The sequence below is a fragment of the Panthera leo genome, chromosome C2, assembly GCF_018350215.1.
Source record: "Panthera leo isolate Ple1 chromosome C2, P.leo_Ple1_pat1.1, whole genome shotgun sequence".
Taxonomy (NCBI): Eukaryota; Metazoa; Chordata; class Mammalia; order Carnivora; family Felidae; genus Panthera; species Panthera leo.
In genome coordinates this window covers 77,696,986-77,979,056 of record NC_056687.1, presented here as the reverse complement: position 1 = coordinate 77,979,056, position 282,071 = coordinate 77,696,986, and the positions used below count along the sequence as shown (strand labels likewise).

Below are 282,071 nucleotides of genomic sequence, written 5' to 3'. Positions count from 1 at the left end.
ATAACACTTTAAAAATATCAGTTTGTTTTCCTGTTTATATATAGAATCACATCATGTATGTGTACATTCAAATAGGCAAAGAAGATTCAGCTTAAATTAGGGGTACCAAAAAGTTCAAAATTCTTATTCCTTAAAATCTAGGTGATAGAGCCTCCAAAATGAAATGACTGATACAATGTTTCCAAGAAAAGAAAAATAAAGAGCAAAGAAAATAGTTAATTCTTGATATGCTATTAAGGCACTTTATAATCAAATAAACTTATTTTTTGAGCAGTTCTAGCTATTCATATAGATTTCTACTTCATGGCTTTTATTGTCTCTTAGAAATCTTCTGAAGTGTAAAACAAAAACTTGATAGAAACATTTTAAGACTTTTTTAGTGTAGTTTGTTTCATAGTAAAATTGAGAGGATAGCATAACTTTCCCATGTAGCCTCTGACCTCACACATGCACAGCCTTCCTCATTATCAGCACCCCCCCACCAGAGCGGGCCATGTGTTACAATTGAGGAACCTTCATTGACACCTCATAATCACCCAAAGCCCATGGGTTCCATTAGGGTTCACACTTGGTGCTGATTTGCTATGGGTTTGGACAAATATACAGTGACATGTATCCATCATTGCAGGACCATAAAGAGTAGTTTCACTCCCCTGAAATTCCTCCCACCCCAAAACTCCTGGCAACCACTCTTACTATCTGGCAATCCTCTTACAATCTCCATGGTTTTGCTTCTTCCAGAATGTCATATAGCTAGAATCATACAGCATGTAGTCTTTTCAGATGGACTTCCTCCACTTAGTCATATGCGTTTAAGTTTCCTCCATGCCTTTTCATGGCTTAATAGCTCATTTCTTTTTAGCGTTGAATAATATTCCATTGTCTGGATGTACCAGTTTTTTTGTCCTTTCACTTTCTGTAGGACATCTTGGTGACTTCCAAATTTGGGCAATTGTGAATAAAGTCTCTATAAAACATCTGTGTGCAATTTTCTGCATGGGCATAAGTTTTCAACTCTTTTGAGTAATTCCAAGGAGCATGATCGGTGCATTGCATGGTAAGAATATGTTTAGTTTTGTAACCAACTGTCAAACTGTCTTCCAAAGTGGCTGTACCATTTTGCCTTCCCACCAACAATGAATGAGAGTTCCAGTTGCTTTACATCCTTGCCAACCTTTAGTGTTGTTAGTATTCTGGATTTTGACCATTCTAATAGGTATACAGTGGTACCTCATTGTTTTCATATGCATTTCCCTGATGACATATGTGGAGCATCTTTTCGTAGGCTTATTTTTCATCTGTATATCTTTTTTAGATATGTCTGTTTAAATATGTTTAGATATGTCTGTTAAAGTCTTCGGCCCATTTTTTTTTTCAGTTTTATGTTCTCTTATTGTTGTTTTAACAATTCCAAAACTACTTAAAGAAACAATTAAATGTATTCCTTACAATTATCACAGCATTTATATTATCATATAAATCTAAAATGCAGTATGGAAATTTAGTGGTTTTGCTTTTTCATATATTGAGACATTTTGTCTCTTTACCATGGCAGGAATTACTTTATTCTTACTTGTCAATTCTAATGAGCCAAAAAACAAAAGACTAAAATTTTTAAAAAAGGAAGAATGGTGGAATTGTCCAAAACCGTGCTGATATGGCAGCCACTCGCTACCTGTGATTGCTGAGCACTTGAAATTGTGGGTATTTAAAACTGAGATGTGCTGTAAGTGAAAAATATATATTTGATATCAGAGGCTTAATAAAAGTAAAGAATATGAAATATCTCATTGATAATTTTTATGTTGATTACGTGTTAAAAGATATTGTGGATTAAATAATATGTTATTAGAATTAATTTTATCTGTTTCTTTTTATATTTTATGTGCCCATTAGAAGATGTAAAACTATACAAGTGACTTTCATTACAGTCTTATTGGACAGCTGGCCCAGAAAGATGATGCAATAAGAAACCCAGAAGGGTAGTGAGATGAATTTACTGTTGCCTAATTTCTAGTTTTCTTGCCACGTTGCTCTAAAGTACTGCATCATCTTTCAAGAAGGGATAGTGGTCTTTGTAGTCTCGTCTTGGTAGTCTGTTTTTAGTTTTTCCTAAGAATTCATAATCTTTCATTTGATCCCCATAAAGAAAGAAATTAAAGAAATTAAAGAAATTAAAAAATTGACATAAAAAGGTGTTTCAAAATTGTTAAATCAGGAGATGAATATAAAGAGACAGCGCCACTTTGGACTCTAATGTTGATGGTGAGGTTGATTAAGTTAAATGTCAGACTGAGTTTTCATGTGATAATCTCCTAGATGAATTTTCTCAAACAAAAGCCTCAATGGTTGAGCAATATAGTTCTAGGGATACAAAGGATATATGGTACTCATATAGTTAATTATTCAGCAAGTAGAATTTCTCCATGTAAATTTTGGTGACAAGAGCTTGCCCATCCTGTGTTTCTAAAAAAACATGAGTCATTATTCTTTAATAATTCGTGTGCACCAAAATTTACCCGATTTGCATAGGACTTCTGAGGACCATATTTCTGCTTTTGGGTGTACTGTTCGGATTCTTTAGGAAGGTAACCCAGGGATACCAGTTGGTATACAAGGCACTTCTGATAGCAAAATAAAAGTATAGAATAAAGGGCTACACGTGAGTGGTGGGTCATAATCGAGCCTTCCTGAATCAGGGAAGATACTCTTAATCTTGAATCAGGGCACCCACAGATTGGCATCCTCCCTTCAATGACTCTTTCTCTTACATAGTCTATGGTTCTCTTATAAGATAAACTAGCACATAAAGGACTTCTAGCCTTAAGTTTAGATTTCCCAGCATCCTCTTTGTACTCCCAAAAGCCGTAGTGTCCATTATTATTTTTCCGAGCTTGATTGACATTGTCTTTTCTCCTGGTGCTTCAGGCTCATATCGGAAATGGTTCTATAGAGGGGCACCTGGGTAGCTCAGTTGGTTGAGCATCCAACTTGGGCTCAGGTCATGATCTCGTGGTTCAGGCCCTGCATTGGACTCTCTGATGTCAACACAGAGCTCACTTCAGATTCTCTGTCCCCCTCTCCCTGCCCCTCCCCTGCTTGCGCTCTCCCTCAAAATGAACATTTTAAAAACCGGTTACACAGATATATAGGTTTTCATGGAAATACAAAGAGATGGGGTTGAAAGAACACTACACTGAAGTAAGTCTGGTGACTGGGGCCAGGTGCTTGATTTTCTGCACCTCACCTTCACATCTGTAATCTGAGGGTTGTGAACCCCTGGCACATATTTCAGCAATATCCGTTAAAGAGAGCTTAAGAGTGTCCTGAAACGAGTCTGCCAAAATAGATATAAGGTTATAATTTTAAGACAAATTACAGTCACAAAGCCATATATATACATATGTATATATATGTATATATGTATATATATGTATATGTATATATGTATATATATATGAATAGTTCATGAGTTTAAAGTATAGATTTTAGAGTCAGTGTTGGGTGTGCACTTGAAATTTATGAGATTTGTAATTCTGCACACTGATCCTGAATCCATGTGCCAAGTGGGTGACAAGTACTGGCAGGTAGGTTTCTCCTTTGCAATTGTGATCAGAATTCTCGGTCTAGGACCTTGGAGGGTATAGTATTTTGTAATTCGAGTAAAAGCTACATGCTGAAGGCCGAGAGACAGGAAGAGATTTCTAGCAAAGAGAGTTTTGCATAGGGAGCCGCAGATAGTATAGTAAGAATTTTATGGTACTTTAACTCATCTGACATTTGCTCTAGAATTTGAGGAATACCACAATTTTGTCTGTAAAAGAAATCATAATGATTCGGAATAATGGTTTTATATTTCTAAACTCTAGGTACTACCTTTTATAAGTTGGTCATCCTGCCCTACCGTTTTTCAGCTAGGTCTGCATCAAACTGTATCTAATTTTTTGTCAATTAACCAATACCTTCCTAAAAGTTAGAGAAAGAACTTGAAAGCACTCACAATACCTAGGGTTTAGAAAAGCCTGGATTTTAAATGAGATTGAAAAGAAAAGGAACACAAAGAGCAACCCATTGTCAGATTCCGGGCTGTGAAATAAATAGAAATTCTGCTGTGTCATTCTACAGGGCCTCCTGCCAGATGCATTTTGGATATGTTCAGAACATCTGTGCCCAAGGATTCTAAAACTGGAGTGTCATCAAGGTACCAGTGTGTTTGGTATAGTGAAACAAATCCTGGTATTCATAAGTATCCAATATTCTTTTAAAATAATGTTCTAGGAAATTCACCTTTGTGAAACTCACCCAGGCAGGAGAAAGCCCTAGGAAGTCTAACACCTGGTGTTCAGAGTGATTCTCAGGCCACTGGGAATGTGTGTGTGTGTGTGTGTGTATTTTTCTTTTACTACTTTTGGGACAGGGGCCCATCTTTTCCCTTTGTCTTTTGCTTTTTCAGGGACCCTAAAGTGTTTCACCCTACCTGGTTTACTCATAAGCAACACAAACTCAGCAAAATGATGTGACAATTATCTTTGGAACAGTCCCATTTCATTGCCTAATTCCTCTCTTTACTACCAGAGACATCCACACGGTATTTCATTCTCTGTGCACACCTGATATTCCCAGAAGAGTCGTGATTCCCTCTAACGGTGGATAGGGCTCCAGGGTTATCCGTACTTTGTCAAGAACTTCAGGCCATTCCTTGGAGGCAGTTGCCTCCATTCATATTGACCCCTACCTTCAGACCTGTGCAGGACAGGAAGTCATATCTAAGTGTAGCCTTACCAGGACTCGGCAGAAGGCATCATGGTGTCCCCTAGCTGGCTAGTGTTCAATCAGGATTCAGTAATCAATGGGAGTTCTGTGTTTTCATATACTGCCCTTTTTCTTCTTCCCTCATATAATATCCTATTCATGAGAACGTAGCTTGGCTGCCTCTCCCCTCCGTCTTTCATCTCCTCAGCCTCATTACTTCTTGTCCTGGGGTACAATACCACAGTCTGCTCATCATCACAGCCTCTTTAACACTTTGACCTCCCTTGGTGAGGGTGGCAGGAGTGGTGAATGTCTGCCTCTCTCCCATGATTATAATGCATTTTTTTTTTCCTTTCCTGAGGAAAAGAGCTCCTGTCTCTTGGCTGAAAGACTATTTTCTTATGAACTCCATCCCAATTATTTCCATGGTACTCTTGTGTAATACCAGGCACTCTTTCTCATGTGGAATGGGTCGTGTGCATTCACAGTGAGAGAATCAGAAGTAAAAACTTTGTTAAGGTATGAGAATCAGACGGACAGGCTGAGATCGGCAAAAGTCTGCACAGAAGTGGTACATGGGCTTTGGTACTGAGGGTTCCCTCGATGATTCCTGTCCAAAGGATTGCTCAGCTTCCCTTGATACTTTTTGGTCTGTTGCAAAGCACTGTGGACAAGTCAGTGTGGAGAAAAACACAACACTATGATATTAGAGGTATAGACCAAAAGGAACTTAGGAATCATCGGGTCTAATTTCCTCATTTTCTGGAGGAGGAAACCGAGGTCCAGGCAGGAAATAGGACTATCCCGCATCTCACAGCAAAGCTGCATCCAACTAGCCACTAACAAAGAACTGCTAGTCCCAACCTTCCTTTCCCACTTTTAGTGCAACACAATACAACCTCTGCTTAGAAGAGGTCTCTTTTCCATGCCACAGCTAAGCCCTTGTTCTTGTTCTTTTTGATCCTCTTTCTCAGTGTAATTTGGCAATGAATACTTTGGGTGCTGCCTACAAATGGATCTTTCTCTCCCTCTGTACTTGCTTTACTGTTTTCCCACCCCCGTGCTTTTGTTTAGCCACAAACACTCCTGGCCTAAAGCACTTTCTGGAATTCGCACTCTGGGAGCGTTGGAACCAATTGTGGCTTTTATGCTCATGGTGCAAAACACCTCTTACACTTGCTTTGATCTTCTTGATTTTTTTTGGTTTTGGTTTTGAATGCAAAAAAAAAAAAAAAAAGAAGATTCACCGCAGTACTTGGATTAAGGATTAACAACTTCTCTGCTTACCCAAAATTTTTTTAAGGAAAAAAAAATTATAGCCAGTTCCATGGCCTGTCTCCCAAAAATTCCTTTCGAAAAACCTAGGTAGTCCTTAATGGCAGAACGTTGTCATTCTTAAGCTTACCCTCTCCTAGAGAAACTGAGGCAAGTGTCCTTCCCAGCTGGACAATCCCCTGAAGCCCGAGAATGCTTGACGTTCATGAGGATGTATCGTCTCTCCCACACTACGGCAAACCGGTGTCTGCATTGAAGTGTGTGTGTAGGAAATACGAACAAGGACTTAGCTGTGCAGTATGACCCTCTGTGTTCCCACTGCCAGCTGGTGACTTTGGGAAAAGTCCTTAACTTCTCTTTGCCTAATGAGCGTCATGTGTAGAATGGGGGCAGTGTGGTACCTTGTAACTTTGTTGTGAGAACTAGATGAGTTAATACCTGCAAAGCATTATTTTAAAAAGCCTGAAGCAGGGGTGCCTGGATGGTGAGTTGGTTAAGTGTCCAGCTCTTGATCTCAGCTCAGGTCATGATTTCACGTTCTTCACAGGCTCTGCACTGATGATGCAGAGCTTGCTTGGGATTCTGTCCCTCCTTCTCTCTGCCCCTCCCCTGCTTGTGTGAGCGCTCTCTCTTTCTCTCAAAATAAGTAAATAAGCTTTACAAAAAATCTAAAAAGCCTAAAGCATAGTTAATGGTCTCTAGGCTTTTATTTTACTTTATTTTATTCTATTCTATTATTTATTTATGAAAAGACTTTTATGTATCTGTCATAGGTGAATCCTGGGAACCTACCAGATTAAAAAACTCCTAGTCTGAGTTCCAAAATTTTGCAGGCTTTCTCTGAGAAAGACCCTCCCACACTTTGGAAGGAAGACATTAAGTTTTCTTTTCCACTTCTTGTTCATACGCATCAGGAATCCAAATCTGAGATGATGAGAATGTGCTAGGGATAGAAATGAGAGGAGATGAACTACAAGGACTCTAGAGTACAGAGCTCAGGTTCTAGTCATCCCTCTGCTGTGAGCTATATGAATCCTTGGACAAGACAGGTAGGTCTTGTTCTTTTCTAGCTCTATTAGAGGAGTAGAGCTCTAAGTTTTCTACTACCATGAGTATTCTAGAAGTGTGTAGTTCTACATGAGGTAGCCCACCACTTGAGGAAGACCACAGGGCTGCATACTGACATAAAATTAAGACGCCATAAGAATTAATACCATTTCGAGGAAAGCTGTGGGAGTTTCTGGGATAAAAGCAAAGAATTGTGCAACAGCTGAGGTATTTTCCAGGACAATATCTCTCCATAACATGTCTCTCCTAGCTGAGGCATCCTGGTTTAATCTCTCAGGGGGGAAATATATATATATATATATATATATATATATATACGTGTATATATATACATATACATATATATGTATGTGTGTGTGTATATATAATGTAGAAATGACATGTAATCATATATATGTATATGAAATATACATGTATATAAAATACTATATATGTAGTACATATATATGTAGTATATATATATATATACTGTATATATATACATATATGTGTGTGTGTATATATATATATATATATATACAGCTATATACAGCTCCTCTCATATATATATGTATATATATATATATATATGCAGAAAATTAAGAAAAACAAAGATAAAGGAAATCTGGTAAAGGATCTTATGATTGATTACACAAATAAATTTGAAATCTTTCTATTCTTCATATACACTGATTCAAAGTTTTCATATAAGAAATTTCATATAAATTGCCTCTTTTGACTTCTACAGTCTTATGTAATAGGCAGAGCAAACATTATTAGTTATAGTTTACAGGTAAGAGCTGAGGCTCTGAGAGGTCACATCCATGTCCAAGTTCACAAAACTAGGTAGGGGTAAAGCCAAGGGTTGCACCAAGTCCTTCATTCCATTTCAGAGTAGTAGATGGTACTACTATCTCTAAATTAGCAAATAATTTTTCAGTGGATCACTCCTCTTGGGAGGAACACAAACACACATCCAGAAAGCAGATGCCTGTGGTCTTGTGCTAGGCAGTTCCAGAATCTGTCACCCCTCAGGCTATCTCCAATGCACCCAGACCCCTTAGTGGAGGGAGAACCCTTCAACTGTTGGCCATTGCTGAAAAGATAAAGCCCATCTACAGTCCGCCACTGGTTCACTCTTCAAGTCTAATGTCATCCAACCAATTCTGCCTATACCACTTTCCCTGCTAGAATGTAATTTGACTAGACAGGCTTCTGTGTGTTGTTCACTGATGAACCTCAAAACACTAGTCACTTGAGAACTATAAAATGAAAAGACAATCCTTGAATTTTCATGCTTCTGTGCCTTGATACACTATTCTTTCCAACAGAATGCATTGACCTCACTCTCACCCATCTCCTTATCTATCTTTAAGATGACCCAACTTTCAAGATTAACTCTTGAAACATCATCTCCACAACCAAGCTTCATTGATTATCTGCCATAGGTATGACTCTATAGCCCTGGCTTATATTCCTGTTTCTGTGACACAGTTCAGACGACCTCTGCTATTCATTTTGATTTTTGGCAGGGGATTGTTTCTGACCACTAGAAAGCATTATAGTTGTTGTGATGTAGAACATAACACTTCTCTTACTCTCTGGGGAAAAAAAAAGAGAAAGTAAAAAGTGAAATAGAAAACAAAACAAATAGAATAGATGGCTGCCAACTACACTGTCAAAAATGCCTTTAAAACCCAGGTTCTCCTTGATGCAAGAATGATCTTTCCTGCCTCAGAACAGTTAACATTAATTTTTTTAGGGCAGGCACCCATTCTCGGTCAGTGTGTACATTCTGAGGGGTCTGTGCACATTCTGTATGGCTGGATAAGTGGTTTGAATATCACCCCTGCTTCTATGGGTGTTACCACAATGTGGTTGTGGTTGTTGTTGTTTGGGTTTTGGTGGCCATGTATCTCTTGAAAGTGTTTCCTGCACGGTGACCGTTTTACAGTTTTCTATCCCAACTTCTAAGTAAAGTGTTGAAAACATACTAAGTATTTGGGAAAGATTTGATGGATTTCTTTCAGTTATAATACACAGGAAAAACAGTTCTTATGTTGTTATTTCCCTAAATGGCTTTCAGAATAAGGAAGGAAAAAGGTGAAGAGATTCAAAGCTACATGGCATATTCAAAGTTTATCTTCATACACATATTGAAGGTTGTCTTTTCAAACACACTACACAATGCAATAGCTACTGTTTGGCTCCTGTCTATTATAGAAAGGAAAGAGCTGTGATGGTTGGGGGTTCCAATCCCCAGCTGGGGTATAACCCTCAGATTTCAGATCTCACCTGCTCTTTCCATCTTCCTCTGGATTTCTTCCCAGAGCCTGAAACTCCACTGACACCTACTCTAGCTTCTCCTTGATTGGCCATTGGCTTACCAGAGTTATGCTTCCTATTAAGGAAAAAAAAATACTTAGTATCAACAGAGAATACCTTAAGCCTTATGGTGTGTATAGAAGTGAGTTTATTTTTCTTTTTTAGCATACATAGTATTTGTACTTTTAAAAGTATGAAAAAATTTAAAAGTAGTGTGATACCTGTCCATGTAACTACACCATAGAAATTATGATTGTTAACATTTTTTTCATAATTGCTACAAACCACTGTGTGTGTATACTTATAAATCAAACATTTTAACAAAGTTAAGGCTCCCATGTTTACCTCTCATCTACAAACATCTTTCTCTGTGACATATTCTCATTACCTTGGGCCAGGAAAAAAAATCTGTATCACAAATTTAGATCTAATCCATTTTTGTATCACTTTCCACAGTACAGATAGGTGCATTCCATAGAGACAAATAATAGTCATAAACATAATCATAACATCGGCTACTATTTCTTGAGGCTTATTTTTACAACAGATTTTTCTGCCCTCATGCAGTCCTGTAAAGTTAAGGGATGATATTGCCATGTTACGGGTTCAATTCGAATTTGTTACGGAGGTCTGAATATTTGAAATAATTTGAACAAGCCCATGCAGACAGTAAGCAGAAGGACCAGGAGTGAAATACCACTTTCCTGACTCTAAAATCTTTGCTCTTTCCTCTGATTCTTGCTGCCTCTTCTGAAATGGTTGAATAAAACCGGTGTCAATGCTTGAAAGGCCATCATTTCTAATGTGTTCTGGGCTCAAGGATCAATAGAGGTATAAGACTTAGCCCTTGTCCTTCAGGTGCATATAGTCTAGAATTTAGGGAGAAGGTAGTAGAAGATGAAGAAACAAACAAATGTCAGTAAGGCCTTGCAGGGAGAGATTACGCATGGATTACTTAGGAGAGTAGATAGTAGAGAGATGCTTTTGATTAGAGAGACCTAAGGCATTGTTGGAGAAGCAGCATTTGGACTCTCTTGTGGGATACGTGTCACAAGCAAAATCGTAATAGCCTAATAATATAGGGAGACTGTCAATAAGGGGCTTTCATCAAGGGGTCCTGCATGAACGGGTCCTGCGATGTCACATTTATATATGACCAGGAAAGAGAGGCCACTACATCTACTTCAGGAAACTGTTGCCCCTGAAGGATAATAGAATTTTAGAAAAAGTCTGTTTTCCTGCTGCTCCATAGCTTAAACATTTAAAAATTGCTAATGGGAGAGCACCTGGCTGGCTCAGTCAGTAGAGCATGTGGCTCTTGATCCTGGGGTCATGAGTTTGAGCCCCACATTCAACGAAGAGCTTACTGTTTTAAATATTTTTTTGTGTGTATTTATTTTTGAGAGAGAGAGAGACAGAGTTTGAACAAGGGAGGGCCTGATACAGAGAGAGACACAGAATCTGAAGCGGGCGCCAGGCTCAGAGCTGTCAGCACAGGGCCCAACATGGGGCTCAAACCCACAAACGGTGAGTCACCCAGGCACCCCAATGTAGAGCTTACTTTAAATTTTTTTAACATTTATTTATTTTTGAGACAGAGAGAGACAGAGCATGAACGGGGAAGGGTCAGAGAGAGAGGGAGACACAGAATCTGAAACGGGCTCCAGGCTCTGAGCAGTCAGCACAGAGCCCGACGCGGGGCTCGAACTCACGGACCGCGAGATCGTGACCTGAGCCGAAGTCGGACGCTTAACCGACTGAGCCACCCAGGCGCCCCGAGCTTACTTTAAAAAAACATTGCCAGTGGGGTAGCCACCCTTCAGAACATTTGGACAGTTGCTCAGTGACTCTTGGGTCAGCTTGCAGTCTTTGCACTTTCCAAAATACGGGGCAAGGAGCAGGAAAGCTCTATGTCCTGGGGAGAATGCCACGTGAGGAATCACCAGTCTTCTGCACCAAGGCTAGCCGATACAGGAAACACCCAATGTCCGTACTAACACTGAATACCGCTGAAAGAAAGACAAAATCATAGAAAACTGACAATGGTGAGCTAGTAGAGACTACCTCATTCTACAGTAGGGACACACCATTGCTCAGGTAACTTGAGTCACTCTCCCAAAGTCACACAACCAGTCAGTGATCAACCTAGAGCAACTTCCCAAGGGTCTTCTTCATGTCCACTGCAGTACTCTTCCTATCACTCCATGGTAAGAGCATTCCTAACTGCTTCTCTGACTTTCTTATGCAAAGCATGCCCCAGTTTGGCTTAAGCCAAACAATGGCACTCTATCAAGACCCTGAGAATTACAATGCAAGGTATTAGATGAGGGCAATCTTTCCTCAGTTTTCCTGTCTTCCATGGTAAAGAGGCAAGTTTGTTCTTTCCTAAACTTTCTTGATGTTTGGGAACCCTATCTGGGTCTCAAGAGAGAAGGCCTGGCCCAGGTATCTGATGAAGTTAGCTTCTGTCACTGCATCCATATACTGCTGCTCCTATATTTCGGTTGCAGGCACAGAGATGACACAGAAGGTCAGTTCTATGGACCCAACTGGAAAGACAGTTCACTCAGAACGAGAAAATATCTGCATTGTTCAAAGGCTTTAAGTATTCATGCTGTTCTAATACAGCCAAAGGCCTGCCTTGAAAGGAGACCCAGAATGCTTTTTTGTAGCAAAGTTAATCCCACTGAATGTTTCTTCAATTAAAGCAAGCTCTAAGGGCAAAGAAATAGACAAGTGAATTAAGCCTCAGTGACTCAGCCCTTCTTTCCTCCCTGTACTTGTCTACTAGCCAGGAATGTGGGGAGGAAATGAGTTAGGTCAAATCTATGCTTGAGCTCCAGGAAGCAAAGAACTAGGATCTATACACGCCCAAGGTGATTCTTCTATAAAATGCTATTTCTTTACAGTGGATCTTCCCTAGCATTTGGCTCCAATGAGTAAGAATCTCACCTTTACAAGTTTGGGAAGAACATGAGTGGTGAGAAAAGTATGGATGTCTAGGGAAAGGCAATTTAGGTGTGGCCAAATTAGTCTCATTTGCACTAGGGGGGAATTGGGTGAATCACTATCTTAGGTTAGATTCTCTACTATCAGAGCCAGAACCGAAAAAATTTTAACATATGAGTGATTTGTTGACAAAGTGCTCCGACGGAAAATGGCAAGAGAGTGGGAGAAGCAGGACAGGAAAGGGGAGAAAGCCAACCAGGCGAGGGTGCAGTATTAGGCAAAGTCTTGGGCAGAGCAGCTTTAGCTTGAACTTGGAGGTGAACTCTGGAATGTTAGGTTGTCTCAAAGAGGTCCCAACCTGAGGCCATGGGTTTTGAGTTTCATAATCTTGTACCTATCAGTTACTGGTAAAGGGAAATCCAAGGAGTATATAAACTTCCAGGACCTTCCAGCTACCCATGTTTTCGAATTAAGGGCCCCATAATCAGAGTAGTGCTCCCAAAATGGCCACAGTTTCAGACTGTTGGAAGTGAAATATTCCAAAGGCCAGGGCATACATTTAAGAAAATAGGCATCTTTTTTTGAGTTTATTTATTTTGAGAGACAGAGTGCAAGCGGGGAAGGGGCAAAGAGATGGGAGGAGAGAGAATCCCAAGAGGCTCCGCGCTGTCAGTGCAGGGCCCAGTGTGGGGCTCAAACCTACAAACCGTGAGATCGTAACCTGAGCTGAAATCAAGAGTTGGAGCTTAACCCCCTGAGCCACCCTGGTGCTCCAAGAAAAAACGCATTTTTTTTAAGTCTGCAAACAACGAACAATAATGCTATATGTTAACTAACTAGAATTTAAATAAAAACTTGAAGTATAAATGAAATAAAATACCATTGGTAATTCCGGGTGTCCAAAACAAAACAAAACAAAACAACAACAACAGCAAAACATTGTGCTTAGGGTATCGAGACCTTAAACCAATGGCATGCTGCCAGCTACATTCCCCAAAGTTTTCTTTTGACTTAGAGATTTTTGTCCAAGAGAGTTAGTTGCTTTCAGTTACTAATTTACAGACACTGAACTAATGCTCGCACACATACACTTGTACGGCATGGTGGTTCCCACATATAGCATATGATAAAACAAGACTACTGGAGCTTGGCAGTCCCAGGTTTAATTCTTGATTCATCCTTTTGCTAGCTGAGTAACTTTACAAAAGTTACCTCACTGCTAAGTGATTCAGGGACTAGGGAAGTGGTTATGAGGAATAACCAAGTACAACATTTAATCACCCAGTCATAGCATGTGGGTAAGATCTCAGTCAATATTGGTTTTTAAGAATGATAGCAATAGTATAGAATTGTTGAGTTGTCATATTATACAACTGAAACTAATATCACAATATATGGTAACTATACTGGAATTGGAATTTAAAAAAAAAAACAGAATGATGATAGCAATAATGATATATTTTTCATTTATTTATTCATTTATACAAGTACCAACAGACGTCAGAGCGTCTTCCAGGCCAGGACTTAACAGAGGTGTTAGACAAAGGCTTTGACCTCACAGAGCTTACATTCTAGTAAGAGAAATTAATAATAAGCACACAAATAAGTTACTACTACAGTGTCAGTTACTAATCAATGCAATAAAAAATACTGAAGCTAGACAAAAATAAAGAGGAGTGGTGGGGTGGGAGATGGAGGTGATTATTTGATGCCGCGGTCAAGGAACATGTCTTGGGGAAGAACAATTGAGCAGGGACCTGAATGAGTCAAAGCGCTGAGCCGAAGAAAGATCTGAGGACAAGTGTTTTGGGAAGAGACCACAATAAGAGCAAAATCCATGGGTGGGAATATAGTTGTCTTGTTAAAGAAATAGGAAGAATACAGTGTAGCTGCAGTGGGGTGAAGCAGGCCAGCAGTACTAGGAAATCAAATCAAACAGTGGCAAGGACCAGGCCAGATCATATAGAGCCAAGTAACCCATGGTAAGAAGTGTGATTTTTATTTATTCTGACTGTAATAGGAAATCAGTGTAGGGTCACAGTGACACAGACAGTGACAAATCTGAGTTACATTTCTATTATTTTTTAATATTTTTACATTTTTATTTATTTTAGAAAGAGGTAGAGCACAAGCAGGGAAGCGGCAGAGAGAGAGGGAGACACAGAATCCAGAGCAGGCTCCAGGCTGTGTGCTGTCAACATGTAGCCCCGACGCAGAGCTTGAACCCACGAACCGCGAGATCATGACCTGAGCTGAAGTGGGCAGCTTAACCGACTGAGCCACCCAGGCCGTCTCCTGATTTACATTTCTATAAGGGTACTCTTTTCTCCATATTCCCACATAGGGCACAGGAGCATCTATGCAAATCACTTTCTAGGGACAGCACTGGACCTCACACAATCCCCAAGATCAGTGAGTAAACTAAACTCTAATAGATGTAAACATGGGTCACTCATTCATTCGCGCGTTGCTATATTGCCTTTCAGACACTAATAGTAATGATGTGTAATATTTGCAAAGCAAGTCTACATAGACAATCTCTAACGTCAAGATAAGGCTGCACCGTCAGAGCATCTTTAATGTTTAGCTCCTCTTATGTTTCTGGTTTCCAGCTTGTATCTCTAGTTTCTCTGCCTTTTTGGAGTATTGTCTCTCCTATCCAACGGCTTTAGTTTGATCTTATGTAATAAGGCTGTCTGGTTTGCTACAAGGAAAATTGCACACTGTTGGAAATTAATTTTTTGATGCATTCCATTTGACAGAAATTCCCTCTATCCAGACACTTGTGATGGCTCCTCACTGATTACAGATTGAAGTTCAGTCTTTCGCTGAGCGTTCTACACCTGGACCAGATGGATGTCTCCAATGTGCCTTAGCTAGCTATGTTCTAACACACCTGCCATAATATAGCTATTCTCCAGTTTCTCAAACACAACACACATAGTTTTACTACCACATCATTGTTTGTATCTATTATTTGTCTCAGTCTTATGCTTCTCTCATGGCCAATTTCAAGTCCCACCCCTCTGTTATATGGCCTTTCCTGACAAAACAACCTTCACTAGTTATTCCTCATCTGAACTTCTGCAGTGGCTACACTTAACATATAATCCCTCGGATTACTTCTGATATTCTAAAGAACACACTTATCTCTACGGGCCATCTGTGATCTTCTTGAAGATGAGATCACATTTTACATGTCTTTGTACACCAAGCCCTCTGCGTATATCACTTGACTTTCCCACCAAACTCATCATTTTTCAGTCATGCTAATTTCACACCTCTTTCCACTGTCAGCACACCTGCACTTTTTTATTTCCCTTTTGTAGAATGTACGAATCTAAGCCCACAAACCTAAATGTGTAAGAAATTTATTTTCCTTTCTTGTTATTAAACTTTGACTTAATTTCTACTTCAAGCTCTACTTTTGCCAGTATAGAACAGTCTCAGACAATTCAGGCTTTGTTCTTCCTTTACCTGGTGCTTAGTCTAAGTTGTATTGGTGGGGACGGGAAGGTGTGGTACTCAGGGGCATTCAGTCAACTATCCAGTCAGATATTCACTAAGGATTCCATGATCCCATTTGGCCCTTACTCAACCATCCATGAGTTACTTATGAGAGGTTTCTTTCTGTCATGCCAGTGTCCACCCCTGACCCACAGCTGTCTCCATACCAGGCTTAGAAACATGGTAACCTTTCTCATGCTGTTTAGGGCTCCACCTACCAGACTCATGCACAGCATTCATACTGAAGTCTTGCTACTTTCCCAGGGCTCTGTTCTTAGAGCAGAAAGTACAGCTCCTTTCTTCAGGGCCCACCAACGCCTATATTCTCATCTCTTGCACCTCATTATGATTGAGGAAAGCCTCTCAGGGAAGAACAATAGAATAGATAGAGACTTGAATGAGTCGAAGGGCTGAGCCCCAGAGAGATCTGAGCAGTAGTGTTCTGGGAAGAAGCCATAGTCAGAGAAAAGGCTCTGGATGGGAATATATTCTTGATCTCTTGGTGAAGAAAACTGCTATGGTCTGAAGGAAGCCAAATCTTATTGTTTTTCAAAATTTTGTCCCTGTCCAAAATCTCTAAGTTACTCTTAGAGATTTATAACCCAAATCCAAGAAAACACTAACACATCATTTCTAATTCTACCTTGAAACTTCTCTATCTTAAGTCAGCAAGACTAGAAAACCTATTATTTTGATTAGGTAGGTATGTGAACATATGGATGAACTGCTGGGAAAAAAAATGATTGTGGGTATAAAATGTTATGTTATCACAATTATTTTAATAAGTACAACACATTTATCTTTCACTTAACCCATCAATTTGGGAGTTAAGTTAGACTTTTTCCTCTTACCCATCAACATTGGTCTTGTGCATAAACCCAATACCAAAGATAGCTCTGTGACCTAAAATTAGGTCCAATATTAACACTAAGCCCCAGAAGATTCTGCTTGAGAGAAATGTGTGAATAATACATGTATTATACATGTACATAATTCAAAGTAGACGGAGATAAACTTTAAACAGAGAAGACATAGTATGATCTAGACATTCATATGAGGAAGAAATTAATCCCGTAGCATAGCTTCTTGTCTTCCGTAAGGCAGACACAACTGCCTACATAATCAGTAGGCATTTGTTCGTGATGATAATGACCTTGGTGTCCATTTGAAGATGAACTTGTAATTTTCTGTTTTTCCTTAAAGCAGGAATCTGGTGGTGTTTATAGTGCGGAGCACAGTGTCTTTTCAAAAGCCCACTGCCTAGAGTTCTACAGATCGAGCACTGAACATGGGCACAGCATTCATATCCTTGTCTATAGATATCATACACCTGTATATTTTTCACAGCAATTGTAGACAGCGGGAAAAATAAAGTGCTTTTTAAAAAATGTTTTATTCTTATTTTTTATTTTAGAGAGAGAAAGAAAGACCACAAGCTGGGGAGGGGCAGAGAGGCAGAGAGAAAAAGAGAAAGAGAGAAGGAGAGAGAATCTTAAGCAGGCTCCACTCCACACTCAGCACAGGGCTTGATCCCATTATCCTGGGATCATGACCTGAGCCCAAACAAGAGTTGGGCGCTCAACCAACTGAGTCATCCAGGCACCCCAAAAGGGCTTTGTTCTAACAAAACTCGCATATAATGATAATTCTTCAACAGGTAGAAGTAAAGCGTCTTGAGAAAAGGACGGCATGTTATAATTTACACAGTTGCCGTATGGTCTGAGGGCTACTCTTCCTCCTAAGCACCAAAGCTCTCTAATTTGACCCTCAAAATTTACTTTTAACAACCACCTGAGCTCTTGATTTTATTCCTACCAGCAGACATTAAGAATACACCATGATGTCCCTCCCCCGTTCATGCTCTGTCTCTCTCTGTCCCAAAAATAAATAAACGTTGAAAAAAATTAAAAAAAAAAAAGAATACACCATGAGCCATAATTTAGTTATAAATTAAAAACTAACAGAAACAGACACCAGGGACCCCTCACTTTTTCTCTCCTTCCACAATCATATATTAATCTATATAAGGGGCACCTGGGTGACTCAGAGGGTCAAGCGTCTGACTCTTGATTTCGGCTCAGGTCATCTCACAGTTTGTGAGTTTGAGCCCCGTGTGGGGCTCTGCTCTGACAGTGTGGAACCTACTTGGGATTGAATTCTCTCTCTCTCTCTCTCCCTCTTTCTCTGCCTATCCCCTGCTTGCACTCTTTCTCTAAATAAATAAAAAAATAAAATAAAATAAAATAAATAAAATAGAATTATACAAAACATGGTATTAGGTAACTACCCAAAGGAGCCAAAGTGAGATTCTAGAACTGCATCAGACCTTGTATTCACCCCCAGAACATTCATAATCTGATTTACAAAATAACCAAAGACAAATAGAGCACTATGTGATGAAAGGAATAACTAGTGCAGACTGCTTGGGAAGCACCGGGAAAGAAGTGACTAGCTCCGCCTGAGGAGGTGGGAGAAAGCTTTGGTAAGGAAGTCACATTTGCCCTAGATACTATGGAATGAGTGGGGACTTTCCAGGCAAAAAAGGGAGGGAATGCTTCCCAGAAGAAGAAAACAGAACCTGCCTCTCTCAGGGAAGTGAATGTTGCCGTGACAAACACTAACTGAGGCTGAATCTTGGGGTGCGTGGGTGTGGACAAGAGTGACAGAAGGCAAATCTTGTGAAGCTGAAGGCCACTAAGATCACAGAGGGGCCTGTCCGCCAGGCCCTCGAATTCGCTATGAATAGAGAACAGCGGAACGTAAGCCTGTAAAGGAGAAGCTTCGGAAGCTACTGGAAGGAGTGAGGCCCTCTTGGAGCCGAGTTTGAGAAATGTCTCTCTGACAGCCTTGTGGAGACAGAGTGGAGGAGAAGAGGGGACTGGTGAAGGTACTAGTCGAGGGGGGAGAAGAGGGACAAACCTAACTTCAGGAACCTCCTAAGAACCTCTGCCCTTGCAGGACGTGGTGGGAAAGCCCTAAGTGTCTTAAGAACAAGAATCTCACTCTGACCCCCGTTCTGTCCATAGCACCAAGCAGCTCAGGGTAACTGTTTCCTGTATGCCATCCACTTATGTCCACAAACAGTAGAGATGTTTATGGCCCATCTCTTCGTTACTGGCTTTTGTAGGATTGTGCTTTTTTTTTCTTTCCAGCATTTTCCTCATATTTGGAATTATTCTTTCACATGTGTGCTTATTTGACCACTGTCTAATGATCCTCCCTAGACTCTAATCTCAGCAAGATCAGCAGTTTGTGCCTGTATTTGGTCATCACTGTCTGTGCAGGTGAACAGGAAGCCTGGCATGTAGTAGACACTCAATAAATGTTTGTTGATAGAATATTGACCGAAATATTGAGAAACGGTTGAACTGACAGCATGCTGCTTGGGAACATGTTTGGCTTTTCTTGTTTTTCAAAATGTTAAGCAAAACATTCAGTCTGTGATTTAATTACTTTTTAATCAATTTTTCCCCTTCAGATCCCAAATTTCCCTTCAACACTGCATGTGAGCACTAGTTCAGTACATTAAATTCTTACTCTGAGACTCACTTGAAATGAGAAGCAAATTTGACCAAATTATTTTATTCTCTGGACTTAAAATTCCCAAATAAAATTATACCAATGGCATAGCCTGCCTTTGATTATCAGTATTTCCTTTTCTTTCTTTCTTTTTTAATTTTATTTTCGTTTATAACTAAAGAGGACTTTTTTTTAACCTAGGGCAAGCAATTTTTCAATCATGACTTTAAATTTGATGAGGTTCCATTAAGAAACTCCATGCATGTCCTACATCTAACAGGCATACACATAAAGAGACAGTCAAAGCACTTCATTAAAGGCAGAAAGATTAAGGCAAAGGATTACACAACAAAACCACCCACATTCAGTTTTGCAAATCTAACAGCTTGAATCATCACCCGACAGCAGCCTGCATTCCGTTCCAACTCGTGGCTTCAGCTTACCGCTCAAGACCCAAGAAAGTAAAATATTAGTATTGGTGACCAAAAAGGCAGGTGTGTTTCTCTTTCCTTGGTTATTCTTAGCGCTGGAGGCACCGATTATTTCTTGTTTTTGATTTAGTAACACATCTCTTGGGAGGTAATTAAAGAACCAGCACTAATCTTAAGATCACCAAAGAAGAACACTCGATCCTATCGCTGGCTTAAGAGTCTCAGAAACGAGGGTTTCAACCAGCCTTATCCGACCCCGCTGACTCGAATCAACAGTACCCTCCACGATGTTCATCTCATTCTTTACCAGACTCTTCTCTCAAATACATTTTTCTCCTCTTCTACCTTTATTCATGCCTTAGCAGTGGCACTCTCCTGGAAATCTAACTCGTTCTTTACCTGCTCCTTCAAATACTACCTTCGTGTTCTCCAATATCATTCTAGGCAAACTGTGTTATTCCTTTGTCTTCTTTCCTATAGCACATGGTTTATGCACTGTTAGCCAGTCTTCCTACTCTCAAGCATTCCACTCATCTGTTCGTTATTTACCTGCTATTAGACTGCAAGCCTCTTTAAGTCAGAAAAAGTCCATATGCATGGCCCTACCTACAATCCAGTTAGTGCTCTAAATAATGTTGACAGGTGATACTAAGTGATGAATGAATGGATTCTAAAAGATATTTGAGGGGCACCTGGGTGGCTCAGTCAGTTGAGTGTCCGACTTCGGCTCAGGTCATGATCTCGCAGTTTGTGAGCTCGAGCCCTGCATCGGGCTCTTTGCTGACAGCTCAGAGTCTGGAGCCTGCTTCAGATTCTGTGTTTCCCTCTCTCTCTGTCCCTCCCCGCTCATGCTCTGTCTCTCTCTCTCAAAAATAAATAAACATTAAAAATTTTTTCTTAAAAAGTATTTAAGAATCTTTACAATACTAGATAAAGGTACAAGAAGATAATTAAATTAAAAACAAGAAATATTTGCTATAAGAAGAAATAAAATACAGACCAAGGTCAATATAGTTATTGTACTTGAACATGAACTTCTTGGTGACCAGTGGAAAAAGAGAACTAAGGATTACATTACTCACATGACTTGCTTAGGAGTCAGAGGAAATTGGAATTAGACCAGTCCTCACAAAGATTGAAATTGAGCCTCAAGTTATCACAATCCCTCAGAGACTTGAAATAATCTACCTAACATCTATCTATGAGCTAAAAGAAAATAAATACCCTTCAGAATAAAAAATATATATACAGAGACACAATGATTTTAACACTCAATGTCAAACAATCAATTCAAAATTACTGGTCAGGCCAGGAATATGGTAAAATAATGGGGAGAGGGGGAAAAAAAACACTGTAAAAAATTGCCAACAGGTGAATCACATTTAAAAAAAGTATTTTCTTAAAAAAATTAAAAAGATTAAAAAAGGATTTTGCAAAACTGACAAAAGGAATTAGCCACAAATCAAAAAGCTCTGTTTTTTAGTCAGGATAAGAACAAAAAACAATCACCCTCAATCACATTAGAGGAAAACAACTAAAAAAAAAAACAAATAAAAATCAGAAAGAAAATTTTAAGAGCTTCCAGACAAACAGACACATTTCTTTCAAAGAAGTAAAAAACTGATAAAGTAGCTCTTCAAAGGAAATGAAGAAAGCCAGAAGACCAGAGAATGATTAGTACTGGAAACAAACTAACAGTCTAAAATTTTACACCAATGAAAGTACCTTTAAAAAGTACATTAAAAACAGAAAAAAATTTCAAATAAATACTGCAAAAATTCACTGGCAGCAGACATGCACTAAAAGATACACTAACAGGCATCCTGTGGGCAGAAGGAAAACGATCATAAACTCAAGTGCAAGGAAGGAAATTATCCTGGACAGAAACGTAAAGAGGAGAAAATAAAAACACTGGGAAAAGTAACTATGTAGGTATGTAGAAATGAATACCATCATATAAAACAATACTGGTAATATAAGGCGGGGCTTAAAATATATTAAAATACTTGACATGTATATTTAAAAAGGCTTAATGGGGAAAATAGAATGTTAGTGGCCTCAGTTTCTCACATTTTCTGGAAATGGACAAAACACAAATTTTGAGTAGGCACTAATAATTCAGAAGTTCATGTTGTAATCCCTAGGGTAGGCACTAAAATAATAGAAAGATAATTTGTAGCTCAGAAGTTAATGGAGGAGAAAATAAAATGATAACTTTAAAAACGATTAATCAGAAAGAAGACAGGCAGAAAGAAAAAAAAAGAACAGATGGGGCAAACAAAAAAACAAATAGCAAATGGTAGATTTAAACTTAAAAATATCAGTGATAAATTGTCTGTAAACAAACCACATATTTCAGATCTGATAAAAATAAAGATCCACATTCAATTTATGAGTCACACCTTACACATAAATATGTAGAGAGGTTAAAAATATAAAAAGTGGAAAAAGATATAGTATGCAAATATTAACCAAAATTTACCTAATCTTATTCTATTACTATCAGACAAATCAGGCTTTAAGGCAAAAAGCATTATTGGAAGTAATAAGACATAAAAATTGTAACAATTATACACCTGTCTGTACCCAAGAGCAGTAAGACTACAAACTACAAACTCTAAAACTACCGTCAATGTGAAAGATTTAAAACCTTTTCTCAGTAACTGATAGATAAGCAGACAAAAGTCAGTCCAAATAGAGGTTTGAACCATATAATTAACAAACTTGACCTTAATATCTCAAAGTATTAAAATTATAATATAGGATATGTTCACTAGAAAAAGATACTGCATAGTATATGGTTCTATATTAATTGATGTCCTTCTCACACAACTCATGGACTAAATGAATAAATCATGATGTAAATTACAAAGTTCTTTAATGGTGTACAAAAATGCAGCATATTACAACTTGTAGTATGCAGCTAACGCTGACAAAAGAGAAAAATTGGCTTTAAAGGCATGAACTAAAAAGGAAGAAAGGCTGTACATCATAATTTAAATTTTCATCTTAGAACACTAGGAATATAACAATATGTACAAATGCCAAGATGCCATATGAAAAGGGGTTTTCCCAGAAATACAAGTTTGGTTGAAGATATTTAATCAGTATAATTCATATTATACACAGAATAAATGAGAAAAGATTGTCATTTAAACAGATTCAGAGGTAGCATTCAACAAATCCCACACCCATTCATGACAGACTCTTCTCAAATTAGCAATAGAAGACAATTTCTTTAATTTGATGAAGGGCGTCCAATGGAAATAGAAGATAATTTTATACTTTATGGTAAAGGAGAAACTGACAAAACTGCACTGGTTATAAAATATTTGAAGAAAACTTTTTTTTAAAATTTCTGCATATAAATTGACAACAATGAGCTTCTGTTGTAGTTAAAGCCAAATGAACACTTTATCTACTTCACTGGGAATATAAACTGATGTAAATCAATCAGGAAATCAGCTAACCAACATGTTCGAGGAGACTGAAAATGATCATTCCCCTTGACCTAGAATTTTCACATCCTAGAATCTACTAGAGGATCTTATCATAGTTATAGGCAAATATTTATGTGTAGGAAAGTTCACTGAATCATCTGTTTTTATTCATAGAACCATATATTGAACCTGAACTTTAAAACTGTGGTAATTAAGGTTCCTTAAACTTCCCTTCAGAGAACACAATTTACCTCCAAAATTATTTAGAAACTCAGTTATTCCCTCCTCCTTCCACAGACAGAAAGGAAGGGTGTATAACAATTTTCTTACTTGTCATTTTGTTGTTGCTGTTGTTTATTTTTTTAAATTTATTTAATATCATTTAGTGTCAAATTGGCTTCCATACAACACCCAGTGCTCATCTTAAGTGCCCTCTGCCATGCCCATCACCCCCTTTCCACTCTTCCCCACCCCCCATCAACCCTCAGTTAGTTCTTTGTATTTAAGAGTCTCTTAAGGTTTGCCTCCCTCCCTCTCTGTAACTTTTTTTTACCCCTTCCCTTCCTCCATGGTCTTCTGTTAAGTTTCTTAAGATCCACATATGAGTGAAAATATATGGTACCTGTCTTTCTCTGATTGACTTATTTCACTTAGCATAATACCCTCCAGTTCCATCCTTAAACTGACAAAGAAAGTTCCCTCTAGGTGGCAAGACTGGTCCAGGGAGGCTCACAGCTCCTAAGCAGAAGGACAAGTATGCTTCTCCAGGAGTTTCAAAGAGAACCATCTTCTATGAAAGTAGAAGTAGCTTGGAGTAGCTTGATCAAAGTTTTTGTCCATTCAGTTCAGTTAAAGCATTGATGTGACAAGTGCTAACCAGAAGCTAAGATCTAGATTTTACCAGTTGCACTTTCTTGGTTAACATGAGGGTCCTTTTCTCTCCATATGCTCTTGGGACCATTTTGTCTCTCTTCTTTAAATTCTAGGCACTATCTCAACATAGTGGCTTACATTTTTAACTAATGATTTTCTTTCCATCATCTTAGGGTGTTTACAGATATGTATAGTCTATTGAATAAAATAACTTTATAATTTTATAATATCAAATAATATATCACACACATACGTTAATTTTATAGCATTGCTTATCACTTAATGTGAGCTGTAGGCTCAAAGGACTCAGTATCTATCCTCGGAGGTATTAAAATTTTTCTGGAAATCTTACTCTAAAATTATAGCAACAACAAATGCTAGTAATCAAAATAGTTACTAAGGAGATGTTGGTCAAATTGCAGTATTATGGTAGAATAGAATATTTTTCATACAACAGTTACGTTTATGAACAAAGACTGGGAGAAATTTTCACTATTCTGTATGGTAGATGCTCAAAAATATTTGATTTCTTATTTCATGTATCTTCTAATATCGGCATAATACTACATATACAATTTGTATGCTGCTTTTTTTCCATTAATCGCCTTGAGTATATCTGTAAACATTCTTTGAAAACATGACTGTCAAGGGACTATATGATATTTCATTATATGTTAGTAAAGAAATTAAGACTAACTACAATAAAATATATCATGCTGGTCTCAGGTTAAATATATAGCCAACATTTTTCCAGATTCTACCATATTGTTAAAAAGTATCAAAAGGATTTTCTCTCAAAATTCACATCTGTCTTGAAAGAAAGAAAAAAAGAAAGAGGGAGAGAGAGAGAGAGAGAGAGAGAGAGAGAGAAAGGGAAAAAAAAAACCCACTGGGAAGCAAATCTCTAACTCTCCAAGGCCACCAAAGAAGACTCCACTGTCTCTATTATAAAATAATCGTATTTGCACAGAATTAATTGTACAGAATGAATTTACAATGCCCTTTTCTACTGAGCATATTGTTAGAAACTTACAATAACCTTGTTTCATTGGTGTGATAGTAATTAATCCCACTTTAGAAATGAAAAACTGAGATCAGAGAAGTGACTTACCCAAAGTCACATGGATCATGGCTCCCTTCCTCTGACGATAAAATTCAATCGATGTTTTTTTTCACTATTATCTTGTGATTTGCTATGGTATTGTTCTATATTAAATAGAAAACACCAATAATGGTTTTGCATAAGAAGCATAGAGCATTTCTTGACTATACAGAACCAGTACTTGTATATCAATGTAAAGACTTATGGTTTTGAGGCAGTTCTGGTTTTTACCAAGTTTGTCTAGCTGATCCTCAGACATATTGAAATTCTAGGGGGAATATTTCTAATGCCTCCACTGCCATACATTCAAGAGTGTTGTAGGTTCTTGCTTTACAACAGAACTGGTAGAAAAGCTTTAACAGATTGCTGAATCGTATTCTAAGTCTCAGTGCAAGAAGTCACTACATTGTCAATCTGACGATGGACAGCACTTTGAAAATTACACTATGCGATGCTTCTCTAGCTTCAATGGGCATAAGAATCACCTTAAAGAGCTCTGAAATGCAGATTCAAATGTACTATCTCTGATTGACTATATCAGATTCTCTTGGGTTTGGGTTTAGAATCTGCATTTTAACAAGATCTCCAGATGGATTTAATGCAGGTACTCATTAGAAACAGTTCTCTGCTAGATTTATTTTTAATACGGAATGTTTGACAAAGTAGTAAAAAGGCTTCAGAGTTCGCGCATTCACCCACAAAGATTAACTTCTGCATAATCATGTCCTTTTAAGCATGGACACCACTGTCTAACTGCTGTCCATCATTCACCGCAGGGAGAGCATTAGCTTAAATAGAATAAGGTGTCCACTTAAAAAGAGGATGTTGGCTGCAGACTAGCTGTGTGACCTTGATACCTTCAGTAAAATGAAGGGAATCATCTACCTGGACCAGTGCACACAGCAGTTATGGCAATGAGATTGGATAATAGAAGTGAAAAAGCTTTGAAAACCAATTCCTACAATGAAAGATTATTCATTGAATTAGTTCTCAAACTCTGCTTCAACCTGGGAAATCTTTCAGTTTCTGGCGTGTAGGCATTAGTAATTTTTAAAAAGTCCCTAGGTGGTTTCAAAGTGCAGCCAAGATCAAGGAGAGTAGATTAGATCAATCTTGCATTTTTACCTTCTTGCACAGTTCAAATTCATTAGAAATTATCAAGCATTGATAAATTACTGCTATAAAATCAATTCATTGGATTCTTGGGACCAACTCCATTCTTACCACAAATCAGCGATGTTTTATGATGGGCACAGGCACAGCTGCCAAACAGCCCATTTTCTCATTGTCTTTTCTCATAGTTTTAGGTACTGACTGAAGTTGGATTAAGGAAATTGGCAACCAAGTCAGTGGAGTCTTAGGAAAACAGCTGCCATACTGTATATTGCCACAGGGGAGAAGCTCAACCCTTCATTTCTGGGAACGCTTAGTCACAAACCACATGTCATCAGCCTTACCAACCGCTCAGTTCCATTTCCCTTCAGGTGAGACTGAGTCACTTTTCTAGAATGATGACAGCAATAGAAGATGGCGGTAAGAAGAAATGTGTTACCAACACGAGGATAAGGATAGCTTATCTCACTTAATTTATTCAATGTACATGCCTCTGGGTACAATTAGTTCAGAAAACCATTAAATTATTCAGGCACCAGCCTAGATAAGGTCCTTTACCTCATAAAAGATTCATTTAAGTTTAAAGGAGGGAATGGTTTGTTTCTGATAGAGATCAACACATAATCCCCAACCCTATCTTGAAATTAAAAAGAAGCACCATGTGACTGAAGGAGCGTGTCCAACCAGAATGACCTGGCAGGAGAATTTGGTCAGCCTTCTGAGAGTTTCAAAGACCAGTAGGACTTGCAGCAGTGCTCCAACCTCCTTTGTGTTCACCCCCACCAGAGCATCAATTTTACAATCCACCACCCTTGCTGTTCTGGAAGCTTGCAAACATCCCCAACCCCCTCTATCACCACCTCCACCACCATTAATTTTCATTGCAACATCACAAAATGGCCACTTTCTTTTCCATATTCTCTTAAAATGTAATTCCTTACTAGGAATGTGAAGAGCTGACATTGAGTATAGTCTTAATCCAGCTACATAACTGTTAGTAGTTTACATATTGTCTCTGAGTCTCATTTTCCTCATCTGTAAAATGGACCCAGCAATTCTGATTCAGTAAGGTATTGGGAGCCTAGACTGTCATGCTAAAGTGAGGAAGCCACTTTCTAAACAATAAAACTGTTCCAAATGAGCTGATTATTATCACTATCAAGACATCCAGATGCCCAAGGAGTTTCTCTCTCCATTTGGAATATTATCCTTTCATCTTGTCTCCTAAAGAGGCCCCGGTGTGTCAGGATCTGAAATAGAATGACACTTGTCTTCAGAACCCTATGGCCCCTTTTGTGCAAGGTGAAGTTAGTGCCATGTAGAACAAGAACTTTGGATAATGTCAGAAGATCTGTGGCTTACTCTTTGTTGTTATTACTAATTTAAGTTTTCTGACTTCCTATCTTCTCACCTGAGAAAATGGGGATTAAAAGATCTATCTGAACCACCTGTTTTAGGATTTACATGGGAAAATGTATATGAAAGGGCTCATAAATAATACTTTAAAACTATGCAAACATCAGATTGCCATGCAGGATAATGGTTCTTAAGCATGATGATTCTGCTTAAGGATGACCAGACCAATCTCTGAGATAATCATTTCAACTATTTGGATTTGGGTGATTATAATATTGAAGTTTTAGGATCCAGATCTGGGGTGGTGTAGAATCAAAGTCAGTCACCCTTGAATAGTTCCAAACCCACCTTCATGGACTGACATGCGTACCTTCTGTCTTCACCAAGTCTGGGTTTCTCCTTCTTCCCTTGCTTCTAAGACACACTCCTCATTCTCCATCATCTCTGTTAATCTCTTCTTCTCTGACATTATTTTTGTTTTTTCTCCATGAAAGTAATTTTTAACACAAGCTTTTGTCTTTAATCTTTTTATTCTTCTCTTTCTACACTTTTTAAAAAGAGATGCTTACTTAGTTTCATAGCTTTGACCAAATACGCATCTATTAGGAAGATAACAGCCCTTGTGCTATACACAAGTAACTTCTAAATCCCCGTCTTTAGTATTTTAATTTCTCCTTATTTCTACTCCCACAATTTAAACTCCCTGGTAGACATCTAGAATTTCTGTTAGCACTAAAATAAATAAGTAAATGAATGCGTAAAACAACGCTCAGGATGCCTAACCCGAATCTTCTCCCACCCTGACTTTTTTCGCCTCTTGCTCTTCTGTTAATGCTCCTACAGTTTTCCAGGCTGTAAATGCATTTTTAATTTAAGTGGTTGCCAAATTTTGACAATGTCTCCTCCATGATATTTCCCAGACACATTCTTTCCTCTGTACTCCCCCTGGAAAAAACTTAATTATATCATCGCTACCTCTCCCTCAGATTACTGCATAGACACAGTTAGATCTCCCTGGCTCCAGAATCTTTCCATCCTATTCATCCTAGTCAGATGCTGTCAGAGCACTGTTCACAGCAAACTGGGGATAAAAGTATGATGATTTGATTTGCTGATATTATCTCGAAATTTTTTGCATCTTCGTTCATGAATTTTAACTACCTTTTGATACATAAATTTGAAACTGCAGTTGTAACTATATCACGAAATTATTTCAAGTAGTTTGCAACTCATTGTGGATGTGTTTATCCACTAGCCTGTGAATAACTCAGGAAATTAACTCTCATGCTTGTTTCGGATTACTCCAGAATGCAGCAAAATGTGTGACATAGAGTAATGCATTAATAGATATTCATTCAGTCATTTGACCAACTGAATGATTTATCATATTATAATTAAGTACATTTAGACCTCATTCTATGCCTATAACTGGGTTAGCTAATGGGGACTCAAAGGTGAATAAATCTGGACTCTGTCTTAATGGACGTCACCTGATATTGTATGAGTCACAATAACTTAGAATTATTATAAATGTGAAAAATATCCTAATTTCAGAGTATTATAAAAATGGGCCAATCAGCAAAATCCTTGTTTCAAAGCTAATCCTCTACAATAAAATAGCAAGTTTTCCAGTAGGTATTCAGGTTATTCAAATAGCACAAATTATAAGTGATTATATGTATCTACTACAGAAATAAAAGGATTAGAGAGTGAAGTTAGTGGGGGAAATGAGTGTGGGATTTTTCTTTACATTTGTCATCACTCATTTCAATTTAGTTCTTTCCCAATCTCCCCACTTCACCACTGACTTTCCTCTGAACTCTATAGGAAACAATGACAGGGATACTCACAATATGGGTAAAGTTCTGATAAGTATTTGCAGCAACAAAGGTATGACAAATGTCCATTGTTGGTTTTTGCAATTCAAGGGCAATAAAGAGCCTTGTCACGGAAATCTGAAGAATAGAGGCAGAAAGAAAGTAGTTACTTAAGAATTAAAAAGATAATGAGTGGAGCTAGCTGGTTATAAAGATATGCCCTCATTCAGGATGTCATTTGCCGAACAAATGTTTACCAACTTCTTAGTGTGTGCTAGGCCTTATGCTAAGTACATCAGAGATGAATAAACCATGGCCTTCATGCCTTCATGGAACACACAGTCAGTGGAAAAGTGTAGGTATACACATAGACAGCTAGCAGTGTCTAGGATCACAGAGGTGCTCTTTCAATACTTATTGATTGAGCATCCGTCACTTGCCAGATACTGTTCTAGGTGCTTGGGATACAGCATTAAAGCAAACAGACAAAAGTACCAGCCTCCAAATTACTTCTCTTCTGACAGGGGAAAAATTTAATGGTACTGAGAGAGAGAAATTCTAATGCAGATAAAATGGGAAATACAGGTAAAATATTACTCGTGTCCTAGGAATGAGAGCGCAGTTACGTTGAATTAGGGAGAGTCAAGGAGGATGAGCCAGCAGTTACAGTCCCAATTTGTGTTGTTTTCTTTTCTTTCTTGGAGATTCAAAGGAAATGCAATTCAAGCAGAAAAGAACAGTGAGTCACAGCCTCCATGAGGCAGGCAGGTGCGTGTGTCGAGGATTGTCAAGCCTTTATTGTGGCTGGGTGGGTTGGGTATGTGGCTGGGAATATGGAGACACAAAGTTGCAGAGTTACCTGAGAACCTAGGGACATGAAGTGCATGACTATATAGCTTGGATTTTGTCTTAAAGGCAGAAGAAGGCTATCACTTCTCGGCCTTTTGACTAAGGCCAAGTGTAAAGGCAGAAGAAAGCTAATGGAGATTTTGAAACAGAAAAATGATGTTATCAGAATAGTGTTTTCAGAAAGATGGATATGCTATTGTCACAGAACAAGAGAAAGGAATTGGAAGCCAAGGTATCTTTCTGTTCATTTAAAACACCAAAGGAGTGCCTGGGGGGCTCAGTCAGTTAAGCGTCCGACTTTGGCTCAGGTCATGATCTCACAGTTCATGGGTTCGAGCCCCGCATCGGGCTCTGTGCTGACAGCTTAGAGCCTGGAGCCTGCTTCAGATTCTGTGTCTCCCTCTCTTTCTGCCCCTCCCCCACTCTGTCTCTCTCTCCAAAAATAAATAAACATTAAAAAAAAATAAAATAAAACAGTGAATAAACGTGTATGTGGACCTGTTCTAATCTAAGAACCAAAGTTGATGTTGGCCTCCATGGGCTATGCCTCAAAGCTTGTGATCTTGGAAAAGGCACCAAGATACTGGAGAATATTCTGGAAAAGCATCAATGCCTACTTTGACCTTTATAAAGTTCTACTTTCTCTAGGCAATAAAGTAATCATTTAGGAGGATGACTTCAGAGTCCCCACCATCTACTGAGTCATGGGCAGCAATGGGTCCATGCCCAGAAGAATGTGTTAATATGATGACTCTACCTCTCTGCTCATATCTGCCTCAGAGAAAAGGGAGGGCATTGTGGTCTCCCAAGTATCTAGTTCCTTTTCATCTCAGCAGTTGTTTCTGCACCTTATTATTATTATTTTTTATCTCTTTAGGCTGAAAAAATAAGAGGGAAGCATGGAGAATGAGTAGAAGAGATCACAACTCTGCTCATGATGGTTATTCTCAGGAGAGAGAGAAATGGAATGGAGGGAATATAGACAAAGTAGTGACAAGCATTTAACTATCTCCCAAGATGGCAAACAGGAAAGTTTACACCTCCTTACATACGCAAGGCCAGAGTAAGTGGGGAAATAAGAAAAACAAAAACAAAAGATAAAACACAAAGAATAACAACATTAAAAAACACACAAACACACAGATGGCTGTTGAGTGGTTCCCAGCCAGCGTAGTGTAAAACTCTACCAAATAATTAAGTTGGCAGATGGAGTGGAAGAATCACCCAAAGCCAGCTTAGGCTAGGCTTCTGACAGCCTTGAAGAAAGAGCACTCTAGAGCCTTGACTGAAAGGATATGGATGGAGTTTTTTTTGGGGGGGGTACCTCATATTGTTCAACTCCTACTTTATCCCCCCTTTCTTTCTCTCAGTTCACTGGACTACTTTACGAATACCACTCTTCCGGTGAGGTTTAGGTGCAGAGAAACTTCCATGACAATTTTAGAGAATGAGATGGCTATGGAGTGCTCTAGACTATTTAGGAAACAGTAGTAACTTTCAAAAGCTGGATCATGTACTCTGTCTTTGTTGTTCCTATCTATTTATGCACATTTGTCTTTCTGGTATGCTTTTCAGTGTATGGTGAACTTATAGTCATTCTGTTAAGACCCAATTCAGCTTTAACTCCCATGTGAAGTTTTCCTTTTTGCTCTCAGCCTAAACCTCCTCTGATGTTGTAATTCCATGACTTTTGTATATATTTTAATTTCTAAAATTGTAAGGCATTTTACTATTTTATGGTCTATCTTTCCCTCTAACTAGACCTGAGGGCTAGGGCTATCTGATTCATCTCTGTTTTCCCCATAACAAATAACACAGCCCTTGATACATTAGGGGCAGACAATATACACTAATAAAATAAACAAATGAGTAAATGAGCTGATTGATCTCTTCCCTTCTCTTTCTGTCACTGTACATGTAACTAGTACTTTCTTGAGTGCTTTGAGGACCTGCCACTCCCGTGCACTATTTTTGTGGCTGGTCCCGTGGGAATTGGTCTGGCCTTTGCCAGATACATCTTCCCTTTATTTTTTTGGCTGGAGAGTGATCAGACCTGGGTGTTGGAAGTCAGCTCTACCACTGAGTCACAGTGCCTCTGGGCACTGTGGTTCTACTCCGTGTGAAAGGTCTTTCTGCAGCATTCTTACAAGGTGAGTTTTCTAATTAGCTTTCCCTTATAAGGTGCCAGAGGGGACGATTGGTCAGCATTGGGGCCCACAGATGGAGAAACAGTGGCCAACAGACTTTGCCTGAGGCTAATGGGTGGGCTGAGGCCTCGCAGTTAACATGTGGTGAGAATGGAATGACTCAGTGCTCTGTTTCCCACCCTGGGTGTCCTCACCCAGGAGCTCTTCATTTGGCCGGGCCTGAACCTCAGGAACATGGAACAGAGTGATGTGAGTCTATGACTGAGTTGTTGGCTACATTCTGCATTGGTACAGGGATACGCAGGCTAAATGACTTTGTCTTTAAATGGCTAGAAGGGTACAGGATGCTTCACTGAGTAGCCTCTGAGTCCCCTAGATTCTTTGCTTGGGACTACTCCCCAGGAAAAGGGTACTGCAAGGCCTAAGAATTTATAAAATGGTAGAGAAGCTGAGTAATAACTGAATAACGTAACTATTGTTATAGCACAACTCTTATGCATTATACAGCCTTATGAAATATGATGTTTAACTAATATCTCTTTAGCATAAAATTAATAAGTTGTTTGGAGTGTCTGGGTGGCTCAGTCAGTTAAGTGTCTGACTCTGGACTTCAGCTCAGGTCATGATCTCATGGTTGGTGAGTTCAAGCCTTGAGCCAGGCTTTGTGCTGGCAGTGAGGAGCCTGCTTATGATTCTCTCTCCCTCTCTCTCTCTCTGTCCCTCCCTTGCTCATGCTCTCTCTCTCTTTCTCTCTCTCTTTGTCAAAATAAATAAAGTTAAAAAAATACATTGTTTTGTGCTAAAAACTGCAAAACATGAAAAAAAACCAAAAAATAAGTTTACTTGTAATCCCACCATTTAAAAATAACTACTGATGGAAGCCGAGTTGGCCCAGTTGCTTCAGTATCTGACTCTTGATTTTGGCTCAGGTCATGATCCCAGGGTTGTGGGATTGAGCCTCGAGTCAGGCTCTGCCCTGAGCATGGAACCTGCTTAAGATTCTCTCTCCCTTTGCCCCTTTCTCCTACTCTCTCTTTCTCTCTAAAATAAAATAAAATAAAATAAAATAAAATAAAATAAAATAAAAAACTACTGTTGAATTTAGAGATTTCTACTTTAGATATTTTTGGCGTATTTCTTCATAGCATAGAAAATGGATAATTATAATCTTCATTTTATGGGTGAGGAACTAAGCCTGTAAGGTCCTTGGAAGAGTAGTTTAAGAATGGAAAGATTAAGTCATGTGATTATTTACTGTGATACTGGCTATATCTGAAAATTTCTTTTGATCCTCAGTTTTTCTCTCCAAAGAAGATAAGAGATTTCAAAGCCAATGTCAGTACTAGCTCAAAGCCCTAAGATTAAAGCTGATTTTTATTTTTTTAATGTTTATTTATTTTGAGAGAGAGAGAGGGAGGGAGGGAGGGGCAGAGAGAGAGAGGGAGAGAGAATCCTAAGCAGGCTCTGAGCTATCAGCACAGAGCCTGATGCAGGGCTTAATCTCATAAACCGTGAGGCCATGACCTGAGCTGATACCAAAAGTTGGACACTTCACCAATTAAGCCACCCAGGCATCCTGGAAAGTTGATCTTTAAATTCTGAATATTAGTGTGATGGAAAGTTCATATATATTCAATGGACAAAGACACAAGCTAAATTCACCTTTAACTTTAGACATGTTACCAGGGAACCTATGAATTAGGGGGTTGTTTTATGGATTAATTATTTACCTAATCCACGTCTTTTTTTCATTTGGTCCCAAATTTTTAGATCTAAAAAGAGGAGGCAGGAGGTACCTCAAAAGACAGTGAAAGGAGGGTATCGGCTATCATTTTGGTCCAGGAAATAGTCAATGAATGGAACATGACATCATTAGCCCCGCACTAATACCTCTAGTGTTAAAGGGAGTTTTCTGCATTCAAATGACCTGACATCTCATGACTTGAACCCCCGTATTCTGTGGGGCTCACACCCTCTCCTCTGATGCCCAGACATCATTGCAAAGGAACACCCCCTGAAATAGGCAAAGTCTGAAGGAGATGGGAGGATGTCCACTCTCAGTCAGAGGAATGACACCCAACTTCAGGGCATAGGTCTCCAGACTGGGAAAGTGGCAGACGTAGGAAAAGAAGAGTATTCCCATTCTCTTCTTTTCATTGCTGGTCTGTGATCTCTTGAGATTTTTTTTTTTTTCTTTTACCAAGTATTTATTTTGGCTAGAAGTTGCATCCTATTTAGGAGGAGCTTTGATTCTGAGGTTGGGGTAGTGGTGGGGTGGGGGGCGCAGAAGAACCAGGGTAGGATGTGGAAGCAGAGGGCCAAGCCTGGCAGTGTTGGCTTAGTCCTGGGCTCTGGGCTCTGGGCTCTGGGCTCAGGGAGAGAGAAAACTTTTCCATCTACTACTTGGTGTATATCCAAATTTAAGGTGAAACGCAACAGGCTCTCAGGGCAGAAGTTCCATTCAGTAATAAAGGCCAGGCGTTAGCTGGGACGTTCTTCATGTTGTATCATATTGTGGATTGGTAGCAAAAGACCGAGAACACATCGAGTATATAATTTACAAAAATACCCAAACACCGTTGTTTTAAACCAAACTCTGTGTAGGAACAGTGATGATGATAATGGGGGTGATTATAATTACTACTATCCAGCGTGTTCTGTATGCACTTGACATGCACTATTCTGTCTACAGCCCTACAAGGATCAGTATCACTTATACTGTTGCACAGGGGAGGAAGATGATGTTCATAGAGAAGGTGAGCAACTCTTCCAAGATCACCCAGCCAGCAGGTAACTTGGCCAGAAGGTGGGGTTTTCATAGCCTGTGAACTTCCTTCCATTACTTGCTGTCCCTGGTTTTGTGTGTGAGCCTAGGGTTTTGGTCTGTTGCTGCTGGAGCCTGTCAGCAGAGAACACAGGGTGCAAAGGCTGGGGTCTCTGGAGGCTTCCACACCTAAAGCACCAGGGCTACTTATCTCCAAAGCCCTCAGGAGCAGATCCAGCTTCACTGGGTGGCAGAGATGGATGGCGTTTTGCAGCACAGGCTTGCAACTTGAGGGAGAGCAGGAGCCCTAGTAAATTACAAATTATTTCCTAAGGTATCCAGGGAGGGAAGAAAGGCAGGGGCGGGGTCCCAGACTGAAGGGAAGCAGTTGCGGGGGGGGGGGGGGGGGGGCTGGGTTAAATGCTGGAGGCCCACAGCTATTTCCTGTATCTGTCAGGGCAGATCAGAACTCACTTATCTTCCTTCAGCCCAAAACAAGTACTTGTTCTATTATTATTTAGAAAAGAGATTATCTTTAGACAAAAGTGGCACCAATATCCTGCCACCCTGATTAAAAGCAGGATGAACATGAAATGATTTCTCGATCCCTTAGGTCCCATGAAGCCAGCGTCCCCCAGGGAAATGGCCCTCTCCCAGCTGTAGTCCAGCTCTCTGCTTTTGAAGCCGCCTCTAAACCTGTTTGCATCCAGAGCTCCGGCAAGATGCGTGCCCACACCGCAGGCTGGCCCAGGGAGGCCGCTCAAGCTGAGACCGTGGCTGGCTTCCCAGGGGCACAACTGCGACGGTTAATTACATCAGCCCAATTAGCAGCGGCACCCACCTTATGCAAGCAAGGCTCACCTGCAGTCCGATCCATGTCTGGAAAAGGGCCCTGGGGCCTTGGTGGGGAGGTAAATGTTTAGCAGTGACCTTCCCTCAGAACCCTCTTGTCTTGGAGATAAGTGAGGGAACTGGAAAAAGACCAATCTCTTACACCACAGTCGGCTAAGCAGCCTGCTGATCATAATGGTTTTCAGTTCATTCCATTGGGTAGGAACACAGTCTTCCCTCAGAACCTACTGAATGATCAGAGGTGGAGCTTTATCAGATTTCTGCCTTCTGTAATGAGGCCATGTTTGCCCTGCCTCCGTGGAACACGGACCAAGGACAGGGCCCTGTCGGTGGAGGTGGGAGGTGGGCCAGGGAATAGCACAGCTGTTTTCCTTGGAGCAGAGCTTTCGCTTTCCACCCTCACAGGGAATCAGAATCCTGGGCTCAAAGACAAAACCTAATCGCCCACTAGCTGCTCACTTTGAGTGAGTTGCTTCAATTCTCGGATTTTAAGCAAACTACAGTGATGGAGAACACAGCCGGGCTTGGCAGGGAGCTGGAGGGGGGTGCAGTGGGGAGGGCATGGCTACAAAGGGCAGCATGTGGAGGGCCATGGAACAGTTCTGTATTGCAATCGAGGTGGCAGCGGTATAACCCGATGCATTTGTCAGGACCCATAGAACTGTACGCTGAAACGAGTGTGTAAATTGACAACATACATTAATTTCTTTTTTTTAATTTTTACTTACTTTTGAGAGAGAGTGAGACAGAGCACGAGTGGGGGAGGGGCAGAGAGAGAAGGAGACACAGGATCTGAAGCAGGCTCCAGGCTCTGAGCTGTCAGCACAGATCCCAACGTGGGGCTCAAATTCAGGAACTGGGAGATCATGACCTGAGCCAAAGTTGGATGCTTAACTGACTGCGCCCCCCAGGCGCCCCAAAATAAATTTTAAAAATGTGCTGAACTCTTCACAGGTCAGGTACAAGGATAAAAATGATAAAAGTTTTGAGAGTCCTAGCACAATGAATGGCCCATATATATTCTAAATATATATAACGTTTTTTTTTCCTCTTCTTTCAGAGGATTTTTTTTCCTCATCCATAAAATGGGAATTAAAATATTACTTCTTATAAACCTAACAAGTCTTTTCTTCTTCATAAGTCTGGTGCAATGATAATATTTATGAATGCAAATACTTTGCCAGGGATCAAGATGTAGCAATTCATTCATTAATTCATTCCTTCCTTCACATTTTTTAAATTTATTTATTATTTGAGAGATAGAGAGAGAGGGGGAGGGTGCAGAGAAAAAGAATCCCAAGCAGGTTCTGTGTGGTCAGTACAGAACCCAATGCGGGGCTCAATCTCATGATCATGACACGAGTTGAAATCGAGTTGGATGCTTAACCGCCTGAGCCACCCAGGCGCCCCCATTCATATTTTGTAATGCCTTTGTTGTGCTAGGTCCTGTTGGAGGTACTGCTAGATCAGCATAATAGAGCCAATCCCTGTCCTCATGTAGTTCACAGTCTAGGGAGGGAGACAGAGATGAAAACATCCGTGTAGTGAGTGCTACATGTGTGAAATTCCAGTGGCTGTGGAAACATTTCTAAAGGACATCTAATACAGACCTTACTTAAATATTTTCTGAAATGAGATTTAGAAGACAAGAAGGAGATGGGCCCAAGAAGCATCAGGGGAAGAAGGGGGGAAATGTAGGCTGAGGAGACTATATGTAGAAAGATCTGGAAGTGAGGGAAACCAAGGCTCATTTAGGAACAGCACATCTTTCAGTCTGGCTGGGGCTGGTCCAGTTTGAAGATTCAAGTCTGGGCCCAGGGATGGGGCGGGGGTGGGGAGCACTAGATGACTATTAAGGAGACTTCTAATCCCATGAGTATATGTTTCTATGACCATCTTTGGCTCCCTCTTTGCACCCACTTGTAGGCAACCGGGGCCTTCATCCCCTTTTCCCTTTAGGCGTCTGGATCAGAACCTAAGAGAAGTCTCTCCCTTGAGGAGTATGACATTGTAGTTTCCCTGCATCTGCCTTTGCATATCATGAGCTCCCAGCCGGAGGTTTTCACCACCAGGTGGGAGGTGGAAGGAGTCATGGGAGGGATTCAAATCCTCTAAGGCTGCAAGATGATGTCAACCCAATTACCAGAGATGGCACTATCTGCTTGGAGATGGCCCTCAGGTATCTGCACCTGTGTGGATCTGGGTGGAATGCTTTGATGTGACACTTGGCTGGCAGAAGTTCTGTTCCTCTCTGCCTCTTCTTTCCTCTCCTGGAAAGGAAGCAGCATCAGCACTGGGACAAAGTCACAGTTACCTTAATAGCAGCTGTAAGGAAATCGTGCAGCTTTGGGTATTCTGCTGAATTAATGCATGAAGGCAAGGACTGTTGTTCCACTATGTTGTACCATGATGGGTAGACTAGTCGCTAAATAATTCTAGGTCATTTTTTTTTAATTTTTTTTTTAACGTTTATTTATTTTTGAGACAGAGAGAGACAGAGCTTGAACAGGGGAGGGGCAGAGAGAGAGGGAGACACAGAATCTGAAACAGGCCCCAGGCTCTGAGCTGTCAGCACAGAGCCCGACTCGGGGCTCGAACTCATGGACCGTGAGATCATGACCTGAGCCAAAGTCAGACACTTAACTGACCGAGCCACCCAGGCGCCCCAATTCTGGGTCATTTGTAAGAAGCCACTTCCCCCAGCCCAGCCCCTAGACCATCTCAAACTTCGCTGCCCTGGTGCCCTCAATCCTTCCTCTAGAACCCCTGTGGCAACCTCACAGTCTAACAACTGATGGGTTAAAAGTTGCCATGGTGGGCCTCCCTCAGACCCTGTCCCAGCATGTTATTTGTTCTGATTGCTTAAGGGACACTAGTTGCCATATATTGTAAATATCACCTCTCTAAAAGACAAGACAACTGGACAAGTGACTGACTGACTTCCCTGGGCAAATCATTTCTTCTTTCTGGGCTTCTTTCTGGGCTTTAAATAAAACAAAAAATTATTATCCTATTATTAGGTATGTGGGGTTTTTAGACTTGCTGATTTCTATGCTTTTCCCTCTATGACATTCTATGCTTTTGTAAACTTATGTAAACTCCTGAAGAAATTCAGCATCCTGTATCTGTGGTCTGGCTAGTTGCAGTAGTCGTCCAGAGGAAGGAGTTGATAGTCTGCATGTGATCTGAGTAGGAATTTCTCAGAATCATAGATTCATAGCACTTTCAAGCTGGGGGCAACTTGGAGTTCACCCAGCAGGCTATTTGGAATGTGCCCCACACAGCTCTAGGGAGACCACAGAGGAGGATGAGGGGGGCAGGTGGACAGGGCTCCAAAGTCCAGAGTCCTGCTTCAACCCAAGAAGCCTGATTTTTCCTGTTTTATACAGTCATGTTCCTCTTAAGATTTCATTTTTATTTTACTTCATACAATTTTAAATTGTATCAAGGCAGTCCTGGGTGGATCAGTCAGTTAAGCATCCAACTCTTGTTTTTGGCTCAGGTTGTGATCCCAGTTGTCGGGGGACTGAGCCCCATGTCATGTTCCATGCTCAGTATGAAGCCTGCTTAGGATTCTCTCTCTCTATCCCTCTGCCCTTCTCCCCTGCTGGTGTTCTCTATTTTTCTCTATCTCTCTCTCTCTCAAAAAAAAAAAAAAAAAAAAATGTTTCCATGTCTAGGGAACAAATCCTAAAATCCTTAACTCCGGGCTTAGCAAACTGCTCTCACTATGGTTTTAACCTCTTTGAGCCTCAATTTCCTTGTCTGTAAAATGGAACCAAAGGTACTAGCTTAAAAGGTTTGAGAGCACAAGGAAACATTCAACACAATCTCTGGCATTATCTATCAGTTGGATATAAATCCAATCCACGGTTACTTCCTTGAGGTGGAATCCAAGTTCCCAGACCGCTCTGAGAAGACTGAGGAGAATGGTAGATACACACACACACACACACACACACACACGCACACACACCACATAGAGGTACACCACCAGCAACTGCCAAGAGGGCATTTCAGAAGTAATAATTACACTTGCAACACTTGCTATCTCGGTGTTACCAAACAAGATGACAACAGCAAAATCTTATTCAACCACAACTGCAGAGGGCGATCCTGCTGATAAGCATCGCAACATGGTGGATTCGGTTACTGCAGAATAACTGGCTGACCTTCCTGGGCTCAGGTTTGTATCCACAAGGTAGCTGTACAGGAGAAGCTGAATAACCGGTCTGGTCCCCCACTCGCAGGGTGTGGCGGCTGTAGCACTCTGAGTGTCTCCTTTACATGAACTGCTCCAGCCCTTTCCACCGTCTTTCCAAGTGCCCTAAGATGGCGGCCGACTTGTTTCTCCCACCTGAGGCAGCGTAGCAATAGAGAGAAAATATGTGCATCTTGAATTACTTCCCATTTCTGAAGGGCTGCTGCATTTGAAAATGGAACAGCCTAGAACCTCCTAGAATCCCTCTTCTGTTAAACCCTCTGTTCTCATATGACTAATTTGAGAATCCACCCACTCTGGGGGCCATTTGGTGGGTGTGAGGAAAGATTTGCAAGCAGTGCTCTAATCACAAATTGTATCAGTGCCGGGCTTTGTAATCTGATGGGGATTGGCCCGCCCTTGGTGTCATTTTCCAGGCTGCTAGGGCAATTTGTCCCTGGGGTGAGGTACAGTGCTAGCCCCATAATAAATTGTCTGTGTCAGCTCAGCTCCATCATTCGTCTTCTTGACAATTTCCTCATGTACGGAATCCTCCTGTCTCTTGTATATATATTTTTATCACTTGTAACGTGCACAACGCTTCAGTTTGCCGGTTAATGTTTCCTTGCTTTCAAGGCCAGGTTGATAACAACATTGGAGCCTGCTGCTTCCCTAGCACTGACTGGTAGGTTAGGAGAATACCACTATTTGTGGTGTCCTTAAAGAGCACCGAGTCCAAATCCTTCATTCTGCAGTTGGAGAAAATAAGAGCTAGAGGGAAAAAGTACCCAAACCAGTTGGAGAAAATAAGAGCTAGAGGGGAAAAGCACCCAAACCCAGAGTGGCTACACTAAAACTCTGAGGCTCCGTCAGCTGCCCTCTCCACTGTGTTCATTGACTCCTTCACTGAATCACGTATGCACGCTTTCAATAAATATTTCTCAAGTTCTGCTCTGTGCCACGTACTATTTTAAAGTCTGGAAATACCGTAACGAATACAGTTCCCGCCCTAGAAACTACATTTGGAGAGGAGGGAGATAGGCAGATAAATTAAATGAGGTGAAATAGGTTGTAAGTGCTGTGAAAACATAAACCAGAGAGGGGATTTCAGCTGTAGGAATTCAAGCATAAAGCAAGGTCATGGAACACCTCCCTAAGAACGTGAGCTTTGATCCTGATTGCTGGACATGAGGGATGAGCCCTGCGAACACCTGAAGGGAGAAAGGTACAAGCATCAACAGTGTATGCAAAGGCCCTGAGGCAGGAGCATCCCGGGCACGGTCTAGGACAGTAAGGGGGCCAGTATCACTGAAGCTAAGTAAGCAGGGAGTGTAAAGGAGATGAGGGCAGAGAGGTAACTGGCTCAGTCTTGTGGGCCATTGTAAAGGCTCAGCCAGTGAGATGGAAAACAAGTGAAAGATTTGGAGCAGAGGAGAGACACAATCTGGCTTACGTTTTGAAAGGATGACTGGTTTTTTTCATGGCGAATACACTGACAGGGGGACAATGGTGGAAGTAGGGAAGTAGTGGGAGTTAGGAAGCTGCTGTATTCCTTCAACAGAGAGACAAAGTTTGCTTGGACCAGCGCAGGGAGAGACGAGGTGGCACTAAGACAGCCGCTGTGGAAAGCAGGGAAGATGGCCACTTAGTAATTAGGAAAGTGAGAAGGCAACAAAGGTCAGAGCCGGACTCCTCAGCAGGGAGACTGAACTTAGCCCAGGGCTATGGCAGGTCAGAGGAGGCTTCCTAGAGGAAGAAGCATCCAACACTAGAGCAGACTGTCCAGGTTTGTCTGGGGCCATCCTGGTTTTAGCCTCAGCTTCTCCCCCAGGAGCGGGTGACACTGGCCCACAGTGAGAGTTTCCTGGTGAAGCTGGGGGAGTTGGGAGCTTGAGAGTGCTCCATGTAGAGAGAAAAGACGGCAAACATCTGAGAGGCAAAGGGGGGACTGTGTTTGGGACGAGATAACCAGGAAAAGAGGGTGTAGACAGGGGCCCTGATGTGCACAGTTCTGTGAGCCCTAAGAATAAAAAGGCCATAGGCTTTGTTTTGATGTCAGCAGAAGGGTTTTGCACAAGGAGTGGTAACACTAATAACTTGGCAGTTCTATCCCTCATTTCCCTACTTGTAAAAGACTTTTTAAAAAAAAATCATTTCTAAGTTTTTACTCAAAAGTGAAAAGCAATGGGGCGCCTGTGTGGCTCAGTTCGTTAAGCATCCGACTTCAGCTCAAATCACGATCTCACGGTTCATGAGTTCAAGCCCCGTTTTGGGCTCTGTGCTGACAGCTCAGAGCCTGGAGACTGCTTCAGATTCTGTGTCTCCCCCTCTCTCTGCCCCTCCCCTGACTGTGCTCTGTCTCTGTCTCAAAAATAAATAAACATTAGAAAAATTTTTTAAAAAAGTGAAAAGCAAGAAATCAATAAGCAGAGTAGGAAGTAAATTTGTACTCAGCTGAGTGTCCAGCAGCTACTAGGAGTCCTCATGTCCAATAAGGTCATGCTCTCTATGGAACCAGTTTACTTTTACTTTTCCCCCTCATCTCTCTATTTGCATCAATGGCATTCTTTTCCTAGGCTCCAGAGCTCAGACTCATGATTTTAATCTTCTTTCCTTGGTGACTCTGTCAGCCACCAAGTCCTTATTTCTTTTTTCTTCAATATGCTCTCCTTAGTCATTTTCCCTCTTGTCCCATGGTCCCCAGCCTGATTGGGGCTGTCCTCATGGTATGCCTTGGCAGTAGTGGGCTCAGGTGTGTGTGTGTGTGTGTGTGTGTGTGTGTGTGTGTGTGGTAGAGGGGAGTGGGATTAGACCTCTCTGGGTGCAGGGAGTAAGGGGACATGTTGTCTATAGGGAATTCAAAACCACCATTTTAAAGTCAGTCTGCTTTGTTTTACTTCTACAAGAGAGGAATTAATGACAATAACAAAATCTCCCCGCTAGAACAGAGCACTCCCATTTACTCCCCAGTCCCAGCCTTGATTTCTGTAACAGTTTCTTCGCTCGTCTCCCTGATTCCTGTCCTTTTTCTTCCATTGCCTCATATGCAGCTGCAGCGTGTAACATCCGTGTCTAGCTTCCCCAAACCTCAGAATCCTTCCTGAGGTTTACAGGATCAGCCCCACACCACACAGTCTAGTCTAGCTCTTGGTCAAGCCCTCAGTAACCCGAACCCAGACTGACAGCTGAAACTGATCTGCTCTGCGTCCCAAGCTCTCTCTGCTGTGATGGCCTGTGTCACAAGAGCCTTGGTTTTCTGCTTCATGAGCTGGGATGCAATCCAGTTTTGGATCCCAGCACTGCCAGAGACTGCTGTGTGACTTTAAGCAAGTCACTTTCCCTCTGAGGGACTCAATTTTCTTATTAATCAAATTAGGATAACAATGTGGGTAAAGCTAAAGTCATAGGATTGCAGTAAGAGTCAAATGGCATCATGGTTGTGAAAGCGGCCACCCATGTGAGCCATGAGGATTTCGTTTTTTCTTTTTTTCTTATATCTTTTTAATATTTTTATTTGAGAGGGGGAGGGAGGAGTGGGGCAGAGGGAGAGAGAGAGAGGATCTCAGGCAGGCTCCATGTTCAGCACAGAGTCTGACACAGGGTTTGATCCCACAACCCTGGGATCATGACCTGGACTGAAATCAAGAGTTGGTTCCTCAACTAACTGAGCCACCCAGGCGCCCCGAGCCATGAGGATTTCTGTAAGCCATAGGGGTCAGACTTGGGACAGTAGCTGCCAGGGATATAGTGCTGTTGAAGGTCAGGACAGCGGGTAACTCTGCTTTGACAATTTGTTTCATGTACCCCCTTTCATTTTTGCCATTCTACATTCTACTCATCCTTGAAGGAACGGCTCTAGACCAATTCCCTCAAAAAATTCTACCTTTGCTGTTTAAGCCTGCCGCCATCTTGTTCTCTTCAAAAACCACCAGAACATACATCCTCTATGTTCACACAGGTCCCCTGAGTATCCTCTCATATCACACGGTCTTCCCCCCGAACCTTAAGGGCCACCTCTTATGTTTGTTTAGCATCCTTCTCAATATTGAACACATATTCGATGTTAAATTGACACTTGTCAAAATGAATGAATGAATGAATGAATGAAGGCATCCTACTTTTTTTCTTTTCTTTTCTTTTTTTTTTTTTTTTTTTTTTTTTTACCCCTTAATGCAAAGTATGCTGATAGTGCCATCTGCTGCTAAGCTTTGATTCTGTGTTTTCTACACCATGGAAATGAAAGTGAGAGAATGCTTAGTAAAAGGACTAGAAAAAAAATTGTGCCTTCCAACGAGCTGGAACAGGGACAACTAAGAAACGTTGCTGAAATATCCCAGTGCATGAGGCTAGGGCATCAGAGGACCAGATGAGGTGGGCAGGGAAGCCAGGATCTCCTTCTAGACTGGGGGCTGACAACTAGTTTGGAATTAAAACAGCCTCTCAATATTGTATAACCAGTTTCTCCTCCCCTGTGCCCCTGCCCCCAGCAAGAAGAGTGCTGTTCATGGCCAGAGATAATTTTTAAATCTAACTGTATGAAAATTAACTTAGAAGATTTCGAGATGCTTCATGGGAGCATGCATTAAAAAAAAAAAATCATGAGAGCTGAAAAAGCACTGTTAGAGAAATCATAATCATATTCATTTTTCTTCTTTTTACAAAACTGTTCTCCTGTAGTAAAAACAACGGTTACCTTTTAACGTTTGCCTGCTGTGTGTTTGACATTTTCCTTCTATTGTCCCAATTAAATCTGATCACTCAACAGATCGTTATTACTACTTCTTTTATGGATGAAGGCATCGAATATGAGGGGAGAAGAAATGTGTCCATAATCAGAGAGCTGGTAAAAGGCTGCAAATATTCCAAGTCTGGGTGGCACAAAGCCTGCGTTCTTCCCAGCTATTCTCCCCTGACTCTGTTGAGAGTGCTCTGGATGGACCAGGAGTCAGGCGACCTGGGTTTAAGTCCAGTTTCTACCAGCAGCTTTTGGAGTAAAGTCGGATAAATCAATTTCTTCTCTAGGCCTCAGTTTCCCCAACTCTGAAAGAAGGGTTGTAGGACCAGATGCTCTCCAAACCCCTTCCAACCTGGAGCTGGCTATTTGCAGCGGCCTTTATTTGCTGAATTATAAATACAGAACTTTATTGTGTCTGTGATTCTCCCTTGAGTTTCCACCACAGGCTTGCTTGATCTTCCCAGTCTAAATAGCTCTGGACAGTTCAATGTGGACTTGAAACAATGACCCAAAGAACTCTGTGCTGAGCTTTGCAGCCCACTCTAATCTCAGTCTCGTTTTCTGTAGTTTGTAAATCATGCTGCATGTAAATGACACTTTTCTCCCCGCACAGAGTTCGAAGCATGATATACATTCTATGCTTATTCTGAAGGCAGTGCGGTTTGAAGCTTTCAGTATGCCAATTTGTCACCTGTGACATATTTGACAACCGGTCTTTAGCTGTAAGTGCCTCGGTAGGCAATGTGTCCCAGGTTGATGGGCACACCTCGACAGAGCAGAGTCCCCAGGAACAGAATCTCTGCATGGTGCCGAGCCTTTGAAGTGTCTCGCTGGCGCTTCAAAGCAAAGTTCATGGTACAGGGAGCAGCATCTGATGTACTTGTATTACCCGTAGAGACAAAAATCATTACACAGATGCCAAATGTCTGGAAGAGAAATCTGTACCCTATGCTCAGCCCTGCGGCCTGGAAGTTCAGAGGAGGCTCAAAGAGCTCCCTGCAAGGAACCCAAAGCATGTCTGAGCAGAGCTTTCATCACACCTGGCACACTCAGAGTAGCCGTGGCAACCATCTGGCTGAGGACAGTAGCCTCATTCCAGATTCCCACTGGGGTGTGAGGAGCGGTGAGTCCTGGGGTCAGATAGGCTCCTTACAATTCCGCCTCCCTCCCACCTCTTCAAAAGAATGGCCAGAACTGCAGCGTGTCCTTAGAGAATCCAACCACTTAGTTTTCACTCGGGAAGCTGACGTCTTTGTGACTTTGACTTAAGGCAAAGTATTCATCTATTCCGGGCTTCCTGTTCCCTGTATGTGAATAACGACCTTGTCTACTGGGATGTTGCAAAACAGTGACCACAATGCTATAAACGATGAAGGAAAATGGAACATTCCTCCAGGAATCCAGTCAAGGGAGTCCCAACAATGACTTCACGCCTGTTTTTCACTTGTACAAAGTACCTAAAAGCAGAATACATTTCAAACGAAGACCACTCAGAACCCAATTTGCTAAAACATATTGTCACATCTTTATCTTAGATGGGGGGGCAAAATAAGTTTTTATTTACTTACCAATATGAACTTTAAAGAAGTATAATTCTAATTCATATGATCTTGTGAGAATATCATGTCCTGAAACTCTCAACTTCAAATCCAATAGAAATACTGGTGTCTGTTCAGTAAATGTGGCTAAACACTGGAGTATCAGGAGACCCCAGCATATTCCTCTGACCAGAAGCCTTGAAGTTAGCTTCTAAGCCTCGGGGCTCTATAATTTATTTTAAATCTAAGCAATATAATTACCTAAGACCTTCAAAGGCATTTGCAAAGTTGAATAAACCAAAAACAGGTACAGAGAACAAACACAGTAAGTATGATTGAACACTTATTGAAGGAGGTCCTATCGCAGCCCTTGGGTTTGAAATGAGGCAAATGGATCCCATTAACTCCTGTTGGAAATGATTTGCTTCCAAAGATTCCCAAAGCCTCTGAAACCCCGTGCCCTGCTTGTCATTGGAAGAGATGTCCTTACTAAAGCATTGCGCAGCTTTCTGGTTTTGCTAACACCTTGACTAATTTTACCAAATGTTTGAGGCTTTTCAGACAACACACCTGACTGTCCTCAGGTGGGCTGGGATATGCTCATTATTCCCATTTCTAAGATGAAAGGTTAAGAATTTGAGTGAGTGGATTGGCTCCAGGGCATGTGAGATCAGATGCATGTGAGTCCAGATTCGTGGACTCATGGGCAGAAGAAAAGGCCACTGGAAGAGCTCACTGAAGGAGGGGGTTTACTTCAGCTCCCCCTGACACTCACTGCTCCTCTGCTTTTCAGGAAGAGGCATGGTCCCAGGCGGCTTCACCCCACCCACTTAAATATACCTCCTCACAGGGTAATAAGAAACAACTTCCTTATAAAGTGGTATTTATTCGGATTTTCACAGCATTCATTAAAGTGCTTTCCCAGGGCAAACTGCAATAAAGATCCCATTCCGTGCCCCCTCCAGAACACCAGCTTTTGCGTGAACTCTTTTTCTGACAGTTTGACATTTCAGAACCCAAGAAATCATCCAGGCGACACCCTGTGCTTTTTCAGTGGAGGATACTGTGCTGTGATGAGAGGTCACGTGGTTCATTTCTGCTTATGGGTGGCAGAGCCAGTGTCCAATGAACTGGTGCCTTTTTGGTGAAAAAAGGTCTCTGCAACCACTCCCTTCTCTCAACTCACATGGCCTTTTTGTCCCTGTTTCTATTGAAACTTTTTATCTTATTTTCTGTTTTTAATGTTTATTTATTTTTGAGAGACAGAGAGAGACAGAGCACAAGCTGGGGAGGGGCAGAGAAAGAGAGGGAGACACAGAATCGGAAACAGGCTCCAGGATCCGAGCTATCAGCACAGAGCCCGACGCAGGGCTCGAACCCACGAACTGTGAGATCATGACCTGAGCCAAAGTTGGAGGCTCAACCAACTGAGCCACCCAGGTGCCCTCTATTGTAACTCTTTATCACAGCACTTCCTTCATTTTGCATTGTTTCATTTGTTTACATCTTTTTTTTTTTTTTCCACTTTGCTTTGAATTCCTTAAAGGAAGGGATGGGATCTTAGTAATTTTTGAATAACTCCTTAAACCCACCGTGGAGCAGCCACTCAAAACTGTCTGATTAATGAATTCAGGGGCGACCAGAGCTCTACTCCAACCCTCCCCCGCAACTGTTCATTTTCCCTGTTTACAAAATGAAGATTGCACTGATGTGTCTCTCAAGATAATTGTGTAGTTATGTATGATTGCCAAGTGCTTCGAGTCCATAAAAAAGCTTTATAAATGCCAGCCATGATTACAACCCTTTGAAACAATGGCATATATGATTTACAAGTGGAAAAAGATGAGACATAGCAGGTAATGTGTCTTCCTTAGTCCTCTTTTCTACCCCCGCCCACCATGAGGTAGTAATTCCGAGGTCGAAGCACCAACTTGGGAGAAGAAGGGAAGGTTTAACTAGAAGTTGGATAGGGTTTCCAAAGCCTAGGCCATCACACTACCATCGAGAAAGGAGGCACCTAAATCTAACCAAAGGGTTCAAGGGCAAGAGTTCCCAGATAGATGAATGACACCCAGTTCATTGTTGGAGACTGGAATGAAGAAAGCCTGAGGAGAAGGACAGATAGAGTGGAAAGGCTGTTAAAGTCTGCTCTTGTTACCTTCGGTTCCCCTTCCTCTCAGGTGTATCCTATCAAGTGGCTAGAAAAGGTATGTTGTAGAGTGAATGGAAGGAGCATTCAGACGTTCCTCCTGGCAAATGTGTGACAGGAAAAGAGAGGGCAGGGACATCTTGTTTGGTTATTTTTCTTGTGGGCCCTTAACAAGATTTTTGAGGGCAGGGGTGACTCCCATGCCAACTGTTCACATGGCTGATGCCATCCATTGCGAAGCAAGCCAAGATCCATGATCAGATTGTTCCAGACTTGACGTTGTTTGGCTTCAAAGGTCGGTAGGGGGCACAGAGAACGTGGTGATTTTCCGTGGATAGGCTGTAAGGGGAAGCTCTGACAGCATCAGTCTGCAGCTCCAACCCAGCAGTGAGCTCAAAGAGTGCTTGACGTTACCTGTCTCAGTGGGTCTGGGGAAATCAACCGGGTCCCAAACAAACAGCCCTATGTCTCATGCTGGAAACATCAAATTATCTGGGAGTAGGGGATTTGCGGGTGGGCTGTGGGACTAGGTGGGGAGGTCACTTCACATCGCAGGCTTCTTGGCAAGAGGAAGAGAGGGATCGTTACCATGGGCCCAATCTAACCTGTGGTCTGGAGTGTTTGCCAAATGGCTCCTGTTTCCCTGAAGAGTTCTGGATGTGGGAACAGTTCAACTTTCTCCCACTTCTCAGCCACACCACCGTCAGTCACCCCAGAATGTTTAATTATTTGGCAGAAGGGACTGGTGAGGTGGCCCCCATCATCTCCTTCCTTGACGTCAGTTCTTCCCTGTGGCGGTCTTATGTGAAATCATTCAGCATTTGTACTTCAATTAAAATTCACAGGTATATATTATTAAATGGTAGTGACTCATTCCGTGGCTTTTCCTCAGCTGAATAAGCGCCAAAAAGTGCTATGTACGCAGTAATGATTAAGACTGCATTAACACTAAAATTTCTTGTCAAATAATTTTTATTCAGGGCTCTGAAGAAAGCACCTTGCACATCCAAGAATATCACTCTGTCTCGTGTCAGTGTTTTCTCAAGAAGAAATTGACCTTCCAGGTTCTTTGTGCCTTGGAGGAAGAGGAAAATGACCCCTGACTGAAAGAACCCTCTCTGTGAGCTTCATGAAGGCAGTGCCTGGTACATAGTGTTTTTTTCAAAAGTGGGGCTGATCTAATCGAATTATGCAACCTGCATTCGATGTATCTCTGAGCAGAGAAGGGGAACATACATCGCTCAGCAGGAAAATAGGAGAGGAGCAAAAGTTCAGATTTTCTAAACATCTTACTTTTCTCTTCACGCTAATGTATTATTTCATATTTAATACACCTGGAAGAATGGCCAAGGGAGCAAACAACCCCGTTAAATTTTCTCCCCTACTGTTCAATTTTTTTAATGTTTATTTATGTATTTTAAAAATTTTTTTGACTTATTTTTGAAGGAGAGAGAGAGAGGCAGGGGAGGAGCAGAGAGAGAGGGAGACACAGAATCTGAAACAGGCTCCAGGCTGTAAGCTGTCAGCACAGAGCCCGATGCAGGGCTCGAACCCACGAACTGCGAGATCATGACCTGAGCTAAAGCCCCATGCTCAACCGACTGAGCCACCCAGGCACCCCAATGTTTATATTTGTGAGAGAGAGAGACAGGGTGTGAGCGGTGGCGGGCAGAGAGAGAGGGAGACACAGAATCTGAAGCAGGCTCCAGGCTCCAAGCTGTCAGCACAGAGCCTGACACAGGGCTCGAGCTCACGAACAGCGAGATCGCGACCTGAGCCGAAGTAGGACACTTGCCCGACTGAGCCACCCAGGCGCCCCTCTCCCCTCCGGTTCAAAAGGCTGTGCTTCTACCTCAGACACAGACATTCCAAGCTAAGTGATCACAGCCTCCAGTTTCCCTCCACTGCCGTCCATTTCCTCATCTGGGAAGTGGCATAATGATCTGTACCCAGAACACGTCCTGGGGTGCTAGTGTGTGAGCAAGCTCTGCTTAGAAGCATCCAATGCAATAATACGGTGAAAATAAAAGCTTTGTGAAACTGCAGGCTTTTCACCCAAAGGAGGGATGGTCATCAGACCAGTGGTAGTTCCCCAAGAGGTATAGCCGCAGAGGCCCGGACATGAGGTCATAATAAGTGGGCGGGCCTTCCAGCCGGGGCTGTCTCCAGCACATACAGCATTTCTGAGTGAATCAGAAAAAGGCACCGCTTCTGGATCGACACAGCCGTCCAGGTCCATAGACTGGGGAGTAAGTACCATCTCGGGCTAAATCGAAAAAGGCACCCCTCCCTGTAGTGGACGCCCTGGCCGGGCATCCTCACATCACTCGACTCAGCAGCCCCGGCTCAGGTTTGTCTCAAGTCATCTGATGACACTCCCTAACTATCTGAAGAAAATCGTGTATGGTTTGATTCGGAGCAGATTAAACAGTAAACGCTTTAGTGGATACATGATGTCCCAGGTGTAAAACGACATGGGCAACCTGAAAAACAGGAATCACTCCTCCGTGCAGTCAGCACATGGCTCACGACGCGGATCCACACGACATCTATGGAGGCCATCACCCACTTTCTGCGGGGCGGCATCTCAGCATCAGTGCCCAAGTCCTTGCCCCTCCTGGGGCTCCCCCAGCACCCAGGAAGTGGGAGCTACGAGGAGCCAAAGACTGTTTTCTTCGTTGATGCCTTGCTGCCAGAAAACAGAAATTAGATCTTGCCCAGATTCTCCTATCAGCAAATCAGAGTGCCAGCACACGCTTCTCAGCGAGACAGCAAGCAAACAGAAATCTACCTTTTCAAAGCTCAGGACGTTTTAGCCCTAAAGTTGGGTTTAAAGTTTTTGAAATCACATGTGTACATAACGAACCCATTCCCGATTCTCCGAGTGTTTGTCAAAGTGAATCTGATTGTATTTGCACACATTTCTAAGATCGTCTTGTTTTTGTCTTTTATCTGCTTTGTAGTTTGAGTGAGAGGGTGGAGGGCATTTGGAAATGATTATAACCAATTATGTGGCTTTCAGAAAAGGAAACTGAGGCCCAGAAAGGGAAAGACGGTAGCTCTAGGTCACACAGGCATACTTGATCCAGCTGGGATTATAATCTAATGCTCCTTGGGCTCTCCCAACTGGAGCTTGGGTGGGAAACAGACGGCACATAACTCACTATGACTCAGTTTTTCAGTCTCAAAGGATGAATATGCTTATTGTCAACCACGATCATAAACAGCAAAAGAGTAAATGTGATTTTCAGAAAACGTTTTGATCTGCTGGCTCACTTAAGAACTACTCCTCTACCAGTGCCCATCAGAAGAGGCAGAGAATCTCCCACTGGTTAGCGGCACAGGCTCCCCCAGGCCGGAACCACCCAGGGCTCCACCCCAAACAATGTCTCTGAAGAGCTTCCTGAGAATTCTGGCCGCAGACCAGTGGTTCTCCGGACTAACACCGCTGCTAACCATTTCTGTTCCTTCAAAAATAGTGCTTCCATTTTCCTTGTGGCCCCAAAGCACCTGCCAGCAGAACTAGTCATGGCCCAATGGTGTCCCTGGGCTGTCCGCAAAGCCACAAAGCCATTCCGTGAAGACAAACCAAACATTTGGGAGAAGACAAATAAATGCCAAATGTTAGACTAAGGCTCCCTGTATTAAACAATCAGACACAAGCACAAATCTGTGAACTGGATAGCAGCAAAGATGAGGGGACACCGAAATACATGCAGGTGAATATTGGAATCAGTCAGAAATCCATCTTTCTTACGAAATGCCCCTTCTGGCCAAAGGACCCCACACTCAGGCAATGTGTGGGCGGTGCCCTGATTCAGGCAGGATTGAAGATTTTCTTCCTAAGTCACCGGGGTGAAGAGTCCTTCTACTTCAACCCACTGAACCACCTTTTAAAAGACGCAAGTCTGAGGGCAGTCCTTTCTGGAGCACTGTGGAGGATGAATAGAAGCTTCCAGTGTCACTTTGTTCTCAGGTGAGAATACCAGAGCCAATTAACTCCACCAAGGCCCTGCGAAGGCTGGGGCCCTCCGTCTTTTGCCATGCTTTTCAGAGCCAATCAGTGACGCATGAGGCAGTGCAGACCCCATTGGGGGCTCCTCAGACTCCAGCTCATGGCTGCCAGGACTGGGAGAGGGTGTTGCTCAAGGGCACAGGGCCAGAAAGGCTTCGCGTCCAAATCACACGCCAACTTTAGAACTGGAGCACGCATGAGAGGTGTAGTTTCGCCAAGAATGCGCTTATTCTTTCTGCTTCAGCTTTCGCATGTGCAACAAACGAGGTGTGTGTGTGTATGCACATGTGTGGGGGTTGGGGTGGGGGAGGGTTGATGACCCGATGAAAAACCAAGATAGACAGGCTGAGTGAGGCAAAGCAAGCATCCTCGAGAACAAAAGGGGGCTCTGGTGACTCGGATTAACCTGTTAATTTATACCATGGCTCTGTACAAAAATAAAAAGGTTCTCATAAGATTAACAATTTAAATAAATATCTGATAGAACTTTTTCTTTCCTCATTTTTATAGCTCATCTTTGGGGTTGATATTCAGTTCATGCTTCCTTTGTTGTTCTTGATCCAGAATTGCGATCACTTCATCGGCCTGTATTCGCTCCTACAAAAAAAGATAATTTACACATTTCTCTTACAAGAATCAGAATCAGCCCCAGTGGCAGGTGCTTCCCAAACACTTCCAGGCATCCATCTGTGCATAGATTGGTGCTAGATCCAGTTAAAGACTAAACCTCATCTCTGTCCCTCGACTGGTGCCTTCTGCTGACTGCCTCATGCCCTAAGCAATTACTTTCCAAGATTTCTCTTTGGCCAAGAAGTCTTGTGTATTCAACTGATCCATACCCTTTCTACTTTGTGGTTCCATAGATGTCTCCCACTCAGTTCTCAATCCGGTGTTCAGGTTGGAGTCAGCGTTTTCTGCCCCGCACACCTATGCTGGTCCTCCACATAAGTTCTCTCTGTCAGTGAAGACTGCCCCTGCTCACCATTTGCCCTAATAGCCCAGCCATGGTTCCTTGGGTCTGATAAATCACCTACTCCCCTCTGTTCTACCTCCTGTTTCCACTCCTTTTCAGTGCACATTACTGCTGCCTTAGTTTAGAGCAGGATTTCTCAACTGTGGCACTCCTGACATTTTGGAACAGATGATTCTTTGGTGGTGGTGGTAGGCTTGTGCCCTGTAGAATGTTTAGCAGCATCCCTGGCCTCTGCCCACTCCAGGTACCCAGCAGCACCTCCCTTCTGTCTCTAGACATTGCTGAATGTGCCCTGGGAGGCAAAATTGCTCCCACCTCAGAACCACAGGTTTAGGCTCTCTTCATCGAACTCAGCTTCCAAATCATATTCCCATTTCACACCCACTCACACATGCTTCTAATGGGCCTTCTGCACTTTAATTCGGACCCTGTCACTATCTGGTTCACAGCTCACAACCTTTACTTGGGTTCTTTTTACTTGAATTTTCAGGCCCTATCTTCTTGATGTGCTTATAAGGAGTTGCCCGAGTCAGAACTTTCTCTCTTCATTGGTTCTCCTTGCCTTCTCTTTTCACCTCACCTTGTTCTGTAACTTCCTGAGTTACCTCAAATTCCCCGAATGCAGCACTTTCCAAGAAATCCCTTGCCCTAGTCTAGGTTAAAGGTATTTCTGGATGCTTCCATCATATCCTAGGCATTCCCTTCTCCATCCATCAAACCATCAGCAGGCCCAGTTGGTATACTTCCAAATGGCACCTGCAGCCTTCCATGTTCATTCACCTTCTCTATCACTATTCTAGCCCACAACATGTAGGCCAGATGCTTCCTTTCCTGTACGTACTAGAGTATGACAATGTCTTTCCTATTCTGTAACTTCCTAGGTTGGGGGGTAAGTGGGGAGCAGAGGAGGGCACATGGCTTCCCCACCCCAGTTAGAATAGAATTCATGATTCTTAACTAGTTTGTCATGTCTGACTCCTCCTCCTCTGTGTCCCCTTTTCAGACCACTGTCCATCTTGCATTTGCCTACCATGTTCTGGCCACTCTGGATTTCTTGGTGTGTTAACCACTCCAAGCCACCTCTGATCTCTGGGCCTTTGCAACCTGGTCTCTACCTGGAATACTCTTCCCAGGACCTTTATCACAGTTGGCTTCTTCTTGTCACTCAGATGCCAACTCACATGTCACTTGTCTGGAGCACACTCACGATTTGTCACCTCCCCTTTACTCTCAAACCAGTTACCTTGCTCCCTCTTCCACACATCATTTCTCACCACCTGGACATCTCTCAATTATTTCCTATTTTCCTTATTTTCTTTTTCCACTAGAAGTTAAGTGCCATGAAAGCAGGAGAGCTCATCTTTTTGGTCATTCTTGTATTTCAGGTGCCCAGAAAACCCACTGACATTTGGCAAGGGCTCCGTTATATTTGATGAGTAAACACATGAGTGGATGAAGGGTCCCTTCTCTGCTTCAAGTATGTCTCTCTCAGCTCCATGCTAAATGCCATCTTTTCAATGAAGCTTTTCTCGTTTCCTCTTTATGTCCCCTAACATGTGCAACTGCCCCTAATAATTCTTACTGAATTTTACCTGGTGTTTTAATTACTTTAGCTCTTGCACTCAATCTTCATTCTGACCTCCAGCTCCTTGAAAACAGGAGTATGTCTTATGTAGTCCATGTTGCCTATTGCTGGCCCCTAGCACAACGCCTTGCGCAGCAGGTTACGGGAAAACTATTTGGTGGCTTGAAAACAAAGCCCTTTTTCCATTCAAGACCTCCGAATTGAAAATGACGCTTACATGAAGTCAACCCAAAGGACCCAATGTACGAAATAACAGAAACTAAACTGCTGTGATGCTAAGATGCCTGAGCGCTACTTCATGAACGTGGAAACAATAACTTGCTGCTTAACAAACTGATGTACAAAAATGGCACAGACTCTCAAATCTGACTGCCACGAGAGACATCCCAAATCGTATCTCTCCTGAACGGAAAGAAGTTCGTGAGCTGGAACTGCGTGTACAGGGAACTGAAGCTTCTGATATTGTACATCCTTAAGAATTTATGATGCTATCCACTCCTTGGGAATTGATACTTTCAAAACAATCTAGAGCACGTGCAGAAATCGGCAAGCTCTGACGACTCCTCCATAGGCTCTCCCTGCTCGGGGATTTAGTCTGAGAAGACGCACCGAACTCAGGACTCTCAAACTTTGTTGCATGTTAGAATTGCCCGGGGAGTTTTAAAGCTCCCCACACTCAGATCACATTCTGTATCAGTAAATGATCCCCAGATCCCCAGAATGTCTGAGGATGGAAGACAGATGCCAGTAGTTTGTAAAGCTCTCCGGGTGGTTCCAGTGCGGAGCAGAGCCTGAGAATCCCCTAAGGCTAAATTTTCTAGTAGTTGCTCAAGAGGTTCTGGTCATTCCCTCCTGTGACCACTAGATGCCGCTACTGCCCGGGTTCTGGAGAAGTTTCCCAAAGCTCTCTGGATTAGGAAGGAGCCACAAGAATTTTCTTTGTATTAGTTTATTTTGATAGAAAATATCTTGGAAGAGAGGGCTGGGATACTCAGGAATGAAACAGACTGAATGTCTGTTCAATTGAACACTAAAGAAAGGAAGGAGTGTGATGATGTTCCAATAACATATGACCCTCCCTGTCTATTCATCTGTCTAGATTCCCTAATGCAGGAGTCTAGTGGTGGTGGAGTGAGGGGGGGGGGGGCGGTGTTGGCATTTCGGAGTGGAGAAGCACAAGCAAAGAATCACACCTGAGGGAGACTGTTCGGTGCCCCCTTGTAGTCTTCAGAACTATGTGCTCTGCCCCCCAACCCTGTCAGGACCACTCTTTTTCCTTTCAGTGCCTGACTGATGGCTATCATCTCGGTCAGGAGTAAGCGTCTTGATGCCCCCTACAAAACCCACACTGCTGTCTTCGATCTACTTCCTTGTTGACTTCTCCAAGCTCCTCACGGTCACAGACTATGTTCTGTCACCCTTGCACCCCCAGGGCCCCTAACAGAGTTTCCCGGGCACGAAGTAGATCTTCTGTAAATGAAGTATGTGAAAGAATGCTTACAGAACGTGGCCTAAAAGCCGTGTGAGTCAGACTTGATGGCAAAAAAGTATGAGGCAGAGGAATTAATTTTAAACAGTTTCTGACTAAAGTGAATCCAAGCAAGGTCTCTAAAGAGAAAGTTGGACAGAATGCCATTTTAAAGACTAGAATTTCAGAGCTTGTCAGTACTCGGGGCTGGAGGGGATGGAAGACTACGAAGTTTCTGTTTCCATTTCAGCATCCCATGGCAAGCTATTGCCGAGGCTTGGGCTGGAGCCAGTTAGTGACAAGGAGCTTGGTGCTTCCGAAGCATGCGACTCCACCAAAAGGTCATGACAATTTGAAAGTCATTCCTATGTTGAGCCAACATTTTCCTCTCATGGGCTTTTACCCATTGGTCTCATTCCTCTGAAGCCTCACAGATAGAGACTATTACCTCTGGTCAGGGCATCCAGAAGGACGGGATCACGGTCCCTTATTCAGATTGTCTCCTTCCAATGTAATAATAATATTTTAATAGCTAATGTTTAAGTTAATAATAAATAATAATAAACTTCCAGGTTCACTCATCATCTTCCACACGTGTCTCATAAGTTATTCAGTGCTCTTTTTAACGATTTGTTGAGAAAACAAATCAGTTTTCTGGTGCCCAGCAGAAAGCAGTTACTTTCTCCTGAAGCCACAGTTTGTAACTAAGCTCAAGACTAACTAGAGACTGCCAGCTATCACTCTGATGTCTATTTCCACAAACATTCACTTATTAGAACCCATCTGATCAAGAAATGCCTTCCGAGCCCCTCATCTTTCTCTCAACCTCACACTACAGGCATCAGAGGTATAATTGCTTCATCATGGATCTGAACAAGAAAATTTGAGCTTGCTTGGAAAACAGAGGCAGTGTTGGAAACCAGAAATAAAGGACTCTGTAATAACCTGGTTGGTTGATTGATTGATTTTTATGATCTCTAAGATCCCTGATGGGTATGGAACAATGAAAGGACTTTCCGGAGAAATCAATCCAGGAAGCAGGTCTTCGGGCATCTAATTGTCCTTCTGAGTGGATCACATACTCACCAATTCTCTATAAAGTGGATCCAAGGTAAACCACAGAGCCACAGCGCACCTCTGGCCCTTGGTGACTGCCTTCACTCCATGCGGATTCTCTCCTCCGGAAGAGAAACTGATCATGCGCCCACACTTTGGTTTGATAGAGGCCTGAGTAGGAAAGTGAAAATTAGACTCTCAATTTCGTATCATGGGAATTCTATGACCCCTTTCTCTACCCTTCTATGGGATTATTTAGGTCAAGTTTTGCATCAAAGTAATGGAATCTTGGGGTTGAAATAGACATGGATTGGTTCAATTTCCTCATCTGTAAAGCAAAGATGAGTTCAAAATAATATCTAATTGAGTCACAAAATTATTCAGGGAGAATGGCGGGCACAGTCCATGGCACAGAACAAGTGTTCAATACATGCTATCCTATGGCCGGCAAACTCCACGAAAACAAAGTCTCTTTTATTCCTCCCCACCCCTACCCCCACCCCCGCCTTGAGTGTTAGCACAGTATCTGGCATAACGTAGATGTCTATTTCATATTTGTGGAATTGTGGGATGACAAAAACAAATCAAGGGGACATCTAGAGTGTGGTAGATTTTTATTATTGATCTAGGTAGGCTTTCCATGGGTGCACTCCTCCTCTGTCCTTAATTGTACATTTATGGTTTGTGAACTTTTCACAATAAAAGGGAAGTCTAGTTTCATATGATGCTTCAATTGCCATTACAATATGCCTGTCCAATGGTCCTCAGCACGTGCTTTAATCCTTCCAGTGATGAGAACACTCTACCCCTTGAGGAGACCTAGTCCATGGCGTCCAGGGCTCTGAAATGATCGACATAGTCCTTCCAAGCTTGTGCGTCACTCAGGTGAAACTGTTCACTAATGTTTAAGTAGAAGAGGGTAGAGAGAAAAGGGACACTGCTAGGGGAGCCTAAATGTTAGATCAAATAAGCGGGTTGTCCAAATCGAGTGAACTTAACCAACAGAATATAAGGGGCCTTGCTTCTGTATTTTAAGAAGTGCTTGATGTCAGTAGAATTAATTTTTCTTTTTTGAGAAACACAGAAACATTACTCATTCCATACTACAGCTTAGAAAAGTAAAGTAGGGGTGCCTGGGTGGCTCAGCAGTCAGTTAAGCGTCTGACATTGGCTCAGGTCATGATCTCATGATTCACAAGTTCGAGCCCCGCATCGGCCTCTGTGCTGACAGCTCAGAGCCTGGAGCCTGCTTCAGATTCTGTCTGTCTGTCTGTCTCTCTCTCTCTGCCCCTCCTCCACTCTCTCTCTCTCTCAAAAATAAATTTAAAAAAAACATTAAAGGGGCGCCTGGGTGGCGCAGTCGGTTAAGCGTCCGACTTCAGCCAGGTCACGATCTCGCGGTCCGTGAGTTCGAGCCCCGCGCCAGGCTCTGGGCTGATGGCTCGGAGCCTGGAGCCTGTTTCCGATTCTGTGTCTCCCTCTCTCTCTGCCCCTCCCCTGTTCATGCTCTGTCTCTCTCTGTCCCCCCCCCCAAAAAAAAAACAAAAAAAAAACATTAAAAACATTAAAGTAAAAGAAAAAAAATGTTACTATTCTACTATTGGATAAGAGGGGCTCATTTTAACTAGTTATTTTCTGAATACATGCCCATTAGAAGAACTTTTGGTTTCCTTCACCTTAAAATGGGAGGCTATATTTTTTCACTGCCAGCTTCAGGAGGAATATTTGCAAAATTTCCTGAATCCCTTGGATACTACCTAACACAGGTACCCCTAGACTATAACCTACATATGAAAAGGTGGAGGGAGGTGTATTAAGGAGTCAGAAAGTCTGAGATATGTGTGTGTGTGTGTGTGTGTGTGTGTGTGTGTGTGTGTGTGTGTGTTAAAGGGGAGAGCAGAGAAAAGCAGTTGCTGGTTACTCTTCTATTCACAGTAATTGAGGAGTGATTTGTTTTTCCTGGAGAGAGTTGATTTCTTAAAATGCATTAAAATTTTTTTTTAATATTTATTTTGAGAGAGGAGAGAGAGAGAGAGGGAGAGGGAGAAGGCAAGCAGAGGAGGGGCAGAGAGAGAGAGAGAGAGAGAGAGAGAGATACAGAATCCGAAGCAGGCTCCAGGCTCCAAGCTGTCAGCACAGAGCCCAGCCCGACATCAGGCTCAAACAAACTGTGAGATCATGACCTGAGCCGAAGTTGGACACTCAACTCACTGAGCCACTCTGTCGCCCCGAGAGAGTTGATTCCTTATGCAGCTTCATCAAGGTGACTTTTCTAAGGTAAATCTAGAGAGTTTGCTAGGTATTGGTGCCCTTGGCATCAACCTGATTTCATTTTTCTGGAGAAAGAATGTGTTTTACATTTCCACATAGAAACAGCAACATAAATGATACTTGGGACATATGAAGTCCAGTGGAAAGCCTTTTTAGACACACCGCTTTGAGATCTAGTTTCCAGTTTTCTGAGTGGCTTATGCCCTGGCGCTGGTAAGGATTCACTCAACCACACGTGGTTGCCAATGCTTCTGTGTGATTATCAAATGTCAGCAGTAACATTTTACAATATTGAAGAAAGTGTGTGGGGACAATTTAATGCTTTCTCCCTGATGGAATTGGGTGAATCGAAAGTACTTTTATACATGAAGAACTTGGGAAAGTGTAGGAAAAGAAGCTATCAGCTGTTTGAAGCATTTGGAATTGATTATAGGTGTGTCGGCTCACAGAAGTCTCTACAACTAATTTTATCAAATGGAGTGCGTCACCTGTTATATATCAGCCACATAAAGGAATAAACAATTTTCATTTATAACATTACTTCTACAGGAAAATATGTTCAGAAATTTAGATGACTGTAAACATAATTTTGGCACACAGTTTCATATTGAATTTAACTTTTCACGAAGCAAATAGAACTTATTAAATTTCATCTCTTTCAAACTTGCAGAGAAACCCAAATCCCAAAATACTCATGTTTTACAAACATGCTGCTGTTGAAAATAATCCATGTATCTTCCAAGTATGATAAAAGAAAATTCCTTTTGCTTTCCATCTAACTGATGATTAAAAGTCAGAGAAGCCTTTGTGTTGTGCTTGTAGATGTAAATCTTTAGCCACCATTTAGTTATTCATGCACTTCCCAGACTTTTCCAAAATAAAAACCTTAGAAGACTTTTCTTCCTTATAAAGCCCTAAATTGGGCCATTTCTCTGCTTCATTTTTCCCTTCAGAGTCAAAGAAACGAAAAGTAACACTATCCATTTCTCTTTATTTGGGCTGATTACCTAAGAATTTTAATTACTCACAAAATGCCTTAAAAACTCCACCATATGTGTTCATCTGAAGTAGAGTTAATCTGTGAAAATGAATCTTTCAACCTGGAGCTTTTGAATCAAAACATTGTTTAAATCGATTTCTCTTCTTTTTTGGGGGGGTAGTAGTGGTTAGATTCAGTACTTTTTAAAATAGTTACAACTTTCTGTTAAAAGTATAGCTACATTAAACAGCAGTATTATCTGCTTTTACATCTTTAAAAGGCAGAATTACAGGGGCGCCTGGGTGGCTCAGTCAGTTGAGTGTCCAACTTCGGCTCAGGTCATGATCTTGCGGTCTGTGAGCTTGAGCCCCACGTCGGGCTCTGTGCTGACAGCTCAGAGCCTGGAGCCTGCTTCGGATTCTGTGTCTCCCTCTCTCTCTGCCCCTCCCCTGCTCATGCTCTGTCTCTCTCTCTGTCCAAAGTAAATAAACATTAATTAAAAAAAAAAAAGGGGGGGGGCAGAATTACAGTTAACCTTGCATTCGATAATTAATGAATGATTGATTCTCACATTGTAGTCCAGGCATCGCTTACTTTCAAACATTGAGCATTTCCAAATATGGCCACTAGATGGAGGAGAAGTAAAGAAATCTTTTCAACCACCTGTCTGATTTCTTTCCAACTGTGTGAGATGCAAGCATTTAAAAATTTGTTTTAGTGTTAGCAGAGCTCAGAAAACAAATGCTTTCTGCACAGAAGCTTTTCAAAAAAAAAAAAAAAAGATAATTTTGTGTCAGGATTATAAACAACCCGGATCATCAATTTTGATTTAATTTCCCAGATCATGAAGCACTAAAATACTCTGTTGATACTTAAGCTGTTACAAAAAAGTGTGAGTCATGATAGCCTTTTAGATATACATCATTGCATGAAACTGTATGAAATAATTTTTCTTAATTATTCCAATGTTTCTGGACAACCTTAACCACAATTTCCATAGGGTTCCCCCTCATCTGCTTATACCCCAGTAGGTATGCCATGAATGATATATGGATGTTTCACTATGAGTAAAGGGTACAAAATAGGAAATTAAAAACATAAAATTCAGAAAAAGTTGTGGACATAGCTTGGATAATGCAAAATCCTTGAAGTTTGTCAGATACATGCCTCAACTATTTAGATTTTGTATGGAAGAAAGATACCATTTACATAATCCATTTACAATTCAATTATCTCTTCCCTTGGAAAACATGTTTCCCTACCATGGTGTATGTGCTCTGGCTTAAAGTCCAAAGGATGCTGGCTATATGGCCTATTAACTCAGTAGACTGGTTTTCCAGAGGCATTGATTTGCTTAGGAAGAGAGTGATGGAAATTAACTGTTGATTTTTACCTATGAAGGCGTATTTAGAATCTCATCCAAAGTGTGTGTGTATGAATGTATATATATATATCAATTTTCAGGTATAGGTTTACTTACAGTCAATCATATATATACATACGTGTGTGTGTACACACACACATTTTGATAACTAAAGGTCTAGAGCCCAATGCTCAATCCAAGCATATAGAACACCACGTTGCTTGAAAGCTATTCTGTAGAATCATTTGTCTAGCCCTAGGCATGGATGACTTAGAATTGGTGTTTTTTGGGGAGCCTGGGTGGCTCAGTTGGTTAAGCGTCCGACTTTGGCTCAGGTCATGATCCCACCACTTGTGAGTTCAAGCCCCATGTCAGGCTTTGTGCTGACAGGTCAGCCTGGAGCCTGCTTCAGATTCTGTGTCTCCCTCTCTCTTGGCCACTCCCTCACTCATGCTCTCTCTCTCTCTCTCTCTCTCTCTCTCTCAAGAATAAATAAAACATTAAAAAATTTTAAAAAAGAAATCGGTGTTTTTATCCTTCCATCAGACTAATATATATAATATATGTACTATCTATAATATATACATATATGTATATATAATATATATAGTATATATATGTGTATATATAATATATATGATATATATATGTGTGTATATATATCTTCTAGTCCATTTTACAGATGGGCAATTTAAAGAATATATATGATTGGTGATTCCATTTCTTTTTTTTTTATTAAATTTTTTTTTAAATGTTTTTATTTATTTTTGAGACAGATGGAGACAGAGCATGAGCATGGGAGGGGTAGAGAGAGAGGGAGACAAAGAATCTGAAGCAGGCTCCAGGCTCTGAGCTGTCAGCATGGAGCCTGACACGAGGCTCGAACTCATGAACTGTGAGATCATGACCTGAGCTGAAGTCAGATGCCCAACTGACTGAGCCACCCAGGCACCCCAGATGGTGATTCCATTTCTAACATTTTATGATGTATACATTTATTGGGCCCCTTTATACCTCTTGAATTCTCAAGCTCAGATATTTGAAATCCAATAGTCTGTGAGTCCTTGGAAAATGGCAAGATTGAGATAAATGCTACATAAATTTGCCTGCATAGGTTTACTTACAGTCACAGTCTTGGCATCCATCTCAGTGAATATGAATTCTCCTCCTTCAAAGTCATCATTCATATATAGGAGAGCGCTATAAGAAAATAAAAGAAAAAATGTATACTATTATATGTTTACAAAAACATCATCACAGAATACTGACAAATGGTTGTAAACTGACAAGCCTGATTGGTAAGTTTCTTTTGAACTAGACATTGAAATAACCAACTTTCCTAACCCTAAAGAGTAAGTAAGGACAGATATAGTTTGGGCCCTACCCCCGAAGTATTTATTTGTTTCACTTATGCTAAAATTTTAATTCTATTTTAAACTTCAACTCACATTTCACTTTTTCCCAAGAACACCTAACTAGATTTAATCTACCCCTTTGCACCTGCCCACACTACTTACAACTCTCTTCTTCCCTTTTATGCTTGTAACTCTAAAGGATGCATTTTTCCCCTAAGTAGCTACAGAACTCCAGGAGGTGTGGTCTTGCCTTGAAGATAGGGGGTGCTCAAGAAATGTTTTTGTCTGGAGCACGCTGCGGTAATAATTAACACACTACTATATACATGAGGGCTATACCTCCTGACAATTCTCTTTACACACTTACATAACATCCCATTTCTTCCTCTGACTTTCCAGTTTCTTATGTATAAAAGGCTGACCTAGGTAAGTGGCATCGTAAGATCCCTTTGTGCATTGAGACAGCATATCCCGGTCTTCTCAGACTGAACTATACATACGACAAGGGATATGTTTCGGTGAAAGCCAAACAATCAAATAAACAGAACAAAACAAAAGAAAAACCCTTTAGTTTTTACATTAAAACAAAATGGGCACGTTGTGGATTAAGATGCAACAAAACGTTCTTGGAATTTTATGGCAAAAATATGAGATGATCACGTCGCTTCCTGGTTGTGGCAGCTGCTTCGGGAGCTTATTTGAGAATCTCTGCCTCACAGAGATGGATATAATGACAAGCAAAACAGATCAGTTTTCTAGTTTCCATGGGTTTTTGATAACTGTTGTGCAGAAGCTTGCTTTAGAAGCTTGTGCTGGTTGTACCTGTAGTCCCGGAATGTGTAGGCAGGAGGCTCCTTCCAGCATTCATTGGCCTCAGGATCCAACAGGCAATTGTCAGCATGGATGGGATGACTGAGGTCAGTTCTTCTCTCCTGCTGACCTGCCAGAAAATGGAAGGAGAGAATGGCAGGAGAGCAGTAACCTCTAACAGCAGAGCTGACAACCAGACTGTCTTCTCCTATCGCTGGTGCCTTTTGGAAATTTTTAGAGACATAAGTAGACCCAGATAGATTTAAGAACCAGATAGGCAGTCAAGAGACTGGTCTTGGTTTGGTGCAAACTTGATGTAAAACCTTGGGCAAGTCACATCTGCCTGTTCTGCTATAAAAGTTTCCTGACATAAACATACATAATTGAATTGCCCTGCATTCCATGGGTTGTACTTCATGTAGGGCAGAAAAAGGGGAGGGGTGAAATGAAAATGTAAAAAAAAAAAAAAGATTCAGCTGAAAGTTCACATGTTAAAGTCTTAAAGTCTTCTCCCATGACACTGTCCCTTCCCTCCTACTCAGGAGGGTGTGGAAGAGAAGATCTAGGGACGAAATAATGACAGCAGGGAGTGAGGCAGTCTCTGCCTTTTTAAGAACATATCTTTCAACAATCCCTTCATCTTCCATGCTTCTACTTAATGCTTTTGGATGCGAAGGGGGACCGTGATTTCCAGGTTCCTGATTCCCTGGAAGGTAAAGCCTAAAGCAGAAAAGTATTTCTCTGTGTGACTTTAAGCTACTTGCTTAAATGGACTTGAAAGGAAAGATAGGCAGAACAATGGTCGTTTGGAACTTTAGGTGACCAAAAAGGAGTAAAAGAAGGAAGGGAAAAATAAGGATTAGCAAGCTTCTTCTGTTTTAGGAATTTGGAACTTTGCTAAACCATTAGTCTAAAATGTAATAGAGCTTTGTGTTACATTGTTTTCTTTCTCATGTCACTGTGGGTGGAAGAGAACAAGTTCACACTCTGGAATCTTACCAGACAGGGCTGTTCGGCAGACCATGTGTGTATAGGAAAAATACAGGGTTGAATTCAGCATGAAATAGGATTCTACAATCTTTCGAGCCTTCTCGCTGATGTCATAAAACAGACGGGCACTCTTCAGTGGGACTCGGCCTTCATAACCAAACTGAAGAAAAATAAGAACACTAAATAGCACTGGGTTGATTGGAAGACTTGAGAAAAACAGACACTAGGTTTCAGTAAGGCAACAGAGGGATGGCATGTCTGCATTGACTAGTGGGAATACGATTACATGCTTGTGGATTTGGGTTAGTAAAATGAGCCATTGAAAGTCACCCTTCCTAATCACAGAGGGAACACTGAAAGCTAATCTCTTCATCCTCTCTCCTTTAGAGAACTATCCTCTTTCTCCCCAATGATGCCTCTTGAGGTACAGGATAATCACGTGGTTCAGTATGATTTCACCAATGGACCAGGAGCTCCCTGAAGACAGGGGTGTTGTATATTATCTGTCAGTTGCAAGTTGATGAGATATAAAGTTTGATAAATTGGTGACTACATGAAAGGATCTAAAACAGAAGGTCCTGGGTTGACACTTAGGAACCCAAACCCAAAAGAAGCTATGACTGTACCTTGAGTGCTTTCAGGACAGTGGCACCTTCAAACTTTTCATTGGGTGTATGGGGTGAAGTTTTCCCTCTGTATCCATCACCAACGAGCATGATTCCCTGGAAGCAATACACAAGAAGATGCTTTATTAATAACAACTATGAATTAATAAGGTCTCCATTTTTTTCCTTGACTGCCAGGAAGCTAAGGAACAAAGTCAATACTCAGAACCATCCCTATTTTGTACCACGATGCTGGTATCATTAATTCTTCCAATCAAAAGAGATATCTTTATTTAAACTTTACATTTTCCTTACAAAATATCACTTTTTGTAGAAATGGGAGGAATATAAATGATTAATATATTTGTTTATTATCGATTAAAATAAAGAGATTCTCCCAGTGACTTTATATGGTAGCCAGGGCATGTGCTGAATGGCTCTTGTTCTAGGTATGAAGCCACTAACTACCCCAGATCCATTCTGTGTCCAGATCTAGACAAAAGTAAGATAATTCCAAACAAGGCTATGAAAATGCTCCCACAGTCAATGTCCCTGTCCTAAAGAAAGTAATATTTTAGATCTGGTTCCTGACTCCAAGTGAGCCCAGGACCAGACAACTCCAGGGCTCATGCCAGGCCAGCCCAATATCAGGCTCCCCTCCCTCTCTGGTCCTCACACTGGCCACGCTGTGGAGCTCCCGGCACTGTTCTTCCGACAGGACGTTATCCAGGAGAACCCTCTGGGTCCCGTTCAGCTGCTCTGAGTTATAGACAAACGTGATGTTCTCGTAGAGCAGAGGACCACCTGAAGGGACAGAACACATTGTCTTCTCTGTTACCTCTGTTCCCAAGGGTGTGAGCACACAGCACCCAACAGTTTTCAATGTGAAATTCATGAGACTACATTTGCCCATGAATGCTTAAGAAGGCAAAGACAAATTGGAAGCCTGATAAATTCAATATGGATTCAGGAAAAAAAGACAGATGTCTGACTGTCAGGCTTCTCCATGGCATCACAATAATATCAACACATTTGTTAGTATTTGGGGTTTGATAAACCATCTTTTCACCTGATTCCAGTGATGAGCCTATAAAGTAGACTCTGAATCTCACAGGATTCTCTGTGATGACTCTGATAAGACCTTCCAGAATTCTCTGGGCAACAGCACCCACCCTTCTCCACAACCCTTGGTCCATAATTCTGTTACAATATCACATGCAATTACTTGATTACATGTTTGTGCACCCACACATGAGATACACACCTCAGTCTCACTTGTTTGTAGAGAAATGTCTTCACTCCACAACTCAGCTGGTAAATCCATCACCAGAACGGTCACACCCAAGCCAGCCAACTCCTTCCCCGTCTTCTTCCACCACTTAACTGACTCTAGATGGTCTTATTTTTGGAATGTTTGCTTTTCTCTGTTCTCTGGGAAAATCTTTATATCATTTTCTTTGCACAGGAAGGTTTCCTATAGCCACCTGCTCTCTCCATGAGTAGAGCCCACATCTTTATGAAATTAGCCCATATAGGCTTTTCAGAAGGTGATGCTCTGGGGTCATGTTTTAGGTGGTAGCTTACAAAATCTAGACCTGACAAAGCCCTTTCCTCACAGACATTATGACTGAAGGACAAAGCCTCTGCTGGTGAGGAAATCTTCAGATGTAACAGAGTACAACCCTCTTGACCAGAAAACCGAACAGAAAAGAAAAACAGGTTTTTGCTCTTTATAGTACTCCAAAGGGACCTGACGCAGGTGCTGTCAGTAACAACAGTTTGGCCTGGATGGAGGCACTGGGGGGTGGGGGAGAAGGGGCACAGCTTCTCCCTTCTTCCCCCAGTCAAGCAATGGTCACCAACCCACTGGCCTAAAACACATCAGTTAAAGAAGGAAGAAACAAGTCGAAGTTTCTGTCTATTCTATTTCTTGAAAACAAAACCAAAGTTGGGAAAACAACAAATTCATTAGTCTAGTTAGGATGAAAGAGTCCCCACAGCCCACAATTAGTGAAGAGACAGTGTTTCTCAATCTTTGGTAATACACAGTTATCTGTTAAGGAAACATCCCCCAAGGAGGGGCAGGGCTGACACATTAGTTTGCCACAATTTTGCTTCCATGCTTACAATATGATAGAACTATGAATGGTATATTTATCCTCAGAGTTTCCAATAACTATAATTCCAAAACTGATTCACAACATTAAATAAAAGCAAGACCATAAAACCAACTACATTCAAGTTAATGATCTTAATGAAATGGTTAATGTTATTTTGCAGAAACAAGAAAGCTACCTTCCATGTGAATATTCTACTAACTGATCTGGCCCAGGTTCTTTTCAGCCAGCATGCTTCATAGTATTTTTGGTGTGTAATGACTCATTCCACTGCAACTTTTCTCTGTTGAAATTACTATGAAATTGTAGTGTTCCATGATGAATTTGGGCCTTTATCTGGTCCTAATACATTACTTACCAGTTTGTTCTACTTCATTTCTTGTCAGCCTTCAACCACTGAAGTATTACTAACTGGTGTTGATGTGACAGTAACTGCACCCAATGCGGTATGAAATCTCACGGTAGTACTTGGCTATAAGGTCATTATTTACATGACCCACTAGGGGCCACACCAAACCTTATAAATACAGAATTTCTTGGATTCCAGGAATATAACCACAAGTTATAATTTCAATACCAATCTTTTGGATGAGTTAAAAAAAATACACATACATACACAATTCAGTGCCTTTGTTTCGCAGAAAATTTTTGATGAAAAAAGAGTTTCTTGATCAAATGTGTTTGGGAGCACTAGGTTACGTAAGATTTAAGAGAATTTCTTAGAACTTTTAGTATCTACACAGGCATTATGAATATCCTGAGTATCAAAACAATATGAAGCAGTTCTCACCATTAATCTTACCCTGCCTTCCTTCCCTCCCTCCCTCCCTCCTTTTCTTTCTCCCTTCCTCCCTCCCTCCCTCCTTCCTTCCTTCCTTCCTTCCTTCCTTTGTTCCTTCCTTCCTTCAGGCAGAAAGACTCTCAGATGGCCCCCTAATGATGACTGCCTCCTGGAATTCATGGGTTTGCATAATTTGCTTTCCTCAAGTGTGGGTGGGGCCTTGAACTTGCCTCTAAGCAACAGAATATAGAAAAAAATGATGGGATGTCACTTCTGTGATTGCATTGCATGAGAATGCAACTTCTATCCTGCTAGCAGACTCAGTTTATTGCCTTCTCCACTTGCAGTTTGATGAGGCATGTGGCTGCATTAGACAGACTCACGTGACAAGGAATGAGGCAACCCCCAGTCAACAATCAACTAGGAACTGCACACCTCCATCCACTAAGACTTTCAGAACCAAATTCTATCATCTGAGCTTGGAAGATCATTCCCTAGTCAAGCCTTAAAGAGACCCCAGCCCTGATCAACTACTTGACAGACCCTATGACAGACCCTGAAGCAAGGGACCCAACTAGGCTATCCCCATATTCCTGACCTCAGAAACTGTGGGAACTATGGCATAGTTAATGCATGTTATTGTAAGCTGCTACATTTGTGTTATTTTTTGGTAGCAATAAAAAAACAGTAGACCCCCCACACTCCCCGGCAGAACCTCTTAACATAAAACACAGGTTGTTTGAGAAAGGCTGCTCCAATCTCTACAGCTGATTAACATTTGTTGTCAAATTGAGGCAGTTTCTCAAATATCTGGGAAAGTAAACTGGATATTCCACTCCCATTTAGAAATGTAAAAGAGATGGTCTGTCAACAAGCAAGACAAGATACTTGTAGGTTTGCTGAAAAGCATTTTCTGATATAAACCCCAAATAAAAATGGATGACTGAGTAAGGGTTTAGTGAGCTCAGTTGCTTTGTACTTTGTCCTATTTTTTTTTCCTTTTCTATGCTGAGAGTGTATTACTTTAAATATAATTACCTTATTTTCAAATATGGCTTTAACAGTTACTAAAACTAAAACATTTAGAAAAATGTCCACCATTATCAAGTGCTCTATAAGTATTTGGTATTATTATGTTGATTATTATAGTATTATCATCAAATATGCCTGGTATATTGTGTTATGTTTTGACTGAGGCATCTTAATAAGCATAAAAGAGTATATTTTAAAAAGTGCTACTGGGATATCGACAATTCCCCCAGGCATGCCACATGGAACACACAAAAATCAGGTGAAGAGACAAAATGCAGCATGGAGTCTTAACTCCCTACACACCAATAGGTTCAGGCAGAATCTGTTCTAGATATCTGCTTTTCACGTAGTTAACAGAATCACCACTAAGCAGAGAGTTTTATACAGAGCTTTCCTATGCATGCATGTAACAGAAAAACAACCAACTACCCAACTATTAACCAAAAGGAAAAAAAAAATAGGCAAAACAAACCCTGCTATCCAAAAATGCACATCTAGCAGCCTACAAATGACTAGTAGCACACCAGACAGAGGAAAACATTGAAATAAAAATAAAAATGTGGTCCAATAAGTTGTGGTTCCTGGGGCCTGATTTGATGGCTTCAGCCAACTCTTAACCACAGCTCAAGGAGATTTAGTTAAACAACTTAATTCTTCTCTCATTCATAAAGTATGTGCCTGGCTCTGACTCTCCAGTTGCAATAAAGAGGGATCGTCTAGGAAAATATTCCTTTGTGCTCACTGCCTGTGGCTCACATGGCAGGAAGAAGCATTTGACTGTAAATATTACAACATCATACAAGTCACAACAGGGATGTGCTGAGTAACAAGCCCTTATGTGAGCATAGCCCTTTACGGTTTACAAAAGACTTTTCACACTGGTCTTCTGCAAAAAGTTGCAAGGCTTCTTTCACAGCCAAGGGTCATACAGCCCAGAGACACCAAGTCTTTAGTCATCCATCACAGCACAGCACATCAGACTAGTTGATCCTGGAAAGTGGGACTCCTGATTCCAAGTTCAGTGTTATTTCTACTATACTGACTGGGATTATTATGGAGCAAGACCTTTGGAGACTAGTATTGAAAGGAGAATGGGTAAGTGACAGATGGTTTTAGTGAGAGGAGAGGCACGTTCCATGGAGTGGTGTCACTCTGCGATGCTGTCCTGGGTCACTCCTGCAGTGTTTAAGAGCCATCCAGTTGGAATACTACTAAAAACTGTTAGGTAACCAGAGTAGATGACGATGGCTTTGTGGACGATGAGAAAAGCTGAAACGTATTCTACACGGTGAAGCATGCATCCTTTCTCGCCTCCCTGACATCTTTCAGCCAGACTAAGATATGTAAGTGTTTTCTGGTTGGGAACTTTGCCTCTGTCTACCACTACCACTGATTTAGAAACTATTTAGATCTCCAGTGATTACACAGAAGGCTTTCCAGTGGTTTCCCAGAGAACATCGTAAGAAGCGGTAGCCCGTTCAACTAAGCAAATTCTAGAGAAAGGACAGAATTTGGTAGCCAGCCAATCATGGTCTCTCTCCATCCTGTACAGTCTCCCGCTCTACTCTTTATACCAGCCTTCCTAGTCAGGTTCTGGACATCAGAGTGCCTGGTAGCCAGAAAAAAAAAATGCTTTGAAGTTTGGCAACTATCCTGGAGGTTCCCAAACATCCACAGAAAAGTGCTGGCTTATTGGCATGTACTTCCTGGGTGATTTCTCAGCTTAAAAAGCAATGTGAACTCTGGCTGACCATGAAATTCTCTGGCATTTGTAAAACAGCTCGGGCTTTGTGGCTGCAGACTGAGGTCCAGGTCAGATTAGATGAGCATATTATCCTGTTTACTGCCTCAAACTGACTTGGAAGCTAAGGAAGGAAAGGGCTGGGAAATGTGAGAGCTAGAGAGAGCCAGAAATTTTCAAATCAGCTAGAGGAATGTGCTGACATACTCTCTGGTTGGGGAAAGGAGAACTGTACTTCTCAATGCAGGTTTTTAAAGCCTTCTTATCGTGCACGTATTTAATCAATAAAGGATACACTTTGGATATCTAGACACTTCTATGTTCCATCTCCAGGTAAGGAAGAGAAAATGGGCTTTGGATTCAAATGCCTGGGTTCAAATGGCTCCTCAACCTGTTAAGAGCTGTTGAGACACCAGGCGAGTCACTGTGTCTCTGTGAGCCTCACTTTTCTTGCCTGTGAAGTGAGGACACTTTTCTCACATGAGATGCTTTCAGTATTCAAACAAACGGTGGGTAAATTTGCTTGAAAAATTCTAAAATAGATAGCTATCATAATAATTGTTAAGGGTCACAACTGAGTACCATCACTGGGGCCAATAACTTATTATTATAACAGTGTTTAGCTCCATTTATAAACTACTTTTGACAACACTCTATATATGTTTGTATATGTTTGCACTAATTTTGAACTGACGTAAATAGGCATATGATGTTCTGCTCTATCTCTGTGCCTTTGTTCCACTTGTTTTATCCAGCAGAACGGCCCCTCCACACCTCTGTCAATTCACTAGAATCTACTTATCACTCAGAGCCCTGCTCAAGCATATGTGCCTCAGGCACCTTACATTAACTCTTGTATATCCATATGACCTGCCTCTTCAAGTTCCCCTGATGCAGTCTATTCTGCACTATCTAGCACTCACTCCCTGCACAACAGAAGGAAGCCCTGGGAACAGTCCAAGCCTCAGGTACTTAACCGAGGGTCCCAATGATCATTCAATCCCTGCCCAGCTCACGGGATTCCTGTGGGAAACAGATGAGGGAGTGACCTTGGAAGCATTTATATTGAAAACCAAAGGCAATGATACACAAATCTGAGACAGTCTTGTTTTTAAGGCTTGCTTTCAGAATTTTATAAATGTCCTAGCTTAGTCCTAACTCGTTACTTTGCAGAGAAAGTGGGCTCTTCCTTAATTTTAGTAAGAACTAGCCAAGTCTCATCTCCTTTCCCTCCTGCTATAAGTAAAAGTGCACAGATACTTACCCTCTCTTAAGTCTCGATCTATCTTGGGTGATGATTTTTTCCCCATTGACAATCCATGAACTTCTGCCCCCTCCACGTTCACTCCTGAAGGGACCCTGCCGTTAAAAACAGTTGGAATTGAATTTCTCACTGCATAAAGATGCTCAAAGACAAAAGCCACCTTACTCAGGTAGTCTGTGACTCCATATTGTGTATTTTTGTTTTGCACAAGTCCACCTGTTTTTCAGGATCAAATTAACTGCCACTGCCTCCATGAAGACCTCTATTTCCTCAAAGACTGTGCTCTATTTCACTTCTCTAAATCTCCTTAGCACCTTTTTTTTTTTTTTTTTTTTTTTTTTTACAGTTAATTGTATCCATAACTTTATCCCCTTGGGATTAGACATTAAGTCTCAACAGAGAGAAAAGAATTATCGTGTGAATCTTTGTAATGTTCAGAGTGTTTTATTTTTGTCTGGAGCAGAGTGCATCACTGAACAATGACTGAATAGAAATAAACCGAGACCTAGTGTAGTGATTCTCGACTATTCCAAGAAAGAAGACACAAGTTTTAAACTTGGCAAACATCCAGATCATAGCAATGATGTCCTTTCAATATCCATGGATTGAATAAACCCAAATATGCAGGTGCACTCTTGGGTATCTTCTGATAATTTTAGGCCACCCAGAGGTTGAGGCCTTGAAGCCTAGTGAAAGACCACAGAATTTTGAATAGGAAGATCTCAATCTGCCAGTCCCTTGCAGTGACACTCTGAGAGAGTCCTTTGCCTTGTCAGAACCTCAGTTTCTGAATTTGAAAATGAATAGGATAGACCATGTCATCTCAAACACGTAACTCCAACGTTCTAGGATTCCTTGAACTGTTCATAACATACACATTGACTTTTCACTTCTATCATTTAGAAAAACAAGGTCCCTTCACTTCTGGTTAGATTAGCTCCACCTAATATTTTAGCTTGCAGTGAAACTTTTTGAGCTTCTTGCTTTCAAATGCAGTAAGACAATTCAGCATTAACAAGAAAAAAATTAAGCTCAATTCTGTTAATAAATCACAAATAGCATCCAATTTTCTCTGATTTAGAATCACAGAATATTTCGCCTTCAGGGATCACCTGCTCCAACCCCTTAAACTGGAGGAAAAACACAAGACTGGGAAGGAAGATAAATCACTCAAGGTCACACAGAAGTACAGGAAGAGCTGGGACCAGAAGGCTGAGGAACTAATTCCCAGTGTGGAATCTTTTAATTATGTATTTTTGCCTATTTCATAGAGACAAGGTCCTTATAATGAGTATGAATCTAAGTATTTCTCCTCATTAAAAATAAACAGATTGTGTTCTGAATGAAGAACTCACCGATTCTCATCCTGTCGTCCTCCATATCGGATCCAATAATTCTGTTTTAAGTTAAAAACAAAGAAACAGACATAAAAACCACTTCAGTAGCTTTATCACTAAAACATAACTCACAAAAATAAAATATACGCTTAAAACACTCAAAAGACCTAAATCATTGGGAAACTTGCACACTGTATAAAGATCCAGTAAATAACTTAAACAGATTAATAAAAAAAAAAAAAAAAACAGCTAAAGTTGATGCTATTTTGGCAAAGACAATATGCTGCACCAATGGATTTTTTAAAGTAGCATGGAATTAGCCTAAGCATTTATATTTTTTGTCCAAGAAATTATTTGGAATTTGGTGTCAGGAAGACAATTACATGATCATTTAGTCCAACTCCCTTATGTTTTTTGAACAAAACAAACACACAGAAATGTACAGCTTGATTAATCATCTGTGTAGGATCATAAAATGACTTTTTCTGAAGTTTCTTCAGAGAATGAAATTTTAAGAAAATAGTAAGTAGGGCTGGTTATAAGTATGTTAAAAATGTTTATTAGAAGGGTGCCTGAGTGGCTCAGTCGGTTAAGTGCTGGGCTCTTGAAGTCGGCTCAGGTCATGATCTCACCGCTCCTGAGATCGAGTCCCATGTCGGGCTCTGCACTGACAGCATGCAGAACCTGCTTGAGATTGTCTCTTCCTCTCTCTCCCTCTCGCTCTGCCCTTCTCCGACTTGTTCTTACTCTCTTACTCTCTCAAAATAAGAAAAAAAGAGAAATGTTTATTATATACTTTAAATTATCCTAATTTTTTTAATGTGCCAGTAAAAACTGACATAACAAAGACAGAAATGAAAAACAAATATGTTACAAATAGAATATATTACTAATAGTGCTTTAAAAAAATTTTTTTAATGTTTATTTATTTTTGAGACAATGCAAGAGACAGAGTGTGAGTGGGGGAGGGGCAGACAGGGGGCACACAGAATCTGAAGTGAGCTCCAGGCTCTGAGCTGTCAGCACATAGCCCATAATAGTGCTTTTTATAAACATATGATAATGTACATTATATAAGGAACTTATACGTAGTTAACCAACAGGTAAGCAAATAAAAAACAGGTATGCCCAGATAATTCAAATCAGAGGAAAAGTAATTAATAATAATATGTGAAAAATTTATTTTTGCTGGTCATCAAAGGAATACAAGTTAAAACAACAATGATATACCATTTTGTACCTAAGAAATATGAATGATTTTAAAATGTTATTTCCCATTGCTGAGATGTTTGTAGTAAACTAGTACTTAAAAAAAAAATTGAAAGAGAGAGATAGGACACGAGAGGGAGAGAGAGGCAGAGGGAGAGAAAGAGAGAGAATGAGGGAGAGAGAGAGAAAGAGAGAGAGGGAGAATCTTAAGCAGGCTACATGTTCAGTGTGGAGCCCAACAAGGGGATTGATCCCACACCCCTGGGATCATGACCTGAGCCAAAATCAGGAGTTGATGCTCAACTGACTGAGCCACCTATGCACCACAGTAAACTGGTACTTTTATGAATTGCTAGGACCAATGAAGGTATGAGAAAACTCTCTTAGAAAAGCAATTTCAACAACTTTAAAACTTCTCATATCCTTTGATGGCAGAATAATCCCACTCCTGGGAATTTATTCATACTTCAATACAGAGAAAAATGCTTCCTGCGTTAAATATGGTAGAAAAAAAGTCAGAAACAAAACAAACGCTCAGTCTCAAGAAAATCGTCATTCATTGCGTGTCAATTCCACATATGCAGCTAAAAATGATTTAAAAAGGTATAAACATGTAGAAATTGCTTATGAAACCTTAAATAGAAATCAGAACAGAGATCTCTCTGTACCACAGTGCCGGTTCTGCAAAAAGCGTGTCTTCACATGCAGAATGACCGGAAGCGAACACGGACAAGTGGAGGAAAGTCAGCACAATGAATAGTAAAATGGAGATCGATTTTGTTCTTCAGCAGGGATTGAAGTCTTTTAATGGTTAAAATGTATAAGAGAAATACAAAATGTTGCATCCAGAGTTCAATAAATAAAACCATCCTGAGGTAAATGCATCAGGTACAAAACACTTCTCCCCAGAAAAGTTTGCTTTTGACTTTGAGTCTCAGTGCTATGGAGATCTGTTAAAGTCTTTTAACATTTAGCATACACATTGAATAAACACCCCCCCCCAACTTCCTGGGTTTTGTCAATGTAAGGCAAGAGATTGGAATTTTCAGTAATTGAAGCTGGGAAATAAAATCATAAATAAGAAGTCCATCAAATAGTTCTCTAAAGAAAACGTTTTCTTGTTCCTCTTTGCTCTTACTGGCTCTGTGTATGAAAATCCCAGACCCTCTGCAGCTGATTTTATTAGTTCCGATTCCAGTTTATGACGCTTCACGAACATTGCCAAATCCTAGAGGGAAAAAAAAGTGAAAGAAAAGTTTATATTTAAATAACAGTTAAGAAATAGGATAAATGTTCAAGTGGAAATATTTTTCATTAGACAGTGACATATGAGCTAAAAAAATATGCACAGCTACAAAAAAAAGTCTCCATCTCAACAGATTTTCACAAGCTATCACATATGAGAAAAATATGCTCCTGGCATTAATAAGCAAAGTACAAAAGAACTGAATTCTACAACATTTACTGAATTGCTAGATAGCTTTAAGAGCGGTGCTACATTTTTACCAGTTCTGCCCAGTGCATCTCACAGAATGCAGTTTCCTCTCAGGACATTGGTCTCACCTCTCTGGCCTCAATGGATGCTGGGTCACTGCTGTCATCTAGCAGGCTCTCATAGTAATCCACATTGTCTAGTACATCCTCATCATCCGGATGGAGGAGAAGATAAGCTTTAGCACACTCCAAGGCTTTCACATATTCGCCAACTGAAACGCCAGAGAGCTGCAGCATTAGAGTTAGCCTACGTCCATCTAGAGGATTTTTAAGAAATCCAGAAACTGTTAGAGGTCAGCATTCAACATGAATAAGAGGGAAGACAAGGTAAGGCTGGAGAGCACACACAAAAATAGTCACCAGTTAAAACAGATTCTCAAATACAGAGAAAAAACTGATGGTTGTCAGAGGGGAGGTGAGGAGGAGGATGGGAGGAATAAATAAAGAGGATTAAAAGGTACAAACTTCCAGGTATACGATAAATAAGTCACAGACTTGAAACGTACAGCACAGCAAATATAGTCAATAAGATTGTAATAATGTTGTTTGGTGACAGATGGTGACTACACTTATCATGATGAGCCCTGAGTAATGCATAGAATGGTTGTATGCCTGAAACTAATGTAACACCATATGTTAATTATATTTAAAAAAAAATAGCCACAGACAAAAGGAAAGACATGATTTCAGGTGTTTAAAAGGTACTATCTTTGGTCTGCTTTGGTGCTAGATGTTTTGCATCAATTATTAAAAGTTTCCACCTGAAGATGTTTGCTACAACTTATATCATTTAATAGAGATAAACAGAGCAGAATTTTTGGGAGTGAATTCTGTGTTTGTACTGAGTTTGACAACATGATATCTAAAACCAATTTCAGCAACCACAAGTCTGTTGATTGCTTTTAAACATAAGGAAAGATGCTCAGTCTCTCTTTCTCAATTAGATACATAGAAATTAAAACTAATTAGAGATAAAAAAAATTTCACCTAATGGATTGGTGAAATATCTAAAATTTCCCCAGTATATTCTATTGATGGGCAATGAAAAATGTACTCCATATGGAAGAAAATGTGGCAACATCTATCAAAATTTTAAATGAATAAACCATTCAACACAGCAATTATACTTCTAGAAATTTGTCCTATATATATATTTATGTGTGAATGTGAAATAACTTACATAAAATGTTATTCATTTGATCCTTGATTGAAATAGAAAACTGTAACAAACAACACAATGCCCATGAATAAGGAGACACATAAAATAAATTATAGGACAATGATATGCTGCTATAAAGAAAAATGAGTGAGGAAGATCTCCATGTACTGACACAATTAGGTCAAACCATATAATATTGCCAAAATTTGACCATTTTTAACTTAAGCAAATGGCAATTTCATAGGCCCAACTTACTAAAAAGCTTTAAAATCTGGTGTGTGTGTATATATATATATATGTGTGTGTGTGTGTGTGTGTGTGTATACATTTTTTTAATTTTATGTATAAATAATCTCTACAGCCAATGTAGAGGGCTCAGACCTACAACCCCAAGATCAAGAGTCACATGTTCCACTGACTGAGCCGGCCAGACACCGCCGATATATATTACTCAGCGAAGAAAACATCGTAAATAACAGTATAAATAATGTGCTACCTTCTATGTATAAGAGGGGGAATAAGTTGGTGTGTATGTGTGTATTTCAAAGAGATAAATCAGAAACTGGGTCGTAGGGCATGAAATTGGGTTGCGGGAAAAAGGAAGAGAAGGAGGCTTTTATGATATTTAGTCTTTGGACCTATGAATATATGACTTTTTTTAAGTTTACTTATTTATTTTGAGAGAAGTGGAAGTGGGGGAGGGTCAGAGAGAATCCCAAGCAGGCTCCACACTGTCAGAGCAGGGCCCAACACAGGGCCTGATCTCAAGAACTGTGAGATCATGACTTGCGAGGAAATCAAGAGTTGGATGCTTAACTGACTGAGCCACCCAGGCGCTCCAATATATGACCTTTTAAAATTAAGTAGAAAAATTCAATTTAAAAATCATGTAAACTGTCAGCCTAGTATAACTTGCAGGGCATTATCACAGCATTTGCCCACTTGTGGTTTCACCTGCTCTCATTGGCCTGAGATGCAGTGATATGAGTTGAGAGCAAAAACACATTAATCCCCACTGCCTCAATGGTAAACTGAGAAATACAGAAGAAAATGCAATGTCTGTAATGATGAGCAACACCCTTCCCTCAAAGGTCTTCAGGATAATCCATGCTTTTACCTCGATAGTAGGCAAACTGTAGGTAGTCATAATGCAGGGGAAGAAAGTTCTCAATTGGTGAGAGGCGGCCAGGGCGGGTGGCAAGCTCCCTGACGCATTCGTGCTGACAAACCAGCACCTGCATATAGTGATCTGGAAGACAAGAGTAAGAGGTGGGTCCCTCCTGTCTGCCAGAGTGTCCAGACTTCAAGGTCAGAGCCATAGTTAATGTAGGGCATTCCTCACTTCACCACACTGCTAGAGTGATCTCATTATTATCTTCATTTTATGAGCAGAAATCGTTTTCACCAAGGAAGTAAGTGACTTGCCAAGGCCTCCTGATCAGTGATCACTAAAGTAACCAATAGTAGATTCCAAATCTTCTGGACCCTGATCTTTTCTCTGTACTGCACTCTCCCCTTCCGTGTATCTTTTTCCTACATCTCCTGAGAGTGACACAGGCCATCTCACCCCACCCATGCCCTACTGCTGACGTATCTTTCCTGTTTAATAACTCTGGGGCCTCTCTTTGGATACTGGGTGGCCTAAAGTGTTCTGGGTGGAGATCGGATGTTCAGATCCTGGTCATGCTAAGGAACAGTTGACAGGAAGTAATTGCCACTCAGTTTGTGTACAGAAGAGAAGCAAAGATGCTTTTTCTCCTTAACTTTTCCAAGTTATATACATATATATATATATATATATATATATATATATATATATATATATATAATTTACATCTATTAGTCAGGAACCTATTCCACTCACTTACAAAAGGCTCTATCACTTGAACATTGGAAATTCTAATACCATAGGGACTGGTAAAATAGGATAAGGAGGAAAACTAAAGAATTTGGATATACACTCTGACTCTTTTTTCCCCTTTATTTGTTCCCATCCTTCTCACTTACAAATAGGATTCTCCAGTGTAGAGGTTGTCACACTCCCTCTAGCTCTGGGCTCTATCTCATCCAAGCATGAGCTGAGGAAACACAAGTGGCTAATGTCCCAGAGAAGCAAACATTTCCTACATTTTGCCCCAATTATTTTTGCAATGAAGATGGACACAATCTTTTCCAGATAGAGGAGAGTTTATTCATGCTTGTGCAGAGCAGATTCTCATGAGAATGACGATAAAACCTTCTGACATCATGACTTTATATTTTATTACCACAAATATCTCCTTCAAAAAGGTTCTCTGTTGGGCGGAGTTTGGCTTGTATCTTGATGACTTGAAGAGGGACCTCAGAACACAACAAAAAGGGTGTTTTCTGGTCTGTAGGAAAATGCGCCAGTTTTTGCACAGTCTGGCTAACTCAACCCAACGTGGCACAGCAAACAGAATCCCTAGAGCCCACTGGTTCTTAACTACAGTTGGAGGCTGGGAGGGGAAGAATGAGTTCTATTTGTTTAGCATTTTATAAATAAATAGCTATATAAAAATCCAATAAATAGTTGTTTTATTTCTTAGGAAAACAACAAACAACCTTCAACTGTTTTGTTCTTAGTTACTTGACCATTGGCATGTCTCTTACCTTTTAATACCCGCTCCTCCTAATTCCAAATGACAAGCAAAAGGGAGAGGTGGAAAACACACCCAACAAGAACGCCAAATCTGAATGGAGGTATTTTTCAATGTAAGATATAAATAGCAACAAAATGAGAGTGACGCAAGGATATTCTTTAGAGTTTCAACAAGCACAGTCATAAACAACTGCATTGAGAAGCCATTTGTATTTTTCTCCAATTTTTAAAGTTCTTTTAACTCTAAAAACTCAAATATTCTGACTTCCTAAATACATTCTGTATTTTAAAAGCCAGTTTCAGTCTTAATTTAGAACAGTTTTGAAGCAGACAAGAATTTACATACAGCTATGCTGTATGTTATTAGTTGTATTTCTTTTCTCCTTTTTATAACACATGTTATTATACAATTATTATGTTTTAATAAGTTTGAGATCTAAGTCACTTGTGTGGGAATACTTTTTAAAATTTCCTTCTCATAATAAATTGGATATGCATCGAATTCCCTAAAAGACTTACCATATTTCTGTAATATACAATATTTGATTGAGTTTTAGGAACCATGCCTTTTTAAATCACTTGTCTTTACTGGAAGTGGGGGTAATGTTGGTGATAGGTGTAGTAAGCATTAAGAGCCTACATTAGGAGATCTCTATTTTTTTCCAGCAACCAACATATTATGATGACCTCGAGCAAATCATTAAATGTTTTTCTGTAAGTATCAGTTAGTTAATTTTCCTAAATCAGATGTAGGACATTTGTGAGAGCTCTTCAGTAGCTATTAATGGAGGCAGGTGTAGAGGAGATTGAGGGGGTGGAGACAGGATACATATCCTCCTTACACTACTATAAGATAATAAACTATAATAAAGGAAAAGGATTTCCAAATAAAAGATTAAGTGTAAACAAATACTCAACAATTGAAATGTGAAACACATATAAAACTGACATTCAAATGAACAGTGCTCACAAAAATGTAGGCAGATGACACTACCAGAGGCCTAGCAAAACAAAACCTTTTGGGAAAAAAATCCTCAATAATTCAGATATTTTCACTGATTTTAGGTGAATTGAGTTGGGTTTTGAGTAACTGATAACGAGGCAAAGAGTTCATCCAACAAATTGATTTCCAGTGTACTTTTTTTTTTCATTTTTTTTAATGTTTACTTATTTTTGAGGGAGAGAGAGACAGAGAGCGCACAAGTGCGGAGGGCAGAGAGAGAGGGAGACTCAGAATCTGAAGCAGACTCCAGGGCCTGGGGTGTCAGCACAGAGCTAGATACAGGGCTTGAACTCAGGAATCAGGAGATCACGACCTGAGCTGAAGTCAGACGCTTAACCAACTGAGCCACCCAGGCACCCAGATTTTCAGTCTACTTCTTAATCTGAATTTTAAAAGATGTTTCCTAAATGTCCCTCTCAAAGACCTTAACAATTTATGACCTACATGTTCAAAATATAGAGTATGAATAATCCTTTTAATCTGCAGTGTGATGATGGAAAGTTCATTTCCTTCTTTTCTCCCTCCCTTCCTTTTTCCCTCCCTCCCACCCTCCCTTCTTTCCTTCCTTCCTTCCTTCCTTCCTTCCCTCCTTCCCTCCTTCCCCTCTTTTTTCCTTCCACTCATTGGTTTAAAAATATTTACTAAGCACCTACTATCTGCCAGTCAGTATACTTAGGTGCTGAGGACCAAGCAATTAACAATATAGAACATTAGGCAAGTAATAGAGGAAAACAACAAGTTTCAAAGTCTGTGAGTGAAAATGAACCTAGGAGTGGATCAAAGACAGAAAAAGAGAAAGGATGAAAATATACACAAGTGCACAACAATAAGGATGAATGTCCTTATTAAAGGTTTCGGATTTTATTTCAAGTGCAATGGGAGTCTTTGGCAGGGGGTTCTGTGAACATACTTTCATTTTTTAAGAAGACTGTTCCGTCTGCCTACAGAGTAAAACCTCATCAGGACATGAGGGCCAGAAAGGAGGCTATCACAGTGGCTTTGTTAAAACATACTGTTGATTTGAACCAGAGTGGTAACAAAAGGGGTGGAGAGAATTAGGGAATCTTACATTCTATTAGGAGGTAGTATAGTTTAGTAACTATGCTAGCAATCATAGTTTGGTAACAAATCAGAAGAGAATAGCAATTAAGGGAAATGTTGGATTGGAAGGTAACATTTGGGATTTGGTTTGAACTCCTTAGGTGAGTGGTACTTTTCGTGGAGACCGAAAACCATTGGCACTTAGGGAGAACAGACTCACTTCCATAATTTGCCTTTCTACAAGTATTGGTGAAGTGGAGCATTGTTTTTTATATATTTATAACTTGGAACACAATATGCACTCAACAGATATTTGTTAAACACTTATTATTGAATAAGTTATCCTTTGCCCATTTTTCAATTAAGACCTAAAACATATGAGCTCTAGAGTGAGATAAGCTTAGGTTTGATTCCCAACTTCACCTTTTTTTGTTGTTAATGTTTATTTATTTATTTTGAGAGAGAGAGAGAAATGGAGAGAGAGAGACCATGCACAAGCAAGGGAGAGGCAGAGAGAGAGAGAGAGAGAGAGAGAGAGAGAGAGAGAGAGAGAGAATCCCAAGCAGGCTCCATATTGTCAGTGCAGAGCCTGACTTGGGGCTTGATCCCATGAACCATGAGATCATGACCTGAGCAGAAATCAAGGTCAGACGCTTAACCCGCTGAACCCAGCCACCCCAGATTTCTAGCTTCACCCTAATCACATTGCTATGAGGTATAAATTCCTCAGACACCTACAAGAAGTTGTTTAGAGGATTAAAAGATATATAAATATGTAAAAGGCTTTCTACATTGTAACTGCTATATAAATGTTGCTTATTATTATGACTATCGATAAATCAGAAATAAATTACCACTAATAATAATAATTTACAGGTTCTACTCAAATATTATGAATATTAACTATTTGCCTCTAAATATTTTGCAACTTTTTCCCCTTGTCATTTGTAATTCAGCTTAATTTATTGTATCTCTTGTATTATAAATCTTATGTAAAGTCTGTCTTTTCATATTTCTTGTCTTTTGTTATGCTGAGAAGTGGTTTTCTTCTCCTTCCATTATAAAAATATTCTTTCGCATTTTGATCAAATAGCTTTATTTTCATACTTACATTAACATAAATAGAATTTATTTCTGTGTTTTTGCATATGCTTCCCACCATAAATGGTTAACTAGCCAATCTCCCCAATTATAATTCATATTACCTATTTTAAAAGCCACTTGGTAATATATTAAATTTTCATATATAATGAAATGCTCTTTTAATTAATTGAAGAAAACTACACAAAAGTATTCACTAATACACTGTTTACAATAATGAAAACCTTCAGCGTCCTTAATATTCATCAGTAAATGAACCAGTCAATTATGCTTTCCACATATATTGGAACATTAAACAACCATTAAATACAATAAGGTAGATCTACATGTACTTACATGAGAAGAAGTCCACCTACATTGTTAAGCATAAAATAAAACAAAAAAACAAATATGCTGAAAATCAGTACCCATAGTATTGTCTTATTTTTATAAAAAATGAACTACTAATTATTGATAAATACATAAACATTTACATATGCATCTGAAAAAGTTTGGCACCACAGTCAACAACATTTAAACTAGGTAGATTTATTTATTGGAGATAGGATGGGCTAAATATATCTTCCATTTTTTGCAACATACACTTCTGTATTATTAGAATAGTTTACAGATTGCATGTAGTATTTCTATAATCAGGAAATAAATAAAGGGAAAAGTAAGCTTTACCTGCAATGGCTTCATAGAGGCCAGCTTTGTACCCTAAGTACTCATACTCTTCGAATCTCTGAGGCCCCTCACACAGGGCTCTGCACTCCATATCTTCACTGAAATATTCTCTTAAAGCTTGTTCAAAGTACTTGATAGCTAGCTCAAAGTCATCAGCCTCATAATGTTTAACTCCTGCACTGTAACTCTCCTGCAAAGAAGCAGAAAAATATTGGGGTGCTTGAATAGCAGGATTTAGACAGATTCAGGATCATTTGGGCAGGGGGCACTGCGCTCTTGTGCTGTGGAAGAATAATGAAGGGTTGTACTGGAAGACAAAAGGTAACTTCCATGGCTTCAAGTAATTGTAAATGAGATGGGAGTTACCAGCAAGCTGAATGCTGTGTCACCAATTTCATATTCTTCCTGAGCACGTGCAAGACAATATTTTCTAACCCCATCTGCATGTAGCTATGGCCATGCACCAAAGGCCAGGGAGATTGATGTGGGTGGCTGTGACGCATCCACTTTCCAGGGCTGGACCAATTTAATAATAATAATAATGATGATGATGATGATGATGGTGATGATAATAGGCTTCTGAAAATCTTCTTCTCTTACCCTATTCTTCAATTATCTTGGAGGTCACATACTGAGAATGGTGACATCTCCGGTTGAAAAAAAAAAGCCTTCAACTTACTGTGATTTTAAGTAAGCTTTCATTTAAATGAATAATTACATAGCTTTAAAATAATCAGAATTTTAAAAGTATAGGTATGATGGAAAACCACCTGGACTGGGAGCTGGGAAACCACAGTATGACCTGAACAATTCACACTGGCTTCAACTCCCATATGTAAAATCAAAGGGTGGTGGGGGCACTGACGTTCAGAGAAGGTGACAGATGTTTATATCACATTCTACTTTTCATCATATCTTACTTATTTTCTAAAGGTATTTTCATTTTCTCTCAATTTTTTTCAGCCCTGATAATGACAATATTTCATCTGAGAACTCTGAAAATATAGAACTATCACTGTATTGGAAACCGAGACTCAACCTGAAACCCCCATGCACAGGAATCTGCTTTGAGTCAAATGAAACTCAGGAGCACCTTCTGATTAGGGCAATGGTCCCCAGCGCTCACCAGATGTGGTTTGGCTTCTCGGTCTACCAACTGGAGTACTTCAACACCGGCCATTGTTCTGTAATTCTCGATGTTTTGCTGCATTTCCATGTGCTCAGGGTTGGCCATGAAAAACGTGTGGGCTGCTTGCACTGCCTTTTCCAGCTGGTTAAGCTACAGAGGGGAAAAAAAAAAAAGAACCAAATGAAGACAAACATTTCTAACCCAGCTCGGTACTAGCCCAAGGACTAACAGCTAAAGTGGCAGGGCCAAGTTCTAGTTCATATTCACTATACACAACCCCCCATACTGAAAAGTGGGAGGGTAATAAACAGGGCTCCTAAAATGATATGTGGCAATCTGGGCTTTGGTGAAAATTGATACACATGCTCTATTCTAAGTTCATTCTTTTCCTGCTCTTTGCTGAGCCATCTGCATTTTCAGGGAAATTGAATCTTTATGCTTCTGTTTGTTTCATGATTGATCAAAACAGAAAGCTGCCGGGGTGCCTGGATGGTTCAGTCAGTTGAACATCTGACTTCAGCTCAGGTCATGATCTCACGGTTTTTGAGTTCGAGCCCTGCGTAGGGCTCTGTGGTGACAGCTCAAACCTAGAATCTGCCTTGATTCTGTGTCTCCGTCTCTCTCTGCCCCTCCCCATTCATACTCTGTCTCTCTCTGTTTCAAAAATAAGTAAAAACGTTAAAAAAAAAAAAAAAACACGCAGAAAGCTGCCAGTGTGGTGCCACCTCTAATTCATATTTTTGACATTTTTATCTTGTATTTTTCTCTTCTTTTCTTTTTGTTCCTTTTGCCTTTCATCCTGACAATGGGAGTATAAACAAACCTATGGCTTTCCAGAGGATGGGAATGAATATACCTCTCACTCCACCAAATTTGTTAGCCTGCTCTAGAATGTGAAGAATACAAAACTAAGAGTAGTAGAAACCAATGCATAAGAAATGTTGAATACAGCACATAAAACTTTCTACCACACTCCTTTTTGATTGAAATATTTCATTCCAGACATATAACTTTGATTCTCATTAATATAAAAGAAGAATTTTTAATAACCACAAGAATTAATAGACACCACAAAATCCTCTCCTAAACCACACAATACATTGCTCTCCATGAAACGCAATGATGCATTTTTTTTCCAAGAAAATAGGATTAAATTTACTCAACCTGAGATATTTTGCCCTATGCTCTAGACACAGAAATGTCTAGAGACAGACCTGTTTGTTCCATAACAGAAAAGTGAATATTCACATTAGCAGTCTTTTTCATGGCAAAATTCAAATTATGTTTCATCTGTTTTGGAGTATGGTGACATGAAAATGCATTGTTATTAAAAAGTACACAAAAAAATCACAGAACAACATATAAGATTCAATTGAGTCTGCTTTTGACAGTCTTGCTACACAGATATTACTAAAAAAGAAGTACTGAGTTCCCAAGTCCCCAGCTACTGCCGTTCCGCGATAGATAATCTTAGTCCTAACCACAGAAAACATAAACTGCCTTATTTTAAGACCTAAGATCCTTAATTTTGTCTAATAATAGTTAAATCTCTTTTCCTCTTGAATGTGCCTACTCTTAGCTATTGGCCTTCCTTCCATCAAATCTTGTCTTGTCTGCTTTCCCTGTCCCCTTTACCTTTGTCCTCAATTCTGTACTCACAGAATGATTTCGCTTGTCACTAATTTGGGATGTGGTTACTTTCTTAATTTACATTTTCTCAACTTCTCACATACCAACACAGATAAATATGAATTGTATGGACATCTACACAGTGATGAGGATATAGATATAGAGGAAAAACAGTAGGTTCTAAATTGGGTGTGGCTACACTTATTGGTCAAGTAAACCTGGAAAAAGTCATTTTAAACATTTGTGCCTTAGTTCTCCTTTAAGACAAACAAAGTTCTCCTTTAAGACAAAAACCCCATACCACCATCTACTGCATAGGATTTTGGAAGGATTTAATTGTGTAATGTATATAAATGTGCTTCATAAATCACAAAAATCCTTAAAAAAAAAAAACAAAAAAAAAAAACAGGGGCGCCTGGGTGGCTCAGTCGGTTAAGCATCCGACTTCGGCTCAGGTCATGATCTCGCGGTCCGTGAGTTCGAGCCCCGCGTCGGGCTCTGTGCTGACAGACAGCTCAGAGCCTGGAGCCTGTTTCAGATTCTGTGTCTCCCTCTCTCTCTGACCCTCCCCCGTTCATGCTGTCTCTCTCTGTCTCAAAAATAAATAAACGTTTAAAAAAAATTAAAAAAGAAAAAGAAAAACAAACCAATAACAGAGAGGGAGGCAAACCATAACAGACTCTTAAATACAGAGAACAAACTGAGAGTTGCTGGAGGGGAGGCGAGTGGCGGGATGGGCTAGATGGGTGATGTGATTAAGGAGGGTACTGGTTGGAATGAGCACTGGGTGTTATATATAAGTGATAAATCCCTGGGTTCGACTCCTGAAACCAATACAACACTGTATGTTAACTAACTTGAATTTAAATAAATAAATTTAAAGCAAAAATACACATTTTAAAACAAAAATTAAAAAAATAAATAAACAAAAATACAATTTATAGATGATCTGTTTCAAAGATATAAATATGTATTCAATAATGATGGTATAATCTATAGCTCCCATGGACACATAATTTACGAGAATATAGTAAGGTCTTCGTGCTTCGTGGAAACTGTCTTTAGTCAAGAGCCAAACTATAAATTATGAACAAAACAGATTAGCACTGACACACTCTGATTCTATATAGCACAAGCCATTAAAGTTGACAGAACATAAATAAATATTTATGATTTTTACTTTCCTACCTTCATCTTCAGCTCAGGCTATTCCACTCACTGACTTAGAGAGTCTTCGTCCTTGGTCTTTTCTTACTGAAATCTAACAAATCCCATAAGGCCAAGCCTAAATCCTGTCTTCTCTAACAGAGCCTTTCTCAACATTCCAGCAACAGGCAAGTACAACAATATCATCTTATCCCTATTCCTCTACAAGCACTTATCAGACTCTTCTGTGCTTTGCGCCTACCTGAGTATATTCGTTTTTTTCTGGTAGAGCTCTTTGAGAATAGGGGTCATATGACTTCTTTTTGTTTGTTTGTTTTCCACCTACTTTACATATAGAGGATGTCTATGATATGTCTAAAAAAAAAGAGGAAAAAAAGAACTTCTAACAAGCCAATCTTTTACACACACATCAAAAAGTGTATTACATGTGAGTGTGCTTCCTAAGCTCTACTGTATTAAAAGGATGTTAGTTTAATAACATTTCTGAAGTCATCATTCACACTGAGAGCTTCAATACTGATTAAAAACACTGAATATGATTCAGTAGCTCTCAAAAACTGATGTTGACAAATTGGTTCTTTTTCTTAAATTTTGCCACATTGTTGTTGTTTTTTCCTATTTGATGCTTTCCCCATTTATAAGCCAGTATTGAGCATAATACCATCTTCACCAATATAAATATTAAGAAGATCTGGGGCACCTGGGTGGCTCAGTCGGTTGAGCATCCGACTTCGGCTCAGGTCATGATCTTGCGGTCCGTGAGTTCGAGCCCCTCATCGGGCTCTGTGCTGACAGCTCAGAGCCTGGAGCCTGCTTCAGATTCTGTGTCTCACTCTCTCTGCCCCTCCCCTGCTCACGCTCTGTCTCTCTCTGTCTCAAAAATAAGTAAAACACTAAAAAAATTTATTTTTGAGACAGAGCATGAATGGGGATGGGGCAGAGAGAGAGGGAGACACAGAATCTGAAGCAGGCTCCAGGCTCTGAGCTGTCAGCACAGAGACCGACACAGGGCTTGAACTCACGAACTCACGAACTGTGAGATCATGACCTGGGCCAAAGTCGGACGCTCAACTGATTGAGCCACCCAGGCGCCCCTAAAAGAAAACTTTTAAAAAGACTTGATAACTTAAGGTTAAACCATAAAACTTATTCATGAACTGGCCATGACTTTTAAATCGTTGTGAACCAGTTCAGGAAACTGGAATTGGCGTCCAAAGTCTATAAAACAAGTCATTATTTTAACTGGAAGCTTGAGATCTTTGTACTCAATTTTAGAAATTAGATATACACATCTGAAATGGTAGGAAAAGTCCAAGTGAACATGTGTGTGCTGCATATAATGCTGTATTTTGGGATGGAGATTATTATAAGGCCTTGTAAGTACTAGGTTTCAACTAAGGCATGATCGTTGAAACAAAGAAAAAGCAAACTGCCCTTAAAGGCTCCACATTGGACCTCCTTTAAGACCAAAATAAAATAAGCCACAGGAGAGGGTAACTCTATACATTAGGGAGAAAAAAAATCCTGCAGAATAAAGAGCAACTGAGGAAAGGGGAATGATCTGACAACAAGATGGTACTTTTCAGGGAGCCGACCGCCCCACTGAGATATGAGAAATTCTGGCCAGAAATGCATTCAGGACACACTGGGCCATTTCAACTCAGGCTGTGAAGTGAACATTTTCTCCTGCCAGCCCAGAAGCATGACTGTACGTGGCAGTCATTCTGTACAGAAAAAGAAATGAATGCTGATTAAATCAATGCCCTGCTGACATTCAGAAGTTACTCTGTCCACTGGTGAGTGAATGAAACCCTTTTGACTCACTAATGGTTTTCCATAGCTAGTAATAAAGAAGCATTTCAAAAGTACGCATTGACTATTTAGAAACCTTCAGTAGCTATCCATTGACCACAAAAGAGATTCCAGAAACTATGTACTATGACATTCAAAACCTCCAGGATTTGGCCCTAACTAAATTCCTAATATAACTTCCTCATCTCTGCCATATGTAAACTTTTCCCACCAAAGTTCTAGAGGAACTTCTAGATGTTTTATAATTTACCATCTTTCTATTCAAGAAAATACACAAAGGCAAAGCACTCCAGTCAGTGCCAAATTCCTCATTTAATTCATTCACTTATTCAGCAAATATATGTTTTGTATTGAATCAGTGCTAGGTGCTGTGATAGTTGATGAGAGTATCTAACAGGGTCAAAACAAAGACTCTGCTTTCTACGTACTTACAGCCTCATCCCAGAGGACGAGGCTAAAGTAAGTAAGTCATTAATGAACTTAATTTCACATTGTGCTGAATGCTATAAAGAAATAAATGAACAAACCATACTATAAGAGCTGCCTGGGGTTGGGATGGAAGCAGGACTCTATTAGATAAATTAGTCAAAGAAGGTCACTCTGCAATGGTATTTTTCAGCTGAGATCTAAATGTTGAGAAGCCAATCATGTGTAGAACAGGAGGAAGAACATTCCAGGCAAAAGGAAGTGAACTGAAAGGGCCCTTTCCTGGCAAAAGAAAGTCAAGTGGAAAAGGTATTGACATGTTTTTAAAGCAGAGCAAAGACTAAAGAGAGACACTGGAAGAACTGGAGAAAGAGAGATTATGGGAGAGTTTATTCAAAGTGCAATAGGGAACCATTAAATAATTTTAAACAATATCTGAAACACATTTTAATATAACAATTCAGACCGATGTGTGAAGAATAGATCTTTGGTAATGAGCAAGAGAACATGCCAGTAATTCAGGTGAGAGATAATGCTTTTACTTTTAAAATAAAAAGAGGACAAGCATGGGTCAGTGCCCTGTCTTTTCCCCTTCCATTCCTTTCTCTCCCTCTCCATTTTGCCTATTCTTTCTATAGTGGTGTTTTTCAATTCAGACACATAGAACAAAGCAAACCATTCTAAACTTCCCAAACATAGTTTAGGGGTCATATGTAAGCTCCCTGTCTTCTGAATTAGGAGATATATGAAGCTCAAATAGTTTGAATATGAAATTTAGGACAGCTTGTAAGACATATGCAAGAAAGGCAATTCTAAAGCACATTTTAAAAATGTAAGAATACTGTACTTCTGAGATAGACTATTTAGAATCGCTTTCTATCTTCTGAAGCCTTTTTATGCAACCGGGATAAATCAGCAAGCCCAAAATAAGTAATTTCCATTCTTCTACTCAAACATTCATATTTCAAAAAAGAAGGGAACGCTCTCTCTGCTTTCACCACCCTAACTTTGGGAATGCATCCAACATCATGCATTTCATTCTGATGAAGTGCTATATTTTTTGCATTGGCTCTTTACTTAAATTTCACAATATAGCAACTTTAGAGAATTTTTAACCCACTAGGAGGTTTCTTACCGAACGACAAGCAAGTAAGTTGACACTGAAGGCATTTCTGTTTCTAGGTCACAGCAGAATTTTTAAATTTTAGTTAGCAGCAGAAACACACTGGCTGGAGGGAAAGGAAGTCACTGGATAATAGCATGCACATCATGCTAAACACTGAAAATTCATTGGCTAAAAGGCATAAACATCCTTTTACAAAACAATAAGATGTTTTGTTTTGTTTTGTTTGTTTCATAATGGTGACACCAGACATTTTTGTAGCATTTGCTAATATCTCCAAATTTACCTCAAATTTTTGCCAACTCAAAGTTAATTTTTCTTTACAAAACCAACTAAGCAAACAATTTTAAAAATTGAACAAACAACATATTAAGAGAATAGTCTTAAAGATCCATTAAGTTTTGAAACAAAATTCGAAAGCATTTTTTTAAGTACTGGATTAAACTAAATCCTATGGATTATAGTATTTCAAATGTAAAGGCCAGGCTGTTTAATAAGAATTCAATTTTATTTTAGAAAATTCCTAAACATTTCCATATAATGTCAGAATTTGAGAGATTCAAAAAATAGCTAGATGAAAAACCACTTTGGGGGCCCCTGGGTGGCTCAGTCAGTTGTCAGTTAAGCGTCTGACTTCTGCTCAGGTCATGATCTCAAGGTTTATAGATTGGAGCCCCACACTGGGTTCTGTGCTGACAGCTCAAAGCCTGGAGCCTGCTTCAGATTCTGTGTCTCCCTCTCTCTGCCCTTCTGCTGCTCATGCTCTCTCTCTCTCAAAATAAGTAAACATTAAAAAAAAAAAGAAAACCACTTTGCATTCTTATTTCACAGTTTCTGATGGTGTTACTATCCTTTATGTTGTTAATATAACTTGTAAAAATACCAATGTGTTGAATTATTTTTATACTTTAGTTTTTTATACTTCAAGAAGTAATTTCTTGCTTCTCTTGACAAATTTATAAAATTGATTTTACCGAGGCGCCTGGATGGCTCAGTCAGTTAAGCATCCGACTCTTGATTTCAGCTCAAGTCATCATCTCACTGTTCATGAGATCAAGCCCCATGTCAGGCTCTGCACTGAACACAGAGCCCACTTGGGATTCTCTTTCTCCCTCTCTCTCTGCCCCTCCCCTGCTCATGCACACATTACCCCCCACCTTTCTCAAAATAAGTAAACATTTAAAATGAAAATAAAATAAATTTTACCAGATATTGAAGACTGTATAATATAGTGCATTGCCCTTTTTGTTCTGACTACTAAGAAGCTCTGAGCTTAATTTTATTCTCATATACAGTAACTGTATTATAGTGGGTTTCTAGTATATTAGACTGAAACTCGTATACTTCCCTTTTATCTTTTATTTTTTTTTGTTTTTATTCCATTTCAAAAACCTAATAATATAAATAATTACCTTAGGTAATTCAAAGTCCTTTTGGACACAGGAGAGGTATAAAAGATAAACCCCCATGGTAAGGGAAATTTCTAGTAATTAATTCTTTCCTACATCTTAATGTAGAAAATTTAGAAATTTGTAGCTTTAAAAAATATATATTAATTCACAGATTAGGTGTTCATGCTAATGTAGAAAATGAACTTATCTTTGCATTTACAGAATGTGAGTTTAAAATGTAGTCATGGTTATAAGTAAATATTTATAGCTTTCAAAATGCTATTTGGTAAGGATTAGATGGGGAATGGCGTTTTTTGTTTATGGAATGGCGTTTTTTGTTTTTTTTTTTTTTTTTTTGGGAATGGCGTTTCTAAAGAGTAACGTTTTCTCTGTGGAGTAAGTTGGAAAGGAAGAATATGCATTTTTAAAGCATTTTCTTTTGCCAAACTGCTTATACTCTTTCCTTCAATTACTTATGGTCCTCGGCCTGATTAATAGACTCCAGCTCTTTCTGAACTCTGGTAAGTTTCAAGCTGATGTTTACAACTTAATGTTAAACACTGACTCTTGAGTAGCTACAGTCAAATGAGGTTGACCTCATGAGCCCAGGGCAACAACAGATCCTATCAGCTAAGTTTGCTAGAAGGTTTCTTATCTAAATAAAAACCATCTTTCAGGGTAAGGAAAACACTAAAGTGAAGAAGCAGAACTTTTAAACGTACCATTTCCTATTAGAAACTATTTAAAACAAAAAGCCCTCGAAGCTTTTGAAAAAGAAGAAAACCTCAAAATATTAGCCAAAAAATATGTGTGTGCTTAATTGGACAAAATCCCTCAAGCCATCTGTGTACTGTATTGTCTAACTCCCTAACAAGAGGATAGCCAAAGCTTGGATGCTCTCTGGGTAAGGAGAGAGTACTGTCTTAGGGATGGAATGTGTCACAGATCCAATGAAACTAGTGTGTGTGGCTTACTGGTATGTGCCTGTTGTTTTTTGTTCTAAACATTAGGACAGGGTAAGATTGAATAACTGGGCAGGATCTTAACCTCTGAAGTATTGTCCAGAAGTCTCCCTTGAGGTGTCAGAGGATGACTAATGGTTACCGAAAAGAAGGTTTTGGGCCAAGACCTCTCTGACATTTGCTTCCTGCTACTGTTTTTGGAATCACAGCTTTATTCCTCTTTAGAAATTTCTTTGGAAGGCAGATGTCACTCATTTCCTGTTCCAGTTTTGCCAACATCTCATGGCTATTTCAGAAGTCATCATTTTAACTGGTAAAGAATCTTATTTGTGTCTTGATTATAAAAAAAAAATAAAATAAACAGAAATCCAGTGTCCCCCTTTGTGAGCTCAGAACTGGATTCCGTTCCTCTGGGATCCCCATGTTGATGAGCACAATCTTGTTCACGAGGTTGTTAATAAGAATTTACCCTGTGTATTGTTGTATAGTTTGCAAGGCACTTCACAATACTACTAATAAAAATAAAAGTAATAAAAATGATCATTTACTGTCTACCCAATTCCTATTGTGACATTCTTCAAAAAGCTAAAAGAGAGTTCTCCTACCTCACGTCGGGCCCAGGGCAGAAGTACCTGATCATTATTTACAAGCGCACATTATAATACAAACAATGAGCTGTAGCACCACATAGAAGCCAGTGCTGGGATAGACTGAGTTGCCCTTAATGAACTTCCTGGTACCAAAACAAATTTTGTTGTTCTAACAGTTCACTCATGCTTTGCTTCTGCCTGGTTTTCATTATGATAAATGGAGATGAATGTTGTCTTTCCCTAGTGACCCATTAAAAAGCTCTCGCTGGCCATCACTTCCCTGGAGCCAACAGCCAGCTCCCTAATTGCTTACTACCAGAGTTATGTCTCTGCAATCAGCAGCAGCCGGAGCACATTCCCCCTCCCCAAACTGTACAAAGTTGCAAAACTTTGACTTCATTTGTCAAATACATTGCAAACTGGCAATTAACTATGGATGTGGGCTTTGCGCTTCTAAGATAGGCTTTAAAGATCAGCAATAAAATAGCTTCATGTAGACTTGCCGCTGACCTTTCTGTTTTTGAGACTATGAAAAAAAACAAAAAGAATTTCAAAGCTTTTTGTGTGCCTGCAACATTGTTTTGTGGAGTAACAAAGTGGGTATAAAATGCTTGTCATGGGCAAGGAGGGATGGGAGCCCCTAGGACTGAGAATCAAAACCCAGGTTTACTTCCTATTTCTCTCACAAGCAACCGCCTTTCCTGAGTGGATTGCGGGTGGAGGCGCACAGTCAGGGAAAAGAAGTAATAAATTGGGCCTTGCCTTGTTAAAAAGTGTAACAGTGCTAGGATAACATCGGAGATAGCCTGGCAAAACTGATGACTTGGGGAGAGCTTTAGAGTTTAGCGACCGTATAGGAAAATGCTGGCATTGTAATTCCCAACATCTCCCTTCTACTTTGTGTTTATGAAACAAATTTAACATTCCACCCAAACCACTCCACTGTAAGAAATATAAGAAAAGCAAACAAGTAAATCAAAAGCTTTTCCACTTGTACGTTTTTGGTATAACTATGCCACATTCCTCTTTGAAATACAAACTCTCTCTAGCCCCTATAAGGGTGGGGAGATTTACTTCAAAATGTATTTCAAAACCTTTACTTCACCTCATGTTAAGGAATGCACCATGGCTGAAAGCCAAAGGGAGTTTCACTCCAAAGACCCCTCTTGGAGGGCTCTTCAAGGGGAGACTAAGGTCCCTTCAGGTATTCAACCCATCAAGCTGACTAATGGGTGTTCCTAACCTGACAGGCCACATGTTCTTATTAAAGAGGTGGTTTTGATGATAGAGTTCTTTCAGTGTTCCATAAGGTCCTCTGGCATCACACCTGCACTTTTTAAAGCATTCAGCCACAGCAGTAACCTTCAGGCTGTATTGTAAATTAAATATCCCGGCCACATACACAAGCTAAATTATAAACACAAGCATTTTCTCTGTACCTCAGCCAACAGACTATACTGGAAAGAAGTTCCAGTCCATCTGAATGTCTGAGGAGGTTAAAGCTTGGAGAAGTACTGACTGAACTTATCAGGTAGCACCGTTTCTTCAGTTACTTTTGTGGTACTTGCATTGGTCTGTGGATATGAACTTCCATTAGCAATAGGTAAGCAGGGCTAGAAAGGCCCTTTAAGTTATTTAGTACCACTGTCTCAAGTAGAAAAAGGTTGTGAATGGAAAACAAATGGCAAGACTGTGGTTAGAATCTCTTTTATTAAGATGTTCATAAACATGTGTTTGGGATTTTAATCCCTGTTATTTCAAAGTAGAGGTAAATTCATATATATCTGGTCCATGTAACAAGTGTTTGCTGATCACCCCTGCCATAGAAATAACATGATAGGTGTTCTGTGAGGATATAAAATATTTTCAGTATGGTCCTTGATCTTTTATTAAATACAGTCCAGTAGGTTAAGAAGACATACACAGACTATTAATATCAAGAACTAAGTTTCTACAGGATTAGAGGGCAGAGTAAGTGGTAACTGGCAGCACAGCACTAGAGAAATTGAGAGACATTTGAAATCATAGTTGCCTGGGAGGTTCAGGGAAGGCCTCACTGAGAAAGTGGGAATAAGGCTGGGTGATGAAGAATGAAAACCATGTGGATGTCTCAGATGCATGGCTAAACTGGCTCATGTGTAAGGTCTAGATTACAGAGTAATGGGGAAGAAAGGTGAACAGGGCTGTATTATGGGGCTTTCTGAACACTAAAGTGAGGTGTTTCGATTTTTACTGTTGGAAAAAGAGAAACAGATACACCTATGTGTGTATGTATGTGAGTGTAGTCGTGAACATCTCCCCTGCCTCATTCCAAAAAGGATTTGAAAAATAAAAACCATATTTGAGGTAGCAATGGAAAACTTTTTCTTCAGATTTTATTTTATTTTATTTTATTTTATTTTATTTTATTTTATTTTATTTTATTTTATTTTATTTTATTTTTTTAGAGTAAGTTTAGGTTCACAGCAAAATTGAAAGGAAAGAATGGAGATTTCCAGTATCTCCCTTACCCCCACATGAAGATAGTCTCTCCCATTATCAACACCCCCGACCAGAGTGGTATATTCGTTACAACCAAGAAAACTACACTGACACATCATAATCACCCAAAGTCCACAGGATTCACTCTTGGTATTGTATACTCTGTGGAATTTGGAGAAATGTATAATGACAGGTATATATCATTACAGTACCATACAGAGCAATTTTGTGCCCTAAAATCCTGTTCTCCATCTATTCATTTTCCCTGCCCCAACCCCTGATTTATCTACTTTCTCCACATAGCCTTGCCTTTTCCAGAATGTCATATAGTTGCAATCATATAGTAGCATGCTTTTTCAGATTGACTTCTTTCACTTAGTAATACACGTTTAAGGTTTCTCCATGTCTTTTCATGGTTTGACAGTTTATTTATTTTTACATTAAATAATATTCCATCATCTGGATGCACCACAGCTGATTTATCCATTCACCTACTGGAAAATATCTTGGTTGCTTCAAGATTTCATAATTGTGAATAAAGCTCCTAGAAACATCCACATGTAGCTTTTTTTGTGTGTACCCAAGTTTTCAACTCCTTTGGGCAAATACTAAGGAGCAACACTGCTAGATGAGTATACCAAGAACAGTGTAATTTTGCAAGAAACTGCCAAACTTCTTCTGGAGTGCTCTCCCCATTTTGTATTCTCACCAGAAATGAATGAAAACTCTTGTTGCTCCATATCCTCACCAGCACTGATGTCAGTATTCTGGAACTGGGTCATTAACAAGGTGAATGGTAGTATAGCACGGTTGCTTTTTTTATTTCCATTCCCCTGATGACATATGATGTGGAGGATTTTTCCATGTACTCATTTATCATCTGTACATTTTCTTTGGTGATATGTCTGCTAAGGTCTTTGGCTCATTTTTAAATTGGGCTGTTTTCTTATTTTTGAATTTTAATAGTTCTTTATATTTTGGATAACAACTGTTTATCTCAAATATGCCTTTTGTGAATATTTTTTCCTAGTCTGTTGCTTGTCTTCTAATTTTCTTGACATTGTCTTTTGCAGAAAAGAAGTTTTTTTTTTTTTTGTTTTTGTTTTGAATGAAGCTCAGCCCTCAATTATTTCTTTCATGGATGGTGCCTTTAATGTTGTATCCAAAACTTACTGTCATACCCAAGTTCATGCAAGCTATCTTCCATAAGTTTTACCGTTTTGCATTTTACATTTAGGTCTATGATCAATTTTGAGTTAATATTTGTGAAGGACATACATTCTGTATGTAGGGTCACTTTCCTTTTTTTTTTTTTTTTAGCATGTGAATGTCCAGTTGTTCCTGCACCACTTGTAGGAGACATTGTTCTATTGTACTGCCTTTGGTTCTCTGTCAAAAACCAGTGGACTATTTATATATGGGTCTATTTCTAGGCTCTTTATTCTGTTCTATTGAGCTATTTGTCTATTCTTTTGCCATACCACACTATTTTGAATATTGCAACTTTATAATAGATCTTGTCAGTCTTTCACTTTTGGTCTTCTCCATAAATATCATGTTGGCTCTTCTGAGTCTTTTCCCCCTCCATATAAACTTTAGAATAAGTTTGTGGGTAATTGTAAAATAAACTAGGATTTTGATTGGGGTTATATTGAATTTATAGAACTGACATCTTCTCCACTGACTCAATAGTGAATCTTCCTTTTCTATGGACCATGGAATCTCTGTTTAGTTCTTTGATTTCATTCATCAGAGTTTTGTAGTTCTCACACATTTCTTGTACATATTTTGTTATAATTACACCAAAGTATTTCATTTCGTGGAGTGCTAATGTAAATGTTTTTGTGGGGTTTTTTAAAGTTCAAATACCACTTTATTCATTGGGGTATACAGGAAAGTGATTGACTTCTGTACATTAACTTTGTATCCTGTAACCTTACTATAATCATTTATTAGTTCCAGGAGATTTTTTGTCAATGTTTTCATATTTTCCACTAAGATGATCATATCATCTGTGAATAGTTTTATCTCTTTCTTCCCAATCATATATCTTTTATTTCCTTTCCTTGCCTTATTGCATTAGCAAGTACTTTCAATTAGAAGCTGAAAATAAGTGGTGAGAGGGGGCATCCTTGTGATCCACCTGTTTACTTGTTCTTAGAGGGAAAGCTTCAAGTTTCTAACGGTAAAAATGATATTAGTTGTAGGGTTTTGTTAGATTGACTTGATTAAGTTGCAGAAGTTCCTCTCTCTTCCTAATTTACTGAGAATTTTTATCATCAATGGGTGTTGGATTTTGTCAAATGTTTTTCCATATCTATTATATATGATCATGTGATTTTTTTCTGTTTTATCTTAATGTAACAGATTATATTAATTGATTTTTGATTGTTGAGCCAGTGTTGCATACCTGAAATAAATTCCACCTGGTTAAATGATTAAGGTATCTTTATGTCCTGGAATGTGGTCTATTCTGGTGAATCATCCAAAGAGCTTGAGAAGAATTCTCCTGTTTTTGGATGAAGTAACATATGGATGCCCATTATATTTAGTGCACTGATAGTGGTATTGGGTTCTACTATGCCCTCACTGATTTTTCTACCTGACTCATCCATCTGTTTCTCTTAGAGGGGTGTTGAAGTCTCAAATATAATAGTAGATTCATTTATTTCTCTTTGCAGTTCTATCAACTTTTGGCTCATGAGTTAGATGCTCTGTTGCTAGGTACATACATGTTAAGGATTTTTGTGTCTTCTTAGAGAATTAACCCCTTTAGCATTAGGTAATCCCCCTTTATTATCCATAACGTCTTACTTTGAGGTCTGCTCCTCTTTTTAAAAAATTTTTAATGTTAATTTATTGTTGAGAGAGAGAGAGAGCGAGAGTGAGCATGAGTTGGGCAGGGACAGACAGAGATGGAGACACAGAATCCAAAGTAGGCTCCAGGCTCTGAGCTGTCAGCCCAGAGCCCGATGCAGGGCTAGAACCCACAAACTTTGAGATCATGACCTGAGCCCAAGTCAGATGCTTAACCGACTGAACCACCTAGGTGTCCCAAGGTCTGCTCTTCTTGAAATTAATATGGCTACTCTTACTTTCTTTTAATTAATGCTAGCATTAATCCAGACATTTACTTTTAATTTATATGTGTCTCTAAATTTAAAGTGGATTTCTTGTAGACAACATGTATTTGGGTCCTGCTTTTTTATTCACTCTGTCAGTCTCTGTCTTTTAACTGGTGCATTTGGACCATTAAAGTTGAAAGTGACTATTGATACAGGTTGATGAATATCCACAATATTTCTTGCCCTTTTGCTTTGCTCCTATTGTTCTCACAATACTGAGGGGGCTTCTATGACTGGGTCCCCCTGGACATTTTAACTCTCAGAATTGTCCACACTGAGCTTACAGCAATTGGGCAATTAGAGTTCAAGTTTCCCTACCCCAGCACTTGTTCCCACAGTGATTTCTACTTGTGAGCCATTGCTCTGTAAGCCATAACAACTATTCACCTATCTCTTCAATCCTGAGGGCAGTGATTTGCCTTGTGTCCCCACCTCTTTTTTGGATCCTAGAATAGTTGTTGATTTCTCAGTCCGTTCAGCTTTTTACTTGTTGCTAGGATGTGATAGCAACATCCAAGCTCCTTGCTTACAGAACAAGAAGCTGTAAGTCTGAAATACTTTAAATTTCTCAGAAGGAAGAAGGGTATGAGAATAGGAGTATATTATCAACTTGATATCTTCTCTCTTTGAAAAGATTGGTCTGGTTGTTGCAGGATAAACTGGGAGTAAGGGAAGACTGGAAAAGAGGAAAAATTTTGGGGCAACATTATAATACTCTCTCACATAAAGAAGAAGCAAGTTTATTATCCTAGTCAGCATGGGCTACCATAGTGAAATACCATAGAATGGGTACCAGAGACTACCATATTTGTTTTCTCACAGTTCTGGAGGCTATAAAACTGAGATCAGTGTGCCAGCATGGTCAGGTTTTATCAAGAGTGCTCTTATGGTCTGCAGATGGCTGCCTTTTCATTATGTCTTAACATGGCAGAGAGAGCGTGAAAACTTTCTTGTGTCTCTTCTATAAAGGCACTAATCCTACCATGACAGCCCCACTCTCATGGCCTCATCTAAACCTAATTATTTCCCAAAGGCCCTATCTCCAAATACCATCACACTGAGAGTTAAGGGTTCAACATACTAACTTGGGGGGACACAATTCAGTCTATGTATTAATCAAGAAAATATAAAAGTTAAGGATATCTTTAAAATTTCAAAATTCAAAATTTCAGTCAATTAAGAACATGATAGAATAATGGAATATTGATAGAATATTCCATGATAGAATAATGGAAATCACTATTTTTTAAAGGTGGTTCCAAAATTTGATTATGGGATAGAGAAAATAATCATTTCATTTTGAACTAGGTTACATGTGATATAATGCAAAAGAGTACATCTTAGCACTGAAGAAACTTGACTGGAGAACTGATGACTAGAGAGCAGTTGGAGTGAGCACTGGGCAAAGTCTATACTTGAGGCACACTGGAGGTCTTTGGCCCACATAATGTGAGACTTCCAGACTTCCAAGAATGAGAGCATAAACAATTATTATAAGTGGCTCATAACAACCTAGAAAGACAGGGGAAAATGTCTGTGGGTTTGTAATTAATCTTTATCTTGTTAAGAAGTATATTATCCTCAATGGCCAAAAGACTTATTTAAAAAAAAAAAGCTTTTATAATTAACTAAGTGTAAGATAAACTATATTAAAAGCTAAACGTATTTATTTAGGGTAAGGCTTTTTAGACTTTCAACTACTATGATAGATAATTTCCATGAGTCAGATATTGTATCCCACATTTTTCTACCTTTTTTGACCAAAGAACCATCCTTCTGCTTCAGAGTGTCTCAAAAGACTAATCAGCTCTCTGAGACTCTACTTTGTTGTTTACATACACATGCATATTCCCACACACACACTTTGAGCAAACTTTGTTAACTTTGATGAAAGAATGGCTTTAGTTGTAAAGTCATCATGTAAGTGATCCCACAATCTCAAAGTGCTAAGACTGAAATTGTCTTTAGACATAATTTGGTATAAGACTCCCCATTTTGTTATACTTATGTAAATAAGATAACTAAAATACAGAGTGAGATATTTTTCTTTTTTTTAAAAAAAAATGTTTATTTATTTATTTTGAGGGCAAGAAGGAGCAGAGAGAGAGAGGGAGAGAGAGAGAGAGATTGAGCAAGAGCAAGAACCCCAAGCAGGCTCTGCGTTGTCAGCACAGAACCCCACATGGGGCTCAGTCCCACCAACCATGAGATCATGACCTGAGCCAAAATTAAGAGTCAGATGCTTAACCAACTGAGCCACCCAGGTGTCCCAAGTAAGAAATTTTTGTTAGGGCCACATGGATCCTAATAGAAGTGTTGGGCCCCATAACCTGGTCTTCTAAGTTACTGATTTTTCTAGTAAATTTCATTGTGTCTGAGACTAAGTGGCCAATCCTCCTCATTCAGCAGGAAAATAAAGACTGTACCATTTTTGACAAGTGCATATAAAAAACTCACACCCAAAATACATCTCTCCAAAAATCATAAAGGAATACCTTTCTCTATGCCACCCAGAATAAACTAAATTAATGCTGCAAAGTAGGTACTAATAAGTACAGAAGAGAACTATGAGACTGTGTTCAAATGAAGAGACTGGTTTGAATTGAATCACAGCCTAGAAAAATCATATCAAATAGACTGTAAAATTACATTCAGTGGTTTAAAAAACTCAGGCTTTCTGATTTTGACTTTACACATACTGTGGATTTACATTGGCTTCCTTCCCCTGGAAATGTTATATTGTAGTTTAGCAGCTGGATGTTTGGTCTGTACTAGAAATAGAGGGCCACTATTATCTTCTATAAATGTAGTCCAATGTTCCCATTTTGTCTGCAGAGGGTACTATAAGCTTTGTATTTCTAGGAACTGTGAGTCTCAGGATACTCTACTTTGTCTTTCAGTTCAACCTGACCAACATTCAATGAGGGTCCTGTGCTCGGTATTGGGTAGGTGGGAATGGTGGACAGAAAACTGTGATAATTCTTGCTTTTTAGCAGCTAATCTGGGAGAAGGGGTGAGAAATCAGAGGAAGAAAATACCTATAATTTGGGGTTGAGTAAGGGACCATAAAAAAAGTAAAAACAAACACTGTAAAGGTTCAAACTAGGAAAAAGCACCTCTAAATAGATGGCTTTGGATCTAGGAAGTCTTTATGGAAATCTTACAAATATGGCTTTTGTAATAGACCCTGAAGAATGGATGGCATTTCAATAGGCATAGATGCCAGGAATGGCATACCAAAAAAAAAAAAAAGAAAAAAAAGAAAGAAAGAAAGTGCTATTTGTGTGTGAGGATTAATTTGTTGGGAGTGCAAGTGTTCAAAGTGGGATTTGGAGTAGTCAAGAATACTTAAAAAGTAGGCTGGGGCCAAAGTGATGTGGATTTGGAGCTAAGAACATATTGTGTCCCATTTGGGGGAGATTTGAAAACCTCAGAGCATTGGAATAGTCTGAATCTTTTGAAACGATCTTCCAGAAACATCACTATGTCATTGTAGAGGAGTAAGTCTACCTTACTAAGTTATATTAGTAACACAGGATGGTCTGCAGCCAGACAGATAGAGTTAATCAATCCTTCTGAGCTACAGGTGCCAGTACACCTGACTCCCTGCAATCCGATTTCCAGCTGGTCCTGAATCATGAACATTATGGAACCAGACCACGTACTCACATGTCCAGAGTAGTTGTCAAGCATGCCAATAAAGTGCGAAACTGCCACATTTCCCGTTTCCGGAAGACCCACTTTCTGTTAATCTAAAGCCTTTTATGTTTTACAGACTCCATAGCAAGTCCAGTTTTCAACCAGAAAGAAATCTCAGCCAAGTCATGACAAGGAACATATCTTCCATCCGTGAGTTGTCACCTCTGCATTCCGATTTCCACCTCTGCTGTTTCAACCCCGAAGAACATATGGACCTATTAGAAAAAATCTAAGCAGCTTTCATTCTTTTCATTTAAAAACATTCCCATGATAGAATTCTCATTTGCCTCTACCTGTAGACAGCAAGGCAGAGAGAGTCTTACTTTCATTCCTCTTTGCCACCTCCCTCATGTCAGCAGAAGTCTCTATGGGAATGGCTATATGAACTGACAATTATTAACTTTGTGCTTTCCTCTTCAGGAGGAAAAGAGATCAATAAGAGATCAATCCTGCTGAGATCAATAAGAGTAAAAGGGAAACCAATGGGAGCCTAACCCTTCCTACTGCCAGCTCTCATGGAAAAGAAGCTAAGAGCAAATGCCTGGATGTGACATGCATATTCTCAGAGGGAAGAAAGTATGTATGGATGTGTGTACCTAAAATAAACAACAGCCATCTACTGGTTATTTTACAAAGAAAGTTAACATAATTTATCTCAAGTCATTGTCATATATAGATTGGACAGATATTAATATCCCATGAGAAAAAGGAAGCTCAGGGAAGCTAAATAATAATAGTTGAGCGTACAGTATGCCAGAGACCTGAAATAAACATATATTACTACATGCTATAGACTGAATTGTACTCTCTAAAATTCATATGCCAAAACCCTAACCCCAAGTACCTCAGAATGTGACTGTATTTAGAGATCAGAACTCTAAAGAGGTAATTAAGTTAAACTGAGGCCTTTAGTGTGGACCCTAATCCAGTCTGACTGATGTCTTTATAAGAAAAGGAGACTAGGACATAGAGACACCAGTGTAACTGGCACACAGAGGAAAAGACCATGTGAGGACACAACCAGGTGGCAACCATCTGCAAGTCAAGGAGAGAGGCCTCAGAAAAAAACAATCCTGCAGACAACGCTGATCTTGAACTTCTAGCCTCCAGAACCATGAAAAAATAAATGTCTGTTGTTCAAGCCACCCAGTCTGTGGTACTTTTTATAGCAGCCTTAGCAAACAAACACAGCACATTTTAAACATAAAAATAACAGTGAGGAAGAAGTCAATAACTTCATTTACAATTGAGAAAATTAAAAACCATAAGGAATTGAATCTGACTCTAAACCCAGTGATGGCTTATACCAGAACTCAGGCCCATAATCTCTCAGCTATATTCTTCCAAGTGATAAACTGATCAAGAAAACACTAGCAACCTAACTAGGGCACTCTAACTTTTAATTCAGGTTCTCTCCACAAAGTATCATGAAATTACCTCGGTAGACCCATTGGACATTAAAACAGGATGGGAAACAGGATTAAGAAAAATCAGAGTTCCAAATGAGAATTAAAATACATGGTTTCTTTTATTATTTCTCAGGATAAAACTAAAAATTTCAGGGCAAATTAATCTTCTCTCCTCGGCATTCTGGAGCGGTACATCTGTTTTTATTTATGGTATTTAAACCTCCATTTTGGCTTATTCCAAAAAGGAGTTTGATCAAGACTCTCTCCCTCTAAGCATCTCCTTTCATTTTATTGTTAGGTAAAAAGTTTCCTAACATAGAAAACTCCCAAAGGGAAGATACTTTCCTGGTATTATTTTAATGAGCTGGTAAAGTTCCTGAAAAATGCTAAAAACCCATAATACCAGAGAAGTCTGCCTGGGAAATGTCATCTTAATTCTGTGAAGCAGAATTTCTAAGATTCCATATAAACTGATCTGATCAAATTAATAGTGACGTTTGTAACAACAGGGATGGACTAAATTACAGCACAGTCATATGGTAGAATATTATACGCCCACTGAGGATAATAAGACACGCAAAGATGTTCATAATATACCCTTGAAAGAAAAAAGCAGACTGCATAGTAGTGTGTACGGTATGAATCCATTTATGTAACAGAAATTCACTAGAAAAAGTTTATGGACCAAATGTTCATATTAGCTGTGTTCAAGCAGAGTCAGGGAACTTCATTTAGGGCTTAACAATTGTTATTTTTTATTTTGTTTTCTAATTTTCCAAAACAGATATATGGTTTATGGGTGTTTTGAAGGAAAAGAAATGAAGTAGAATGAGAAGTAAGCAAAAGTCTAGGTTGATCATGATTTTCTGAATAAAGAAATATTTCCTTCAAGAAAGGGTTTAATCTTGGAAGAAGGTTTGTTATTGTCACCACTGAATTTGATTTATATAATTTAAATAACTGAAATTCTGAAAAAGCTCTGTGTGTGTGCATGTACATGTGCGTGTGAGTGCATGCGTGCACATGTGCATAAAGGGCATAATGTCTAAATACACAAAGAACCATTAGCTGTGGGAAACATTCTTGTAAACTCCTAATCCCTTTAGTCTATTTACTACATTGAAGCCAGAATGATCCTTTCTAAAATACAAATCTGATCTTATCTTTCTCTGATTTAAATTTTCAAAGGCTCCTCCACTGGTATGAGGAGAAAGTTCAAATTCCTTAAGTGACTCATAAACTCCTGCCTGACTGGTCCTGGTTTACCTGCCCAGACTCACCTCACACTATTCTCTGTTACTTTCTAAACATGGGCCTGTTAACTTTTGTGTCAGTTCCATTCATCTCTCCTCTTTCTGGTTACAGTGCTCCTTTTCTTGGGAAATTCTTCTTCCAAATCTTTTCTGATGAGTTCTTATTTATCTTTAGTGATTTACTTAGACATTGTTTCCTCTGCTATGTCTTCCATGAATAACCAAATCTCACATGCCAGATAGATCCGTGAACTTGTCATAGTACTTCCCTCGTATTATCATAATTACCCATTGACATATTTGAGCACTCCATTGGTTCTCTGGAGACCGAATTCTGAAGACCTTTTTTTTTTTTAACCAGCATACAGAAGATTAAGAGATATTGCAAGTGAAAGAAAGAAAGAAAGAGAGAAAGAAAGAAGAAGAGGAGGGAGGGACAGAGAGAAAAGAGAAAGAGGGAGGGAGGAAGAAAGAATAAACTCACTTGTAAAAAAACAAAACAGAACCATCTTCTCTTTTTTTTAATTTTTAATTTTTTTTAACGTTTATTTATTTTTGAGACAGAGAGAGACAGAGCATGAACGGGGGAGGGTCAGAGAGAGGGAGACACAGAATCTGAAACAGGCTCTGGGCTCTGAGCTGTCAGCACAGAGCCTGACACGGGGCTTGAACTCACGGATCACGAGATATGACCTGAGCCGAAGTTGGCCGCTTAACCGACTGAGCCACCCAGGCGCCCCATACCATCTTCTCTTTTTTAATTTGAAGGGGTGTTGAACTCACAAAAAGTTATGTTTCTGTCTCTCTGACTGGTTGTTGTATTCCTAGTGATTAAGCCTCCTTGGCACAGCTTAGGTTGTCAATAAGAACTTTATCAGAAGCTGTTCATGTAGTTTTCCACTCTTCAAACACTTATTGTCATTGTGGGCTAGCACTGATTACACCTGATAGGCACAGAGGGCACGAGTGTGTCTCTGCATATACGTGTATATAATAAGAGACTATAGCATTGTGAGGGCTACAACCAGTAAATAAGCAGACAATAATCAGACATTGAGTTAAGTGCAAAAAAGAGTGATGTGGTAATACACAGAAAGAACACTTAACTCAAAATGGTGGCATTTATTAGGTTGACAAGTTTCTAAAATTATGGTAGCCTGTTAAAATTATAGCACTCTCCAGATAACTATTTTTCAAAAAGAGTTTGGTTATAAATTGGAACTAGTAGGTCGTTCTAAAGAATTTTTTTTAAAAATAAAAATAAACTAATGGTAACGTTGAGGATCTGTTAGCAAACCTTGATTAACTGAAAGACATCTACTTAAGTAGGCATAGACTTACAACCAGCTACGGAACGATGAATTCATCAGTGGGAAGACAAGCAGATCTGTCTTCTAGCCACGTGGGATGGGGCAAGGGTGAGACATGTTATAAGAGAAAAATAGACAAATAAAATCTGCAAATTCCAAAGGGAAAACAGATTCTCTTTGTAAATATTTCCCCTTAGGACTTCTGACATCCTTTAGGGAAATGATAGTTTTAACCCTGGCTTTCATGCTGTTGCGTTTTCAAATATCTTTTCCAGAACCAGAGGGTAAATGGAATGGTCTTGGCTGCCAAATGCTGATGGCTTGAAATCTTTCATAGAGAAAAAAAAAAGAGTCAATTAAATCATCACCTCATAATTTTTGCATATGAAATATTACACCGAGAGACCAAGAATTTGGTGTGAGTAGGATATCAGCAAACCAGATTTGATCTTATTAAGAAAGGAAAAAAAAATATGTGCTATCTTTTCTTCATATTTTTCTCCAAGAAAAATACTCTTCTGGGGATTTACTCTCTACTGGGGGGATGGGGGAATGTTTGGTGGCAAAATACAGACAAAGCATAGCTGATTTATGAGAAGCATTTATTACTTACAGGTCAGGAATTAGGGAGAGATTCATGAAGACAATAATAGTTGTGCTGGTCTTTGGAAAAAAAAGATATGATTTGGAAATGAGGAGTGGGTGCTCACATAATCAAAGGTTTATTAAACTAAAAGAATGAATGAATAAAATAAGTTTAATAATATATAAAATGAAATAAAAAATGAATACCTATTTCATACTTTCATGAAGTTAGTGAATTCCTTGTATTTTCTTGTCATTGGAATTTCTCTAATTCTTATCCAAATAATTTTTATTATTTCTGAGAGAAAAGTAGACAGGGCACCAACAAGTATGGCTATGTGAGAAAGCATATCATTGGGGAAGGGGAAGTAAGACTGCATAAAGGAGGGGACATTTGGTTTTAATCTTGACAGATGGATAAGATTGACAGCTGAGGATGGATAGAAAAAGGCATTGTAGGTGAAGTAACCATGACTGAAAATAGCATGCTATGTATTGGGAAAGGAGTTTCAGTTGGCTGTAACTGAGGCTGACCATGGGAAAATGGGAAATTGGGCTAGAGAAGAGGTTTACATTGTGAACATACTTGAATGAACATAGACACCAACCCTGACCTGCAACATCTTTTGTGGCTTGAGTCAAAACGAGGGGCTCACTGTCTTCTCTGCCATTTTGGAAGGTCTTGTGGCATTTCCAAGGCCTTGGCCTTCTTTATATATCATTCTGATCTGCATCACTCTTTCCAATAGACAGCATCATGCCCTGAAGCTGATGTCTTCAGAGGTACAGAATATTCTTTACTAGACATATGAAGAAGGAGCTACCCATGTAATGAGGGAAATGTGAGACAAAAGCCATAGATTCTAGTTCTGGTTCTGCTGGCATCTTGCTGACCAATCGATATTTCTGAATCTGCTACTTCCTCTGCTGGGTGACTTCTGGCTTGCTATGTTTACATATCTAGATTATATAAATTCCAAGAATGATATAATCAAGTCAACCCATTTTAGATGCTAAATTAAAAAAATTTTTAAAGGGTGCTTCAGTATATAACAAGCCTTACCCAGACATCCTTTGGCTATCCCTACCTTGCTTCATTCACTGAAGAATAATTCATTCCTGTTCCAGGATCTTCCTCACATGTCAATAAGAGATTGTATTCTACAGCAGAAATAGCAGTGATCTAGAAGTCAATACTTCAATCTTTTGGATATTACTGGAATGAGCTAGGGTACAACCAGTACCTTTGGAAAACCCTTTGGTTAAGATTATGATTGCTATATTCTTGCCGGGCCTGAAACTCTGCCCCAAGGTTAAGTCTACAGATAAAAAGTCCACTGGAAGTAAGCAATTAGAAAAATTTGAATAGAGAAGTTTGTGTGTGTGTGTGTGTGTGTGTGTGTTTGTGTGTGTGTGTGGTGAGGGGAGGTGGGGTATTTGCATTCTGCTTCTTGATCAAATATTTTCCCTTAGAGTTCAGGCGTGATGGTAGGTCTCTACGATATGCTCCTGCTCTCTACTTTGCTGGTCTTTCAATCCTCTGCCTCAATCGCTGGTCACTACATGTATGGCTCATTTATCCTAAAGGGAGAAGAAATTCACAACATAGATCATTGATGGGATTTCATATTCTGTTGGATTCAGTATATGATAAATCCTAATCTGTCTTAATGTAATTGTCTCATGTGTACAAGGGGAATAATAGCAATGCTTATTTTGTTATTATTTTATTTTAATTTTTAAATCCAGAATGTAATTTGTAGAAAAAATGACAAGTTTCTGAATTACAAATCTAATATATATTTACTACATTCCCACTGCTTTTTCCATTGAATCTCAGAGCTCAAAAAGATCTTAAGTCACCTGGTCAAATCTCCATCCTCTGTTCTGTTGCTTAAATCCTCTTCAAAGTTCCATCAATGGTCATGTGACTTCTGACTGAATACCTCAGTGACAGGAAATTCACTCTCTTCCTGAGCAGCCCATTCTAGCTTTAGAAAGCTCTGGCCTTTCCAATGCCCTTGATTGTGCTAACTAGAATGTGTCTTAGAACTTCTAGCAACTGGTCTTCAATCCACTGGTCATGACCATTCCAAATAGGCGTAAGGTAACCCTTCAAACATAGGCACATTGAATCAATGAGTCTTTTCAGTAGAAAATGTTGTTCCTTTAAGAATAGTTTCATCATGGGCTTCAGATGTCTTAGCTCTGAAGGCAGATAGGTGGCAGCACTCTCTCTCATGGAATCTGCCCCCATCTTCTCTCTGTGTGTCCCTTGCTTTGTTCTTCAGATCCTTTCCAGCTGTCCTGTCAGTCAGGAGTGGTCCTCCATAGTCTAAAGGATTTTGTTCAAGGAAGTAGTGTATCATATGGCAATGTCATTTCTTGTTCCTTCATAAATCAGACAGCCATGACTGCAGCAGTGAAATTCTACTTAGTAGTATAAATTTAAGCCACCTCAGCTGCTCTCTCAGGAAAGAAAAATTTTTTTTTTACTGTTGCTTCTTTAGTTACAGAAGCTTGGGGATCATCCCAAAAAATATTTCAAAAAGAGGCATTATTTCCAAAGGCTAAATAGCACACACATGGGATGCGAAAGATTTGTTGATTCTGTAGAGCCAGCAACAGCATGGTAAATATATCTGATTCCTGACAATAACCAAAACAAGTCCCTAAGACAGCTTGGATAATGGGAAATAGATTTTAAAAGAAATTATCCTCTGGATTTCTCCTTAGCACATTCATTGCCAGCAGTACACAGTTATGTGTTTGTCATGGACCACATCTCTAAGCCATGATGCATTGTGCAGGTGGTATGAGATATTGTATGCTGAGGGTGCTATGGCCCCTGTTATTCTGGAACAGAAGGCACGTTTTGTTTGTGGATTCACAACCAAAAATTTAACATTATATCTCTCTACAGCCTATTTCCTGAAAGGTTTCTCTCTTTGACTTGAATGATCTTGTCTTTGTGATTAAAGCCAAATGACTCAGGACATCGGAATGGTGCAAATTGGCCCTAAGAGAGCAGAAAAGTGCTTTTAATGCCAGAGAAAACTTGCAAATGCCATAGACATGCAACCTCATTTATACACATACACATTAACCTAAGCACAACAGATTTGAACAAATCAGTGAAAATAAATGTGTTTAGCTTATCTTTCCTATGAATTGTCAGGGTGTGACAATACAGTGGTCAATTCTACAGATATTTATGGACTGACCCTCTTATTATTTCACATGTAGTTGTTCAATAATTATATGAAACTTTATCAGAAAATTTTCTACTCAGCAAAGAGAATTTCTAATAAGAGGGAAGCTACTTTAAGCAAGTTATGCCCTTAGACATTGTGGCCTGTCATACTGAACTATTCACATTTTCTCAGTTCAATATCACTTGCACACCGATGCAGATTTCTGCAATGTAATAACGATAATAAAATGGTTACCAGGTATTGTACCACTGTGCTAAGCACTTTAAATAAATTGTCATGTTTAGCCTTCTTAATATCACTCTAAGGCAGGTGCTAATAATCTCATTTTGGGTGAGAAAACCCAAGCTTCGATAAGGATTTCAGGCCTTTCTAACACTACTCCTTCCCACTGCTAGTTTATTTTTAAGTAAGCATAAGGAGGGAAAGAACTATACATGGTTGTGGATATACGTCTTCATGTATCACTTGAGGTTGTTGCGTTCCTCTCTGTAAATTGTTCATTGTTTTAGGACAGAGTAAATATTTTTAACTTTTCCTCTAATACAGACATCTGCAAACTTCTTATGTGGTAATGGGCCAGACTATTATAAAAATAGATGCAGAAACCTTAGTGCCACTGTGACTTATGTAGGAAGAAACTACTGGATTCTATACTACTCATCCCTATCCAAAACACACATGGGAGACTTGGAATACAGTTTGACCAAGTCCTCGCTTAAGAAAACCAAGATAACTGTCATTCATTTCAATAACTGGGAAGATTCAACACAGTCACTTCTTTGACCTCACATTTAAGGAAAGGCTAGTTAGACAAACAGAGGAGAGGAAAACCCAAGGGGCCTGGTCCTTCCAGTGCCTGTGAACACAGACTCCTCTAAAACAACAGAGATCAATGGTACTGATGTTACTTTTAACCACATGTTCCCCTGGAATAAATACCAATTTTTAAGCCAAAATACTTAAGCCCAGAAGTACAATGTGAGTATTCCATATTCAGAATACTTGGAGAGGTTAAGCTTAGTTTCTAGAACCGAAAAATTGTCAAAATACTCAACAGTATTGGTTCAATGATTTATTGATTTATTCTTACATGAAAATGTTCCTCTATCCCTACATCCATACATATCGTGATGCTTACAGTCATTTACAATACTTTTAATTTGACACTTTGCAATAGTAAGCAGACAAATGACCTGAGTCTATCTTCTACTGGCACAACCTCAGTCAAGTAGCTGTACTGCCCTCTTAGTTTTAATAACCCCATTGATGAAATAGCAATGATGATCCTTGCATGGTCTACCTCAAGGATTTCTGTAAGGAACAAATGGAAGATATTACTGAGAATGAACACACACACACACACACACACACACACACGCATATCCACAAACCCACAACTAATGTTGCTATCATTATTTCTATTTAAGTATGTCTTCTCTCCTCCATGATGACAAGAACCTGTCATATCTTTCTTATTACCTTGAGTGTTTAGGAAGGGACGCATTCCCTGGATGTTAATGACAGTGACGAAAATGGAATTTAACATGCCTTGTCCAGTAGACACAATTCTGCGAGTAGTCACCATCACTGGGAGCAGGAGGTGGCAGAAACCTGCTGATTAGGAAAGGTTCACAGTTGGTCTACTTCTATAAAACAAGTAAGAAGCTACCAAGTCAGTTCAAAGTCTTTTCCATTAGCTGCCACCTCCAGAAAAGCTATGGCATTCAATACCAGGTTGCTGGTGAAAACAAAGGGAGTGATTTAAGAAGCCCGCATCAAGTATCTTGATAGCATTGGACATGAAATCAGCACACAAATGTGTCATCTTGATAATGAGAACGTCAAAGAGATTTAGGAAAAATTAAAATTAATTAAAATATTATTTGGGGGGAAGACCTGGAAAACTTTCTTAATAACTAACTAAGTTTGCCTCTTCTTTTTTCTAACTCATCCAAACCCTTCTTTAAAGCAACTTACTGGATTCCCAAATATAGCATGAGCAATAACTCTAAAGAAGCTGTGATGAGTCCATCAAGGACTTTCTCTCATAAGCATCATTTTTTAGGGCTGAGTAGGCCTGACCTCAGGACTCATCTTAAAAGTCAGAGCTTTCCCCTTTCATGAAAGCCTGCTATGTCTGATCAGTCCCAGATACATAGCAAAGATAAATAAGGTCATAGTTAAGTATGGGTCTCTAGTGTGAAGTCCATCCAGGGGTGGGGTGATTTTTCCTGTGCGTGGTCTGGCTGGGTGGCTGCTACAAACACATGTTGATTATTTTAAGTCTGCTGAAGTGCCTGAAGCCTAACTGGCCTTTCAGAAAAGCGTTCTAAGGAATCATTTTCCAAGGAAGAGTGGGCTGCGTCAAAAATGCAAGACAAAAGGAAGCAATGTCTACAAAATCCCAGTTAAAATGCTAGAGCAAAGATTGGCTGGTTATAAAACTGGAAGGAGTTTTAGGCATCATTTAGTCCAAATCCCTCAATTCTATAAAAGAAGAAACTGAGACCCAGAATGGGAGAATGATTTTCCTAAAGTCACTTGGAAACCTCAGTCCTCAAGACCCTAAATAGGGATCTTTGCCTTACACCAGGCTAGCATCCTCCAGATGGTTAGTCTAAACAATGCCAAACTACAGGCATCTGGAAACTGATGCTTACACAACACCCAACATGAAATGTTTCCAAATAATCAAAAGTTGCAGTTAAAAAGTTAACATAACAACAACAACAACAACAACAACAAAACACTTGGGTGATTTCAGAGATTTCATACTATTTTTGTAAATGCTTTAATCTGGTGGAGAAATAATCAGAAAAAAAAACCAAGATTGATTTCCTTTCTTATGCATCTTTGCAGCTTATAAAATAATAATAATTTGCCTCTGGCTCTGTTTATTTTTTGGCATTTCTTAAGCCTGGAAAAGTAAAATTAAATTGGCCTATTTCACTTTGTTTTTAAAGTCTTCCTTTTTTGAATTTTTTGTTATTGTTTTATAACAATTAGATTTTCAACACTGTTTTAATGCCTGAATCCAAAGAAAACACATTTTCTCTTTTATAATTTCCTTTTTTTAAAAAAGTGGCTTTCTCTTCTTTGTAAAAATTTTATTCCTGCGTTATGTATAAATCTTTCCCATCCACAGTTTTTAAAAATGAAGTCCATACTTAAAGATCAAATTGTACAAATCTGTAATATTCATTCCAACAAATGTCTATCCCCTAGCTCTCCATCTGCTGCTTGTCCCTCTATCTCTCCATGCAGCCATTCATACATCCAACTGTTCATTAACTTTCTTTCTCTTAGCCTGTTTACTTAAAAATGAGATTCTTGAGAATTCTTGCCATTCTTTTCTCATAGTATTGTTATAACGAACTGAAATGAGAATAGCTAGGTAAACTGAACAGATCATATAGACATTAATTGTTCTATTATCTGGGTCTGGTTTTTCTTTTTCTTTCTCTTTTTTTTTTTTGTTTTAATGTTTTTATTTATTTTTGACAGAGAGAGAGAGACAGAGCATGAGCAGGGGAGGGACAGAGAGAGGGAGACACAGGATCCGAAGCAGGCTCCAGGCCCTGAGCTGTCAGCACAGAGACCGACTGTGGAGCTCGAACTCACAGACCGTGAGATCATGACCTGAGCCGAAGTTGGACACTCAACTGACTGAGCCACCCAGGTGCCCCTGGGTCTGGTTTTTCAATCAGTGAAATGCATGTCCTTAGGAAAAGCTGAATGAATATTTGCCGGGTGTTTTAAACTGCAAAATGAAAAATGTCAGTGAGAAGAGAATCTCTAAATTTTTATTTCAAACATCAGTACTTTCCATAAGTCAAGCAGTGTTTTAGGTGATTTACAAGCACTAACTCATTTAATCCACATAACAATCTGATAAACTAGGGACTATTGTCAATAGGTAATATTATCAATGAATCGTCATACCTATTTGGGGAAACTGAGGTGCCGAGCACTAAAAAGAAATTGCCCAAGTTAATGGGGTTAGAAACAACAGAGTATAATTCAAATGCAGGCATTCTGGCTCAGAGGCATGTGATTTTTAAGCTATGATGCCTAACTAAACTCCTGCTACTTAGCTCTGGAGAGAGAAATGACCAAATAGGTAATACTTTACTAGAAGTAGGGATGAAATAAACGTGCCTTGTGGTATTATTCTTCTGTATTCTTCCATAAAGACAACCCAAAAAAGAAAAAAAAAAAAAAAACGGTATCACAACCAGTTAACCCCCCCCCCCCCATGTAAAATACAATAATCCATCTTTAACCAATGTTGGGGAGAATGGCTGGGTACCTGAAAAGCATTCGAGTAAATAATTCATTCTGACCTTATAATGTAATATCAGGTTATATGAAGGAGGTCATTACTTGACCTATAAAAGTGCCTATAAGTATTAATGATATTTTCACTAAAATAAAATAGATCTCCATAGTAGGTACTGTTAATATTTAGTGAATCTTAAATGCACAATAGACTATACTACTAATTTCATCCATCATTCCTCTCAGGATTTGACTTTGCTGCTTTTCCCCCTCCCACTCTGATCCTTCTCCCCATGTTGGTACATGTGTTCTGCGCACAAGACATTCTCTGTGTTGGGTCTAAGCATCCACCCTCCAATCTGACATCACATAATACAGTTCTCAGACCAGGTTTCTTCCAACTTCTCTACCCACATTGTTCCCTGAGGCCCCTGTACTCTATTCCTTGCCTTTCATTTGAGGTGGCTTTTCTATTCCTGTCAGCAGGTTCCCTCTATTTGCATATATTTCTAGAAGAGTGAGTCAGATTTCTCACAATTCCCATCATCTGGAACCCAAATTTACAGTACCATACCCAATAAGAGAGAAATGTTACCCCTATCCTCAGAGGGATAATTATCATATTTAGCAAGAAGAATTGGAAAGCCATCTCACCCAGGATACCCCAAAGCAAAAACAAGTGACTGGTATTCCCTTTGACTCCTATTCTTACAGAATGAAAAGTCAGAGTGAAGGACTTAATGCAAAGTCAGGATTTGGAAGAATGGAGATTCATATTTGAAGAGCTTTTCCAGCCAAGCTCCGGAATTCAGAAACCTCCATTTCTTCTTTCCAGTTGACACACCCAAAGGGGAATTTTCATTGCTCCATGTTTCCATGTTGAGACGTCCTCACAGTGAGTGGCGTACCCAAATGAGCAGTCACAGCTCAGACCAATGGTATTTTTGACCTAATCTTTGTAGGGCCCTGCATAAGGTTTGGTACTCAGTGAATACCTCCAGAATTCATTGAAATTCTATGATTCTTAGAATGGGGACCCTGTGTTCTGTTGCAATTTTATGGTGATTTTTATTTTTGTTTGGTTTTCTTTTAGTTTCCTTACAAAGTCTATTCTTTAAAAGCCCAAATGTATCTCTGCTGATATGAGAGAAGGAAATGATGATGTATCTGGACCTTGGCTAAGAATGTCTAGGGAGAGGAGGGAGGAAGCAAGAGAGAAATTTCCAGGAAGCAAAGAGGAAGGTAGAAAGCTTGAAATTACCACTTACTCATGAAGTCATTTACAGGCCTTTTAAATTTTTTAGGTTTTTGCACTAAAGTGCTGGCCTGTGTTTCATAAGTAAATATTTGATTATCTCTTAAGAGCCATAGTGGGGGGCAGTTAATATTTGTTGAATGTCCATGGTAAATGTGGCATCCTACAGGTATCTCATGTATATTATCTGACTTCATTGAGCTCTCAATATCTGAATAGGAGTTCATGATCCCCATAGCTGGGATTCAATTCACTATGAAGTCCTTATACCAGAAGTAGACCTGTTATTTAATCTCTTACCGATAATTACAGAAAATAAAGTCTTAGATCAGAGAAACCCAGGAATTTTTAAAAACTGCATACTGTTGCCTGCATTTATTCTTAAATAACCCCAACCTGACAATTTCTTTTGATGAGGATTGTATATTCATGTGCCAAGTTGAGGTCAGTCTCTCACAACTGAGAATCTTCTCAATTAAGTAGCTGTATAAAAAAGATAATTATATAAAAATACTTAGCTTTCCTCTATTCCTTTAATAAACATTTAAATATATAATAGGAAAAGAAAACCTCTACAGATGATGAAGACAAAACTTTAAGACAATGACAATTTTAAGTTATGTGTTATGGTTACATGAAGAAAACCACAAAATTTCACGAAGAGAAAAGATTTAATAATTAGAAAAATACGATTCTCTTAGAACTTTACCAAGTGATTCTGATGTTCACACGAAAAAATGAAAAGGCAACACAGGCAACATTTGGAAAATAAAAAAGTAATGAGAGAGAATTTGCTATGAAGTCACAGTAATTAATCGGAGTATCAGTGGAACAAACTAGATAGCCCATAAATAGATCTTAGAACAGAAAGGACTTCATATAGGAAAAGTGAGGTAAAAATGATCTCAAAAGATGAGAACAGTACCTGAAATTAATAAATGGTGTTAGAAAAATTGGTTTTAGGAAACATCACTTTGATCTTAGCCCTATATTATACTACTAATAAACTATGGATGGGTTAAAGGGTTACATGTTTTATCAAAATGTTTTATCATATTATATGTTTTAAAAAGCTAGAATAAAACATGTATGAATATCTCTGATACCTGCCTAAAGATTATATCTTATGCTGAGACCTGATGGAAGACACTACAAGTAAACCATAAATCAATTAAAATACTAAATGCCCTAAAATAATCAAATTATAAAGCAACTAAAATAAAATATTTCTGATTTCTAGATAAGAGAGAATTTCTCATGTTTAAAATTAGAGAGGACATTACAAGGAAAAAGTCTGTCAATGCTAACACACATAAACTAATAAAATAAAGTCAGAATAAAGCCTTATTACATTACATTGAATGACATACCCATGGTGGCAAAAATATTTTTAAGCAAGTATAATTTAAGTTAATATCTTAAAATACAAGGGGATTTTATATGATCAGATAACTCACAAACGACAAAAGGCAGACAGGTATGAACATTCACAATTTCAGCTAAAATTTGGGAGAAACAGATTTTAAAAGTTCAACCAGAAATAACTGACCATTACTCATTACAAATGTCAAGGTCACTAAGGAGAAGTGTTGACCGAGAAACTGTCACAGAATTGAGGAGGCTGAGGGGACACAACTAAATCTAATGTGGGATCCTAGACTGGATCTTAAAGCAGAAACAAAATGACAAGAGTGGAAAAACAGTCACTGATGTCCTGGACACCTATGCCCAAAGTGATAGAGGATGTCTTTTGTCCCCACATTCTATTCTGAAGTGGATTTGTATAAATCATTCCTCATCTCTTCAATTCTAGAAATGTTTATGGTAGAACTTCCTGGTCCACATGGTTCATTCTTAAGGATAAAATAATTCTTTCGAGCCACTATAATCCTGTGGTCTGGTATCAAAATGCTGATTGATCTGCTCAAGTCCCTAACAGAATACGTGGATTGCCTTAAGATTCTGAGGAGATTCTAAATTCTTTTTCCTCAAGAAACATGTGAAGATTCCAGTTCCATAACTTCTGTGATATATCCTTAACAAGTTTGGGATAAAAATCAATATTAAATTTCTTGGTAACAGCAAGATTTTTTTGGTAATCAAAAAAAAAGGGAAGGGAGGAAGGAAGGAAGGAAGGAAGGAAGGGAGGGAGGGAGGGAGGAAGGAAGGGAAGAGCATTGGCTCACATACACAGAAGTTAACATTGGACACTGACTTAGAAGCCACGAGAAAGAGTAGCATAACTTTAACATTTACATGGTACATTTGGAGCTTTGAATTTGCAAGATCAAAATTTTAGGCTTTCTTATTTCCTCCAAGAAACATTGTCTACAATTAGATTAATTGTCACCAGATTACAGAAGGCACCTAATTACTAAGACAGACTATTAAGTTTTCACTTTTTTTTGTAGATGTGATTTAACTGAGCTAGCAATAATGTGATATTTGCCTTTTATTAATTAAAATAATCAAAATATAAATCTTTATTAAAAATTAATATTAAATGTGTAAACGCATACAGAAGAATTCATTAAAGAAAGTAAATATCTAGTCCAGTTTGGTAATTTTCTCATACTTCTTTATGGCAAATCACCTGGGGTTTTGTTTTGTTTTGTTTTGTTTTGTTTTTGGTCTTTTAAAATCTTTTTTCTATTGGGGCTCCTGGGTGGCTCAGTAGGTTGAGGGTCTGACTTTGGCTCAGGTCATGATCTCACAGTCAGTGGGTTCGAGCCTGGCATTGGACAGCTCAGAGCCTGGAGCCTGCTTTGGATTCTGTATCTCCCTTCTCTCTCTGCCTCTCTCTCTCTCTCTCTCTCTCTCTCTCTGCCTGTCTCTCTCTCTCTCTCTCAAAAATAAACATTAAAAATAATTTAAAATCTTTTTGCTATTTATGCAGAGAAAACCTAAGATGCTTTATCTCACTAGTTGCTGTGGTGCTTTTCAGTGCATGCTTTCTGGATCACCTGCATCCATTCTGTCTGTTTCTGGAAGGAACATTTCAATTTTCATCTGCAAACCATCTCTCAATCCATGTTATTAGGATGTGGCACTTGGCTCTAACTCAAAGTTCCTGAGGAAGAAAACTATTCTTATCGAGTTACCTACACCTGGTTTTCCTGCCTTTTAATTCCCATGGTTTAAGCAATTTACAAAAGACTGCAGAAGCCATCTAGTCTGAAATCCCATGTTTTTGATGATTTTTCCAAGCAGAAGGGAGCAATATTACTATTCTATCACTCAAGATAAATAGGTCCTCTCCCTTTCAATATTGTTGTTAGTTTATAGTCAAACATTCAGTAAACAGAATTTGAATACAATGCCTTAGCAACCAGTGAAGCTAGTATTTTCTGCCTTTGGATATATATTTACTTTCCTGACATAGGTCTCCTTACAATTTCAAGCTCATGTTTAAAAACACTTTCTGTAACAATATTCAAACTGAACACAATGTTCTAAAAAGGTTTAATATGGTCTCCTATCAAATGCCAGCCAACACAAGATTCAGCATGATGTAAAGGCATCTAAAATTTTTTCATGGACCTCTTCTATAAATAAAATTGTGCAGAAGTCTGATTAAAGAGGTAGTTGGTATACCAAATTACATGTCAGTAATTATCCTCATAATTTCAATTTCAAGTCGGATTTAGTAATGTTGGAGACACTCAAAGAAAGTGAGAGCCAAACTAACATTCTCAGTGCTGGTATTTCTTTAGGTATGTTAGGCTAAGTGATGTAATTTGAATACTGATTTGCTTCAGAAATTGGACATCAGGTTTCACAATAAACATAGGAATTCAGCAGTTTCTACAAGACTGCACAGTTCCAGATACAAATTTTAAAAAATAGGGAAATAATCACATATTTTCCATGTGATTCCAATCACACATATAAAATATTTGAAAACAGAAAGAAGCCAGACTCAAAAACCTTCACACTCTTTGATTCCATTTATAGACATTCCGGAGTTGGCAAAACTTCAGGAACAAAGAGGAGATCAATGGTGGTCAAGGGCTGGGGGCAAGAAAGGTGTAGACTATAAAAGGGCAGCATGAAGAAATTTTGAGGGGATGATGGAACTGCTCTGTCTCTTAATTCTGGTAGTGGTTACATGACCCTTTGCATTTGTTAAAAGTAACAGAACTCTACACCACAAGCTGCAATTTACTGCATGCAATTAACAATAAATAAATACACTGGGTGTTATATGTAAGTGATGAATCACTGGGTTCTACTCCTGAAACCAATACTACACTGTATGTTAACTATCTTGAATTTAAACAAATAAAAAAAAAGATAAATAAATAAATTTTAAAGATTTGGAAATATCTGCCAGAATGACTATTTTTCCCTTGTTTTTAATGTGGTTCTTTGGCAATTAAGAATAGTTGGTAAAACAAAGCGCTTGGCATCAGAAGACAAGCATTTGAGCCTTGGCTCCTGCATAATTTGTTGAATGACTTTAAGAAAACATATTAACTCCTCTGGGTCATTATATATAAAACAGGTATCAGGATAATTGACACCCTACTCACCCCATTATATTTGGGAATTGGGTGAATTACCCTATATAACATCCAATCATAGATAACATTAAAATTATCAAATGCTATATGAATACAAAGTTTATTGAAGATATATAAAAAGTTGTAACTTTCTAAAGACTACAGAATCTTAAATCCTTAAAGAACTTATTTTCTGTTTTGAACACTAGATTCAATTTGCAGGATATCGTTTGTGTCATTCTGTTTTGATCTACCAGTTACAATCTATGTTATCAATTTTTTGTCACCCACCAAGGATCCTATACATTTTCTTTTTATTTCTGCTATCTTACTGATGCTGTTTTCATGCCCTTTGCCTTAATTTACACTAAAAGACAGCAGGGTGGGAGTACTGAGCTATTGATAGCTCAAAGTTATCCCCATTTGAACAAAAGGCAAATGACCAAGAACCATCTGTTGAGCTTGAGGGGATTTGGGGAATTGAAGCAAACCCGAATCTCACATTGGAATGTCTTATTGGACTTTTTCCCTTAACATGTGCTGTTAATTAGCAGTGAGATTTGACATGGGGGCAGGGAATGAAAGGTACAAACAGGATATGTGCCCAACTGTTAGGTACTTTAGTTTAAGTAATATATAGTAAGCTGCAGTAAAGAGTCCCTGAAACTATCAGTGCTGTGACTATTTCCTGTTAATTATTTTATTCTTTTGCAATCACTGTCTGTCCTGTTCTATCTCTGAATCGGTTGGCTTCCTATTTTTCTACCTTCAGAACAAAATTTACTTCTGAAAGTCCTGGTTGTTGTCACCACCTCCCTTTTGCTGTTCTCAAATATTCACTGGTAGGTGGTTTCTGTTTTTTTACTCCATGACTCTCCCTTTTCTTCCAAACTCTTTCTCATTTTTTATTTTGTCTCTGATTTCTCATTTGAGAAGTTTGCTCTTAACGAATGATGCATCCTACATATTTAATGGGTCCCCAAACAACAAATAGTAAATGATGTATATATATATATATATATATATATATATATATATATATATATATATATGTGTGTGTGTGTGTGTGTGTGTATACATATATGTAAGTACTATATATATTTATAGTACTTACAGTTACATATATATATATGTTTATACTATATATTTACATGTAAATACTAGTGAAATCCCATCAGAACAAACTCCAAAGGAATGATCCAATTATTTTGCACTTTGGAATTGTGTTCAATGATTATTCTTTAATGACTAATAACATTTAAAGTGGTATATCATTTTGTAGTTGAGAAGTTGCATCCTACAGATACAATTGTTTCATGCTTAGTATATTCTTATGAGATTATTCTTTTTTATCTCCATTTAAAAAACAGCAACATTGAGTCTCAGAAACAATTCTAGCAGTTTCTAGCAAATCTGCATGATTGCATGGAGACAAGGCAGAGAATTCAACTCATAACCTTATGTCAAATCACATTCATTTATTTTTTACTTCTTCCTCAGTCTCATTCTCTAAACCTATCTTTGATCTTTATTCAAAGAAAACAAAATTAGTTCTCCCAAAGTCCCTTAGTAGCCTGCCACAGGTCAGGGATACCCTTTGCTCTGCCCTAGAGTTGTGGTCGACGTGACCCCACCGTCCCCACTATGATGTAGACCAGGCAATGACCATGGTATATTAGATACTTATATTGATTCATTTAAAGACAAAGGCCTCCAGATACATGGAAAACCTATGAGCTGAATAACAATCATTGAAAAACTACCTTGACAACATTGGCAAGATAGGAAGGATATATTTACTTGGTAATATAATGAAATTTTCAACTAACAAACAAAAGTTATCATGGATTAGCAGTTGTAGAAGCCCAAACAATTTAAGACAATAATAATTATCTTTGTGTTTGCATATTATTAATTATTTACTTCAGCCAACCATATACCCCACATCTTTTGACTCTCAGAAAGGGAGTATCCACCATTTTAGAGATAAAGATATTGTAGGTCACACACATGAGAGGTCACACTGCTAGAATGGAAAGAATTAAGGACTATAATTTACACTTTTCCATCCCAGTTCTAGAATCCTTCCACCAAACACTATCTTCCCTAAAAGGGAAGCTAATTATAAGCCAAAATTCACATTAGCGATTCTTAATATTACTGGATTATTACTTTTAGAATCTATCGTAAGCTTTAGATTCTTCCCCATAAAAATGATCATGTATATACAAATTTGCATATAATTTGGGGGACTTCATAGGTCCCTCAGCCTCAACAAAAATATGGACTCCAAGAAAGAATCACTACTCTGAATAGAGACTGCAGAAAATAATAAGATACTGAGATCTCAGCTTTTAGCAAATGGACTTTTTTACTCTCTCTTAATCTTTATCCCTCAGTCTCAATACCTCAGTCTCCCACACCTATGGATCCTATTTGCATGATACTGCTTTCTTTGTATAGTTATTAATCAGCATGGTTTTAAAGTTATTTTGGATGGCTGATGCTCATTAATCATTTGAAATACGAATGCTGATTCTATGGTAAGGCATTTTGTTAAGATCAAGTCATAGCAATTGAACTATGGGTACTGTGTATACTCTTTTTTTTTTTTTTGCATCTGTTTTAGTGTCACATGTTGCACTCAATGTTTGTTCAATGAAATGATTTTTCTTAAAAATTAAGACAATGGACTATTCCCATAGTAGTGTGAGGATCAATATCTGGGTTTAAATAATATCTATAAGTTGTTACCATTTATTTTCATAATGAAGCCATCTTCCAGTCTGTGCTAAGTTTATACTTCTCCACAGATCTCAAAGACCTCCAAATCTAAGAACACGCCTGAGAATAGTTAGTTCACACTGGTGATAGAAACTATCCTTTTGGGAAATAGGAAAAATAAAACTGAATTAGAGTTGGTATTGAGATATGTCTAAACCCAAGAGCAAACTAGAGCAAATATTTATTGACAAACACTCCACAGTATGAATTTTATTCTTTTTAAATGTTTACTTATTTTGAGAGAGAGAGAAAGAGAGAGAGAGACAGCATGAGCACATAGCAGGGGAGGGGAAGAAGGAGAGGCAGACAGAGAATCCCAAGCAGGCTCCACACCCAATGCCAAACCCAACACGGAGTCCAATGCAGAATCCAACCTGGGGTTCAATCCCATGACTGTGAGATCATAACCTGAGCCGATATCACAAGCCAGGCACTTAACCAACTGAGCCACCCAGGCACCCCTCCACATTATGAATTTTAAAACTTTAAATACTCCTGCTATTTCAACAAAACCACAAAGAGGATATGAACACTTGCCCAGGTGGCCAGGTGTACCAGTGTGATAAGATTTCCCTTGCCAAAAATTTCCCTTCTTGCCCTCCCCTGATTATGATATGGTGACATTCAAATACACCAATGAAATCCTTTTCTGCCTTCTGTTTATGTACTCCACCCTGACACCCAATAAAAGCACTTGCCCATGGGTCCTCGCTCTCTCCCTCCCTCTCCCCAACTACTTAATAGAGTCAGCTTCCTTGGTGCTCCCCTCTCATTACAGGCAGTGAGTCTCTCTCTCTAGGATCTGTGAATACAACACTTTAGTTTCCTGAACCTCATCCTTGTCCCTTCTTATGGTTTTACTGGACTCACTGTCTCCTACAAGAATACAAAACACACCCAAACGTTTCATAACGTGCTCATCCCCTATACTAATGAAAAGATCCAGCACTAACGTGGAATCCTGACTGGTCCCAAGTCTCTTAGAGGCTATGATGAGCAACATGGTGTAAGACACACAGAACCTGTTGGCACTAGAGCTGCTGAGGCCTCTCCTGACCCCCTGAGCATCCACTCCACCCCCAAACCCTAGTTATGGCCCTGCAGTATTTCAATGCCCTCTGGTGTCTTCTGGATAAAAATCTAGATATAAACAAGAAGAACTCACTCCAGAATGAGGAAAAGAAAAAGAAAAACGTGAAAGACACAAGCAGGAATAGAAGAAAAAAAAGTCATCCAAAATAAAAGCTAAATGTTTTTCAGTTTACATTCCATCTAAAACTCCAGGGATGAAATAAGGATAGTACCTGGCATTGTAGCCTAAAGAAAGTTGTTCCTCTAGGATGCGTTAATCACTGAAACCAGAATTGGAAGTAACTGAAAAGTCATTTATTTTTTCCTTAAGACAAGCCAGATACATACCGTATAGTTTCCTTCCCAAAGTACATACAGTATTTATCATACTCTGAATAGAACCATATGCCACAATAATTCACATTATATAGACAAGACAGAGGTTAAAAATTTAGAAAAATAAACTAGACTTAGTATGCTTCATTTTAACCTTTTTTTTTCCTTTTTTTTTTTTTTTTAAACAAATGAGTATTATAAGGAAGGAAAATTTTATGGGACATATGATGGTTGAATTCTCCACTAATTATAAGGCCTATCAGATTCCTTCAAACATCACTGCCAATTATACGTCAGTGGCAACTCACAGTTAAATGAAAGCACATATTTAATTTTATTAGGAGTGATCCTTCACATTAGTATAGTGCTTCACAGTTTGCAACATTTAATGCACCTAAATCTGATATTATAACTTTATAAGATATAGCATATATTATCCTCACTTCCTTACTTACAGATGAGGAAAAGGGACCCAGAGATACTAGATTACTAGCTAAAAGTCTTACAAATTTAGTGGAAGATACCCATTGGATCACTCCAGTCAGTTTAGAAATATGTTAATCTCATAGTATGTCCCAAGAACTACAGTGGAAATCACGGATACAAAGATAAGAAGACACAGTTTTGCCTTCCAGATGTTCTGAGTCCACCAAAGAGCATAAAAGTAACACACATAAGACTCTCATGTAGACTGTGGTAAACACCCCCCTCTCCGCCAAAGACTTCCAAAATAGCATGGGAGTTACAGGAGAGAGGAATTGATATAAGAAATTATTTGAGGGGTGCCTGGGTGGCTCATTCAGTTAAGCATCTGACTGTTTGGATTTCAGCTCAGATCATGATCTTATGGTTCATGAGATGGAGCCCCACATCGTTCTGAGCTGACAGTATGGAGCCTGATTGAGATTTTCTCCTTCTCTCTCTCTCTCTCAAAATAAGTAAAAAAAGAAATTATTTTGGTTGATTTTCTATTGAATTGGAACTTGTCAAGTATAGAAAATGAGACTTATTCATTCTTATTCCCCCAGAGTCTAGAACACTCTGTAGGTATTCAGCATAGGTTGGTTGGAAGGAGTAAATACAGTGAAAGCATGAAAGTTGTCTGCTTCCTGTATTTCATTCATATGATATAGCTAAAATGATTACTATGTGTTCTAGGAATAAGGAACAGGAACAAAAACTCACTGAACTACTGACAAACGAGAAGAGTGACCACAGTTGCATTAGATATTTTGTGAAGGGATATTCAGCCTTTTAATTCTTTCTACCTAATGATTCAATATGTGTGTCATAATGTTCACTGTAACTGGCACTGTAGAAATTTGTCTTGCAAAAGTGCATGTGACAGCATGTTTGGAGACTGCCAACTACAGAACAACTGCATGTTTGGCAGCATAGATTTCAGGGAGAGTTGAAAGTTCTGGGATGGGGCTGTTTGCAAAGAATTGCCAGAACATTTAAGTAGTTTTCATTGGGTCTATAAATGATTATGTTGTTCAACCTCGTACGCATAAAGGAGTTACTTCAGGCTTGTAAAAGAGAATGGCAACTATTGTTAGTGAATCTGTCCCTTGCAGAATAATTTTGGAAAAGTAGAGCTAAGATTCAATGTGGACCGTGGTCTCATAAGACACGGTAACGATTCTGATTCCAGTTCCACTATGTGTGGTGGGGGAGAGAGGGGGTTTCCCTGCACCAGCAAGCATTGCTCTGACACCAGCTGGGTGTCTTACAGTTCAAATGAATCCCACAGGTTAAGGATCAGCCCCACAAGACTGACCTCACTGTCCGCCACGTCAGACATCAATTGTAAGCCCAGGGTATCAGCTGTGCTTCTGACCTACAGTCTACATATCGGAGGTCCCAAAGACCTCCTCCTCAGGTTAGACTATTTTGCTAGAGTGGCTCTCAGAACTCAGAAGACGATTTTACTTACTAGAGTACTGGGTTATTACAAAAGGATATAACTCAGGAACAGCCATATGGAAGAGACGTACGAGGCAAAGTGTGGCACTTTCATGCTCTCTTGGACTGTTCCACTCTCCCCAAATCTCCATGTGTGCATCAACCTGGAAGATCTCCAAACTCTATTCGTTGGGTTTTTATGGAGGCTTTATCTTATAAAGTTATAATATATAATATGATTGATTCAGTGACTGGCCACTAATGACTGGTTCAACCTCTAGCCCCTTTCTCTTCCCAGAAATCAGGGGCGTGGGACTAAAAGTTCCAGTCCTCTAACTAAGGCTGCTTCTCCTGGCAATCAGCCCCTGTCTTTAGGTGCTTTCCAGAAGTCATTTCATTAACATAAACTCAGTTTTGGTGGAAAGGGGCTTGTTATGAAAAGCAAGACACCCATTTCACCTTTATGGCTCTGAAGTGAGTATAGGAACTGAGGAAAAGAGACCAACTATTATAACAAAAGATGCTCCCCTTGCTCTCATCAATCAGGAAATTCCAAGGGTTTTGGAGCCATGAGACAGGAACCATAGAGTAAGACCAAATATTTGAGAAATATGTATTTGGACATCTAGATAACCAAATACATATTTCTCATAAATCATAATATCACCAGTAGAATCTGATCTGAATGGTCATCTAAGGACACTCAATGTATGGAATAAACAAATTCATATCTATCCCTTATGAAGAGTCAATGCTTTCATCCTCCTGATCACGATAGGTAAAGTAGTATTTTTCCAGGAGTGGTGATGGTTTTGACTTAAGTCATCCACATTTTTTAGTTTGTTGTCCTTACATAAAGTGGCCCTGAGTTAGGACAAACTGAATTATTATCTGCGGAAAAGCTACTGGTCTTGTAGACAGATTGGATACATTTCCATTATACCACACACAAAAAGTGGGCTGACCAACATGTGACCCATTCAACAAATATTTATTGAGCATATACTACAAAGCTAATATGTCACAGTCATAAATTAAGTTCCATATGGTGGGTTATGTGACCTTTAGGTAAGCACTAAAATCTGTGCTCAACACAAGTTCTTTATTTGTTATTTTCATATCCTGTTTCCTTTAAGCTTTTTAAGAGTACATTTTCACAAAGAGGGTGGGAGTGAAGAGAAGAAAATTCTACTGCCTAATCAGCAAAATGTTTAAAATCTCAGTCCAATAACAGGTCCTAAGAGGTTCACAGCTGGCTTCAACTTAGTGCAATTACAGAACTAAAACCAGTACTTTTGTCAGAGCCTGCTCAAAACTTTCCATGCCTGACTTGCAAATGCTGAAAGCCACTAATAGCTATTCTGCAACCTGAAAGGCCCCAAAGACCTAGGTCAACAGCTCAACATCTGGTCTGGCCATTGTTTGCTTTCCATTAACATTTTAAAACTTAAATAATTTCTCTCAATTGCTTTTATGTGACTTTAGATGTCCCCAAGGACAGGGAGAGGGACAAACTGCCTTTATTGGCCACAAGGACAATTTTTAATTGTTAAGTGCAAAGCAGTACTGTAAACAGAACTTAAAAAATTCATGGTCATGGGAAGTTCAACTTTGTGATATTTCTCAACATGTAAGAAAGTAATTACCCCATTTTTCTTACCTAGTTTGGAATCTCCCTCCCTCTCTCTCTCTCTCTCACACACACACACACACACACACACACACACACAAATACATTCCCCAGAGGGAAATACCTTAATGGTTAAAGTCTATAATTGCCTGTATCTTATCTGGCAATTAGCTGTTTTAAATATCTCAAACTGGCCCCTATTGTCTGAATGCAATGGTAGAGGAGTAGAGATGGGGAGGAAGACTTTTTTTTATTTTGTTTAAGACCTAGCTGGAGTAGGATCCCCTGATGTCCTGCTAACCTGACAGGAATAGGAATCTCAGATTCTGCACTGTGTTGGGGGTTGTGGGTCATCAGCATGTTGGATGCTTTTTTTTTTAATTGATCCAGTCCAGAGTTTGTTGCAAGTTTCCATGAAATTGCAGTGTAGACAGCAGAAAGAGCATGGTATTAGAAATCAGATGATGTGATTACAAAAATTTTTACTTGTTCACTCTGTATGTCCATGGTCAGGATGCCCTGCAAATGTCATTTTATTACATTGTATCATTGTTGCAATAATATTGTAATACTATCTTGTAATATTATTTTTATTATTATCATTATTATTATAAAAATGTAGTAAGAAATTATTAGATTTGTGAGAGAAGATTTTAAAGATTAATTTAACCTCTTCCTTCAGAACAACAGTATGGACAAAAATGCCATATTTTCTATTTTGCACCATTTGCAGTCCCTAAACTAAATCTTTTGGCCCGAATTCAAAGGAATGGTTTTTATTTTACACTGGTGCAGTTACTGTTCCCTTTTAAGGGTAAGTGGGATTCCAGTACGCTGACTGTCTTAGTAACAAGAAGCTGTGAAAATGTGTCCCCAGAGCTCCACATTCTGGAGAATACTGGTGAACCCTTGTATTTGTTTTTCACTCAAATAAAATAACACTTTGGTAGGAAGCCAGAGTAGGAAAGAAGGCTGATCTATTCTAACACTGAAAATGAAGGCAGATAGATATTTTCATTTGAAATGTATCCATTAGAGATGGTCATTACATTTTCCTTCCTAAAATAATCTCTAGTAATAGAATAGAGCTGGATACATAGCATATTAGCAAAAGGTTGTGCGAAAGTAAACATAGGAAAGTGAAATATACAAAATGAAACAATTTCAAAACCATTCCTATATCATCACTATTATAAGAGAATAAACGTGTGTGTGTATATGTGTGTATGTGTATGTATATGTGTATGTGTGTGGGTTAAGATGCAGCATTACATTGATCACATTTCTATTAATGATAGTAAAACCTCATCTGAGTCCTACTGCAGATAATGGAAATGCAGGCAGTTTTCTTCCTCTAAGAACAAAAGCAGCAAATCAAAATTAAGGCACCAGCTCTCTGTCATCCAGAAGGCCTGTGGAACTCACTGATGCCTGAGGTGATGAAACCATAGTGATGAGTAAAACGGTGCTAGTTTGCTCCGGGTAATTCACAGGTCTCAGCATCGTCTTACTCTCCTTGAATGAGTTACTGTTTGATGTTGGTGGAAGGGAAGAAACCAGGATATAGGAAGCCTGGGAGAGCTTGGCCCAATTTAATTATGCAGGAATTTCCTATTGATTTTTAATAGGAAGGTACTATGCTTCTATCAAGCCCTTCTACTGTTCTTGATACTAAGCAGGTGCACATCCACCATGATTCTGAATGATAATGAGAATAATGGTAATCAATCTGGACAGGCTTCCACAAATCCTCAGTCAGGAGTGTCTCCCCAAGTCAGGTCGAGAATCCTGGACTTGCAGGAGGCACAGTGCCTGGGCTGAAAAGCAGCATAGAGGTCACAGAAGCCCATTCTTCTCATGGGGAACTACAGCTCAAAGATGAATGGCATGAGGGTGGGAGGTTTCTACAAGGTTCTTGAGGGACAGTAGCAGAATCAGAGCTAAAACTCAGATTTTCTGACCCTTAGTAAAATGTTCTTTCCACTACACTCACAGTCCTCCTTTAGATCTCCAGCAAATGCAGAAGAGGAAGGAGTTAAGAATTTGACCGCTAATTAATCTAACTTGACTGCCAAGTCAGCAAGTTCATTTTAAAGGAAGAGGAAACAATAAAAGGAAATTAAAACAAAGTAAGCTTTGAAGCCAACGAGACCTCGCACGGATTCCCAGTTCTATCAACTATTGGGCAACATACTAAGCCTTTATAATCCTTACTTGCTTATCTAAAGTTTAACTAAAATATATATATCTGTTCCCTTTCTAGTTTCTTGGACATTTTGCTTTTGGTAAATAGTAAATAGCAGTGCCTGGGGAAGATGTGAAGCCTTAAAACAAATCTATGGCCTTGCAAATATCCATCAATTTCCTCCTGTCTGTTTGTACCTCCACTGCCACTGGACTGTCCAGGTTTTATGGGAACCCCTCCGGGGATAAGGTGCTCATTGGAGTAGATGTGGCTGTGTTGCATTGCAACCCTGTAAAATCCTCTCACGGGTACTGGTTCTGACTTCTCCAGCTATTTCTAAGATGCCCCATCTCATTTCTACCTTACAGTCATTCCAGAACTCAAAGACAGTTCTCAAACCATATCATCATTCCTCCAAGTTGAACTTGTCCATTCCTTACAGCAAAATGAATTCTGTCTTTTTCCCCCCTTTGGCAACTATTATGGTCTATGCTTAGTGTACAGTGTAGGTCCAGGATAAGCCACTGATGACACAAAGCCAACTCGGCATCCCACCGAACCATTGAGATGGGACACTTGGAGGGTAGTCAATAGATGGCAATTTGTTTACCCTGCCCAAAGGTAATCCAAATATTTGTATAAATAACCTGCTTGAATTTGCGCCTCCACTTGCAACAGCCCTCTCATTTACTGTGTTAGGTTTACATTTACTAAACCAACTTCAGCTAGAGAAGATATTCCCTCTGTAATTTATGAGCATGAGCAAAGCTACTGACTGTGGGTCAAGGTCAATCACTTAAATAGTAAGCATATGTAAATAAATGAGTTGTCTGCTTTTATCTAAGTGATATCTGGTGATATTTCCAGAAAGAAACAAAATCCAGTCAACTAAATTATTTCATAATTCAAATAATACTGACAATGTAGGTGGTCTTAATGCATTGAGATACAGACAGAAAACTACATTCTTACAAGTGACTTCATAAAAGCAAATGACATTTGGGGAAACTTTCTCCTCTGAAACTAGAACATGCACATCTGAAGAAGGGAAATCACAAATCACAAGTATTTATTTTTTGATACTCATGGAAGTATCATGCTCTTTTTTGAGTTCTAATTTGCTCGGTATCCACTCCCTGGCTTGTTGTACATCCTTTTATGTCTATCATAATAAGAGCTGGTGAAGTCTTCTGCAGTGTATTTCCAATTCAGAAATATTCTTAAGACATAATTATTAATCCATTACCAAAAATTGCCCTAACGATATCCTGATAATGCACATAAGTTCATATCCTCCTAGCTGAGAACAATGTAGACAACAGGGAAAACAGAGTACAAAGTTATTCCCTGCAGGCTATGATATTCAAAGTTTGAAATTATAATCTGCCCATAAAATAGTGCTATATTTTGAATGCACACATGGTGGAGTAAAAAACATACCTTAATTTTTTTTTCCTAGCAAATCTTCCTTAAAATCAGGTCTTTGTTATTAAAATAGGACTTTTGGAATGTTATCTGGCTGAATTCCAGGGAGAAATCCAATGAGAACAATAGAAATATCTTGCTTTACTGGACTTCCCAGGTAATAGTAAACACTGTGCAAACAAGTATAAAATTAAAAAGAAAATTGTGTTTTATTTTAATTTAGTTAGGATTTTGCACATCTGTTAAATAATACACAGGGTCAATCAAGTGTTTTCAAAATAAAAGCAGAACAAAAGTACCAATAAGGGAATGAATAGATGTTCAACTTCATTCTCAAGATTTTGATAGTTATCAGTTAATACTTCTACAGAATTAGGCAGAAGTAGAAGTTACCCCCCAGATACTCACTGCTTTCTCACCACACTTCATAATCCTAACATATGACATATTAGTTTCGGCTGAACCAGATGCCAAAAGGGAGAGATTTTACAGTACAGAAAAGTCAGTGCGGTGGAAAGATACAGAAAATCTCAGCCAAGGCACATTCTCTTGGCTCCCAATTCCCTTACAGCTGCCACACCTCTTCTTAGAATTCGTCACACACAGAATACAGTTCTGACATTTGTCTCCCTTGTGGTCTCTATAAGAATTCTAAGACATTGATACATTCTACTCAGGATTGGAGCATCAGACACCTCACCAGGGACACTTGATTAATTCTGCAAAGCCACACATTTATCAACAGAATATATACATACAACTTCCAAAAATAATATTATAAACTAGCTTAAAATAAAAATATATATAATGAGAAAATACAGTGTTAGGAGAAAGGTCAAAGAAAAGAATATACAGGGATGAGTAAATAATTGTATCTGAAAAGTAAATTGGGATGCATCCATTCATTCAATAAGAATGGTGTATGGCTGGGGTGCCTAGGTGGCTCAGTCGGTTAAGTGTCTGACTTTGGCTCAGGTCATCAGGTCATGATCTCTCTGCTCATGAGTTCAAGCCCCAAGTTGGGCTCTGGACTGACAGCTCAGAGCCTGTAGCCTGCTTTGGATTCGGTTCCCATCTCTCTCTGCCCCTCCCTCACTCACACTCTGTCTCTCTCTTTCTCTTTCTCTCTCTAAAAAAAAAAAGTTAAAAAAATTAAAAAAAAAAAGAAAGAAAGAAAGAAAGAATGGTGTAAAGCCTTACTAAATGTCAGATGATGCTCCTGTCACTGTGATATAGTGGAAAACAAAAAGGGAGTCTCGGGGCACCTGGGTGGCTCAGTCAGTTAAGTTCCTGACTTCGGCTCAGGTCATGACCTTGTGGTCTGTGAGTTTGAGCCCCACATCAGGCTCTGTGTCGAAAGCTTGGAGCCTGGAGCCTGCTTCAGATTCTATGTCTCTCTCGCTCTCTGCCCCTCCCCAACTCATGCTCTGTCTCTCCCTCTCTCTGTCAAAAATAAACATTAAAAAATTTTTAAAAAGGGGTCTCTGTTTTCAAAACGATCCAGATAGAGTTACATAACTAAGAAAACTGTTAAATCACTAAAATTATTACAGATATAACTCTTCAAAATTAAAATTAAAATTGGATAGTGAGATAGAGTAATTTGGGGAAGAGGGGATTCCTTAGGGTCCTTACTCCTCTCTGAGGAGGTAATAACTGAGATGGGACCTTAGTAACAAAGCCTGGAGACAGAAGACTTGGGAGAAAATATTCAAGGCAAAAGAAAAAGGATGCCTTTGACATCTTTGAGGAATACAAAAACTTTTCTGGCTTTTCCAGAACCTGATAATATATGGTTAAGCCTTGATAATCAAGCAAGGTCCAGAGCAGCAAAGGCATGTAGGCCAAGGTAAAAAACTTGGATTTACTTCTAAATGATAGGAAAATTAACACAATTGGGCATCACAATTAGGTCTGAGCCTCCTGGGAGCCAAAACCTCTAAACTTGCTTCTTCCTCAACAAGGGAAAATAAGACTGTCATTGTAAGAAAAGGCATCTGGAGAAAAAAGAAAAATCAACTCAAATTTTCTTCTTCCCATTATCTTGCTTTCCTGTTTACTGGATTTTATCCTTCCCCCACCCCACCCCCAAATTCCTTCATACATTCTAGTTCTAATCACAGTGGAGAGAAAGAGAGACAGGGAGACAGTGACAGAGAGAGATAATGTAAACTAAATACTGAAGTGTCATGGCCAATTTCATATGTCAACTTAGCTAGGCTACAGTCCCCACTCCAATCTGGACGTTTGTGAAGGTGTTTTGTAGATGTAATTAAAGTCCACAACAGTTTAAGTAGATTATCCTAGATAACAAGTGAACCTAATTCAATAATTTGAAAGGCCTTAAGAAAATAATTCCTTCTTCCTTAAGGAAAAATAAGTTCCTTCTGTAGACAGCAGCTTCAGCTCATGGCCAAGAGTTCAAGTCTGCCCTTCCTGATGGTCTGTCCTAAAGATTTCAGACTTGTCAGAATAGCCCCCCCCCCCAACCATGTAAGCCATTTATTTGCAATAAATATCTCTTAATATACATCTGCTTCCATTTTTCTGGTTGAACCTGACCATACAAGATCACACTTATTTTAAAGTAATATCTTAAAGATAATCTGTGCCAAACACCAAAGACATAATGATAAACATACTCCTTCACTTCTGAGATCACAAAATATGGATTCAGTTTTGTGGAAGATGGGCAAAGGAAGGCTAAGCCCATGCCAACCATACACTTTCTCATACTATTCATCCCTTCCTTCCTTTTCTTCTTTCCCCTCTCTCCCTCCTTCCCTTCCTTTTTTTCCTTCCTTCCTTCCTTCTTTCCTTCCTTTCTTCCTTCCTTCCTTTTCTTCTTTCCCTCTCTCCCTCCCTCGCTTCCTTCTCTCCTTCTCTCTTTCTCTTTCCTAAAATCACGATCACTCAAGAGTTTTCATTTGAAAAATGGATTCAGTTAAGAAAAATGGTTTGAAAATAACACTAGATTTTGCTTCCTTTCATTAGAGATCCTTTTTACCTAGTAGATATGGGCTCTGACATTCATAACTAAATACATTAAAAAGAGAGAGAGACAGGAAAAGCTAAAATTTAAGCTTGGTACCAAGTCGTTGGCCTATTTTAAAGCTAGTACTTTTCATATATTTGGCTAGCTGTACTGAGGTTTCTATATGTAATATTTACATAAAATATTCACACCAATATTCTCTTAGAGTAGTTTATTAGATTTGAAGACTTATAGTATCTGATTGGACTACAGGGACAAGAGCCGAAGATCAGCTACAATGTATTCTATATTCCAGAAGTGTTGTTGTTGTGTTGTTGTTGTTGTTGTTGTTGTTGTTGTTGTTGTTGTTGTTTTGATCAGCATAACATTCACAAGTTAAAAAAAAAGTTCTGTAAGAGACAGGAAGGGGATTCTCCTTGCTGCTTCCCAACTACATGTCGTCCCATAGAAGCTTCCAGAGGAATAGGAAAAACAGCTTTGCAGGTGTGTGCATATGTGTGTGGATAGCATTTCAAGAGCCGAAAGGCTGCCTGTCACAGCTGTATTAGAATTTGCTTCAGATTCTGGTTTCAAATTACAGAAGACGTGAGTAAGGGCACGTCCGTGACTCAGTCCTCAACCCTTGCCAAAGTAGTAGTTTTCTAGAAAGAAAACTACAGGAAAAAAAAAAACAACCCAGAAAGTCAGAAAACAGAAGAGGAAAAGAGAGTGCTATACATGTTCATAACTCCTGCTCAAAACTAAATCCTGACGGTGTGATAATGGGCACAGGGTCAGAGCGCTTAGGAAAGAGAAGCATGCGTATACAAGGTCTACCCAATGTTTCAACAGACACACGGTTATTTTCAGTCACATTAATTAAGTTCTGTGCATGGTGCTTGCACAAAAATAAAACCAGATGTTTAAGATATGATTCAACCCTGTATTCTCTCACATCTCTCCCTGCCCTCCCTCACCACTTTCAAGAAATTGGCTTTTTGCCTAAATGGCAGAGAAGGAAAGGGGAGGAGAAAAAAATAATTCTGGGGTTACGGCCTTACTTTTCTGTTGATGAGCAGTTGATGATGTGTGGTGAATATATTTGGCTTTCATGACCTCTCTGAGGGAGAGTTAAGAATTGTAGCTTTCTTGAGGCAGTTGGGATCCTTAAAGCATTATTTATTCATCATGCCATTAATTTATCAACCTTGACGAAAACTATGTTTCAAAATTGTCAGTTATATATAAACATGCCTTAAAACCCACCCTCTGATACACACACACACACACACACACACACACACACACGCACACACACACTGATCAACACATGAATGTGTTAATAAATATGTAGAGAATAGTTTTCATGGAATCAAAGCCATCAGATCTACCTGCTTTAATTGTATTTCTCAATATGTGTTCTGAGGATATCTGTTCCACAATATGTGGACATTTTTAGGACTTAAATAAATTTGAAACATGCTGGGTTAAACCAAGTAAATAGGTGTCTTCTTTGTGGGAATTTCAGAGCCACTAATATGCTGACATCCATTGTGAATATCCATGGGAGCAATATTCTGTGTACTATCTCTCAAAGCTAGTTGACTAGCTGTGAGAAATGCTTATCTAAATGAACCCAAAGTGTTTGTACAGTCTCTGGTTGAACTTTTGTGTGTGAAGAAAATCGCTACTTTCCAAAAAAGTCTACTCTATTCTACAAAAGATCTAAGTCAAAACATAATTTTTCTAAGGTTGAACCATAATCTCCCTCCCTATCACTACCACCACTGCCTCTGATTTTGCACTTTGGAAGAATGAAAAAAGAGTAACGTAATCCCTTTTTCCTGTGATAGCTCTTCAGACATATGAAGGCAGCAATTATATTCCCACACAGTCTTCTATTCTGCAGGAAGAAAAATCTCCAGTTCTTAAATGAATGTGTCAAATTACACATTCTAATTCTCTCTATTTGTATGTCTTCTTTAAGAGAAGCTACCCAGAAGTGAACATGGAAATTCTAATATGCTTCTTCAGATCCAGTCCTAGATCTCATTAGTTTTTGTCTGGAGGACATGTCTTATCATTGATTCCCATTACTTTACTACAACTTTTGAGTCTTTCTCCTAAGCTTTGTAGCTAAGTGTGGTGTATATGTGAGTTTTTTTGGAAAATGTTAGAAAAAGTTGGCTGGATTCCAATTGCCCTCCATTGCAGAGACTCTGCTGTACAATAAGTGGGCTCTCTTTTCTGTTATCTTACCAAGTTATTTCAGTTTTAGGCAAATGTTATCACTCTAGGCTACCCCAAAGCTTACTACTAGCTAGAGTCCTTCTTCTGGTTTAATACTGATGCATTATTTGACACCCTTCAAGCAGTTACAAACCCACATGTAATACCAATCAGAAAACATTTCTCTAGCTGGTCATGAATATTAGAATATAATGAAGGACACTGTCAAACGTCTTTTGAAATTAAGATATTAATCGGTAGCAATTTCCTGACCTGCAAGCCCAAGTAAGTAGTTCATAGTTGTAGATAATGTCATTTATATTAATCCACATCTATGACATCAGTAATAATGCCTTCATGTGACATGATATGCTATGAATGTTGCGGGTACAGGATGAAGATAATCAAAACTGATGTAGGTGCAGATTGGGATCTGAAGGAAGCAGGCTGTCATTAGCTGAGTGGTCACTTTGAATGACAGAAGAGCAAAGATGCAACAGAAGAAAATCACCTTAGTCACAATGATAGGCAATCAGTACATAGCAACGTTTCTGTTTTCGTTCTCTATAATAAAATGGGAAATGGGGCAGGGGGAATGACATAGAATTTTATGGCATTAAAATAAACAATGCCATTTCGCTCTTTGCTCAACTAATGCAATTTAATATGAAATAGGTTACATAATTTGCTTAACCTTCTGTACCACTAGACACAGTTAAAAAAAATGGATACAAACTGTGGGTGTTCAGTAGCTGCACTAATGAGATGTTACCTAAAGAAGAGCTGATTTTGAAAAATTATAGTTTGGACTATATTCTTTTAAAAAATTAAAAGAAGCAAAAGAAATCTGCCATTTGGCAAATTCAAGTGTCTAATTGCCGCTGATAGGCAAAATCCCCAACAATTCAACTGAAACACAGAAAATAATAAAAATGTGCAATACTGGTTTGCCATTTTAAGAACAAATATTACTTTCAAATCATTTTCCCTCCCCAAGATTTAATCTGCCAGGTTTCAGCCCACAGTGAATTCTTGCAGCTGGGTTAGGATCCCTCAAGAAAGGGTGTTCAAAGCAGAAATGCTGAGGGAAGCATTTCAGCCAAGGGAGGCATTTCAGCTGTGGAGGAGGATGGAAAGTTTCTGAGCACAAGATTTTCCTTTCTCAGGCCTGGGAATGCCATCTGAAAGTCTTCTGCACCCATTTGTTCTATTCAGTCTTCCACAAGAGTCCGATCTTGCAACCAACAAACGCACCACAAACAAAAAACAAACGAGAAGTTCCAAAAAAAATAGTTCATGAAGGAACGCCATTGTGTTCCTGGTAGTACAGATGCTCATAAAGATAAAGGAAAAAAAAATGAGAGGTAGAATGAAATCAATAGACTCAAAATGATCACCACAGAGTAATAATTTTGGCTAATGTTTATTGAGCTCTTGCTCTGTGCTCAGCACTGTTGTTCTCCCCAGGAGGGAAGTAATATTATATCACTATTTTACACAAAATTAAACTGAGGGCAGAGAGGCTATTAACTGGACTAAGAATATATGGTTATGTATGTGTGAGTGTATGTAACTAAATTATCTGTGTGTATACACGCTTATATGAGTGTGTGTATCTACATATGTGTGTGGATGTGTGCATATGCAAGCATACATATAAATTTTTACTAAGATATGACTTATGACTGATACATTGTACAAATTAAAGAATGCAACTTGATGAGTTTTGATATATGTATTCATTCATGAAAGAATACCACAATCGTGATAATGAATATATCCATTACCACTACAAGTTTCCTTGCACCTCTTTGTAAAATCCATCTCTCTCCCTTTGCTCATTCAGAGGCAACCACTGATCTGCTTCCTACATTTTTATGTTTTTTGAGGTTTCTTTTAATTCTATAAAATGAGTTAAACAGTGTATACTTTTTTTTAGAGAAAGAGAGAGAGTGCAAGCAGAGGAAAGGGGAGTGGGAGAAAAAAAGAAAGAGAGAGAGCGAGAGATAGAGAGAGAGAGTCTCAAGCAGGCTCCATGCTGTCAGCACAGAGCCCGATGTGGGGCACGATCCCACAACCTTAGAATCATGACCTGACCTGAAATCAAGAGTTGGATGCTCAACCGACTGAGCCACCCAGGCGCACCCCAGCATATACGTTTTTATCTGTCTTCTTTCACTCAGCAAAAATAGCTTGAGCTTCAACCATGTTGTTGCACATCTCAGTAATTTATTTCTTTGTATTGCTGAGTGGTATCCCATTGTATGTCAATACTGTAATTTGTTTCACCATATACTTATTAATGGATATGTTTCTAATTTTTAGCAATTACAAATAATGCTGCTAAAAACATTCAGATAAAAGTCTTTAATTTCTCTGATGATAGTAAGCAACTTTTCATATACTTATTTGTTAACTATACATCATCTTTGGTGAAGTGTCAGTTTAAATCTTCTCCTGTTTTTTAAACTTGGTTTTCTTTTTACTGAGTTATAAGTGTTCTTTATATGTTGTAGATACATGTCCTTTGTCAGATAATATTTTGCAAATACCTTCCTCCAGTCCATGGCTGCCTTTTCATTTTTATAAGTGTCTTTTGAAGAGAAATCCTTTGAAATTTGATGGGGTCAAATTTCTTGCTTTTTTTTTTTTTCCTTTTACACTTTGTGCATTTCATTCCCTATTTAGGAAATAATCACCAAATCTAAAATTACTAAGATTTTTCTACTATATTTTCTTACAGAAATTTTATATTTTCAATTCTTATACTTTACTCTGTAATCCATTTCAGTTAATTTTTTTTTTTTTTTGAGACAGAGAGAGACAGAGCATGAGCAGGGGAGGGTCAGAGAGGGAGACACAGAATCTGAAGCAGGCTCCAGACTCTGAGCTGTCAGCACAGAGCCTGATGTAGGGCTTGAACTCACAGACCGTGAGATCATGACCTGAGCTGAAGTCGGACGCTTAACCGACTCAGCCACCCAGGTGCCCCAGTTTCAGTTAATTTTTGTATGTGAGATAAAAGATTGAGTCTTTTTTTTTTTTTTTTTTTTTTTTTGCCATATGGCTATCTAATCTTTCTGTCACCATTTGCTACAAAATCCTTTTTCCACTGAATTGCCTTGATACCTTAATTGAAAATCAATTGACCATGTATGCAGAGGGCTATAAATGGACTTCATTCTCTTATGTTCTCAACTACTAACACTACATTACACTCTGAAACCACTAATGCAAAAGTGAGTTCACTGAAATAATGCCTAATCGGAGTCCCTCATCCACACTTTAATTTCTAAATGTTTACTTTATTATCAAGAAAGCTATTTAGGTAATGAAAGAATCTGGCTTATATAATTATGGTGGTCTAAAGAAGATCAGAGTCAGAGGAACTACATTATGAATAATCTAAAAGTAGGCGCCTGTTCTCTGAGGATCTGGTGAAGTCATCACCTGCTACTCAGAATGACTTGAGAGCTCATCTCAGAAGGGACATCTGGCTGGCTTTGTCTTATCTTTGTGGTGTGTGTTTAAGGGTGGAGGAAAAATCATAGAATTGCAGCCCTGGGAGAGATGCTACTGACTCACAGTCAGCTGTTTGCACTAGGATCTTCTTTATCGTGTATAAATATCTTTACTCTTCATCAAGCTTGGATTGGATCCCTACAGTGAGGCCAACATCACTCCCTCTACCCAAAGCAGCCCATTCATCTATGAACCCTGCTTCAAAACTGGTTCTCACATTGTACAATTTCTATGATCCTGAAATTTTCACCTATCAATCCAAGTTTTGTAGTCCCACAAGGATTCTTCTTGGCCACCAGGCATGTGGAGATGCTCTCAGGTACTGCCCTAATTCCCCCATCCCACCCAGTATGATGGGTAAGAACCAAGAGAACTAAACTTAATAGTCTTCTCTCTTCACATGATAGAGCTATATCTCCCATACTATCTCATTCTCTAACTTGAATAGTTTTTCTTCTTCAATATCTACCTTAAATGGTTAGCCCAAAACTGAACACATTTCTCTAAGAGTGGTCCTGCAAGCAGTACAGCAGGAAAGTCAAATATACTGTTCTTTAGACTTCCCCAAGCCCTCTCCCCTTCCTCAGCAGTGGGGGGCATGGGAAATACACACCTTCCTTGCTTTCTGAAAGAGGGACCTCAGTCAGTCAGGGGATTCCATATGTTCCCCAGTAGAAACAGGATGTGTGACAGGAACATTACATGGTAAAGAGAACATTGACCTCTGTGCTCGTAAACAAGCCTTAATAGTGCATTTTAGAGTTAGGAATAATAACAAGGTGCACATAATATACAGTCTCATTTTTAGTAGTCTTCTTACTCATCCAAGTTTGTTTTGGTTTGGATAAAAACTAGAAATTTCTCAACTTGATTTTTCTTCAGCCAAAGAGTGACGTTATATTTAATTTTATAAAACCAAGTCTGAAAAACTGAAATTCACATTAATGTGTTTTGTTTCTTTTTTTTAAGCCTTATTTGAGAGAGAGAGAGAGAGAGAGAGAGAGAGAGAGAGAGAGAATGCATGAGTGGAGAGCAGGGTAAAGGAAAGAGAGAATCTCAAGCAGGTTCCATGCTTAGTGCAGAGCCCAACCTGGGGCTCAATCCCACAACCCTGGGATCATTACTTGAGCCGAAATCAAGAATTGAACACTCAACTGACTGAGCCAGCAAAGCACCCCCATATTAATGTGTTTTAAATTACACCCTTTTATTTGAATAACAACCATGATAACAAAAACGTTTTCAATTCATGTAATGAAGACTTTAGATGATAAGCAAAATGTAAGAAAAATTTTGGGATAGGCACTCTTGCCAGATAGAAAATGTTATTTTTCCCATTTCTTAGTTTCACTAAAAATCAAAATGCCCAGTATTTACATAAGTAAGGTATCTGTTAATTACATTTCAAGAGTCAGGCAATAGTCATATTTCACAAACCAGTCACATTCTCTTGAAGGAAGCTGAAGATTACCATGTGGACACTGGAGCAAGTATGAATAAAATAAACCCTGGTTTCCAAAAAGGCACACAGAATATACTATTATTCTCAATTTTATGTTCCTAGTTTTACTGATTTATATTCTGATGGATAAAATAATCTTTATAAACCAATTACATAGAATACAGCTCTAAAAAAAGAGCCTCTATCTTGTTCTTTCTTGTATGTACCATAGTTTGTAATTATGTCTAATTTGTTTGTTTATATTGTAGACTAAAAGTTGGTGTTCTCCCCAAAATTCTTACATTGAAGCCCTAACCCCAATGTGGCTCTATCTGGAGATAGGGCCTCTAAGGAAATAATTACAGTTAAGTGAGATCTATAGGATTAGTGTCCTTATAAGAAGAGACATCAGAGAGTGTTCTCTCCCTCTCTGCCTCTCTCTCTCTCCTATCTCTAGCTCTATTCCTATCCCTATCTCTCTCTATCTCTATCTCTATCATCTCTATCTCTATCTCTATCTCTCCCTTTGTGTATGCACTGAGGAAAGACCATTTGAGAACTGAAAGAAGGTAGCTGTGGGCAAGCCAGGAAGAGGGTTCTCAGCAGAAATGGAATGAGATGAAGCTTTGATCTTTGACTTCTGGCATCTATAACTATAAGAAAACAAATGTCTGTTGTTTAAGCCACCAGTCTACGGTATTTTGCTATGCAGCCCCCTACACCCCCCACCCCCCCCCAATAGACCAATATGAATTGTTAAGTGGCTATCTCCCCAACTAAAGTATAGGCAGGCCCATCAGGGCAGCTACCACCTCCCTTTGGTCATCAACTATATTCCCAAGTACTCAACACAGAGACTCCACATAGCAGTTGCTCAATAAATATCTACAAAAAATTATGTAACTTTAACTAGATTTTTCTCAAATGAAATTTGGAAATTTAAAAAAAAATTCTCATTCTATTTGATATTGGGACTCTATAAAATGGTTCTGCAACCAATTCTGACATTGGGATGGGGGGCTCCCCCATACCAAGACGTAATTCTTTAGACACCAACTTGGTGTCCTATAGTTCAACTCAATTCTGCCAGCATCTACCCAAAGACAGCATCAGATTCCACAGGTTAAGGGCTTAGTCCCTCAAGATTCCACCACCACCACCGTGCCCCCCCCCACCACTGAATTTCAGACACTAATCTCAAATTCAGGTGTTTACCTGTGCTTCTGCCCTACTGCCTATAGATTGGAGGTACCAATAATCCCCTTCTTGAGTACAATTATCTTGCTCCAGTGGCTCACAGAATTCAGGCAACCTGTTTACTTGCTAGATTACCAATTTATTATAAAGGATACAACTCAAGTATAGCCAGATGGAAGAGGGACACAGGGAAAAGTATGTAAGAATGGATATAGAGCTCTTATGCTCTCCCTAGGTATAACCCACTCACCCCACACATCCATGCATTCACCAACCCAGAAGCTCTAGAAACCCAGTCCTTTTTGGATTTTTTATAGGAGGCTTTAATACATAGACATAACTGATTAAATCATTGTCCACTGGCAATTGAACTCTTCTCAATTGACTTGAGACTCAATTATAGCGCCTCTCCCCCTCCCAAGGAGGTGAGATTAATTATTCCAACCCTCTACTCACATGGTGGATTCTCCAGGCAACCAGTCCCCATCCTTAGGTTACCAAAGGGCTTCTAAAAGTCATCGCATTAACATAACAGAAGACCATTTTGGCTTTTATCACAGGAAATTCCAAGGTTTTAGGAGCTATCAGCCAGGATCCTTGGACAAAGACCAAATATGTATGAGAAATATATTTTGGTCATCTGAATGACCAAATATATATTGCTTATAAATCACAATATTGGACACTGAAAGGCCAAATCTATAGGGAGCATAATTTCAAGAAGGCGTGGATTAATTCATCTGGGTTAATTCATTCCTCCTTAAGAGACTTAAACTCTAAACTTGTAGGTACCAACAGAAATGACAGAGACTTTTCTCTAGCAGCAGGCAACTGGGGTGCCTGAAACATGCCAGAACAGAGTCTATTTCCACAAGTCCAGAAGACTGGATTAAAGAAACCCACACAGCTGCTCAGAACCCCCCACTTTCCCTGCGCGGGGAATGTCCTCCAATCTGAGCTCTGCCCAGACTCTGCTCTATCTTACACAGGCTACACTTCCCAGGCCTCAACTGCTCAGACAGACCGCCACCCCCCCCATCCTTCACCACAGACTAGAAACATGCCTTTGGAAAATGTGACCTCATCCCGGGTAACTTGGGTTCATTTATAGCAGAGAGGCCTGATGGAGCTGCCAACCTTCAGACAAGGGAGGAGGGGGAGAGGGGAACTGGAGCAGAAAGAGATGGAATTCAGCACCACCTATAAATCAATTTTGAAAAGTTCGGACAATTTGACTTTATTAAACATCTTCTTATCCTGCTTCCTTTTACACGCTGATGGGTGGGTTAGAGTCTTGCTCCACAAAGAGTGTGATCCTCAGACCAGAAGCAAAAGCATCACCTGGGAACTTGGTAGAAATGCTAATCTCTGGCTCCACTCCAGAGCTCCTGAACTGAAACCACATCTGAACACAATCACCCAAGTGATGTGTATGCACAAGAGAGTCTGAGAAGCACTGGTTCTCAAGGTTCAGAGAGAGGCAGAGGAGGCTAAGTCCCTGGGGAAATATCTAAAACCCACCATTCAGGCCCTGCTGAGGCCTTTGCTCTCCCTCACAGTTCTCTTCAGGGGCCCCCTTCCTCAGAGCTGCCCCTTTTCTTTCCCCTGGGGGCAGAATCCTGTATCCTGCCTCCATCTGAAGCAAATGCTTGTTCTTTTAGGGGTTTCCTACAGGTGTCCTATAGTGGCCACAGTGATGTGGGCACTGAAGAGGAAGAAAGAAGCTGCCACACTTTACCTCACAGGTCTCTCCCGTAGGAGACAAAGTTGTGGAAAGGTGGGCCAACCAGAGACCGTGTGGCGTGAGGTGTTTGTTTTAGGCAGAATTTTTCATTCATCTACATTTCAGTACAAAACCAAACTTCAGCTATTCAGATCACCTCAGCAGTTGCTGACTTAGAATCACTTAGGAGAGTGCATATTCTCCCACATGTACCCTTAAGGGGCCTGCACAACGCCTTGGACAAAGAAAATTTTAGCTCATGTCTGTCAATCGGCTTGTTGAACACCTAGTCCTTTTCCAATAAGATGATGGTAAGTGATATTCTGTGCACAAGCAGCACTTATAAAATTTCTTACGGATTTTTTTATTTTAACCTCAGAGTAAAGATCATGGATATTAATAATCCCCTAGAAGGTAAAAGTATGCCTTGAACACAGGCCAAAACTGTTAGGACCCACAGGAACTGCAAGAGACAGACTCTTGGAGTTTCAAACATGGGTCAAAGTTCTGAGATGGAATGGGTGGTAAATGATCCCAAGAATGCTAGAAACAAGTTGGTAACACAGTTGGACTGAGGAGAAGAAGGGGTGTGGCCAGGAATAGAAAGGGTGACATGTTTATATCAACTTAAAAGAGCAAAAGAGACTTAATTGCCTCGACAGCTTCAATAACATGCTTGAAGCTGGGAGAAGATCCCTCCTCCTCCATATCCCCACTTTACTGATATGGACAGCAAGTTACAGGGAGGATGTAAAAAAGGGTCAGCAAAATCCAACCTTCATTTGAGCTGCTTCTGTTATTTTAACCTTGTGCAAAGGGTCAGAGTGTTCTTCCCCAATAATAAAAGGATGTTGAGAAAAGACCAGAGAGGGCACACATGCAAAGAAAACTCACCAAAGGTTAGATCTCTTTCAGGGAGAAATCTGGGTTTTACCAGAGAGTCTTTGTAGTGACATTCTGTGGCTTTCTCCTTCTCCTGCTGTGTTACTAGCTTAATGGATTTGGAAGGAGAGCATTTTTATTAGCTACCAACGAGGAACATCCAGTTGTAGAAGTTCTGTGTTGATAACCACCTCTCCGGATTGCTTGCTGGTACCCACCATTTCCCTGGGACAAAGGCTGAGCCAGAGGGGAAGCAGGCCCAGGCAGGTAGCACCTGCTTCCTGGCAGCTGGTGAGGCTGAAGTGGCTTCCTACGTTGTGCTTCTGTAGTCTTGTGGGCATGCCTCCCTCACCGCGCCCCCCAACATGCCACATTAGCATATTAACTGTCTTCATGGCTGCCTCTCCCCACTGACTGTGTGTCCTTTGAACAGCAGGTCTATGCCCTCTGCACGTTTATAAAGTTAATGCACACAGTAAGTGCTCAGTATGTGCTTGGCCAATGTATCAGGTAAAGACAATTTCCAGGAGTAAGGGACTCTCAGCCCAGCTGCACCAGGCAACACCAAAAGCATACACTGTCATCCAACACTAGAGAATGGAAAAGTGGAAAGGTCACTGTTCTCAGTCATGGAGGCCGTGTCCTCCCCTGTATCTCCAGCCATGGTGTCATCATGAAAGAAACAAAGACCAATGAGAGAGCCATTAACTGCCAGAAATGGAAAAAGTGACATTTTGTTATTCATCATTATATCCTTATTTCACTGCTCTACTGCACTCCCAGGACCATTCACATACACTGTATCACACCCTCCAACAACCCTGGCCGCCTTCCATTAATGCTGACGTCCTTGTCCTGCTAGCACTGTAGGATGTGAAAGACAAACTGATGCCAACTACAAAACCGGGACAAATATATTCTTGAACTTCCTTTAGTATCCTGCTAGAGCCCTAACCACACTCCCTTTATCACATATTCTTGTTTGTAAGCCTAACTGACTTCTTTTCATACCATGAAAGTGCAGGTTTCTGCTCATCAACAGATTTTGTAAGGCCGAGGAATGCCATCATGATTCTAAGTAAGTTACATTGGTAAATTCTAAAAGGCATGGTTCCATTTTTAAGAGCAAAGGTAAAGGTTTTTTTTTTTTTTTTCACCAGTTATGACAGATCAATGAAGAAAAAATTCAAAGTAATAATCTTGGATTACTCAGATATTAAGGCTTTGGACAAAATCAAGAAACTTCTTTTAAAAACTGGGTATATATAAAATCTGTTTAGCTTCAGAGTTTTGAACATTTTGATGTGACCATTTTGCTTAAATAGAATCCAATGCCTCAAACAATGCCTGAGAAAACTACATGGGTTTTGTAAAAAAAAAAAAAAAAAAAAAAAAAAAAAGCTGGAAATTTTTGCTCTTAAGCAGCTTTTGGAGGGAGGCATCAAATTCACTGAAATTCACTGCTTTTGAGGTTCGCCAAATGCCTGAAGGTTAAGGGAAAGAAGCAGCTATTTAAAAACTACAGTAACACTACCACTAATAAACTATAAAGCTAAATCCTAACCCAAGGCATCTATTTTTAAATTAGGCTTAAGATGTGTAAGGAAGTTCATATCTAACTTGTAAGTCATTCAACAACCAAAGCTGCCAAGTTTCTGAAAGTTACAAGTGAACACAAAATCTATTCAAGCTCACATATTAATTTTGTGGGAATTAGAGGTACCATGAATGCCAAATCAGAAAAATTTCCTGGATATTTTAAACAGTAAGTGAGTCATGGAAGTATTTCCCTCTCACTTGCTCTAATTCCAGCTAGTATTTTTTTTTTTTTTTTTTCGGTAGTTGTGCGTGCTTTTGGTCAAGACATCATTTCTCTGTTGTTAAGTAACTGAATGATATGCTGTACCTTAGTCACAATAGCCTAATTTAGACTATGCTCTCTATTTCCTGAGATGTAGTATATCCCCAAGGGACAAAGCAAAGATTTCACACCAAACTATAATTTGTGCCATTTTGTCCCTCTGTCTCACAAATGGGTGAATCTGATTATAAAAACTTGGGAGTTTTTTCAGAGTGGATCATAAGCCAAAATCCACCTATTAACATGTTAGCAATGTAGGGAACAGGAGAGAGGGATGGCAGGAATGATTACCTGGACATCTTGATTTTCCTATGCTATACTGAGTTCCTGCTTCATTCCTAATGGTAGGACTCTTAGCACATCAGTGCCAGTGTTTCTTTTTTTAAATTTTTTTTAAGTTTACTTATTTTATTTTGAGAGAGAGAGAGAGAGAGAGAGAGAGAGAGAGAGAGAAAGAGCACAAACAGGGGAGAGCCAGAGAGAGGGAAGGAGAGAGAGAATCCAAAGCAGGCTCTGCACCATCAGTGCAGAGCCTAATGCAGGGCTCAAACACATGAACCATAAGATCATGACCTGAGCTGAAACCAAGAGTCAGATGCCCAACGGACTGAGCCACCCAGGTGCCCCAGTGTCATTGTTTCTGAACATGAGGCATTCATAAAGGCATTGGGCTGGAATCAAAAACAAAACTAAAAAAGCTTCTTTCACTGCTTGCCTTTCTTCTTACTTCCCCAACAATTGCCTGACAACCCCTTATCCATTTTATTTCCTTAGGCCTCAGGACAGCACTCACATAGTATGCTGTGTTGGGGAATTTACTGTGTACAAATTTCAACTGAGGGAGATGTGATGTTTCAAAAGAACACATATTTCATTGAAAGGCTGATGAAAGGAGCTTATGGGTAGATTTCATTTAATGCAATATGGTTCTATGTCCTTAATGAAACACTCTGGTGATGAGGTGGGCGGGCAGGCAATGGCTCAAGGAAAGGTCAGGAATTACAAAGACCAGCAGCAGGATGATAGGAATGTAGATCTAACCACAAAATTCAAAGACAGAAATAGATCACCCAGTTTATGTTTACCAACCCCTCCTACTGTATGTAAACAATACTAAGCCTTGCAAAGTCTAATTCCACAATGTCCTACAAACCATTTCTTGTTCTCCCATCTTCTACTTGAGGCCACCAGTACGTCTTACTCTTGTCTCCTTCCTAATCATTGGGTAAAATAGTGCCTAATGAGTAAATATACTCATGTATTCTTCTCTTGAGAAATCTTTAAGGATTTCTTATTGCCTTTGGAAGAAACAGAGTATGATGGAATGAAAACAACATGTGTTAAGATTCATGCAAGTATGGATTTGAATCCTAGCATATCACCAATTGACCTTGGGCAAGATTCTTAGTCTGATAGGCTTCAAATGTTTTTTTCCTTTGGTAGAATACAGAAAACAACAACTATTCATGGTTGTGAGAATTACATGACAAAAAAGAAAAAAAAGAAAAACGTCAAAATGTCTGGCATACTCAATAAATGGCAGATAGACTTTCTTTTTCCTCAAGGTTCTCCATAATATGCCAATTTTCTTTTCCAATCTCAGCATACTTTTACTTCTCAATGTGCACTAAGAACAAAATGATGCTCTTTTCCGCAAAATTCTCCACCCCACCCACCCACCCCCTCTCTCTCCCCCTCCCCCACCCCCTGCCTGGAATGTCCTCCAATCCCTCAGCACAGGGATCCTGTCAGTTGTATTCAAATGCTTCTATCCTTCGAAGTTCAACTGAAATACTATCTTTTTATTCTGGAATCCTTCCTTATTTCCTTGAACCTTAATCTTTCCCTGTGAAGCTCATAGCTTCTTAGGTTTATCTGTCTTTTGGCACTTCCTAATTCTGTGTCCTATGCCATAAACATATGCACATGACATGTCATATCCCCTCATGCCGTAATCCTTGATACAAACGTCATCTTATTTAACTCTCTAGTCTCAAAATGTTTTACAGGCAACATTTAACAAATTCAAATGAATAAATAAAATAATTTCTCACTCCCAATAACTAGCTCTAATAACTGAAACCCCACAAGCCATATATCACCCATTGTTCTATCACATTATGCAGAATAGCTATATTTGCATGCCATGGACTTGATAGGTTTCCAATAATACTTACTGATTAATGGTACAAGTATCATGTGTGAGCATTAAATTTTATTTTATTATTTTTAAAATTTTTTTAATGTTTATTCATTTTTGAGAGAGAGAGAAACAGAGACGGGTTGGGGGAGGGGCAGAGAGAGGAGACACAGAATCCAAAGCAGGCTCCAGGCTCCAAGCTGTCAGCACGGAGCCCGACGCGGGGCTTGAACCCATAAACCATGAAATCATGACCTGAGTCAAAATCGGATGCTTAACCAACTGAGCCTCCCAGGTACCCCATGGGCATTGCATATTAAAGCAAAGCTAGACTATCTGTGTTGAAATCCCAGCTCTTCTGCTTACTATGTGACTTTGGGCAAGTTACTTAATCACCCTGTACTTTGTAATTTGTAAAATGGGGTTAATAATAGTATCTTGCTCCCAGTTGAGTCCTTATTTCCATTATTAATACCAACATCTCTTATATCTGTAAACCCTACCTTCCACCCCAACCATCAGCAATGACTTCAGTAGGGAGCAAGACCCAGAAGGAATCTACTAGTGAGAAGAGAATACCAGCATGAGAGAATACCAGAATAGGTACGTGAAGGCAGGCATAGTTGGAACCATGTGCAAATCCTATTGCATAATTTTGTTTATGTTTAGTTCTGAGCTTCCATGAAGAGGATCCTTTATTTGTTTAAGGAAGTTATGTCAAGCTATTCTATTAGGGTAATATATTGGTACTAAACCACATTCTCCAATGGATGGTTTGTGAAATGGCTTATTTTATTTTAAAGTTAAGAGAACTACCTTTACAGATTGCTTCATAACCCATGAAAAATGTGCCATGTATGGAATGTAGCTGCTGGTAAAGGACAGGCTGCTTCTAATTAGTCAGTGAGAGACAGTCTGCAGATATCATGAGATGGGGAGTAGTCAAATGTAAAACAGTAATTCTGACATGAGAGACTCAGAATTAATCATTTCCATGTCTGAGCCTAGAATCCTACTTCGCGGGATGCCAAAGGCAAAAGCAAATGTTTTGGGGACAAAGGCATTTTGCTAAACTCTTGCTCTGGTCCATGCATTTGACTAGTATATTGTAGTACTAACAGCTGTCCTCTAGCAGACACTGTTTGGCGGAAAAAAAAAAAAAGTTATTTTTAGAAGTCATATTTGCAGTTGCTTCCAGGCTTCTGTTTTGCATTTTTAAACTTGAAAAGTTCTCATGGCATATTTAATGTTCTATTAAATACCAGGTATATGTTTTATTAGAGATTCAAATAATAACGTTCCATTAAAGTTTCCAACCTTGATGTTCAGTGACATACAAATGTGCCCAAGTCTCCTCCCATCCATTGTCATGATTGTTTTATTATAATTAATATTACTTGTGGAGTGAATGAAGCTTGTGTGGTGACCAGCAGACACTCTTTGAGCTGCCTCTAAAACTCAAGCCCCGTCACCCAAGGAGTGTAGGGAAAGAGATTGAGGAGAGAAAAGCAGAGACCTTAAAGAAGACTTAACTATTTTCTGCAAGGAAGGAAACTGAGGCGCCTCCATTCTTTTTTTGTGATGAGTTAGATTTGAAACTGCTTATATTCAACTACACAATTGACTTTAAATTTACACAATTAAGTTTAAACTGACCCTAAATAAACATTAAAACAAAATAAACTTAGAATAAACATTCTCAATAAGAAAATACTAGGACACAATTAGGTCATTTGGTTTCCGATCCTTTCTGAGGCGTGAGTCACGAGACAAATCAATGCTAGATGAGCTGGATATGGATATTCAGAGAGGGGAACAGACAGTTTTAAACAGGCACATATTTTGTAGCTTGATATAAATACAATTAACAGCTCGTGTATATTTCTAGTCTTTGTGCATTCCCATATGTATATATTTATTTGACCTCTCTTTATTGAGATTCAGAGTGTGTGGGGCTCTCTGATAAGCACGAGGAATAGGTACAGGGCAAGCACATTCCCAGACTTCACTGAAGTAACCATCTAAATGTATATATTTTAAAAACACAAAGATTGTCCACATTTTAAAAAGATAAAATTCTGTACAGTTTTGTAAATCCCCATCCCCCTAAATTAACACAGTATCTTGAGCATGTTCTTGGCAGAGGGAAGTAATAGGATGCCCATGCCTAAAAACCCCTTGTCCCAGAATGCAAGATGTCCAAGGTTTCCAGAAGAGTATTATGGCCTCCATTACAGAATCCAATTTCTCCCAGGGTCAGCACAGATGTCAGTATTTCAGAGTTTGTCTAGTTATTCACTAAACCTACATCCTTTTTACCCTGGGCACAAAGATAGAGTATATTTCTCAGCCCCTTTGAATTAATTGTGGCCACAGGACTGACTTAGACAATGAAACATGGATGCAGATGTTTTATGCCATTTCCAGCCCTGACCCAGAAAAGCCTCCCATGTAATCGTGGACTCTTTCTCCTCTCTTTACTGGCTGACAGATGTCAATACCCAGAATGACCTTGAAAGCCATTTGTTGAAGATGGCCGAGGAAAGTACTCCCCACGACCACCCACCACCACTTGAATTTTATGTGAGAATAATTCTTGTTGTTTTAAACCACTGATATTTAGGAGTTTCTCTTTTATAACAGCCAGAGTTATATCAATAAAGACACAGAGATTATTTTTTCTGTACCTACGCCATTCTAACTGATGGCTTGCTCATTCTTGCTCTCCCTATCTTCAGCCAAAACCTTGGTCAACACAGCATTTGAAAAGAAATATTGTGTTTTTTTTTTTATAATGCTATGTCCTTAATTTTATATAAAATGCCCACACAATATTTGATTGTCATATCTGCCTTTGTCACCAAAGGCGAAAGCCTTTTTGGGTTATTACAATAGCTTCCATCCATCTTCCATCAGTCTGTCCTCCTGCGATCAGTTTCACAAATCTGACAGTCAAATTCCTTTGCTTAAAATCATTTAAGACCTACCATCTATAATATAAAATTCTTAATATGCCGTTCAAACTCATTCATAATCTGGCTCCAACCTATATCTCTGGCTTTGTCTATTCAGAGCTTCCAAAAAAAAAAAAAAAAAAAAAAAAAAAAACCATAGAGCCCCTCATCTGTGCTTTCGCTTATGGCATTCCACCTGTCTAGAATGTCTTCCAAATGCCTCCCCTTCTTACTTTTCAAGATCCAGTTCAAATGTCACTCTGGATAATGTTTTCTTTGACAGTCACTAACTGAAGAGTAATTCTCTCCACTATATTTTCAAGTAGTTTATCTTTACATTTAACTATAAAGTGTGTGAGTGTGTGTGTGTGTGTGTGTGTGTGTGTGTGTGTGTGTATGTTGGTTTTTTTTTTGTAGATGTCTCCATTATCAGATCCTTGGCTCTTAGTAGACATGATTGGAGTCTGAGCCATCTTTTCACCCAGCACAATGCCTAATATATGGCATTCAAGAAGTATTTATTGAACATAAAGTAAAGGAAGAGAAAAGAGAAAGAAGAGAAGGAGGAAGAAGAAATACAAATTATTTTGAGGTTCTCTCTACATTCTAGAAACTTGAGGTCCATGTTTCTTCCATAGAAGCAAAGACACAAATACTTGTGTGACTCTATATCCTTTCACTAGTTATTTCCCTCACTACCCAAATAAATGAAAAAAGAAAGAATTAATGACACAAAAACTCCTAATGACAAATCCTCAGTATCCTTTCCATCATTCTGTCATTTCAATCTCTAGGGTTTTTCTTTTGGATAAGTAATGGTTTTGCATTACTCTCTGATATTTAATGTTAGTCTACATGTGGGATGGATACATTTACCTACCATAAGTATATACTTATGATTCTTCCCACCCATAAGTATCTGATAAAAAGGTTTCTTTTTAACTATTTGTGAAAGATGTCTAAGATAAATTTTATAAATCACTTATAAAATCCTTTCTCAGAACTTGAAAGAGAATATACTGTCAGCAAACATTCTGAAAGATCTTTAAGAAGGAAATTAACCTAGTTGAATTGCAACAAGCAATTAAAAGTAAATCAACAGCTAAATAACAAGAATTGAAAAAAAAAAAAAAGCTAAATAACAAGAATTGACAACGTTGTCCCATCCTCTGAAACATTATAAAACTCCAGATACCATAACCAACCCTACTGGTCACTCTGTGGGTCCCCTGGTGTTCTGCCCACACTGGGGTGTACTCTTCCCTGCTTGTCACTTTGTCGGTCCTCCGGTATTCTAGCCACACTGGGACTCTGCTGGACACACACAGATGTTGATGGGAAGTTAGCTTCATCTTTTTCTCACATAAAAGTTGTTTGGTCTTAGACATACCAGATTGGGTAAACTGGGCTCACTCTAAACCCTAACTGATGTCAAAACTGAACTAGTTCCTATTTTTTAGCATTTCTCAAGACCTGGCAAAGCCACATAGAGTAATACTATGTACGAGATTAGTTTTCTTTGGAAATCTATTGTTTGATCAATACAATATTCCTGGAAGGAAGATGCACAGACAGGGCTGTTTTATAATGGCCAGAGTTGCAATTTCCTGAATGAGAAGTCTCATCACTTAAAAAGATCACCTATGTCTGCAAAATAAATAGAAAAATAAATAACTAAATAAATAAATAAATAAATAAATGGGTCTGATCTGAAATTTGCTGATCTGAACAATACATTTTTTTTCTTTAGCAACAATTTTCAGTTCTCCTACTTACTGATGCTTTCACATCCAAAAAATTGAAATTAAAGTATAATTTCTAAGACTTTTATCAGAAAAAGTTCCAAATATTTTCTTAAAAATCAACTGATTTAATCCCTTATTATGACTTTCTAAACCCTTGCTATATATGCCATCCCATGCCCAATGGTATCCTGAGAAACTATGGAAAGAAGGTACTTCATGGTGAAGAGGTCAGTGGCACTTTAATTATTAGTTCCAACAAAAACTCCATTCTCTGGTATATTGTCTAAGACAGCTTAACCCATCAGTGCCTTCAACATAATAAGAGCTCAAAAAATATTTGGGTGAATTAAGGAATGAATATCAGCCTCAATGTGGTTTGGCCCCAGACCCTAGAGTAGTACCCTCTAGAGAAAATACACCAAGAAGAACAAGAAAGTCTATGGTGACACACTCTTGGCTTCTCTTCTGGCACATTGCTAAGACCTTGGTTTCCAATGAAAGGAAACTGCCCCCTTCAAAATGGGGTTTAATTAGCTCACCAACCTCACTGAGTTAGCACCTTTTGACTGTCACCAATGTCAAGGCTAGAGAGAATTGAGGATACACAGTCCCTAGAAATCTGTTCCTACTCTCAAAGTAGCTATTACATACTTGATGGGACATTTTAAGCTCCTTCCATAAATAAATGTCCCCTTCACCTACCCTAAGCTCCAACCCGACAGAACTTCTTCCCTGTAAAATTTGCAACAAGTTCTTTCCTGCTTTGCCAGTCTTTATCCCCGTATGTTAAAATTCTGCGTCTCTTGAGGTGCCTGGGTGGCTCAGTTGGTTAAGCATCTGACTTCGGTTCAGGTCATGATCTCACTGTCTGTGAGTTCGAGCGCCACATCAGGCTCTGTGCTGACAGCTCAGAGCCTGGACCCTGCTTCAGATTCTGTGTCTCCCTCTCTCTCTGACCCATTCCCCACTCATGCTGTGTGTGTGTGTGTGTGTGTGTGTGTGTGTGTGTGTGTGTGTCTCCCAGAAATAAACAAACAACAAACAAAATTTCTAAATTAAAATAAAATTAAAAAATCTGCCTCTCTCTTCAATGACTGAAATGGTCTGGCACTTGCAACCCTCAGAGATCTAGCAAAAAAGAAGAGCCAACAAAGGAGATAGAAAACAGCCTGTCAAAGAAGGAAATCTGGCAAGAATAAGAGAAGGGAAGCCTAGAGAAGTTAGGGTTCCAGATGCAAGATCATGAAAGTGAAACACTGCTGACAGGCCAAGAAAGCTGGAGGCAGATAACTGACCATTGGCTCTAGCAAGATGTGGACCACTGAGGACATTTATGAGCACCATTGCAGTGTGGTGGTGTAGCCAGAAACCCAATTAGGATGAGTTGTGGAGAAAAAGGGGGAAGAGGCAGAAGAGACAGCAAGACCAGACTAGTTTTGAAAGTTGTGATATTGGAGAAAAAAGTGAAGCCAAAGGAGGTTTATTGTTTCAAGATGGGTGCTTTAATGTAGGTTTATGAACTGACAGCAATCACCTTGTAGCTATAGCTATACTGATGATGCAGAAATAAATAAATAAATAAATAAATAAATAAATAAATAAATAAATAAATAAAAGAAGTGCAAGCATGAACTCCTTTGGAAAGCAACAGGGAAGAAGCTAGATCCAAGGCACTAGTCAAAATTTTAACCTATTAATCTTTATAGAGATTTATTTTACTTTACTGTCTTTTTTTCATATTACTATTACTACTACTACTATTATTATTATTATTATTATTATTGAGATAGAAAATAAAGCAGCATGTCTATATACCTTCAGAAGCTAGTGGGCTGGAGGAATTGATGGTGAGAATATGAGATTACTCTCATCTGATGACATCTATCTCATTTTCTTAGAGGTCATCGTATATTACAAGCTGTAGAAGGGGTTCTGGAAGGTATCTGGTTCAATTTTTGTCTTGCATTTGGAATAACTAAGTTCTAGGAATATAAAGTTCCTAAAGTTACAAAAATTGAATGTGTCCTCTGAAGGAGTATGCATGATTTGCCTTAGTCATGCTGCCTCCCCTATTCCTCTCCAGCATAATCAAGAGCTGTAACCAAGAGCACCCAATCCAAGGAGGGAGTACTAACAGTTACAGCAAGGAGGCAAAAGTTTATAAGATAAAAAATCCTGATTATCTACATAGCCATTTCTCCTCCCCACATTAAACACTCTTATTTCTAATAAGCCATATTAATAGCCAGCTTCTCAAAAAAGTTACCTTTAGTAAAAACACATTGTCTGCCTGAAGCAGGGATTTCCATCACCTCAAACTAGCCTCAAATTCCATGCTTTTGCTATAGCTTTATGTTTCACACTTGTATGTTGCCCTCACTTCTTTAACTTCTGTTAATTGAGTCTAAAATGCTCATTGTTAATCTGGCCAGAGCAGAACATCACAATCAAATTATGTATAGACTGCTCAAGGTCTTTTTAAATGATTTAAAAGCAGAGTAAATTATATCAAGGAAAATAATTTATTGGAGAAACTTTAGAAAGTAAAATCATCTTGGCTCTAATTCTGGATTCTAGAACATTTTTTCCACTAGCTTCCAAGAGATACATCAAATCTAAGTACCTAATTTCCTCAGTAAATTCCAACATGCTCCACAATGACATATTTGCACTGAAATTCATGAACTAAGCAAAATCCCATGACACTGGCTCTAGCTATCATGATTTGTTTTAGGCATCCAGACGGTATCCAAATGTTTACAAAGTAAATGCTGAAATAAGTGTCCTCTGAAGGGCTTATACTAATTTCTAAATCCTTCTATTATAAACCACAATAAACAGGCTTTTTTCGTACCAGTCCCTAAAAGGAATCTTGCATCTAGAAATACTGAATTAAAATATTCAATAATTTTTTTTTCCTGGCAAATCAGTTAAATCTACTTACAGTTCTAGGGACATATAAATCCAGTCTACTTCTATAATTCCTAACTAATCCTAATCAATGGGCAAATGTTGGTTGACAGCCACTATGAATTTTTATTAGAAAAGTCAAAAATAGAATAATTTGATTTATTCCAAATTATCCCAATGAGAATTTTAAAAGCACTACTGGGCTATTTCACTACTTTCCATTCCAGGAAAGATTATAGTTATCATCTTCTTGTAGTATTCATGGGTCTTTCTAGGCACATAAATGTTGCAACAAACAGTTGCAAACCTGAAAAAGTTATCTGAGTGATTAAAAAGAGAATTTATTTTTCTAGTATTTAAAATTTATTTCAAATTAGTACTGGGTAAATCTTCTCATCTCAGATCTGAGTTTGGGTGATAATTTAAGGAACAATGGTGAATTAGGAAAAGTATGTGCAAGGTTAATATCCTTAGCCATAAAATAAATCCTATCATATAGCAATGAGAAAAATAATCAGGGGTTCCTGGGTGGTTCAGTCAGTTAAGCGTCCAACTCTTTGTTTTGGCTCAGGTCATGATCTCATGGTTTGTAAGTTTGAGCCCCACATCAGGCTCCTTGCTGACAGTGCAGTGCGGAACCTGCTTGAGATTTTGTCTCTCCCTCTCTCTCCCTCTGCCCCTTCCCCTCTCACTCTCTCTGTCTCTCTCTCAAAAATAAATAAATAAACTGAAACAACTGAAAAAATCAATGCCTCAATAAAATGGACAAAAGACAGGAACAATGATCAATAAACATATTTTAAAAAAAATTTTTAATGTTTATTTATTTTTGAGACAGAGAGAGACAGAGCATGAATGGGGGAGGGTCAGAGAGAGGGAGACACAGAATCTGAAACAGGCTCTAGGCTCTGAGCTGTCAGCACAGAGCCTGACACGGGGCTCAAACTCACAGACCGCGAGATCATGACCTGAGCCGAAGTCGGCCGCTTAACCGACTGAGCCACCCAGGCACCCCAATTTTTAAAGATTTTTCATATTGATAATCAAAAATGCATATTATGACAAGATGAATTTTTTTATCCATCAAATTATCCCAGTTTCCTTTACTTAAATATAATCTAGAAAGCTGGTAGTAATTCTAGGAAACATGTTTCAGCTGCTGCTGTTTAGTGTATTAAGTGGTACCAACTTTCTCAACAATGATTTGGCAATGTGTTTCAAATGCCTTAAAGTGTGTGTATTATTGATTTAGTAAGCCTACTCCTAGGAATGTACTTTAAGGAAATGATGAGAAATGAATATTTAAATAAACCAATGAGCATGAAGCAATATTTACGAGAGTGCAAAACTGTACACAGCTCAAAGTAGAGGAAGTGTTTGTTAAACAGATTATAATATAGTCATATGATAGTTACATTACAGCCATTTAAAAACATAAAGGTTTCGTTTTATACATTTTTAATTAATAAAAGTTAGAAAAAAAACACGCACCATATGATTCAAATTTTGTTTAAATGTACATATGTATTTAGCGGAAGTGTACCTAAAATGGTACATATTGAAGTGTTAGGAATGGTTAGGTATGGGAGATGATGTTGAGTGAGCATTGATTGCTTAATTTCTTATTTGTACTTTGCTTCTCCGTATTTTGCAGATTATCTGCAATGAACATGTATTATTCCAGAAAAAGTAAATATTATTCTTAAACCACTATTGTAACAGTCTCATATCAGAGTGTCTTCCTGTACTATTTTTAAGCTGCACTTATATCACTCTGCAAATAGCAAGAACAAAATCACATCATATATACAGAGACAATATAAACTAGCTTATAATCAACCCTGTGGAAGACTGATTATCAGAGTTTCCATTAACACTACTGCAAAGAGAGATCTAGAGTTCTGAATGGAGTGTGGGTGATGGTAAATGGTCTTTGTTAAAAGGATGCATACGTTGCAACTTATGAGCTGTGCACTTTTCTGTGTGTATGTTATCCTTCAATGAAAAAGATTAAAAATAATTCCAGCCATTGAATGCTGGCTATTTCCATGCAGGCTCACAGGGAGTTAGAAGGAAGCCCACGAGGTCACTCACCCTAACCTCTCAGCCCACTTCTTCAGAGCTACAGAGAAGAGATGCCGCAAAGGCTTGGATGTCATTCCACTGTCAGACAGGTTTGATAAAACCTTATTTTTCACAATGAACCACAAACAATATGCCTTTTTTCAACTTCCAGTCAAGTCTGAGCTAATCAACTACAGACATGCTTGACTATAGATGCTAAGAGGATCATCAAGCTCTGAGGCCCAGCATGCACTCCTTCATCTGGCCTGAGAACTGTCGCTGCCCCCACAGCTCTGGTGGCCGTGAATGAAGGACGATGACAGCAGCGTGGCCAGAAACTGTGGTGCGGTCAAGAAAAGTAGGACACACGCAGAGTGGGGCCAGAATGTCTACAGCTTCGCTGATGGCAAACTGAATTTCTGCTTCAAAGCCAGTGGTGCAGTGGCATATGGATGCCCCACAAATGGGAGCTGAAGGAAGAGGTGCTTGTGATAGTGGAAACATACCTCACATGAGCTACAAATAAGACTGTTTGGTGAATCGTATCTGCAGATGTAGGGACCTTGCCTGAATTTTTAAATTGACAAACAAAACTCACAGGGAATATTGTTGAGCACAGTTTACTCTTTGTGGATGGGTCAGTCATTGAAACAGATCATAAAATGAATGTTTATCATTAAGTTAAGAAATACTACTGCACAGACAAAAGACAGGACACTTAACCGACAAGTTCGGACACTTGGGTTACTCTCGAATCTCCACAGAAAAGCTATGTGACTCGAACTAAAACATTCCATCTTCTACTGTTTCAATTTATTCATTAAAGTAGAATTGGACCACTTCATCTTAAAATCTCACTCATTCCAGGGAGTCCAAATCTAAATTTAAGCACTATGATTCTAAATTTATAATCTCACACTTATGGCTTCCCTGTAAAGAGAAGGAGATGTCTCACTTTTCCAAACACAATTTAACTCTCACATTTACAAGAGGTCTATCTGTATGAGTATTCTAGAATAATCGCATCTCATTACAGCGACAGGGGAAAGATGAAAAGAGACAGTGGTGCACAACTGAAGGCAAGCTAGTGTCTCCCTAACCAGCATCTCTTTTGTCAGCTCTTGTTCCATGTCTTTTTCTCTCCCTTCCTCACACATAGTCTTAGGAGCCTTCTAAAATAAAGAAAGGAACGATGTGAAAGTAAACAGAGAGAGAAACGTACACAGAGCATCAAACTCTGAGACAAGTAGAATGACTCTGATCACAATCACTTCTTTCTAAAACCTCCTCTCCTTTAATTTTGCACAAGTTACTCTCCACTCACACTGAATGAGGACACCAGACAAACAGCACTTCCTCCAGATACCACTCATCCACTCCGCTATCACTTGTTAGTCCATAATGTGGGTGATCCTTTGACCAATACAGAGGTAAAACAAAGAGGGACTCTGTACCCAAGGACCTCACAATCTAGCAGTGAATACCAGAACGTGAAACAAGTTACTGTCATGCAAAGCAGAAAAAGAATCAATGCACTAAGAGGAGGACACAAAGGAAAGCATTCTTCCAACTTCAGGGGTCAGAGAAAGCTTCCTGAAGGGCCTTAAAGAAAAGGTAGGTAATTGAACAGATTTACCCATGTAGAGATGGAAGGGAGAGGCACCAGGAAGAGACAAGTAGGAGAGAGACTGGGCTGGTACTTAGGGTACCTGAAAAGAAGTAATGGAAGATCAGGCTGAATGATAGGATGGGTCAGACAAACTCGAGAGCCTTGAATTCCAGGCTAAGGCAGGCAGACTCTTTATGCTGTAGAGGGATTATTACAGATTTTATATTAGAGGAACAATATGACTGAATATGCACTTTGCAATGATTCATAGTTCAACATCTCCAAACTACTTTTCAGCTACATTTCAGAGAAAATCCCCCAAGGATATTTAAACCCAGTTTAGTCTTATACTGCTTGTGGTAGCGTCAACTGTTGCTCTGCATGGTATTAGATGTGAATTAAACAGATTTTATTTCATCTATTCAGTTCATATTTCTTGGACAACTTTCTTCCTGGGCTTAACCTTTAATGTCAGCAGTGGTGTCTTCCAACCATTTTAAGACATGAATTATATATATATATATATATATATATATATATATATATACACACACACACACACATATATGTATATATATGTATATATACATATATATACACACACACATATATACACACACATACACACACATATATATGTATATATATATACATATACACACACACATGTATATACACACACACATATATATGTTAAAATTGAAGCAATTAAGGACAAGTGTCCTTAATTTTGAGATATTTATGTACTTTGGAAGGAGCACACTCTGGATGTAAACAGCCAAATGCTCCCTGCTTCCTGGAATCTTGACAAGAAAGAGGATGTGTTTGACCATAAAGTATCAAAAGCCAGAACATTCCCTGAAGTTCTTTCCTGGCTCTAGAAAATGGAATGCTGGGCAATTCTAAAATATCGTGACGTGCTGCATTAATCGTGCAAAGATGAGGTAGCTATCATAGCTCCAGCAACATCAACTAGAACATGAAAGAAGTTACTGCCATGCAAGGTAGAAAAGAATAAATTCACCAAGAGGGGTACACTCTTACAAAGTGACAGTATCTGCTTAGGGATCCACATAGTCTCCCATTTCAAGTTTACCTTGTGACCCACGTAGGTGGAATAAACAGAAGTTGTTCCAGGTTGCTGTCACCTGTCTGTGGTCCTGGAATCAAATAAAGCTGAATAATCCAAAAGGTGTTATAATCCACAATTTCTGTCCTCATGTGTCTGAGGAGAAAGGAAATTCACAGAAAAAAGATGACAAGCTCAAGGCTACACCAGCTGCTCAGTGCAAACACAGAAATCACCAATGAGGTCTTTCGACTACAGGTAAGGACACACCATCCTGTCTTCTCTTGTAAACAGTGTGAGGAAACTTGACTTTGACTCAGCAGTGATGATTCATTTAATCAATAATTTCAACTACCTCAAAGGAACTCCAAAGACAAGCAAGCTAAAACTCCCCTTGGGCTTAGTATTTTTTTTTCTCATTCTGAATGGTGGTTTAAAACACAGTACCATCTACATCCAAGAGGCACTAAAATTTTTGAAGCGTCCCATACCTACTGTGGAATCTTTAACCAGGAGTCTGTATCTGAAAAATATAAAAATTAAAGAGAGAGAGAGAGAAAAACAAAAAAGAGGTAGGAAAACTTTCCTGACTGTTTTTAGCTCTGGTTGATTCTGACTCAGCCCCACTGGCATGCGTGATTGAACGTTTTATGTATAACACAAATTCCAGCCCAGTGCCCTCCATCCGACATGTTCTCATTCCTGAGCCTGACAGCACAACTGGTCTCCTAGCAACTCTCAACATTTTCTTTGCCTAGTCATCTGTAGCAATTGGCTCTTTTTCATGGTTGTCCTTCTCTCATCTCCTGTCCAGACATAGGAAAAACTTTCTATGCCAGCAAAGGGGTCTTGAGGTCTGGATCCTGATCTGGAAAATCAGTTGAGATTGAATTTCTTCTCTCCCATCCTAGGTTTCTCTCTCTCTCCCCCTTTCTCCTTTCTCTCTTCTGTCACACACACACACACACACACACACACACACACACACACACCAGCAAACAGAATGGTCTTGCAATCTTCCTGAGTGATGGCGATATTGTCTAGTACAAAAACAAACAAACAAACAAAAAGCAAGAAATATGGAATCCTCCTTGCCTAATGGGGAACTTAGGAATGCTGCCTCACTCTTTGGTTACTTCATCATGTAAAAGGGGATGTTATATACCCACCTCAGCTCGTTATTGTGAGGCTCAAAAGACATAAGGAATGATAAACGGTTTGAAACGATAGAGATTTCAGTTATTACATTAATGGTATTAATTTTAACACTAAGAAGAGGAAATACCCTTTAGACACACACTTAGAAAGAAAAATAGAGGGGGCCAGTAATTACTGGAAAAACAGTAATTGTTCACTTAAGGTTTGACTCCAGTCATAACATGATTAGAATTTATCCCTTCTTCATCACCCAAATTTCAAGTACTGATTGCATCTTACAGAAATAGGAGACCAGAAAAAACAAAATGTCATTCAACCTAACAATTTTCAAATGACTCAAAACTGCTCCTGTTGGCCCAAGGCAAATCAATCAAGGGTCCTTCCGATTGCCTCCAACATGGCTTAAAACCTCATGTGAGAACTGACAGAGAGATACTCTAAGTCCTCTCAATCCTCTTAAGATACAATAAAGTAGGGGAGCCTGGGTGGCTCAGTCAATTAATGTCTAACTCTTCATTTCAGTCCAGGTCATGATCTCATGGTTTGTGGGCTCAAACCCCACACTGGGCTCTATGGTGACAGCACAGAGCATGCTTGGGATTCTCTCTCTCTCTACGTCTCTCTCTGCCCCTCCCTTGCTCTCTTTCAAAATAAATAAATAAACATTAAAAAAAGACATAATAAAGTACAACCGGCGTTTGTAGGTAGACAGAGTAGAGAAATACCTAAGGGGGAAAAGAACTTAGCAACTGTAACCTAGTTCCATGAATCCAGAGATCAAGCGTTCTTTTCTTTGTTTACATATGGTTTTTTTTTAATTATCACTTTGTTTTCATTGCTTAGAACAGGCTCTACTACTTGGTAACCTTTCAATAAACATTTATTGAAAGATGAAAAAATTCTGTAGTCAGGGAAGTCAAACTGCTCATTTTAGCAGTTTTGATTATATTTATGATGAGTTTGACAAAAACCAATGATTACTACTAGTAAACTAGAAAATACATGTCGATTATTTGGCACTTACAAGATCTCAGTAAATGGAAGATGCTGTTGTTTCCTCTTCTACTACTCTCCAGTGCAACCATCATTCATTATCACCTACTTAAAGGCAAGTGGTTAGGGGGAATTATGTTCAAGGAACTTTGTAATCTAGCAAAGGAGAATGGCAAACAATAATAGCTCCATTCGACAGGGAAACTTATTTTAAGACCAGATGACATATGTTTTCACAGACTAGAAAGGGCTATAGTAATTCCAAGTGTTACTCTCCTCACTCTTAATTTCACAGCGAGGAAAAATTAGGCTCAGTTCCTTCAGCTGTTGAGAGTATGCCCAAACTTCTCTTTGTTTTTATTTACTCTCGATAAGATCAGTATTTTCTTCCTGCAAGCTAAGACTCTGCTCTTTCAGACAAGCTGCAAAGAAAGCTGTAGGTACACATTAATGTTTATAGTCACAAGGTGCAAGAGTGGTCAGCCAGCTCCCGTGGGCCCTTTGCTGGGGGTTCAGGTGGGTGGGAGCACTGTTTGCATGGAGGCTGTTTGCACAGCGCTGGGGGGCATGGGCACTGGAGCCCGAATGTCCGCCATTCTCCAGTCCTAGCTCAGTCGCCCACAACCTACGGAACCACTGACATCAACCTAACCTTTCTGTGCCTCAATACTCCACATCTGTGCGGTGGGACATACTAGTACCTACCACAAGGGATTATTTTGAGAATTGAGTTAATAAATAATATATCATAAGTTAATGAACAATAAATGAGCAACTAATGAGCGATAAATATATTTAAATTTTGTTTTTAGTAGAATATGATTTGGCAGCACCCCTTTAGATGCCCACAGCTCATAATACCTTTCCTTGATAACTGATCTTTCTGAGATTCAGAGTCTACTAGTGTCTCAAAGACACAGAAACACTGCCCCAGTTTGCATTACACTTTCTACCTGCTTAACTGACTATCAATACCATACATGGGGCTGGGAACTGATACACAGAAGTCAATAAGGCATTGAACTTCTTTTTTAATTCACTGACTTGAGGCAGTATGTTTTAACGGCAAAACGCTTTGGCTTTAAAGCAGATAGATCTGAACTCAAAATACTGTCTGTCATTTACTAATTGTGTGACCTAGAGAATCAACCTACCAGGGTCTACTTTTCTTTCTTATCCATGGGGAAAGGGTGTTAATAGCAAGTTTGGAGATTTATGAAAAGCCATTAAATAATGCATGAAAAGTAATTAGGACAGTGCTTAGACCATAAAACCATTCAGTTAACAACTTCACAGTTATTACAATAGGGTAGGGAAAGGCAGGTTATATATTATGCTCAAAGTAAAGGCAGAAGAAACAAATAATAAGAGAATTCACAAGCATGGACGAATTAGGGAGGTGATTACACAATCTGGAAAATCAGTTCAGGGGATGGCATTAGGGCCTGCCAGGCAAAAAAAAAAAAAAAAAAGGACCATAAGTATAATCACAGATAAATAAGCGGGCAGAATGAATTCACACAATGCCAATATTTTGATTAAGAGCATAAGGAGTAGGCAATGAGGCTACCAGTAAGCAAGGCTGCATTGTATGAAGGACCTTGGGTATCATAAATAAGAGTTTTAGTCTTTATCTCATTGTCTCCAGATGATCTTGTTAGCAAAGGTGAAAGGGAATGAGATTTGGGCAAATTTTCTAACCCCTCCTTATGTGGTCTCTGTAAAACTTGAGGGGAAAATAATTGAAAAAAAAAAAAAAAAGAACACTTCTTCAGGAGACTTCTGTGATGGAAAAATAAGAGAGAATGGAATAAAAATAATGGCTTTCCCCTCTGTTGAATTCACCAACACCTTCTAGAACCTCTTAATTAAAGCAAAAAGAAACATGCTGATGTTTCATCCCCACACAAACAATAATTTGCTTCAAAAGAAGTTCAGGGTTTACATCACCAACCTTAACAGCTATGGCTAACATTAACACCCAGTTAAGACATCTAATGCTTACGGTGTCTCCAAGCAAACAGTTGGCGATTACGTGCCTCTGTTTCCCCTTCTCCATAATAGGCAAAGCATAAGTATTCCTGTCTTTTCCATAAAGCTACAGAAGTTGTCAAATAATATGATGAATAAAAATCAATCTGCACATTATAAAACTTTTACATGTTTTATGGCATCATTTATTATTATTTTAAGTTCATGTGTGTAAATTACTTTGACACATAATAGACTAGGAATAGAGATTATAGTAACATCCATTTAAATGAAGTCTTTAAGATTTTCTTACTTATTTTTCTTACTTTAGTATATAATTAATATGTAAAAAAATACAGCTTCATGTTACCCTCGACGTCAAAATAAGTGGCTATAATGTAAGGGCTTCCTATATTAAGTTGTATGTTGTATCTTTACAAAACTGAAACTGAATACAAATGGAATGAAAAAGAGTAATTTGGAGAAAGGGAAAGGGCCTCAAATTTTTTCAGGAAAATGAGTCTGATTGCTAAAGTAAACTATCATCTACTTTGACCATTTTCTCCTCTTCAGGCCTTAGAGATCAAGGGACCCTTTCTCAGTCCATGAATCTAATTTAGAGGAGAGGCACTATTATACATCAGCCATATACCTGCCTGAGGTACCATCACCTTGCACTGTGTTATTTGCCTCAAGATCTTAAAATAACAAATTTACTTTAAGCCAACGCTATTTTAGAACATAAACTAAGTTTATAACATGAAATGCAGAAAAGCTGAAGTGATTCAAAGAGGCAATGATAGAACCAGCGCAGTAGGAAGAATAATGTGACGAGACTCAGGCCACTCACTCATGCCAACAAAATTACAGTTCATAGGGAACAAAAATGTTCTGAATTGCTAGGGCTTTGGAGACATCCAGTTTAAGGCATTTAGCTGAAAGGCTAAACAACTCATGGCTGACACATTGACCTTGTGAGAGGAACCTGGATGCAAATCTTGAATTTGCTTTTTCTTAATTACATGACTATGCAGAAGGTAGTCTTGGTTTCCTCATCTATAAAAAGATGATAGTAAGAAGAAGAATGGCTACATCAGGGTTCTTACCAGGAATAAATGAGTTTATACAGGAGATGTGCCTAGCAGAGTGCCTTACATAGAACAAATGCTCAATAACAACTAATTATCATTACTAATATCAATACATCATACAGGAAGATAGATAATCACTTTTGAGAATAGGTCATATACTCACACATTTTAAAAACACAAATCGAAGTTTCACTGTAATCATATTTTAGTTAAAGAACATAACATTCCAAGTTTAAGTAAGTGAATATGTATATTTAACCAGAATCCCATAGTGAAGAGAATCATGGTACTTACCTGCATTCACCTGAAGTCATAAAAACCAACCAGTGAGTAAAGATGTCCAGGTCCTCCTCTTATGAAAAAAATGGACTTTCTAAAAATGTGAAAATCCAGTTATGAAAATAATTTATGGCCTTGCTTCTTCAGCATAACCCATCCAAGATCGAATTTGGCATGAGTAGGCACAAAACATCTTGTGTATTTTAAGGGAAAGACAGGGAGAAAAGATGGGACGCTCAGGGTAAAGTCCTAACAGCAGGAAACACTAAAATCATCAGAAGTGTTAGGGAGGAGGTGTGTCTCATCCACATCAAAGGAAGAAAACCCACACCCATTCGTTCTAACTTGGATGAGGAAAGGATTCAATTCCCTTGTGTGTCCTTTTCGACTAAAAACTACAGCCTACATAAATCTCCTCAAGAGTGAAAAAAAAAATCTCAATGTGCAAAAAGGATCAGACCCTTTTTCAAAGGGTTTTCAAAGGATTTTTAAACGGTAATCTTTCAACTGGGGAAAAATGAGGGGGTAGAAATTATATCTGTCATCAAAGGATCCACCCATCTAAAAATGTGTAATTGTGGTGTGGCCTGCCCCATCACAGACATAAAAGAAGCTTTAAATAAAAGTTCTTTCTAAAATTAACTGAGTATAAAAATTCCCGAGGCACCCCTAGAGATCTAATCCATTCTCAAATCATGTATAGCCTTTCAGAAACATTTTGGATTAACATCAAACCTTTCTTCCCCTTTGCCAATTGCACCCAAGAGCAATCCTGGGCTCCACACAAGAGAACCCTGCCTTCTGGCTTCCACTGGGCCTGTAGCAATGTTCAGACAAAACAGCTAATTAACCTTGTTTAAAGATGAACAAATAATAACTACAAACTTGGTTGGATTTTTACAATGAAAATTTGGATGTTTTTGTTATAGGAACAATTAATAGGTTAAGGGCCTATGTAGTGCCCCATGCTCATTATTTTGAAAAAAAAGAATTTCTCTCAAATTCAATAGGCATTCGTCAAAGCAACTTGAGTTGTTAATGAAAAGGAGATATAAAGAGTTGTATTCTCTCAAAGACTTAGCCCAGGTCAAACAGCTATTAAAGAGCAGAGTTGGGATTTGAATCAACCCATGATAGGTTAGGACTCAAGTGAGTTGATTGTGTATACTATGCATTCGGTGTATATGGCTAGAATTCCTGAATATCCCCTCACCACTCACCTCCTTTATCCTACACCAAGACCTCTTCCATGTCTTTGCAGCTGACAAGCTTGAGAATAGGAAGAGAACAAAAATAAGAAGTCTCTTCTACCAAAAAGGAATATGGATGGCAATTAATCTCATGAGCTTTTAACCAAACATTCCCATCGTTTAAGACAGAGTTGCAGTTACATTTCATATATTTTGTGTCTAAATTATTTTGCGTCAAAATCATTTTATGTCTAAATTATTCAGAAAGCTGCCTTAATTTTCTCTATCTTTTGGCCAGAATGCCTAAGACTATAGTCTTAGTCACAGGATTTCCAAGTCCTGAAAGCATACTGGAAAGGGAAGGAAGCCCTACTGTGATGACCCTATAATCCAAATGTCAACTGAGTAAATGAATAGCCACAGATGCTAAAAGTAAAACTGTTATTCTGACCAGTGGTCTTGTAGTTTCAAAACTACATTAAATATTAAAAAAAATGTTAATATACAAAAATATGCCAACTCTATGAAATGCCTTTATTCCATTTCTTTATTTTTCTTTCCAGGAGACAATAGGAAACAATGCAAAGTACATAAAGTTTGGGGGTCAGACAGACCTCAGCTCTAATCTCTTAGTTGGACTTTTTGAGTCACAGTCTCCTCAATCCTAGAGCAGAAGTGAGATCGCTCACAGCTTTAATTGAGATTAAAACAACAACAACAACAATGTAGCTTTTGGAGAAAACAATTAGGATTGCATTAACCACGAATGTTGCCTCAGACAGTATATGTGGGCTTGGTTTAAAGACATTTTTGGAGTAGATGCTGGATGATTCTCATGATGCTCCTCATGAAATTCTCTCATTTCACAGAAGTCATGACTGAGGCCCAGAGAGAAATGGTGACTTTTTCTGGGTCACAGGGAGTCACGGGGAAGAGAAAGAGCTGGAACCCAGTGCTCTTTCCGCTGCACAGCACTATCTACTGGTGCAGTCACCTGTGATGTCTGCTGTTTTGACTGAGAGTTTTTAGTAGAAGCATGGTGTCAACCAAGAAGGCCATAATGAGGAAACACCTATGTTTGTCCATACAGACACACTTAAAGATAACTAACCCCCTGAGATGCTACAAGTCTCTGGATATGCGGGGTTAAATACACAGGCTCTGAATTGAGAACAGAAGTGTTGCCACAGCAGAAACATGACTGATTTCCCAATTGTTACACAGGTGCCTAAGCACATTATCCGATCCTTTGCAGCTCGACACAGTCTAACAGATTCAACATGCTCCTTCCAAATGAATGACACTTTAGAATTACTCCTATTAGAGCTGACATTTTTCCTCATCGCAGCATATTTTTCATTGTTTAATAGTAATTACTTTTAACTCTTTGTTCGAAACAGGTTAGAAAACCTCGGTGGAGGAAATAAGAATGTTTACGTACAAAATTAACTTTTGAATTATTGGCATATTCAATATGTTTGGGAATGTCCTCCTTGCATTCGTCAACATAGATTATAGAAATGCAGTGCACTTTTACTTTGTTGATAACTTCCTCTTTACCTTACTTTCATCTTAAATTTAAAAGTCCACACTTTAATATATTCCCAGTAATTTTACAAAATCAATAACATGTAATGGCCTGATCTTTAAATGTCCAGGGTAATACTTTCCACTGGACAGGTAAAGAGAGATGAAAATTGTTCTGTCGAGGAAAGCAAAGTATACTGAAAAGATTTAATCAAACAAAATGTGTTATTCACTACAGCTTATTCTGATTGTTTGTGCCCCTCCCTGCCAAAAAAATTCCTATGGTGGAACCTGATTCATAATATGATGGTAAATTGAGGTGGTGCCTTTGGAGGGTGATTAGGTCACAAGGGTGGAGCCCTCATGAATGGTATTCTTGGTTCAGAAAAGAGACCCCAGAAAGCTCCCTTGCTGCTTCTACCACATGAGGACATAGCAAGAAGTGGGCTCTCACCAGATTCAGAATACGTCAGTGCCTCTACCTTGGGCTTACACACCATCTAGACCTATGAGAAATAAATTTCTTTTCTTAAAAGCTATCCAGTCTATAGTACTGTTTTAGAAACCTGGACAGACTAAGACAATTAACCAAAACTAGCTAAGTTAAGTTAACTTAGACTAGCTAAGTCACTAAGTTAACTCCCACACTCATCAGTCTATACTGTTTATTTTGACCAATGGAATCACTAACGACACCATCACCCAAGCAACAAATGTTGAGGTCATCTTCAACGACTCATCCCCCAAATTCAGACTAAATCTGTTTGACTCTGACCTTCATGCATCTTGGACCCACTGTCTCCTCTTGTTCCTCAAAATCACTGTCTCATTTTCGTACTTCATTATCTCTGACATGGTGCTACTGAATATCCTCTCCCTGGAAGAGCAAAGCTCAGAGTGGAAATTTTGAAGAAAGAACCACAATATGAGGTGTTGGTGTCACTGGGTGCCCTTCTGGCTTCCGGATACCCAACTCTCCTTTCTACCTCCCAGCCTGCAGTAGTGCTCTGGGTTTCCTGAGCCTGCACACAGCCTGAGGGGATCCACTACTCCTGCTTCCACGGTAGAAACTTCAGAATTGACCCAGTCATTGACACAGAGACCTGGGGATGCAATGAGATTGCAGTGGGTAAAGACTCCACAATTTTATAAAAGATTAGGACGAGGGAAATCATGAATCCAAACTCTTCTCTGCACAAAATCAAATGGGACCAAAGTACCTCAGTGAATGCCAGTCCAGGGGCTGGATCTGGAGAACTCCATGAGGACCTGGACAACTCCATGAGGACCTGGACAAAACTTCCCTGCTACCAAGAAGTCACATAAGCTCTCTCAAATATCCAGAAAGAAATTCTCTTGTCATGGAAAGGAGCATGGGGAAGAGACAGGAAATCCAAAAAACTGAGTATTTTCCCAAAGAGATTGAGCCATTCAAAACAGAAAAAAAAAAAAAAAAAAAAAGAAACCAGGAAGGAATGAAATATAATTAACTGACAAATTAAAGTCCTGCTCCATAGTCCAGCCCCTGGCCCATCCATTTAGTAGGGCGGATATTTATGAAGGTTAAATCTGTAGAACATAAGCTTTCATTTATTCATGCATTTGAGTAGCAGTAAGTAAATCCGTAACCCGTATATGATAACCAGTGCTATTGACTCTATCTTGAAAACTTGATTTGCACACTTTTACCCATCTATCCAGACTCAGTTAAAGTCACTTCTTATGAGGTCACAGCTTTACAAATGCCACCAGGTAAAACAAATTCTTTCCTATGCATATTCTACAGCACTTTTTATTTACCTCTATACAAATACTTTTCAAATTCTATCACTGTTTAAACATTTGTATCACCTGCTTTAATGTAAGATCCTTCAGGGAAAGGTCAATGTGTTATCTATCAATCTGAACTCTTATTTAATGTAAATTAAAGATATTAGTACATACTGTAGGAACTCAATATTTGATTAAAAATAGATTAGTTATTCCAAATGCAGATCTATGAACTTCTATAATGCCCCCAATTTTCATGGGTTTTGTTTTATTTTTGATGACGATTTGTGGGTAGGGAATAAGTAGAAAGAAAGGGCAGGTAGGTAAAAGAAAGAAGACAAAGACAAACTTTGCTGGATTAATGTAAATTAAAGGCAAAGGTGACTACCTCACAGTTTCACTGATAACGAAGCTGAACGATGCCTTATTATATTTCACACATTTAACAAATATTAGAAATAAAACTATCAGCCCAAGTGTTTAACAAGCTCTTCAAGTGAATGTCTGCTGACTCCTCAACACATGAATTATACAATGAAAGTTTCTCTTATTAAAACTTACGTGCTAGGTTTCCAATTTGACTTTATGCAAGGCAAGTTTAACAGAGACCAAACATAAAATTTCCTGTGGAACACATGGAAATAATCCTCATTTCAATAGATCTGAACTCTCACTTGATGAACATAAAATTTAATGCCATTTTTAAAGGAGTTCTTTCTTAGGTCCTTAAAATTAACATTTCCTTCAAAAACTTTTGGAATCACAAAAAATATTATTTCCTCAGATATAAAGATACTTAAAATTGCATCTGGATAATTATGCAGTGGGGTAAAATCCTTTGGCAATACAGAGTGAAATGACTGTCCTGAACCACACCGAAAACTTTTGAGATGTCTTGGGAGGAAGGGAAAGATGGAAGATTATTCATTAATCTCAAAAGGTCCATATTTCTTTGTTGATCTGAAAAGTGGTATGAACTAAGTCTGTGTTTCTTTGTACACTGCTGATGTCTAAAACAAAACAAAAAACAAAAAACAAAAAACAAACAAAAAAAAAATGTGGGTCTCCCTTGTGACTGAATTGTAAACAAAATGAGTCAGAATTGGCAATGGAAGGATAAAAATTGTGTCTAATAACACATCTTTATCTTGGCTCTTACCTGATACCTGCAGTTTTAGGGTAAAACTCAGCACACCCCAAGAGACCAGATCAGAAGAGAGGTATAGGGAAGATTGGGTTTTCTTCCCTGAGTAAAAACTATGGACCTGTAAGAACGTTAAACACTGATCCAAAGAAAAATCCCTGGGCTTGAATATTTTCTCACTTTTAGAAAAATAAGAAACTAAAAAAAATATATATAGTAATGAGATTCATTTTTATTAAAATGATAAATTTTACTTAGCATTTTTACATATGTGACTGGCATGAAAACAGTCCCTGTAACACTTGAAAATGTTCAGGAATGAACCTCCTTCCACCCATGGAATATATTTTTTAAGTTTATTTATTTTGGGAAAGAGAGAGAGAAAAAGAGAGTGTACGAGCCGGGGAGGGGCAGAGAGAGAGAGAGAGAGAGAAAGACAGAGAGAGAGCCACAAACAGGCTCCAAGTTGTGAGTGCAGAGCCTGATGTGGGGCTCGATCTCATGAACCGCAAGATCATACCTGAGCCAAAATCCCGAGTCAGACACTTAACCGACTGAACTACCCAGGCACCCCATATTTTTTGCTTTTGTTTTTGTTTTGAAATGTACAATATTTGACTCTCACCTATACCACCCTTTAGTTCCCCTACACTTAAAACACCCTGAGTACTCAGCATGCAGGAGAGCCAGAGGGAGCAAGAACTAGACCTATTTTAGTTAGAAGTCTTCCTCACACCCCCTACTGTGCCTCTAGGCAGATGTTAGGAGCCCCACAGTCACACAATGTGCTCTATCCCTTTATCTTCCAGGACCCCTGCCACCACCATTCATACAAAATGACTGAAGCAGCTTCCAACTGAGTGACTCAGATGTTGAGGTTAATTAAAAATTCCAACGTAGCCATTTGAAACAAGAGCAATAGAGGATGGGCCTCCATGTCCTGAGGCCAGATTATTAAGAACTGCCTAATTTCTCCTTCCTTGTGACCTTCTGCTTCTGCCCTGCCAACCACAGGCAGGACAAAGTAAATGGTCTCTCCCAATTCTAGGAGGCAATCACAAGTGCTCCCCTTAGGCCCCATCCTCTACTGGCCTTGTTTCTGTATCTTATCAGGGCGAGGATGCAGTATTTACAGGAATAAGCCATGGAGGGCTTTGAGAGTGTGAGGAGAAGCACGTCAGAAACTAGGAGACAAGTGCTGGCTTTCAGGCTGGGCCTTACCAGCCCATGGCGTCATAATCATCTGGGCAGGACACGATGGGTGTCCAATTTGTGAGGTCTGTTAAAAAAGACTTGGAAACCACAAAGCTACCACCCTAGTGCAATTTGGGTTTTCAATCCCATATTTAGCTCTAGTATTGCCTGATACCACATCACATTTCAATCACAGAGTGAAGAAATGATGAATGGGGGCCTTTGTGGGGAAGGCTTTCTGGGCCTGGCAAAGTCTCAGTGGTTGGTGAGGTAAAGCCTGTGGTCAGTGTCTGTGCCATAAAGTGGAAAGAATGTCAAGTCAATGAATCCTCTCTGTAGGTAGATGATCCGGGACCCTGTGGGTGAGTCTTCAGAGCTGCTCCTTCCTCTGTGCCCCAACAGCATCTTTTCATTCCTCATTATGCATCCGGTCAAACCAGTTTCTTACTTAAATAAACATGGTTGTGTCCTCAAATCATTGGCCATTTCTTTAGAAGAGAGCATTTATTTCCTTTTCATTTCTTTTTCCTTCTGGGGTCGATTAGATCATAGGCACTAAAAAAATGTCTTGAGTAAAGTGCTTCTTAAAAACAAAATATTAATCTGGTAAAAAGACAAACATTTTACAGACCTACTTCTGCAATTCTCACTGGGCAGATTATGGACTCAAAAAATCTTTTCCACTCTTACCTTAGAATAGGGACTACCCAGTAGAATTCTTTCCAAGCACTTCACCACCACCAAGTATTTAACCAGGTTTCTCTTCCAATTTGGAAAGCCCCACCCTGTTTCCTCTGTCTGGGGGACTCTCATTCATTTGAAAGGCACAACTTCGATGTCAACTTCCCAGAGAAGTCTTCCTTGACTTAACCCAAGTTGTCCTTTCCCTGATCCACGTTTTCATGGTCCTTTCCACAGACGATTTTTAAAACTTGACATATATGCCTGCCTACACGCCCCCAAAACTATGAACCTTTAAAACTGGGATTCTGTCATGTTTAGTATATGATGTTTGTTCTATACATGAATTAAATAATGAAGCTAGTTTTTATGATACAAACGAAGAGGAATATTGGCCACAAATAAATTTAAAAACAGGTAATCCAAAAATTATGCCTGTTGGCTTTCATAGTAATTCTGATGTGAAAACACAAATTTACCTTCTAGGTAAATTAGAGACAACATTAAGTTTAAATCTGTTGAATGCCTTCTGGTCTGAAATAGCTTTCAAGCTGATGGAACTAGTTCTAGGAGTCACATCTTCCAAGTGGAAACAAAAAATACACGTTATAACAGTGACTTAACTTACTGAAGGCATACTCTCAGCTTCCTGCTTCTCCTTAATTCAGTTAATGAAATAATATAATGGGCTGCCCAGGCTGATTCCTACTTTAAGAAAAGAAAGGAAATGTTATTATAACGTGTGCAGCATGACTGACAACTTGGTTAGGAAAAGATACACGTTAAACAGGTATCTGGCAGTAGTTAGTATATGTGCCTTATGTACCTATGCCAGAAAGTTATTTTCTTTTTTTTTTTTACTGACAATCTATAAAAGTTTAAAAGGAAATATGGCAGATGCCAGACCCCTAGTATATACACTACTTGGATAATACTAAAAACATTTATACCAAATGAAGTGAAATGAAGTGGTTTTTTTTAATTTATTTTGAGACACACACACACACACACACACACACACACACACACACACACAGTGTGAATGGGGAGGGGCAGAGAGAGAGGAAGAGAGAGAATTTCAAGCAGGTTCCACACTGTTAGTGCAGAGCCCGATGTGGGCCTGATGTGAGTGAAGCTTGAACTCACAAACTGTGAGATCATGACCACCGCTAAAATCAAGAGCTGGGAGGCCTAACCACCTGAGCCACCCTGGCACCCCTACCAAATGAAGTTTTTAAAGAATCTATAGGCTGGCAGAGGAAAACAGCATTCTGACAGGATGAGAGCAAAGAGATGTTGGAAACTCAGTGTCTATTTCTTAAGTTTTGACATTCTCTGTGAAGTGGAGAAGATGAGACACAGAGAAGCTAGAACATTAAGGAAAACACTGGAGAAAGGGAAGAGAGAACCTAACTTGAACTGTATGATAGGAACCACCTGGATCCCTGGTGCTGCTAACATATCATTAAGGACGTACAGTCATGGTTTCCAGGAGGTCTTAGCCATACCATATTTCTATCAAAGAGGAAATGTTTCAGCTGAAATAGCATACAAGGGCCATGTAGATATTCCAGCCAAGCTCCTACTAGAATAACCCCAGTGCCATGTGTCACTTCCTCACCAATTCTGTCAATCTTTGACTTGCTAAAAGATAAAACCCTCGGAGCAAACAGTCAGCTTAGCAAAAGAGCTGGTGCTTAAGACAAGACATAAAATCTAGAAAATAGTCCCATTAAGAGCTGCATCTCACTTACATGGCTATTACAAAAAAAAAAAAAAAAAAAAAAAAAAAAAAAGTAAGGGCAAAGGACTTATGGCATTTTCCCAAAGGCAGGATACTGTCCTAGTTATCTAACATTAGAGGGCTTAAAACTGATTTATTAAGAGGATTATTCTTTCTGGAAGCCAGGGCCTGAACCCTATTTGGTCTCTGGTATGTGCTCTTTTATTTTGAAAGCTCATTCATCTTAAGCAGTATTTTTTTTTCTGTTTTATTTAAGGTAATTAAGCACAAATTAATTAAACTTTTAAAAGGGCAAAGAGGAACAGAAATGGCAAGGAAAATCACATCCTTCCCCTACTCTGCTTTCTTTCCTATATTTCTTATTTTTGTTCATGAATCACAATCCATCAGTCACCTAGGCTCCAAACTGCTGGGTCAATTCTGATATTTCTCTTTTACCTTTACTTTACTAATAAAAAAAAAAAAAAAGATACAAATGCCTATTAATTTCACCTTCTTAGGGACTCATATACATGCCCTCTCTTCTCCTTTCCCAACATACCATCCTAAATTCCATCCCTTATTAAAACATGACTTAGTAATGTAAGAAATAAAGTCATGCAGAAAATGAAGAATTACAGATCTGGGGACTCTAAAAGATTCTGAACATCAACTCTGACAAAAAAATATTGAGGAACAGCAGGAAACTCCCAAAAAACACTAAAACCCTAGCTGTGAGCCCGTGGTGACAATAAGTGGTAGATCCCAAAGGCATGGCTGTGTGACTTTCATCTTGCAATGTTCAAGGCTTAAATACTGCAAAGCTTGACAAGAGGGAAAGTTAAGGAAAAGAGAGACAGTCAATCTTTATTGTAATGCAAATGCCCATCTGCCTCTATACAAGTGAATAAAGAGGCCAGCCTTGGAGATGATCTGGACAGAATGGTAAATAAATATGGGAGGGGGGGCATCAAGGGAATTTCTGAAATACTAGATAACTAGTCAGGGCAAAATCAGATACAGAAATTTGAGCAGATTAAAGGGAAGCTGTCAAACCAATGTCCTCATGGTTGTTGAATTCGCAGAGGTTGGTAGTTGGAAAGCGAACAAAAAGCCAGGACCGTGCCAAAGCCTCATGAACTGGAAGCTGAAGTCTTCAAAGAAGATGTCCAGGAGCCAGGAGGGGGATCAGTAGTGGCATTGGTTAGAATGTGACAGAGTATGGAAGTTAAAGTAAGCAGCTGTACAAAAGGAGTGTCTGTCTTTGTTTTGGTTTAGTTTAACACCATGTCACCAGAATAAATAGTAGATACACAGAAAATAATTGAAAAGCTCATGGCTTCTGTTTAAGTTTGGCAAAACTCACCATAATCATCTTTAATGATAATTCCAGGACAACTGAAGATTAAATATTATAAGTTTATATATGATTAAATATTATAAGTATACATATATATATAAATATATATATATACTTATATATGTGTGTGTATATATATATATATATATATATACTTCACTGAAAGATCCCAATCTTATTTATGTTTCCTTTTACATGATAAAAAATCTCATATTCTTTCTCCATTATCATCTCTACTTAAGAAGAAACATGGTGCTACGTAGCATAAACCAAAGTATTTAGGTTAATTCTGAGAGTTTCACAAACATTGATACAGAGCAATGGCTAACAATCCAGTATACTGTATAACCAGAATTGAGAATGAGCTGATCTGGAAGATTAATTTCTGTTCTATTGCCTGCAACTCTAGGACTACATACATTACCAAAAATGCTAATCAACAATCTAATACTGATGCTATTCCTTCCACCCAGCAAAGCAAAATCATGGACCATATCCTCATGTCTATATCCACATCCGTTTTGAGTTAAAAGCAGGAAATCTCAAGCCTCAAGCTACATTTCCTATTTAGCTTTCTTCAGCACTGCCACTCGCCTTGGGATTCTTGCAGAAAACATTACTTTGGGAACTTATTTTCCGTTTCTCTTGCATATCTGATGTCCTTCAATTCTGTGACCCTGGTTACTGGTGGCAACAAGAACCATTCTAGACAGATATGTCCTAATTTATGAAACAGTAAGCCAAATTTAGCAGCCAAGCAAAACAGTCCACTGATTCACATTTTCCCTGCAATTTCCACGGGACCCAGGCACGGTTCCATAAACACTGGGACAACGGTGGCCTTGGAAAGGTTGACTCAAGGTCAACATCCCGGATATTACAAATATTTTGGTTGCACTTGGATGCACAATATATCCACCACAATTGTTTGGTTATATCAAGCCAATTCTACCACCCAGGCCAAACCTAATCAATATTACAAGTGTGAAAACTTACTAAAAGAATAGAATCAGTATTTCTCAAAGTGTGATCCATTAGTTTTAACAGAAAAGCTAACATGTGCTTCATGCTTATGACTTGCTGGGCATATTTAAGCACTTTATATGAATTAGCTCACTTAATACTCATTATACTTCTAGAAGTTGTTCATTCAGACCAAAAAACCCAGATTTATTATTATGCTCATTTGCCAGATGATAAAACTGATTCATAAATACAGTAAATAAATTGCCCAAAGCTACAAAGATATACACAGGAGCTAGAAGTTGAACTGTGTCGCAGCCACCTGGCTGGCTCACTCAGTAGAGCATGCAGCTCTGAATCTCAGGGTCATGAGTTCAAACCCTATGCTGGATGTAGAGATTATGTAAATAAATAAATAGTTGTGTCTCAAAGACAAACTCTCTCAAAGTCTATAAAATAGTAAGAATTACTCCACAGAATGATACAGTGTTCAACATATTGTTTATAATTTCCCAATATGAAAGAACAAATCCCACCCAAAAGTTTAAGAGCTGAGATTTAAGTTGAAATTTCTCTTGGGCCACATAGTGGCAACAATAAGAGAGGGCTAAGTCCATGAAGATATGTCAACTTAGGGGAAAACTGAAAACAAAAACAAGTTATAATCCTCACTCTACAAGTCAAGGGAAAGACATGTAAATATAGAATAAAGGGCAAAAGAAAAAACAAAACAACAACAATAAAAACACATGTAATTGTAAACCATCTCTTTCAATGTACCATCTTAGATTCTAAAAATCCTATAGCCCTATCGCTGATCAGAGAATGGGATCTAACACTGTATATCAGTGCTTATATGAAGCACAAATAGAATGTTCAGAAATGGAACAAAAATATACACCAAGAACTGGCCAATTAATTTAGTTCTATATAACTATATATAGAACTATATATATAACTATATATATATATATATATATATATATATATATATATATAAAACTATATATATAACTATATATCTATATAACATTTATATGAAATGGACAATTGGGAGTATTACCCACAGGGCTCAAGAAACAAGGAGGGCGGTGTGGATTCCATCTCTGATGGGAAAAACTTTCGGTGATCTGACATTCATTTGTGCCATCGTGCTAGCTGCTGGCTGGAAAGAGCATTCTCACACCCAGCCCCTCTCATGTTGTCATAGATCAGTGAGTACAGACACCCAACAGGGGCCAAAAGCTCCCATATATTAAAGAGAGAGGCAAATGACTGAATTATAGTCTTTTTAGCTTGGAAATACTACATATCAGAAAAGATAAAGACACAGAAGAATGGCATCATGAGAGCCTTGGAATGGAAACTTTAATTAGAGTTTATAGCTTTGTGGCTACAAAGAATGCTTCAAATCTGAACGGACAGCAGCTGTGATATGCTGGCACAAGAACACTGGCCTTGGAGTGAGACAGCCTCTACTGAGTCACACTGCCATTCTCTCAGCGTCTGACTGGACAGACCAGAGAATCTGGGCTTTCTCACATGGCTCCCACGAAAAAGTGAAGACATGTGTGTGAATGTACTTCACCAATTTCCGGGCATGATGCAAACAGGAGAGGCAATTCTCTTCATGTCCCTGGTAGTCCTCACCACTCAAAAGCAATGACAACCAGATCAGGAAGTTAAGCACTGCAACCTACCTATCACGCGTGTCCTGACTCTGTCACTGATATTTTGCATGACTTCAAGGAAGGAATTGCTCTGATAATGATGCTGGTTTCTCACACACAGTTCCAGAAAAAAGCCAAGAAGGGAACGACTCATAAAACAAACAAGCTATTGATAAAAACAAACAAACAAACAAACAAACAAAAAAAACCTAAGAAGGCACAGCACTGAAATAACTTCAGCTCTAGGATCATGACAGTTATTGATCTGATAATTAATGATCCCCCCCAACACACACACACACACACATACACAAATACACACACACACACTTACTATACTATAGGGCCAAGGAGACCACACTCACAAGCTCACATTCTTTCATTTCTTTCTACCTCATGTATCACATCTAGAAGTCTCACTTGAAGGCCCAATTCTTATTGCTGCTAGATCTCCCACACATTGCCAGATAGTCTTTGGGAGCTAATGTTATCATAAGAATTCAAAACAAGAAGCTGTAAATATTCTAGCCACTGACCTTATCAAACTATTCCTGCTCCAAGTATTGTTTTAAGCAACAGCTTCCACTCCCCACTCCCCACCCCCCAGGGGTAAAGGCATGCATGGGTCTGGAATGTATTAAAGGAAGTCAGAGATCTTAATAATTGCAAGGACGAAAAGAAATCTCTACATATGTTCTCTTATGTCCACACTATCCACATTTGATTTATATAAGCTTGAAAGCATTTGGAAAAATACTTTTAGGCCATATTATTGAGCTTTATGACCAGTATGATACTGCCATTGTCCAAGTAAAAATGGGCAATTCAATGTGGTTAATTATATTTATATAATTATATAAATATATATTATATAATTATATTTATATAATATGTATATATTAAAACAATTTTATAAACTGTATATATTCTTTTACGAATAAATAATGACCTTGCTGGTACATTTGTATAGAACTTGAACATTTTCAAAATACTTTACTCAACCATAAAAGTAAATCTGTTCCACAAATAGAATAATATTAGTGATATCCCCATTTCCCATTTTACATAAAGGGAAACTGAGTTTCAAAGATGTTAAAGTCTTTCTCAGGGATCTGTGGAATCTGTCTACTGCTTTATAGTCAGACTGTGTGCCATTTAAGGTTTTAAACGACACTAGGGTAGAGTTAATCTCGTGATACTAATCAACTGAAAATTATAAATAAAATTGAATCTTAACTATCAGCGTACAAAATTTCAGAGGGAAGTCTATAGAACTGTGTAGCAAATACAACTTTTTTTGTTTGTTTGTTTGTTTGTTTCTAACACTGAAGTTACAACTGAACTGAGTGATAAGGTCAAAGTATTTTTTCAGGACTCACAAAGGCCTATTTCTAGGATGCCAGAGGGCTTACACATTTGACTTTCCTTTCTAATATATTCAGCATTTTATGTTGCCAAGACCTACCATTTTCATGACTAAACATCAAAATTTTTCATCCTGAGGGTAAAATGTTAGGATTTATAATGACCAAATCAAGGAGCAAACAACTCAGTTGCTAAAAGTTTCACAATTTAATAACAGTTAATGACTTTTTTAATAGGAGGAAATATTCTGCCTTTATTTTATTTTATTTTATTTTATTTTATTTTATTTCATTTCATTTTATTTTTAGAGAGTGTGTGAGCACTAGAGAGGGGCAGAGGGAAAGAGAGAGAGAGAGAGAGAGAGAGAGAGAGAGAGAGAGAGAATATCTCAAGTAGCTTCCACACTCATCACGGAGCCTGATGTGGGGCTCGATCCCACAACCCTGGGATCATGACCTGAGCTCAAACCAAGAGTCACTGACTGAGCCACTCAGGCATGCCACCTCATTTTATAAATGAAGAAACTGAGACCAAGACAAGGGAAGTACATCATCATATAGCCACACAGACTTAGTGGCATATTATAATTAGAGCCACAATATTCTAACACCTTCCTCTAGTATTATTTCCAAAGTATCACACCCAATAACCAATAACTAGTATCACACCTAATAACTTTCATGTTATTAATCTTTTTTTTTCATGTTATTAATCTTAAAATGACTTATAAGGTTGGACCAAGTACAAAGAATCAAGTAGTGATATCAGCTATGCATCAATGTCAGGTCAAAGACTCACATGTAATAATCTGTAGAATGAAAGAGGTATTAATTATGGTAATGTAATATTTATTCTAGGACAATAGGAAAGAGAAAAGGGAATCATCATTTAGGAACATTTTTCTTTCTTAAGTCCTATGTAAATTGGTTTCCCATGTATAACCTAGTAGGCAAATCTTTATTATGTGTCCTATTGGAAAGATGAACCAGGATTATCAAATATTTATGTATCTGTGAAGAGTTACATCATGGTGTTCCAGAGGGGTCTCCTCTATGGGTCCATAAACAAATGAAAGGGCAGGCTAGTGGCAACTCAGCAAAAGTGTTGGGACTTTTTTATAAGCAGGACTTTTTAAATCAGGAGTAGGAAAGAATACTGTTAACAATGAACAGTGGCAAAATCCAGTTGATTTACGTAGGTTTGGTTTAGTGTTGGAGAGAGAAGCATGACTGAGACTTTTGTTAGAGATCAGAAGGACTTTTCTGTAGCTTCTTGCAGTAAAGCATTGGTAATAGCTCTGCCAGAGTTTTGAAATTACGTCCACTCCAAATTGTATTCATCATCATCATCATCATCATCATCATCTTCATAATTGAAAGATAATTTAAAGAGTCTGCATGGAGACTTCTAGTCCTGAACAAGATAGAATAAACTCATTTCTCCCTAGACCTCCTTTGAAGCACACCTAAAAACTCTGGACATACTACAACAGACAAAGACAGGAAGACTGAAAGGTGGCATGAAGGAGGTGGACTGGCTAGGTGGATTCCAACATAATAGTGAATGTTCTGGATTTTCTTTTTGTCTCCCAGATATCTCAGATAGGACTCTGGAGAAGCCTACAATATGGTAATACCAATGGTGGTATACGAAAAAGGCCCCCCAAAGCATGTTCTCTCTAATTAAAGGACCAGACAAGCTAGTCATAACAGAATAGAAAGGATTCTGACAGTAAGTGTCCTGCTCCAGCCAAACACAAGGGAAAAAACCATGGTCAGCTGGTTGAGCAGAAGGCCTGGACCTCCACTCCCGTCTTCCCCAGGAGAAGCAGCCATGACTCTTCTTCCCATCTAGAGAGTAAGGCAGAAATTTCAGGGAGGAGGGAGGCAGATAAAGGGATTCTATAAATATTTATGAATTCTATAAATATAAAATCTATAAAATATAAAATTCTATAAATATAAAATCCTTTAAAGGATGTTAAATATTCTTAAATATGAAGTCCTGGGCAGACCCCCTAAAAACCTCCATAGGAAACTGACCAGGAATAACACTGGCAAAGGTTTAAGAACTGAAACTATAGTGTGGAATAAGGCCAGGTTTTCAGACTGGTCTCTGGATAGCACAGAAGTGACACAAATAAGAATAGCAGTGCAAGGGCTCCTGGGGTTGAGCTTCTGACTTTGGCTCAGGTTATGATCTCATGGGCTTGTGAGTTTGGGCCACACATCAGGCTTGCTGCTGTCAGCGCAGAGCCTGCTTAGAATCCTTTCTCCCTCCCCTGCTTGCGTTGTCTCTCAAAAATAAATAGACATTAAGAAAAAAAAAATAGCAGTGCAAAGACTGTGTAAATGAAATTGGGTTTTCTGAGTATATGGTGATGCACTTGCTAAGAGAGGTATACCCCACCTTCCATTCTTAAGCATGGATGTTTTGATCCGTTGTATTACATCCAACTTAAAACTTTCAGTGGTACTCTGTAACCGCGACTCAATCCTTTTCAGATGTTACCTCGGAGACACAGTCCTCAGAAACCAGAGGACTGATGTGGATTATACATGTGGATATTGTTACTGCTAAATATTCCATGAGTGTGTGTTCCCGTGAGGGTTTTAAGGCTTGGTACTGTGTTTTGGGTTTTTTTTTTGTTTTGTTTTGTTTTTTCTCTCTTTTTACTTTTTCACATTTCTGTAAACTATTTACAGAGAATGTGCTGGTGACCCTGGTCTAAGATTATTTTAACCAGAATGAAGAAGCAGGACAGAGAGAGAGCTGTAGGACTTTCCTAATAAAAAAGTACTTAATGATTCCCGCATCTGAGGGTACAAGACAGATTTTCATTTCATAAGATCATGGAGTCTTATTAACTCTGGATTGTAAAAAAAAAAATGTTAAATCTTATCTATCTCAATATCAGTTTTGTGCTTGAAATTTAAATGCAGCCTCCCTGTGAAGCATTTGTCAGACTCATTTTCAAACACCTTCTTCTGGGGTTCCCAATTATATCTAAGTACCTCTTAGTATTAGGAAAAGTCTTCTGTGTTTGAGACGAGATCTTTGTTCTCTGTAACTTCTGTTAGTTGGTCTCAATTGTTCAGTTCCTCAATGCCATAAAGATCAAGAATAATTAATTGTCTCAGCTAATGATCTTTTTAAAACCTTGTTTCTTTAGTCTCTTCATCCCTATTTCAACTTTTATAAAACATAGTTTTGAGTCTTCTATCTCTTTGTCTTTCCTGCACATGCCCAAGTTTATCTAATACCTCTTAAGCTACCACTAAATGAATATTAGTGCAACCTTCTTTCAAGTTCTCCTTTGCAATGATTGACTATCCAAATGTGAGGACCAGCATCAGACACACTGGAAGTACTTCTTTTCTTGTGACCTTTCAAATGCCTTTTATCTCATTCTACGTTTTATTCCATTATAATCTCATCACTTTTTTCTTTTCCACAGGTAGATGGTTGAATCGCTGTACCAGTCCACTAAAGTATTTTAGAATCTCTGGCTGGCAGAGGTAAATGGGCTCTTATTAAGCCCTCTGGTCCAGTGTTTCCCTTGTCCAAAAGGACACCTTAAGGCCTAGAGAGAAACATTAGTGATAAAACCAGGGACAGAGCCTGAATTATTTGATCCTAGACTAATTACCCTCTACTTTGTTATTTGAGCTACTCGCCCATTTACCTGTTATATAAGAAGCTGTCTAAATTACTGGTGTCTATGATAAAGAGATGTTTCTTGATTCCCAAACCTAGGCCATCCCCCAGGGATACTCAAGACCAGGGTGGGGAAGAGGCTTAAAGGGGTTTAAAATTCCCAAGATGTGTTGGTCTGTGGGAAGAGATTTTATCTACTAATAGGAAACAGAGAAAGTTTGGAATGTGTTTGAACAGAGTCCATTTTTTTGGGAAAATACAAAGAAGAGGCCACAATCTCAAGGAAATTGTGAAATCAGAGTCAGAAAACATAGTGGGGAAGAGAGCAAAAGGACTTTTTGCAACACAATCCCAAGTGCCCAGTAAGAAGATGTTTTTTGTTTTAGCCCAATGGTGAAAGGAGGCTGGTAAGTCTGTGCTCCATTGTACAGAGAATTGAACTTGAAGCCAGTAGCTCAAATTGAGCATGTCAGGTTCTGGTTTTTTTGAGTCTCTTAAGCTTTTCTCTACCTTCTGCACATGTAATTATCTTCTCAGTTGATCATGATATGTTGGTTTAACTTTCCCTTTGCCTTTCACCTTCCTTCACAAGTTTGTCCTCTGCCCAGACACTCAAAGACAAAGAATGAGTACTTTTTTCCCCTCTCTCTCTTTTTTCTTTTCTTTTCTTTTCTTTTCTTTTCTTTTCTTTTCTTTTTTCTTTTCTTTTCCCTTTTCTTTTTTCTTTCTTTCTTTCTTTCTTTCTTTCTTTCTTTCTTTCTTTCTTTCTTTCTTTCTTTCTTTCTTTTTTCCCTGAGAGAGAGAGAGCATGAGTAGGGGAGAGAGCAGAAGGAAAGAGAGAGAGAATCTGAAGCAGCCTCTCTGCTCAGCACAGAGCCCAAGGCAGGGCTCCATCCCACAAACCTGGGATCACAACCTAAGCCAAAATCAAGTGTCAGACACTCAACCAACTGAGCCATCCAGGCACCCCAAATAAGTACTTTTCTGTCAGTGCCAACCTAGGTGAGCCCACAAACTTTTCTTTAAAAACTTCTCACAAGAACCCAGTAGAGTAGGTATGACTACTTCCATTTGCCAGACAGAACTCGGGTTCAGGGGTGCCTGGGTGGTTTAATTGGTTGAGCAACCAACTCTTGATTTCGGCTCAGGTCATGATCTTGATGGAATTTTGGAAGAGTGGTGGTGGTTTGAAGATGACGGCCAAGAAATAATTCTTAAAGACATCTTTTGTGCAAAAAGGTGATTTTATTAAAGCCCGGGGAAAGGATCCATTGGCAGGAAGAGCTGCACTGGGGTTGTGAAGAGTGGTTATGTACTATGGAGTTGGGGGGAGGGAGGTAAAGTCAAGAGGGAGTTTCTTAAAGGGATTTCCATATGCTAAAGAAGACTCACAGATTACTGGAGGCCTGGCTATTGTCAAACTAAGGTTGTTTTCCCCTCTGGCAAAGTATTACCATTAAGACAGTAGGGAGTTCCTGGAGATTAAGCTATTGATAATAAAGCCCTTTTCTTGTAATATTACTAAAATATGTGTAAACTGATGGAGACTCTCACTTTAACCATTTGTTCTCTGTCCTTTTGTTCTTGGGCAGCCACGAGTGCCTGAGGAATGTCACACATATACCACCTTGGAAGGGGGAGAGGCAGGTGAAGGGCTGTGCTAATTTGTGTTTGGCTCTCAACTTGCCTTCTGGTCCCTCATCAATCTCACAGTTCATGAGTTCGAGCCTTGCATCAGCATGGAGCCCACTTGGGATTCTCTCTCTCTGCCTCTCCACACTTTGTTCTCTCTCTCAAAATAAATAAATAAACTTAAAAAAGAAAAGAAGAAAAGGGAAAGGAAAGGAAAGGAAAGGAAAGGAAAGGAAAGGAAAGGAAAGGAAAGGAAGGCAAGGAAAGGCAAGGAAAAGCAAGGAAAGTAAAAGAAAAGAAAAAAGAAAAGAAAAGAGAAGAGAAGAGAAGAGAAGAGAAGAGAAGAAAAGAAAAGAAAAGAAAAGAAAAGAAAAGAAAAGAAAAAAGAAAAGAAACTCAGGTTCATACAGGTGAGCTTTGAGAAGGTCCTACAATGCATAAAAGAGAGGACTTTTTGAATACAGGTCTGTTTGATGTCAAAATGTAAGCCATGAGAAGTAATTGAGAACTCTGGCTTTGTCATCAGAAAAACCTGTGTTCAGATTTTGCCTCGTTATGTCGTACTAGCTGTATGATCTCAGACATATTTTTGATTTTTTTTTTTGTTTTTTTTATTTTTGTTTGTTTTGTTTTTGTATTTATTTTTGAGACAGAGAGAAAGCATGAGTCAGGGAGGGGCACAGAGAGAAGGAGACAGAATACGAAGCAGGCTCCAGGCTCTGAGCCATCAGCACATAGTCTGATGCGGGGCTCGAACTCACAAACCAAACCATGAGATCATGACCTGAGTCAAGATCAGATGCTTAGCCGACTGAGTCACCCAGGCGCCCCAATCTCAGACATATTATTTAACCTTTTAAGCTTCAGTGTCCCTATAGCAAAATGACAATTAAATTACCAATTAAATGACAATTAAATGATCAATGATCAACATTGGTTTGAGCTGTATGGGTCCACTTACACACAGATTTTTTTTTCAGGAAATACAGCACAGACTGTAAATGTATTTCCTCTTCCTTCTAATTTCCTTACTAACATTTCCTTTCCTCTAGCTTCCTTTACATAAGAATACAGTAGATGACACATGTAAACATACAAAATATGTGTTGATGGACTGTTTATGCTATCAGTGATGCTTCAGGTCAAGTGTAAATTATTAACAGTTACATTGTTGGGGGATCAAAAGTTGTATGTGGAGTTTCAACTATGTGGGGGTTGGTGCCTTTAACCCCTGTGTTGTTCAAGGGTCAGCTGTACTAAGATCTGTATCTTAGGGTTGTTACGAGAATTTGATGGGAAAATTTTTTAAGGCTTTTAGCATAATACCTGAAACACAGTAATAGTAAATCAATAATATTTATAATTACTAAGAATTATAAAACATACTGCTTCAAAGCTCAGTCCAAATGTGTGATTTCTGTGGAGTTTTTTTTTTTTAAGGTAATTTTATTATCTTTTCACAGAGATGGACACAGAGTCACAGAGATGGTGAGTAACCAGGCATGCCATAAAAGGAAAGATTGAGCTACTCCTACGATTTCAAAGAAACCTGAAGCAGCAAAATGGCATTTCCCTCAACAAACTAAAAGTCACTGAAACCACAATTCACTTGGACTGAGCTTTGAGGCAGTATATTTTGTAACTCTAATTATCAGTAAAATTTCCTAAAAGGTAGCATTTCATATCTTACCATATATTGATTTTTTTTTAAGCCTCAAACATACGATAGAGCAAATGTACTCTTAAAACAACCTGCACTCTTGATTAATTCTTCGGCTTTTCCACCATCTCTGCTTCCAAAAGTTTTTCTTTTTTAGTCCTGTTTTCCTATCTCAAAGTTTAAAATTACCAGCATTTTCTAAAGGGCATTCCTCATATACTACAAATCTTTAAGACATGTCTTTTTTTCATACTTAATTCCATCACGTGGATACAGAACATCCCTGAACAGCGTCCACATAATCTCATAGGAGTTTCCTTCAATGAACCTATTTGAAGGTAGAAGAAATGCTTTATTCATCTTCACATTCCCAAAAGAGAATGTTACCCCTAAAAGTGCTCAGAAAATTCTTTAATTGCTGATTGGGAAAGCAGTGTAGTTTAATATAAATTAAAAGGGAACATTTTTACTAAGAATCTCTTTTTTGTTTGGTTTCCTGTGGCATTTATTTATTTATTGGAGGGGGATCATATCACTTGGTGAATATTCAGTGCTGTGCATATACAATCTCCCTCAAAAGGATTCCTTCCTTCTCTGTTTCACGGAGGAAACTGAGTGGCTCTCCTACCCCAGGCGTTCTCAAAGCAGAAACGTCTCTACTGAGAACAGGCCTGTGGCATTGGAGGGCTTTCAGAATGACCAACATCTGCTTCTGAATGATTGGCTTTATGACAGACATGGATGTCAGAGTGTGACACCCACGTGTTGCTTCATGAAACCTCCTTATACACATGGGACCTTGCCCGGCCTTTGATTTCATTGCCTTCACTTTCCTTGTTTCTATCATCTCTCCATCATTCTCCCTCTATTTCTGTATCTCTCTTTGGTAGGGTCAGAATGCTTGTGTCCCCCTGATATTCATATGCTGAAACCTAGTCCCCTAGGTGATAGCATTGGGAGGTGGGCATCTAGGAGGTGATTAGGTTGTGAAGGCAAAGCTCTTATGTATGGGATTGGGGACCTTATAAAAGAGGCCCTAGAAAGCTTCCTGGCCTCTTCTGCCACATGAGGTTACAGCAAAGCAGGACTCTCACCAGACCCTGAAATCTACAGGTGCCATAATCTTGGCCTCACAGCCTCCAGAACTGCGAGGGATAAATGTTTGCTGTTTATAAGCCACCCAGCCTGTGGGTTCTGTGATAGCACCCAAATAGACTGAGATACCCTCTGACTCTCTCTCTCTCTCAATCTCTTTGTCATTTTTTCTTTCCTCTGAAACCCTTTTATTTATATTCCCTACTTTTAGGCTTCTATAAGTGGGTGTTTAGGGTTCGAGTCAAGCTGTTTTCTAAGATTACATATGACACAGAGCTAACCCCAAGAAAACTAACAGTTGCAGTGGGTAACTTTTACATGATTGAGTTTGGTTACATTCCAAGTTGAAAGAGATGTAAGTTGGTTCTGGAGTCTGAAGTTTAGAACCAAGAGTGTTAGTTTGTATTGCTAAAGTAACCTGCCCTATCACATTCAGTTGACAAGTGGAAGTAGAGAGAAGCCAGATCCCCCAGGCTTTCATACAAGCTAACTTAGTGCACCCACAAAGGAGGACCAGCTATAGGACATGAGCCCAGGGATCTGCATCTTGGAGAATGAAGCTCCACTTCCAACTTCCAATGGGTTTCCCCTTATAAAAGGTGTCACATTACAGCCAAACATTTGCATAAATATCATGGTTCATCAGTAAGCACATTGCTATCTAGAATATATTGTCAAAAACTTGATTTATACTTGTCTAAATGTGATGTCCAGTTATCTTAAATATGCCTACATATTTAAATCAGTGATTCCCATGTGTGGTGATTTTGACACCCAAGAAACATTTTGAAATGTCTGAAGACGTTTTTTGTTGTCACAGCTTGGAGTGGGGCTGAAGGTGTGGCTACTGCTATAAAGTGGGTATAGACCAGGCATGCTGGTAACCATCATAACGTGTACAGGACAGCCCATCACAACAGAGAATAATTCATCCCAAAATATCAATAAGCAAAAATTTGGACACTCCAGCTTAAGGCCTACTGACCTGAAAGCATGTAGACTTCACCGTATAATTGAGTCCTCGGTAATCGTATGGAAACAATGATTGACTATGAAAGTCTCTGTCCCTGGTGACTTTTCTAAATGCCATATTCTAGAATCAAATTCTGATTGTTGATCCTGGATTCAATCTAAAAACTATTATTAAGAAACAGCTCTTGCTTCAGTGGGGAAATAATTAGTAAGGTCTTCCGGATTAGTCTTTGATACTATAATTTGAGGTCATTCTTTTAAAAACAGCCAAATCTGGTTTTAAGGTAATTCACTGTGTCTGGAGTCCTAATTATGTGTTGATTTCTTCATGCAAGCCTCTTGATCTTGGCAGAGTAAAAGCTAAAAATTTAGCAGTGAAGCAGGAAAAATAAATCAAAATTGGCTCATTTAACATTTCTGTGATTGAGGGTTTGTTAACAGTTCCTCTGTTTTGCTTTGGATTTGTTTATTTCATTCTATCTCTTGCTTTTCTCCAGTCCCTTCCTGAGTTCCAGTATAATTACGCTGCAGTCCTCAGGAGTATCCCATTACTTGTCCAAAAACTGAAATCCACTATTTGCAGATAATGAATTCCAGTAGGATCATTCTGATACCCCTACACTTCTGGAAAATCTGACATCTTGGATCTCCCTCTCTCTGGCTCTACTCTTTCATTTCTCTTCCAAAGAAGATTCTTCGCCTCATTCATTTTCATCAGGCTTACTGGGGAACAGCAATAACCCAGGTTCCTATTCCTGAGTTTTTCCCAAAGTGGGCAGAATAGTAGCTCAGGGAATAGCATCGTATAAGGTAGCTTTTATCTTCAGGGTTTATTTCCATTTAGCAAATAATGCGTTTCATTTAAATTGGGTTGAGTTTGTGTTTTTAGGGTAAGCCTTATAAACAAAGTGGTCATCTGCAATGTCACAAAGGTGGGACTCAGGGTTCTTGAATTCTAATCCTGGATTTTCCATTAAATTGCTGGATGAGTTTGGACAACTTGATTCTCCTTCAGGCTTTATTTTCCCATCTGTGAAATGAGATGGTTGGAACACTGATGTTCCATGAATGTGGTAGTTAGCAGCTGCAGAAAGATGGGGAGCTGGGAGGGGAGGGGAACATCTTCCCAACATATGTCCAAGTCTTGCACAAGGCATATGGGGAAAAGGGACATTAAAAGAAGTCTCACAGAAGTAGATACCTATGTCTGTATACGAAATTAAACAAGAAGCTCTTATGGCCTTCATTTCATGAGAGCCAGAAATCTGACATTGCTTCTACCACTACCTGCTTTTCTCTCTCCTTTGTCGACCCCCTCAACCCTCTCCTTTTCACATGTAATTGCACTGTGTGGATCACCAATGGGACCAGGAATCAGGGAGGAGAGGAAGAAAGAGAGAAGTGAGTATAGAAAGCAAAGTAAAGCAGAAAGGGGTGTGGTCAAGTGAGACCAGCTTCTTCTGACAATGGTGTGCAACCTTCTTCCGTCCTGAAAACCAAAAATCTTACACTCCAGCACTAAAGCATACCAAATCATTTTTTAAAGATGTGTTTGGGCCATTTGGCAAATGAGGGCTAGGCCTCATGGAAATTACATAGCTAGGAAGTCAGACGGCAGGAAAGGAGGGATGGATAAAAGGACAGAACAAGAATTATAGGAGAAAAGCTGAATGGAAAAAAAGACAGGAGAAATTATTTTTCCTAATGAGAAATGCAAAATTTTCCACCAGACAACTATGACTCTTGGCTGAGTGGCTTATGCATCATGTGAATGAAAATGCAGGGTGGGCAGGGCAGTTCAGGAAGCTCTGCCTTGTGTCTGCTCTGTCTCCGAAGGCAACAGGTCCCCTGCAGACCTCCGCCACACCACTGATTCACCAGACAGTCCTTCAGAAGGTAGCCATGGCCACTGCATAGAGTCTGGGAAAAGCACTGGCCAGAAAGTAGAACACCTACATTTTGAACTCAGCTTCACCTAGTGACCCTCCTCGAATTGTCATGGAAACTCTGAGGCCAGTGTCATCAGCTAGTAAGTGACAGGGACGGACTTCATGATCACTGAGGATCCTTCAAGCTATAGCATCGTTATAGTTGCAACCATTTTCACTTGTCGCCCTTGCTAGACCACATTTCTTGAGCAAAATACTTCTCTCTCTCTCTCTCTCTCTCTCTCTCTCTCTCTCCCCCAGCTCTAAGATCTGTATGTGATTCTAAGAAATCCTGTTTACTCAATTCCTCGGCAATACAGAAGAACCATTATTACAGCGAATCCCAGGACTTTTTGTTTTAGGTGAACCCAGCCATCTTTCAGAATGTATCAAGCCCCATCCATGAAGCAAGCTGACATTTTATTAAACATTCCCAGAGGAATTCCACACCGCTATCCCTCTGGAAATTATCAGGGAGCTAACGATATTAGTGACAGAATACATTTATTTGATTCTCAGAGATGGAATCTGTGAAGAGAGACAAGCAGTGTATTGCTTTCCTTTATTAAAACCTGTAAAGGAATCCCTGATTCACCAGACTAGGAGAGGAGAAAAACTTATAAGCAGTTCCTGCTCTCATCAAGCTGAATATTAAAGTCTCTGTGGCACTTCCTATTTGTAATCGCAATGGATGACTAATAAAGATTTGAGCTCCATTTGGGAGGCCCCAAATGGACAAGCCCCCAGTGGAGACAACTGAGATTCTGATTCCTTGGCTCATAGGACTGAAAAGCTCCTAGGCAAAGAATCTCCAAGGTTTCCTCCCTAAGAAGTGGGACACAAAGATTCTACTAGTGGATTTTGATGATTCAGGCACAAAAAAGGCCCAGTTGTAACCAAAAAAAAAAAAAAAAAAAAAAAAAAAAAGCCATATCCTTGAGGAAATAATCACTAGGGCAATTTCAGAACAGCTATTTCAAGAAGACATAAAGTTAACTTCCTATTTGAAATAATTTGGGGGAAAAATGTACACTGTCTACATAGAGCTAAAAAAGTTTTGAAAAAGGGACACAAAAAAGGTTTCTATTCTGAAGTAACAGTTCAGAAATAACTAGCAGTCGTGACCTAGGCTTTCCATTTTTTGTTTGTTTTGTTTTGTTAAGGCATTCATCTAGAAAGAGAAAGAAGTTGATAAAGCAGATTAAGAAAGTTCCTTGGGTTTACTTTTTTTTTCTTTTCTAGAAACCCCTAATAAAATAGATTATGGTCAAGAGATGACTCCAGGAGGGAGATAGGATTGCCTAACTTAACTGCTATTTCCGTTTCCCCCCAACCCCCCTTTAATCCTGAGAAGAAAAACAAAGGTCAAATGGCCCAAAGCACCAACTCAGAAACAAAACATGCAGGGGCAAGCTTTTTTTAAGTTAAAAAAATAAATAAGCAGCACTGGTCTTTTGCTTTTTGTTTTTGTTTTTTATTCAAAGGCTGGGAACAGTGGGAGAAAAACAGCTACTGTCAAAGTATTCTGAATATAAAGCACAGAGATAAGGGGAAAAAAGTATCTCTCTTACGTTTGTTTACATTCAACAAATATACATAAAGCAGGCACAATGTGTCAAAGATTTTCTGAAGCACAGCTTTAAGTAATAATTAAATTAGGGGAAAAAAAAAAAGATGGAGGAAAAAGACACTGAGGTTTGCAACACTAGCCAGAACTCACAAGCAGAAAAGAGTGAGAAGTCAAGGAATCTGCAGTCTTTCTGTAAGTTTCTGCTGCAACTGACCAGCCAAGAAACCAAATAACTAGTATGAGGATACCTCCGGTTGCCATATGAAGATCTTTCTCAACAGTATCTCTACACAAGAAACCAAGCTATTATCATTCAACAAACATACACTGAGGGTTTATTGCTACTGCACTCTGTTTTTGATATTTGAGGGGGATACAGAAGCTGAGGACTCAAGTGAGATCTATTATACCTAAATTTCTAATTTTAAATCATATTTTAATGCCTGTATGATTAATAATCATCCACCTAATAATCATCCAGATCTAGAAACTCCCACTTTAGGAGATGCAAAAATGACTAAGACAGTTCTTGATGTCAAGAAGCTCACATAAGTGACAGGCAAATAAAGGAATTTCTCAGAAAACAAAGCTAAAAATAAAACATGCTATGAGAGGGAGAAATTCTTTGCTGTGGACATTCAAAGGAAGGAGAAACTGTGTTCTCTTGGGAGCTCCAGATAGAAGGAAGGAGGGCCTCAGAGAAAGAGGTATATTTGTGTTAGGATAATTACCATTCGAACATGCACAGAAGAAGGAAAAATCTACTATTAAACTAGTAAGAAGAAGAAGTATGTTTATTTCTTCTATGTTTATATGTTTATTCTTATTATGTTATATCTCCAGTGTTTAGTGAGAAATAGGACACTTTACCTAAATCTTCTCTTAAACCTAGCCTAAACCAATCAGATAAGTCCTATTATTTCCCCATGTTGCAGATGGGAAAAGCAAAGCTCAGAAAGTTTACATAATTTTCTCACAGTCAAGCAGCCAAAGACTGAGGAACTAAAAGTTCAATTACAGATCTATCCCATTCTAGAACCTACCCACCACCTAGAGAATAAACAAAGCCCAGATGTGCAAAAGTATCAAATACACAAAACATCCATTGCCCCCTCTAGCTGGAAGGAGGCAGAGAGGGGAATATAGGACCAGGAAGGTTAGGGGGGAGCCGGGCTATGGATACTGGATTCAACTATGTGGGCTTTATAAAGCAGCAAGGGGAAGCCACTAAAGGTTTCTGAGCAGGGAATACTATAATGAAAGTTCTATGTTAGGCTTTGGGCTATGACTGATGAGTCGTATCTAACAATCTGAAATGATAAAAATCAAAGTTTGAAGAGTCTCACCCTGCATTTAAACAAAAAGGTGTGGCTAGATACCAAGTGGGACTACTGCCTCATAGCTTTCCAGACAAATTCCCAACATGCCAGTTCTTAAGGAACATTCTACAGAGCAGCGCTTAAGATAAATGCAGTGAGTGTCTGTTATACCACAGGACAAGGACCTACTCATCCCTGGAGCTGTCCAAATCTGGCAGAAGGATAGCCCTGGGGACTGTAGGATGCCGGGGGACCTAAGGCGACCCCAGCGGGCAGCAGGCATAACACAGGCAAGGGCATTAGTTATCCACAAAGCCCAGACTCCTGATTCTCAGTCCTGTGCTCATTTCATCAAATCCTATTGCCTCTGCCATTAAATATGTAACACTTATGTGGGCCCCTTTCCCTCTCGGGTTCTCCCTTTCCCCAGCTGTGAAATGAGAAATTGGACTTCATGGGACTCAGATTTTGCAATTCTCAACCCATCTTCCTCTCCAACATACTGGTATAAAAAATCTGCTTCCATCAGTGGCTCACCAGCTGGGATATGGTAGAGGAACAGCAGCTCCTGAGAGCTTCTATAGTTGGTAAATCCTGAACTGAGAAGAACGGTACTCCCTTATCTCTAGGAAGCCCACTAGTTCTGACTATATTATAGGCTTCATGGTTCTCAAATTCTGGTTGTGAACTTGCCATTGAATTCAGTCTGGCCCAGGACTCTCCTTTTCAAGTGCAGCCTGGTTCACTGAAGTCAAAAATAATTCAACAACATGAAGGGCCATGCTCATATCCAGGCACATGCAGAGAACTCCTCATTCTATCATCAGCGAGTAAGCACTTCTGGACCCACACTTGTCAGAGCCTGAGCATACTTTGTTATTATTTGAGAGTTTTGTTTTACTCTCAAAGGATGGCGTCTGCATGCATGGGTGCATGCGTGCGTGCGTGCATGTGTTTATGATTAAAATTCCCAGGAAGCCAAGCAGAGACTGAACTTGTAGAGTTCTTGGGAGAAGGGAGGGAGGAACCATGTTACACCTTATTACACATTCACAGAGACACCCCTACAAACTCCAGCCATCAAAAATGAATCTCCAAAGAAACACAAATATCTCCCCAAGAGATTATCAGTTATGTAGATCCAAGAAACTTTGCTTATTAGAGTAGAGGTGAATAGGGAGAAGATACGTGTTCCGTTCTCAGAAACACTGCTGATAAAACAGAAATTAGCACACGGGTTCATTTTCTTGAGAGAACGTCTTAAACTTCGTTGGTTGATCCGTCACACCCAACAGTTCACCCACAGAGGTGCCCAGAAGTAGCTGATTCCTATGATCAATTCACTGCAAAAATGTGAGGCGTGTCAAACCTATAGCTTCACCATTTTGACCCTCCAGCCAGGGGACTGAAGCAGAATGACTGCTAAATGTGACATTAACAGCGATGCATGCTTCATTGGAGAACCAAAGAAACCGACATTTCAAAAGTTACCTCGTGGTTATTTATTTTTCTAGGACTGGAGACGAGTACGCATTCCTTCAGGAAAATCTCCCCAAGGTGTGTGACAGAAGTATCAGCGGGACTGCCAACCTCACATCTGAGATTCCTGGGAAGACTGTGCTATGGGGACCAAACTGGACCACCCACACGTTCTATTCTGGGAACTGGCTCAGTTTATCTTCACCTGTCAGGTACTTAAGGTCTCTTCCCTCTCTGCTATTGACTGATTTCTCTAAGACCACCAAAAATCATGCCATTCATCCAAAAGAAAGCAGATTTATACTTCAGGCATGCTTTAGCAAATTCATCAAGAAGCACAAGCAAGCAGAAGACAAATCTTGGAAAGGATTCAGGCTTTATCCTTATTTCTTACCCAAGATATTAGTCTAGTGGACTCCAGCCCCTTAGCCATAGCACTGGTAGTCTCAGTTGTGATTTCCTGAACTCCACAAACAACTGCAAATCTCCAGAGAGCCCTTCCCACAAGAGCACAGACCTTGTGGGATGGTGTTCACATGGATGTACATGGTGTGTATTTTTGCCACCCTAGAAATTCAGCCTGGTCTACCGGCTAACAGTAAGGGCCAACCCACAAAGCTGTCACTTCAACAGGTGTAGAAGAGACACTGACACCTTGACATAAAAAGCCAGAAAGTGGGGGACGGAGGAGAAAAGTATAAGTTCAGAGTGTCATGGATGGTGTCCAGAAATAGACTAAATTCTCTGCTGAAGCATCCAGATAGATCGTCAAAATTGCGGATGTGGATAAAATGCCCACATACACCGTATACTGCCGACACTAACTTCAGGCAGGTTGAATACACACAAATAAAACCCAAAGGAGAGTACTGGGCATCTGACGTCAAATAACTCACTCCAGTGCTTACCTCCAGAAATCAGAAGCTCTCTGTAAAAGGAGAGTAAGTCAGCACTTTGGGTAGATACTTTTAGTCAGATTGCCTCACACAGATTCACCTCTTCCGTACCTGCTCTTTAACTTTTGATCTTTACTGCTTTGTAGGTGCAGGGGGAAATAGAAGAAAAGAAATTTGTTTCAGAGCAAGGCAACTTTTAACTCTGTTGTTCTGAGGTCGTTTTCTTTTAAACTTCAGAGAAAAGCTGCAGACTGGGTGTACACGAGGGATGAGTGAGTGGAGACAGAAGAGAAATGGGGGTGAAGTTGGATCAAGAAACGAAGGGAGGGAAGACCTTATACTAGACCCAGCTGTGCCAAAGTCTCAAAACTTAGCGTGGGACGGGTCCTTTAAACCTCATCGTATCAATGCTGTCCTCTTTTGGAGAGACAAGTTGATGCCAGTGGAGCTAATGGCTTGCGCCGGGTTCATCTAGTGTTGGTGACACACCCTGGGCCACCAGATACCTAGATGCACAAACAGAAGACAGACAGGCAAAAGGAGACGCGGGCAGAAAGGTTAAGGAGCAGAGAGCGCCGGCCAAGGGACAGGAGCCGTGGGGGAGGGCTCGAGAGAGCGTCCCGAAGCCGCAGGGGGCGTTAGGTGCGCGCTCTGGGTACCTTGATGTAGGCCCGCTGCAGGTAGTTGTAGGGCACTCTGCGCTGGAAGTCGCTGCGCACATCCTCGCTGACGCGGTGGCGGGACGCGGGGCCCCCGAGGCGCTGGGTCTGGCAGCTGCGGTAGCAGCGCGCCCGCTCCAGCAGCGCGCGGAAGAAGGGCAGCTCGGCCGCGGGGCCCGCGCCGGGGGACGCGAGCGGGCGGCGCGCGGCGCAGTGGCGGGCGCAGCGCGCGCGGACCTCCCGCAGACGCCGGTGGCTGCGCAGCGCCGCTTCCAAGTCGCGCACCGCTTGCTCGTAGTCCTCGCTGTAGTAGGCGGCCACGCCGCTGGCGTAGAGCAGGTCGAAGGGCTGCAGAGGCCCGGGCTCGCGCTGCGCCTCCGGGCGCGGGCTGTCCGGGGGGCCGCCCCACAGTGGCGGCGGGAGCAGCAGCAGCAGCAGCGGCAGCAGCGGCAGCGGCGCCCAGATGCGCTCCCGCATCCTCCGGCGCGGAGAGGCGCGGGACGGCCACGCTCACAGACGGCTCCGGCACCTGGCGTCAGGGCCCCGTCTCCCACCTCCGCGGTGAGAGCGCTGGCCCCGCCGCGATCCTGCTGCCCCGCAAGCCCCAGGTGGCCGCCGGCGCTCCGCCGACTGAGAGGCGGAGGCCGAGTCGGCCGGCCGCTCTTAAAGGGACGCCCACAGCTCACACGCTCCTCCTGCTGCCCGAGCCTCCGCGAGCCGCTCGCCGGCGCTCAGCGCGCGCCCTGCAGGCCCCGGCCGCCGCCGTCCGCAGGCCAGGTGCCGCACCGCCCAGTGCCAGCCGGGGAGCGGGCGCCGCTAGGGGCCGGTCTGAGACCGGTGCTTTCCACGTGGGCTCCCTTCTGCGTTGGAGAATGGATGGGAATGCTCCCTTTTTAGAGTGGAGGAAACCCCGGCTTAGGTTAGGACTCCAATCCTCTTCTGGAATTGGTGCATGGCCTCGCAGTTGGCAGAGCCCGTCACATTCAGGGGAAGCACTAAAGCTCCATCTCAGGCTGGGAGGAAAGCACCAGGGGACCAAATGGCCCAGGTGCGGAGGCTTGAGGAGAAAGGCATGAGTTCAAGTTTACAGAAGTGTGAAAAGGCAAAGGGAGGACTCAACCTTGGGTCAATGGAATCCGAGTTTCCTGCGCCTTCCCTTAGGGAGGGTCCGTCCCTTGCCTTTTCATCCCACTTTGCGTGGGTGTGTGGTCTGCCTTGGAGCGGGGGTGGGGGCACGGGAGGAGCCAAATAGCCCACTTTCTGTGCTCAGGTGGTATCACGGGACCTAGAGGACCATTGGAAAGGCGAAGCCGTCCTTAACATTCTGCCTGTTAGTGTACCACCCGTGTATCTTGTGCAATCAAGCCTCAGCTTCCTCATCTTCTGCAACAGGCAAATGTCCCAACACAGCCAATGGTTTTCAAATAGAAATTCTTATTGTAGGAGTTGAACAAAGAGGCAGTTTAAACTTCCAGTACCCCCAGGACTTAAGCCATGAGCATCCATCTAGGAATGAGAAAGCTGAAAGAAAGGGCTGGCTGCCAGACTCCAATACACTTTAGCTGGGGGCTTTCCTGTTCCTCTGCTTCTCCTCTCTCATAAATACCTTCTGAGTCAAGGTGTTCCCCTCTTTCCTGTTTGTTGGCTCCAAACTCTCCAAAGATTCCAGAGAGCTTACTCACTGGACCCTTGACTCCAACCTGCCTCCTGAAGACATTCCTGTGTTCTCCTAGTGCCTGTGGCAATGTCTCCGAAGTCTCCTCCGCCACTGAGATGGTGAGCAAGAGGGAAGGGTGATGGGAAAGAACCACATGTATCATCTAGTTAATGAATCTTCAAAAAAAAAAAAAAAAAGTCTTGTGTGTGGAATCCCCACTCTGCTGAGGAGGTTGCCAGAATTTTATGGTCCTTCCTTCATTCATCTTGCTGGGTTTGACCACTCTGACCGTGAACAGCCTTGCCTTTGTAATTCCGAGGCGCCCCAAAGAATCATGCTGTTATTATTTTTCTCTACCAAACCTCTCTCATTCTGGCTCATTCCACTGATGGAAAATCTCCAGTTTGGAGCTGAGTGTGTACTGAATGCTTTAAATGTTCAGTATGCCAGAATTTGCACTTGGGTCACCCGCCCAGACTTTTTCTCTAGGGATTGACTCTCTTTTCAGATAAGACTCAGAGTCCAGAGTTAATCAGTGCACTTGTGGCAGGTTTTGAAGCACACTAGGTGAGGCAGTCCTGCTGTGTGGCTGGGGACAAAGTGCCAGGAGGCTTTGCTACAGATCATCCTTAGGTTCCATGTCATTCCCACGTCATTTATAAATGTCCATTAAACTCCTGTCTTTGGATGCCTGCTCTCAATTCGGTATTCTGGGGAAAACGGCGGATGCATAAGCCAGGGTTCTTATTCCTGAAAGCTCACAATGTTGTACAGGACACAAACTTAATATATGGCACTATAATACAAGGTAGAATGTGGTACATGTTAGATTCTAGTCAAAGTAGTGTAGAAATGAAGATCCTGCAAAGGTGGCTTCTGGTAGAAGAATCTTGGAAAACCGTAGAGAAGAACTGGCACAGAGTCAAAAGCTTAGAGTCTGTAGCCATACCAAACTTCCTCCTGATCCCCAAATCTGAGCAAGTGCTTTCGAATCTTCTGCATATCCTTCTGCTTTTATCTCCCTCTGTAAAAACCCTGTGTGTCTTTATAGAAAGCATTAATTGACATCTCAGAGGTGCTTGAACGTTGGAATCAACTGAAAAGACAAAAAAGCTGATAATTGGCTCTCACTCAGAGAGATTCTGATTTAATTGGTCTGGGGTATGGCCTCAGCATTGAGATTTTTTTTTTTTTTAAGTTTCCTAAGTGATTCTAAGATGAATCCAAGATTGAGAATTACCAGCCTAGTGTCAATGCCATAGCCCAAAGAGTAAGCCCATGGGTCAGGACTCCAGGTGCCATGGAGGATTCATGAGTCCGAGATGTGCCAGTCCTCATATCCTCAGATATCTGTTCCCCCAGAAGGACATTCTAATCTCCCCTTTAAGGCTGGATCAGAACAAATGTTCACGACCATATTGGGATAAGAGCCATGTAAGATGGAGAAATTGATACCAGGCAAGGCTCTAACTGATGGCATCAACGTGTGTTGAGGAAGGCAGTCCTCTCTGGGTCTCTCACACTCTGGAATGTCTTGGGTGTGTCAAGAATGCACTTTCCCTTTACCTGCGTCATATCTTCGACAACTGGGTCCCATGTCAGAGTTTTGGACTCATTAAGACTGGGATGGGGCTCCAAAATGTGTATTTCTAACAAGTCCCTTGGTGATTGGTTCTTTCCTTCCTTCCTTGAACCCTAATAAGTTCCTGAGGCTTTTTGTGCAAGGATCATACTTTGAGAATCACTTCGTTAATACAATTTCTTATGGAGAGTGATTCTGAAATTTCGTTGTGTATCCAAAAACTAGTAAAAGACACAGAGGCCCTGGCTTTTTGAAGTGGAATCATGTGTGGACCTTAATGTTTCTACCAGGTCCCCCAGGAGTTCTAGATCCACCAAAGTTGGAGAACCTCCGATTTAGTTAGTGCTGTTCCCCCATCCCCAAGGAGACATTGTTGTCACAACTATGGAAGAGTACAGTTGTACACCCGCCTTCTAATGGGTAGAGGCAGGGTGCGGTGCTAACTATTTATTTCATGATGACCAGGAGAGCCTCCTACAACAAGAATTACCCACCCTAATGTATCAACAGTGCACAAGTTGAGAAACCGTGGGCTAGAACATGGCTTAAGCACAGCAAATCTTACTCAGTTTCCTTACATTATGAGTGAGGAAACTTAGGCCCATGGGTCACATACCTAGGCAGTGGCAGGAACAGCAGGATTCATTTGATATATTGACAAAGTAAAACATGCCTGCTGCATGTCTGGGACACTGGATGATAGTAGCTTTGTGAATTTTTTAAAAAGGGAAAAGAAACAAAAATGCATGAAAGTAAGAAAAAATGAAGAGGTGGAAAAGGGACCCATTGGAAGTGACAGATGTTGGAGTTTCTGCTGAGATGGGCACTGGTAGAGAGCAATTTTGCTTTTGTTCCCCATTCCTTACAATTCAGAGGACAGCCAGAGCACAACAGAATCCATCCAAAAGCCTTAAAAGGGATTCCATCACTTCCTTTTTTATTATATTTGGAATGAATCTTGACAGAAGCTTGAATTTCCTTTTGACTTCTGTTTACAAGTTGACAGTATTATCGTACCCACTTGCTTTAGGAAACCCCCAGCAGGAAGGAATTCAGGAAAAAAGGAGATCTTCAAACGCTTCTTATTTTCCCCAAATCAGCTCAATTTTTCAAAGCTGACTTCTCTCTTTCCTGCAAAATCCTTATGGTACAATGAAAAGTGTACTCAGACTTCAGCAGCAGACTTAATCAACACTTTCCGTAAGCAAATCTCATAGTAGTTTGTTTTGATCATGTGTAACCGGGGCTCTTGCTTGCCCCAAACATTTTTGATTCCTTTAAAATGAAAGGAATAATTCTCACTATGCAACAACCCAACCCTGTTCAGCTGCTGTTGATGCTGGCGACAAGGGAGCTGTTTGGAATACTTTTTTTATTACACAAATAGGATCATCTGAAGACTTTTTTTTTCCTCCAAATAAGTTAATGTGAAAGGCAAACCACCAACAATCTATCACCATAAGAAAAAAAAACTCCTCCATGGACGGAGAGGTGTTTTTTGTTTTTTTTTTTTTTTAGAAAAATTAATATTTAACTTACATTTAAAACCGAGCAGATGTTGCCACATTCCAGGACTCTCTGTTCCCTTCCAATTTCCTTAATAGCTCTGTCCCTGTGCTTACCTTAATTCCTAATCGAGCTCTACAATTCCAAATCAAACAAAACACTGCAAACTCTCAGTCCCCACTCTCCTGTCATGGAGGCATTCTAAATTCATTCCTCCTGAGGCTTGCATTTTAGTTGAATGAGAAAAAAGTGACATAGGAATGCTAATTATCCCCCAAATAATTTAAGCTAAAAACAGTTCAGAACAAGATCAAGAGAACTGGGTATATCCTCTGTGTTGGGTATCGTGCCAGAAACATGCAGTCATTTCACTTTCGAGTTCCTTTTTGGGAAAGACATTAGTCCTGTCATTTTACTAGTGAGAAAAACGAGACTTCTAAAAGAGGAACAATTTGCCAAAGGCTGCCAGTTTACAAGTTGCAGGCCCAGGGCTGAAGTCTGTTTACTGTTTCTCTTGCTGTACTTAATGGCCACTCCCTACTCCTCAAATATCTTCAAAGCTCCTGTCAAAATTCTGCTTTGGTTAAATTTGTACGAAGCACATTTTTTTCTTCAGTCACCAACTTTGTTTTATGTACCTCATTCAGCTAGAGTCACAGACTCATGATTTTTTTTTTTTTTTTTTTTTTTTTTGCAAAATAAATACGGACAAGGTGCATGTGTGTAAAACTATATGTATTAGCCAGAAGCTGAATATGACCCTGAACTCAACTTGATAGGTGACACAATGCATATAGCAAGAGTCATGACCATAAGTAAATAGGTCGTAATTCATTCCTACATAAGATATGCCAGATCACTGTGCTTGGATGCAGAGAAAAACCTTACTCTTGAGAAACGCTGGGAGAGATTACTCTGTACGTATGGGTGATCCATTATTCTGAGATTGCCCTCATGCTCTGCCTATCTTTGAGACCCCCTTTCCATCTCCCTCTCTGAGTTCTCCATAGCAGGGACTCCCTGACCTCACATTTCAGGCTCAGCCCTGCTGCAGGCTCTTGAGACCAAATCTGGGCCCAGTCACCTATTGGTTCAAGAAGGTTTCCTCCCACAGCAAACTCAGCTTCACTTTCTCCTACTGGCCTACTGCACCCTTGAAATCTGGTTTAGAAACTGAACCCATCTCTTCTCCTATTAGAGTATTACAGCTGATAATTCATCAATTCTCCTTTCCAACTTTAATTTTAGAACCACTTGAGTGGATGCAGAAATTGAAGCAATGAATATCCAAGTATTACCTTTATTGTTAAAAAGCAGGTTTGGAAGCTGTGGTTTTGTTTTGTTTTGTTTTAATGTTTATTTATTTTTGACAGAGAGAGAGACAGAGCATGAGTGGGGGAGGAGTAGAGAGAGGGAGACACAGAATCGGAAGCAGGCTCCAGGCTCCAAGCTCTCAGCACAGAGCCTGATACAGGGCTCGAACTCACAACTGTGAGATCATGACCTGAGCCGAAGTTGGACACTCAACCGACTGAGCCACCCAGACGCCCCAGCTGTGGGTTTTTATATGTAATAAATGGTTTTTCTATCGCTTTGCCACTCACACCCTGAAATCAAATTTACCTGCCTACTCTCAGGCCAAGGTAGGGAACTTCTGAAGAACTACTCGAGAAGTTCCCACAGCAAGACATATAAGGAAAATGGGGGCTTACCTCCAACATTCTACTTATCTAAATAGAATAATGATCATCCCACTTACTCTGTAATGGGGCCCCACCTTGCTCCTTCTGTCTGTAACTGAGATTCTTCTTAAACCAAGCCCCTGTTTTCAGTTGTCTGACATCCCTAATGCCAGACAGTAAACTACCTAAATCAGCACCTAATTCTTGTTGGCAGAAACTGGGGACCGAGCTTCATTTTTCTGCCGTGGCACCCTCTGTCTCATCTTACAGCCACCCCTGATGGTGACTACTAGATGGAAAGCTGAATACAGAACACTTTGGAAGAAATGTAAAGATACTACTTGGCTTGGGTTCCTGGGTGGCTCAGTCGGTTAAGGATCCTACTTTTAACTACAGCTCAGGTCAGGATGTCATGATTCATGAGTTTGAGTTCCACGTTAGGCTATGCACTGACAGTGGAGCCTTCTTGGGATTCCCTCTTTCCCTCTCTCTTCCCCTCCCCTGCTTGCTCTCTTGCTCTCTCAAAATAAATAAGTAAATTTTAAAAAAAATAGTAAAAAAAAAAGATATTACTTGGCAGGTAAAGAACTTACACTAAATTCCCTCACAGCATTGGACTTTCACCATTGTTCAAGTTCAAATAAAACCAATTGAGGATTCTGAGCTGGGTATGTTTTGTGGTTTTATTTGATCTATGGCATTAGGAAATGGGGAAAAACTAAGGACATAATATTGTAAAAACTGTACAGATAAAGTAATTTGGGTAGAAGAGGTTGACTTTTTGTTGTTTTTGCTTATTTAAAAGAAAAAAAAAGTCCACAGAGGAAATAAGTTATGGAGGCAGGATTTGAATATGAGTCCAGAGCCCATTTTCCTCATGATCCCTGATCATGGGGACCCTCATCAGGAATTCCAGACGTGATTTCCTTTCAGCACCTGCCACCAGATGCTTTGTTCTATCCAATTTCTCCAACCTTCTCCTGGCCTCCAGATCATCTTCTGTTGGGATCACAGGGAAATAAAAAGAGCCAAATATTAGGGCAGTAAAGCCTAAGCTACGAAGAACCCCTCAATTCTAGAACTAGGTGCCTGTCTCTCTTATTATTCTAGTCTGTTTTGCCCACACATCACCATATCCTTCTTTTAGGACATTTCTAATGTTTCCATCATGGATGGTCAAACCTGTGGTACCCTGCATGCTAGCATCCCTGCTTCTCCAGATAACATCTAGATGTCCCTCCACCAGGACTTTTGAGCCTCTTGTGTTCTGTTCTCTAGTGCCTGATAAGTACTAGCAGCCCATCCAACCTGCTGTAGGGTGAGGTCTCTCCAAGTCTCAAGAAGATACATAGTCCTTCCCCTTCTTAGCCCCAGAAAACTCAGCATCTCATTAAGAGCCTTGCCTTGGCACATCTTCGACAAAATTACTCTTGAGGTAAGAAAATTATAAATATATATATATATATATATATATATATATATATATATATATATATATAGTTTAAATATATATATAGTTTAAATATATATATATATATAGTTTAAATATATATATGTATATAAATTAGTGCTTCGTCTTTTATCAAAATCTCACTTGTAGACACAGAGATTAACAACTCATATGATTTACTATCAGCTACAAAGTATGTGTGTGCGTGTGTGTGTGTGTGTGTGTGTGTGTGGAAAAGGTTGGAAAGAAAGAAAAATAATTCTGCTTCACTTTTGAATCAAGAAAAGTGTTCTCCACAGAAATTTTCAAACTCTTCAAAAAAACTTGGTGATCCAAATAAAACTATCAAAACTAAAATACCAAAAATATCTCTTTAAAATTGATTATTTTGCTTACCATCGTAATTTTAAGGAATTCATTCCAACAAATACATTGGCAGTACTCTTACAAAACCCAGCAATGTGCCGCTGCTGGAGAACTTGTCACTCATCATCCCTGAGTACTTTAGATTCTGACTTCACTACTCATTTTAACTCCCCTGAAAATAGATTCCAGCTTCCTGATTACCTGGCCACCTGTTCCTCCTCACCAACCTGGCTGGGGGCCTGTCCGCGGTTTTTTTTAACCATGCTGTACCATGTCCAGCCCACTTCTGCTGTGTTCACTTCCAAATTACCTTTCATTTGCCCTACCTGACCATGTTCAGATCATCCAAATGGAAACTTACTCAAGGAGATATCTCATGATCATCATCCTCTTAGCCTCTTGGGAAGAAAGAGACTTACTAGATCTCAACACCATATCTGTGTTCTAGAAAATGCTATTTGGATGAGTGAACAAAATGAACCTGTATTTCAAAAGAGACATGCACATAAAATAACCCTGCACAGGAAATCAGAATACTCCCAATCTCGTTCTGCCTCTGCCATGGACTAATTGTGATATCCCGGGTCTCTTTTACCCCCATCAGTGAAGGAAAGTGTAGAACAAAACTTCTGAAATCCCTCTCAGCTCTAAGTATGCCTTGGATTCTTTCATGTTAAAAATACGATGTCATCACATTTTTTCATAGTCCCCTAAAGCATTACTTCCCCTCACCCACATCTATTTCTGGGATAAAGTTAAACTTTGGTTCCCAAGCAAATTTCCAAGCTCCCTGGGGGTCATTAAAAGTCTCAGCTTACTGAGAGCTTGTTGATTTTGCCTAGAAATATCAGCCAGCCTCAGCCAGTAGAGCGGGAGACTGGCGTTATTGTTTTGAGACAACCCGTAGCGTAGTAACGATTCCAGACACTGCAGAGTTGATCCATATGCCCCAGATCCCTGGGGAACCTCCCGCTCACTCTGTCCAGCATGTGTATTCTTCTGGCCTCTGTCTTTACCCAGAGGAAGGAATCATGTAGAGAATCCAGGATCTAGGGAAAATAAGGAGTAGGTGTTTAGCTACCCTACTCTCCCACCCCACTTGATAAATGGAGAAGATAAGACACATGCAGCAATGAAATGACTCAACAGAGAAAACAAAATAAATAAACAATTAGCCAAACTGATATTGTAACTCCTCTTTCTGCTGAATCTGGCTCCTTTGCCACCATGTACTTGGAAGAGTTCAGAATGTAAGTAGTAAACTGACCTGGACTTATTTACTTCTGGAGGATGGAACACTTTATATTTAAAAATTAACATTATCTTCAAACCACATTCAAATTTTTAATAATGACTTTTAAAGTACTGCAAAAATATGCATGTATATCTTTCAAAACTTTTTAGACACCTCCTTCTTCTTACTTGATGATGCAAATTGTATAAATAAAATCTCCATTTTTCCCCCACTTCAATCTTTACATATCCACAAGAATACATGGACTGTTAACTTGACATTTGGCATCTGAAAGACTGCCAGACCTCAGGCTCTACCACACAAAGTATAATCACATGTTGATTTGTTAAAATAAACATAAAAGAAATTGTATAGTCAGCTTCCTTCAAAGGAAACACCCTGGGATGCCACGCGCTGATACCATTTAGGACACCAATGCTTTGGGAAGGATTTGCAGAGATATTTTGCATATCATTTTATAATCAAAACTGAATTTTTACCAAAAAAGAGCCTTCCTAGACTTATTTCCCAGGATCAACTTCAGGTGGCATAGATGTTTCCTGAAGTCAAAAAGATAACGAATTGCCCTTCTCAAAAATATTGCAGGTACTGAAGCCAGTCTTTGAAGCAGTCAGAGGTGTTCCTTTTGATTCACGAATGGTGAATTATTTCATAGACAATAATAGTCATTGTTTTTCAGAATATAACATCACTTTGGGGCGTCTGGGTGGTTAAGTCAGTTAAGCTTCTGACTCTAGGTTTGGGGCCAGGTCTTGATCTCATGGTTTGTGGGTTCAAGCCCCACAATGAGCTCTGCACTGACAGCATGGAGACTTGGGATTCTCTTTCTCCCTCTCTCTCTGCCCCTCCCCTGCCAGCTCTTTCTGTCTAAATAAATAAATAAACAAAAACTTTTATTAAAAAAATAACATCACTTTAATTTTTGTAGCACTTCATCATTTTGAAAGCCCTTCCATACATGTAAGATAATAGATGTTGTTTCCACACCTGGTCTGGACTCCTGGGCATTCCCTGTACAAAGGGTTAAAGTTATACTGCAAAATGGAAGAGTCAAGATCTCACCACTAGCAAACCATAGACAATTTGCTCATCCATACCCAGGGACGAGATATTTCAAGCTAATTGGTCCCTCCTCTTGTTCAACAATCCCATCTGATATCCCTTAGGATGGAAGACTTTAGCGAGGCAGGAAACAATTTTATTAAAGCAATATACTTAACTTTCCAGAAGTATGGTTGCACTTTGAGAGATAAGCTATACCAAAATCCTTCTCAAAGTTGGGGATATATGAAAGAGTTTCTGTCGACTGCCCCTTTCTTCTATGTTTCCCCCCACCTCATTCCTCATACACCCACAAAGAAACAAGATCAACAAACTTCTCCATGCTCCCTCAGAAAGACTGCCAGACCTCATATCCTATCACACAAAATTTGAAATTCTCTAGAGATCTGTTTCTGTATTATTGTAGGCTAACAGAAAAGAACTCGTGAAAACAGGAGTTTATCCTTGTATTACATTTGCCGCCTCATTTTTATTGGCAAAACTTATATCCCTTTCCATGGAAAATTATACTATAATACTAAGGCTTTTGACAAGCCTCAAGGATATTAAGGGCCAGATATAGATGTTTTCATTCATTCATTTTTCTTCAGTGACATTGTTTTTAAGAGGGCTTCTCATCTGACATTCTAAAAACAGAACAATGAAGACAAATTATGTATTTATGCATAATCTCCACTCTTTTTCCCATGAATGTAGATCAAAACTTCTCAAATTTTTCTGATAAGGAAACAGATCAAGACCCAAGGATTTGTGCTATCGTCAATCCCACAGTAAACCTGGAACTAAGTCAGTGAATGAGATTCGTAACTAGCTTTCTGATGTGGTGAGCCAAATCCCATATCCTCCTACTACCATGCATATCCAAACTTCCCACTACCTACAATCATATACTGACTTACCACTCAAAGGGAAGGCTGAAGAGGACACCATGAGCATGAATCAGAGACAACCTTGCATAGTTAAACTCATGGGATGTTTTAGGATGAGAGAACATTTTAAAATTTTCTAGTGCAGATCCCCAATTCAGCTGAAGACTTCCAGGCCTAGATTGGAAAGTGACTTGTCAGCATATAAGCATACAGTGATTTGGTGACTTAACTAGCATGTAAACCACACTTTTGTAATAAAATCCTTTTTCTGGGGAGAATGACCTTATCAAGTTTTAAACTCTTCCTTGCTGATTCCTTAATTGAAATGCAATCTGTGAAATCCTTGCAGGTGCTTTACAAACCCTGAGACCTTTTAGAAACCTGCTTCCACATCAGGTAAAGTTCTTGGATTTTATTTGCATGTAATGCATTAGAAAAAAACACTGCATCTCTGAAGTTTTGAAAAACCCTAACTTCAAATATACCACAGTTCCAACAAACATATCCTCATGGAAGTCCAGCAAAGACCTGGGGAGAAGACATTCTTGAGAACAAAGAAAACATACAAAATCTCTCAAGGTTCAAAGTTGAAAATATCAATATTGTTCAATTGCACAAGATATTATAAGTGGCTTTGCTTTTATTTTCCATTTTATTTATGCTGTGCTCAGATTTCTGTAGAAGAGGATATTGTTTACTCTTAGGCAACATGTCAAGATGAGCAAAGGAAACAAACAGAGCTACTGTAATCAGATCTGAATCTGAATCCAGCAGGTCTGTAGAGTCTGAGATGGATCTAAACACAGTGGAAATTCAGCAAGGGGTCAGAGAGAAACTCTGAAGAATAGTTTTATACGCAGAGGGCAAACCGGAGAAACTTGAGACAGCAAAGACAGAGCCATTGGGTAGATCCAACCAAATTGCTTTGGGGACCCCAGAAACATGAGGAAGTGTCTCTTTATCTCAAGCCTTCCCCCTCAATCTCATTGGACTTTTCTAGTCTTCCCCATATCATGAAATCCAATATTCGCCTGGTTGCTTAAACCAAAAACCTTAAAATTATTCTTGAGATCTGTTTTCCTTATACTAACAGCTAATCACTTACCCTTTTGCATTAAAAATTAAAAATATATCTCTAATTCACTTTTTTTCTCTTTAGTACAGGCCACCACTCTAAAGCAAAACATCATAATCTCTCAGTTGGTAAATTGCAATAGCCTTCTTTCTGCTCTCCCAGCTTTCATGATTGTTTTCCTCCAATTTGTTCTCTGTACAACAGTTAAAATAATCTATATTAAAATTATGTAAGTGTGATCATATCATTCCCCAGCCAAATATTCTTCAATGATTTCCCACTGTAGTTGAGATAAAATACAAAATTTTTGGCTTTTCTGCAAGGTAATGCATGATCTAGCCAATGCCAAACTCAGCCTTACCTCTTGCAAATTTCCTCCTACTTACTATTCTATTTTTACAGGACAACTTTTACTTTCTTAAACTCGTCCAGATCTCAGATGCTTTCCCCATAATTCTCTCTCTCTCTCTCTCTCTCTCTCTCTCTCATTGGAATTCTCCCTCATCCCTCAGTTATCAACTTAAATGTTACTTTCTCACATGGATTTTTGTTGCCTTTTTAATATCAAATCCATGTCATAATCTATTGCACAGTGCATTGTCATTTTTCTTCATGGCACTGGCCACAATAAATATATGTTTGGATTTCATCTTTATTCTTTAGCAAAAAGGGATTCCTTTAGGAATCAGATATTTTGTTTACCACTGTATACCTAGAAACTAGAACAGTGTTTGATATATATCAATACTCTTAATTGACTAATTAATTGGAAGAACCAATAAATCAAACAATAAATAAAAATGTAACAAATATTCAGCTGATATATCCCTGAAAAACTCATGGAAAGCCCCTTCATCAATCTCCGTGGCTCATGTAACTTACATCAATTTGTTCTCATCATCCCCTATGACAAGAGAAAAAAGTTAAATCCATTTATTGACATCTCTGACAATATTTGAAAACAACTCTTGTTGTTTCTCAGTTCTTTCATCTTTAGCAAGATTCATAATTGCATGGATTTAATAGATTTCTTTTATGTGTCTGCTATGTGTAAAGTATTTGCTTGATTTAATGGAGAATGGAAGAATGAATAATGGACCCTGTGCCCCCAAAAGACAACCTAGGAGTTATAGAAGCAAACACAGTTCAAAGCAAAAGATGGCTTGTGTTTTAAGAAATTTCAAAAGACCATGTTATTTGTAGCTTAGGAGTTACAGAGAACTTCTTGAAAGAGAGAGTAGTTGAGCTACACTTTGCACAACAGACAGGATTTCAGTAGAGTGATATGAGGGAAAGATAACCTCATTCTAGGGAGATACGAATGTAACAAGATGTACATGTTTAGCAAACATGGCATATTTTTTAGAAATAGAAAGGAGCCCAGTTTTCTTGGACCATATGTTATGAAAAGCAGTAAGGTATAGCTAAAAAGGAGATATGAGAGCAATTTTTGAGGCCACTGATTCTCAGGGTTTATATTCTATTCGTAGAGAATGGCCATCTATTAACCTCTTGTGCATGGCAATTGTGCATTTGAAAGATAAGACTTGAGGAATACCTGGGGTTCTCAGTCAGTTAAGCATCTAACTTTGGCTCAGGTCATGATCTCATGGTTGGTGGGTTCAAGCCCCCCATTGGGGCTCTGTGCTGACAGCTCAGATCCTGGGGCCTGCTTCAGATTCTGTGTCTCCCTCTCTCTCTCTGCCCTTTCCCTGCTTATGCTCTCTCTCTCTCTCAAAGATAAATAAACATTAAAAAATTAAAAAAAATATATTAGACTAAGGCATAAAAAAACAATGGTATTAAGAACCCTGGGCCCCTGGAAGAGGGGATATTACTGAGATAGTTACTGCAGTTGCTTAGGAAATGGTACTTCAGACCAAAAGTAAGATGTGGTGAAGGAAAGGAAAGAGCAAAACTAGCTCTTGATTGTGATAAAGCTCAGGTATGTTCTCCATTTGTGAGATGTCCCCAGAAGAATTGAGCCTCCTCTGGCCACTGCAGCAATATGCTCCCTAACATGTCCTTCACTGGCTTCCTTTCCTTTTCTGTTTCCCTTCCCTACTTCCCTTCCAGTTCTTCCTGGAATCACCTCTCAAATATGCTACTTGCATTCACATCTTTGATTCAGAGACTATTTCTGGGAAAACTCAGCCTAAGTCAGATGATATTAATAATAATAATAGAAAACATAAAAATTAGAGCAAGCAGAAGGAAAGGATCAAAATTTATTTTTGATATTTTGAGTGGCATTGGAATTTTTATTATTATCCATACTTAATTGAATCAAATCCATGCAAAACATAAAGTATCATTTGAATTGATATGATAAACAAAGGCTTGTAACTGATGCCAAATTATGAGAATTTAACAACTGCAAATAATTTACATCTGTGCATTCAAGTTTTGTTGTTGATCACTCTTTTGTCCCCATTAAAGCTCAAACATCTGAGGGCTCTGGTTTACACACATACCAACACAGCCTAACGTTGAATACCAAAGATCTTCTGAAATAGCTCCATTTTTAACAGCAAAAGCAAGATTATAAAATCCCTTCCTTTTATTAAACGTACGCCAAATAAAATTCCAACAGAATCACAGTTAAATATAAAACCTATAGTCATCAGGAGAACAAGAAAAAATAAAGGTGAGTATTTGATCAATAAGTAAGGAGGAATTTCAGGAACATAAAAGTAACTATGTTACAAAGTAAAAGATTAGTGGATTTAACTATAGACTTTTAAATATTAAAATTAAATATTAAAATTATAATCAACTGTGAAAAATTTCAACATATATTAAAGTGTTATCTTTAATATCAAGATCTCTTGTACTAATATATTAATAATTAATATAAATATTAATTTAATAGAAAGTTTATCAATACAATGAATTCAACTGTAAAAGACTAAAAGACATTATAACAATACCAAAAGAAAGACAATGAAATAAATAGCATATAAGAAAAGTGTTGAAATTTTTAAAAGATTCTATTTTTGTTTATCAAATTGTTAAATTTAAAAATAATACTGGCTAAAAATTCTATGAATTACTATACTCATTCACACTGTAAATGCATATCAATTGATACAGGTCTGTAATCCTTTGTCTACACTTCCAAAGTTTAAAAGTTTTTCATAGCTTATTTTGTAACAAAACAGACTTAAACTGATGAGAGGCTACTTACAGTTTTTGTTTATTCTTTTTAATAACAACAAATGCATTTTGCTAAGGAAATATTGCGTTTGATTGTGTTTGATTGGATGTGTTTCCTTATGACTGATTAAGGATTCTACCTGCTGTCTGGTTTATACAACCTATTTTTATTCCAAAATCCTTACATTTCTAAATTCCAACCTGGGCTTTAATTTTGGGGAGGAGAAAAATTTGTCAGTATCTAGTATCTTAGAAAGAGTTTACATTCCCTTAATAATAATACACTTAGGGACTTACTCTAAGGAAAACTAGCCAGTAACATGTAACAATATTTATAAGTAAGGACATTCATTAAAGTGTTAAACCTAATATTAAGAAACTGAAAATAACTTGTATATTCATCAGGAGAAGAATGTAACATAAATGATGGATGTTAACATATGCTGGAATATCATGGTAAGAGCATGCTTTCGAGGAAATTGAATGACAGCTGCCAGAATTGAGGTAACAGCAAAACACATAAGCATATTTGGAACAATAATACCAACTCTATATTTATAGAAAAACTACTTGAAGGAAATTATTATCTCTGAAAAATGAATTATGGGTTGTTTTAATTTTTCAAACCTTCGTTCCTGTGTTTCATGGATCTTCCTCAAATCGTGTGTTACCCTTACAAACAGAAGAAAGGGCGTGCTATTTAGCCACAAAATTTGAAATCTTTTTAATGATTTGAGCTCAGAAAAGAGCTTTTGAAAACAGAGGCCCACGCTTAGACATTTGGACAAATATTTGCATGGCACAGACTTGATTAAGTCACAAATGGTATATTAGTCTTTGCAATTAAATGAAAATACTTTTCATTCAGACATTGTTGACTGGTCACTCAAGCATATATTTCAAGGTTTTTGCTGTCATTTTTTATTTGTTATAATGGAATGTAAAAAGAGCCTTAGACAACATTTAAATCTCAAAATTAAAACTCACAATATGGGGATGAAAAATACAGCATAGGGAATATAGTCAATAATGTTGTAATAACGTTGTGTGGTGACATATGGCGACTGCATTCATCCCGGTGAGCACTGTGTACCCGACAGAATTATCGGATCACTGTATTGTGCACCTGAAACTAATATAACATTGTATGTCAACTATACTTATATAGTAAAAATGTTTTTTTAAGTTACAATATATTTGGAACTTGCTGTACATTTTTAAAGCCTTTTGCAGTTTTCCCACAACTGTCACATCTGTTTTCTAATTCATTCTTCGTGTATATTTCTTATGATTCTGGATTTTATAAAAAAAAGTTCCCCCCAAATCAAAAAAGTACAAAGAATAACAAACTTCTGAGTTCCCACAACCTGGTATTAATAACTGTTAACATTTTGTCATTTTTATAAAAAAAAGAATGAACACCCTCTGGCTAAACTTAAGTCTTCTTTGACTATATTCCTCGTCTACATTCACACATGTATCTTGAATGTATGCACATTTCTGTATATACACATATTTCTCCATGAACAATACATAGTGTTCTTTTGTGTGTGTGTGGGGGGGATATTTTAATTTATACATAATTTTATATTATGTATATTGCCTTTTATTTTTATTTCAAATTATATTTAAAATTTTATCCATATTTGAACACATACACACACACGTTTGCACTGTGTAAACTACCAAATTTTTATTCTCATTTGCTCTTCAAAATAATCCTATAAGGTAGGCAAAACAGTGATTTTTTTTTCCTACCTTACAGATAAGACGTTGAGTTACCAAGAAGTACAGCACAAGGCTTAACTGAAATTGCTCTAATCCTAGTTCAGTGTTCAGTATTCCTTCTCTGATGGAAAGCATTTTTAGATAGAAAAGCCAGAACTTACGCAAAACATGAAAATTCATCAATAGTTATCATTTGATGTTGCCCTTGTGAACATCTGGAGATTTGCCTCTTTTCCAGGGACCAGGAGAGTTGGAAACAATGACTTTAACTTTTACTAGTATCTCTTGCTTGTTGAACTCATGACGTAATGAGATATAACTGTATGTGTGTCTCCCACTATTCTCTGAATTTTAATCAGTGAAGTAAGTCTTCCTAGTCCCTGGAAGACACAGCTATAGGCCCCATGGCTTCAGTTCTTAGTTTATAATTTTATGGTTACTTTCAGTGTAAACAGTTTGAATTCAGACACCGTAATGTCTGTCCAAGATACTAGCCAAATTCCTGCACCTGATATAGCAGCTAATTGTTCTCCTGGCCAAGTTTGGTTCTACCTCAAGTTGCAGGCCTGCAGTGGGGAAGGGGATGAACTAAGGGTGCTAAGGTCCTTCTGCTCTGTCTCTTTCACTTACTCACTAGCTGTTTTCATGTTTCTTTTTCTACTGGAGTCTAAGAAAGAAAAAAAAAAGAAAGAAGGAAAGAGGATGAGTCAGACATTTTTTACTTGATTGGGTGGCTTTCTGCTCCATGGATTTGAATGTTAAGAGTCAAATCTTTCTCTTGGTGATGTATTTGTGAATTCTGTGGAGATTCTTTGCCGAATCGCTCTCTTAAATTCCCTGGATACCTTTATTCCAGGTGGTTATCTGTAATCCTTTTTCCTGCACCTGGTTATCCAGGGTTACACATACAGTTTCTTGCCTCTCCCTCGTCCAGGCAACCCTTTTGGAGAGGACCAAGAAGACTCTTTGCTGACTTTGTTTCACGTGGCCCTTAATCTGAGCCTTAGAAACATTCAAGCATCCCTTAGCCATTGGGCAGTGATGGATCACAGTGCAGAAGCCCTCTCCAGTCTCTATCCCAAACCCAGGCCTGCTTTTGTTCTTTAGAATTCCTAACTTACAGCCTGAAAAAGCTTTCTCAGGACAGAGACAGCCAGTGTTCTGTAATGCTCCATTTTTGAGAACACATGCTAAAGCTCTTTTAGTTATATTTTCTTGAAACCCCTCCCGCTGTGTTTGCAATTAGAAGTTAACAGCCTCCCTACACCAAATGGATGGGATAAAGATTTAGAGCATAACATGTTTCCAAAGAAAAGTCCCTGCAAATCCTATGATCACACCTTCTCTTCCAGTGTTTTTATTTTTGCTCTGTCTCAGAGATTCCATAGCCCAGGTATCATTTCATGTTTAAAAAAAAAAAAGAAAAGAAAAAAGAAAAGAAAAGAAAAAAAAAGTTGGTAGGAAGGGTTTGTTTTATACTTTGGTAACTAAAATTTATCTTATTGGCCTATCAGTCAAAATGAAGCCAGGAAAATCCCATTCTAATTTCCTGTGGTACCTGACCAAGTGACACAGGGCTGATTGTTTACCCACTCTGCCATCTCTCCACATTAAGATAAAGATTGAATGAGGTAATGAGTTAACACTACTACTGAAATCACAGGGTTGTTGAGATGATTCAATGAGTTAGCACATGCAAAGGCTTAAAACATATCTGGCTTGTCTTAAGAATTCAGTAAATTTCAGCTGTTATCATTCCTCTTTCCAACTTCCAGCTATAAAATAAATCAATAAGCCATGAGGATATAACGTATAGCATGTCGACTATAGTTCATAATACTGTATTGCATACTTGAAAGTTGCTTAGAGAGATCTTAAAAATTCTAGCCACAAGAAAATAAAAAGTTTTAACTATATGTTGTGATGGATGTTTACTAGACTTTGGTGATCATTTTGCAATATATACAAACATCAAATCATTTATGCTGTAGACATGAAACTAATATAATGTTCCATGTTAATGACACCTCAACAAAAAAACAAGAAACTACATAAAAGAAAAATTAAACTAGACTAACATTTCTCCAACAAGTTTTTCTTAATTTATCCTGTCAGTATTAAGCATGCCTTCCTCAGTATTTCCCAAATACTGTAGGTAAATTCTGTCTCTTTGTATTTTCAAATTCATGTATCACGTTCTTACAAATAGATGTTTATATGCATTTCTTCCCCTTTAACTCTTCAAGCCAGGGACTTTGATCATTTATTTTTGTTTCCTAAGCATGTTTGATGGATGAACAAATGGACAAGACTGAGAGGATGGCTAAACACTCAAAAATAAATAACGTCAGTAGATGATCAACTTTGCTGAGGTAGATGAATGAACGGATAAAACCTGAATAGCAAACAAGTCTCTGAAAGCTCGAAAAGAGCACAGAAATATGCACAGTTTACACATGATTGCGCCAATATTTTCCTATTAAAGCTATAAGAATTTGTAACAAAAACAGACTAAGGAAACATTGGATTCTAGTAGACATTTAATGATACCAGGCTGTGTTCAGAAAGAAAAGCAAATATCTTTATAACCGTTCCATGTAGGCAATTTATTGAAAGAATATCAGTCTAAATTTTTGTTTGTTTATTTTCGGCAGAGAGAGAGACAGAGCATGAGCTGGGGAGGGGCAGCAAGAGAGAGAGAGAGACACAGAATTTGAAGCAGGCTCCAGGCTCTGAGCTTTCAGCACAGAGCCCGATGTGGATCTCAGACTCATGAGATCATGACCTGAGTGGAAGTCAAGCACTCAACCGACTGAGCCACCCAGGTGCCCTGAAAGAATATCAGTCTAAAAAATAGAGGTAACCATTGCTCCCTATTGCTATTAGATTATTCTAGCTGATCATTATGCTCTAAACCCCAAAGAGAGAAAATAGAAATTCACAATTGATCATAGCAGCTAGATGATGAAACTGTTGAGTATTAACACTGAAAGGGTTAAAATTAGAAATAATCTTGTATAATCACCTTATAGTACTTACAATGTCTATGGATAACAGGCTACAATAGAGTTAAACATAGTGCAATGACATTTATTTTTTCTTTTGATTCATAAAGAAGTTTTAGTATTAAATTAATTCTTTAAAAATAATATAACTATATATAACTATATATTATTATATATTATTACATATTTTATATATTAATTAATTACTATATTAATATATTTTATTATATATATAATATATTTATATATAAATGCATATTATTTATATATAAATATATTATATATACAAATGTATATTATTTTTATATATATATATATATATATATATATATATATATATTAATATAGTTAATTTGGGACTGAAAGGCACCCTAACAGAAAAAGAACTGATTTCCTTGACATTCAAAATCAACTCAATTATTTTTTCAAATGGATACTTTCTGCAGTTGTAGAGGCAGCTGCTAAAAACATTAGGAATCATTAAGAGAAAGTCATAGTGATGACGTTTTTCGCTTTTTTATTTGTTTTTACTATTTAAGCCAAAATATTCCATTTATTTAGTTGCATCAGATCTGAGACTTTGGGGATGTTTCAAGCCATGAAAAATAAACATGTTAACCCTCATAATTCCCCACGAATTCCTCTTTATAACATGGCTTTACAAACTGCCGTAGGAGCCATGCTGGAACTTTGGATATATCCTTTTGTGAAACTGCTATCCTGTCTACTTCAATCCTTGTAAGATAAGCAGTCTTGAGAAGGTCTGGTTGATAACATGAGGACTGGGGAATTGGTTAAACTCATTCTGCCTTCACCTCGCTATCTGACTTTGGGCAAGTTATTTAAGCTAAGCTTTAGTAATAAAATGGGGCATCTGTTTAATTATTGGTAAATTGGAGATGAGTATACTTACTTCCTAGGGTTAATTTTTTTTATGTGTACTTATTTATTTTGAGAGGAAGGTACAGAGAGAGAGGGAGAAAAAGAAGTCCAAGCCGGGGCTCGATACCAAGAGCTGTGAGATCATACCCTGAGCCAAAATCAAGAGTCTGATGCTTAACCAAGTGAGCTGCCCAGGTGACCCCACTTCCTAGGATTATTTTAAAGCTTAAGGCCAATCTTTACTAAGGGCCTGAGAAATTTCTGCATATTCTATAACTATACAAGTAGTCTTCTAGTAATAGATTTTGATTGCAAGGAACAAAAACTAGTTTAAATAAAGGGGTAGGTGGGCAACAGTCTTCATGGTGGAAAATAGTGGTTCCACTCTCCGTTTTCTCAGCTTGGGATATACTAATGCATTCGAGTCCAGCTCAGAGGTACTTACCCCTTGACTGAGCAAATATAGGCACACTTACTTGATATATGAAAACTTGAAGCTCTTTAATTCACTCACACTTTGGATGTTTGAATCAGAATTATAGGTGAGAAGCTGTTCCTCTTTACACAAGGGCAAGTTTTCCTAAGTGATCAACAGCTGGTCAAGATGTGGAGTTAGTTTGGTTGAAAACAGCCCTGATCAGTTAAATTTTCCTTCTCCAGATCCTCAGGCCCTGATAGTTTATAAGCCACAGACCACCTATGGACCACTCGAAAGGCTGGAGGCCACAAAGCATCCAACCCCTTTTTCTGTTCCCGTGACCCATTTTCTTTATTTAGGCTTTCTCTTTTAGAAACTCTCCTCCAATTTCTTGTCCTGCATGGGCTTAACAACTAATCAGAATTTGCTTAATGGCCAACCAGGTGGAGCCTCATGATTTAGCAACACAAAATATGCTTTACATTCTCATTGAATGTATGGGGTCAAATCATTAGAGACACAACTGCTGTTCTTCGTCATCTGTGAGGAAGGAAGAGTGTTTTGTTTTTGTTTTTTCCTTCTTGATACATCAATAGTTGACAATGAGAGCTTCATGATAAAGAAGTAAAATCAGTAAATACATAAACAGGCAGTTACCTGCCCTGCCATAATACCACAAGCACTTAACCAGATTTCCAAGTGAGGAAATAAAGTAGTGTGCACACAGGCCTCACTCACAGCAGAATGGCATATACTGAGAAGACCATCTCTCAGAGGCCACACTCTTTTCCCCCATTGCTTTATCTCTCTGCATAATTTTGCTTATCAGCTTTATCTATTTATTCTTTAGTATCAGCTTTTTACCAGATCTCTTTATTACCAGCTTCTTCAACATATTCATCTTGCACATAATCTGCTAAAAACATGATTCTTGGCTATCCATCATCAGGTCTTAGGTCTGTCACCTACCTTCAGCTGACAATAGTCTCTGGGTGTCTAAGATTAGAGAGACAATTAGATTGCCCCAGATAGTGATCTGTCTACAGTCAACTTCTTGGAACTATCACCAAGATAACCTGTTGACCACCAAAATAACCTCTTGGAAAAAGAAAGCAGTGTTTATTACTTAACACAACATGGGTAAGGGGCATATTTGGATGCCTCAGTAGCATCTCAAAGACAGAGAGGGCAAGGGTGGGATCTATATGAGGATTTGGGAGTATAGTTTAGGATAAATGTTTCAATGCTGGAGCTAACTTGAGATTGAATAAGTTTGTGACATAACAGTTTAGGGTTGGTGGATATAGAGGAGCAAGGATTTCTAAGAGTCTTGAATAAACAATCTTCTGATGAACTTATGAAAGTTACCTATTGTCCTAAGAAGGGGTAAGAAGAGCTAATTGAGTAGTCTGCTATTCACATAAACGGATTTGGGGGATAGTTATTAAAACAAACAATAAAGGCATTTGGAACTTCATCTTCCTGGCCTGGGTTTTCCTAAAATTATGTTAATTTAGACAATAAACTGTATGTTATAGATGGCTTTCTGTTCTCAGTTCTCAGTGCTGGTTGTCATTAGAGTCACTTGGTAGAGGAGGTTATTAAAAATATAAACTTTATCACACATTGGGACATTAAATGTTTATCTTGAGGAAAGGTACTTGGGCATTGACAAATTTATAAAAAGTTTCCCAGGTGATTCTAATGTTCAGCCAGGGCAGTAAACCAATGACCTAAATGACCTTTTGAAACCAGGCCACAGAAGTCTTATATATCTGTCCATCCAGTGGTTTTGCACTTTTGAGCAGATATCCATCTGTGATGGTGGGGGAGGAGAAGAAGAAGCCGGGAAATGTGAAATATAACATTGTTCCTTCTGGGGACTTTGGGTGGGGCAGGTAACTGGAGTCTCCTAGAGGTATTTGTCATGGGGAGTGCCTGATCAAAGACAAACCACAGTATGTGCACTCCACCCACATTTTTTATCCAGGTGTTAAAAAGCCAACACCCCTGGAAGTCATCGGAGTTTAAACTGCCAGGACGTGAGTGTGTCAGGAGCCTGTGTAGACTGGATATACCAAGAATCATGGTTGATATTGATGACTAAAAGTGCGTGGAGGCAGCAGAGGGAATTTTGTTGTGCCTGGGCCATGGCCCAGAGGTTCCAAAGAAAAGACACACTGAAAATATTATGAATAAACTAATCAGTGATGGAGTGCAAGATTATGGTCAGAAAAATCTATGGGAAACATCGGGGGACTGGAGAAGTGGGAGACTGGCTAGGGACCTGATAGGGCACAGAAGAAGTGTGACAGGAATCGAGACATGTATCCCATGGTTCTCTTCGTGAGGAAAACAAGCAGAGCAGGATCTGGAGTTGAGGCACCAGGGACAGCATCAGAAAAAAAAAAATTTGGTCACATTTTAGCAGAGAAAAAAAATAATCCAGTCCAGGGATAGATGCCGGTGGTATTTGATCTCAGGCTACTTGACAAAGGTAGAACTGTAAAGATTATATATGATGACAATCACGGCTAGCCTAAAATAGAGGATTAGTAGCAGAAAATGCAAAGGGATAATCCTTCAGTGTTACCAAGACAAAAAACAAAAACAAAACTTGTTGAGGCCAAATGACTAAAGAATACCTCAGAGAGTCATTATTCTCAGGGAGGGATCTGATGGCATCAGATCCATGGAGTTATTACTTATGGGCCAGGAAAGTTAGAAGGGAAGATATGCCATAATATTGACCAAAAATAAATAAAATAACAATAAAACAAATACTGATGTGGCAAGATTATAGAGACACAACTGTCATGCACTGCTAGTTTATAAAAATCCCCTTGAAGAGCAATTTGGCTCAGAAAATGACCTGAAAATTCCACTTCTAGGGATAACCCCTAGGGAAATTCTTGCATGCATATATATATATATATATATATATATATATATATATATACAGGAAGAAATTTACATGGATGCTCATTAAACTGTTGATTGTAAAAGCAAAAAGTTAGAAATAGTCCCAGTGTTTGAAGAATTACCAAATTAATTATGATACATTCATGTGAGGGAATACCATATGTCAAAATAAAAAATTAGACTCTAAGAATTGGTATTTACAGATAGTAAGTGAAAAAGCAAGTTGAAAGAGGATACATGCAATATGGTACTATTTATATATACTTTAAAAAACATATAAAAGAGTCATAGATTTCATTTATTGATGCATATATGTATTTAGAAAAGATATGAAAACATAAATTGCATATGCACCAAATCCATAAGAACAATTGCCTCTGGAGAGAGAATTGACGTTTGGGATGGCATTACAATTTGATGTGTAGTATTTTTTTTTTTAAATCTTAAGCATAGGGACACCTGGCCAGTTCAGTCAGTTAAGCATCCAACTCTTGATTTCAGCTCAGGTCTTGATCTCAGGGTTGCATTGGGCTCTTCACTGGGCATGGAGCCTGCTTAAGATCCTCCCTCTCTCCTTCTAATGCTCATGCTTGCTCTGTCTCTAAAAAAGAAAAATTTGAAGCATATATGATAATTTATTATGAGTTTTGTAGGCTCATGGGTGCTGTTAATACACATATTTTTGCTTCACTGATCTTAAATCAACCAAAAAATAAATATGCAAACAAAAAAGTTTAATCACAAGATGTTCTTCACAATACTTGGTGAATTTTATTAACTCAATTTATCAAATATCATATACAACATTGAGAATGTCAAAGACAACAAGACTTGGTTCATACTCCCAAGGAGTACACAATATCTAAAGAACACACACACAGACACACACACACACACACACACACACACACACTTATTAAGGTAAGTGTAAACTCTTATGGAAATACATGTAAAGGAGATACAAAGGAAGATTGCTAAGGAAGGGGGGCAAAAAAACAAAACAAAACAAAAACAACCCCCCCCCAAAAAAAAACATACAGTGTAGATAGGACCTTTTAGATTGGCCATTAGGAAGAGTAGTTTTTATAGCAGGCAAAGGAAGAAATAGTATTCAGGAAGGTAGAATAGTGTGAATGAAAAGTCATAAAGAACAAAAACCTGAGGGTAGTTTTAATAACAATGCTTAGTATTGTGTTATTGGGCCCTATGGATTGTAGAGGTAAATAGCAGTAAATGGACCTATAAATTGGGGCTACTTCATAAAGAGTTTAGAATTCCTTATTAAGAAGTTTGATGTACAAGGGTACATTTCAGTAAAATAATATTGATGCTATGGAAGATAGATTGAATTGACATTAATCTGGAGGAAGGATTGCAAGAATCCAAATAATAGATACTCACCATACATTACTGGATGATCGAGAGTATTTAGATAGACTCACTTCCAGGTCAGTCACTATAAATATAGCTTCAAAATTTCAGAGGTGAACTGAAAGTCAGAGGTGGAAAGATTAGTCTGCTCATGGCAACCCCAGCAAGAAGTCAACAGTGAGGCTCAAAATAACCAGAAAAGTAGAGCACAAAGTTGCTCTTCACCCAGTAGAGAAAGCTTTCTGTTGACTATTCCTCATTTATAATGAGTAAATAAAAAATATTTAATCCACACTCTCTAGGCAAAAAGTTTTATTTGTTTGTGAAGCAAAACCAGATTTCTTGAATGGTTCTACTGTAAACAGGAGCCCTTTGTAACTGCACCCTTAAGATTCTGGTGAACCTGCCAAAGGGTGGGTCACCTTGGCTGGAGTAGAAACAAGATTGGCTCCTCCACAGGAAAACTGAGGATTTGAAATAAACAATCAAGGACCCTGAGAGCACTTGTTGAGTGGTATTGGTACTTGTTGGAGTGACATTTTGGCTGAGACAGATTTTTTTTTTTTCTTCAGCCCCCGCCCTCCTCTCCCTCCCCACACTGTAGAAAGAGCACCGCTCTGGGTGTCAGAGGCCTTTGAGCTTGCCTTAGTTACATTTTTTTATCCCATGAATTATTTATAAACCTGCTTCGCCTTTCTGGGTTCCGGGGCCCTCATCTAGAAATAGATTTTACCTCTCTAATTGTAACTTGGTCTGGGAGCATGGAATATGATATCCACAGTACTTAATAGCTTGGTTTAACTTGCTAATTCAGTGTCCTTCTTCAAATCCCTTCCGCTAATTCAAGCTAAGGGAGTGCAGTGTTTTTGAGGGATCTCAAAAACACTCCTATATGCCTTCTAGCCTTGGAGGGGAATGATGATCCAAATGCGGTCTCTGATCTTCACAGGATTTGGCAGAGGGCAGCCGGTCAAGGGTCCATTTAGACGAAGATGAGTGTAACTCAACTGATTCCAAAGGATCTGAGAACACGGCACCCGGTGACTCTCCCATCAGTCTATAGTGGACTCTCTGGCTTTTTCAGGCTTCCTGGAGAACTCCAGGGACAAGTTAGACGCTCAGCTGCCCCCGTTCTAACATCTGTTTGAACACATCTCTACAATAAGAATGTACACGCTACCTGCAAGCAATGGTTAGTAACGTCATCGTTAATCACAAAAACAGACCACTTTTCTGGTATTTTTATTTTGGGCTTCACCATTTAGAAAGAATTAAAAATAGAACGATTAAGCTACTTTTGTTGTTGTTGTATTAACTACTCATTTTCTAATAACATATGGGTAAATTGCTTGTTAATTCCTAATAAAAAATGAGAAACAGAAAATGATTTGGGGACACCAATTATTAGAAATGGAAGTAGATTTATCTGCTTAATTCCCTCATTTAACTTATGTTTCCTCCATATCTTGGAGAGGTAGATGATTATCATGGACAGAAATGGAGCTAGAGTTGTTTTTAATTTCAGTCTGGTGATTTTTCTGTTCAGTAATACCTATGCCAACTAGAAATCTACAGACTATTTACACAGTAAAATAAGATTATTTTATATGTATTTCAGAGAAGACACCATAAAGGCATAAGTATCCATACATTTTTGATTTCTTGAATGCTAGAGTATGTGAGCAACTTGGTCTCTTGCATTTAGTCAAGAATATCTTTCCAATTTTTCTGCATTAAACATTAATGAGCAGATCCCTTCGGAAATTTGGCATTGCTTCCTGAACTAGAATTAAAGAAAGTTTTCTCCTGAAATAACTGGAAACATAGCACGTGTTCTATTCATTGCTTCGTACCAAAGCCAGCCTCATAATTCCTTTTCTGATTTTGTCTGGACAGGTCCAAATTAGCTACTACATGACTAGCCTAGACAGTCTTTCATAATCAAAATTGGTTGGCAAACGGCAAAAACTTTGGCGAAAGATGTGTTTTCCTGTGCTCTTATAAATTGCTTAGTTTAGAGGGAAGTGAGAGTTAGACAATTGCTGTTTTTATAAAGAAGTGTCTTAGAATCATAAAGTGGTAGAGTGTATTAGAATAAAAATGCCTCTTTGGGGTCCATTTGGCCCTGTGTTTCTGCGGAAAGGACCAAGTTTTTGGTGTTTTCAACTCACTGCCCATTTGTCAAATACTGATACTCAGAAAAACAAAATCAAAATGAATTTCTGGAAACAGGGCCTACAAAATACAGGCACCACGTTTTATCATACTTCCAGAAGAAATGAAATCACTCTGCCAAAACGTTGTGCAATGTCTTTATAAGCACTTGTTCTCAGTTTCTGTATTCATCACATAGCATTTTGACAGAGTAACAATGGCAATACCACTATCACCTTGAAGGCTATAGAGGGCAGAGTGTGCTCATCTTAGCCAGGCACCTCAGGCCTTGAACTACTTACTTCCAATTAGCTGTAGTTATTTAACAATTGTTCAAAGGCCTGTTTGGCCTCAAACCCTGTGCTCTTGTCACCATAAATTTCATAAAAACATATTTTCACATAACGGAGTTGATATGAAATAAATTCAAGTTATGTATCTTCTCTTAGTAATTTTGAACATGCCAGAGTCAATAGAATACTGGATGAAAAGTGATCCATTGGGAAAAGATAAACTGGTGAACAGTAAAAAGCTCCTGAAGAGCTTAAAGAAGTCCACAAGTATGGAATAAAATTTTTTTCACAAAACTCTATTGGCTAATCTAGTTTTATTTATTTTTCAAGCCTTCTTGTTCTTGACACCTTCCTTCCCTACATAATAAAGGGTGAAATCAACTTTTCAGCAGATCAAGGCAGACTTACCAAAAAGCTAATGAACAAGGTAAACTTTCTGTAGACTCTTCTTGAGGCTTGGGAGGAGCCCTGGCCCTGTAACCCTATGGTCTTCCATTGCTATAAAGTTTCTAAACATTTTATTTTCTCTCCAATTCCTTCTGTTACATTTCCATTCAGGAAGTGTGTCCTTGGAGTTGTCACAGGGAATTTGAGTTGGGAGGGAACACATCTAATTTGGGTTCAGTGGAATATATTTATGTGGCATGCAATTACTTAAGTTAAAAGGATTCAAGTGATATAAACTATTAGCACTGAGCATACGCAGCACACAGATCTCGGCCTTTAATACCATCTCCACTGACAGGAATCAAGGATGCCAAAGTCATGGATGGACCAGTGTCGGAGCAGGTCAAAATGAGCTGGATGAACGATTTGTTAGTCCTGAGAGTAAAGTGCTAAAAAAAGTATAAAGTCATGTACCAGGACACATAAGAATGTGGGTTCAAGAAATTCATGAGTTCACATGCTGATAAATAAGTAAATGATTGGAGAAAAAGAGAGAAAGGCTGAAAAACAATAAAGCAAAAGGGATAAAATATTAACAATGAGGGAATTAGGGCATAGGTTATATGCAATTGTTCTTTTACAAGTTTCATTTTTGAAACTTCTCTGTAAATTTAGTTATTTCCAAATTCAAAGCTTTAAAGGAAAAAGTAGTCTAGTGATAATATTTTCCTAGGAATAATTTTCAGGCATACTCCTACAGCCATTGTGTCCATCCATCTCGCAATGGAGAATATAGATGCAGGACCAGAGCTCATATTGTCATAAAAATAGGTCCTGTGACAGCCAGCAAATGGCCTAAAGGTAATGGAAAGCAAAACAAGGTTTGAAATGCATTGATTCAGAAGATAGTGTGGAGGAAATTCTTCTAGACATCAAACATGTAAACTATGACAGCCATTCAAGTTCTCATCAATACCTGAACAAAAGGAAACCTCTCCTTGCAGAAATAAACCTAATCTTAAAAAAAAGAAATATATCTAATATTATAGGATATGCAATTATAAACATCATCTTTCTTTAAAAATTCAGTTCAGAACTATGCAAAACAGAATGTGCCATATAATATCTGGATATTGTAGAATAAATCTGTAGCACTACTACAATAGTGAGTACATCTGTGAGTGAATATTCATGTCACATATCCCAACATATGGAAGCATGTCTTAGCATTTCTGTTTCACTTTGACCTCACAAGTCTGGAGCTTCCAGATGAAATAGTATGCAAAATTGCCTTTGACCCAGTGAAATGGACTGAAGCAAAAAGTATTCCTGTGACAAATCCCCTGCATTTTTCCATCAATAAGTCAGTATATGCAATATAGTAATTATGCGATCATACAATTATGTAACCCAGTATAACACATCAGGCAATTTCCAAAGCATTTGAATTTTTAATATGTGTTCACATATCCAATACTGAGTTGTAAGGTTGAAAAACATTTCTTAGAACTCAATAAAGAAGACAAAGTTTGATCAATTATGCTAGAGAAATGATTGGATTCTGCTTCTGGCCAGTATAGTTACAAAGTTTAAATTTACTTTTCCTCCCTCTACCATACACACCTGAGATAAGGAAACATCTGTACAAAATGACACACAAAAAATATTGAAACAATTGTTTTCAACACACTGGACCTCAGGCAACAAGGAGCAGCAATCACTTAGGGAGAAGCAAATGAGCATTACTATTGCTCTGGCCTATGACACAGAAGGAGCCTTCAGACTCCATGACTGACATACACAACTGAAAGTCTGGGAAGATGTTGGTAGTACAGCCATGTTGCTGACAGCTATACGCAGGAGAACTCCAGAAATCTGAAGTCTCCCTCAAGTATTCAGGAGAGTACAAATAAATGAATGGTTATGAGAAAATGGCTTGAGGCCAGGGAAACAACCACCTGAAAGGATTAGCAATAATTGTACTTGAAGCTCACAGGAGGCAAGAAGAATGTATCTTTCTACACAGCCAGACTAGGAAAACTCCTAATTTATGGGGGCATTGGGTGGAATGCTCAGAAGACAGGTCTTGTCTCAGTAGCAAGGTAAAATTAGCTCTAGAGTAAGTACTGCTCTACTCTCTTAGAAGAGCTTAAAAGCAAGACTCAAAAGGATCAGACTGCTTCCAAGTCACTTAGCATTCCATACCAAAGCTCAAGAATCTTTACATGAATACAAAACACTGAGCACTATATTCATTTCCTAGAGCTTCCATAACAAAGTGCCAAAATGTGTGGCTTAAAACAATATTGTCTTATAGTTCCGGAGGCTAGAAGTCTGAAATCAAATCAACAGGGTTGTGCTTTCTCTGAAGGTGATAGAGAAGAAATTATTCCATGACTCTTTCTTCAATTCTGGTAGTCTTGAGTGTTCTTTGGCTTGTAGATGCATCACTTCAATCTGTCTTCATATGGTGTTCTCCCTGTGTGTCTTCACATTGTCTTTCCTCTGTGCATTTTTGTCTCTGTGCTCAAATTTCTTCTTTTTATAAGGACACCAGTCACATAACATTAGGGCTTACTCTGAAGACCTCATTTTAACTTGATTGCTTCTGTAAATATTTTTCTAATAAGGTCACATTCTAAGGTACTAAGGATTAGAACTTCAACATATCCTTTTTGGGGAAGACAAACTCATAACATGCACTCAATGGTGTAAAATTTACAATGTCTGGCATCCAGTTAAAAATTGCCTGGCATGCAAAACAAAACAAAGCAGGAATATGTGACCTGTAATGAAAAGAAAAATTCCCCAGTCAATACCAACCCAGAAAAGAAACAGGTTTTAAAATTATTAAAAAGTGCATTGAAATAATTATAATTGTGTTTTATATGTTCAAAAGTTAGAGGAAATCCTGGTTATATTAGTTAGAGTCAAAGAAGATATTTTTTAAAAACCCAAATTGAATTTCTAATGATTAAATTATAGTGTCTGAGATTTAAAAATAATACATTGTGTAGATTAATGACAGATCAGATATGGCAGAGTAAAATATTAGTGAACTTAAGGCTTAAGAATAGACACTATCAAAATAAAATGTAAAGGGGAAAAAAAAGTAAAAAAAAAATTAAAAGGACACAGCATCAGTGGGCTGTAGGAGAATGTCAGGCTACTTAGTTGACATATAACTCAAAGCCCTAGAAGAGAAGAAAGGTAGGACAAACAAGAATATTTGCAGGGGTGCCTGCATGGTGCAGTCAGTTGGGCATCTGACTCTTGATTTTGGCTCAGGTCATGACCTCATGTTTTGTGAGATCAAGCCCTGAGTCAGGCTTTGTGCTGACAGTGTGGAGCCTGCTTGGGATTCTCTCTCTTCTCTCTCTGCCCCTCCCCTGCTCATCCTCACAGTCTTTTTCTCTCTCCCAAAATAAATTTTAAGAAATATTTAAAAAAGAATATTTGCAAATATAACCAAAATTTTTCAAATTTGATGAAAACTATGAATTAACAAATTTAATAAGCTCAGTGTACTTCAAACATAAGAATCATGAAGACAGCTACACTGAGATACATAAAAATCAAACTGCACCAAACCAATCAAAAAAAGAGAATTTTCATAAAATACAGAGGAAAACGACAGTTTATGTACACAGGAACAAAGAAGGATAACAGAAAATTTCTTGTAGGGAGCAATGCAAAAAGCACAACAATGATGTAGCATCTTGAATGTCTTCAAAACATTTTTTTTATTATTATGTTTATTTATTTTTTTTAAGTTTATTTATTTTTGAGACAGAGAGAGACAGAGCATGAACGGGGGAGGGTCAGAGAGAGGGAGACACAGAATCCGAAACAGGGTTCAGGCTCTGAGCTGTCAGCACAGAGCCCGACGCGGGGCTCGAACTCAAGGACTGCGAGATCATGACCTGAGCCGAAGTCGGCCACTCAACCGACCGAGCCACCCAGGCGCCCCTATGTTTATTTATTTTGAGAGAGAGAGAGAGACAGAGTACAAGTGAGGGAGGGGCAGAGAGGGAGGAAGACACAGAATCTGAAGGGAGGCACCAAGATCTGAGCTGTCAGCACAGAGCGGGGCTCGAACCCATGAGTGTGAGACCATGACCTGAGTCGAAGTCAGATGCTCAACCGACAGCCACCCGGATGCCCCACATCTTGAATGTATTTAGAGAAAAATGTCAACCTAAAATTTTATATTTATGAAAGTATCTTTCAAAATGAAGACAAATTAAAGCTTTTTGAAACATATAAAATCCTAAGGAATTCATTGCTAGTAGACTTGAACAAGAAGTGGTAAAGTAAGTTCTTCAAGAAGAAAAAAAAAATGATACTAGATTAAAAGAGATGAATCAAGAAGCCTGGAAATCATAACTGTATGAGTTAAGTACATGTGATTTTGTGAAATTATTTCTTAATTTTAGTTAAAAGATAATTAGCTGTTTAAACAAAAACATCACCAATATAGGTTGGTGTTTATAATATGTATATAAGTAATGTGTATAGCAGCAATAACATAAATGCCAGGAGGGGAGAAATGAAAGTAATACTTTTATAAAGTTCTCACATATGAAATAGTATAACATCACTGAGAGGTGTAGATTGTGATGAGGTAAAGAAACTACTGTTATAACCAAAATTTTGTAGTTAATAAGACAACAAATGAGAGAAAATGGAATCATAACAAATAAAAGAAGGTAGAAAAATAAGGGGAAAGAAATAAAGAACAGATGAGAAAACAGGGAACAAAAAGCAAGATGGAAAAAAGCCTGAAAATATCAACAATCTGGTTAAATGTAAATAGTCTAAACACACCAATTAAAAGGCAAGATTTTCAAGTTGGATTAAAAAAAATACATGCCAGGGCGCCTGGGAGGCTCAGTCAGTTAAGCGTCCGACTTCAGCTAAGGTCATGATCTCACAGTTCATGAGTTTGAGCCCCGCATTGGGCTCTGTGCTGACAGCTTGGATCCTGCTTCAAATTCTGTATCTCTCTCTCTCTCTGCTCCTCCCCCACTCCTCCTCTCTCTCTCTGCTCCCCCACTCTCTCTCTGCTCTGTCTCTCTTTCTCCTTCAAAAATAAATAAAAACATTAAAAAAATTTTTAAATAAAAAAAATACATGCCAATTATATGCTTCCAAAAAAAAAAAAAAGCTTTTAAGTATAAAAACAGAGGTTATCTTTGACCTTGGCCCGAGCAACTTCTTACTAGACACATCACTGAAGGCAAGGAAATAAAAACAAACATGAAGTATTGGGACTTCATCAAGATGAAAAACTTCTGCACAGCAAAGGAAACGATCAACAAAACTAAAAGGCAGCCTACAGAATGGGAGAGGTATTTTCAAATTACATATCTGATAAAGTGTTAGTATCCAAAATGTATAAAGAACTTAACAAACTCAACAGCCAAAACACAAACAACTCAGTTAAAAAATGAGCAGAAGACATGAATAGACACTTTTCCAAAGAAGACATCCAGATGGCTAATAGACACATGAAAAGATGCTCAACATCACTCATCATTAGAGAAATACAAATCAAAATCACAATGAGATACCACCTTATGCCTGTTGGAATGACTAAAATTAACAACACAAGAAACAGCAGGTGTTGGCGAGAAGGCAGAGAAAGGGGAACTCTTGCACTGCTCATGCAGCTTCTCTTGAGAATAGTAATGAGGTTCTTCAAAAAACTAAAAATAGTACAACGTTACAATCAAGCAATTGAACTGTTAGGTATTCGCCCGAAGGACACATAAACACAGATTCAAAGGGGTACATGCACCCCAATGTTTATAGTAGCATTATCAACAATAGCCAATCTATGGAGAAAGCCCAAATGTTCATCGACTGATGAATAGATAAAGAAGATGTGGTATATATATACAATGGAATATTACTCGGTGATCAAAAAGTGAAATCTTGCAATTTACAACAACATGGATGGAGCTACAACGTATTTTGCTAAATAAAATAAGTCAGTCAGAAAAAGACAAATATCATATGATTTCACTCATCTGTGGAATTTAAGAAACAAAACAGATGAATATATTGAAAAGGAGCGGGAAAGAGAAAAATAAACCACAAGAGATTTTTAATAGTAGATAACAAACTGAAAGTTGATGGAGAGAGAAATGGGTGGGACATGGGCTAGATGGGAGATGGGTATTAAGAAGGACACTTGTGATGAAAACTGGATGTTGTATGTAAGTGATGAATCACTTAATTCTACTTCTGAAACCAATATTGCACTGTATATTAGCTAAAATATAAATAATAATAATATTTTTTTAAAAAAAGGTTAAAAACAAAATGATAGAAAAATATGTAACAAGCTAATACCAAATCTGAAGAAAGTTGTAATGGCTATATCTATACCAGACAAAGTAGATTTCAGAACAGAGAATATTATCAGGAAAAATGAAGGCCATTTCACAATGATAAAGGATTGAACTAATCAAGAGGACATAACAATCTTATACATTTATGTACCTAATAACATAGCTTCAAAATGAAAGAAAAAAAAGATAGAAAGGTAAAGGGAAGTCAGCAAATTTACAGTTAGTTGAAGATTTTAATTTTAATTCCCCTCTTTCAATTAGCGATAGAATAGACACAAAGTGAGTAAACGTATATTAGACTTCAACAACAGTATCAACCAACTTGATCTAACTGACATTTGTTTTTGTTTTGTTTTGTTTATTTATTTTTGAGAGAGGGAGAGAGAGAGAGAAAGAGTACAAGCAGGGGAGAGGCAGAGAGAGAGAGGGGGACAGAGGATCCAAAGTGGGCTCTGCACTGACAGAAGTGAGCCTGATGCAGGGCTTAAACTCACAAACTGAGATCATGGCCTGAGTCAATGTCAGATGCTCAACCAACTGAGCCACCAAGGTGCCCCTGAAATGACATTTGTAGAATACTCTACTTAAAAAGGACAGAATGTGTTATGTGTTGTACACAAATATTTTCTAAGACAGACTATATTCTGGGTCATAAAACAAATATGAACAAATTTAAAAGGATGCAAGCCTTACAGCATATGTTAATATGGAATAAAATTAAACCTAATGTGGAATTAAATTAGATATGAAAGAGTTTTGAAAGATATCTGCAAAAGTCCTTCGTATTTGGAAACCAAATAATGCATTTCTAAATAGCCTGAGTCAAAGATTTCAAAAAGGAATTAGAAAGTATTTTGAATTGAATAAAAACAAAAACATCCTCAAATTTTACAAGATGTCACGAAAGCAATATTTAAAGGGAATTTTATAGCACTAAACACTCATGTTAGAAGGAAATATAAACATATAAGCTGGTGATGTTGTTAGAAAGCCTTGGACACATTACTACTAACAAGGATCATTCACCTTCACGCTCTACAATTAATGATAAGACCACATAGAAATGATCCAGGTGGTCTTAGTAAATGTTTAAACACCTGACTATAGGGGCACCTGGGTGGCTCAGTCGGTTAAGCGTCTGACTTCAGCTCAGGTCATGATCTCGCGGTTTGTGAGTTCGAGCCCTGCATTGGGCTCTGTGCTAACAGCTCAGAGCCTAGAGCCTGCTTCAGATTCCCTGTCTCCTCCTATCTCTGCCCCTCCCATGCTCATGCTCTGTCTCTCTCTGTCTCTCAAATAAATAAACGTTTAAAAAAATAATAAAAAAAATAAAATAAACACATGACTGTTTCAGAACTTCCCTGTTACTGTCAGATACATTTTCTTCCTAAATGCTCTTTCTGAATCAGTGAGAGATTACGGTTTCGAAAAATTTAACGCAAAGAGTTCAAGTGGATTTAAGGCCACACACTCTGTGAGTAGTGACCAACATCTATGACTTTGGAATTAAAACCCAGTGTTTTGTTCTTATCTTAGACACAAGAAGCTCTGTATTACTCTGAAGCACGTATATGGCCATGCCATTGCACAGATGGTGGACTGCAAATGGTAGGAACCTGGCCAATTTCCCCCTGGGAGTTCTAGTACCACTACTCCCTTCCTCTTTATTATCTCCAGGACACACACTGTAGGGGAGGACAATGTGTTTATTGAAGAGCTTAAGCGGGGACATGGCAAGGGACATTCACAACAGAGACTTTTTACAAGGTTTGGCCGAAAGACTCCAGCGCATTTTCCGTGTGATACTTTTTCACCGAAGATGTGGTTTGAGAATTTAATATCTCTCCACAGTTCTTGCTTGTTAAACCATTTTATTTTCTCTATTTGAAAGACTTGTGGAATTAAGTTGCAATGGCTTCTGGTGAAATACAGAGTAGAGAAAAACAAACCGCTCGAAGTGGGATACAGATTGGAGAAAAACACATTTTATTGTTTTAGTCAAGAATGCCATTGGCTGGAAGCAGATGACTTAAATGGATTGCTGTCTGCCAGACCACAGCATGTGGCAGACAAACAGAAAACAATGAGGTCATGCAGGAGTAACTCATTATCCCTAACACAATATCAGTTTTAATAGAAGCCTGATTGGTGCTTGGTGTGATGTTTAAAGGCACTGGACTAGAAATCAAGACATGTTGATTCTAGTCCTGGTTTTACTGGTAACCAGATGTATGATTTTAGTCAATTCCTCTTTTTTGGTCTCTGGTTTCACTGTTTATGAACAAATAATAAATGGGTAAGTTTAGATAACACTTAGAGCTTTTCCATCTTGGCAATCAATCCGTATTTATTTAGCACCAGTATGTACCAGGAACTTTATCATGTGCCGGGAATACATTAATAAACAAAATAAATTTGATTTCTCCCTTTATTTCAGCATGAAGAAAGAGCCAACAAATTGGTTTATAAGGCCTTCACGGGGCCTGAAATATTCTCGAGGAGCGGGAAAGCCCCAGGACTTCTCTCACTGTGCTTCCAGGGGGCTATATATTTGTATTCAAATTGAGATTTTACTCCCATTCCCCACTTTGTTTTCATTACTTATTGCTGGAACAAGAGCAATCCTCACTAGTCTCTTTGTCTCTACCCTCAGTCCATCCATATAGCCATGCAAAATGCTATTAGAAATTACTGTCAGTGTTCCAAGAAAATATTAATATTATTCTCCTTCTTAAAAAATATTGTTTTCCCAATGGCAAACATAAACATGAATAGGTTCCTTAAGATGAGATTCAAAGCCCTTCTCCTCTGGTCTGAAATTCCCTTTCTATTTTTGTCCATCATATACATCAGCCAAACTACTTATTTCAACAACCTCAGTCTGTGTCAGAATCTCGGTTACCAGTGTCAGCTTCTGTCACTACACTGGGAGCCCCAATGTGTATGCCAGTACTTGGTGGCACACTAGACACTCCATAAATATTTGTGGAAGTGATTGGATACCCTTTGGGTAGGATCTTGCCCTACTTGTGTCTCTCACACTGTGAGCCTTAATAAATAACTGTTGATCGTTGCCTAACCTGTTCTAGGCAATGCTCTGTGAACTCCTAGCATCAGCTTCACTTGAGAGCTTGCTAGAAATAAAAATTCACGAGACATAGCCCAAGTATCTTTTAGTGTGCAGACTAGAGGATGTCCAGACTTCTCCAGAATTCTTATGCATGCTAAAGTTTGAGAAGCATGTCACTAAACCATTACCAGAAACTACTTTATAGACTCTGACTCACTTTTCATTTAATAAAAATGTGGTTATTTAACCAGTGTCAAAACACTTTGGCCAGGGGTTCCATAGGTTGATACCATCTAAAGACAAAGTCAGAGTAAAACCTGAGCATTGATGAAGTTGAGAGAAATGCCAAGAATTGCTTTTGAGCTGCTTTGTTCATCACAGCTCCAGTGTGGTCTTCAGCTCCACTCCCAATAAAAAAACACAAAAAATAAACATTTGCAAAGGTTCCATTATGTGATCAAATTCCCCTATACTGTGATATTGATACGTAGTCAGCAAGGGCTAGGGAGGTGTCAATCCTCCTAGATATGTTAATCCTACTAGATTATATATATATATATATATATATATATATATATATATAACCAGTATAGTTTTAATTTACTGAGATCTCCATGATAGCAGCCCTTTATTTTTTCAACTAATATTTGTTGAAGGCCTACTATGTGCGATTATGCTATTGTGGAGTCACACAAAGAATTAAAATGCAGTCTTTGGACTCAAATTGCTGATAGTGTAATAGGAGAAACAATGTGCAATTTTAAAACTATGCCATTTGTATTAACTAGGAGTAAACACCAGTTGTCAACCAGGCCAGCATATGAGCCCTAACTTGGCTAACAGGGTTTAGCAGGCTTTCTGAAGGAAATGGTATGTTGGCTGAGGCCAGAAGTACAAGAGTTATTCAGGCTAAAAGTGCAAAGAGAAGGAATGGAGTGGGGAATAGGATAAGAGGATATTCCAAGTAAAGGAAATTGCATTTCCATGAGCCAGGGAACAGGGCAGGACAGTAGCAAGGTGCTTGCATGGGACTCTAAGTTGTTCAGTCTGGAAGGAGCACAGAATACAAAAGGAGTGAGGAAAGATAAAGGTGATGAGAGACAGGGACAAATCACAAAGGCCTCCTGAGCCATATTAAGGTGTCTGAAATTTATCCTAGAAAATGGGTGAACGAAATTAGGGTGAAGAGGAGGATAGGAGGTGGGTGTCAGCCAGAAAGAGCTGAAGAGGCTTAAAGCATCAAAATGGCCACAGTCTTATTTCTGTTAGTCTGGCTGGCCTGTGGATCACTGATTGGAATGGGACAAGGCTGGAGGCAGGAAGGGCCAACAGAAGCACTGTGTCCCGAACCAAATCCCAGAGGGGAATGAAGGAAGGATGGCTTCAAGGGGCTAAGTGCTGAGAAGTGGCAGGAATGATATAATATTGGCTGTAGGATGGGAAAAAAAAAAGTCTAAGATGATACCTAAGTTGGGTCTTGGAACAACCTATGGGTGTGGGTTCACTGAGAGGAAATGTAAGAGATGCCGTGTGATGTGGGTGGGGAGTCAAAGAATGGGCAGCGGTGGGTGAAAGCTATCAGTGATGGAGTTTTAGCTTCAATGTGGGGATTTGGTTTGAAGGCCAGGGGTCTGTTGCTCTTCAAAGGCATGCTGTGAGAGCACCAGCTCTGCTTGAATGTTCCACAGACATTTCTGTATGAACATGCTCCATTGCATAGCACAAGAGCCTGCAAGGCACAGTGGATTGAAGAGGAAGCATAGTCATAAAACAGCCCTTTGTCCCGTTATCCAGCTCAGTGAACCAAGGAAAGCTCTGAACACAAAGACTCTGCCCCTGAGTTGCTCTATAACCTCTGCATGTTTTTCTGAATTTGTGAAGTGGGAAAAATATTATGTTTTTTGTACAGCTTCTTTGTACAGCTTCCCTAAAGAATGTCCATTTAAAATATGCATAATACATTATACAGATTGAACATAACCATGAATGCATACCAACAGACTTGCAAAACATAAAAAAAGAAAAAATTCCTAATCTGTGAAACTCCTCACCCGTTTGGAACTTCTTTGAAGCCGCAAGTCCTGAGTTTTACAAACTGAGTGTTTCCTACCTTATCCCTCAGCATAAACTCAGGGAGAATATAATATTTTTTCTTACATAATTAAAAGCAAGTAAAATGTTAACCTTAGAAGGAACTAGAAACGAAACACAGAGCACTTTTCATGTCCTGATGAGCATGTCTAAGCTTTTGGCCACCTGGTCCTCAGGACTACTCTGTTTAGGTGTTCTAATATCTCATTTCAATTTGAAAATAGTATTTTGAGGGGAAAAAACTTCCCAAGATTGGTATCAGAGAATTTGGACTTGAGCCCCTGATTTGATGTTTCCTAGCTGTTTAGCTGACCCTTGGGTAGGCCTCTGTGTCTGTTACAGCTCAATTACTTCATCCATTCTATGGAATGAAGATGGCACTTCTTGTTTTGCTTTCATCACTGGCATCACCAAACATTTATTTAGAAGGATTTACCTAGGGCTTACGACAGACAGGGCAGTTTGCTAGGTTTGGTGAAGCAGAAGGAGTTTGTAGTATCGCTGTGGAGATCCTTGTTTAATTGGAAACATTACTAAATAACACTGCATTTACTATTCATTTCTGTAAACAACTGTAGAAGGGCAAAGAAGAGAAAATCGAACATCCTCGGTGAATCAAGGAAGGCTGCATAAAGGAGGTCGTTTTCGAGCTACATCTTAAAGATCTGGTTGAGTAAATGGGTGGTTGAAGGCCTTTGTTTTCATTTGGAAACATCTTTCATTTCATCTTCATCATTTCATGTGATGAAGATACAGAGTCATGCTGGGGGATTGTGAGACATAATTATTACTATTAAGAGTCATTGCTATCTATAGGCAGAAGCAAAAATGAAGAAAAGATTCAAGGCTTAGGTAATCATTTCCATCAACAACACCTACACTTTTACCTATCACTACCTTCTTTACCCAAACTATCCAGATATACCCTCGCAGTACCCCAGTGTGAGTGCTGCATTTGAACGCTGTGGTCAGAAATAAGGGCAAAGTTATTACCCAAAGAATATTACCCAAGGAATCTGAGAGCATTGAATTGGAAAGGTGGGTATGAGTCAAAGTCTGCAGAGTTCAACCAAGGACAAAGCCAAGGAATCCGAGTTCCCATGCCAGGTCCAAAGGGCAGGAGAGAGGTCACAAGATGGAAACGAAATCAAGGGTTAAGTGCAGAATGGAAAGTGGCCTAGCACCAGATCATGAAAGAAGAAAAGGTCCTGGAAACTACTATTGGAATATTGTACCTTTCTTTTATTGGTAATCGGGCACATGGAATAAATTGTGGATGGTCAGTTTTATTATTTTTCCTAATCCCGCTTTTGTATTTCCTCAATTCTGCTTCTTGCATTATTATATGATCTGTACTTGGTTTAAAAAGTTCTGGCTTTTATTCATTTTTTAAGTTTATTTCTTTATTTTGAGAGAGAGGCAGACAGAGAGGGAGAGAGAGAGAGAGAGAGGGAGAGAAAGAAAGAAAGAGAGAGGGTCCCAAGCAGGCTCTGTGCTGTCAGTGCAAATCCCAAGGCGGAGCTTGATCTCACGAACCATGAGATGGTGATATGAGCCCAAATCAAGAGTGAGATGCTCAACCGACAGAGGGCTGAGCCACCCAGGTGCCCCACAAAAGTTCTGGCTTTTAAATTCACCTTGAAATTCCTATCTATATTTACTTTCATTCTACCCACCCCATAAATTCATTCTGCAGATAGTCTAATCCTGTCCCTTTTTATTTCTCATAAGTTAACTGTTAGAGATATTTATCCAATTTCCTTCAAATACCTACTAATGAAAGAAATTAAACCATTTTTTCTTGTCAGATTCTCCTCTTAATATTTCAGGTGCAAACTGAAAAATATAATACTCAGGATACGTGAAAACAGACACTTTCCCACTATTTGCAAAAGGGTGAGGAAAGATTTGTAAATATCTTATGAATGAAGTATGTGAATATCCACTGACCAAATAGTTTTATTCACAACATTGAGCAAAATTCTTCAGGCTAAAAATCCATTTATTTTCAAAGAAATGCACAATACAATAGTAAGATTCTGTTTATATTCTAGTAGAATGTTAAAATTTAAAGAAAGATTTTTAATGTCCCATGTTGGCAAGACAGTGAGGAAATGGACAGTCTCTAGGACTAGTGAGACTTTAAAATAGTCAAAGCTTCCTAGTAATCAGTTTGACTATGTACGTAAAACTCTAGTAAGTGTCTCATACATTTTGTCTCAGATTCACTTCCAGACATTTAGTTTCTAGATGGAAAATATTATGGCCCCATGTTCTGACTGTCCCAGGAACTCATTTCACAGTGAAGGAGGTGCAGCACGAAACGTACATCCCTGGAATGGAAAGGTCTTTTAAAGTTGATTTTAAATACTTTCTGAACTTTAGGCTCTTCCTCTCTCGCTCATTAGAAAGAGAATTCTAGGGGCGCCTGGGTGTTCAGTTGGTTGAGTGTCTGACTTCGTCTCAGGTCATGATCTCATGGTTTCATGGTTCATGGGTTTGAGCCCTGCATTGGGCTCTGTGCTGACAGCTCAGAGCTCGGAACCTGCTTCAGATTCTATGTCTCCCTCTCTGCCCCTCCCCTGCTTGCATGCTGTCTCTCTCTCTCAAAAATAAATAAACAAACAAAAATTTTTTTTAAAAAAAGAAAGAATTCTAAATTCTAAACTGCACTTTGTGCAAAGACTATATGTTGGGCATATCTAACCCTGTGTTTGGCTTGTTATGTACTGTAAACCCTCAAATCATGCTCCTCTTTTTTTTAATTACTAAATTACATTTTTATTTGAGATTTAGCATACTTTTCAAAGGGGAATTTTCTTTTTGTTTTATTAGAAACTATAGGTGTTTACAATAAAATTTAGGTAGCTTAGAGCTTAAAAAACCAAGGTATTCCAAATACCAAAAAAAACCATATATACTATTAAAAAGTTCAAACAAAATTAATCATTTCCTGTTTTAATAACATTGTTTATTGAGTTCCCTTGTCTGCAACTTATATTTTATGTATTATATTTTGTATACTACCTCATATGCATAGAACTTTTTACAGATGTAACATTTTTTTTTTCCTTTCTCAAAACAAGCTTATGAATAAGGTTCTAGTTCTGTTCCATTTTACAGATGGTGAGACTAAGTCTCAGGTTGGTGAAGTGACCTGTGGAAGATTTTGGCTTATAGTTACCAGCTGGGCCTGAGAAGCATGTGTTCTGAGAAGCATCTGTTCAGGCTCTTTACACAGCATAAGGTGCATTCCTGGTCTCTTGGAGACTTCCCAGAACCACCCTGGAACTTTTGGCAATGGCAATGTCTCCCTCTGTACTAGACATTTTTTCAAGTGTTTCGTTGTTGTTGTTGTTGATTCTCCAATGAGATCTTTTCTGTGTCTGAGACCAGTACATCCTGTGGCCTCTAGGTGTCCTCTCTCTGGGACTCTTGATTCCAGATCTTCCCCCCTTGCTCACCTCAGTGTCCTACGTTACATCGTTCAACTTCACCAAGGCCACTTCTTGGTCCCTGTAGCTCTGGTTGTTGTGACCCTCTCACCCCCCTACGCACACACAAGCTGCTTGGCTGGACATCTACATAGCACAGTTTGGAAAATCCCAAAACATTTCTAAATTTAGTCTACTATTTATATTTCTTTTTGCACCCTAGAAATGTTATTCATCTACTAGACAGTTTTCTGGAACCCAATTTCAAATCAAGCATACTTGGAAATTGAAGAAATATTTACACTGCTTCTGAATCAGTTGTGAAAATGACAGCATATAAATATATTGTCATTTATAAAAGCTTTTAGATACTGCCAGATGCAATAAAGTTTCTCAGAGAATATTGGCTCTTGCTCTGGTGTCAAAGCAATAAAGAGTGATAATCTGCATGGGATAGATCATCTATTAAATTTAGTAAGCCCTCTGATATTTAAGACCCACAACCAGACTGATTAAACTTGCTTTTTGGTCTTTTGCATCAAATCTCAAGGCTCCAGCTAATATGAATTATTTGTTTTTTCTCAAACATGACTTTGGGCCATGACTTTCCTTATGTTGATCCTTTGACCTGGCAGAATAATAGTCCAGTTATTAATAAAAGCCTACATTTGCAAAAGCATCTCCATATATATTATTTTATATGGCTTTTACAATAGCCCATTGCCATTTTACAAGTGAAAACCAGTGGAAATTCCAGAGGGAAATGCCTTACTGAATGTCTCACCCCTGGAATATTATAGATCTGAGATTTGAATCTAGGCTTCAAAGCTTCACTGTGCTGTACTGCTGCTCCTGCTGTAATTTAATTGAAATTCAAAGAAAGGTGCTTTCAATAAATACAACCACATATTTATGTTATGTATTAGCCAAATGCTATTAATGTCATTGGGCATAAAGATGAAAGAAAATAGAAGAATTTAGACTTATAAACAGCAAAAAAAAAAAAAAAAAAAATAGAGAGAGGCATCCTTCACACATTCAAATCTTCATTCCCCTCCTTTTTTTCTAATTCTTACTCATCATTAAGATTTTATCTTAAACATCACTTCCTGTAGGGAGCCTTTTCTGACCGCTCCCCCTTTGGAGACTAGAATAGATGATCTTGCCATGGGATCCTATGGCACTGTGATTTCTCGCCAAGGCAATTAATACAGTTTAGCATCTCTTGTTTAGTTTTTTTATCTTTGCTGTTAGAACAAAAGCTCCATAGGAGGAAAAGACTATATGTTTCCATTACCCTAGTGTATACCAGAACCATACATATCCCCTGGAACATGGTGGCCATTTGTATTTGATGAAAAAAAGAAAGAAGAGAGAGAGGAAGGAGAGAAAGGGGTCATAAAAAGCCCTTAGATTCTGGAGTTAGACCAAACTAAGCCATTGTGCGTTTTTTACTTTGCGTAGTTACTCGACTTCTCTCAATCACAGTGTCTCATCAGTAAAAGGGTCCCTCTAGAGAGAATAACAGCTATTTATAAGAGATCTTATGAAGTTCCTGGAACATAAACAAATGAAAAAAAATTTTTTTAATCAAATCACGCAACATGTTCTGAAAGTTACATTGTGACTAGAGAACCTCTGCTTTCAGTCTTTTGGTGGCAGTTCGTCTGATGACTCTATCCGCGTTCTAACCATGAAGAGAGAGCCCTTAGATATTTCAAAATCAACATCACAAACTTGAATTTGTTGTGTTTCCTCTCAAGACTTCTCTTCCCCCTTTATTCCCTTATTCTAGTTAAAGGCTTCCCTATCCACACAGAAGACAAAACCAAAGCCAAAACTCTTGTCTCCTACCCTCACCCCCTCCCATTGTTTTTCTTGCTCTATGTAGTGCTTCTCAGGTCAGTGTAATTTTGTCTTTCAGGGGACATTTGGTGATGTCTGGAGACATTTTTGGTTGTCACATTAGTAAGAAGGTGGTGGTATCTAGTGATCGAGGCCAAGGATGCTGCTAAACATTCTACAATACATAGTACAACCACCCCCCCACACACACACACACACAGCAAATAATTATTCGACTGAAAATCTCAACAGTGCTAAGGTTGAAAAAATTTGTGTACAGTGAGGGGTTAGTAGACTTGCAAAACTGACATTCTAATTGTTGGTCTTTGAAACTCCTGGCAGTACTGTGCAATTTGCTGGTGGAAAAAGGGGCTGGCTTCCTCTAGAAAGTGCTGTAATTGTCCCAGATTTCAGTAGAATTGTGGCAAGTTTTCAGATGGAATCCAAGGTTGACTGTTCTGGAAGGAGTTATATAGATTCTCTAGATTGTCTCCACAACAGCAATCTCACAGTGTCTTCCAGGGAACCCTGGACGCCCCGGAGACATTTCAGCCCTGGAGTATTCAAGATTAAAACCATTTTTATGATAATATTAAGGTACTACTTGCCTTTTTTCACTCGTTACTTTATGGGAATACAGTAAAGTTCTCTGGAGTCTACATGATGTACAATACTGCCACATATTAAATTCACAAGCAAGTATCCAGTACAAGAATCCAGCTGCTTTCTATTAAAGCAGACATTAAAGAGTTTTGCAAAAATGTATAACAATGCTACTTTACTCACAAGTCTTTGTTCTTTTAAAAAAAATGTGCTTACTTTTTCATTAAAATGTGTTATTTATGTTAACATAGAGTAAATTGTTATTTCAAACTAATAAATAATTTCAAAAATACTCAGTTTTTCATTTGTAATATAGGAAATATCAATAGATAAAACCATAGAGACAAAAGTACTTTGGGATCCATAATATTTTAAGAGCGTAAAGGAGTCAACAGACCAAAAGATTGAGAATTGTCATTGTAGTACATTATTTCTCATACTCACATTTGTGTATTAAATGTATGCATATACATTATATGTTAAAAGATATACTCTGGGTAAGTAGATATGATGGTTAATTTTATGTGTCAACTTGATGCGGCCCAGTAGTGGACAGGCATCTGGTCAAATACCCAATAATTCTGGCTGTATCTGTGAGGTTTTTCCAGATGTGATTGGCATTTGAATTCCTAGACTAGGCAAATCAGAGTGCCCTCCTTAATGTGAGTGGCCCTTATCCAATCACTTGAAAGTCTGAATAGAACAAAAAGGCTAACGCTCCCTAGAGTAAGGGTGAACTCTTCCAGTCTTGACTGCCTTGAGCTGGGACATTGGTTTTTCCCGCCTTTTAACTCAGGGAAACATTTGTTCTTCCAAGCCTCAGCTTGTTGGCTTTTAGACTAGAACTGCTCCATTGGGTAAGTGTCAGACTTCAGCTCAGATCATATCTCATGGTTCATGAGTTCAAGCCCTGTGTCGGGCTCTGTGTTGACAGGTCAGAGCCTGAAGTCAGCGTCAGATTCTGTCTCCCTCTCTGTCTGTCCCTCCCCTGTTGATGCCCTGTCTCTTTCTCTCTCTCTCTCTCTAAAATAAATAAATATTAAAAAAGAATTTTAAAAATATGCAAAAACAAAAAAAAAAACAAAAAAAAAAAAACAAAAACAAAAAAACTGCACCGTTAGCTCTCTTGGTTCTCAGGCCTTTCGATTCATACTGGAACTATACCATTGACTCTCCTAGGTCTCCAGTTGGCTCACTGCATGTCTTGGAATCTGTCAGCCTCCAAAGTCACATGAGCTAATTGCTTATAAATGAATCTATTTATCTGTATATTTCTCCTGTTGGTTCTGCTTCTCTGGCTAACTGTAATATAGTAAGTCAGGGTGGGGTCTGAGATTCTGCATCCTAACATCCTTCTAGATGATTCTAATGCTACTGGTCCATGGACCACACTTCTAGTGGCAAGGGTCAAAGCATCAGCATCACCTGGGAATTTATTAGAAATATAGAATCCCAGACACTGCCTCAGATCTATAGAATCAGAATCATCATTTGAACAAGATTCCCAGGTGATTCATTTGCACATTCATATTTAAGAGAGACTGCTCTAGTATAGTATTTCTCGACCCTGACCACATAGTACAATCACTTGAATAGCTTAAAAAAAAAAAAATGCCTGTACTCCGCCCTGCTTAAATCAGACCAATTAAATCAAAATCTCAGTGAATACACCCTGAATCCATCTGTTTTAAAAGTTACATGGAAAGGCACCTGGGTGGCTCAGTCAGTTGAGCGTTCGTTTCTTGATTTTGGCTCAGGTCATGATCTCAAGTTTCCCGAGTTTGAACCCCATGTCAGGTTCTGCACTGACAATGTGGAGTCTCCTTAGGATTCTCTCTGCCTCCCTGCCCCTCCTCCACCTGCACTCTCTTTCTAAAATAAATAAATAAACTTTCAAAAAATAAAAGCTACATAGTTAACATTAATATGCAATGATGAATGAAAGCCATTGGTCTAGAGAAAAGACTGAAGATCAACAATTGCAATTGTCTTTGAGTCTTTTAATACAATTTAATAATTAATTATCTATCGATAATAATTAATAATTGATTAATTATTAATACTAATTAATAAAAATTAATTGTTGTGAGAGCAAAAGATGTAAATTTACTACCTAGCCTTTCTGAATATGGAGTCGATAGCTAATCAAGCAGCCAAATGCTTGAATAAGACACCAAAAGAAACCATGGTACTTCTGTCTGTCAGAAGAGACTATACAACTTCTTGTGTGTTTGAGATCTCTTCTGAGAATGGAGATTTAGCTTTGAGGGTTTACTGAGTATTCTAGGTCTAGGGTTGAATCGTTATAACTTGTACGGTCGAAGGAGATTCACAGAGCCAGAAGTGATCTTCCAGAACTGGATGTAGCCTAGATTATCTAGATTCATTTATACATGGGGAAATCGAGGCTCAGAGAGGGCAATTCACTCACCATAGGAGGTAGTACAGTATAGTGGAGACAAAAGACGGGAGTTCGCCTCAAAGCTCTTACCCCTTCTCTCTGGAGACATCCTCTGAAAAACAAGCCATACACTACAGCCAGCACTGTCAGAAGTCTAGAAGTACAGTGACCAGAATGCTTCCAATGAAATTTTGCTCACTGATTACTACCTATTTTATATATATTATTATATATATATATTTTTTTTCCATCATTCAACAACTGTTTCTTACGTCTCTGCCAAGTGGTGTCAGGAACTCAGTAGACCTCATTAAAAGCAGTGATTTTGTCATACTACAATCATTGGTAGAATAGCCAAGCCAGCAGTCCTGATTTCCACCTTAGTATTTACTTAATGGCATGTCATACTGACCTCCTTGGCAGATGCCGATGGCTGAAAAACTGAACTATTCACCCAGCTGGGAAAGTGGGCCTGAGACCTTGATTCTGGACCCACAACACTGTTCTCTCTGCAAACAGACTGGGGCCTTAAGAGCAGGCACTGACATTGAAAATCACTAACCACTAAAACCTCCTCCCAGCTTTTCCTCCATTCTCTGAATATAGTACTTAAAGAGAGAGAGAAATAAAGGAAAGAAAAGAAAAGGCACACTGTTTGATGTACTGTATGTTGGAGGGTTCTGGAAAAATTTATAATGTGTTCTGAGCTCAGAGACAAAATTTTCCAAAAGGACATTTATACTATTTTCTTCCAAGAGTCTGCATCCTGTTATACTCTGGAAGAAGTGACCTCATGGTGTTTGTATTTGTCTCTCTCACAAAACCTCTTTTATAGTATTAATGCATGTGCAGATCTTAGGATACGTAATACATGAGGCTCTGAGTTGGGCAGGTCATTCAAAGAACAGGCTGTTGCTTTTATAATGGCGTCATCTTGTTTTATAGTGGCAGAGAGGCTGGGAGGAGGAGAATTGGATAGGAGGAAGTTCTATGCCAAGTTACTTGGAAAATATATGCCACAGCAATCGAAGGAACCTAATAAAAGTGAGAGAATATTAACTAGTGATACATGTTATTAGTCTCAGAGGAACTGACAGTAATCACTATAATCCCTTACAGACTATTAGAATTATAAGGTGATTGCTTGCACATTACTTCATTTGTATAATACTTTACAGCTTATAAAAGTACTTCCTCATAGATCATCTTCATTGTTTCTTCCAACATCCATGTGAGATATGCAGCACCGCTATTATCCCAAATTTGTAGGTAAGAAAACTGAGGCTTTGCAAGAAATACAAATGGATAAATTCTTTTACATAGGATTTCACAACATCAAAAGCCCTTTTACAGACATGAATCCAATCGAATTCCACAAGTATCTGTAGCAAATAAAATCATTATTAATCCCATTTTGCATCTAAGGACACCAAGAGACAGAGTAAATGGCTTAACCCAGATTTCACAGTAATTTAAGTGGCAGAGTGAGAAGCTAGATCCAAAATGACTCCTTAAAAAGTGCTCTTTCCACTATGTAAAACTGCCTTTTTACATATAGAGCATGGGCTTTTGGAGTCAGCCAGACCTGTGTATAAATCTTGGCTCTTACACAGGCAAACTGTAAGATGAAGTCTGAGAAACCACTTAACCTCTCAAAGCACAGCTTTCTAATCAACAAACTAGGGAAAGTAATCCCCACCTTGTGGAATTACTGTGAGGAAAAAAATGACCTCATATTTGTAAAATGTTTAGCATAGTGCTTGACACACAGAAAGGGCTGTTACTGCAATAAATTTTAATCTCTGGCCCCCACTGCCGCACAAGCCCAATGCTCTCCCAACTTTAGTCCCACTAGTGCGGCTCAAAAGCTTTGGAAAATGTTATTTTTCCCAACTGAAGCTGGGGACTCCTCTTGGAGCAGTGCAAGAAGATTCGCACTAGTCTCTGGAACAGAAGTCAAGATTTGAAGAGCTAATGCTTTCATCTTCCTCCTTTTGCGGCTCCTAGAACTCCTGCAACCCCCCCCCCCCCCATTTCCAGCCCCTGTTCTCAGATAAAGTGAGAACCACATTCAGAAGGAAAACAAACTGGAGCTCTGTCTGAACATCTGGTTAACATTCCAGAGCCCAGGACCCCACACTAAGAGGACCCTGATCCCCCCACCCCCGCCCGCCTCTCTCTCTCTCTCTCTCTCTCTCTCTCTCTCTCGGGTGTCTCGTCAACCTCAGCTGTCTCTGCTGCACCTCCAGGAAATCAAGCACCTGAAACTCAAGGCAGGTTTGAGGCAAAGCAGTGCTTACAGTCAGGGAATAATGAAGACTTGTAGAAATCAGCCCTGACCACTTGTTTGATAAACACATGGCTAATTCTCATGGGAAATGGATATTTCTCAAAGCTTTTCCCTCTTCTGGAAACTCGGCACTATATTAAGGTGGAGTGACCAGTATGACCGCCCCGGCCTGGCTTTACAGCCTCACGTGCATCTTGCACCCACTCGTCCTGCACTGTGTTCAGGTCTCCAAACACACCTCGCCGATCGCTTTTAGTGCCTTTGCACAAGTTGTTCTTTTTACCGAGACTTCGCACCCATTGCCTGAACTGTTGTTGCAAGGTGAGTTGCTATGTTTCACAAAGTTGTAGCTCAAGGAACTCTTCTTTGAAGAAATGCCTCCTGGTGGCCTCTGTCCCTGAGGAGCTGTCTGGGGTGAAGTTGGTGATTTTATCTTTCTCCAACCATCTTCATTACCACCTAAGCCCTCTATATATGCTTAACGTTCACACGCCTATTTCCTTCATAAATCTCTGAGCTCACTGGGGTAAGTTCTTCTGTTGACCCATGAAGCCCAGCGCTGGACATATGGTAGGCATTTAATGACTTTTTTGAAAGCCAGTATGGGAGTTTTTGAATCTTAATCATTTTTACATGCTGGATACCTTCGGCTACCTTGAACTCCAGGACTATTGTGATTTTTTTTTTTTTTTGTCATCACTCATAGTTGATGACAGTGTTAAATTTTATTAAAGATTAGCTTGAAAATGATTACTTTTTTCCCATCCAGGTTGATGGACGTTTTGAATTCTATCTCACATCCTTGACAACTCCTAGAAAAATGTGGAGTATTGAGAATCAGACTGAGAATCAAATTATCAACATCTCTCTAGGGAGAGTAAATTTGATCTTTTTGAGATTCTGTTTCAGATTGGTGTAATGCTTAGCTGTGTGTGAGGTGGCATGAGAGAAACAGACAATACCTACGATGGCATCTGACACATGGCCACTGCTCAATAAATGCTGAATGTTTTGAGTTGATTGACACTTCACGGGACAATGAGAGAAGCCCCAAACACACTGCATTTGAATCTTACCCTGCCTCTCACATGATTGGGCCTCTTTACATGTCCATTTACTCATCTGGAATATGGAACCAATAATACCTTTTTGTGAAGCCTTTCACAAAAGGCTTGATGAAGCCTTTTTGTGACAAGGGATACAACAGGAGATATGGTTGCAGGGGCCTGAAAAATAAGAAATGCTCAATAAATGATAGATTGAGGGGCGCCTGGGTGGCTCCGTCAGTTAAGCATCTGACTTCAGCTCAGGTCATGATCTCACAGTCCGTGAGTTGGAGCGCCGCATCGGGCTCTGTGCTGACAGCTCGGAGCCTGGAGCCTGTTTCAGATTCTGTGTCTCCCTCTCTCTCTGCTCCTCCCCCACTCATTCTCTGTCTCTGTCTGTCTCAAAAATAAATAAAAACATTAAAAATTTTTTTTTAAATAATAAACTATAGATTGAATAAATGATTGACATTTGAAAATATAATTAATTCTGCTTTTTTAGATCCAATTTCAGTTCCTAATGAGGTTAAAAATTCTCAAAATGATGGTACTGATTTTATCGACTTATTCAAAATCAGTTAAAGGTAATAATTTATTGATTTTTTAAAGAGAAAAGTTAAAACTTAAAGATGATGTGAACTATACTTTTTGTTTACAGACACCTTTATTTGGGGTGCCTGGGTGGCTCAGTCGGTTAAGCGCCCAACTTCGGCTCAGGTCATGATCTTGCAGTTCGTGAGTTTAAGCCCGCGTCGGGTTCTGTGCTGACAGCTCCGAGCCTGGAGCTTGCTTCAGATTCCGTGTCTCCCTCTCCCTCTTCCCCTACCCTGTTCATGCTCTCTCTCTCTCAAAAATAAATAAACATTAAAACAATTTTACAGACACCTTTTTTATAGATGTCAACATTTTTTTGAAAATCTGAAGAAGGGAAATGGTTACATAAGCAAAACATATTTCAATTGACACATCAATGCAATTCTAAGAAGATAATGTTTTAAAAATTTTTTTTAATGTTTATTTATTTTTGAGAGAGAGAGACAGAGCACAAATGGGGGAGGAGCAGAGAGAGAGAGAGGGAATCCGAAGCAGGCTCCAGGCTCTGATGACCTGTCAGCACAGAGCCCCAAGCAGGGCTCGAACTCACAAACTGTGAGAACATGACCTGAGCTGAAGTCGGATGCTCAACCGACTGAACCACCCAGGCGCTCCTAAGAAGATAAATTTTGAATAATTTTATTAAATAATTACTTATTTCTTAGAAACTATTTTTATAAATAAAGACATATTTTCATCTGTAATATAGGAACATATTGTTAAAATACTGGACATAAATACAAGTAAATCAGAAAGAGTTGGAAAAACAGCTAACGAAATATCTAAGTACTTAACAAATGTAAGAACTAAAGATTTATTGAACACAGGTGCCAGCCACATATGGAGAAGTCCTTTGACTAACTGCTCACTACTGCATTTCCTCATAGCTTCCCATCACTTCTCCAGAGTCTCAAAGGCCATGGTGGATGGCGTATGTGCACGTGAGCTGGCCACCCCAGAGAGCCCTGCCTAAGTTTCTAGCTGATGTTTTACATGAGAATAAAACATTAACAGATGCTGTGTCTTAACGTTGCCTGCTGTCTCACTGGCTTTTCTGGTGGGTCCCTCTTGGCCGATGATCATCTGACGCCAATCCTGGAAAGCTGCCTGGGAAAGGGAAGGAGGTGGACATGGGTGACTCAGTCAATTGAGTGTCCAAATTCGGCTCAGGTCATGAACTCATGGTTCGTGGGTTCGAACCCCGTTTGGGGCTTTGTGCTGACAGCTCAGAGACTTGAGCCTGCTTCGGATTCTGTGCCTCCCTCTCTCTCCTCCCTGCTCACACTCTGACTCTCTCTGTCTCTCAAAAATGAATAAATGTTAAAATAAATAAATAAATACAGGGAAGGAGGGGAAATGAAAGACAGTGAGAGAGAGAAAGAAGAGATTGTGTTGTGTGCTACTGGGAATTAAGATATCTGAAATGCAGTTTCACTAAAGCCATTAACTTACTGAGGGAATTTGGGAAAGATATATCTCCACCTCTCTGTGCCTTCCTTTCCTCATCTATAAAAGGAAGTAGTAAGATTAGATGGCCTAAAATCTTTTCTAGGGCTAGCTGTGGTATTCAGGGCTTAAATTGCAGTCTTTAATTACAATTGGTCCTATGCATTTATAGCCTTACCAAAACAATAAAACCTCTATTAATAAGACCAACATGGCCATTTGAGTAGGTAAGTTTTATCATTCCATCAATAAAAGGGGGAGGAAACTAACGATACGTTTACTATCTATCATGCACTTTCATACATTTCTCCTTGCACATGATGCTAGTCCTGTAAGCTAGTCCTTCTCCATTTTAGGAAGAGTAAAATTAAGTCCTAGAGATTACTAGCTTAACTACTATCAGTATATTATTTAGCAAGTTCAGAATGTGACTGCTTCTATTTATTTACGCATTCCTTCAATAAATACAGTTGAGCAACGTGCTCGGTACTGGATTAGATGTAGGGGTGTCATAGTGAACAAAGTGTCTCCAAACATCTTATCTCTTTTTCTGCTACACTGAAGGCATATTCTTTCCAGAATATATTGAGAATTTCAAGGAGCCAGATCATTTAAATTTTTCAAAATACATCAAATATTTGGGGGAAGACCTCAAAGTCATTTGAGAGTAGCTTTCCAATATTTAGGCTCTGATTCTTATTTTACATTTAAAACATGAACTTCATAGGTGCACCTGGGTGGCTCAGTCAGTTAAGTGTCTGACTTTGCCTCAGGTCATGATCTCACTATTTGTGAGTTCGAGCCCCACATTGGGTTCTGTGCTGACAGCTCAGAGCCTGGAGCCTGCTCCAAATTGTGTTTTCCTTTCTCTTTTCCCCTCCCTGCCCATGCTCATACTCTGTCTCTCTCTCTGTCTCTGTCTCTCTCTCTTTCAAAAATAAATAAACATTAAATTGTTTTAAACATGAAGTTCATAATGAGGAAAAATGTATTTTATTAGTCTCGTCTCTATAAACACAAAGCATACATATATTTCTCTTTTTTTTAAGGTAGTGACACTAATACCTCACAATTTTCACTACAAAATTGTAGAGTATTAACAGCACTTTTAGAAAATATTAATTCTCCAATATAAAAGGCAAATATAAATACTTGAGGAACATACTATTAAAAGATTAGTTAAATATAATGAATAATTAGAGAATAATAAGATAAAAAAGATTTCTCACAGGCATCCCTTATTACCGAGTGCATTCCACGTAGCAGACATTAAGCTAGGTACTATGCAGGATCAAACACTCAAAAGAATTCAGCTTTTAAAAAAAGGGGGAATTCAGATCATACCAAAGTGAATGAAAGATTCTGCTGAGTTTTTTCAGGATTGCTGCTGCTGGTATCTCTACTACTACCAGCAAAAACAATAATTCACCTTTACTGTGTTCTCACTTTTTGCCAAACACAGTGTTAAAGAGCTTTGAAAGCATCACATTAGTCTTCTCAATGCCTTTGTGACATGGGCACCATTCCTAGTGCCTAGATAAGGAAGACAAAGAATTAGGGATGCTAAGTAACTTGCATAAAGACATGAGGAGAAAAAGTGGTAAAGCTGATATTCAAAGGCAGATTCTTTTAAGTCCAAAGATAATGCTATTAACGTCTATTCTAATAGTCATTTTAAGATCTCAAGCCTAAGTAATTACCAGAGAGATGAAACCGTTAATACCGTAAAACTCAAGGAGCGCCTGAGTGGCTCAGTTGGCTGAGTGGCTGTTGATTTTGGCTCAGGTCACGATCTCCTGGTGGTTCCTGGGTTTGGGCCCTGCATCTGGCTCTGTGCTGGCAGTGCGGAGCCTGCTTGTGATCCTTTCTCTCTCTCTCTCTTTCTCTCTCTTCCACTTTCACACACTCTCTCAGAATAAATAAATACACTTAAAAAATTTAAAAATACCATAAAAATCAAGATATTCATTGGGACAAATACAATGAGTTAAGATTCAAACGTGTTCACTTTTCAGTGCCAGTAAGACATATAAGTGAATGTGAATGTCCAATGGGATTCGAGCACGAGTAGGTTTTAAACCTGCCCTTGCAAACAAGCCAGGCAAAGAGATAGCAGATGCTTAGAGGACAGCCTGCAGGAACGCTGAAGCTGATTATGGCAAAAGAGTGGAAGGAACCTGATGCCTGAGCACCTATGGACAGGCTGGGACTTTAGAAAGACTTTAGAAAGACTTCTAGGTAGATTTCATGGTTCCATGCACCTGGAGATATACTACAGGAGTTTCATATTTGTGCAAAGACTGAGGGTCTAGACACGAAGTGACCTGTTAAATTTCAGAAGGGGTAGCCTTGGGTTTCTCTATTATATTAGGTAAGGTAAAGTCTGAGAGATTCTAGTAGGATTTTTTTTTTCTTCTTCAAACTTTTTGGACTGTGACTCACAGTAAAAAATACATTTTAATCACAATCCAGTACTCACGTTCCTATAGATGCATATACTTAGCTAACACAAATATCTCATAGAAGGAATATTTTCGTTTACTATGTCATTATGTTTTGATAGTTTTCTTTTTTGTTTTTGTTTAAAATTTTTATTGGCTTTTATTTATTTTTTGAGGGAGAAATAGAGAGAGAGAGAGAGCTGGGGAGGGACAGAGAGAGGGAGACACAGAATCTGAAGCAGGCTCCAGGCTCTGATCTATTAGCGTGAGCCACCCAGGTCCCCATTATTTTTCTATTATATTTCATTTTTTATATTGCTAGATGCAATTAACTACATTAATTTCCCAACCCACTAATGGGCCACAACCTGCTGTTTGAAAAATATTTGCCAAGAGGTCACTGAGGGAAGGTAAGTACTAGCAACCTATCTTCCTTAACCTATGAGACATGCTGGTCCATTATTAAGAATCTGAGACCTGAGGGGCACCTGGGTAGCTCAGTCGGTTGAGCATCTGACTTTGGCTCAGGTCCTGATCTCACCGTTGGTGGGTTCGAGCCCTGCATTGGGCTCTGTGCTGACAGCTCAGAGCCTGGAGCCTGCTTCAAATTCTATGTCTCCGTCTCTCTCTGCCCCTCTCCCACTTGCGCTCTCTCTCTCTCTCTCAAAAATAAATAAACATTAAAAAAAAGTATATGAGACCTGAGGATGAAAGCGAGTTCAGAGTCAAGAATGCAGTTTGGGGGTTTTGGGCACAGGGTGATGGTTGAAACAATTTGGTAGTTATCTGGAGGGAGAAAAAATTGAATTAAGGAGAAAGTAAAAAATTGACCTGTATAGAATACCCACAGTTCTGCACTGGATGCAGAAAGCTGAATGAAAGACCAAAAAAACACAATGTTGATTTGAGGACTTTAATAAAGTATAATTTATGGCAATTGTTTGGAATCAGGGATTATTGATCTATTTTATGTTGTTTTTTTAAATAACTCACCAGTGTATGCTGGTGCACTGTGGGCTAAAAATAATTTATTCTCAGTGGGGTCGTGAATCAAGTTTCTTGTCGGAAAAGGTTTACAAGAGTACAGGAAAGACGGTTTGTTCTGCCATCTAGTGGACTGTTTTATTACACTGTCAGCTATAAATTGACAAGTACTGGATTGGAAAACCCAAAACATTTTAGCAAACACACTTTTTTTTTTTTTTTTTTGAGATAGAGTGTGGGTTGGGGAGAAGGAGAGGGCAAGAGAATCTTAGGCAGGCTCCACACTCAGCACAGAGCCCAACAAGGGCTCTTTCTCACAACCATGAGATCATGACCTGAGCCAAAATCAAGACTTGGATGCCTAACTGACTGAGACACCCAGGCACCCCATAAAGACTTAGAATGCTATGTAATTGTATTGACTGAAAGCGAGTCAATAGGGCTACGAATATGAAAATCCGAGGTAGACTCTTAATGTTGAGATTGGCCACCTTTTCAAAATATTCCTTCTCACAAAATTCTAGGAAAAACCATACATTAACTAGGAATAAGCCTAACATAAAATGAGTAAGACTTTCATTAAGATAATTCTAGAACCCTATCAAGGAATACAGAAGAATGGAAAAGTATGTTGTGCTTATTGAAGGAAGATTCATTATTAGAAACATGCACACTTTTTTCAGATTAGGTATAAGTCAAATAAAATCCCAGGAAAATCCACCCATTGGTTTTAATGTTTAAATGAAAGGGAAAATGTGAAACAATAACCTCCCAAAAGATAAGATAAAAAACTTGTTTAAAATGTAAAAAAGTATCATAAAATAATAGTTACTAAAATATGTAAAATTATGCAGAAAGAGACATATAGGCCAATTGAATAGGATACAGAGTCCAGAAACAGAATTATGAAAATATTGAAATTAAGCTGATGATTAAAATGACATTTCAAATTGGTGGGAAAAAAGAGCAAGTATTCAATGAATGGTGTTGCCAAAATGTGTTAAGCATTTGGAAAAAAATAGTTATTTTCAAGCCACATATCAGTATAAATTCCTTATGGCTTAGAGAGGTAAATTTAAAAAAAAAACAGAATTATAAAAGTGTTAAGGAGAAAATGCAGGGTAATTTTTCTAACCATATGGTGGGGAAAATCTAAGCAAAACACAACCCCAGAGCCAGAAAGAAAAGGTTTGACACACTTAACTACATAAAATTTTTTAATTTGTCTGTGCTGACAGACACCGTAAACAAAGTTGAACAACAAGTGACAGACAGGAAATTATATTCAGAATATAAAACTGCTTCTACACCTACGCATCGATTAAAAAACAGGTCAATAAAAACTGGGCCATTGGTGTGGACCAGGATTCATTGAAGAAATACAAATGGCCAATAAAGTGATAAAAATATGCTCACACTAACACTAATCAGAAAAATGCAAATCACAATCAAAATCAGATATTTTTACTTATTTTTAAAGTTTGGAAATACTAAGAATGTGTAATAATGCGAGAAAGTGAGCACTCTCAAACACTCTGGAAGGGTAATCAACTGTGGAAGCAGCTTTGGAAGGCAGTTTGGCAGAGTCTATAAAATTTCGAAATGTACATATTTTTGACATAGCAATTCTACTTCTGGAATGAATCCTCAGGAAATATTCACATATGTTCACAAACACATATCTTCATTGCTTCATTTTTGAAAATAATAGTGAAAAATAGGAAGTACTTTAAAGCAAAATAATTTCTCTCGCTTTCCAAAACATCGTGCTTCCATGGCCACTCAGATTGGGTCTCCTTTCTTTATTCCTCTTCATCTCCTGTCAGTTCTCCTGTTTTAGGTCCCCAGGACTCAATCCTAAGACTTCTTTCCATCTATCCTCATTTCTTTGGTGACCTCCTCTGGCCTCTTGGATCTGGCCTCTTGGTTCTGATTTAACATCTGCTGCTCTCCACTCCACACTTTCTTCCTCATACATTCCTCCTCTGACCTCCAGATGCCTGCTGGTGTCTCCTTTTCTGTATCTTGTATGCATCCCACACATAACATGCAAAAAAAAACCAAACCAAACAAAACAAAAACCCCAAAAACAAAAAAAACAAAAACAAAAACAAAAAACAAACCTCTCGATCGATCTCTTCCAAATCTGTTCCTGTCTCAATTTTCTAGATCTCAGTAAGTTGAAATTTCATCATTCCAGGAGCTCAGGCCAAAATTCTAGAAGGCATATTTGAAACCCGTTATCTCTATTTAATTTGCCAGAAATTTGTACAGCCCTATTTTGTCTATTTAGACAAAGTTTAGAAACATGAAAATTGTACTCATTGTTCACCTCCTCCATTCTAACTACTCTGGTCTAAGCCACCACCATCTCCTACCTGAATGATTGAAACAGCCTCCTAACTGGTCTCCAGACTTCCACTCCCTCCCGTGGTCTACTTTTAATAGGCCAGATAGAGTGATTCTTTGAAAATGAAAATCAGATCCTGTCTGTCTCCTGCTTAGAATTCTTCACCGGCTTCCCCTCTCCCTCACAGCAAAAGCCACTATTTTTACAATGTCATATAAACCTTACCTCAATATAATTTCCTCTCCTCCCAGTGCTCCCTCTCCTTGCCTTTCTCCCCTCCCCACCCACCGCCAACCAACACTCTCTCTTGGCTCACCCTACTCGAGACATTTTTCCATCCTTTCAAATCTTCTAACTCCAGACATAATGTTGGCATAGGGCCCATTCACTTCCTATTCCCTTTGCCTGTAATTTATCACTTGTTCCCTGACCTATTTCAAGCCTTCACTCAAAAGTCACTAAGCCTCTCCTGACTACCCTATATAAAAGGGCACACTTCATCATTATCATTTAACATAGTGTGTATTTTATTTTTTTATGAATTTGTGTATTTATTTCCTGCCTCCTCTAACATTGGTGTTTAAGTGTTTTTTTTGTTTGGTTAGTTGGATAATTTTGTAATTTATTATTCACCAATGTACCTCCAGCTCTTAAAATAAATTGTTGGGCACACAGTAGGTGTTCAGTAAGGATCTGTTGATTGAAGGAATGATAGAAGTCTATCAACAGGAGAGTATCATTAGACAATGATTTTTAAAATTTTGTTTACCTATTCTTCAAAAGCACTTTGAGAAACTATGACTTCAACTTTATTTTAATCACAATGTTTTATTGCAAAATATATGATTTCTAATGTTTCTAATATTGTGCACATGATTTAAAGATATTTTCATCCAAATCTAGGTGTTCTAAATTCACTCATTCAATTTATGGAAAATGTCTGCCATATAATTCAAATAGCAAAGATAGTTCTTGCATTTGTGTCAAAAACATTTGACTTCATTTTCAGTTTAAACAGCATACAAATAGCTGGGACAACCATGTCATTTCCAATTCTATGCTATTCCAATTGCCTGAATAAAATCAATGTTATCTCTCAATATGTTAAAACTTTCTGTCCCTTGTTCTTCCAGTCCCTTTGCTCAAGAAGCTATGCATTTTCCAACTGTCTTTTGATTTGCACCCCAAAATCATTTCTATCTTGAGGCAATTGCATCATAGTGAAAGATAAGGATTGGTGAGAGGTGTACTTCTCTGCTGTTAAATGGGTGAATGGTGATTGATCTGATCGATTGATTATTTGATTGCAAATGTGGAGGGAGGAAAGGAGAACTTTCAGTCAATAGGATCATTCTCAGGCAAATCAATTTTAGGTAAACGTTCATTTGAAAGTTGAAGATCTGGAAATCATTTCCTTTTTCCATTCCCATACATTCTTGGAAAGTCTAGGTATGAACAACCCTGGGCACTCAGATGCCCATGCCCAATTCTAAAGATAAATCTATTTTTGTGGAATTCTATTGTGGAATTCTATTACAATAGTGATTTAAAAAGATGATGAAAGAATGCAGATTTCTTCAAGAAATAATTGTAACTGAAAACAACCCACAAGCTGCTTAACAATGCTTCTTATGTATCTCTGAAATATGTATTGAATATATTTGCATATGTGCATCAATTCGTAGAAAGGGGCTATAAGAATTTGTACAAAGCCATGAATAGTGGGTACCTTTGAGGTGGGGTGGAGGAGTGGTGGCTGGGAGACATGGAATAAGGGATTCACAGTCTGCTCAGTTAATTTTGTATACTTAAATTCCTGGTTAAATTTTATACGTTAGTTAAGAAAAATTATTGAGGTAAGAAAAATTAATTAAGAGAAGTACTAGCAGACTCTGATATTATAGTGCTGATATCATCTTTTGTGTTTTTTTCTTAGAGCAGTTTGTAAATATAGAATATTGCCAATAGCTTTACATAATGAAAGTCAGTTGAAGCAAACTTGCCTCTCCCTTTATACAATTGCTATTTTCTTATCCCATACTGTTGACAGTCACTTTCAACCTCATCACGTCACGTGTTCTGTTACAGCTCTTTTTGTACCTATATCTGTTCCTCTCCCTAGATGGTATTTTCCTTAAAGGGCTATACCATTTCGACTTAGCAGTCCTCATACAATGCCTCGGATAGAGTAGGCTCTCAATGACATTTTGAGTGAACTAATAAATGAATAAATGGATGGAAGTATATGCTCTGTACCCTTGTCCTCCTCTTTATCTCAATGATTAAAAAACAAATAATTTTTTTAAAAAAATTTTATCTTGCATGCCTAATGATCTATACGTATTGGACAGTGAGTTCTAGACTTTTAACACACTTACAGACATTATCTCATTTTTCTTCCCCATTTTGTTGTGAAGAACCTTGGGTAGACCTAGACTCAGCTTACACATAGAGAAGTAGAATCCCACAGATAGAAAGTGTCTTTCTAAATACACAGCCACAAACACTGTGACGTTAGGTTGTAAGTGTTGATCTAGCAACATGAAGAGCCATGGATGAGTTTAGTACTTGGCCAATAGATCTTCTAACAGAACATCATGATATTTGAGATTTAGTAGATGTTTGAAAAGAAGTCTGAAACTGGGCTTTCTTTCCTTAGTACCTTAGATATAATTTATTAAAATATATTTTAGAAAGTTTCTTTAAGAGTATATAAAGTAGCCCTTAGCTGTACTTGAAATCTTTTTTAAAAATACCCGAAAGAGGCATCACAATATATTTGCCAAAGGAAAAAGGAGAATGGCTGTTTTTATGACATGGGTATGTGTTCATGCATGCACATTTATCAAAATGGAAATTTACAAAAGCAGAGAAATTTTTATTTGTGTTTGAATTCTGTCATGCTTTTGATATTGAATATTAGTAGCAGCAGTAGTGAAAACAATGTCAACAAAAACAAAATAACAAAGTGAAGTAAGATAATCAGTCAGAGAAATCAGTACCCTTCTCCCTGCCTCCCTGGAGATAGAAAATTTCCTCTGCATAGAAGCAATAAAGCCATTTCTAGGTTAGAAAGAAATTACTACAAAGTTTTATGAGATGCAGAGTTAAGACAATATTCTACTTCTCTAATTAGTACGGTATTTTCCACATTTATTTAAAGTTAATACAGAAAGAAATGTAATAATTTCAGAGATAGGAATGAATAGAAGGTGAACTATTATACCTTCACTATAGAACCCTTAGACTAACAGGTGTGGTCCAGTTCAAAAACAATATTATAGTTTTTCTTTAAAAAAAAAAGACTGCATTACTCATTTGAAATATAATAATCAATTCCAAAGTTTCCAGGAATACATCCTCCTATTCTAATAGAAAAGACCCAACAGGAGAAGCCAGAAAATTTAGGGGAAAAAATCTTGATAAATGGCAACTAAATACCAGAAATTTAACTGCTTTATACACCAATCAGATCTTCATATTAAGGACTAAGTGAAATGTTAAGGTCTTATAAAAATTTCACACTATTCTAATTACTGCAAATTTAAAATATGTCTTAAAAATTGTATTTACTCATCTTTTGCAATTACTTTTGTCTTTACCCTTACAGGATAAAGGAGGCTCTACTAAATCTGAAAGTAATAAATTAAATTAGCAAGTAAAAATATCACTCAATTTGGACAGACAATTGAAATATTGGTACCAAAACTTCATAGATAGTATTAAAAAGAAGACACAGCCTAGGAATGAATATTTGCATTGTATATGACAGGTGAAATGTTCATATAATCAACACACAAAAGTCTCATTTATATCAATGAAAAATACTTTTTCTCTCCAAATGAATAATAAGCAAAAGATACAAACTCAAAAAAAAGAAATATGACATATCAATTCCCACGTGAAATAAAATTTCAATCTCTCTAATAATCAAAATTCAATAAAAATATCAAGATATTTTTTAACATAAAACATTGGAAACAATTTAAACTACTGAAGAAAATTACTTTGTAAATGTGATCAAAATTTAAACAATGGAGTTTATTTATTATCAATTATATGACTTAAAATGATAAAATATTTAAATGGCTTAAAGACCTTGTGAAACATTGGTATAATATAACATTGAATCCTCAGTAAAATAATAAATTTGAGGAATACTTAATGGCATAATTTTCAATACAGAATATTAAATGAAAAAGGCAAGATTTAAGTTGAAAATACTATTTTAATTTTATTTTTAAAATATAATGACAGTAATTACTTGAGACAGTCATTACTTTATGCTCTTGTACATGTAGCTCCCTTCCCCCCTCACACACACACACACACACACACACACACACACTAACTTCCTGTCCCATATCATTCTATCCTCTATCTTTACTTTAAAGGAAGTCACAAAGAAAGATTTAAATAAAAAGCAATCATTCTGAAGTCCTCAGAATGCTATGTTCTTGATCTAATACCTTATTTTCTGAAAAACAGTCTCGGCTAATTTCAATATATCTCACATTCCTATTTATCTCAACACTAAAGTGTTGTCTCAGTATATGTTCTAAGAAGCTCAGGTGAAGACAGGTGTTTTGCCTGCCTCCTCTTAACCGTAACTTAAAGATTTCTTCTTCCTTCTTCAAAAGCTCAGCTCTTCCCAAGTTTAAACCATCTGTCTGTGTCATTCACAAGGCTTCCACAAAACTATTACCTCCTGGCCTTATTCATGGAAATCTTTATCTTCTGGATCACTCTTTACCTTTCCATCTTTCCTGTGCTAGTAATTATCGACATCACCATCACCATCATCACATCATGCTCATTCTCATTATTATTGTCACAGATAATACCTGTAGCACTTAGTATGTAACATACACTGCCGTAAGCATTTTATAGGTTTTAATGCAGTTCCCACAAAATCCAAAGAGGCAGAAATCATTATTATTCTCATTTTGAAAAGAAAAAATCAGACTGAGGTTAACCACTTGCTTCAAGTCTCATAGCTTGTAAGTGGCAAAATTGGCATTTGAACCCCTGTGGTCTAGCTCCAGAGCTATGTTCTAAACTATTTACTTATCCTGTCTTTCAGTATAAAGACTTATTTTTGATGTCTTCAGGATCCAAGTAGACATTCAAAGCTCTCATCTGCCAGCTCCTTGACCACCTGTTGCTGGAGAAAAATCACAGAACCAAAGGTAATGGGTTTCTTTTTAAATTAATTACTACATTCTGAGCCTGGGTTCTTCTAAAACCAGAGCCTGAGAAAAGGTAGATATGATGGCTAATTTTATGTGTCAGTTAGGGTAGGCTATAGTGCCAATTATTTGGTCAAGCACTAGTCTAGATATTGCTGTTAAGGTAGTTTGTAGATGGTGGTTAACTTTTTTACAGTCAGTTGACTTTAAGGGAGATTATCCTTGATAATGTGTGTGGGCTTCACCCAATTAGTCAAAGGCCTTGAGAGAGCATAAGCTGAGATTTCCCAAAGAAGAAATTCTGCCTCAATGAGACCTTAACAGGAATCCAGCTTGGGTCTCCGTGCTTCTGGCCTGTTCTATATTATACAAACTTGCCAACTCCCACAATTACAAAAGCAAATCTTTTAAATCTCTACTCTTCTTTCTCCCATCTCCTTCTCCCCTCTCCTCTAGTATGTATGTCTACACACACACACACACACACACACATTTTATTGGCTATGTTTCTCTAGAGAACACTGACTGATACAGTAGGTAGGAAAGAAATGTAAAACATGAGTTTATTACCAAGTTGGTTAACCATGTAACAAACACTTGAAAGATGAAGAAAAAAGAAGAGAAGAGACAGCTATGCAATGCTTTGTAGGGAATACTTAAGGTAAATGAAGTAACTAACCTATAGTTAGTTAACGATACTCCTTTTCAACATAGTGAAAATTTGGGCCAGTCAAAAAATAAGAATATGTGGCTCTTGCCTACAAGGAGATGACTGTATAGATATAAATTCAATAATTCTCACATGTAAATACTAAATGGATCATAAAATAGGTAAAAGTAAAATGTGATGGGAATATAAGAATTGAAAAACAAATGTTACTTCCTGAGTCTGACAATCAGGGAAAGGCTGTAATATATCAGAGCCTTGATGTATCATCATAATTTTCAGAGGCAGAAATGGGAGGAAAACATTTCAACCACTTTCAAGAAACTAAGGGGATTGATTCTTCAATAGGAAATTCTTCAACTCTGTGTTGAAGTGTTGTGATACCTGAATTTCAGCTACTAATTTGCATTCAAATTAGTATAATGGTCTTTCTTTGTGTTTTGGTTTTGACATTTATTCATTTGAAAGGATGGCAATCTTTTAATTCTGCTCTATTCAAAGGATTAACTAATAAAAAATGGCTTCATAAAATCTTCATTCTATAGAAGATGTTATTTTGTTATAAATATTTATGGCTATTGGTTATTTCCAGCATAGCTGAAAATGGACTCCAAAGAAATCATAACAAAAATTGTATTTTAATATGGCCTCTAGAGCATGTGGTCTTGTTAAAATTTTATTACAGTGTCTCAATAATACAAGGCCTTTTAATGTAGCTCTTAAAACTAAAATCAGTAATGATTTCACAGATATTTATAAGCTAAGTAGCTCATCTCATTATTCAGGGCAGTGTGTAACACATTTTCCTAGAAGACTATAACCCTCTCAGCTCTGCTCCAAGGTTTAAACTGTCAGAATTCAACTGTCACTTGAAAGTCCTCAATGACTGAGGATCTGAAAAACAATCTTTATGCCTATAGGTGGAGCCACATGAACATAATTTTTAGAATTACTTCATTTAATTATTTATTTAACCTTAAATCATGCCTCAGGCAAATACACCTCTCTCTCTCTTCCTCTCTCTCTCTCTCTTTTTTTCTCTTTAACAGAGAAGTCAATTCCTCTTTACCATTCTTTGGTTATTTCTTTTTCTTTCTGTTTTGTCTTTCCTTGTTTCTTTCTCCATATGTCCCTTCCTTCTTTCTCTTTCCCTTCTCCTTCAGAGTATTAAATGTATTGCTGAAATATATTTTTATGCTAAAATATGAGTCTGACTTTTATACTTGAAAGGATCCTTGTGATGCTCTACTCTAGTCCCTTCTGCCTGGATTTTTGAAACTAAAGTTTTGGTGATTTCAGGGTTCATCAGAAATTTTTCTTTCCCAATTGACTAGATATGTCACAGGATCCTAACGGGGAAAAAAAAGTTTTATTTCTTTCCTTTATAAGCTGTACTGCTTCTTGCCCTCTCAAGAGAGTATTTTTCTTTTCATATTCAATATACTAAACACAACTTTACTTCTCAGTGCCATTACAGAAGACTCACCTTTTTGCAAAGGGGCAAAAAAAAAAAAATGGGGGATGGGGTGATGGTGATGACAATTCGATTCTTTGCTCAGCAAATACCTCCTAAGCACCTTCAAGGTACTATCATTGCATGTTAAATGTTTCTCTCCTTTTCTCCACTCGCAGCTATTAAGTCAGTGGGAAGGGGGGAAAAAAGGAACAACGGATGACGATAGTAATGATATAGGATAAAAAACAAATGTGCACATTTAAAGTAAAAGGAAAGATGAGGTCAAAAAATGGCCTTTCTCATGTAAGCTATCCAGATATCAGACCCCCAACATCACTTCTACTCTGGTTTTCATTCTATGAAATTTGTCACTTTGATTCCCTGGAGAAGTCATAGCTTTCTTTAGATCTCTCAACAGGAAAACAAAAACTTGAGTTTACATGTCCTGAGGGCTCTCATTGCAAAAGATACTGCATTCGATTTTGTGGCAAATTATTAAGGAAGTAGAAAACATCCGTTTTGTTCTTGAGGAACTTAAAACCAAAGTGAAGGTGGAACTGACCCCTTTGGAAAAAGAAGACAGAGGTTGTCATAGACACATCGCACACATCCTTTTACATTGTGACCACAGAGAGATAGACTCAGTCCATAGGACGCAGTCGAAAACCTTCATGGAAGAAGCCATTAGCAGCATTCAGAAGAAAAGTGGTTCAATCCATTGTCCAGGAATGTGGGCAGCAGGTCATGCAAAGGAGAAAGGATACGTATGAGCTCCCTAGACAATTCCACTGCTTCATTTACATAGGAAGGTGAATAAGTCTGCTGGTCAGAATAAACAATAGGAGTTGGGGCAAAGCAAACTATTTTGGAGATATTTTGAGGGAAGTGGTAGGAGAAACACCTGTAGTTTTAGATTGATTCAAGTAGAAATTTAGAAACTTATGAAAAAGAATCATTCTTTTACATTTTACTAGGGACATTTTCAAACCTACATCAGAGTCAAGTGGTACCACGAACCTCCATGTGCCCATCATATGCCTGCCAATAAATATCAACATTTTGCCAAATATATGAGTGGGTATTTGTTATTGCTACGGAACATGTGAATTATTTTGTCTCTTGTGAGTGGTAGTGTGTACTTGGATAGATTATCAGAAAGGAATTATGGATTTTCAAGCCAGAAAAGGTTTAAACATTCATGGTAAGTCAAATCAGTTCTGCTTTTAAACTAGCTTGCCATAGGCCAGAAACAGAAACAAAATGGCAAGTCCTTCAGAAATCAGATTTCTGGTATGAAGGTCTTCCCCAGGGAGCTGACATAAGGCAGAGAGACCTTAATGGGGCCAGTGCCTCTCACTGGGCGTAGAAAGAAGTATAGTCTAAGTGTAACTAAAGAAGACAATATTCTTGCAGAGTGGAACCAGCAATAACAGCCAGATAGTAACTTTGTTTCAGATACTGGAAGGAGAAAGGATGTTTGATAAGAATTCTACAAATGCTATGTTAGGCATTTACCCATGTTATTCCATTTAAATATCACCAAAAAAACCTCACAACACTTTAAAAAATGTCCCCAGGTTACATATAAATAACTGGGGCATAGAGCTGCTAAATCACTTAATTGCTGACACAGGACTGGCTGGAAAAGTAACCAGTTCAGTCTGATCCCCAACTGTGTTTGTTCCCCAACCAAGCAACCAGAAAGAGAAAATGAGGTCTTGTTCAACATCATGCTGCTCAGGGACCCAAGGCCAGAATGCCTTCTAGTAGTGAGCAGTGTAGAATGTTCTGATATCTAGAAGAATATGCAGTACAGAAAAGAAAGCACCTACTTCAAACAGACTGTGGACTGGGCACAACCAAAACCCCATGCTTTTTAAAGTCTTTCCTTAATGTGTGTGTGTGTGTGTGTGTGTGTGTGTGTGTGTGTGTTTTATCTTGCATGTGTTTGGACATGAAAGGAAATTGTCCACATATAGCACACAGAAAAGGACTTTGAAAGATGATGGTGGTGGGAAATTCCAGAATGGAGTAGATGGGTAGACCTGGTGAGTTGGGCGGGTGTTGAAGGGAAACTGGGAGGTGGAAAGTGAGGACAGACACAGTGCTGGCTTCATTCTCCCTTGGAATTTCCCTCACAGGCTGCCTTTGTCTTCTCTGTTATGGGGACAGGTTTGCTTGTAGAGCACCAGTAGCCTTTGGAAAACTTGTTTCCCAAAGTTTGATTGGGGTACAGTGTACAGGGATAGACATTTTTAAGTTATGCTGTAAGTTTTGTGAGTATTAGGGGAAAAACTGGTCTTAAATTTGTGAACTGGTGGATGTGGTGAGTTAGAACATGGACAATGTATCATAGAGACCCAGTTTGAACTCTGGCCCCACCTGATCCACAAAGGACTATAAGCAACATACTTGATAATTGAGATCTTGATTTCTACAACATTGGAACAATGAAAAACTTATTGCAAGGTATATTTGAAGATTTCAAATAATCAAGATCACCCGTGTATCTCCTGACACCTAGTAGGTATTAAATATGTGGCAACTGTCATTACATGAGTGGTGGGGTAAGAGAGGACAAGGGAATGTTATGGAATGGTCTCAGGACCAGAAACAGGAAGCATTTTGATGTGGTACCAACATAAAGTGGTTAAGTAGAAAGTGGTTAAGTAGGAAGGGAAGGGTGGGTTTGGGTTTTTAGAATCACTTTTGGGGAAGCTAGTAGGTATATGTTATGCTTAGGTTAGCATCCCCATTCTGTAAAGTGAATCATTTTCCTCCCCATCATGCCATTTCTCTTAACATTCCCACCAAATACTGGGAATTTAAAAGATAATTTCCTAAGTGAAAGCTGAACTTCTAGGATCTGGGTTCCATGAAACTACAATGTTGACAGCTGTTAATGAACATTTTTGGCATCTGGATCATATCAGCTTTCCTTGAATCATAGATCTTTTATCTTTCCCACTTTTGCAAAAGCAAATTAATAATATCGTTTCCATGTGGCTATATTTCTTTGCATAGCAGGACATAAAAATGTGAACTGCCTCTGGGAGGAAGCCAATGCATTGTATATGACTGGTGGTGCCAGCTGACTCCTCCCTTTAGTGTACATTATCCTGAAAGTAAGTACAAACACATTCTTTACATTTGTACAGCTCTTATGAGTTTGTAAGTTACTTTCACACAGATTATTTCATGTACTTTTTATGACAATAGTATGAGCTAGGTACTAATAGTCTCATTTTCTACAAGAGGCGGCCAAAGTTCCCAGTTCCAGCGTCTTTCTCAGCATTGCATAGCTAATGGGAAGTTGATCCACATAATCTGAATTCAAATTCAATATAGGTTTCACCATGTATCTCCATTTCTTATTTTCAGCATTCAATATAAGATAAAATGTAAAAAAAAAAGTTTGTCCCTGCCCTCAAAGAAACCCCAGTTTCATTTGGCAAGGAAATAACACACACACACACACACACACACACACACACACACCCCTGAGTAAGACATCCCTACAGGCAAAATACCAGTATATGATGCCAAGTGCCTGACAAGTGTTACTCACAACAGAGTTAATAATGAACAGGAAAAAGGAGTTTGAGATCACTAGGAGTTGGAGTGGTCAGGGGCATATCATAGAGAAGGTAAGAAGGATATTTTTGAAGAGTAGAAAGCCAAGCACCATTTGAGATGACTGTAATGATCAAGTTGTCCTCCACCCCCAGCACTTACAACTCTCATCTGTAAGCATTCCAAAATGAATAGGACATTGCATTCTTGGCTGGAAATGAAACAAGCAAATGAATCATCTGAAAATGCAGGGTTGGAGTAAGTTCTCATGCGATTAGTATGAGAGATACCCATGTTCCCGGGCTCCCTGCTGAGAGTGTACCCACAGTAGCCAAATCCATGATGTCCAACACCTTTCACGTTCTGCTATCCAGAGCCTCACTCATAAGCAGAGTTCAACAAACCAAACCATAACTTTTTTGAGTCAGGGTGGTAAGCTCTGTGGACGGGGACACAAAGGAAAGAGCACGACACTAGGAATCAGAAGAAAGGGACTGTGTCTTAGTGCTGTAGCAACTGGCTGAGTATATCCTTGAGCAACTCGCTTCATCTCTCTGAGTTCTAGTTTCGTCATCCATAAAATAGGCCTAATGGTGTCTATCCATCCTACCATTTTCTGAAGCATAAATGAAGCCATATATGTGAAAGTGTCCTGAAAATGGTAAAATATTATATAAAATATTACACAAGTGTATAGATTATACAAATATACATGGTATACAAATATTATAGGATTTACAAGGGATCTTTTCTATAAAATCCACTCCAAGTCTTTTTGTCAACTTTTCAAGCAGTTGTGAAAAACATTTTTTATCCTTATCATAATTCCCAAATATCTGCTGTCTATGAAGATAACTGTGAATAATTCTACATAAATACTCTGTGAAAAACCAGTTTTCCCTTAATCCTACTCTTCAGTGATGAGAGTACTTCAATGATAACTGTTGGTTATCATTCTGAGCAGGAATGGTATTAAGTGAGCATTTGTATGATTACTAGAGTGTAGGCTGATATGTAGGGTTGGGATAGGAGTTGGTGAAGATGGGGAAAAAATTAAAGTATAAAAACTAGAAATTATCCTTTTCAGAAAACTTGCTAAAATTGGCTAAAAACAACCCATTACCATCTGATGCTTTACTCTCTACCACCATGCTTTTCAAAGTGTGCTCTATGGACCAGCCTCATGGAACATCACCTGAGAACTTGGTAGAAATCCAGATTCCCCAGCCCTGCCTCAGAGCTACTAAATCAGAATGTGCATTTTAACAAGATTCTGGGTGATCTGTGTACATATTTAAGTTTGAGACTCACTGGCCTATGGGGCATTTTCAGATCCATTTGATTCTTGAGACTGTACTGTTACAAACAGTGTTAATCAATACCTTTCCCTCCCACACGCCATTTTCCAATGAAACTCAGAGAAGTTAAGCCCGAGTAACATGGCTAGGTGTGGTGGCTGAGGAGTTTCAATGTCAGCTTTCTGATTCTAAAGTCTGCTTCTTCCATCACAAACCTCTTCTGTTCCATCCTCACACTCCCAAGTATATTGTAGGAGGACCCATGTTGAAACCAGCTCTGATCTCCAGGAATCCTTTCTGACTGACTTATATATCCAAGGTTCCACACTCACATGGCCCTGCCTGATGAAGGAAATATCACAGTATTAAAGGAAGAACTGCTTCCTTTTGTGGCACATTCAGATCCTTTGGGTCTGTGCCAAGGAGATGACGGGAAATTCCCATTTTACATTCTTCTTCTTTTACTTAGATAATTGAGATCTTTAATGACATCAGACTTTCTGAGATCTTTCTGGGAGTTCATTCTTCACTGATTCCATCATCAGAATACCACTGTTATAAGGGAGTCACCCTGGAATTGCTCAAACCCAGTGGCTGACTGGGCTTCTTTCGGTTGCCTCAGGGTGGCTACTTGGACCATAGAGTCTGCTTACATCGTAAGGTGAAGGCCTAATTCAATTGCTTACTAGAAGTTCTTGAAATACGTGACTGAATGTCCTCCAGCTTTCTCTTTCTTAAAAGATTCCCATCCTTGTCATAGAAAGTATGTTTGGGATAGAAGTCAACAGGCAGTGGTTTGAAAAGTTTCATAAGCAGTGATTTATTTACAGCTGGGAACTGGAAATTTAGCTACATTTCACATAATGTAATATGCATATGTAGGCAAAACATTTAAAAAAGAAAACAACTCCCAAATGAAAAATCCAACAAATAATGAAGATAACAAGGGTGTGCTTTGAAGCTTCTTGGCATACCAATGGTGCAAACTGTAGTCCAACCCAGAGGGGAGGCTTTTATTGTGTTCCTTAAGAGTGAGCTCAATTGGATTTCCAGGGTAGGTAGACCTGGGCCTACAATATCTCACTCCCTTCCTATCTACCCTATGGAGGCAGCACAGAAAATAACAACAGTTTCTAGAGACCTTTAAACCAAGGTACCCTCCCCCCAAATCCTTACTGCATAGCTGGACTCAAAGTAATTCTTAAAATGAGAATTAATGGCCAGATGGTTGTTTCTCTTTAGTTCAGGTCAATGAGAAATTCCATTTTAATCTCCACTAAGTCTTTCTATTCATCACTGGAGCCCCAGCAGCTCTAAAAGATGCATTTAACTCTTGCACTATTGCATTGTCTAGCTACAGATACACAAAGATCTTTGCTTATAGTGTTCATTTAGCCTGAAATGTTCTTTACCAGTTCTACTTTTCAAATCCCAGGCACCATTCAAGACAATTCTTTTGTGAAGCCTCCTGTAATTATTCAAATCAAATGTAACCACAGCTCATAGCTTGTGTCTACTAGAACCCTTGAGTTTTCTGTCTGTTTCAGAGTTATTGGTGTAATGGTCAATCTTTCTTACTGGGCACATGTCAGTCTGTTTTACTAGATTGTGTTTTTCTTTGGGTGATTTCACAAGCTCTTATAATACCTGTTTCTTCGGCACTATGAGAAGTGTGGGTACAATAATAAACCAGCATTAACACTAAATCAGAACAATAACAAATCATAATGGGAATATCTCACTCAAGGTGAAACAAGAAATGTCAGGCCTTGCTCCTGCACTTTGGAGTACTCAGGTCATGATTATGACCCTCAAACCCTGTGCTCCTTTGAGGCTGTGCACCCTCTGGGCTGTCTTCAAACCTGTAGGACTTGTTCTCCCGTCTCTGTGAAAAGAGCTCTTGACTTCAAAAAGAGCTTCCACCCTTTCTTATTTTATGAAACCTCATATCATGCTCTAACATAAAATAGATACGTGCATTAGACTTTTAAGAAGATGTTTTTTATCTTTAAGAAATCACTATTGTGGCACAGGTGGCATAAGAAAAAAAATAAAAATTAAAAGAATAAATACGATTATAAATACTATTATTGTCTCTAAATAATTTTGTCTTAAGTTCTTTTTTATATGCTATATAGATGAAAGCATTCCAAACAGTTCTGAACAAAACTAGCAGTTATTCCAGGATCAGGACTTATGAGGGAGTTGGCTTCTGAGAGGAAGTACAGAAAACACAAACCTCTTCTACATAAAGGTTCTGTAAAGGATTCTCAACAGGGAGAAATGGAGGCATGTTCCTTGAAGAGGTCTCCAATACCCTGAGATTCAAAAAGTAGATGAAAAAAATTAGAAGGAGGAGCTTGAAATGACAAAATATTGCTGGTGGAGTAGCTGATCATAGGGGAGGTGATGCATGTGTGGGGCACAGGTGTGTGAAAACATCTCTGTACCTTCCACTTAGTTTTGCTGTGAATAAAAGTGCTCTAAAAAATTAAGTCTTAAAAAAAGAAATGTCTCTGGATACTGCCAAATGTCCCCTGGAAGGCAAAATCTCCCTGGTTGAGAATCACTTCCTTAAATTTGTTAGAAATGCAAACTGTGGGCTCCACCCCAAACCTACTGAGTCAGAAACTAGGAGGTAGGTGAGTTTCAACATGCCTTGTAATTCATTCTGATGTAGTTAAGTTTGAGAACAACACTGGTCTTCTCTACTCCTCAGGGCAAGTGTATCCCAGAGGTTACAGACTGGTATTCCTTAGTGCAGGGACCATGGATTACCTGCATCAGAATCACCTTTGTTGTTTGCTACCATAGCATCTGGGGGCCCACCCTAGAGTTCTTTAATCAAAATCTGAATGTGGATGGAGAAGATGAGAGTGAAGTGGGAAGCAGAGATCTAGTTTTTTTTTTTTTCTTTCTTTTTCTTTCTTTCTTTCTTTCTTTCTTTCTTCCTCTCTTTTTTTAAATGTAAGCATATTCCAATGACTCTTATGTTTTCAGATGTTTGGATACAACTGACTGGTATTGTCTCTTTGTTTTTTGGGTTTTTTTTTAATGTTTATTTATTTTTGAGGGGGGAAGGGGCAGAGAGAGAAAGAGGGAGACACAGAAACCAAAGAAGACTCCAGGCTCTGAGCTGTCGGCACAGAACCCAATGTGGGGCTCAAACTCACAAGCCTTGAGATCATGACCCCAGGGGAAGTGGGATGCTTAACCCACTGAGCCACCCAGGTGCCCCTGGTATTGTCGCTTACAACTCTCTTTATTCATATCATTAACATCCCAAATTCTAATTTTATGTTTCCAAAACAACTTTCTGATAACAATTTGGCTTCTGGTTTGGACTTACCTACAGCAGTGTTTCCCAACCCTAGTAGCATTTTTGAACTACCTTGGGAGGTTTTAAAAAGTATCAGTGCCCAATTTCACCCAAGTCCAATTAAATCAGAATCTATGGAGTAGTATTTTTTTTTAAGAGTACTAGATAATTCTAATATGTAAGTAGTCCCCAAAACCACTGCCTATAGGGGGAAATGTACCACTCTTACCAATGGTAATATTCTAGTAGGTTTAATGCTTACATATCTCATTACAAATAATAAAGGTAACATTCTGGTTTGTATTTCATTCCCTTTGTGTGTCTCTTTAAATCCTTTCAAGTTCTGAGGACCATAGCTAAATACCAGATCCTGGAATGCAGTGATGTAATTGGGATATTCTTCCTTCTTCCCACACCACCTGCTAGCCTTTTCTGTTATTCTTTGTAAGTCAATTTCAGGGGTTTGTTCAATTACTTATAATAGAGAAATGGCGGAAAATTGATATCTTCAAAAATAGAGGCACTTTGATGTTAATGTAATCAAATCTTTAGCTCTTACTTTCAATTCATAAGAAATATGGAGGACAGAGGAAGAAAATCAAACACCAATAATGAAGGATTTGCATCAACATACAGGGTGGACTTTTAGAGAATAATTTGCCTGTATTTTCAACAGGTCAATATTTTGAAAATTGAAATAATAAGTAAACAGAAATAATATGTTATGACATTAAAAGAGGGAATATTTTAAACTAAAAGAGAGTTAAGAAACAACTCTCAAGAGGCAATGTCTTGATTGGATCCCAGTTAGACAAACCAGCTATAAATGAAATTATTGCAGCCCTTGGAAGAATTGGAATATGATTTGGGTATTAGATGATGTTAAGGAATTATTCTAAATTTTGTTAGGTATGACAATAATATTGTGGTTACATAAGGGAATACACTTTTTCGTTTTTATAAATGTATCACAGAGACAAAAATGCTGTGCTATGAGTGATTTACTTTAAACTAAAGTCAAAAAATTCATGATGTAAATGTAGCAAAATATTAACAAGTGTCCAGTCTAGATTATATGGACATAAAAGTATCCATTATACTGTTCTTTCCTTTTTTTTTTTTTTTTCATTTGTTTGAAATTTTTTAGCAAAAAATGGGGTGGCAAAAACGAAAAAAATGAGAGAATATATAAAGTCACTTACATAGTGGAGAAACTTCTGGAATGGGAACAAAACCACCTGAATCTGCTCTTGACTTTGAGAAGTGCCCTCTCTGCCTCATTTGCTCCTATGCTAAATGAGGGGGTTAGACCAATGTCTTTCCTGCTGCAATCCTGTGCTGAATGTCCTCCTACACAATTTTATTAGAATCAGATACAGTAACTAGACCCTTTAAAAGCAAGATACTGCCCTCAAATACAACTTAGAACATCTCTGGGTAATAGCACTTGTGGATGGAGAGGTTTTACTTGACAAAGATTTTCTATTAACATTTTAATATGAATAGTTTAGCATTTCTCTTTGAAGTGTATGGAAAACTGGAGTCCTATACCTATGATGGGAAAGCCTAAGAACAAATTTCTTATATGGAATTCTTTGTAGCTGAGAATCCTGTCTAAAGTGCAATCCTGTGTAAAGTGTGAATAAGATTAGCATTTTGTTTTGTTCCAGACTTGACTATTGAAAGAAGAACATGATTCTAATGGGATGATGGTGCTTTATTAGGGAATCAGGAACAGGCTGTTCTTGGGATGCCTGGGTGGCTCAGTCAGTTAAGCACCCAGCTTAGGCTCAGGTTATGATCTCACAGTTCATGAGTTTGAGCCCTGCATTGGGCTCTGTGCTGACAGCTCAGAGCCTGGAACCTCCTTCAGATTCTGTGTCTCCCTCTCTCTCTGCCCCTCTCCCACTTGCACTCTGTCGCTCAAAAATAAACATTAAAATGACAACAAAAGAACAGGCCGTTCTAAAGTCCTCAAGTGGGAAACCATGCTAAAAAGGATTTCAGTCATTTAAGCACATCCTTGCTAAGCACCCCTGTGTGTATGTCAGTGCAGTTGCAGGGGACACACACAACAAATATTTGTGGGGCACCCACCATGTGTCAGGCACTCTTGTTAGTCTGGGGGCATTTTGAATTCAGCCTTTCAGGTGCTTATCAAAATGGAATCCCTAGACACCTGGCTGACTCAGTCTCTTGATGTGACTCTTAATCTTAGGATTCAGAGTTTGAGTCCCACATTGGGTATAGAGAGTACTTAAAAATAAAACCTTAAAAAAAACTGAATCCGTGTCTTCTTGCAACATTTGTACATTCAAATGGGGGGATATGTTCTATAAACATGTAGATAAGTAAATAAGAAAATGTCAGCTACTGAGAAGTATTGTTAGAAAAATAGAGTAATATGTAAGAGACTGAGGAGGGAGGTCTTTTAGGAGGCAGTGAGGGCTTCTTTGAGGAGGTGCTATTTTAAAATTTTAAAATTTAAACTTAAAATTTTTTTTAATTTAAAAAATTGAGACCTGAATAAGAGGAAGTCAGTGAGTGATATACAGATAATGTCTGAAGATAAACTACCTACTGTGTGCAAAGACTGTGAGCTCTCTACTTTTAACTAATTTAAGCTTAATGGCAACCCTTAAGAAGGAGGGACTATTACTTATTATCTCCATATTAAAGGTGAGCCTACTGAAGCACAGAGACATGAAACCACTTGCCTGATGTGACAGACCTGAAATTTAAACGAGGAAGCCCATGACCAGAGCCTGTACTTTTATGCCATGGCGTCACTCAGTAAGCTGGGGCAGTAGTTTACTTCAGGAAGAAGAAATAGAAATTGCAAAGCTCTCAGCAAAGAGTGTGGTGTGTTTGAGAGACGAAAAGAAGGTCAATGTGGCTATTGCCAAGCAACCACAAGGGAGAAAAGAGGCAGGAGAGCTAGAGCAGACCAGATCATTTAGGGCCGTGTGGGACTTTTTTTCTGCTCGCAATGGGAAGCTTCGAAGATGTTGTAGTCAACAGTGTGACATAATCTGCCTTTTATTTTTAAATGGTCACACTGCCATGCAGAGAATGGACGCTTGGGAGCAAAAGTGACACATAGCTGGACTAGGGTTTAATTTCAGGGACAGATACCAGAACGTTCTTATATGTTGCATGTGGGATGCGAGAGTAGGACAGAAATCAAGGTTGACTCTTGGGGTCCCTGAGAAACCAGATGGATGATAGTATGATTTAGAGGACTGGGGAGTGCTATGTCAAGTTTGAGTTGGTCGTTAGAATCCGAGTCTAGGTTTTGAGTTTAGAAAAAGTTGAGTTGGCTTATCGTAGCCTGAGAGAAAAAGAAACATTTTGATAAGCAGAGTCTCTTCTGAAATAAATTCAGTCTCGGCAGTAGAAAGAGGCATATGTGGCCAAGAATTTATCAGTCTAGATCAAAAATTGCATACAGGTGGCCCACGGATATGTTTTACTTGGAATTCAGAACGTTTTAAAACTTGGATCTCACATAAAAAATGTCTGGCTTCTCTTTAAAAATAGGAAGTCTAGGGAATACTGAGCCAACATTTCCATGTTTGGATCTCTCTACTTTTCCACAGACTTTACTCTTCCTTGTTCTAGTGCTCCTGTTCAAACTTTATAGGAATTGGAAATCATGGCACTTGAATGAGATTCTAGTCTTCACTCTGCCACTTATGACTGTTTGATACCTTGTGGTTATTTAACTTTTCTGGGCCTCAGGTCCTCAACCATAAAATGTATGCTGTGACTAGCTCACAGAGTTCTTCTAAAAATCACATTAAATAATGGAGATGAAGGCATCTTATACCGATAATGAACTCTAAAACTGTGAAGTATTTTTTTCCTTGGAAAAACAAGAGTTGTGGGGCACCTGGGTGGCTCAGTCAGTTACGTGCCCAACTCTTGATTTTGGCTTAGGTCACGGCCTCGCAGTTTGTGTGATTGAGCCTGTGTCAGGCTCTGCGCTGACAGCAAGGAGCCTTCTTGGGATTTTCTCTCTCCCTCTCTCTCTGCCCCTTGCTTACACTCTTGCATGATGCTCTCCTTCTCTCTTGAAATAAACTTAAAAAAGTAAAAACTAAGAGTTCAGATTATCAATTCATATTGGTAAATTGACACTTATCAACTCATATTGATAAGTTCTCAATTTAATGACTTAGGTATTTTAAAAGTTTAAATTACTTCTATAATAAAGTCAAATTTAAAATAAAACAGAAATGGGGAGGAATTCATTTCCCAAATTGAGGAGAAGAAATTCTTTCAGGGAAGATGTATGCATAAACTACTGAGAATGCTAGACATTTCGGTGGGACAAGGAGTAAAAGGGAAAGCAGAAGAATGAAAGGGCAGAGAAACAGGAGTCAGAAACCACAGATTCTTGTTTTAGCTTCATAACTTCTCTGTGTCAACTTAACATGTAGTTATAAAAGGAGTTCATCCTTCAGGAGTGCTTTGCATACATTATTTCACGTAGCACAACAATCCTATGAGACAGATAGAACTATTGTCCCCATTTTATACAGGAGGAAATTAAGGCACAGATTAGTTCAGGAATCTGCCCATAGTTATGCAGCAAACAAGTGTGAGAACTGGATAAGTCACATCACTTCTCAGTGTCTCAGAATAAAATGTGAAGAGATGAAACTTTATTTTGTAAAGATTTTCCTAAAGTGCTATAGAGATGTATTCTGTAGACGCATGGATACGTATACATGCCTACATACATCAGTATGTACATACACACATGCATCAATACATACGATGCATACATACATCAAGAAGCTGTTATTAATTCCAGTAAGGTATTGCAGTTCTATATAATTCATTTAGAATGCCTATGATATCTTAGAGGCTGTTCTCATGTGATTTATCAAATCTTAGTTACAAACTAAGTCATGAGGTGGCAGTTTATGAAAATAGATGCACCACTAATGAGTTGTTTAATATTTTATTTTAAACTTATTAATGTATGCATCTACTGAAATATATATTCAAAATGTTTCCACAAATACATTTGGCTAACACAACCTATAATTTCTTTTTTTTAATTAATTTATTTTAAGAAAGGGAGAGGGCACAAGCGTGCGTGTGGGGGAGGGATACATGCCCATCTTTATTTTAAGAGAGAGAGAGGCAGAGAGAGAGTCAAGCAGGTTCCACACTGTCAGCTTGGAGTCCCATGCAGGTCTTGAACTCACGAACCATGAGATCACAACCTAAGCGAAAATCAAGAGTTGGAGGCTCAACCGACTGAGCCACCCAGGCACCCCCAACCTACAATTTCTATGCCCAGCACAGAGCTATGTAATTAGGCAATTTATGTGTCTCTGTTGTTGATGTTGAGGCTCCAAGCACGTTGTACGAATGAGATCTCACCTACTCAACCTCCCTGGCTTCCCCTTTAATGCTAATATGCCAATTCCTTTGGTAGTCCATAAATAAAACATGAGGCTGGGAGATATTGATCTGAGTTCTAAAACTTGCTCTCCTGCTTACCTACTAAGTGGACTTTGAAAAGTCAATATCTCTTTTGGGATCTTAGTTTGGCCACCTATAAAATGAGAGTTGGGCTAAGTGATGTCTACGTCCCTTTCCTCTTAAATTCTGGAATTTTTGAAAACTAGGTATAGAGTGAAATGGTGCCCTTTCATTGTTTTTGGCTAAGTATTGGTTGGATTCCTCATTAAAAATAAATGAGTCTCCAAGAGTTTCCAACAGGACTAGAAGAACAAAAATGAACCATAGGTTAGTCGTTCTTATTCCTGAAGTCCATGGCTTATGCTTGACTGCAGGTCTTACACATTTTAATAGCCCTGTAGTTCTTCACTTGAATTGCTAGACTGAATGCAGACCAGGGACTCTGGCTGTGCAGGGTGAACCTTGTCTGATTGCATCAGCAGGGTGGACTGGGATGCTCGATTCAGTTCAGAGTAGTCATTCAGCAGTTCAGTGACACATAGAAGGTCATGGACTTCAAAGAGAATGCTGAACGCAGAGATGAAGGCCTGTGCAGAATGGTCCAGTTAATGATCACACTTCATAATTTCACGGTGTGCTG

The 282,071-nt window shown here is 38.9% G+C and overlaps 1 protein-coding gene across 1 annotated transcript; it reads right to left on the bottom strand.

The window, feature by feature from the left end:
* Positions 1-52,365: 52,365 nt before the first annotated feature.
* On the bottom strand, positions 52,366-201,338 carry P3H2 (prolyl 3-hydroxylase 2). The gene is made up of 15 exons (XM_042955374.1): positions 200,720-201,338; positions 85,903-86,055; positions 84,777-84,966; positions 79,463-79,594; positions 77,256-77,398; positions 76,831-76,920; positions 74,502-74,542; positions 73,147-73,241; positions 66,888-67,015; positions 66,233-66,328; positions 65,616-65,766; positions 64,629-64,746; positions 63,576-63,651; positions 57,869-58,009; positions 52,366-53,353 (listed from the first exon to the last, which is right to left on the bottom strand). Exons 1-15 carry the CDS (start codon positions 201,194-201,196, stop codon positions 53,261-53,263), a joined length of 2,124 nt encoding a protein of 707 aa, XP_042811308.1. The 5' UTR covers positions 201,197-201,338; the 3' UTR covers positions 52,366-53,260.
* Positions 201,339-282,071: the final 80,733 nt, after the last annotated feature.

Bases quoted from the DNA above. Each gene is read 5' to 3' on its own strand.
- P3H2 (XM_042955374.1), bottom strand. From the start codon at position 201,196: ATGCGGGAGCGCATCTGGGCGCCGCTGCCGCTGCTGCCGCTGCTGCTG. The intron at 65,767-66,232 runs GTACAGTCATAG...ATTTTTCTTCAG, and splicing joins CTGTCCTGAAAGCACTCAAG to TTTGGTTATGAAGGCCGAGT. The intron at 53,354-57,868 runs GTGAGTATGTGA...CTTTTTTTGTAG, and splicing joins ATCCACTTTATAGAGAATTG to GAGCGAATACAGGCCGATGA.